We start from the raw sequence: 288,358 nt of genomic DNA, 5'->3' as shown, positions 1-288,358 counted from the left end.
TGCTCTCCCGGCTTCAGCAAGGGGAACCCAAAGTCTCCTTGGCTTCAGCGATAGCAACCAGAAGCCTCCGGAGCACAGCGCGAGTTCCTGCTGCGCTCCGGAGGCTTCAGGCGGCTCTCCCTGAAGCCTGGAGAGCGAGAGGGGTCGGTGTGCACCGACGCCTCTTGCTCTCCAGGCTTCAGCGAAAGCAACGCGAAGCCTCCGGAGCACGGAAGGAGCTCTCCCTCTGCACTTCGGAGGCTTCGCATTGCTATCGCTGAAGCCAAGGAGCCTGCATTCGCTCCATAGGACGCACACACATTTCCCCTTAATTTTTGGAGGGGAAAAAGTGCGTCCTATAGAGCGAAAAATACGGTATTCTAAAGCACCTGCCTTGCGCTAGGCCATTAGACTCCAAGCGAGGTGAGCAAGAAGCAATTCATATGGCCCCAGAGCTCAGCAATATTCAGCCATTGCCCTCTGGATTTTCCAGTCTGATTCCTCACAGTTTGTGAAATGTACAGTTGCTATTTAGCTACTGCTTTACACAAAGAATTTGAAAAAGATGGATTTAAAACCGAGACAGTTCTGCATTCCTTTAGGCGCGAGTTACCTACTTTGAATTCACACAGCTGTCATCCCACACTATCAAAACTTGTTCCTTTGTGAGACGGATGAGGCGAACACCATTCACCTGACAAGACAGATTAGCTCAGGGTTAGCATGGCATGTATCAAAAGAGTGAGTTTATTTTTATTTATTTATTACATTATTTTATGCATTTTTTCTCCACTAAAGCAAGATGTAAGAGAGTGTACTGGGTTTAGGGGTTGCTCGTGCGTAAGTTGCCGCCACTTCTGGCTAGGTTACCTGGTTGAACCCTTTCCGACCGGACAGCTTCTAGCTTTGTGGCTGTCTCAGTCGCTGGCAGAATCCGTCAGTGGGCGTTTCTTGAACTTCTTCCAGTACAAAAGTTCTTTGACGCCTAGTCTCCATCTAGTCTCCCTGCGCGGAAGCCTTCTGCGCAGGGAGGGTGTGGGCAGCGGAGGACCCGTACTCTCTCCGCTGGTCTCCGGCGAGGAGTCTTGGAGCCTCCTCTCCGATTCCCCCATCTGCCCCTCTTCTCCACTGGTGTTACGCTGATTTCCTTCCCCAGCGGACGGGCTGCCTCTCTCCCTACTGGGACCCTCTCCGGCATCCCTCTGGAGCCTTCCCTCCGCCTCTAGCTCCGATGGCAGTTCCCTGACAGAGAGCTTTAAAAAACGGATCGATTTGACCAAATGATGAGGCTACTAGGGATGGCTGATAAACTGGAAACAAAAGCAAAAAGAAAATTGGGCATGGTTTCTCATGAGAGAGTGTTTCATCACAGGAGTGTCCCCCACCTCTCTCATTCCGTCCCAAAGCCCCCTGCACCACACCAGTCGTGCTACCCTAAAACCGCCTCTGCCACCTGCAGCCAGAAGCAGAAAAACTGAGATGCAAGCAAATGGTCTAAGGGAAGACTAGGCCTTAGGGGACCTGCTTTCAGAGTGGCTGACAAGAGGGTGCTTCTCCTTGTAGTCTGGGCTGCCAACAGCTTCTCTAAAGGGGCCGTATTTGTAGTGGGATGTGGGAAGAGGGCAGCCATCTGTAGGGTTGACCACTTACAAATAGCCAAAAATAAATTAAAAAGTACATTGATTTACACAAAATCAACAGACACTCGCTTATATGTTTTATTATGTTTTTATATACGTTGGAAGCTGCTCAGAATGGCTGGATTAACCCGGTCAGATGGGCGGGGTGTAAATAATAAAATTATTATTAATAATAATAAGAGTGATCTTATATGATTTGCTAATAAAGAGTGGCTTATGATTACAAAAGCACCGAGACAATAGTATTTATCTGAAACAAAATGGGTCCCAAACTCCAACACCTTAAGCTGGACTCAGAAAAACAAATGAACCAACGAATATTGTTTGTTTCAAATTGGATTAGAGGTTCCACACATCTACAGGATGTTGCGCCTACCTGATCGGGAGCAGCCAGAGGCTTTGCACAGATGTGGATGAGGAAGACGGATGGAACTGGGAGCTCTTGTTTCAGCACTAAGCTGCCTTTTGCTGGGAGTGAAAATGGCCCTTTCACCACAGGGTCCTATGAAATAAAATAAAAATGCTTAATGGTCCCTGAGGAGAAACTTCCCTACAGTAAAAAGGTAAAGGGACCCCTGACCATTAGGTCTAGTTGTGGCCGACTCTGGGGTTGTGGCGCTCATCTCGCTTTATTGGCCGAAGGAGCCGGCGTACAGTTTCCGGGTGATGTGGCCAGCATGACTAAGCCGCTTCTGGCGAACCAGAGCAGCGCACGGAAACGCCGTTTACCTTCCCGCCCGAGTGGTACCTATTTATCTACTTGCACTTTGATGTGCTTTCAAACTGCTAGGTTGGCAGGAGCAGGGACTGAGCAATAGGAGCTCACCCCATCGCAGGGATTCGAACCGCCGACCTTCCGATCGCCAAAGTCCTAGGCTCTGTGGTTTAACCCACAGCACTACCCACGTCCCTAAGCCGCTTAGTAGCCTATCGGTATTAACCATGGTGATATGCTAAACATTGTCCAGGGGCCAGAGGGCACAAGTCTCAGCTTGAATGGGAGATCACTCAGCAGTGCCCAAGTTAGCCATTCGGAGCATTCTGAAAGATCAGAAAAAGTGCAACAGCGCTTTTGAACAAAAAGTGCCTCTTTGGAACTCTTTTCCCCTTCATGTGGGGAATGTGTGCATAGGATGGAGCACACCCACAGCTCATCATGTTAGAACGCAAAACCTGAAGTGGGTTGTTTTGAAGGAGAGATCTGGAGTTAGCATATTTTACTTGAATGTCAGTGCTGGGGAATAACAGCAGGGAGGGCTATTGCCTTCATGGCTTGCTCTTGGGATTATTGGAGGTACCCGTCTGGCCCATGTGGGAAGCAGGATGTTAAGACTGTTCATTCAGCCGCCTTTCAAAACACATTTTCCCTTTGTACTTTTCCCATGCTTTCAGATTTCCACCTGGAAATGCCAATTGCACAATACATATAAAGTACCGTATTTTTCGCTCCATAAGACACACTTTTTTCCTCTTAAAAACTAAGGGGAAATGTCTGTGCGTCTTATGGAGCGAATGTGTGGTCCCTGGGGCTGGGGGGGGGGACCCGGGCTTCCCCCGCCAGCCCCGCAAGCTCCGGGAGCGAAGGCAAGGCTGCACGCAACCTTGCCGCTGCTCCCGGACCTGTTCTGGGGGCTGGGGTCGGGGGAAGCCCGGGTTCCCCCCGCCCCAGCCCCGCGGCTAAAAACAAAGCCAAGGCAGAGAGTGGGATCCATCCCGCTCGCTGCCTCGGCTTCTGCCAAAGCCACGTGCAACCTCTCCAGTCGGGAGAGGTTGCACGCAGCTAAAAATGAAGCCAAGACAGCGAGCGGGATCCATCCCGCTCACTGTCTTGGCTTCTTTGCTCTTTGGGGCTAGGGGGGGAAATAATATTTTTTTTCTTCATTTCCGCCCCTAAAAACTAGGTGTGCCTTATGGTCCGCTGTGCCCTATGGAGCGAAAAATACGGTACATTTATAGCATCATGCCTTCCCGCCTCCAAAAAAGAATTCTGAGAACTGTAGAATGCCAAAGGTCTGCTAGCTGTAGCTCTGGGAGGGGAAACTATGTTTCCCAGGATTATTTGGGTGGAGGGGTGATGAGCCATGGCTATTAAGGTGGCATCAGCATGCTTTAAATGTATGGCATAGCTTACTGACCATTTCAGATTATCCAAGACCAAAAGTAAGATGGAGAGGCGTGGCGGAAAATCCCCACTGTGGATTTCTGCTGTGATTTATAGTGGAAAATTGGCAGGCACAGAAGTGAAAAAAACACCTGTTTCTGCCTCACTGCAATTCTCCCTGACCCTACATTAGGGAGCATGTGTGCAATGAGGTAACTTGCAGTTCTTCTTTTAGTCAAAACACAACCCAAAAAACCCCAACCACATCATTAAAAATAATAATAATATATCCACAGGGCAGGGTTCAGATTTCCTTCAGGGGGATCAGTGGGGCAGGGATCCCCCAGTGTGCAGGTATGTGCTTACGAAGGAGAACCGGCTTAAAGATCAAAAGTAACGCAAAAGTGGTGGCCCTTCCACTGGCCTTGCTCATTCGGATAGCCTTACAACAAATATTTATGTAGCGCCGACAGCGTACTGTGGAGTCAGCTCGACAGAAAAGATGATCCAGAAGGAAGCGAACATCTGGACAGCATAAAAGGGACGGAATAAATTTTTACCAACTCCTCACTTCTGAGGTACTCACAAGGAAGGGGATACCAGAGGCACGAGTGGTAGGTAAGTAGGGGGTTGAAGGTGGGGAAGGGGCATGTCCTTCATTTTTGGGATGCTTCTGAGGCCCTAACTGCACTACAAACGTATATCAGTGCTATACCAGTTTAATGACTGAGGCTTTCTCCCCAAGCACTCTGGGAATTGTAGTTTGGTGAGAGTGCTGACTCTCCCAAGCTTCTGCTTCTCCCACTCCACAAAAACTATGGCTCCCAGGGTTCCCTGAGGAGAGGGAATGGATATTATGGTGCTTAAAATCTGTAGTGTAGAGGAGCCCTGTGATCACCCTATATTTAGTCAAAATATATACTGTTATATTTTACCAGAGGAGAAGGGAAGGATTCCTGATGGTGGTGTGGTCCATTCCTGCTATATAGCAGACAAGAACTGCTGTCAATGTTCTCACCCTCTTAAACAGTTCTGCATCGTGCAGAAATTCAGTGAGCGTAAAAAACATTAGCCAGAGTGAGATGGCTGCCTCAAGACGGCTGATTTTGGGTGTCATGAAACGGCAACAAATGGTTGGTTATTTAATTTATTATCACAGTATTTTTAGAAAGGAGGGAAGGGCACTTGTGGAATTTTATTTGCCCCAAGTGGCAAAATAAACTTGAGCAACCATGATGAGGTGGCAATGGAAGGGCATCATTTGATCCTCTGCTTCAGGCAATAAAACATTTGGGGCTGGCTCTGGCATAAACCTTGTAAATTTAAAGGGGGGGGGGGTGGATTAGCAGCCGGGGATAGAGGGCCCAATATATTTTTGAAGAGAACTAGCGGGGCATAGTATCTAAAAGAGCACCTAACATGACAGTTATCCATATGTAACGTTCAACAAACGTACAGTAGCTGAGCTATACAAATAAACAAGTGTACGTTCTTATACACGAACACTTGTACATGATAAATGAAAGTTTGCACTGGTGTTCAGTGAAATGTGTGAATGAGCCTCTGATCAATGGGTTTTGAGCGCAGAGCCTAGGGCTTGCTGATCAGAAGGTTGGTGATTCGAATCCCCGCGACGGGGTGAGCTCCCATTGCTCGGTCCCTGCTCCTGCCAACCTAGCAGTTCAAAAGCACATCAAAGTGCAAGTAGATCAATAGGTACTGCTCCAGCGGGAAGGTAAACGGCGTTTCCATGCGCTGCTCTGGTTCACCAGAAGCAGCTTAGTCATGCTGGCCACATGACCCGGAAGCTGTATGCCGGCTCCCTCGGCCAGTAAAGCAAGATGAGAGCCACAACCCCAGAGTTGTCTGCGACTGGACCTAATGGTAAGGGGTCCCTTTATCTTCACCACCCAAGAGGAAAAGCAAAAGCAAGAGGCAGTGGGGTGCAGTGGATAGTGCTGGACTAGGACCTCGGGGTTCAAATCCTCACTTAGCCACGGGGCCGGTCTATCTCTCAGCCTAGCCTACCTCACAGGGTTGTTGTGATGATAAAATGGGGAGGGCAAGAACCATGTTGGCACCACGAGGCCCTTCGAGAAAAGGTGGGGTAGATACGCAGCAATAATAATAAATAAAATGTTTGGTGCTTTTTAGCTTAGAGAACAAAGATTACTAAATGCAATCCTGAACGTGATTACTCAGAAACAAGATCCTCTGTGTTGAATGCCATTTGTACTCTGGTATGTTAAGGACTGAAGTCAAGGTATGACAAAGGTAAAGGGACCCCTGACCATTAGGTCCAGTCGTGGCCGACTCTGGGGTTGCAGAGCTCATCTCGATTTATTGGCCGAGGGAGCTGGCATACAGCTTCCGGGTCATGTGGCCACCATGACTAAGCCGCTTCTGGTGAACCAGAGCAGTGCACAGAAATGCCGTATACCTTCCCACCAGAGTGGTACCTATTTATCTACTTGCACTTTGACGTGCTTTCAAACTGCTAGGTTAGCAGGAGCAGGGACCGAGCAACGGGAGCTCACCCCGTTGCGGGGATTCGAACCGCTGACCTTCTGATCAGGAAGCCCTAGGCTCTGTGGTTTAACTCACAGTGCCACCCGTGTCCCTCAAGGCATGATAGAAACTTACAAAATAATGTATGTTGTGGAATGTTTTTGTCGCTGTCCCACGTTGCTAGAATTGAAGGTCACTCAATGTAGCTGAATGGCAACAGAGTTAGGACAGAAACAACTAAATAGCTAAATGGAACTTCCTTTTACAGGGGCAGTGTACCTTCGAATCTCCAGTGCTGGGGGGACCAAGAACAGAAGAATAGCTGGCATTGGCGTATGCTGCTTGTGAGCTCAGAGAGGCATCTAGCTGGCTGCTGTGGGAAACAGAATGCTGAATCTGGTGGGCCTCGGTCTGATCTGGCAGGGCAGCCTTTGTGATCAGCAAGGATGGAGCGCAAACTGTCTGAGGTAAGGGAACCGGAAAAATACGACCCAGGAGAGCGTAGTTGGAGTTTGTGAGGGAGGAGATGGCCAGGAATTTCTTGCGGAAGGTTCAGCCTATGGAAAGGAGAATGACTGTGACTCCTCCATTATTGTGAGTGTATCTTGCAGCCTGCTATTGACACAGAAATAGCGCACTGGTGGGGGGTTTATTCTGCTTCATTATTTCCTATGCAATGCTTCCCCAGTGTTACCACATGATTGCTGTCCAGAGTGCCACAAAAGGTGGGACAAAGCAACCCCAAAGCATTTGTGGTATGACAATTTATGGGATTACAGCAGGATGTTACAGGATAGGCACTGGTTGGAGATGAAGCGGTGTGGCTGGTCCAAATATTTTCCAGGCACAAACAGTATTGAAATCACGGTCATGTGGGCCCACCTCAATAGCACCATGAGTACAAATAGTCATAAAAGTGCAATAAAAAAAGAATTCTGGAGGGACCCTGAGTAGATATGACCTCTGCAGGAAGGAGAGGAAGCCTGCTTTACCTCTTGACCCCCCCCCCCAAAAAAAACCTTACGTTTATGATGAGCTATACCTCCTAAGGGAGGGATCCTATCCACTTACCTGAGAGAATACCTCACTGGAAACAGCAGGACTTACTTCCAAGTAAACACATAGAGGGATAGGGAGGAATGGCTGCAATTCTGCCCACGCTTAACTCAGGACCAAGCCCTTTTGAACTCAGTGAGGACTGAATGTACAACAAACACATCGTACCTCAGCAGCTCTTATCTGCTCCAGTTGCTTCGGGGAAGGAAAATCTGGAGCTCCCAGTTTCCTCCACTGCAAATACGGGTTGGTCAGGTAGTTATCCAAGTAGTAAGTGATGTACACAAGTCCTTTGGGAAGACAAAGGGAGAGTAACGTGAAAACTCTTGATTGTTAGTTGAACGTCAGGCCAGAGACCGAGGCTTTCAGATACGGTGTTCTTATTCACCAGAGGCTTGTAAGAAGTCCAAGAAAGGACCAGAAGAAGCTGGATCCATTGCAAGCTTTTTAGAAGCTGCAAACCAAGAAAAAAAGCCTGAGTTTCATGAGAGGAATCAAAGAAAGCTACTATCAAAATATACAGTGGTGCCTCGCAAGACGAAATTAATCCGTTCCGCGAGTCTCTTCGTCTTGCAGTTTCTTCGTCTTGTGAAGCACGGCTATTAGCAGCTTAGTGGCTATTAGCGGCTTAGCGGCTATTAACGGTTCAGCGGCTTAGCGGCTTTAAGAAAAAGGAAACAAACTCGTCTTGCGAAGCAAGCCCATAGGGAAATTCGTCTTGCGGAACGACTCAAAAAACGGAAAACTCTTTCGTCTTGCGCGTTTTTCGTCTTGCGAGGCATTCGTCTTGCGAGGTACCACTGTATGATTGTGTCGTGCCACCATGGCACAATGGTTTAGGCTGCATGAAATGGCTATTCCAGGCCAGCTGTCCTTTTAGAATAAGGTGAGCCACTCAATAGCTGCAGTAAATACAGTGGTACCTTGGGTTAAGTACTTAATTCGTTCCAGAGGTCTGTTCTTAACCTGAAACTGTTCTTAACCACTTTAGCTAATGGGGCCTCCCGCTGCTGCCGCGCCGCCGGAGCACGAGTTCTGTTCTCATCCTGAAGCAAAGCTCTTAACCTCAGGTACTATTTCTGGGTTAGCGGAGTCTGTAACCTGAAGCGTCTGTAACCTGAAGCGTATGTAACCCAAGGTACCACTGTATAGAATCATAGAATCACTTGCCTTCGTGTAATGACGCATCAGGAAAACAAACACAGTGACAACTATACCTTTGTGTTTGGGGTAATTGGTTATGTTTAGAGTCACGGCACTGACGTTGGAAGATGTCTCATTGTCTTTGCTGGCATAGATCAACACGGAGGCCTGCCAGCTGTCGGGTCCCTGCTCTTGAGGTCTGTGCATACTGGCTAGTACTCCAAGAGTGTCACAGTCTTCCGATTCCTGGCTGGAGATGTTGGCAGAGACTTGCTCCTCTCCTACGCAAGAGGAAGAGAAACTTGAATCTTACTTCGAACTTGGCCTTGTTTTATTGCACCCCACTGTGCTCCTCATAAGCAGACCCACCTTCGTAGCCACCCACCCGCTGTCTCGCCTCTCCCCAAGCTGCCGTTTTGCTGCTCTCCTGCTGGATCAGGCTCAAGTCCCACCTTGTACAGCATCCTTTTCTCACAGGGGCTAACCGGACGCCTCTGTGGAGCCGTGCAAATAGCAGGTCCAAATGAGAGGCGACAGTCCCTTGGGAAGCAGGCGGTGGAGTGTGGTCAGTGGGCTAGGGGGGCTAGACTAGTCCCCTAAATGTTCCCGGAAAATTAGTGTATTAAAGTATTGAAGCCTGGCGCCTCCTTCATCATGATGGATTGCGCAGAAATGGCGAGGCTTACAGGAAAATTAAGAGATAAAGACAATTGAGGCTTTTAAAAAGACTGGGAATTATATTTGCTGTACCTACAGAAATATTGTCAAGAAATAGACTCACTAGCAGGGTTTGAGTAAACACTTACAACCACGAAAATGAAGGTAAAAGACAAGGAATAATGTTTTTGAAAATAATTAATTATGAGAAGAATTTATAGCGGGGAGATACAAAATGATAATAATGGGAATGTATTTAGACAGATGGTGATAAAATTAAGATAAAACAGTGTAAGTAGAAGTATTAAATGTATAAAGAACCAGAAAGGGGAAGTTGAGGGAAGTCCGGGGGTGGGGGGAGAAGGGGTTTCTCTTTCTGGCATTTGTTTCTCTATTACTTATGTAGATTATGAGAATTTTAAACTGTAAAACTTAATTTTAAAAATATTTTTTTAAAAAAGAAGAAGGCTGGTGCTCCCTTCCCAAAGCCTGGGAAGCTTTTGGGAGAGCTGGGAGAGCCACTGTGCCAGTGTGGTGCAGTGGTTAAGAGTGGTAGACTCGTAATCTGGTGAACTGGGTTCGATTCCCCGCTCCTCCACATGCAGCTGCTGGGTGACCTTGGGCTAGCCACACTTCTATGAAGTCTCTCAGCCCCACTCACCTCACAGAGTGTTGGTTGAGATTGTTAGCCGCTTTGAGACTCCTTAGGGTAGTGATAAAGCGGGCTATCAAATCCAAACTCCTCTTCCTCCTCCTTCTGCCAAATTTAGGGAAGGAGGCACGATGCTCACCCCCCCCCCCCAATTGCCCTTGCAAGGTGGCGCTTCTGGCCCTAACTGCTCCTCTATGGAAAAATTCACCAAATGTCATTGGGAAGTAGGGTAACAGGTTTGTGCCCCCGTTTGGTTAACATTGGGTGGCCAGTAACACGCACATATATCCTCTTTTGTAAAAATGACTTTTGAAGCAGCGGTGGCTCCTGTGGTGGGAGAGGGGCCTTCTCAACACCGGTGTGGGGCAGGATGAGGCCATGGTCTGGACTCTGCAGTTCCACTAATATGCATCATATGCAATCCTGGCCTCGCCGCCACTCTGCCCCAGCTAAGCCCAGGTAAGCTGCGGTGACCCCAGCAATGGGAGAGTATATTGCAGCCGCTGCCACCACAAAGGCCTCTCCTGCTTTTCCTCTTGCAAACAGGAAACAGGACGAGTGGTTTGCTGTACCTAGGAGAGCCAGCAAGCCCATCACCGTGAGCACTGGCTTCCTCACCATCTGGACATGCGGCGGTTTGGTGTTGTTCATCTGAAAGCGCGCCGTCAGCGTCCTCTGCGTGAAGTGATAGGGGTGGTAGCTCAGAAATGCGTTGTCGTTGCTCAGCAAAGTGTAGTTGACGGTGTTGTTGGCTCGAGCAAGCAGCAGGTTTTGGTGCTGGGCAATAACCTGCGAAGGAATAATAATAATTAATAATAATAATAATAATAATAATAATAAATTTATTATTTATACCCTGCCCATCTGGCTGAGTTTCCCCAGCCACTCTGGGCGGCTCCCAATCAAGTGTTAAAAACAATACAGCGTTAAATATTAAAAACTTCCCTGAACAGGGCTGCCTTCAGATGTCTTTTAAAAAGAAGATAGCTGCTTATTTCCTTCACATCTGAAGGGAGGGTGTTCCACAGGGTGGGCACCACTATTGAAAGGGGCAGCGGGAGGGGACTCACCAAACAAGCCCTGTCAGTCAGCGCAAACTCTACGCAAGGACTTCCGCTTGTACAGCGAGGCTGTGTCCCCTTTGTGTCCCCCCCCCCCCGCCCAAATTGGCTTGAGGCGTGGTGGTTCAGGAGGACCCCAGAGCAGCACATGGGAAGAGAAGGAGAGAGGGGATTGTTCCGTCTGGCAAGCTTGTGCCATGTTCAACAGAGCACAATGTTCCGTTCCGTTCAGCATCTTTAAAGCTTAAATAAACCTGTGATTATGTTAGCCCCACCTATACAATAGGTGGGACTTGTACTTCCTGAGGAGTTGTCGAGATCCAACAATCTCCAGGCAGGCCAAAAATTCAATTTTGCTTTTTCCTTTCCAATGATTATATAGTGGACCCTCCGGATACGAACTTAATTCGTTCCGGGGGTCTATACATACCCTGAAAAGTCTTCAAGTTGAGGCGCCACTTCTGCGCACGCACGGCATGATAGAACACTTCTGCGCATGCACACATAGCAAAACCCGGAAGTATACACTTATGTATATGTAAAGTTACATTATCCGAAGGTAACATAACCTAAGGTACCACTGTATAGCACAAACAGGGGCATATGTCCTGCACTTAATCTGCATTTTGTACCAAGGTAGCCCGTACCTTGTGACCTGTGTGCATTCAACAGCCTTGCATTTCTCTCATTTTGAGTAACTGTTTCTTTAGTTGTGCTACCTGGCATAAATTCATTATGCTTTAGCTGGCGGTGGAGGGGGGAGAAACAATGCAGAGCACAAACAATCCACCCTTTTAAGCCAGGGACGAGGAATGCCGGCCTGGGGACTGAACAGAGTCCTCTTTACCCGGCACTTGGGATCTGCCCCAGTCCACACCTCCTCTACAGCCGCTTTTTGCCTCTGGACCCACTCCTTTTTGCCTCTGGTACTGCCCACCACTGGAATAGTTTTAAGCAGTGGAAATAATAATAATTGATCATTTATACCCCACCCATCTGGCTGGGTTTCCCCAGCCACTCTGGGCGGCTCCCAACAGAGTATTAAAAACACAATAAAACAGCAAACATTAAAAACTTCCCTAAACAGGGCTGCCTTCAGATGTCTTCTAAAAGTCAGATAGCTGTTTATTTCCTTGACATCTGATGGGAGGGCGTTCCACAGGGTGGGTGCCACTACCGAGAAGGCCCTCTGCCTGGTTCCCTGTAACCTCACTTCTCGCAATGAGGGAACCGCCAGAAGGCCCTCAGTGCTGAACCTCAGTGTCTGGGCTGAACAATGGGGGTGGAGAACCCATTTGATTTCTGGGATTTTGGCAGGCATTGTCCACTATGTATATTCAAGTACATCTCTGTAACCATAAGGACTGGGGAGCTCTTCTTGTTTTAAAAAATAAAAGCTGAAATTCTCAGTTATATTCTGGACCCAGGATCACATTCTATGGCTTCTCTGTGTTCCTGCAAAAGATGCTGAGATAGACACTGCCCCAACCTTTAGGTACATGAATCTTCAAACACATTTTTTCTTTAAACTGCCTCATTTCTCCCCGATATTTTACCCCAGTACAGAGGACAAGACACTGGTGTTTATGTCTGGCTATGGAAGAAATTAAATCCATGTGCGAAGCTGTCCTGTGCGCATCTTGAAAACAAGAAACGCAGCATAATAATTTGCCGTCAGGATCCTTTCCAAAGCCTTTCCAGTAGCTTTGGCTGACCTAATTCCCAAGCCTTGCTAAAATTAGGAACTTAAGAGGAGGATTGCAGCGGTGTAACTAATCAGATATAAAAGGATTACCGCTCAGTAACAAAATACACAAAGCAGCAAGTTGGGTTGAAAGGAGCAGAAAGGAGTTCCAGAAAGATGCTTTCAAAAATCGGAAACTGAGGAGTTCAAGTAGTAGTCAGTGAGGATCAGGGGGCTGTACAACCAAAATTGTTACAAACCATTTTTGGTAATTTCTAGCGCTCTTAGTTTACTATGTGTAAATAAAATTAACCTATACTCTTCACCGATTAAGCCCCCTCTCCACTGCCCTCCTCTTTTGCTGAGACGACAAAAGATATGAATTATAGGCGATAAGCTCAGCCAAAGCAGGACAGCGAACTATCCTCTTATAGTCTGACAAGTTCCTGCACATTAACAAATAAAGAATGCTAGGAAACTGGCTGCCGTGACAGGTGGGGCCTGAATATTACAATAATCCAAGGCATAAACTGTGTAGACAGAAATAGAATCATAAGAGTTGGAAGGGACCCCCAGGGTCATCTAGTCCAACCCCCTGCAATGCAGGAATCTTTAGCAAAATCCCATGCCCCAAGAGTCTCCTCCACTGATTCTCTTGTGGGATCCCTGGCAGATGGGGTTCAGGCCCTTGAATCAGCCATGGAGGGCAGGTGGCTGCCAAGTGAAGCATTTGATTTTTCACCATAGGAATTACAGTGGTACCTCAGGTTACATACACTTCAGGTTACAGACTCCACTAACCCAGAAATAGTGCTTCAGGTTAAGAACTTTGCTTCAGGATGAGAACAGAAATCGGGCTCCGGCAGCACAGCAGCAGCAGGAGGCCCCAATAGCTAAAGTGGTGCTTCAGGTTAAGAACAGTTTCAGGTTAAGAACGGACCTCCAGAACGAATTAAGTACTTAACCCGAGGTACCACTGTACTTTGACATTGTTTTTTCTTTTTCTTTTTGCGTTTTTGTTTTTCGCTGCTTGTTTATTATTATTATTTTGTTTAGTCTTATGAGTGTGTGTGTTTGTGTTGTAAAAAAACTTAATAAAAAAATAGAACAGAAATCGTGCTCCAGCAGCGTGGCGGCAGCGGGAGGCCCCATGAGCTAAAGTGGTGCTTCAGGTTAAGAACAGTTTCAGGTTAAGTACGGACCTCCAGAACGAATTAAGTACTTAACCTGAGGTACCACTGTAATGACAATCCTTTGCTTATGCAGTCGTACCTTGGATCCTGGACGCCCTGGAACTCGGACGTTTTGGCTCCCGAATGCCGCAACCCCGGAAGAGATTGTTCTGGTTTGCAAACATTCTTTTGGAACCCAAACATCCAATGGGGCTTCCGCGGCTACCGATTGGCTGTAGGAGCTTCCTTCAGCCAATCAGAAGCCATGATTTGGTTTTTGAACATTTTGGAAGTCGAACGGACTTCCGGAACGGATTCTGTTCGACTTCCAAGGTATGACTGTACGGGTAAAAGACAAGGGCACATTCTGAGAATCAAATGCTCCTTCGGCAAAAGGCAGCCAGACTGTCTCCTCGCCCACTTCTCGCACCTCGGTGAGTAAGCAAACGTAACCTGGGCACAGGGCGGCAGCAACAGGGTGTGCAGACAGGGCAGTTCTGGTGGCTTTAGACTTCCATTTATTTATTTAAGGTATCAGTATACAGTGGTACCTCGGGTTAAGTACTTAATTCGTTCCAGAGGTCTGTTCTTAACCTGAAACTGTTCTTAACCTGAAGCACCACTTTAGCTAATGGGGCCTGCTGCTGCCGCCGCGCCGCCAAGAGCCCGATTTCTGTTCTCATCCTGAAGCAAAGTTCTTAACCTGAAGCACTATTTCTGGGTTAGCAGAGTCTGTAACCTGAAGCGTATGTAACCTGAAGATTAAGATTAAGATAAATTTATTGTCATTGTCCGTATATACACAGTATACACAACAACGAAAATCAAACACCCACCCAAAGACCGGGTTCACATACACATTTGCACGTATCTCCAACACTCTCGTCCTATTCAGACATAATCTATAAAAACATATCATACTCCAGAATGTAACATAACCTATTAAAGGCATAACATAACCTAAAAACCTGTCTCATTCCTTCCTACTCCCTGCTTGCTATTTCTTGCAACTGGCCCTGAGATCATTATTTAGTGCAATCAGAGCTCTTGGATAGAAACTATTCAGAAGGCGTGTGGTTCGTGTTTTCATTGTCCTATATCTTCTGCCCGAAGGCAACAGTTCAAAGAAGTTGTGAGCAGGATGGGTGGGATCTCTCAGGATATTGTGTGACTTCTTCAAAGTGCGAGACGTGAAGATCTCATCCAGGGTTGGTAGTTGGAGCCCAATAACATTCTGGGCAATTTTAATTATTCTCTGTAAAGCTTTTTTATCCGTTTCAGAGCTGCTCCCATACCACGATAATATACTATAGGTTAAGACACTCTCGATGGTACTGTGATAATAGGACAGAAGTAGGTGCTGAGATAGATTCAGTCCCCTGAAGCATATGTAACCCGAGGTACCACTGTAATGCTTTTCAGGGGAGCCTCATGCACAAAGCAGTTTACATTAAAGGGAAAAAGAGAGATGAAACAATATTTCCTTTTTTTAAAGAGCTTGATATTTCCTCCCATTAGGCCAAGATGGCCCTCTGGTGGCAGGTGTGCAATGGAGCCATCTCAGCTGGAAAACCAGGAGCTAGAGATACTGAACATCTCCCCAGGCTCTTCTGTCTTTTTGCTCTCTTCCCTTCCTCTCAGGGCCAAAAATGGTCCTTCAGTGGCCCCCTGGTGGCGGTTGGAGGAGATATAAGCCACCTCAGCTGTATCTTGTTTTGTGGTTTTATTGCGTTAAAACATTTTGGTAGATCTTCACAAACTTGAAAAGCAGTATATGCTCATTCAAATAAATAAAACGTCTCATTGCCGACTCAGAAACTATCCACTGGTCTCACACATCCAGAAACGAATGCCTCTTTTTGGCTTCTGGAGACGCCTCAGCCGGGAGCCAAAGAAGCTCCAAGTTAATTAACGTCAGTTTGCTGTTGCTCAATATTTGTTGTCGGCACGTGCGCTGACTGCCTATCATCTCAAAGTCAACAAAAATATTCAAAAGGAAGTAAGAAAAATAAGTAAATTCCATTGACCCATAAACCTCACAAAGCTGGAGAACAGGAGTGTGCTATGGAGATACTCTGTCTAGGCCTGAATATTCCCAGCGGCTCAAGGACTCAGGACAAAAAGGCCTGCGCATGATGTTAACTATGGATGGCAGCTAACAGATTGAGGTTGAATCCTGACAAGACTGAAGTACTGTTCTTGGGGGACAGGGGGCGGGCGGGTGTGGGGGACTCCCTGGTCCTGAATGGGGTAACTGTGCCCCTGAAGGACCAGGTGCGCACCCTGGGAATCATTTTGGACTCACAGCTGTCCATGGAGGCGCAGGTTAATTCTGTGTCCAGGGCGGCTGTCTACCAGCTCCATCTGGTATGCAGGCTGAGACCCTACCTGTCCACGGACTGTCTCGCCAGAGTGGTGCATGATCTAGTTATCTCCCGCTTGGACTACTGCCATGCGCTCTACGTGGGGCTACCTTTGAAGGTGACCGGGAAACCACAATTAATCCAGAATGCGGCAGCTAGACTGGTGACTGGGAGTGGCTGCTGGAACCACATAACACCGGTCCTGAGAGATCTGCATTGGCTCCCAGTACGTTTCCAAGCACAATTCAAAGTGTTGGTGCTGACCTTTAAAGCCCTAAACAGCCTCGGTCCAGTATACCTGAAGGAGCGTCTCCACCCCCATCATTCAGCCCGGACACTGAGGTCCAGCTCCAAGGGCCTTCTGGCGGTTCCCTCATTGCGAGAAGTGAGGTTACAGGGAACCAGGCAGAGGGCCTTCTCAGTAGTGGCGCCCGCCCTGTGGAACGCCTTCACTTCAGATGTGAAGGAAATAAGCAGCTGTCTTCTTTTTAAAAGACATCTGAAGGCAGCCCTGTTTAGGGAAGTTTTTAATATTTAATGCTGTATTGTTTTTAACACTTGATTGGAAGCCGCCCAGAATGGCTGGGGAAACTCAGCCAGATGGGCGGGGTATAAATATATTATTATTATTATTATTATTATTATTATTACTACTACTACTACTAGGGGAGTCAGGCAAGCATGGTTTGATGGTGAAATTTAGGGGTGAAGAGGCTTAAAAGAGGTGAAGTAAGGGCTGGTTCACACATGCACGTAGACGATTTGATTTCTCCTCACTTGCCCACTCAACCCTTGATGACTTTCAGGGGAATGTGTGAACCAAACTCACCCAAGGCTGGATTGAGCCATTGGTCTGTGAGGCCAGAAACCAGCAGTCCATGTGCTGGATATTGTGGCAGAGGAATATCCTAACCCACAAGGCCAGGCCAGGCGATCCCCCTCAAGTGGCAGGATCCATAAGGGCAGCAGATCCTGATGTAAATCTTTCTTCCCCATGTCTTCCCAATGTAGACCTTCACTTACCCCCTTCTTCTCTAGTAGGGAGGGGAGCACCATTTTGCAGTTTGCCTCAGGCGCCAAAATGCCTTGGGCTGGCCCTGAACCTAACAGAATCCTTAAGTCAAATGATCCCATCAAGGAGATCCTTGCTCCCCTCCAGTGCTTGTCAGAAAGTCTGGATATGACAAATCTCCAATGCGCAAGTATAAGATTCAACAAATTGGCCTCTCTTTTTGATGATGATGAATTGAATTTATATAGTGCCGTATATAAGCAGGTCTGAGGGTGGTTCACAGAAAGCAACATTCTCCCATAATTCAGTGGTGATGTGGCACCTAGGACTGAGCCAGAGGTCACATACCACAGTTAAAGCCTTATAATGAGGTGTTTATCAGTGGAATTTTTTGTCATTAGATCACAGGATGAAGAGAAGCAACTCTCAGAGGCCTAAATATCAATGTGATTGCAAAATCACTAGCTGCAAGTGTCCATTCTCTCCATTAGATGGTGCACCAGTCATATGCTATACGTATTGATATTTCTGAGATATATCAGACATAATATTCATCAGGCCCATTGAGTGCCTGTTCAACTCCAGTACAGTGGATGCTCGGGTTGCGAACGTGATCCGTGCGGGATGCACGTTCGCAACCCGCGTCTACGCACGCACGGGTTGCGATTCGGCGCTTTTGCCCATGCGCAAAGCGCGATTTAGCACTTCTGCGCATGCTCGACCACCAAAACCCGGAAGTAACCCGTTCCGGTACTTCCAGGTTTCGGCGGTCCGTAACCCAAACAAACGCAACCTGAAGCGGCTGTAACTCAAGGTATGACTGTAGAGGCCTTCGTGTAGACAAGGGAGTTGTCCAATAAGAATTCTCAGCCTATTCGTGTGGTATTTTCTGAGACCTTCGCAAGAACATTTCCTCACTGCACCATAAAAAACAAAGTTACAGTGGAACCTCAATTGCTGAACGCTTCAGCAGCCAAACAATTCGGAACCCGAACGCCGACCACACAGAAATGAATGCTTCCATTTTTTAAGGTGCCTTGGAAGTTGAACGGCTTCTGAGGCGCGTTTCTCCATTTTTTCAATGGCTTTTGCCAACCAGCAATTGCACCTCGGTTTTCAAACGTTTTGGAAGTCAAATGGTCTTCTGGAACGGATTACAACCAAGGTTCCACTGTATAAGATACCTCATTGAACCAAGAAATTCATGGGCTTCACAGGGATTTTTTCTCCACCCGCCAAAAAAGTTACTTGTTTATAAGCTACACCATTGGGCCGAGAAATTCAAAGGCTTCTGCGGAAGAAGGAATTCATTGTGGGCCTTGTCAGGAGAGCTGATACGTTAAAGAAATCGCACCTATGTTTAAACAGAGGCCTATAGAGATAAAACAAATGAGGATGGGCACCGGGGCAGCAGAAGAGATGGTAGAGGTGCGGAAAGCAATGTAGCTCAAGTCTACCTTAGCCACCATGGCTGCATAGGTGACATCCGCTCTCCACAGCTGCGGAACGGACCATCCCACCAGCGGATCTGCCTCGTCGTTGTATACAGGCACAGAGGTGAACGTGGGAAAGAGCTTCTGGATCTGTCCCAGTGCTTCAGTTTCTTGTTCTAAGATGTACAGCGACCGCCCAGCTCCCTGTGGGAAGAGCTGTTGTTATTTATTTATTTGATAGATAGCCTATTTCACAAGGCAGTTATAAAAAAGTAAAGGACCCCTGGGTGGTTAAGTCCAGTCAAAGGTGACTATGGGGTGTGGTGCTCATCTGGCTTTCAGGCTGAGAATGCCAGCGTTTGTCCACAGACAGCTTTCCGAGTCATGTGGCCAGCAGGATTAAACCGCTTCTGGCGCAATGGGACACCGTGACAGAAACTAGAGCACATGGAAATGCTGTTTACCTTCCCTCCGCAGCAGTACCTATTTATCTACTTGCACTGGTGTGCTTTCCAATTCCTAGGTTGGCAGGAATGGGGACAGAGCAACAGGAGCTCACCCTGTTGCGGGGATTCGAACCACCAACCTTCTGATTGGCAAGCCCAAGAGGCTCAGTGGTTTAGACCACAGCACCTCCAAGGGTAACAACTAGATCATGTAATTGAAGCACCTGGGATTTTCTAAAGTGGTGTACAGATGCTATGTGGAATTAAGAAATGAATTGTTGCAAGAAGCAGTTGTCAATGTTTGAATTCAATTCAGGACCTTTGCACCACGTAGCAAGTTTTTTGTTTTTAGTGCACAAGAGGCAATTTATTGTGAACACTTAACTTGGGACAGGCACATCTCAACAGCAAATTGAGCAGGGAGCTGACCTTCTTATGCATGGCAATGTAGTCTAGCCGGACGCCAGTCTCTCCAGTGAAGAAATTAGTTCCATTGTGGCAGTGACAGAGGAGGCTCCAGCACATGGGGGACTTTGGGAATGGGTGGAAGGAGTCTCCAGGACCTCCAAATTTCAGCTGAGAACTGGCTTGTCTTAAACCTTCAGAGCAAGCATCATAGTAGTTGAGAAATCCTAGGAGCAAAATTGAACAGTCAACAATAGGCCTAGTGTTTCAGTAGTAATATCTAGCTTCGAGGAGAGGAAAATGTCTTGTTTCTTCAGAACATACTGGAGTGAAACAGGGCAAAGAAGGCCATAGTGTACCGCATTTGCTTTGCAAAAATCAACAAATTATGGACTGTTTATATACGTAGGAGGTCTAGTTATCTGTGTGGCTGTGAGCAGGTCATGCTATGGGCTATAGACACCCATTGAAGACCCCCGTAGCTGCAATGTAATCCTGACACACAGAATTCTTAAAGCGTGTTTCTAGCCCTCATAACTGTAAAAGGTAAAAGGTAAAGGACCCAAGGATGGTTACGTCCAGTCAAAGGCAAGTATGGGGTTGCGGTGTTCATCTCGCTTTCAGGCTCAGAGAGCCAGCGTTTGTCCACAGACAGCTTTCCAGGTCATGTGGCCAGTAGGACTAAACCACTTCTGGTGCAACGGGACACCGTGACGGAAACCAGAGCACACAGAAACGCTGTTTACCTTCCTGCTGCAGTGGTATCTATTTATCTACTTGCACTGGCATGCTTTCGAACTGTTTGTCTGCTAGCACAAACACAAAGAAGGGTATTGTGGTACCTAAAAGACAAATATTTGGAGTGGAGTCCCTAAGATGATTGGATGGTGCCTTGTACGTCTCTTTCCGGCAACTCCTGCAGCCAAGCTGGTGCCAAACATATTGCTCTGCTTTCCTTTGGACCACATAGAATCATAGAGTTGGAAGAGACCACAAGGGCCATCGAGTCCAACCCCCTGCCAAGCAGGAAACACATCACAGGGGCCAAGTGGTGGGTCTTGCCAACTGGGCAGCTCAGGACCTCCACCTACACTGCCCAGGCTTGCACACCAGGCAGGACACATTGATGCTGCTAATGCAGCAGTTTGACTTCACCCCCAAAGGCACACTCCATTGTCTCTCGAGACAGATGCCAACAACAACCTGAGGTATCCATAGTTCCATTCTCAGCAACACGGTAGGTCAAAAGATCTATGGTTTTGAAAAACGGCTAAGCAAATATTACCACAGTGTTGCTATAAAACACTTTATTGCTATAATTTACTTAGTTTCTCCTAGGCAACATTCCTGCTGTAACCCCTGCAGTAACTTGCATGTGTTGATTTAGCTTTTAAGAGCTCAAATGACGAAAAAAATATCTCTGTGAGATGGCAATTAGTGCTGAGCTTTTTACAGGGTTTAAAACGGAACATTTCTTTATCTTGTTTTCATTAGCCCTGATCTCTGAACTTTCACCACTCTGCTCACAGTTAAAAACCGGGAGGATTCAAAAGAGGCTTACCATTAACTGTCATGGATACGTTGTCAAAGTCATGGTGATCTGGCTCGTTCCAAGTCTCAAAATTCCATTTAGAAACATGCTTCAATCCATAACGTTCTGGAAATCAAATTTGCATTAATTACAGCTTTGTCATATTAAGCAGTAGGCTTTCATTTACCCGCACACGGAAACCTCAGTTGAAAGGCTATTGTCCCAAACCACCTCTTATTCCTTTAAGAGGAATTTCTACCTTTAAGGGGCATGTTCACACCCACCCACAATCCAGGACAGATGCCACTTCCACAGATTAGTATTCTGTGACAGGGCCCAGTGTATGGGCTGGATGTTGATTTACAGGATAAGTTGCAAAGGGGGTGGCAGGAAGAAAAAACTCCCCCACTTTTTTTCTGGTTCCATCCCCCAATTGATTTCCCCATAGGTCAATGTCTTTCCACAGAAATGAAAAGGTTCCCCCACCCAGGCTCTAGAGTAGCGTTTTCCAAACTTGGGTCTCCAGCTGTTTTGGGACTACAACTCCCACCATCCCTATCTAGCAGGATCAATGGTCAGGAATAATGGAAATTGTAGTCCAAAAACATCCGGAAACCCAAGTTTGTAAAACCCTGCTCTAGAGCAATCCTTGTCTAATTGTTAATCTTGCCTTGAAGTTTGATGTCCTATACAGTCGTACCTTAGATCTCAAATGCCTTGGCTCCTGAACAAATTGGCTCTTGAACGATCGAAACTCGGTTTTCGAACGTTGTTTTGGAAGCCGAATGTCCAACACAGGTTCCGCAACTTCTGATTGGAAGCTTCCTGCAGCCAATCAGAAGTCACACTTTCGTTTCCGAACATTTTGGAAGTCGAACGGACTTCCGGAACGGATTCCGTTCAACTTCCAAGGTATGACTGTAGTCGCTTGTGGAATCCCCTGTTGATGTTCTCTTGGCCACCCAACTGCAATCGTACACAGTTTAGTAAATTATAAGCCATGAGGCACACTAATTTAGGGTCATTTAAAGAAAGGTTCAAGGATTATTTTTTTTAAAAAAGCATTTCCCCTGGACATTGCCCTTTAAGACGTGTTTGTGGACATGCTGAGGTGACAAATTAAAATTTTGTTAACTCACCTATATATCTTTCGGCCAACTGTGTAACCAGGTCCTTCCATTGTATCACCTGCCTTTTATCTTCAAAGTCAGTGAAGTATCCCGAGGGACTTCCCATCAATTCGAATCCTGAGTTTGAGGGGGGAGGAAAAGCCACACAAACCTGTTCAGTGCTTTTGAACTGAGCAGTGCCAAGCATCCGTTGGTCTGCGCTTGGGCGCCATGGCCAAGAGCCAAAGAACTATGTGGCCGTGAACATGGGTAGGCGATGGGGGGAGTCTGGCAGCAGGGCCCAGCCACTCTCTGCATCATTTTGGCAGTTTGCAGAGAAGAGAGAGAAAGGAAAGAGCTGAACAAATGGCGATAAAGGCACAGGGTGCGGGTTCAGACAATCAGTTTTTTTAAAATGGCACACAAATCTATTGGGCGCATCTAAAACAGCTCTTTGGGTCCAAGTCATGCCACCTTTCCAATTGATCATACAAATACTCTGAGTGGATTAGGACTCTTTTGGGAGAAGGGGAAGGATATAAACATGTGTCAGACTTCAGAGAATCAGATCCCTCCCCGGTGGCAGCCAAGAAGCAGATAAACGAGAAGTATTCTTACCATGTAATTTATTCAGTATTCACAGAGAGAGATGAAGGAATGCAGTCTCTATTAAATAATGCCATTGCTCTGACTGAAGTCCAACCTGCTCCGTCTCTCCTATTCTACATCATCCCTGCGCCAGCCGATCTGAGCTTTCTGCCTCTGAGCTCTCTGTTCTACTACTCTCAATGCCCGCCTGGTCCTGGGAGAGGGGGTATCAGGAAAGCTTTCCAAAGGCATTGAGTTTGTCAGCTGTCTCTCCCCCGGTGCTTCTTCTTTCTGCTGTTCCTCTCCCAATTATTTCCCAACTTTGCCCCTCTGCAGTCTCTGTACTATGGCCTTCTGCAAACCACTATTCTAAATCTATACTGTCCTCCTATTCTTGGGAAGGTGCAGGAAGGGGCCCGGGGCGGTCCCCACCATTCCTCCTCAGTCCAGCCCCTGACAGCATAGAATTCTACAGTTGGAAGGGACCCCAAGGGTCATCAAGTCCAACCCCTTGCAATGCAGGAATCTTAACTAAAGCATCCATGACAGATGGTCATCTGAACTCGGATTAAAAACTTCCAAGGAAGGAGAGTTCACCACCTTCTAGAGTCCATTCCACTGTTGAACGGCTCTTACTGTTAGAAAGTTCTTCCTGATGTTGACTTGGAATCTCCCTTCTTGCAACTTGAATCTTTGGGTCCTACCCTCAAGAGCAGGAGAAAACAAACTTGCTCCAGCTCTTTAGATATTTGAAGACTGCTACTATCTCTCCTCTCAGTCTCTTTTCCAGGCTAAACATACCCAACTCCCTCAATTGTTCCTCCTAAGGCTTAGTTTCCAGATCCTTGACTATCTTGGTTGCCTTCCTCTGCACATGCTCCATCTTGTCCATATCCTTCTTCTATTGTCGCATCCAGTGCAGGACACAGGACTCCTGTGTCCAAGGCAGAATAAAGCAGAGCTATTCCTTCCCTTGATCGGAACACTATACTTCTGTTGATGCAGTCGTGAATAGCATTATCTGTTTTTGCTGCTGCATTACACTGCTGACTCATGTTAAACTTCTCAGCTAAAAAACCCCCTAGATCCTTTTCACATGTACTGCTGGCAAGCCATGCATTTCCCTTGAGTTCCGAAGTAAAAGGACACCATTCAGCTGAGTTGGGAGCCTACACTTCAGTGCTTATACTATTGCAGAGATTGCAGAAACTCACAATTTGCCCTTGCCCCTTGCTCATTAAAGTTGGTGGAAGTTTAACTTAACATTGGCGTGTTAAATTTCTGCTGTTCTCAAAGAAAGCAAAGCACTGTACAGAACTCCAAACAACTTAAGCTATACAATGTTCAACGGAACTTAGAATTGGCAGTATTTTTTTTTATAAAAAAACAAGTGATTAGATTTACCTGGACGTAGCTTGTTTTCCCAAAGAAGATCCATGAAGTTATCTAGGTTGGTGAAATTGTAATGAAGTGTCCCATTGGCTTCCCTGCAGAAAACACTTGATTAGATCCACTGCAAACCAAGTCAATTCCCCATTAAATGCGAAGACTTTGGGCCAGAGAAATCATGCTTATTCATAAAATGACAACTTGCATAAGCAAATGACCCATGAGACTTCCAAGATCATAGGCATGGCTTTCCTGTCAATAATAATAATAATAATAATAATAATAATAATTTATTATTTATACCCCACCCATCTGGCTGGGTTTCCTCAGCCACTCTGGGCGGCTTCCAACAGAATATTAAAATACAATAACCTATTAAACATTAAAAGCTTCCCTAAACAGGGCTGCCTTCAGATGTCTTCTAAAAATCTGGTAGTTGTTTTTCTCTTTGACATCTGGTGGGAGGGCGTACCACAGAGCGGGTGCCACTACCAAGAAGGTTCCCTGTAACTTGGCTTCTCGCAGTGGAGGAGGAGGAAGAGTGGAAGGAAGGCAGGTACAGACAGCATCAGGTTCTGCTCCAATCCGACTGATTTCCTTCACCCCAATTTTACATGTTATCATTTACCTTATTACTTTAAATTTTAAACTGCCTTGGGTGCCTTGGCAGAAAGGTGGTATACAAATGAAATAAGTATTGTCTTAAATGCAATATTTTTGTATGAGCAAACCACATGGCCTCAATTTTCTGAAAACGATCATAGATGATTTTATGCATGGAGCCACTTTTGGTAACTAAGCAAAACTTTCAAGTTGTTCATTCAAGGAAGAGTACACCTTTGAGGGGAGAAAACAGTTCTGTACCCTGAGGTTAGTTAGCTGTGTCTCTACCAGATGATCCCCTATGTACTATTAAAATATTTACTTACACAGCGAACAAGCAAAAAAATAATTAACTTTAGTTTTGTGTCAGCCAAATACAGCACGTGCTGCCATCACAAAAGGAGGTGGAGGACATCAAAATATCTTACCGAGTTTGGCAATGCAAGAAATCTGTCGTGAGAGGATTTATATGATATAATGCATATCTATAGAAGAATGCACTGGCACTGGTATTTGGACAAAGGGATGTCACGCATCTGATCCAGCATGTGAGATGGGACTGCAGGCACATTATATTTTATGCATCACAGCAACAATATGATATCAGTGTCGTTGAACTGTATATGCAACAAGCTCACAAGCTGGCCCGGTTACAGCATATCTCCTTTCCCTAGCCAGATGAAAAGGCTACAGGGAGCTGAGGAAAGTCCAGTTCGTGTAGGAAACAAGAAGGGTAGGCTTTCCAGGACCTCGGAGAGCACCCCACAAAGAAGGATTTTGCTTCATTAAGCCAAACCAAGCAGCGGTGGTGTCATAACCCCAGAGTCCATCTGCAGTTAGGACTTGGACTTAGAGGCTGCAGAGTCTCCAGCTATGGAGCCAGACCAGGGGCAGGGCTCCGATCTTGCTTCTGGTGATCAGGGGACCACAGCCCCGTGAACATGAGCCCCCAGAAGAACTTCCCATATCTGTAGGGCCAGAGCTCAGACACCACAGGCACCTACCCCTGAGGAACCAAATGCCTCCAAATGGACCTAAATGGTCCTGCGGTTCAGGGAGCATGCCAGCAGGAGTGCCCATCCTCTGATCAGGGGGTTGGCCCTTTAAGAACCTAACGTTAGCCACCAGGGAGTGGCACCTGAGCAAGGTAGCCTAGAACCAGAATCTTGAAAAGGCTGAGTCAACTCTCAGCTTCTGTCAGAGCTATCCATGGTCCACCCACCCCTGACCTGCCTTGTTGCCTTCTCTGCGGGGTCCAGCATCCAGCCTAAGTAGGACAAGTGCTAGCCAACTCAAATAATAATAATAATAATAATAATAATAATAATAATTTATTATTTATACCCCGCCCATCTGGCTGGGCCTCCCCAGCCACTCTGGGCGGCTTCCAAAAAAATATTAAAATACTGTAATACATCAAACATTAAAAGCTTCCCTAAGCAGGGCTGCCTTCAGATGTCTTCTAAAACTCTGGTAGTTGTTGTTCTCTTTGACATCTGGTGGGAGGGCGTTCCACAGGGAGGGCGCCACTACCGAGAAGGCCCTCTGCCTGGTTTCCTGTAACTTGGCCTCTCGCAGTGAGGGAACCGCCAGAAGGCCCTCGGTGCTGGACCTCAGTGTCCAGGTAGAACGATGGGGGTGGAGACGCTCCTTCAGATATACTGGACCGAGGCCATTTAGGGCTTTAAAGGTCAGCACCAACACTTTGAATTGTGCTCGGAAACGTACTGGGAGCTAATGTAGGTCTTTCAAGACCGGTGTTATATGGTCTCGGCGGCTGCTCCCAGTTCACCAGTCTAGCTGCCGCATTCTGGATTAGTTGTAGTTTCCGGGTCACCTTCAAAAGTAGCCCCACGTAGAGCACATTGCAGTAGTCCAAGTGGGAGATAACCAGAGCATGCACCACTCTGGCGAGACAGTCCGCGGGCAGGTAGGGTCTCAGCCTACGTACCAGATGGAGCTGGTAAACAGCTGCCCTGGACACAGATTTGACCTGTGCCTCCATGGACAGTTGTGAGTCCAAAATGACTCCCTGGCTGCGCACCTGGTCCTTCAGGGGCACAGTTACCCCATTCAGGACCAGGGAATCCTCCACACCTGCCCGCCTCCTGTCCCCCAAAAACAGTACTTCTGTCTTGTCAGAATTCAACCTCAATCTGTTAGCTGCCATCCATCCTCCAATGTTCAACTTCCCCTGCTCTTTAGGTGAGAGCTGGCAGGTTCTAAAAAGCTGGGAGCCATGAACTCCAGGGCTGCTATATAATAACTTCCAGACACATTTCCCCTCGATTGTAGTATATTAAGCAATGTCAGTGCCTTAGGGTTGCCAGCCAACTAGCATCCAAGTCAGTGTTTCTCAAACAGCTGTTGTTGGACTACAACTCCCATCATCCCTAGCTAGTAGGACCAGCGGTCAGGGATGGTGGGAGTTGTAGTCTAACAACAGCTGGGGACCCAAGTTTGAAAAACATTGATCTAAGTGGCCTCTAAAAAATGGTGTGATCTCAGGTAACCAGTACAAGGGTCTGAAAAGTCAGAAAACTCCAGACGCTACAATGCTCCACTCCCATCTTTGAAACTTATTCATCCGATTCAGCCCAGGCTCTCTCCATGGATCTGGCCTGGGAGCCAGTATTTTTGAAATCAGAAGGTAATTGGATAAGCAGAACCAAGCCTCAGTGTTAGAATTACCTGGCCTCGGGAGCAAGATGAACAGGAGAACGTCGGGATGAGCAAAGGGCACAATGTTACCAGCAGGATTTTCCTTAAGCTGTGCTGAAATCTAACTGACCTGACAGCTTGTCTAACCCCCCCCCCCGCCCATTTCAGGCGACGGAAACCAGTCTGATGTTTAATCTAAAAGCAAGTAGCACAGACACAAAAAGCTTGTTCCACCCATAGTTTTAAAAGTAAATCACGGAGCAAAGGTCAAGCTACAAAGGGAAGATCTCACATTTAATCTCAAACTGCCAGGGGGGGAGGTTGTGGTTTTAATTTTCCACGCAGGATTTGCTAATATTCCCCGTTTCTCCCCACCGAACGCCCGACGATATTGTAAGATCGCCGTTGTGAAATGCCTATGAATAAGAAGGGTGCATCCGAGGGACGGAACTGCGAGCACAACAATGAGAGCCTTCAAGCTGCTAAAATACGAGGCCTGCGATTTCCCACTAACAGAGCCAGCCTTGCTCTGTTAGCTGATCCTGGGAGCTTCCCTCAGCAATGTGTGCGCCGGAGGAATGAGGCTGTGCGAGAGGCAGGTTTCAAAAGAAGAGAGATGCAAACAAAAGAATCATTAGCTCCCTGCTCGATGGAGGTGAGTGAGCGTCTGGGCGAGCGTTAAATGTATTTCAAGTCCTAGACTGTCGTGATTTTTACGGAGAAAAACAGGCAACAGAAGCAAAAGCCAGCCGGCTTTAAAAAGCACAGTCCTAAATTAGAGAAATCATCCCTCCGTATCGGGGCAGCGGGTGGCGTGGGAATTTGTATCTGAGCTGAGCATCAGGATAATGCTGAACTGTGACACATCGCCCAGTTTTGATAGCAAGCTTATAAGGCAATTTCAGTGTGGATAGCCTTCTAATTGCATTCATTTATTTCACTCTAGACTTTCACAGGATGACATAAAATGGATTCTTTTTCCTTTAGTTTCATACACTGACATATTAATTTTCTAGCAGATACTGGTCTTAGGGTAGCATCTATATGCCTTCAGAACAGGTCTATAAGTGAACTCTGGATAGCATTTCTGTTTTACATGCTGCTTGCTGGCAAAGGAACTGCTGCTCTGAATAATATCTGGGCTGAATGTTTGCATCGTTTCACCTTAATGTAACAGGTGCTAGATAGCTTTACCAGCTTCCAGCAAAAAAACAACAACCCAGTATCTTCTTGGACTGAAAAAGAAAGCATTTGAGTAGGGTGGGGAAAGCGTGGATACTAAATTTTAAGAGCCTTTCCTATTTTTACCCACTTTCCTGATACCGCTCAAAGAAAGTATCCAGTATAAAACGACAAATAATGTCAAACCAATTTAAAAACGCTAAAGATGTTTCACCCTCCATGACAACACCAATAAGCAGGTTTGTGGTAGGATTTAAGAGTGCCACTGCTTTGAACGAACTTGAAGTAAAAACCAAAAATCCATTCATGGGAGGTGCACACACGTGCCCCCCCCCCCCCCACACACACTGAGCCAAAAGATTTGAAATGACGAAATTACATCTGTGATGTTTCTATGCAGAACTGTATGTAGGCATGTAGGTAGTATAATTTGTATACTGCTTTTCAAGAAAGTCTTCCCAAAGCAGTTTACAAGCCACATATCAAACTACAAGATACAATTTAAGGCCACATGTTAAACATCACAAAAGCCAACATCTCAGAACTGTATTTCAAAACATTGACCTTTAGCATTTATTATTATCATCATCATCATCATCATCATCATCCTTTCCTTCCCCTTCCTTTCTTTGTTTTTCTGCCTGTTTTGAGATACCTCCAGTTATTTATAGATGATCAGAAGGAGCTGTGCTATTAGTTTTGGCCCCGACTGCTGCAAGGCTAACAAACCGGAAGCCCTTATTCCTGTTCCTGCTTAAAACAAAACAAAACAAAACTGTGTCACAATTAAATAAAAAATGGTAAACTGAACTCTTGGCTTCACTGAATATTTGACAATATTAAACCACAGCCCAGATCATAGATGATCAATTGACAATATCTGACCAGTAAGTTCACTTGTCTGCCAACCCATTTCTTGGTTAAAAAGCAAAGGAAACTGTTGGATTATAAATATGGATTCACTAATTAAATATTAACAATTACTGGGTCAAATGTGATTTGGATACAATATTAAGAGGAACTGGGACTAGAACCAAGATTCCGAAGTCAATTCATTTAGAAGGCCTAAGGTACAATATAAGCAACATCTACTGTTTCCTCAGATGGGTTCAAGGGGCAAAGTAATAGAAGTTCTGGATATTATTGAAAAAAATATACAAATTGATAGTGAAAGGAAGATTCCCTACAAATCTGGCCTGTCTTGCCCATCTTGTGAATGCTGCCAGTTTGGGACAAGCTGTTTGAAAAAAGACTCAATTTCAGGGTAAACTTTTTCTAGCTTTCATGACGTATTTAAGAAGCAGAATTTGGGTTTAATGTCTCTAAAATATCTGATTTTTAAAAAGGCTTCCTTGCAAATGAATCTCTTTGCTCGCCTATCACATAATTTGCAAAACTCAAACAAAATTTGGCAAAAGAGAGGAGAAATGAAGACTAAACCATGCAAAACAACAAAGAAACCCCCAATTTATGATTTACAAAGTTTAGACCGGTTGAATTATTTGGTTTGCCTAGAGGTGAGATTTTAATTTGCTTTTCTGCAGAGCGTACATAGCCACAGTTTAAGACTCGGTTTCTTCCTTCCTCATGATTTATCCAAACCAGATTCAATTTCCTCACCTTATAAACTGTCTCTTGTTTTTAAAGCGCAGCAGCAAGGCCAATAAATGCTTGCCAAGTCTACTGGGGACTCTGAAGCAGCAAGGAGAAAATGGCACCCATCAATGAAGGCATTGTCACGGTACCACGTATCAATCGGCGAGGCAAGTATAGCTAACAGTGACACAGAAACGGCACCCGGTGACTCACTCCTTCACTCTTCCTAGCAGAGATTTGGGAATCCCCACGTGTTGGCAGCATTTATAGCATTTAAGATAGATCGTTCCGGATTTTATACCCTGCCCAGATGACTGGGTTGCCCCAGCCACTCTAGCTTCCGACATATGTAAAAACATAACAAAACATTAAACTTTAGAAAATCTTCCCTATACACGGCTGCCTTCAGCTGTCTTCTAAAGGTTGCATAGTTACTTATCTCCTGGGCTCGGGGGCACATAACTCCACACCCTCCAGCGTTTCTCTGATGAAAACAGGGACGACCTAAGGAAAAGCAGGACATTCTGAGATCAAATCAGAAATCGGGATGGCTTGTGTAAATCTGGGATTGTCCCTGGAAAATAGGGACACGGGGGGTCTGAATATGTAGCTACGACGGTGCGACGGCACTTTCTCCCCTGGCGCCGATGGGCCTGCCCTCCCTTAAATATAATGCACCCACCTCACAGAACACCAATTCCACAGATTCCCACAAACTACCCCAGATTACCTTGTGGGGGACTTGTATGAGGGAAAACTTAATACAGTGGTACCTCGGGTTAAGTACTTAATTCGTTCCGGAGGTCCGTACTTAACCTGAAACTGTTCTTAACCTGAAGCACCACTTTAGCTAATGGGGCCTCCCGCTGCCACTGCACGATTTCTGTTCTCATCCTGAAGCAAAGTTCTTAACCTGAAGCACTATTTCTGGGTTAGCGGAGTCTGTAACCTGAAGCGTACGTAACTTGAAGCGTATGTAACCCGAGGTACCACTGTAATGTGGAGTCTCAGGCAGGATTTGATCAAATAAACAAGAAATATTTTATTAAACAAAGGAAGTTTATGACACAAGTGGGTAAAACATAGGATACTTCAGATTATACATGAATGCTCGGGTTGCGAACGTGATCTGTGAGGGATGCACGTTCACAACCCACAGCATTTGCAACCCGCAGCAGTGCGTCTGCGCACAAGCAGGATTGCGATTCAGCGCTTCTGCGCATGTGCAACCCCCGAAACCCGGAAGTAACCCGTTCTGGTACTTCTGGGTTTCAGCGGGTCTGTAACCCGAAAAAACGCAACCTGAAGCATCTGCAACCCGAGGTATGACTGTAATGCTATTTCACTTCAGTTCTTTCTCAGTTGTTGCACAGCTGTTGCCGCTTAATACTTTGGTTCTTAAACAAGGTGGAATTTTCTGTCAGTTACACACCCCTTAGACAACCCTACTCCTGAGGTACTCCAAGTAACAGACCCAAGGGATCACCACACCCCTCTTAACTGGTTTGGGGGTCTTCTCTTTTTGTAGCAGACTCTCTCCCCTTCAGACTGGAATGAGACCTAAGTAGACTCACAGCTTCTACTTCTCCTGGCTCAGCCTCAGCCTCCCAGTTAATTCCTGGCATATTACTCTTACAGGACACCACACACTGTCCTTCACACTTAAGCTCAGAGACTCCTTTCTTTAGCTTGTGATATATTCCTCAGAGTGGATGTTTCTACTCAGAACCAACTCTCTCTCTCCTCTCACTCCCTATCTCCTGCCTATCTCCCAACCTCTATCCCATGGGTTGGCAAACTAAGGCCCGGGGGCCGGATCCGGTCCAATCACCTTCTAAATCCAGCCCGCGGATGGTCCAGGAATCGGCTTGTTTTTACATGAGTAGAATTTTTTGTTTAAAATGCATCTCTGGGTTATTTGTGGGGCATAGGAATTCGTTCAATTCCCCCCCAAAAATATAGTCTGGCCCCCCACAAGGTCTGAGGGACAGTAGACCGCCCCCCTGCTGAAAAAGTTTGCTAACGAACTCTCCATCACAGTGGCCTCATCTGCTTAAACCTCTTTGGTGCTGCTCTCACCTCTTGTTATTTGTGGGCTAATCCAGCGTAAAGGTAAAAGGACCCCAGACCATTAGGTTCAGTCGTGGCCGACTCTGGGGTTGCGGCACTCATCTCGCTTTATTGGCCGAGGGAGCCGGCGTACAGCTTCCGGGTCATGTGGCCAGCGTGACTAAGCCGCTTCTGGCGAACCAGAGCAGCACACAGAAACGCTGTTTACCTTCCCGCCGGAGCGGTACCTATTTATCTATTTGTACTTGGACGTGCTTTCGAACTGCTAGGTGGGCAGGAGCAGGGACTGAGCAACGGGAGCTCACCCTGTCGCAGGGATCTGAACTGCCAACCTTCTGATCGGCAAGTCCTAGGCTCTGTGGTTTAACCCACAGCACCACCCGCGTTCCTTTTAATCCAGCATAGCTAGCCGCAAATTGGCTCCAGCTGAACACACAAACTGTACAGCTAGCGAGCAGAACCCATGACCATCGTCTGCTAAGGGAAGCATCACATGGAGGAAAAGTGAGCCAGCGAGTGGGTTTAAAGTTCAATTATATATGTTTGGCCTTTATCTAAATAGCACTGCTCAAATTGCTTATTTGGGCGTCCACAAATCTATAAGAATAAAAATGACAAAGAATTTAACAAATGATATATGCCACAATTAATTACTACAACGATGGGGCAATCTTATACACACTTACCCTGGGAATAAATTCCATTTATGGCAGCTAGACTTACTGGATTTTTCCATTGAGATTCCTGCATTGCAGGGTGTTAGACTAGTTGACGCTTGCAACGCTACAATTCTATGATTCCAGGTGGACACGTACAGGGTTGTACATCAGTGCACAGGGCAAAAACTAACATCCATTATTCTTATAGGCCTGGACATACACCAGGTAAGTTCTCTTGTTTTTATTACCATGCTTTTCACAGCAGAATACTTCATTGCATTGGCGCAGCACTCTCAATGACGGCTCACTTCAGTATCGCTTCCTGGGGAACCTGTGGCCCTCCAGATGTTGCTGGACTCCATCTCCCATCATACCTGAGCATGGGAATATGCTGGCTGGGGCTGATGGGAGTTGGAGTCCAACAGCATCTAAGGAGGCCCTATAGATTCCCCACCCCCATGGCAGTGGCTTGTTGTCATAGCATCATAGAATTGTAAGGTTTGAAAGGACCACAAAAGTCATCCTGTCTAGTCCAAAAGCCCTGCAACACAGGAATATTTTTGCCTAACATGGGGCTTCAACCAACAACCCTGAGATTAAGAGTCTCTTGCTCTACCTGTTATGTACCATATTTTTCGCTCCATAGGGCGCACCTAGTTTTCAGTGGGGGAAATCAAGGAAAAAAATATGATTCTCCCCCCCCCCCCCAGCTCTGGGAGCAGCGGACAGGCTGCAGACAGCCTGTGCACTGCTCCCAGACCTTCTCCCTGCTTTTGCCGGAGGTGGGGGAATTCCCCCACCTCCCGCAGAAGCCACACGCTCTTTAAAGGGGCTGTGCGGCTTCTGCGGGCTTTTCTAGGAGGTGGGAGAAGGGACTGATGCGGCCAGTCATTCCCTTCTCCCTCCTGGGGAAAAGCCTGCAAGAGCCGCACAGAGCTCTTGGGGGCTTTTCCTGCCTGCCTCCCCCCCCCTTGCATTCGCTCCATAGGACGCACACACATTTTCCCTTGCTTTTTAGGAGGGAAAAAGTGCTTCCTATAGAGCAAAAAATACGGTATATAAATATGAAGCTGCTGAATACTGAGGGAGGCAATTGGTCCATCTAGTTTGGTAATGTCTGCCCTGGCTGGCAGCGGGTTTTTCCAGCCTTGCTATGACTTGTCCTTTCATGGTACTAAACCGGTGGAAATATATAGCAGAACTTACACCCAAGGACATCCTCTGTGGTTACTCCTGCATTGATTGAGACATCCAGATAAGATGCCTTATGAATGCATTCAGTGAAGGAATAACATCATAAGCAAGAGGCTCGCAAATCTACCGTACTTTTCCGTGTATAAGACTAGGTTTTTCCACTCTAAATTAAGGTTTAAAAACTGGGGGCGTCTTATACACGGGTAGTGGGTAGGGGTGACGGGTGATTGGTTGCAGCTGTGAGCTGCTGATTGTCATTGGCGATTTGGTGTGCGATTGGTGGCTGCGGCAAGGGTTTATTTGCATTGGCTGCGGATAAATGTGTGTGTGATTGGTTGCTGCGTCAAGGGCTGCTGAGGATTGGCTCCCACTGTGGCAATTGTGCTTGTTATTTACTTTCGGCGATCGGGCAGACGCTTGTTGTAGACGCAAGCGATTGTCATCGAGCAGCGCAACCGATTGCAACTGTCCGTTTAGTGATTTATTGCATTCCCCCGCAAAAAAAGCTCAACAACAACTCCAATCCTCCCCCCAAAAAAGCTCAACAACTTTGGGCCATTTTCTGAAATTGGGGTCCACAAAAATAGGGGGCGTCTTATACACGGGAATGTACAGTACGTTTGGCCAATTTGGCAGGAACACAAAGTCTAGATTGGAGGTAGCTAACGTGCTACCCTCTCAATGTTGTCAGACTCCAGCTCTCATCGGACTGACTCGGGATGGCCAGTGATCAACATCTAGAGATGAAATATGTGCAGACCAGAGATAAAAGGGCATGGCTAGACAATTATCTCATGGGTCAGTAGGAATCTTGTCTGATACAACCTGGCGAGTTAATGTTTTGCCGTTCATCTCGCTACGTTATTATATTCGTAATTATAAGGTTGAGGAGCAATTTGACTCCCCAGCAGCAGGAGAAACCCGAGACAGAAAAACAGCAGATGCAAGCTTGCGTGTTCACAGAAATGTACCGGTAATTGCGCAGGCCTATAATTCCAAACACTAGTAAATATACAGGAGACATCATAAAATTTGCTCCATGTGATTTACATTAGTGGTTCTTAACCTCTCTTAAATTGAAGACCGTCACCTCTAAATTAAATAGTTGGCAGCCCTGTTTTAAACTCAGCTGTTGCACTTTTCTTCTAGGATTGCAATTCAGCACAGGCTAAGTGCACCAGGGAGGGCGAGGTGGGACCTGCACACAAGAGGTTCTTTCTAGTTTGCTGCAGCCCCTTGCACCGGTGAAGAGGCAAGCTGTTGGTTTTTTTAATGCAGATCCCTATTTAGAGCTATCCTTATTTAGAGCTAAGGGTTTCCTCTTCAGCATGTGATGGAAACCTCGAAGAAAGCTCCCTCTCCCCTTTTCCTTTATTATTCCCATTAGAGAATACTTGAAAATTGACTCGGAAGCCATAACTTGAGAATCCACTAATTTAAAGCAGGAAATTGGCAGTGCTGATCCTGAAGCGTCTGTAACCTGAAGCGTCTGTAACCCAAAGTACCACTGTACACACATCCAAGTTCCTGAGGCCAGCCAGGCTGCTACCTCTTGCCTGGTTTTTTAAAAAAATATTTTTGACAAGCAGTGGGTTGGATCCAGCGCTTTCACTCATGTAACACTTTTCTGGACGGAGGAGGAAGGCAATTTTCACTTATTCTTCCTTCCACCTATGTTGTTGTTTAGTCGTTTAGTCGTGTCCGACTCTTCGTGACCCCATGGACCAGAGCACGCCAGGCACTCCTGTCTTCCACTGCCTCCCGCAGTTTGGTCAAACTCATCCTGGTAGCTTCGAGAACACTGTCCCACCATCTCGTCCTCTGCCGTCTCCTTCTCCTTGTGCCCTCCATCTTTCTCAACATCAGGGTCTTTTCCAGGGAATCTTCTCTTCTCATGAGGTGGCCAAAGTATTGGAGCCTCAGCTTCAGGATCTGTCCTTCCAGTGAGCACTCAGGGCTGATTTCCTTCAGAATGGATAGGTTTGATCTTCTTGCAGTCCATGGGACTCTCAAGAGTCTCCTCCAGCACCATAATTCAAAAGCATCAATTCTTCGGCGATCAGCCTTCTTTATGGTCCAGCTCTCACTTCCATACATCACTACTGGGAAAACCATGGCTTTAACTATACGGACCTTCCTTCCACCTATAGCCCCCCTTTAATGCTGCTCCAAAGGGTTGGGGGACCCACTGGAACAGCACCAGGGAGGGGGGAAGAGGCAGAGAGAACTGGTGACACTTGCCTCTCTCTTAATTCCTCCAGCAGGAGCCTCTGCTGGATCAGAGTTTCTTCCACAAACAGAAGGAGCCCTTCCATTCATGTAACAGCAAGTCAAGATCCAACTGGGTACCATTAGTCCTGGACCCAAAGAATGTCACGTCAGTTCCTTATTGTATAAAAAGTATGCTCATTTAGCTATTAGTGTACTATTAGCTCATAGTAAATGAAGCCTTATCTCAGCATTTAGCACACCCAGTTTTGCCCTGTAGTCCGCATTGCCAATATACAATAATCTGATCTTTGTAAATTAAATACATCAGAGATTCTGATAGTTCCAGTTATACATTAAGCCACCCATAAAAAAAGGCATATAGTTGGATTTTGCAAAAAAAGTCCCACTGCCAAACAAAACAAGTTGCACTGAGTCCTCCTTTAAGTCATTGCTACTGTCAGAGACAAGGTTTCTCGGATCAATTATTACACAGGCTACACTTTAAAGGATTATAGCTTGTCTAATGTTTGCCACTGAAAAGTGAACAAGTAAACAGTTGAGGTCAAATGGTTTATAGTTGGGAACAGGGCGCGTGGAAACACAGGAGGTTTCGGATTGTACTTTGTGGTCCTTTGTTTACGACACTCAATATTTACCTAGCACGGCTTATGGTACTGCCCACAAGTATTAAAGCATATTCACCTCCGTCCTCAGCATCCACCTGCCTGGGTGCAGAGATTGTGGAAGGCAGGTGTGATTCTCATTTGTTACTTGCTTCACATGCATTGCTGAGCAAGGTAGGTAAGAAAAGCATATTCTTCTTTCACATTGCAAGAGCTTAAATGTCTGTGTGATATCACAGGTGAAAAGGGGAACGGCATAAATCTAAATACAGTAGCAAAAACAATAGATCTGTTGTGTTATATATATATATATATATATATATATATATATATATATATAGTACATAATATAATATAGTATATATATTAATTCATTCATTCAAGAAGGTACCATAGGTTTCAGCACGCTTCGAGTGTCAAACGCTGGTGGGTTTGATTTGTTTTTGCAGGATGTGTGGCTTAGCTCTTTTTGGAGAGGATGAAGACGGTAGCTTTGAAATAAGAGAATATTCCTCTGATCAGGTCATTAGCGATCAGAGCCAGTCTTGCCCCCGTTTGAGAGAACTGTTTATAGTGCCACTAATTTCAATTCCACAAGGTGCTTGCTCATGCCATTTCCTCTCTGCAAAATGCTTTCGGCACTCTCTTTGTGGCGCGTGAAAACCAGCTTTGGTTAGAACAGTAGGCATTCATGCAGCACTTTTTCTGGGTGTTCCAAGTATTTAACTTCTTTAGAAGAATTTGCAAGTGGCTTGATTTTTTTTAAAAAAAATCTCTTGGCGGTTTGCATCAGTGTCAAATAATAAACAGCTAAAATCGGTAAAACTTAAAAGCAAGTATACGTAAACTAAATTGTATGTTTGCATAGGCTTGCTGAGATAAATAAGTAAAAGGGTTTAGGAGAGGTCTAGAAGAAGACAAGGAAGGTGCCTGCTAAATCTTAACAGGCAGGGAATGGCAAAGCATAAGGCAGTGATCAATGCATTTGTTCCTTTGCAGTGTTTCCCAAACGTGGGTCTCCAGCTCTTTTTTGGACTACAACTCCCATCATCCCAAGCTAGCAAGACCAGTGGTCAGGGATGATGGGAACTGTAGTCCAAAAGCAGCTGGAGACCCAGGTTTGAGAAACACTGCTAGCACAATGACTCATACTTGTGCAACAGAACTCCCCTCCCTCTCTCGCTGTGCACACCACACCCCCTTCCTAAATTTGCTCTGGAGGGTTGCGGGAACCCTAGAACAGATCTAGGGGGAACGCAGGGGGAGGAGGGAGAGGGGACGGTCCATTGAGCAAGCGGAAATCCAAGCGCTACTCTGGATACAACCCATTGAAAGATCGACTCCCCACAGATGTGGACCTCGGCAATCCTGGATGGCAATAACCTTCTAAAGGGATATGGGATTCAGGGGGCAACTCCCATCTCTTGCGGGGGTGCAATTAGTGCCAGCATTGTCCGTTAAGAGTTTGGGTGTAATCTTCGATACCTCCCTCTCTATGGAGGCGCAGATTACAGCTATAACAAAGGCGGCATTTTTTCATCTCCGCCAAGCTAAGCAGTTGGCTCCTTATCTCTCTCGCCCTGACCTAGCCCACTGTGATCCACGCGACGGTCACCTCCAGACTGGATTATTGTAACTCGCTCTACGTGGGGCTGCCCTTGAGACTGACCCAGAAACTCCAGCGGGTGCAGAATGCTGCAGCGAGACTCCTTATGGGGTCTTCGCTGCGAGATCATATTCATCCGGTGCTATACCAGCTGCACTGGCTCCCGGTGGAGTACAGGATCAGGTTTAAGGTGCTGGTTTTAACCTTTAAAGCCCTATACGGCCTAGGACCCTCGTACCTAGGGGACCGCCTCTCCTGGTATGTCCCACAGAGAAATTTACGGTCTGCAAATAAAAACATCCTGAAGATCCCAGGCCACAGAGAGGTTAGGCTGGCCTCAACTAGAGCCAGGGCTTTCTCGGCTGCGGCTCCAATCTGGTGGAACGCTCTGTCACAAGAGACTAGGGCCCTGCGGGACCTGACATCTTTCCGCAGGGCCTGCAAGACAGAGCTGTTCCACCAGGCCTTTGGTCAGGGCACAGCCTGACCCCCTCCTCTGGCAATCTGCACAGAATTTTGCTTAATGGTTGCCATCAATTTGATTTTAATTAATTTTATAATGAATGTTTTTAGAATGTTGGATTATTTTGATTGTTGTTAGCCGCCCTGAGCCCAGCTTTGGCTGGGGAGGGCGGGATATAAATAAAATTTATTATTATTATTATTATTATTATTATTATTATTATTATTAAAGTACCGTATTTTTCGCCCTATAGGACACACTTTTCCCCCTCCAAAAATGAAGGGGAAATGTGTGTGCATCCTATGGGGCGAATGCAGACTTTTGCTGAAGCCTGGAGAGCGAGAGGGGTCGGTGCTCACCGACCCCTCTCGCTCTCCAGGCTTCAGGAAGCTCTCCGCAGCGGAGCGCACCCCGGGCTTCGGGCAGCTCTCCGCAAGCCGTGGGAGCCCGGCGCGACTTCCCGCCGGGCTCCCAAGGCTTGCGGACAGCAGCCTGCATCCCGAAGCCTGGGGCAAGCACCCCGGGCTTCGGGCAGATTCCGCAAGCCTGGGGAGACCGGCACGACTTCCCGCCAGGCTCCCTAGGCTTGCGGATAGCAGCCTGTTCTGGGGGCTGGGGGGAGCTCGGGCTTCCCCCGCCCCAGTCCCGCGCCTGGGGGGGGGAAATAATTTTTTTTTCTTTATTTCCCACCCCCAAAACTAGGTGCGCCCTATGGGCCGGTGCGCCCTATGGGGCGAAAAATACGGTATATGGTTCAATGAAAACATTTTTAAGGGCCCTTCTCTCTGTTCCCTCAGCCTGGAAGGTGCAGTCATCTGTGGCAAGGAGGGCGGCCTGTTCAGTCGTGGCCTCATGACCATGGGATTACCTTCTGCAAGAAGTATCTGCCCGCAAGCCTTTAGGTGACTGTGTTAAGCTGATTGAGTGGAGATCTGCTGGCATTATTTATTTATTTGTCTGCGTGGAGGCCTAGGGATATTTGAAATGGCTTTATATTTATTAGCAGGATGCGTGTATGTTTTCATTCTGCTTTTAATGACTGTAAACTGCCTTGAGCTTCTGAAAAGTCAGATTAAAAAATGTTCTAAATTAATATTATCCCCACATAGCAGATGTGGAAACTGAGGTGGGGAGAACAGGTTGCCTGAAGCACTAGTGCGCTCGTTGATGAGTTGAGACCCTGTCCCGGCTGCTTCCTAGCTTACCGCTCACACTCTAAACCTTTAGGCCTTATTTCTTTCAATGGGTTCATTTTGTGCCTAGGACAACATCAGACTGAGTCAGCCCAAGGTGGCAACTGAAGGTTTGTTATGAGAAAATGGGTCAAACAAGACACTATAAAAGTGTGCTTTGTTCCATTTTTCATTATTTTACTTTATTATTTATTTCACAAGCTTTATATACAACTGGATTATAATAAAACCTCAAAGCGGTTTACAAAAAGAGTATTGCACTATTTGCTTCGGCTGGGGAGGGCGGGATATAAATAAATTTTATTATTATTATTATTATTAAAAAAATAAAATTATCAGTAAAAAAGTAAAAGCTTCAGTGGTACCTCGGGTTAAGAACTTAATTCATTCTGGAGGTCCGTTCTTAACCTGAAACTGTTCTTACCCTGAAGCACCACTTTAGCTAATGGGGCCTCCTGCTGCTGCCGCGTCGCTGTTGCACGATTTCTGTTCTCATCCTGAAGCAAAGTTCTTAACCCGAGGTACTATTTCTGGGTTAGCAGAGTCTGTAACCTGAAGCGTCTGTAACCCAAGGTACCACTATATTGAAATCATCTCCCCACCCCCCGAAAAAAATCAACGATAAGCTAAAAACCAGATTAAAACACAATATTTTACATGTTTGGATAAAAGGTAAAGGGACCCCTGACCATTAGGTCCAGTCGTTGCTGACTCTGGGATTGCGGCACTCATCTCGCTTTATTGGCCGAGGGAGCCGGCGTACAGCTTCCAGGTCATGTGGCCAGCATGACTAAGCCGCTTCTGGCGAACCAGAGCAGCGCACGGAAACACCATTTACCTTCCCGCCGGAGCAGTACCTGTTTATCTACTTGCACTTTGACGTGCTTTCAAACTGCTAGGTTGGCAGGAGCAGGGACCGAACAACAGGAGCTCACCCCGTTGCGGGGATTCGAACCGCCGACCTTCCTATCGGCAAGCCCTAGGCTCTGTCTTTTAACCCACAGCGCCACCAGCGTCCCTTTCATTAAGATGATACTTTTTCTTTAAAGACTGATATGTTATCCTAACACTGTTAGTATTCTAAGCCTTACCTGAAAGTTGCAGCCTTCTATTCAACACCTACTTAATAAGGCCAAAACTCTGTCATATGCGCTCCTCCGATTTTTCTTTTCGGATGGAGCTTTGCATGTTCCCTCGGCCCTAAAGGTGTTCAAGGCAAAAGTGGTTCCCGTGCTTGCTTATGCTGCCCCGCTCTGGGCCGTGATGACAGACCTTGCTCCTCTTGAGACTCTGCAAAACCAATTCCTACGTCGACTCCTAATGCTCCCCCTGTGCGTAAGCAACGCAGCCATGCAACTAGAATTGAAGATCGCATCCTTAGAAACTTGCCTGTGGAAGCAAGTCTTCAATTATTGGTTATCATTGTGGCATAGATTACCAGACCATTACCTTGCCCAATGCTTATGGCGAGATGAATTCTCCAGCCTTTGGACCAGTAGAATTCATGCCAAACTCCTGAGCTATGGAATCTCTCCCTTAGATTCCCTAAAACTAGATCAAATCACTGCTCAAAGACTGATCCGCCAAAGACTGGATGACATCGATTTACAGCGAAATTATATGCTGGGGGGAGGTGTTTGTTCGCCCCAGAACATTGGTATCACTTTAACTTACTGCGTTCCATCATACCTCTCCTCCCTTTCGACTGTTGCCCATAGGCTGGCCTTCACCAAAGCGAGGTTTAATGTTTTTCCCTCCAATGTCCTGAGACATAGATTCTCAAAGGGCCAAACCTCCGCCATGTGCGAATGTGATAAGGAGACGCCGGAGTCGCTTCAGCACATTATGTTCACTTGCCCCTTATTCAAGGTGCCACGGGCAAATTTGTTGGGATCAATCATACAGAAACTAGAGGGTACTCCACCAAAATTCCACCTTGCCCAAATCTTGCAGGATAAGGATACCCATACGACCCTGAAAGTGGCTAGGTTCCTGGTCGCTGTCCTTACCCAAAAGCGTTGCCAAGGAGCACCACAAGCTAATTAAGGCGTAGTATGCCATTCCATCTTATAGTATTTTATTGTTATAGTAGTGTTTTAGCGGCTGTTTTTTCCCACGTGCACAGGCTGTTATTTATGTCTTGTTTTTATCTGTATGGGCCTACGGCCGTAATAAATTATTATTATTATTATTATTGCAGCCTTCTAAGCGGCTTCCTTTTAAATAATTTTCTGCCAGCTGGAATGCTGTTACGTGTTACCAATTTCCTGACATTTGACTTAGTTGTTAACATTCAGCACACAAAAATAGGACGAAGACGGAGCAAGTCAGGTCAAGGGAACTTCTCAGTATGTTTTTTAATTGCCCTGATTCTTTAACTAGTTTACTTGGGTACATTTCTGCTTCCAAGAAAATCATTAAGCAGTGCTGTACCATCTCACAGAAAGCAATAAACATCATTTATGGCTAAACAAAGTAAAAGACGGGTTGTTTGAAGCGGAAATTTCAACAAAACGCTATAAAAGGAGTGTTCTTTAACCTTTAACAACTATAGTCTTGCTCAGAGTCTCAAAGTGAAACCTCTGATTTACTCCCCTTAAGCTTTGATGCATTATGGGAAAGCTGCTAATAGCTAAAAATGTGTGTGTGTGTAATATTCCCTGTTAACTACCCTGTTCTGTGACCTACAAAGTTATATGTGACTTACCTCCTAGTAAGCTTATTTACATAATTACAGTGGTACCTCGGGTTAAGTACTTAATTCGTTCCGGAGGTCCGTTCTTAAGCTGAAACTGTTCTTAACCTGAAGCACCGCTTTAGCTAATGGGGCCTCCTGCTGCTGCCGTGCCGCCGCTGCACAATTTCTATTCTCATCCTGAAGCAAAGTTCTTAACCCGAGGTACTATTTCTGGGTTAGTGGAGTCTGTAACCTGAAGTGTATGTAACCTGAGGTACCACTGTACTGAGATATTGCTCTCTGACAGCACAATGTTCATTCAGAAAAGACACCTAATGACACCTCTCAAAATATTATGTGAACAGTCCTTACAATCCTTAAGAAGAGACCTCTCTTACATCTAACCACCACAGCTACAGAGGAATAACTAAATATATCCATTAAGACACGATACTTAATATAGACATATATATCTTGACACCCACAGTGTACAGTGCACCCATCTCACTCTTTCTTTTCCTCAAGCGACAATGGAGGGCACCTTTGTGGGTCTAGTCAAACTTGGCACCAGCCTGGTTGCAGGAGTTGCAGGAAGGAGGCGTACAAGGCGCCATCCAACAGTCTCAGAGACTCCACTCCAGATTTGTGTAGAGTTTACTTCTTAAACTTTTCTTCTCCCAAAGATATCCCACAAGGCAACAGAGGTTTGAGATCGGTTTTCCTTCTCCTAGATGGGCTACCTTCCCAGGTTGATGAGCCCCATCTGCCCCTCCCCGACAGCAGGTACAGAAACTGCCTTCTTGACCATTGGAGCCACCATCGGTCTCAACTGCTCAATTTGCTGGAGCCAGTGTACTGTATACATCAGGCATGTCCAACTCCCAAGAGACTGTGATCTACTCCCACTATAAAAAAAAACCTGGCAGTGATTGACCAAAGTTGGATTGACCAAAGTTGTTGCGATTTTTGGAGGGAGGAAGACGCAAAGTTGTTGAGCTTTCTTTGGCGAGGGAGATCCAAAGTTGTTGAGCTTTCTTTTTCTTTTTTTGGGTGATCGCTCAGGATGACGCGATCAAACAGGGATGCCCCGCGATCGACTAGTAGATCACGATCGACCAGTTGGACATGCCTGGTATACATAAAATAACAGTAATTCCCAGTCGGAGTAGCAATAGACAGGTGACTGTGTTAGATCTTTCACCAGTTTGGCAATCATGCAGTAGCAATCCATGCTAATCCTACTCAGAGTAGACCCACTGAAATTAAGGGACTAAGTCATGGCCATTCATTTCAACGGGCCTACTCTGAGTAGGACTAACATTGGAGACAACCTAATGTTCTCAGTCCCAGATATAACAACATTTCAGACTTGACTGTATAAAAATGATGGGATGAGATGGGGCTGGGGTCTCGTTGCAGTTGGGGGGGGAATATTTCCTAATTCCAGGTGCCTCCCTATATCCCATGGCAAGCCCACAGAGCAATGAAATTGTAAGACTGGGTCGCAAGCAGTTTCTGGGCTGGCAACTGAATCTGAAGAACTAAAATTGGTTCCTGAATGGTGGAGCTTCATTGAGAGGGAGACTTCCTATAAAAAAAGACCAGCTGATAGAAATAGATTTAGATCTCTAGTAACAAAAAGCAAGGCACAAATGATTTGATTTATCTTTTTTAAAATGAGCATGATTCCTTGTTTAAAGGTGCTGTGAGGTGAACCTATAAAGCCCTAAAGCTGGTTTCATTTTCCTCTAGCAGCCTCTGCTGGTAGACTTTCTATTTCAACTGGACATGTAATATAGAAAAAGATGAACAGTGCTGCTTTAAGCACTAACCATAATCTTCTATCTGTTTTGGAACCTTCTGTATATGCTGCAGCAAAAAATCTATTTGCTGTTTTAACTGGGCTGTTTGTTTAAATGAGAAATCCTATAGAGAAATTATAGTGAGGAAAGAGATGCCAGCACTTTACTGGTAAAAGGTAAAGGACTCTTGGACGGTTAAGTCCAGTCAAAAGCAACTACGGGGTTGCGGCACTCATCTCGCTTTCAGGCTGAGGGAGCCGGCGTTTGTCCACAGACAGCTTTCTGGGTCGTGTGGCCAACATAACTAAACCGCTTCTAGCGCAACAGAACACTGTGACACAAACCAGAGTGCATGGAAACGCCATTTACCTTCCTGCCGCAGTGGTACCTATTTATCTACTCGCACTGGTGTGCTTTCGAGCTGCTAGGTTGGCAGGAGCTAGGACAGAGCAACGGGAGCTCACCCCCTTGCGGTGATTCTAACTGCCAACCTTCTGATCGGCAAGCCCAAGATGCTCAGTTGTTTAGACGCAGCGCCATAACAGCCCAGGAGGAGAGAATGGGGGAAAACACAAGCAGAAAATAGCATAATGCTTGCTGTGGCAGCAGTGCAGCTCACACTCCGCAGGAAAGAAGCAATGAACTCACAAGGACACTTCTCTGTCCCCAAGACACACAGCACCACCGTATCCTCATGCTATGAGACCACATGGCAGAGGCAGCCCCAGCCCCACAGGTAAAGTCTCCAGCTGCCCCTAATGGCAGGTGTTTGAGCTCCCCACTTCATGCCACACACTGTTCACTAGTAATGATTTGAGCACAGCACACAAAAAGGAGGGGAGGAGTGGCCGTATGATACAGCACCTAAACCAGGGGTTGGCAAGGTTTACCTTGCCTGGGCCAGTTCACTCCAGCAGAGATCCTTCCGTGGTCCAGATCGCACCTGCGCCCGCAATTTCCGGCGTCTGCATAGACATGATTTCTGGCTTCTGCGCATGTGCGATCTCCGGCGCCACAGAAGCGAGTTCCTGCTCCGTGCTGCGCCAGTTTAGCACAGCGTGGACTCGCCAAGCGGGCGGCTCAGTTCGGGGGCGGCTTGGGGGCCGGTTAAATGACCCCCGTGGGCCGCTTGTGGCCCAAAGTTGCTGACCCCTGACCTAAACAGCTCCCCCTTTGCACAATGCTCTTGGGATGAGGTTTCGAGACTCACCAAAGCAGAGGAAGGCTCGTTTGCCAAGCAGGCGAAAGGACGGGGCAGGTGTGCAACAGGAAAAGCCACAGGGAGCAGCATATGCAGGGCCAGGCAAGCAAATAGTCGGTAGAACATGAGATTCTTAAATCTTAAGGTTGTGGGTTCGAGCCCCGCGTTGGGCAAAACATTCAGGGGGTTGGACTAGATCAGAGTTCCCCAACCTTGGGCCTCCAGCTGTTTTTGGACTACAACTCCCATCATCCCTCGCTAGCAAGACCAGTGGTCAAGGATGATGGGAATTGTAGTCCAAAAACAGCTGGAGGCCCAAGGTTGGGGAACACTGGACTAGATGACTCTCATCGTCCCTTCTAACTCTATGCAGTGCTTTTTTTCTAAAACAATGTTTAGGAGTGCTCTCATTTTCCTACTCATATTGAAATACTGCCCCTCAATGAGGCCAAACGTAGATTCACAAAATGTTTAGGGGTATGTGTACCACCAGGAAAAAAGCACTGATTTTATGACTCTATGATTAATTTAAATAGCCCAGAATCTTTGTGATGGAATAGTGTATACACAGTAATAGTAATAATAATATTTTCTTTTTCCAAAAACACCAACTCCATGCTAAACTATACATTAGCTTGACTGCAGTATGATAAGAGAAACAGAAAATGTGCTTCACGACCAGACCATTCAAATGTTAATCTGTTTACATCCCAGGAACTGATTAACACAGACCTAGAATGGAGAAGGAAATGGAGACGGGCAGACTGGAAAACGGATCTCCTTTCCAGATTTACATGGAAAGAAAGACTCCGGTCAAGATGAGGAAGACAGACATGCTGAAAAGCCAACTGAGAAAAAACTGTTCCTGCAGCACAAAACGGGTGAAAAAGGCAGCCACTGACTTCTTCCCTGTGCTGCAATGGCTTCCCAAATACAACTGCAAAGAGTATGTTTGGGGGGACGTCATGTCTGGCCTGGTCATCGGGATCATTTTAGTCCCTCAAGCGATCGCCTACTCCCTGCTGGCAGGTCTGAAGCCCATTTATAGCCTTTACACCTCCTTCTTTGCCAACATCATCTACTTCCTCATGGGCACCTCGCGACACGTGTCCGTTGGCATCTTCAGCTTATTAAGCCTACTGGTCGGGCAGGTGGTGGACAGAGAACTGCTGCTGGCAGGATTTGACCTCGACGACGACTCTCAGGAAGGCCCCTTGAATGTTACGCTTCACAATGTTACCCTTGACGTGATGAGCACCGAATGTGGGAAAGACTGCTATGCCATTGGGGTAGCGACAGCGGTGACCTTGATGGCTGGCATCTATCAGGTAACGTCTTCACCTGCCCTTTAGGTCTCAGTTACAGTATGTACTTACCACCGCCTCTTCTTACGGTTGTTCCAAGTCGCGACCACGGCAAACCTGGAAGTAACTGGCAGGTTTGCTGCTGTTTGAGCATGCGCAGGAGCAGCAATCGCCGTTCGCGCATGCGCAGAAGTGGGCAATCGCTGCCTGCGCACAATGGCGCCTCTACCAGCGACCCATTTCAACCTCTGGACGGACCTCTGGAACGGATTATGGTCGCAAATAGAGGTTCCACTGTATGTGTGTTTATTCAATCCTCCATCACCCCAGTGGTGTAGCAGCAGTTATTGGTGCCCGGGGCGGATGGGCAAGCGGGATGCGGATGCGTGCCCAGTGAGGGGACACCAGTCCAGCTCTCTACGTGACCCAACTTTCACCAGAGCAAAGCGGGGCCATGATGAGCCACCTGCCCACCCACACAGGGGGGAGCCTGACCGGCCAATGCACCCCTTGGTGGATGGAGAGGAGCTTCAGGCCGTGCTGTGGGTGTCTGGTTTGCACCCCCACAAAAACTGGGCACCCAGGACCACGGCCCTCCTGGCACCTCCAAACTATGCCCCTGCATCACCCTGCCCCAAGAGGCTGACAAAATCAAAACAACTATCACAAGCTACAGTTCAAACTAGCCCAGTATCCAAAGCCAGTTAAAATCCAGAAGCACAACAAATTCAAGGAGACAGCATAAAACTGGAAAACGCGTTTGGGGAAGAGTAAAGTGGTAAAGCATGTCCTTTCTCTGCAGATGGCCCCATGTATTTCTTTGTCGTTGTTGGCATCTGTCTGTCTTGAAACACAATAGGGTGTGCCTCTGGGGATGAAGTCAAAATGTTGTGTTAGTGTTGTGTTGGCATCCCTGGAATGCAAGCCCAGGAGGCCCTGGGCTGCCCAGATAACAAGACCCCCCTCTCAGCCTCACTGATGGGGTCCAAAGAAAAGAAGAGCAATAAGTTGGGCACTAGCTTGGCTGCAGGAGGTGTACAATATGCCATTCAACCCTTAGAGACTCCACTCCATAGTTGTTTAGGGTATACTCCTTAGACCTTTCTTCTCCCAGAGATATCCCACAAGGCAATGGAGGTTTGGGATCGGTTTTCCTTCTGCTAGATGGGCTACCTTCCCAGGTTGATGAGCCCCATCTGCCCCTTCTATAGCACGTGCAGAAACTGCCTTCTTGACCATTGGAGGCACCACTGGTCTCAACTGCTCAATTTGCTGAAGCCAGTGTACTGTATATATCAGGCAAGTCCAACTCCCAAGAGACTGCGAACTGGCAGTGATCTACCCATTGACCAAAGTTGATGTCCTGCAAGGCAGCAGGTATGAATTTTTTCTTGCGATTTACTCCCAAAACCTGTCTCTCACGTATGAGTACAGTGGTACCTCAGGTTACATACGCTTCAGGTTACATACGCTTCAGGTTACACACTCCACTAAGCCAGAAATAGTGCTTCAGGTTAAGAAATTTGCTTCAGGATAAGAACAGAAATCGGGCTCCGGCGGTGCGGCGGCAGCAGGAGGCCCCATTAGCTAAAGTGGTGCTTCAGATTAAGAACAGTTTCAGGTTAAGAACGGACCTCCAGAATGAATTAAGTTCTTAACCCGAGGTACCACTGTATAGCCGCAAAATTGCGCTAAAAAATGAGATGGTCTAGGTTTGCCACCGCAGATATTGCTTGCAGAACTCCATTTTTTCTGTACAAGACAGACAAGAGGAGGTGAATAAAATGAAAGATGCCAGAGAGGCAGGAGCAGCCTCCTGCCATTAACCAAAGCCACTGTTGCGCCTTACACTTATTCTCGTTCTTCTGTAGGGATGAAATGAGATGCTGTGTGGGTTGTCTCTGCCCATCTCTCCACTGGCAGGAAGTAAAATCTCTCAGAGAATACACCTTGGGGGCTGAGACAACCCCCTCCAGTTCTATTTCCTGCCATCTCCACTGCAGGTTGTACTGCCAGCTGCTCAATGCATGGCAAAAGAGAAGAGGCAGGAACGCCACCTTGGAAGGGATTTTTCCTTCATTCTTCCTTGTCTTCCTTCTTTTTCCACTCCCTTCTGCTACTGCTGCTGGGTTTTTACTCTCGGCTCCATAGATCTCCCCTTCGCTCCTTCTTGGTCTTTAGTTTTGTGCTTAAATAGGGGGGCAGGGGCAGCCTCCTGTCCTTAACCAAAGCCACAGCTGTGTCTTACGCTTTCTCTCGTTTTTTCCCTCGCAGGTACTGATGGGGATTTTCCGCTTAGGCTTCGTCTCGATGTACCTTTCCGAGCCCGTGCTAGACGGGTTCGCAACCGGCGCTTCCGTAACCATTTTAACAGCTCAAGTGAAGTATCTCATCGGGGTAAAAATCCCCCGTGCCCAGGGATACGGGATCTTGATAACCACCTGGGTCAACATCTTCCGCAACATCGCCCAGGCCAACCTCTGCGATGTGGTCACGAGCGCCATCTGCATCACTGTGCTGGTAACCGCCAAGGAACTGGGAGACAGGTATAAGCACAGGCTCAAGGTCCCTCTTCCCACGGAGCTGGTGGTGATTGTGGTGGCAACCTTGGTTTCCCACTACGGGCGCCTGAACGAAGCCTACGCCTCCAGCGTGTCGGGCGAAATCCCCACCGGATTTATCCCTCCCCAGGTGCCCAGTTTACGCCTCATGCAGAGAGTCGCCCTCGACGCCTTCCCTCTCGCCATCGTCGGCTTCGCCTTCACCGTTTCGCTCTCGGAAATGTTTGCCAAGAAGTACGCCTACACCGTCAGGGCCAACCAGGAAATGTTTGCCATCGGCTTCTGCAACATCATCCCGGCTTTCTTCCACTGCTTTGCCACCAGCGCGGCGCTGGCGAAAACCCTGGTCAAGGCATCGACCGGGTGCCAGACCCAGGTGTCCAGTGTCGTGAGCGCCGTGGTTGTGTTGCTGGTGCTGCTTTTCTTTGCGCCCCTCTTCTTCAACTTGCAGAAGTGCGTTCTGGCGTGCATCATCATCGTCAGCCTGAGAGGAGCCCTTCGGAAATTCAGGGACGTCCCCCAGCGCTACCGCCTGGACCGAACGGACGCCCTGGTGTGGTGCGTCACCATGCTTTCCTCTGCCTTGATCAGCACCGAATTGGGGCTCTTGGTTGGGGCAGTTTTTTCCATCCTGTGCATCATCGGCCGCACCCAGCGCCCTCGTGCTGCCTTGCTGGGGCAGATTGGGAGCACAGTCTTCTATGAAGATGACGGGGAGTACAAAAACCTCCTTCCTGTGCCAAGGGTCAAGATATTCCGGTTTGAAGCCCCGCTTTATTATGCAAATAAGGATTTCTTCCTGAAGTGCCTCCACAACAGGACAGGGCTGGATCCTGCTGTGGAAATGGCCAAAAGGAATAAAGCCAAGAGGAAAGGGCAACAAAGTCTTGAAAAGGGATTTGGACAGGGAGATACGACTTCACGCTTGGTTAATAAACACAGCGACTTCCAGGCTGTCGTCATAGACTGCTCTTCCGTTCCGTTTTTGGACACAGCTGGTGTTAGCGCCTTAAAAGACACACTGAAAGACCACCAGGAACTGCAGATCAGCATCCTTCTAGCTTGCTGCAATCCCTCTGTGATAGCTTCTCTGGAAAGAGGGGGCTATTTGGGAAGTGCAAGCAAAGACAAGCACGAATTGCTGTTTCACAGCGTGCACAGTGCTGTCCAGTTTGCAAGAGAGAGGGAAGTTTTAATGGACGATTCAGTTGTATAGTCTGCGGCCCTCTACTGGCAGCTGAGGATTTCTGCATTCACTGCAAATAGATTGTGGTCTTCAACACATCGAGACCTGGAGCCTTCCTTGAAGCACAGTGCGAAATATGGGACCACTTTCAAAGTGTTCAACTTTAATGGATACCCAGTACTACAAATGCAACACAATGTATTTTAATCTTAAAAGCTAGGTCAGTAAACATACATAGCGCCAGTTCAGACATAACATTACACCATTGTTTAGCGTGCCTGGAATGTGCTGCAGGAAGTGCTTCTCTTCCTCCATCTACAAAACCAATTTTCTGTTCTGTACCAGCTCAGGAAACCGGTTCATTCCAAGTGCAAACAAACAGGATCAAGGTGTGGTTTCAGATCCTAGTTTGGCAACCAACCATGATTCAGAATCATAGTGACATTGCCATTGTTTATTGTTATATCCGACCCAAGACATAGTGGTCCCTCAAGATTACATTTATTTCACTGCAAGGCTGTTTTGTTCTGAGAGCTATCCTTGATTAAACTTCTTGCTGGGAGGGGGCAGGTTTTATCAAACAGATAACCCCATAGATCAGTGGTTGTCAACCAGTGTGCCGTGGCACCCTGGGGTGCCTTGAATGATGGTCAGGTGTGCAACACTGGCCTCTGTCCCTCTTTCCTTCCCTCCCTCCTCTGATGCCCTCTCACCTCCCCAAGGCTTGAACAGCTGTTTATTGCAGCAGCCCTGGCTATGAGTCCCGCAGGTGAATGATGCCTCTGGTAGGCACCTCTCTATGGGGCAAGGGGTGGGGGCAGCTGAGAGACCAGGGGCAGCAGCAGCAGCTGCCCAGAGGACTCCCAAGGAGAGGGGAGAGGCGAGGAGGCTGAGAGAACACTCCACAAGGGTGTTCGAAAAAGGGTGAGAGGCTGCCGGCTCTGCAGGCAATGGGTGACATAACTGGGCTCCTGAGCCCCACAGGGGTACCGGCAGAGGGAATGTAGTTGGCTAAGGGAGCCATGGACTCAAAAAGGTTGAAAACCTCTGCCACAGATCATAGCTTCCCTGGGCTCTCTTTGCTCACTGAGATGCAGAACGCTACCAAGATGGACATTTTAAACATGTGGCATTTTAGGAGATGGCCCAAGATACTCTGGAATCAGAGAGACACAAGTCCAAATAGTGCTCATCCCCCACTGGGCCATGTACACATAAGATAATGGAACCTGAACAAACTACACACTTGATTTTACCAGAGCAGCAGTACTGAACTAGCATGGACCAGCACTGATAAAGATAATGGTCTCGCCCTCCCATCTCACTCTTCTATGTATGCCTATGGATGAAGGGGAGGGTTAGGGTTAGGGTTAGAATGATATGGGGAGGTGGAAGGTAATCTAGCTCAGTAGATATAAATCAGATCTGTCGGTGCCTCAGACTATTTGGAGCTTCTAAGAAACCAGCATGGGTGGCGCTGTGGGTTAAAAGACAGAGCCTAGGGCTTGCGATCGGAAGTTCGAATCCCCACGACGGGGTGAGCTCCCGTTGCTCGGTCCCTGCTCCTGCCCACCTAGCAGTTCAAAAGCACCTCAAAGTGCAAGTAGATAAATAGATACCGCTCTGGCAGGAAGGTAAACGGCGTTTCTGTGCGCTGCTCTGGTTCGCCAGAAGCGGCTTAGTCATGCTGGCCACATGACCCGGAAGCTGTACGCCGGCTCCCTCAGCCAATACAGCGAGATGAGCGCCGCAACCCCAGAGTCATCTGCAACTGGACCTAACGGACAGGGGTACCTTTACCTTTAAGAAACCATTATATGAAGAAAATGACTCCGTTTCTGTAGTGTTTTAGACCAAGGGTCAGCAAACTTTTTTAGGAGGGGGCCAGTTCACTGCCCCAATACCTTGTCGTGGGCCGTACTGTGCGCACATACGCATGTGGCGGAGGGGGACTTCTCTCTCCCCCCCAGCCCCTCCATTCCCCATGCTTTCCTACCTCCTCCATCGCTCCGCCTGTGGTTTGGAGCCGGTGGTGCCTCTCCTTTTTGGGCCAGCTTTCCCAGGTGCCAGGCGCAGGGTCAGCAGGCGCACCAAGCTCCAGCCCACAGCGTGGCCATGGAGAAAGACCAGTGGGCGGGCGGCAAGGCTTCCTATCAAAGCCCAGCCCTCTTCCCCCGCAGGGCGGGGAGAAGCCAAGAAGAGGGAGGGAGGAGATGCCACCGCGGTGAGGGAGGGAGGGGGGAAATTTGCCAAAAAATGATGCTGAAAAAAATTGTGATTGCGCTGATCCAAGCGGCGATTGCAGAACCGTTCATGGGCCGGATCTGGCCCAGGGGCCTTAGTTTGCTGACCCATTTTAGACAATTGCAGAGACAACTCTCTCTCTCTCTCTCTCTCTCTCTCTCTCTCTCTCTCTTTCTCCCCCAAAGAGCAAACAGGAATAATCAGTTGGGTTGGGTAGTATAAAATTAAAATATATAAAACATTTCTTTAAAGAAAAAAAATGAGATAATTTGATTTTAGGGGGGAAGCAGCAAAGGATCTGATCAGGTTTTCACTTTTGTGAGGGCCTACTCTGGAATTTGTTTTGAATACCAGAACTGAGGTCTGAAATATGTGAAGTAATAATTAAAAAATGTGTCTCCAGGCATGTGCAAAGTGCCTTCTCCTCAATCCTGAGCTAGTGCAGCCTATTCCCACATATTTCAGATTAAGAAGCAGAGCTTTGCCTCCTATCCTCCTGGTGGTACAGCAGTACAACTGCTAGCAAATTTGCAAAGCTAAGCAGGGTCAGGTATGGTTTCAGATTGGAAGTGACCTCTCCCATCCCCCCAAAAAGCTAAACAACTTAATTTCTTTATTTTGGGTTTAAAAAAAATGGGGGTCATCTTATACACGAAAAAATACGGTATATCCTGGTCTTGGAAGTTGGGAGAAGCAGGTGGGAGCTACCCAGGCCAGCCACACTTTGTGGACTCTGAACAATCTGTAAATTTGTGCTCTTCTCTCGGTTCTGCCAGCCTTAAACAAACCACTGAAAAGCCTTCTTGGGGATTTAGCAGTGCCTGTCAATGACTCCTTCTCCTATCCTCTTTCTACTTTGGAGGGTTGGGGAAACCCCCTAGAACAGATTTAGGGGGCGTATGAGGGGAGGAGAAGAGGGAAAGTTCTATTGTACAATGAGAAAGCCTTGCGCTGATGGAACTATTTACTTAGCACGATGCTGAATACAATTCAATGGTTCTAGCTTAGTCAACCAGCATACCTCAGAATAGAGCATGTGAAGAATGCTGTTGTTATTTTAACTTGCAGGAACACTCAAGTGTGCAACAAAACCACCACCAGGTGATCTGTAGTACAGCCTCTTAAAACATGTAAGGTCAACACATTTCAGTTTGCAATGTACTAACTTGGCTATTTCTTATATTTTGTGTTCTAAATCCCCTCTATTTAACCCTCCAAATTAAGCAGCCCACTGTCTATATAACCAGTTTAAGCCCTGGAAATTATTCCAGAACCTACATAATGATTTATCACAGTGTTACTAACATTACTAAATTAATCTGGAATCAGAGTATTGACAAAGCTTTTTAAATACACATTAAACTGGAGAACTTTTTCAAATCATAATATTACTTAGAATTTGGCAAAAATTAACAATGAAAAGGTTTTGTTTCGCTCATTGCATAGTAAACTATTGCTCCCATATATATGCAAGTTCATTTCTTGATGTGGAGTTATTTTCAAAGTGAGCTGCTGCTATGTGCTTTGCGCTTTTAATATTTTTAAAAAATATATATATAATGTGTTGTATTCTTGGCAGCAACTGACCTTCAGATGGACTTATCAACAATAACAAAATAGTACACTTTGGCAGAAAACATAAAACATTGAAGAGTATTGTTGTCGTGTTACAGTGGTGCCTCGCAAGACGAAATTAATCTGTTCCGCGAGTGTCTTCGTCTAGCGGTTTTTTCGTCTTGCGAAGCAACCCTATTAGCGGCTTAACGGATTAGCGCTATTAGCGGTTTAGCGGCTATTAAAGGCTTATCGGCTTAGCGGCTTAGCGGCTAAAAGGCAATTAAAGGCTTAGCGGCTTAGGTAAAGGGGGGGGAAAGCGGAAAAAAAATCTCAAGACTCACAAGACATTTTCGTCTTGCGAAGCAAGCCCATAGGGAAATTCGTCCTGCGAAGCAACTCAAAAACGGAAAACCCTTTCGTCTAGCGGGTTTTCCGTCTTGCGAGGCATTCGTCTTGCGGGGCACCACTGTATGTTCTTGAATGCTATGAAGAGATCACATTCTTCCAGAATGTAGGGTGGAACTGAGCAAGAAGTTGCAAAGCTGGATTCCTGTTTGCATCCCATATGAATGGGAGCCATGCTCAAGAAAGCGATAATCATTCTTTGTCATGCCATACAATGCATGAATATCACTGAAAACAAAGTATCTTTGATACCATTGAAAAACAAAATGACTCTGTATTTTTTCAATACCGTTAGAAGCATAGCTGTCAACTTACAGATTTGAAAATAGGGGACCAGCAGCCTCAAAAATAAGGGATCAGCAGCCAAAATAAGGGATTTTCCGGGCACAGGTATGTTCAACCTCTGAGCCCCTCCGAGCCAAAGGCAGAAAGCCCAGCCAGCAGCCAAATGAAGCCTCAAGCAGTGGTTCCCACAGCGCAGCAACCCGGCAAAGGGGATGCAGCAAGGAAAACCACTGTCACCTCTCCGCTGGGAAGCGCTGAGCAAAGGCGAGTCCCCAGGCAACCCGGCCGATTTGATCGGCACAAGGCATGCAAGCTCCACCCCCCAGTCGTTCTTAGATTCCTTATTGGGTGAGCAATGCAGCCAAGCAACACAGTTGGAGCCTCCCTCCTCCCTGGCCAGCTGCTTCCTTTGAAACCCAGGAAATTTAAGGGACATCATCAATAAGGGACAGCAGCGGGACACAGCGCTGGGATAAGGGACTTTCCCGCCAAATAAGGGACGGTTGACAGCTATAGTTAGAAGAGGTCTCTAACAGACAGCACATGGTCAAGTTTCTATCAGAATAAACCTTACTGTCAAAAATGCTTATGGTTCTCTGCCACGGAGCCCTTGCGTGTTGCATACAATTCTAAGGCGCGCGAAAAGCCTTGTAGTTCATGCAGAGAACCAATGAAGCCTCGTGGAAACTACTTGTTTTTATATGGATAAGCTCCCAAGGCACACCATTTAGAACCCTTAAAAATTTGAAATCCCATCCCATTTGTGTCCAGCCAGGCAGACTGGTACCTTCTGTGGATTTATTTGAAGGATTAAAGTTAAATCCTTTTTAAAAAGTTTAAAAATACCCTTCCACCTAAGCGCTCCCTCCAAAGGTGGAAATAGTTCCACCATCTCCTCTTCACGCAATTTACCAGGTCAGTCCAGTTTAACTAAGACTATAGTAGGGTTGCCATACATATCCGGAATACTGCAGTCGGCAGCAGTGTCTGGACAGAAATTGGGGGGGGGGAGGGAATTCTGGGAAAATCCAGACGTACGGTAGCTCACGTTAGGAGTGCTGTCTTTCCATAAAAACAGCTCAGAAACGGCATTTTTCCCCCTGGTGATTTTGCCCAAAAAGCTCAACAACTTTGGCAAAAAAGAAAGAAAGACAGAATTTAACTTACCTGACTTGAATAAGTTCCAGGAGCCAGTGGATTCGAATTTGCTCGATGCCATTGTGTGGCACAGAAGAAATATAAGCCAGGTTAATTATTTGGTCCTTACTGAGATCAAATAAATCTGCTTTCCTGTGTGGCAGAGGAGGACTGAAAAGATGAGGAAAGTAATATTAATTAGAATAAAAGAGAAAGAAAAGAGTTTAAGATCAAAGCCAAAAAGCCAACAAATACAAAAAGAAATTAAAGCTTTGCAGACTCAATTTTCTCTAATTATAAATCAAGAAATAGAATGGAAAATAAAATTAATGAAAGGGAGAAATTTTGAATCTGCAAATAAGTGTGGAAAATTGTTGGCCTGGCAATTAAAAAAGAGGCAGAAACAAAATACTATTACAAATATTGTATCTGATGGAAAATCTGTGGAAAACCCTGCAGATATAAGGAAATGCTTTCAGAAATATTTCAAACAACTGTATAAAAGAGGTAAAGAAGATATGGACAAAATTGAGCAGTTTCTTAAGGTAAATGAAGTTCAGAAAATTCCCAGAGATAAAAGATCCTTACTCAATGACACGATTACAAGACAGGAAGTTGAGACAGCAATAAACCAAATGCAATTAGGCAAAGCCCCAGGACCAGATGGTTTGTCTGGCAAATATTATAAAACTTTGAAAGATTGGTTAATCCATCCGCTGGCAGATGTATGTAATAAGATATTAATAGGGGAGAAACCACCTGAAACCTGGAAAGATGCATGTATAAACCTGATACCGAAACCAGAGCAGGATAGATCGGATGTTAAGAATTATAGACCAATCTCATTACTTAATGTTGTCTATAAAATATTTGCAAATATTTTGGCTAATAGATTGAAAAAGGTCTTAATAGAATATATACATAAAGACCAGGCAGGATGTCTGCCTGGGAGACATATGAAAGATAATATTAGGAATACAATTGACACATTAGAAAGATTAGAGGCCAAAAGAAATTGTAAAGCTTTATTAATGTTTATTGACGCCTTCACATATATTATTTCAGCAATCCTTCCAACACCCTTGCTAGGTGGGTCAGTATTACAGTGGTGCCTCGCAAGACGAAATTAATCCGTTCCGCGAGTCTCTTCATCTTGCGGTTTTTTCGTCTTGCGAAGCACGGCTATTAGCGGCTTAGCGGCTATTAACGGCTTAGCGGCTTTAAGAAAAAGGAAACAAACTTGCAAGAACTCGCAAGACGTTTCGTCTTGCGAAGCAAGCCCATAGGGAAATTCGTCTTGCGGAACGACTCAAAAAACGGAAAACTCTTTCGTCTAGCGAGTTTTTCGTCTTGTGAGGCATTTGTCTTGCGGGGCACCACTGTATCTCTATGTTGCAAGTGAGGGTTGCAATGGGGGGAGGGGATGGCTGTGTTTGGAGCCTTCCCCCCACCCCATGCAGCCAGCAAATGAACCAGGAAGTCTTTCCATTAATGATATCTTCCCATTTTGTACAACCAAATATTGGTTTAATATTCTGGCTTGTTCTTATGGAACAGGAAACTATGATTAATTTAAGACTCTTGGTTTAATTACAACTAGCAAGAAGGAGCTGCGTATGTGGTTAGAAAGTTTGTGTATAATTGCTTCAAGATCCAAGTTACAGTTTTTTGAATTGGCTCAGTGAAGAGCTTGGGTTTGCCAATTGAATTCATGGGGTAAGGTTTCTACCCAGGCCTGCTTATCTGTTTTGTAACACAACAAAATCTTCAATAAAAACTAATTTAAAAAATAAAATAAAAGATGCACAAATGGCTTTTGATGGCTGGTGAGTACTAGCTAAGCTAGACACAACATTTGCAGGGGCAGGGAATACTGCAAAGAAATTGCTTGCTAGCATAGTCAGTATGCGGGACGCGGGTGGCACTGTGGTCTAAACTACTGAGCCTCTTGGGCTTGCCGATCAGATCATCTGCGACTGGACTTAACTGTCAGGGGTCCTTTACCTTTTTATAGCCAATATATCAGAGCTTTCCAAACTTTTCATGTTGTTGACACTTTTTAGACGTGCATCATTTTGCGACACAGTAATTCAGTTTTATAGGGACGCAGGTGGCGCTGTGGGTTAAACCACAGAGCCTAGGACTTGCTGATCAGATGGTCGGTGGTTCGAATCCCCATGACAGGGTGAGCTCCCGTTGCTCGGTCCCTGCTCCTGCCAACCTAGCAGTTCAAAAGCACGTCAAAGTGCAAGTAGATAAATAGGTACCACTCCGGCGGGAAGGTAAACGGCGTTTCCGTGCGCTGCTCTGGTTTGCCAGAAGCGGCTTAGTCATGCTGGCCACATGACCCGGAAGCTGCACGCCGGCTCCCTTGGCCAATAAAGCGAGATGAGCGCCACAACCCCAGAGTTGGTCACGACTGGGCCTAATGGTCAGGGGTCCCTTTACCTTTACTTTTAATTCAGTTTTACTAGTAAACTGGAGTTTAAACTAAGCCCTTTCCAGCCCCAGGAGGAGCGCGGAGAGTGTTCACATGACACACCTACACCCTGCAGCCGACACACTAATGTGTCGCAACACACGGTTTGGAAAGCTCTGCAATATACTATTGTCACCTAGAATCTGAGTTTTGCAAGGGGTGTATGCAAGCACAAAAAGCACAATGTTTGCTTTTTGGTGAGCCGAGACTGGTGCTGCTGCTCCCTAATGCCCTGTGGATGTTTAAAAACACGCAGAGATATATAGTGCTAATCTCCAATGCTCTCTGACTTCTAAGAAGATGATCCCCTGAAACGCTGTATCACTTGGGGAAATGATGAGCGTGAAAACGAGTGATGCAGTGGTTAAGACTGTTGGGCTAGGACAGCAGGTAGGAATCAGGGTTCAAATCCCACTTGGTCAGGAACCTCCCTGGGACAGTCACCATCTCTCAACCTAACCTACCTCACAGGGATGTTGGGAGGATAAAACAAAGGGGGAAGGAACCGTGTTGCGTTGCCTTGAGCTGCTAAGGGAGGAAAAACGGGGCAGAGTTGCAGCAAATAAATTTGCAAGAGCAAAACAAAACCACGTGCTGCATACTGCTTGTGCCCTGCATAAAGTGGACTTCTTTTGATCGTTAGTAAATATAGCTCCTAGCCAGCATCTTAAAAAGCAGAGATATCACCTTGCCAACAAAGGTCTGTATAGTTAAAGCTGTGGTTATCCCAGTAGTGATGTATGGGAGTGAGAGCTGGACCATCAAGAAGACTGATCGCGGAAGAATTGATGCTTTTGAATTCTGGTGCTGGAGGAGAGTCCCATGGACTGCAAGAAGATCAGACCTATCCATTCCTAAGGAAATCAGCCCTGAGTGCTCACTGAAAGGACAGATCCTGAAGCTGAGGCTCCAAGACTTTGGCCACCTCATGAGAAGAGAAGACTCCCTGGAAAAGACCCTGATGTTGGGAAAGATGGAGGGCACAAGGAGAAGGGGACGACGGAGGACGAGATGGTGGGACAGTCTTCTCGAAGCTACCAGCATGAGTTTGACCAAACTGCGGGAGGCAGTGGAAGACAGGAGGGCCTGGCGTGCTCTGGTCCAGGGGGTCATGAAGAGTCGGACACGACTAAACAACTAAACAACAAATATAGCTCCTGTCTTACCAATATCCTGTGCTTTTCCAAAAGTGCTTCAATTCCCTTTCGGTCTGTGAGACGTCCACATTTATCAGGAAAGCCCCAAAGGCTACTTGCACTGTGAGACCCAGTAGTATGGCGAGGCTCCACGCCCTGCAGGATCTTATCCGACCCGGAGAAATTAGCACCCAAAGGAAACAAAGACTTTTGCGCCCTTCCATCGTATGTTTCCAAAGAACTCAGCGGCGCAATCTATGCCTCGCGCAGGGGATGGGGAGGCGCTGCATCTCCTCTCTCCCGGCTGTCACTTTTACGCTGCCTAAATTCAAAGTTCCGACTTTGGATCTGGGATCCTAGGTCCCAGCGACGGGGTGGACGATCCCTAGAGACGCAGCCTGCTGCAGTTTTCTTCCCAAGTTGCAACGAAGTCCCCCCCCCATCCACCCCTTTTTCCTACGGCACATGGTCGCTCCTGTTTGCTTTACTTCCTGCTTTTCTCTTCCGCGAAAGAGAGGCGCGGGAAGTTGCCTTCTCCCCAAAGCAAAGGCGAGTCCGATCATGCGGCTTACTCGCGGGTAAAGCTGCAGGCTATGGCTCACAACACAGGGGGGTGGGAATGCAAAATGAGAACACAAAATGCATAATAAAACGCGTACCTGGCAAACAGCCCTAAGGGTGGGACCGGTTTGCACCATAGCTGTCACAGATTTGAAAATAAGGGACCAGCAGCCAAAATAAGGGATTTTGGCTTGGCTTATACAGAAATCCGGCACTGATGGAGCCCTGCTGCTTTGGCTGCCCCTGACTGTGTTTTGCAGGGCATTGGACTAGATGATCCTAAGGGTCTACAACTCCCACCAAAGAAGAGGGGCAGACAAAACGGATGAACGACGTCGAGATGGCAAAGCTTACAGGCAGAATTAGAAACCAGGAAGAGGACCTCTTTAATAAAGAATGGGGAAAGCTTATAATTTATTGGAAAAGCTATTGCAAACAGTCACATAAAATTGGTAGGATTGACAGAAAACTTGTAGTTAAAATTTGAACTATGGATGGACAAATAATTTATAAAAATAGAGTTATGAAAGGGATGCAGAGGGGGAAATCACTACATTAAGATGCTGCACTGGTTGGAGGGGATGCTAAGCAGCACGTCGGGGCTGCCGTCCTCCTGGCGCAAGGAGTTCCATTGGCCCTTTCCCGCCCGAGAGAGAGGAAGAGGGACTCTCGCCCGGCATGAGGCGGTTGCAGCGCCGCGGCGGCCGCTGGAGCGCTGCCCTTCTGCGTCCCTCCCCGTCCCCTCCTCTTCCTTCTCCCTCAGGCCACCTCCTCAGCAGCCGCCGCTGCCGCTTCCGGCTTCCCCTGGCAGTGCGGCAGAAGTCTCACAAGAGAGGGGCTGCCCACCCGCCCGCCGCCACCCATCTCCTCACGATGCGCCCCTGAGGGGGAAAAGGGAGAGACAAAGACGCGGCAGCTCATGCGCGCGCTCTCTCGTGGCAGAGGACCCCGAGCCGCGGCTTCCCTCCCGAGCCGGGCAAGCATGAAACCCGGGAAATTTAAGGGACATCATCAGTCCGGGACAGCAGCGGGAAACGGCGCTGGGATAAGGGAGTTTCCCACCAAATAAGGGACAGTTGACAGCTATGGTTTGCACAGAAAATTACGGTGTGCCGGTCGGTGTGGGGGAGGAAGTCCCCAGGCTACAATTCGAAGGGAGTTCCATTCAAACTAATAAGAATCGTAGGTTTTGGAAGGGACCCCAGAGGGTCATCTAGTCCAACCCCCGCTCCCGCAAGGTGGGAATCTCAACACGCACGGTTCCCACCTCAAACCATACCGGACTCTGCTTAGCTTTGCAAATGTACAAACTGTAGAGTTGGAAGGGACCCCGAGGGTCATCTAGTCCAACCCCCTGGGTAAGCATCTGGGTAGGAAGGAAGCCCATTTTAATTATGGGATTTTACTTACGGGTAAAAACCCTGCGATCTTAAAAATGGCATAGGAAAATAAGGAACACGGGAGGCTGCATAGCTGTCAACCGTCCCTTATTTGGTGGGAAACTCCCTTATCCCAGCGCCGTTTCCCGCTGCTGTCCCGGATTGATGATGTACCTTAAATTTCCCAGGTTCCATGCTCACCCAGCTTGGGAGGGAAGCAGCAGCTTGGGGTCCTCTGCCTCAAGAGAGCGCGCACACACACACGGGCTACCGCGTCTCCGTCTCTCCCTTTTCCCCCTCGGGCGCGTCATGAGGAGACGGATGGCAGCGGACCGGTGGACGGGCAGCCCCTCTCTTGCGAGACTTCCGCCGCACTGCCAGGGGAAGCCGGAGGCTGCAGCGGCGGAGGAGGCGGCCTGAGGAAGGAGGAAAAGGAGGGGAGGGACGCAGAAGGGCGGCGCTTCAGGTGCCGCCACAACCGCCTCATGCTGGGCTCTGGGTGGCCTGGGTGAGAGTCTCTCTCCCTCCCTCCCTTTCAGGCGGGGAAGGGCCGATGGAACTCCTTGCTCCAAGATGACGGCAGCCCCGACGTGCTGCTTAGCATCCCCTCCAACCAGTGCAGCATCTTAATGTAGCGATTTCCGCCTATGCACCCCTTTCATAACTCATATTTTTATAAATCATTTGTCCATCCATAGTTCAAATTTTAACTACAAGTTTTCTGTCAATCCTACCAATTTTATGTAACTCTTTGCAATAGCTTTTCCAATAAATTATAAACTTTCCCCATTCTTTATTAAAGAGGTCCTCTTCCTGGTTTCTAATTCTGCCAGTAAGCTTTGCCATCTTGACGTCGTTCATCAGTTTTGTCTGCCCCTCTTCTTTGGTGGGAGTTGTAGACCCTTAGGATCATCTAGTCCAACCCCCTGCAAAACACAGTCAGTCCCAGCCAAAGCAGCGTGGCTCCATCAGTGCCAGATTTCTGTATAAACTAAGGCAAAATCCTTTATTTTGGCTGCTGATCCCTTATTTTCGAGGCTGCTGGTCCCTTATTTTCAAATCTGTAAATTGACAGCTATGGGAGGCTGCCTTATCCCCAGTCAAACCCTTGTTGGTCCGCACTGGCTCCCTAAGACGTTACACAGGGATGCTCGCTCAGCCCTACTGGGGGATCGAACCTTTAACCCGCTTTCAGCTCGGATCTATACAGCCTTTCCCTGACCAACCACCCGTTGAACTCAGCGGGATTTACATGAGTGACGTCGCCTTCTGCCAATCAGGTTTCTGCGCCCCTTTACGTCCCCGCCTTCCACCTCGGCACCGACATCCCCTTTCCCTCCCTCGCTGCTTAGCTTTGAGGGCGGCCAATCAGCGCTTTGCCCTTTACGTCACCGCCATGCACCGTGCGGAGCGGACATCCCCTTTCCCTCTGTTGCTGATTTACGACCAATCAGCGCTTTGCCAAGCTTCCGTGAGCTCCAATAGAGGCGCACGGAGGGGCATTTACGGGGTGGGAAGGAAACGCGCTTCGCCGTGGCCAATGGGAACCGGAGGTGGCTTGTTGATTGCTCAGTCCGACGTCCAATCAAGAGGCGCGGTGGCGAGAGCCTGTTGCTAGGCGGTTCCTTCGCCGTTTGTTTTGAATTTTGGCGGCGGTTCCTTATTCGGAATTCTTCGTTATTTTAATTACCGGTGATGGCGAAGCCGGCGAGGGAAAGGTGAGAGGGGAAACTGAGGGGAGGAGGGAAGCCGAGGGCCTCAAGGGGACCCGAAGCTGAAGGCTGGGAGATTCAGGGCGAAAGAAAGGAAGCTAAAAAGATTTTTTAATTCTCCTTTCCAAAAAAATCCTGAAGCCTTTCTGTTAGGCATCATGTTGATTGAAATACCAAAAAGCCTAAGAACACTTTTTATGTATGCAACCGCAGCAGCTAGGATTTTAATAGCTAAAAACTGGAAAGACGATTTAATCCCCACAAAAACTGACTGGCAAGCGAAGATGATAGAATATTTAGAACTTGGGAAAATGACTGGGAGAATAAAAGGAAAATCAAATCAGAAAGTAAAGATTGGGCACTATTCAAAGAATATCTTTTAAAAGCACTGTGATAATGCAGTGCTCCTGACAGGTTTAGATTGCATCTTGAAGGGTAAGGAAACGTTAATAAAAATAATTTCTTTTGGTAAGTAATGGAAGAGAGTAATAATAAAGAAGTGCATATAGAATAAGGGGTGTAAAAAGCACAATGAGGTGAATCAGAAGTTAAAGTGTGTCTAATGTCAAAGGATATGTTGCTAGTTAGTGGTTTGTGTATGTTTATTGTTATTGTCTATGTTTGATGTAAATTGTTTTGTAATAAAGAACTTTTTTAAATTATAATAAAAAAGAAAGCTTTGAATTGTGCAGTGAGGCTGTGGAACTCCCCGCCACAGGAGGGCGGTGGTGGCCACTGACTTTGGCGACTTCAAATCAGGACTAGATAAATTCAGGGAAGGTAATGATGAAGTGTTGGGGAAGGGTGGAAACATGTTGTGCGCCTTTGGGGGTAGTTTGTCCGCCTTTGGTGCCCACCCTGCACTCAGCTCTCGCCTGTGGCTCCTAGAAGCTGTCAGCATGCGATGGGGGGCCATGTCCCAGGAACAACTTTGACTGGCTGCCTAAACCAGACGAGGGCAGCCGATGAGTCTCAAACCCTCATTGAGTTAGGAGCTGCCCTGCATTCAAAGACAGGATCCAGCAGATTGCGTTGACAAGACCAAGCGTGAGGCCAATGGGCAAGAAGGCAGTTTCTGCACCTGCTGTCGGGGGAAGTGAGGGGCAGGTGGGGCTCGTCAACCTGGGAAGGTAGCCCATCTAGGAGAAGGGAAAACTCTGAGCCTAAACCTTTCAGGAGCTAAGTTTGAAACTAACCAGGCGCATTCCGGGCAGATCAGAAACTTACAAAGGGAATATTTGTGAAGCACAAGTCATGTAATATGGTCGAACAGATGCCGATGTAGGAAACGGAACAAAATCGTGATAGAATGAAAGCAAGGCTTGGAATTTCTCATGTGCCATTTTCTATTTTATTATTGTACAGTGAGGTTTTGGCCTCCTCCCTAGTGAATAGCGTGACCCAAGCTTTTGGAAAGCTTGTAGACTTATGGAACGAAATGGGTATCAGCAGAGAACTGCAGCTGGAGCGCATGCAGACAGCTAAGGCGCACATTGAGGTATGGAGCAGTGTGTGTGTGATTTGTACTCCAAATGCTCTTAAACAGTTGACTTATTTCAGTTTGTCAATTTATATATTAATGGGTTTTAGGTCCTTCTTTGTGTTTTGTTCCAAATAATATTTTGTTGCTTTAAAGCAGCGGTGTGAGTTTTTGGGAGAAAATTCCAATTTCTAAGTCCGGTGCTCAGACTGTTGCTGGGAGATTAATCTGTTTTGTTTTGTGCTATTTACCATTTGAGTCTTTACATTGACACCCTCCTTCCTGACACTATGACCCAGCTCCCCAAGGAATGAAGGGAGCTGTATTTCAGCAACATCTGGAGGGACACAGGTTCTTGAGCTAGCAGATCCTGAATCGTTCAATTAAGTTGCAGGCCTTCATATCTTTGCTGACAAAATTAATAATGCTCACTAACTTGCATTGCAAAACTTACATGAGCTGCAGCAGTTGGCTTTTATTTTGGCAGAAGTGACAGTATATTTTGTTCTCTTCCATTTTTACAACAATTGATCCAATGCACAGTTTCTACTTGATTTTGGAGACCTCAGCAGCAAAAATGTAAAGGGCTTACTTAGACAGTCAATGACTGGTCTCTTCCTACATATAAAATGGGTAGGGCTAAATGCAGAGACTAAGAAAATATGGTCCAGGTCCCAAAGCACCTGGTTAAATATTTCCATTTTTCGACCAACCTTATAGTATTTACAAAAGCTATAAGCCAAGCTGTCTGCTGATAGTTATCTGAAACACATCAGTAGATGAAAAGGAATGTGAAGAAAGAACTCATTTTATAGAAACTTCCACCCCCCAGTTTTCTTGATGACTGGGAGGGGGTTATTTGCTACTGACAAGTTGCTGTGTGTAAACAGGTTTAAAGCCAGCCAGCTAATAATGCAAAAAACAGGAAGCCTCAGGAAGCCTACCAGACCACACTCCAGTTACTGAGTTGGGAGATGGTAGTTTATATGTCAGAAACACTTCTTCTGTTACAAACTTGAGTGGTGTGTATTTTAAAATGCAGAACATTAATGTGGCACAAATTCTTAATTTAGCTATGGGTGCAATGCTTTAATTTGACAGTTAATAAATCTGATAAGGAACTGTACTTACACTACTGTTGTATGGGTTTTTGGATAGACTCTGTTGAATGAAATGATTGAGGAAGAAAGTAATTTGAAAGAAAAAATTGAAAATGACATTGAAATACAGAAGTCTCAGTTGAATATCGTGAGATACGAACTCAAGCTGGACCCTTACCAGGCAAGTTGCTTCACTGCTGCTTATTCCGGATAACAAAGCACAAAGATGTCACTTAGGTTGCAGTCCTATACTTGATATACCAGGGAGCAACCCTCATTACGTTCAGTGGTGCTTACATCTGATTAGACTTGTATACAATTACAGCGTTAACGACAATGGGCTGATATCTGCCACCATGATGAGTTTTTATTCTCAGCACTGTTTTCTGTAATTACCATTGCATTTGAAAATCTGGAGCTCTTGCTTTGCACGTGTAAGGTTTCTATTGAACACTTGGAATCTCTAGAGCCCTCTGATGGGCATAATTGTAATTAATGTGATTCTTCAGAGCTGCTTTTTACTGTTGTAATGAATTAAGACTTAAAATATTTGGTCTGGCAGCTGACTGGAAGGTTACTGTTCAAATACAAATTCTGTTTCGGTACAGACCTGTCAAAATGTGATCTTTGCTCAGTACTGCCACTCACTGTAGTGCCAATACAGGCATCCTTCCACTTATGCGTGGCACCAGGAAATAATTAAATGATTTGATTCGAACCTGGAAATGGCGAGAGAGAGCTGGAGAGTCCGTGTGGCTCACAAGGAGACCCTCCCTGGAAACCAAAGAGGATGTCAGTGAGAGCATAGGAAGCCCCAAAGAGACTGGAGGTGCAGCAGGGCTTTGTTTACGCTGCTCAGCCTCCCCGCCTACCCACAGCTGATGTGCGGGGTAGCGCAGCAGCAGCAGCCATTTCCTGCATGTCCTCCAGCCTCCTGCCAGCCCCAAAGTTTCAATTATAGTTGTGGGTGTTTTTGGATACAGTATATTTTGTGTGGATTGAAGAGAGAGCGGCTGAGATGGCATTTGAAAAGGCTTAGAGGGGGCTCCCCACTTTACATGATTTCAGTTATGCGTGCAGGGGCCAAAATGTAACCCCCGCGTAAGAGAGAGGGACATCTGTACATTTCTGCACCTAACCCTTTGTGACTCTTTACAGGTTGGTGATGGCTTATCCATCATCCAGTTAGAAAAAGAGTTTCGTCTGGCTTTAGAAGGCGCTCTTAAAGAAAAACAAGAGAGGCTGACGAAGTTGAAACAGCTGCAGCTAGAGGAGCAGAGACTATGTTCAGAGCTTTACGCTACTCCATACTACATACCGACCGGCAGTGTTCCAAGTTGTTTGCAGCTGGAAGAATTAGACAAACATGTTCAGCAGCTCTTGAAAGTGAAGGTGTAGTACTGACCCCTCCCCCTTTGCATTATTTAAACAGAAACGTATTTATTTTTATTTATTGAATTTATATACCCAATATATAGTAAAAACCAGAGGTTCTGATAAGGCTTGCTGGGCTTGGACCCAGGTATGAGCCACAAATGGAGGCATTGTATGGCTTCTGAATATTTCTCTGGTTTGAATTAAAATGTAAGAAGAATTCTCAGCAACTTACACTTTCCCCCTCCCCTCTAGTCAGCCCCTAAATGGTTACTTTTGCAGCCAGGAGACCTGCTGTTGGGGCCTCTAGATGTGTAAAAGTTAGAAGTGAAGATAGGGTTGCCACATTTTACAAAGTGAAAATCCAGACAGAAGAGTTGTAGAGTTTTGTTTTGGTTTGGTTTTGCAAATAAATTGAAGCTATTTCTGAGGAAGATCTGCAAAATGACACTGCCGCCATTCGTGCAGATTTTCCCAGACATTTCTCCAATTTATGCCTGGACATTGCTTGTGGTTACAGTATTACAGATATGTCTGGGAAATTCCATATGGCAACCCTAAAACTTGAATTCACTCTGAAATAAATATTTTCCCTTGGGAGAGGGGGAGTGATTCAACTTACTTCTAAGCCAGTCTGGTGTGAATTATAGGGAGGTTCCTCATGCCTACTAAACATGGTGCTTTCTTATTTCCTGGCAAATTGCTTTTGAATGCTTGTTCTAGAAAAATTGCATTTAATTCATATCAGATATTCATTCTGGTTATCCAGAATTAGCAAATAGCCTTAATCAATAAACGAATCTGTTCATTTTTTGTTGAGTGGGTGAAACTAGTTTGATATTCCTCTGTTGCACAGTGTCAGGCATATTGTCAATCTGTTTTGTTGGGTTAAACATGTGAAGTTGGACAGTGTCAGGCATATTGTCAATCTGTTTTGTTGGGTTAAACATGTGATTTTTAGATGTTCTTTATATCTGAGACCTCATGACAGCATTACATTTGAAAGCTGTTTGATCTGACTATTTAAATCATTTTATTTGTTTAGGAGCAAAGATTGAAAGAGTTTTTTAAACTAAGGGGAAAGGTCAGGCAGTATAATAAAGAAATTGGACACACACCAGATGGGACACTGGAAAGTGATATGTTGAGCGATGAAGAAGAATGCATTTGCCTTACAAAGAAAAACCTTGAGGATCTCGAATTGCTTGTTCATCAGGTTGGTCTTTTGAATGTAAAAAAGATGTATTCACATGAATGAGGCTGCTGTTCAGATTGTTTAGCCCACATGAATACCAGAACCAATATGGTCCTTAAATGATGTTGGGCAAATGCAACAGGTGTGCCATTTATAACCATGGCTTGCAAAGTGCAATAAAGGCCTCCAATATGGAGGTATAAGTGCTTTCTTATAGTCAGGCCAATGGGTCTTCTGTAGCTAATAATGCTGCAAGGTGATATGTGTGGGCCATGCAGTGTAATAGTGAATGAGGGTTCCATCTCTATTCTAACTTCCCACTCCCTGCCTTCAGCCATTTGAAATGAGACGGTGGAGCACAGGTTCCCTGTTGGAACTGTTGGGATGCAACTCGGTTTGAACTGGAGGCTGATTTGTTTCCATGGGAAAGAGTAGATAGAAGGAAGAACCTCCAAGTTGCCTAGACTGTCCTTTAACCTGTACTGACCTTCCATCATGTGTTAGACATGTTTTTAGGGTTCCTGACCTCATTTCCTTCTTTTTCTACATCATCGCTGGGAAAGGAAACATCCTTGCATCTTCCCTATACAGTTGTACAGTGGTACCTCGGGTTACGAACGTAATTCGTTCCAGAGGTCCGTTCTTAACCTGAGGCGCACTTTCGCTAATGGGGCCTCCCACCACTCGCCGGCGTGCAATTTCCGTTCTCATCCTAGGGCAAAGTTCTCAACCCAAGGTACTACTTCTGGGTTAGCAGAGTTTGTAACCTGAAGTGTTTGTAACCCAAAGCGTTTGTAACCAAGGTACCACTGTACCTTGGAAGTCAAACGGAATCCGTTCCAGAAGTCCATACAACTTCCGAAACGTTTGAAAACCAAAACGTGGCTTCTCATTGGCTGCAGGAAACTCCTGCAGCCAATTGGAAGCCCCATTGGACATTCGGCTTCCAAAATAACATTCGAAAACCGGGACAGTCACTTTGGGTTTCGATTGTTCATGAGCCAAAACGTTCAAGAACTAGGCTGTTCGACTTTCAAGGTACGACTGTATGTGTATTTCCTTCAATAAACTTAGCTTCCATCTTTTTCCAAACTCAAGAGTCTTGGTGTAATTATATCCAGGCTAAAGTGTGTTCTACTCCAACAGTAATTCAGTGTTCAGTTAAGCTTCCAAGCTGCAAGTTAAATTGAAAACACCAACATTTTTTTCCCCCACCCCCGCCCAATCCGCCCCGGACCACCTCCCCACCTTATAGAACTGGTAATCACAATACTTCATTGCTTAATTTTGGTACCGTGATCAAGATGGAGTGTTGGCATGCACTTTTCCTGAGAAGCTGATGATGCAGTGTTACATCTGGCTTGACTTGCTCTTGAGACTATATGGTACAGTTCACATACCTTGTTGCTGCCTTTTCCATATGGCTGTTTTGTATGAACTGATGTAGATGTGCCTTTGTAGTTGCAGGTCAAGAAAGACTCTCTAATTGCCAGCAGAGATGCTCTGGTGAAAGAGGTGCAAGTTTTGTGGGACAGACTTCAACAGCCACAAGAGAAGCAGGAGCAACTCACAATGTTGGCAAGCAGATGCCCTATTTCTGAAGCAATAAAAATGGTAATAGAATCAGAATTCTGATGGCACTGTTCATTAATAATAGGCTGACTACAATGGTCTTTTATGTAATTTACAATACAGAAAGGTAAGAGTCGCTTAAAACTACAGAATCAGACTTCAGTTTAAATTTGTGCTGGATTTTTTAAAAGTCTTCTGTAGGCTCTGGAAGATCAGGGAGGGGGCCTGCCTGACCTCAACTGGAAGGGAATTCCACAAAATTGGGTCCACAATACTGAATTCACAGCTCCTGGTGGATACAAGCCACGAATCTGAGCCATGGGGTTACCACTAACATTGACTCTGCCCAAGTCCTTGATGATCAGGCAAGGATATATGGGATTAGGCAGTACCTGTGGTATCCTGGACCCACATTGTTAAGGGCCTTGTAAATTAATACAAGAACCTTGAACTTGGTCGTGTTGTATTCAGGCAGTCCATGCAAACCTTGGAGCATTAAAGTTACATCCCGGTGATAGTCATTCCCCATCAACAGTCTAGACATAGTGTTTTGCAGCAGCTGGAGCCTCCAGGTCCAAGAGTAGCCCCACATAGGGCACATTGCAGTAATCAAGTCTTGAGGTCATCACTGCATGAATCACCATGGCCAGACTTTCCCTGTAGTTGACATACCAGCTATAGCTGGTAAAAGGCACTCCTATTGAAATTAATGGACCTAACTTAAGTCGTGCGCATTAATTTCAGGGAGTCCAGTCTGAGTAAAACTTCGTTGATTACTACCCAGTGTTTTTCCCCCCAGATGTTGATATTTACTGACTTTACTGCCTGTTTTGCTTCACTGGATCTGCTTTGATGCTGGACCCTCAACAGTTTTGTGTCTCTCACCTGCAGTGAGTCGTATTTTAATTTTGAAGCTTCTGAAATAGCAGCTGCATGTGTTTATTTAAAATATTTCTTCTTCAGATACATTAATATGAGATGTATGTACTTGCTTAAAGCTATAGAATCAAGCTTCATTTAAAATACCTGCTGGGTTAAAAGAAAAGTTGCCCAGAGAAGACATAGGCAGGAAAAGGCACACTTTCAGGCATTTGAACCCAAAGCTATTTAGGGCTTTAAAGTTAAGTAGTAGTACCTTAAATTGTATAATGAAGGAGCCTTCTCATTTTACTGTCTGGAGCTAACATCTTGCTCTAATGTATTTTGAGCGTGTGGCCTTCTTCTAAGCTCAGCTGACATGGAAGCATTAAATTTAAAGTGTGGGGGAAATGGCCATTTTTAAAAAAAGTTCTAAAGAGTTAATTGTATTCTACGTGAATGCCTCTTGGTGTCAAACTGACAGTCAGATCAGATTACTCCAGTTTCAGGAATATCCCCAGTCTACGTACGTCACTGCTACAGCCTTTGCTGTAACAAATTTGTAGTCATGGAGAAGTCTGAGTAATTGTCTGGAAATAGTGAAAGCAAGATCTCCATTGCCAAATGCAATAACCATGAGACACTTGTTTTGTTTTCATTAGTGGGAAGAGGAGTTGGAGAACCTGGAAGTGCTGAAGAAGGAAAGTTTAAAACAAATTACTTTCAGAGTCAGGCAAGAACTTCATGATTTCTGGGGCAAATGCTTTTATTCTGAGGAACAAAGAGCTGCGTTTCAGCCCTTTTTAAGTGGTAATTCCTTACATCTTATATCTTTCAAATACAAACCTTTATTTTGTGTCTACTTATGACTAAAGACAGGTAAAACTATTTTTGTCATAATTTTAAAAACGGAATGTCTGGTTGATGAGGCAAAATTCTGTTAAATCGTCTAGGGCTGGGTCACAGTGAAAGTGCTTAGTCGCTATTTGATCCTCATCTTGTAGTTGCAGAGTCATGCCATGAAACCTTAACTCTTGTTTTCTTGCTTTAGATAATTTCTCTGAAGAGTTGTTGAGTCAACACGATGAAGAACTTTTGAGAATAAAAGAGGTTTATGAGAAAAACAAACACCTATATGATAATGTTCACAAATGGAATGCCATCGGGGAGCGTTTGGGTGAACTGGAGGTCAGAAGTACTGAATGCTTATGTTATCTCACTGCAGAGAGGGAAACTTGAAGCTGTTTTTAGATATGGGTGAAATCTAGGTGAGCACCAGACACAAGATTCGATTCGTATCTGAAGCTTTGGGTAGAGGCCCAGTCTGTTTTGGAGCTGCTCTTTGGGTCTTTCCAATTCATCTCATTATTCGGGACCAAGATACAGTGGTACCTTGGTTTATGAACTTAATCCGTTCCAGAAGTCCGTTCTTAAACCAAAGCGTTCTCATACCAAGGTGTGCTTTCCCATAGCAGCGGGGGACTCAACTTACAAATGGAACACACTCAACAGGAAGCAGAACATGTTCTTATTCCAAGGCAAAGTTCACAAACCAAAACACCTACTTCCGAGTTTGCAGCATTCTTAATACAAGTTGTTCATAAACTAAGCTTTTCTTAAACCAAGGTACCACTGATCTGTTAAAAACGAAACTGACTCCCACCCCACCTCTATCTGTTGGAGGTTTTAAAGCAGATATTGGGTGGCCAATTTTGATTATAATGGGAATCTAAAACTGGATTGCTCCCCTTCCACAGAAGTGGATGAAATGAGCAGGCATGGTGCCCCTGCAGGATGGATTAACAGTCCCAAATTGTAGGCAAATACAACAAAAGGAGCAAATGAGTGAAAGCTAGCCAACGGAACAGTGCACTTGTTCAGAAGTGACCATTTGACACAACTGTCAGAAACGTACAGCTTCTATACTGTATAGACACAAGGGTACTAGGATGATACCAGCCCACCCATCATTCGCTGATAAATGCATAAAGCAGCTGTGCAATGTTATTTGCTTGTCTTCAAAGGAACTGACATATGCCACTGAGCCGCAAATACCCTCATACTTGGTGCTTTGAAAGGATAATCTTTTATCTGCCTGGGCTTGTACTAGAATAAGAGCCACAATCTTACTCGGAATGGCAAGATTCTTCTGAATGTCTGCTTCAGGTTTTTGCTCTAGGAGGCTTAGTTTGGTCAGAATCGAGTGTATACGCTTCCAGAGTTAATGCTAAATACATTACTTCTGGTGAATGAGCCAGCATAGCCACTAGAGGGCTGTGGAAAATTTGTGTCCTGGGCTTTTAGACTCGTACACCCATGTACTATAGGTAAACAATCAGTTACTTAATGTGTAACCTGTTTTCCTTCTGTATTCAGAAAAAATCAACAGATCCAAGCAGACTTCTAAACAGAGGGGGTACCTTACTCAAAGAGGAAAGGGAAAGATCAAAGCTTCAAAAACAATTGTTAAAGGTAAGTCCCAGGGCCATTTTTGTGTAGTTTCCATCCATTTTGGGTGAAATTTGGTGCCTGATCCACATGAACACTTAGGTGTTCATGTGGATCAGGCACCAAATTTCACGTAACCCCTTGTTGACTAACACTCCTTGGCAAAGCAGTTCTAACATGTAGATACAGTGGTGCCTCGCAAGACGAAATTAATCCATTCCGCGAGTGTCTTCGTCTAGCGGTTTTTTCGTCTTGCGAAGCAACCCTATTAGCGGCTTAACAGATTAGCGCTATTAGCGGTTTAGCGGCTATTAAAGGCTTAGCGGATTAGCTGCTAAAAGGCTATTAAAGGCTTAGCGGTTTAGATAAAGGGGGGGGGAGCGAAAAAAAAATCTCAAGACTCGCAAGACATTTTCTTCTTGCGAAGCAAGCCCATAGGGAAATTCGTCCTGCGAAGCAACTAAAAAACGGAAAACCCTTTCGTCTAGCGGGTTTTCCGTCTTGCGAGGCATTCGTCTTGCGGGGCACCACTGTAATGCTTTCATCTCATAAACTTTGGAAGTATTTTCTGTGCATATAAAGTTGCCTCTGGAAAGCACATTGATGACACCTCAAATTTGAGGTCCAAATGACTCCAGGTTCTTAGCATGCTTGATCGTTTCTTGGCTGATCTAGCTAACGTCTCTAATATTGAAGAGGAAAGTGAATTGTTCAGCTGCAAACGGAGTTGGAAGAGTGCCTTGAATAGTGGCAGTGTGAAGTTTAAAGTTTTCTGAAATTGACTAAACTGGTTGTCAGTTCAAGGTTGAAATTTTAAGTCCAAACCACCTTCCTGGTATAGACTGAGCATGTTGGCTATTTGCAGATTAGTTGCACTGCAGAAAGCGTGCTGGGGAGACCACACATTACAAGCAACGCAAAATAACTTTAGCTAGGTTTTAATAACAAAAACTCCTTTTACACTAAATATATCAACAAGCATGACCCAACCACCAACCCATCCCCCAGGGTACTGAGAGAGCTAGGTGCTGCTCTTTATATACTACAGTGGTACCTCGGGTTACATACGCTTCAGGTTACATACGCTTCAGGTTACATACGCTTCAGGTTACACACTCCGCTAACCTAAATAGTGCTTCAGGATAAGAACAGAAATTGGGCTCCGGCGGCGCAGAGGCAGCAGGAGGCCCCATTAGCTAAAGTGGTGCTTCAGGTTAAGAACAGTTTCAGGTTAAGAACGGACTTCCAGAACGAATTAAGTACTTAACCCGAGGTACCACTGTATACCCAATTGCTGACACAGCTTAATTAACACAATTTAACAGCACCTGCTATACTGCTTCACAGCTGTAAAACTGGGTCACGTTGTTTGCTCTGGCCCTTAAAGAAATATACATCTTGTGGAACAATAATGAACCTTCAGATTTAAAGAGACCAGTCAACAGAGCATATCGTTTAGCTCTTCAGAGGAGATGCTGCTGATCATTCCCTGACCTGTGAATTGTGACAAGTTGGCCTTCTCTGTGATAGCACACACTCTGGAGTGCCCTCCCTTGGGTAATTTGTGAGATGGAAACAGTAATGACCTCCGAATGCCTTGTGAAAACGGGCTTGCTCAAGGTTTCTTCAAGCTTCACTCAAGCTTTCCTGACTCTTTTAAGTTTTATTTTATTTTTGTTTTGTATACTGCTTAGTTTTTATTATGGTATAAAGTTGTGCTTTATTTTTATTTCCCTTTTAATTTAGTTTTTAGGAAATGTTACATTTATATTTTTAGGTGAACTGCATTGAGATTTTTATTAAATAGTATTATTTTTTATTTTTAAAAAACTTATTTGCCAAAACTAGTTGGGGGAAGAACTGAAGAAAGATACTGAAGACTGGGAGAAGGAAAACAACTCACACTTCCTTGTTAATAATCAGAGGTTTCTGGACTCCATGGCCCTGCAATTGCAGCATCACAAAATTAAGAAAGATCAGCCCAAAATGGTAAGTTTTGCATGCGAGTCACTTAATTCAGCACATTATTTATTTGATAAAAATGTGACTGCCATGTTTGGGATGTGTTGTCAGTTCTTTACTAAATAATGACTGTGCCTTATTGACTCTGTCTGCCATGTTCTCTTTGGTGTGCTCTCACTTTCGTCTGGTTGCTGTTGCAAAGTTAGTCACTTAAGCTAGGATCTAGCCAGCATTTGAAGCTAGTTACAAATTCAAAGCTAATTCTGGCTAGCACAAAATGTGGTTCATCACCAATGTTTACAATTGAGGGAGAAGGAACACATGATCCAGCAGTCTAGTCCCCCATCTAATTGACAGCCGATGTTCTATATACATTATATGTCATAATCATGTGTCTTGTCTGTATAACGATCTGGCAGACAGGTTGGGTCTAGATTTGCAAGCTTTCGTTTTTCTTGCAGCACAGAACCATTACATTTCCCCCACAGAATAATCAACGGAGGGCTTGAATGTTAGCCTACGATGGCGTTCTTTCTCAGTCTTGCAGGAGTGTTTCTTTTTCTCTGTGCCTGGTGGGAAGAGGGAAGTTTGACAGCAGGGATGTGGTGATGCTGCCACCGCCATGTGTGGAAAGCAGACAGGGCCTCTGGGGCACTGTTGATCCTTGCCACCCAAGGACAGAGATTGTACAAAACAATAAGGTTGTCAGGGGAGAGCATAGCAGTGCTAGCAAGACATGCTTAACTGTTCAGAATATGTGGAATGCAAAAGTTGACTATGTCACTGAAACATCACCGGGTGTGCATTGGCTCCTTAGAAACCTGTGAAAAGCAGCTACTGGTCCTATTTTACAAGTGCTGGAGCTCTAAATATAAGTGCCACACTTTCTACAAATTCTCAAGGGTGGACTGAACATACTCTTGGTTATGGATCACTCATTTATCAACTGTGGGCTGCAAATGTATGTGGACCAGCTGCCTTCATGCTTGTAGCATTTCTTTTTACTGCCCCTGGGGTCTTTCAGAAAATAATAATAATAATAATAATAATAATAATAATAATAATAATAAATAATTAATAATTGTAAATTACTTACACCCCACCCATCTGGCTGGGTTTCCATAGCCACTCTGGGCAGCTTCCAACAAGAGATTAAAAATACATTAAAACATCAGTCATTAAAAACTTCCCTAAACTTCCCTAAACAGGGCTGCTAAAGTTAGATAGATAAGATAAGATAAGATAAGATAAGATAAGATAAACTTTATTTGCATTAGCCAACGGCCTTAGCAACATAAAACAAGCAATATATACAAATAAAATAAAGTTAGATAGTTGTTTATTTCCTTGACATCTGATGGGAGGGCGTTCCACAGGGCGGGTGCCACTACCGAGAAGGCTCTCTGCCTGGTTCCCTGTAACCTCACTTTTCTCAGTGAGGGAACCGCCAGAAGGCCCCCGGCGCTGGACCTCAGTGTCCGGGCTGAACGATGGGGGTGGAGATGCTCCTTCAGGTATACTGGGCCGAGGTCAGCACCAACACTTTGAATTGTGCTTGGAAACGTACTGGGAGCCAATGTAGGTCTTTCAAGACCGGTGTTATGTGGCTGCTGCGGCCGCTCCCATTCACCAGTCTAGCTGCCACATTCTGGATTAACTGCAGTTTCTGGGTCACCTTCAAAGGTAGCCCCACCTTTGGGGCTACCTTTGAAATACTGAACATCTCTTGGAAGTATCAGGGTGGAGCTTTTGCTTGGTAGGGCTGCAGGGCTCTTTCTGTTCGCTGCTGCTCCAATGTAGAAAGAGGCAACAGAGAACTTACTGAAGAATTGCATTATTGTTTAACAGAGTTAAAGCAACATTTATTTCTCTTTTTTTGCAGTCATTGAAGAGGGATGAATGTGGAACTCCCAAATCAGCCACTAAAAGACCTGCAGGAGGTGTGAACATGCCACCTCCTAGCAAGATGCGGAAAGTAAATAATCTTTTGATCCAACAGGCAATTATCTGATAGAAATCATGTGCATGCTTCGAAGCCAAAGTACAAGGAGCCCTATTCAACAAGCTTGCATCAACCAGAAGCAAAGTACAGTAATGACAACTTGCCTTATTTTATTTGACAGAACCCCTGTATGTGTGTATGGGAAATTCATCCGGAAGACAAAAATGTATCAAGGAGTTAGTGATCTGCCATGGTTACCCTTCCTGCCTCTGTTCCTTCCCCATTCCTTGCTCTTGTTAAATTTTTTGATGGTGTCAGAACAGTCTTTAATGTCTTGAAGATTGGGAGGAGGTGAAGCCAGGGGTGTAGGAAGGCTTCCAACAAGAGATTAAAAATACATTAAAATGTCACACATTAAAAACTTCCCTAAACAGGGCTGCCTTCAGATGCCTTCTAAATGTCAGGTAGTTGCTTATCTCTTTGACATCTGATGGGAGGGGGTTCCACAGGTGGGCGCTACTACCAAGAAGGCCCTCTGCCTGGTTCCCTGTAGCTTTTGCTTCTCTCAGTGAGTTATAATTTTTTCAAGTATACATCAAATAAAAACTATGAATCTCCAGACTTCTCACCATCCCCTCCATGGGTCCTATTATCAGTTTCAACTGCATATTATTTCATCATCCATATTTTAGGTCTATCCATATTATCCAACATTACAAGTTTTGTTAAAATCCTGCTGATGTTTCCATTTGCTTACAGTGGTCTCTTAAATAAGTTATAAATCTTTCCCATTCTTTCTTGAAACTTTTGTCTGCTTGGTTTCTAAGTTTTCCGGTTAGTTTTCGGCATAGTCCAACAGCTTAATTTGCCATTCTTCTCTAATAAGGACTCTTATCATCTTTCCATCTCTGGGCAAAAGCATCCGTGCGGCAGTTGTTGTGTACATAAGTCTTTTCTGCTCCTTTGGAATCTCGGTACCTACGATTTCTAATTAAAAAAAAGCTTCTGGTTTCCTTATAAAAATTATTTTAAACATTATTTTCATTTCATTATATATCATTTACCAGAATGCTTTTATAACCTTACACGTCCACCACATATGATAAAAGGTACCTTCTTGTTCTTTACCTTTCCAACAAATGTTCGTTCTTGTCTTATACATTTTTGCTAGTTTAGTAGGAGTCAGATAGCACCTATACATCAATTTCATGTAATATTTTTTCAACGTACAACATGCTGAAAATTTTTAATCCATTTTCATAACCTTTCCCAATCAAAGCATTGGGTATTATGCCCCAAATCCCTCACCCAGTGTATCATCAGGTGGCATAATATAAAAATAAAATATTAAAATCACTTAATGCTATTTACAATCTGGATAATAGGATAGGTCCTTAAAAAAATGTATCTTGGGTGTCATGCTGGGGTACAGAGGTTTGTCTTCAGCATATGGTGGCACAGATGCCCCTCAGTGGGGAGGGAATTCCACAGCTCAGCTATTACAGAGAATGCCCTCTCCTAGGCTGCCAGCAGGGAAACAACCAAGAAGGTGCTTCTCTACTCTGATCTGCCCCAGCGTGCATGCCTAGTGGTCTGATTTTGGAAGATGCTGATCAGTTACATCTGGAGTGGCAGATTATCTACTCATTGCTTTAGGATTGCAGATCATGACCGCAAAGGGTTCAAGGGAATTGAACAGCGTGCCTTGTCTCAGGTTCAGATGTGTTAAAGAATTTTTTAGTAGCGTGGAGACTGCAGAGGTAAGCCTCATTCTCCGTTTGTTGTAAAAGATGCAGGGCTTCTGTCATTCTACCACCCGGGAAAGCGGGGATCGTGTGACCTAGATTGGGACATTGAGTCAGGGGCTCCCCACTTCTTTCCCTGGTTTCCCCTCAAACAGAGCCTTTTATTTTAGCCCTGGCTGCTGCATATAATTGGGTATCTGTATTACAGCTATGTTGCAGCTTCCTCTAGGGAGGGTGATGTCCAATTTCATATCATGAACACCAGATGGCAGTGCATCATAAAGAAAGCCTTTCCCACAAACCTATCCCTCAAATAAATCTGTATGGCAGCCATGCGTTTGACCATGAAGCACTATAAACTAGAGACGTTTCCCTCCGTGGAGACACCCTTTGGGGAAAGTGCTACAGCACATGCGTCTTCCTAGCCTCAGCCACTTTTGCTTTTCCCCGCTTCCCCAGACATTGTGTGCTTGTGTGCATTCCACAGTTGGATGTGTCTTTCACTCCAAATGGAGAACGAAACACTGAACACCTAGCAATGAATATGCTGTCTGCTTTGATGAAACGAAAGTATTGTTACGGGAATTCTAAGGACTTATGTATGTGTTTGCCTTGTACATTTATGAATGTTTATTTTATTACACACACTACACTTGATCTTAGCCAAAAGGCCGAGTATATAAGTATATAAACCACGTGTCTGAAACAGTACAGGAGAACAAACCTGAAGCCATTTTGACTCTTCCAGTAACCTCGAATAATATCTTCAGTAAGGAAGGAAATGGGGAAGCCTCCCCCATTGTCTCTTTGCTCACAAATCCTGCCTTCAGGGCATATTTGTGTATGAACAGGGTGAGCCTGTGAACTGGATTCAGGAACTAAGTATTTAGCATCTCAAAAGGAATGGCCAGGCTGCCCAAGTAAAGCAATCAGTGACCATTATCAGTATCCTGCCAAACGGGATTTGTGTTGCAGACTGCCCCCTTCAGTGATGTGTGTATGATGTTTTGGAGGGTGGTCTCAAGGTAAAGGGACGCGGGTGGCGCTGTGGGTTAAACCACAGAGCCTAGGACTTGCTGATCAGAAGGTCGGCGGTTCAAATCCCCGCGACGGGGTGAGCTCCCGTTGCTCGGTCCCTGCTCCTATCAACCTAGCAGTTCAAAAGCACCTCAAAGTGCAAGTCGATAAATAGGTACCACTCCGGCAGGAAGGTAAATGGCGTTTCCGTGTGCTGCTCTGATTCGCCAGAAGCGGCTTAGTCATGCTGGCCACATGACCCGGAAGCTGTACGCAGGCTCCCTCAGCCAATAATGCGAGATGAGCGCCACAACCCCAGAGTCGGTCACGACCGGACCTAATGGTCAGGAGTCCCTTTACCTTTCCTCGAGGTACAGGGTGGGCAATTTCAAAAGTCTATATCAGGGCTTGCACACCATTGTTCGGGGTTCCCCTCCTGACTTCAGCATGTGGTTGTGAGCACCCTGTGGCAACAGTATAATAAAGATCATGCTTACTAGCTGCTTTGCTTCTCAATATTCTCTGGTTGGCCTCTGTTATTTTCTCCTTTCGATAGGAACCTACTTAAGGACTATATATGGGCTCTTGGATACCCAATAAGGAGAAAGGAGCGGTTTTTTCTTATGAGAGTATCCATGGCACATCTATCTCACAAGCACCTGACATACAGTTGGTTCTGTTTGAGGTCCTACATGCAGGCACTTAAACTGCTGTGCTTGATTTGTGCTAGTGTTGAAATCTAACCCACATGATCCCTGTCTCCCTGGGTGGTGGTGGTTGTTGTTCTTGTTGTTTAGTCGTGTCCCACTCTTCGTGACCCCATGGACCAGAGCACGCCAGGCACTCCTGTCTTCCACTGCCTCCCGCAGTTTGGTCAAACTCATGCTGGTAGCTTTGAGAACACTGTCCAACCATCTCGTCCTCTGTCGTCCCCTTCTCCTTGTGCCCTCCATCTTTCCCAACATCAGGGTCTTTTCCAGGGAGTCTTCCCTTCTCATGAGGTGGCCAAAGTATTGGAGCCTCAGCTTCACGATCTGTCCCTCCAGTGAGCACTCAGGGCTGATTTCCTTCAGAATGGATAGGTCTGATCTTCTTGCAGTCCATGGGACTCTCAAGAGTCTCCTCCAGCACCATAATTCAAAAGCATCAATTCTTCGGCGATCAGCCTTCTTTATGGTTCAGCTCTCACTTCCATACATCACTACTGGGAAAACCATAGCTTTTACTATACGGTGATGTCTCTGCTTTTTAAGATGCTGTCTAGGTTTGTCATTGCTTTTCTCCCAAGAAGCAGGCGTCTTTTAATTTCGTGGCTGCTGTCACCATCTGCAGTGATCATGGGTGGTAGGAAGAGACAATCCCACACTGGGTGCCTCAGTCATATCAAACCAGAAAGAATCTTCATGGAAACTGCCAGATGTTCTGATCCAAAGATACCAGATAACTCTTGCTGGTTCATATGTGTACAGTACTACTGTGGTTTGGGAAATAAGCAGCGAACTCTTGGATGCACAGACTTAAGCTGGCCTTGATACCTAGGTTGGGAGGTTAGGGCATGACCCCGCCCCTGAATTTTTAAGTATTTTAAAAATAGGAATGTGAGTCTGAAGCTATTAGAAGCCTGTAATTGTCAGATTCAAGGTGTCTTGACAAATCTGAAAATATTTTCATCTAAGTTCATACAGTACTAGAATTGAAAGCTCAGCGTGAAGTCTTCATAAGCTTCATTTTTCTGAGGTTAAATAGAAACTGTAATTTTACTCCGCATGCTTTGCACTGACTGTCTTTTGGGAACAACACTTGTTCCTATGTTAATGCAGCTGCTTGTCTTAGTTAGGTTAGAGGCTTCAACCAACAAAGACAGGATTCTTCATAGTATAGTCTCATATCTAGCAGGGAAAAACCTCTTTCTTTTGCATCTATCAATATTTTATATTTTATTCTCGGGTTTTTCCCTTGCCAAATATATTTTGAGATATATTTTTGCCATACGTTGAAACAATCTGTCTTGTCAGTCAATCACCATTCAGAGAACCTTCTGTTGAAAAGACTGGATCCCTGACTACAATTCATGCAAGGGATCTAGAACGGCAATGCTACGCACACTTCCTAAGGCATAAGCCCCAGTTAATACAGTCAGACTTACCGTAACTTCCAAGCAAACACTCCTAGGATTGTGCTGCAAAATGAACTTCCGTTTAGAAACAAGACTTTTGTAAATCTTGATTATGTACCGTGATTATGGCAATGAGTTGACATGAGTAGAGCTACTCTGTGCTGGTAGCTTTTTGTGCTTGGTTGTTTTTAAGATTGAAATTATTTTTAAACAGCTGCCTTGTAGACTTCTTAAATGGGATTGGGATTGTAAATGGTTTTTTAAATTTAAATTAAGCACTATAAATGGAATAACATTTTGGAAAGCAAGATTTTATTAACTCTGCAGTTACTTAAATAAAAAGCTATGCTAGCAAAATTGTATCCCTGTGATCATTTCACTTAATACAATGACGAATATGAGAGAAGACAACCCCTTTGGCTGCTCTTCACAATGTGTGGGGATCATTATAGTTCAACAGCTGTACTACTGATTGCTCGACCAGAAGATTGGGCTAACAGGCTTAAATACTGCAAGCAGTGACACTTGGTAAGTCCATTTTATTGTACTTGATATTCTGTTTTGTTAATGGTTTGCGCTTGTCTTTGCCAGGGCAGATGAAATACATTTTTATCAAGCGTGTTGATAGAATAGAAAATAATGTGGCCAACAGTGCAATCCTACACTTATTAAATGGGCTTGCTTCCAGATGACCAGGCATCAATTAAAGCCTAAACTAATAAATAGGGTCACAACACTAACAGTGCAATCCCTTGCATGTTTTGTCAGAAATCAGTTCCAGTGTGTCTAGGGGGCTTTCTATGTACAGCACAATCTGTTTGTAAGCTCCACTGGACCCAGTAAAAATCTAAGTAAATATGCATAGGCTTCTGCGGTCAATCAGTTTAATCAAATGGATAATTCAAATATATTTCACTACAAAGGGGCTAAATCAGGAAGCACTTTCAAACTTTTTTTTTAAGGTTTGGATTGCCAGAGAAACTGCAGGTGGCAGGAGTACCCCATCTGCGCATCGCATTAAAATAATAATGTATTTTTACCCCACCCATCTGGCTGGGTTTCCCCAGCCACTCTGGGCGGCTCCCAACAGAATATTAAAAACACAACAAAACATCAAACATAAAAAACTTCCCTAAGCAGGGCTACCTTCAGATATCTTCTAAAAGTCAGATAGTTGTTTTATTTCCTTGACATCTGACGGGAGGGCGTTCCACAGGGAGGGCGCTACTACCGAGAAGGCCCTCTGCCTGGTTCCCTGTAACCTCACTTCGTGCAGAGAGGGAACTGCCAGAAGGCCCTCGGAGCTGGACCTCAGTGTCCGGGCTGAACGATGGGGGTGGAGACGTGTTTTTCAGTGATTTTGTTTTCCATCATATACAGATTGACTGAGATATTTGAGAAAGATTTCTTTAATTCTGCAAAAGCCCTCCTAATTTCCCTGCAAGCTCGAGGGCAAGGGAGAAGTTACTGCTCACCATCCCAATCGCAGCAGTCATCCAGATGGTGGCATTCATCGTCCTCACTTTGAACCCACTGCAATTGGAAGTATGGGCTCTTGCTTGGGCAGCAGGAAAAGAGAGGGTGCAAGTGTTAGATATGTGGGGCAGCAGGACTGTTCATGTACGCCATAACAGCTGGGAGAATGCTTCTAGCCCAGAGATGGAAAGAAGGAGAATTACCGACCAGAGAAGAATGGCAGACTTAGTTAATGGAGGATGCGGAGATGGCAAGACTGATCGGAAAGATCAGGAACCAGGAAGATCAAGTATTTTTTAAAGACTGGACTAACTTTTTAACATATTTAAAAGACCACTGTAAACAGTTAAAATCACTGGAAACTTGTAATGTGAAAAGATCTTTGGATAGTATGAAAATATAACAGATAACGGTAAAAGATGCAGAAAAAGATAAAATAATTTATTTTCATTGAAAATGGAACCCAGGGAGGGAGGGAAGGTCTGAAGGTTCGAAAGAACCTTTTTATTTTAATGTTTTGAAATGGTTAAAAGTTAAAATGTATAAAATTATGTAAAACCTCTCTCTACATATACATATACATATACATATACATATACATATACATATACATATACCATTCCTTACTTGCAGAACACTTTTTTTTGGCGGGGGGGAATAGACTTTGCAGCAGCAAAGTGAGCACCTTGGCCAAGCAGAGACCAGCTACAGCAGTGGTTGGCTTTAGAGAAATCCTGAATTATTATTATTTTTTAAGAAATGGATATGGAATAGTCTCCCTATCCCATCCCCAAATATTTCACCTAATAGTTACCTTTACCTTTAACATTTAGGAAGATGGGTGAGAAGGTGAGGATCCATTACAGCAGCTTTTACATTGGCGCACAGATATGGGTGAAATCTAATCTACATAATTAAAAGCTGCAAGTGGATTTTTAAAACTAGGATTCTATGGAAGCAAATGCAAGAGTAATCTGCCAATAGAGATCTGCAGGCTCCTTTGGTGTCAACTTTAAAGCGCATGCCAAAATCTTTTCTATTCCTCCAGGCAATTAAAAATGCATCCTTTGACTATGGTTAATTGAATTGACATCTGTTTAAACTTTTTAATGGATTTTATGGTACAGTTTTATGTTTTATTGCTGTAAATAACTTTAATGCATTTTTAATGATACAGCGGTATATAAATATATTTATAAATAAATGAGTGTTTCCACAAACAGGGAGAGGGATCGTAGTCCTTGAAGCACGCATGGTAGAAAGCACAGTAAGTACCCGTAGTTAGAATGCATGAGTTCACTTCAAGTTTAATAGTCCACAGACAAAGCATCCAAAAAAACAAGAATTTGGTTCCACTCAATGGGTGTGTACACTCTAAAAAATACAGAATGGCTCACTAACAATGCAGGTTTTCATTGTTAAAATGTTTAAACAGCATTTGAATAACCAGTACCCTGTAGTAATTCTGTAAAAAGTTACTTAATGGGGCTGTGAAGGTTGTGTAATAGAAGCTTTGCAAGACTCCGTTACATAAGGTTTTGTATCCATGACTATGGAAGTCAGAAACCACTAAAGAATTTGCTGTGAAGGGGACAATGATCAAAGGACAAACTGATCATTTAATCTCTATGATAAAGTTACAAGATTTGTATAGTATGTCTTCTAATTCTTCACTAGCATATGCAATTTGCATAAGCTGCTTTCTGAAATAGTGGAGGGCGGCACATTGAAGCAAATGAATGTAAATGCTTTTTTATAGTTTGGGTCAAATTATGTTCTCAAGTAATTAGCACAGCTTCCTGAATTCTGTAAGATGATCCTATATATGCAGCTGTCTTTATTTTTTCCCCTTTCACCAGAACAAGGAAGTGTTCAGAGAAATGCAGTCAATAAAATGACTGTTGATAAATGTGAATGGGCTATTAATAAACAGTATCTGATGAAATGTGTATTACGCATGAAAGCTCATACCTTGAAAGCTTGTATTTAGTTGATCTTTAAAGTGCCACTGGAATTATAAAAAAATATTTTTTTCATCTTGTAATTTATTATGATAATAAACATCTTGTTATTTATTATTTATTAATAGACATGGAGAGAGTATCTGTTGTTCTCTTAATTTTCTTTTTTCCATAATCTTGCAGCAAGAAATTCAGTGTAAAAATATGATTAGAATAATTATATAAGTCACTAGGTACTTCAGGATCAAAAAGTGTTGGAAAATACGTTTTAAAACTGGGATTAAGACACGGATTTGAGTGTCCCAAATGTTAACTATGTAACAGGGGGAAAAATACATTTGTGCCAAATACAGATCAAAAGAATGTTTCTCGGAAACAGAAATATCTACAGCTTGTCAAGTGAAAGGTTGGTGAGGATTTGCTGATGGACTGGACAACATTGGCAAAAGTCAAACATTGAGATAAATGAGAATTTATGCTGAGGCTTAGCATATCTGATCTTGTCTGTGCTGAATCACAGAATTGTAGAGTTGGAAGGGACCATGAAGATTATCTATTATTATTTTATTATTTTATTTATTTTTAATTTATTCAATTTATACACCGCCCTATACCCGGAGGTCTCGAGGCGGTTCACAAACAAGACCACAGCATATAAAATCAAACCCAAAGCAATAATAATCTAGTCCAACCCCCTTGCAATGCAGGAATATTTCGTCCACCGTGGGGCTCAGACCCATATCCCTGGGATTAAAAGCCTCGTGCTCTACTGACTGAGAGATCCTAGCAGTGTTTCAAGTGATAAAAGGTTGATTCCTTTCTTGAAATGTCTCCATGTAATTATTACTCTTTATTAAATTTATATACCAAGGATCAGAGGAATCCAAGGATCAGAGGAAGGCTGACAACGTGAACTTGTAAGCTCTTGATAATTAGTGGCCTGCGAACTGGCATTTTGTTTTCTTCTGTTCCTTTCCCATCCCCACCACTTAGTGACACTTGTTGCAGCCACTGTGAAAAGCAGTCAGAATGAACTGCACTGAAAATGATTTTGCATTGGTGCACGAAATTGCTTGTAAGACCACGCTGAAAATTGTAGCTCTGTGAGGGCAGCAGGGGTCTCCTAGCAACTCTCAGCAACCTTAACAATCGATAGGATTCTTTGGGGCAAGCCCTGGCGGTTAAAGTAGTATGATACTGCTTTAACTGTATGGTGCTGATGTGGTTGTAGCTGATCCCGCCAAGCTGGAGAAAACCCAGGAAAGAGATGATGTCACAGTGTTAAGCAGCCAAGTCTATTAGGCCACACAATGATGTCACTGAAAGCAAGCAAAGCCTTGTGGCCTGTTTGGGAAGTACTGCTAAGCCATAGTTTAGTGATAATAATAACAATAATTTATTATTTATACCCCGCCCATCTGACTGACTTTCCCCAGCCACTCTGGGCGGCTTCCAATCGAGTGTTAAAAAAATACAGCATTAAATATTAAAAACTTCCCTATACAGGGCTGCCTTCAGATGTCTTTTAAAGAGAAGATAGCTACTTATTTCCTTGACATCTGGTGGGAGGGCGTTCCACAGGGCGGGCGCCACCACCGAGAAGGCCCTCTGCCTGGTTCCCTGTAACCTCACTTCTCGCAATGAGGGAACCGCCAGAAGGCCCTCGGAGCTGGATCTCAGTGTCCGGGCTGAACGATGGGGGTGGAGATGCTCCTTCAGGTATACTGGGCCGAGGCTGTTTAGGGCTTTAAAGATCAGCACCAACACTTTGAATTGTGCTCGGAAACGTACTGGGAGCCAATGCAGATCTCTCAGGACCGGTGTTATGTGGTCCCGGCAGCCACTCCCAGTCACCAGTCTAGCTGCCGCATTCTGGATTAATTGCAGTTTCCAGGTACGGTGGTACCTCGGGTTAAGAACTTAATTCGTTCCGGAAGTCCGTTCTTAACCTGAAACTTTTTCTTAACCTGAGGTACGGTACCACTTTAGCTAATGGGGTCTCCTGCTGCCACCACACAATTTCTGTTCTCATCCCGAAGCAAAGTTCTTAACCCAAGGTACTATTTCTGGGTTGGTGGAATCTGTAACCTGAAGCATCTGTAACCTGAAGCATCTGTAACCTGAGGTACCACTGTACAAGCACAAGCCCTTTTATCATCCCCCTGTTTCTTCCAGTGCAGCTATAGAGATCTCAGAAGCATCCTTTTCTCTGGAGAGACCTGTCAGGAGTAAGCATGGACCAATGGTACAAAATAGTATGGGAAACAGCTTTATTAGAAAAACTAACCAATAAACTGAAACTGACATGGGGACAAATAGAAGAAGATGCCTTCACCCCAATAAGGCTCCCCTATATCACATATACAGCCTAACAAGACAATGCCAAGAATCCACCAACAGCATACAAATCAATATGGCTAACCTGATCCAAAACACCCACCCACCCCACTCACACATGAAAACAAAGTTCACCACAGCCAGTCACAAACAAACAACCACACCCTAGGCCAACCCCAACCTCTCTCACCACCAAAGGAACACAAGCAAATAGTAAAGAGAACCTGCACAAGCGACGCTGACACAAAGCCCCACACATACATTAAGTAAAATAGAAGCATCGCCACCTGACCACCTCTTTCCCCCTCCTCCTCTTTCCCCCTTTTCTTCCTAATGTAACACTAATGTCTCAACAAATGAAACTGATCTGTAGAAAATGTAACTTGAAAAAGGAGACATTGCACATACTTTTGTAAACCAAGAAATCTTTAATTAAAAAATACATTAAAAAAAAAGAAGAAGCATCCTTTTCTGTCGTAAAGTAATGGTGATTTGTCATTTTCTCCCAATGGGGCACTGCAATTAGTTTTAATTATAGTTTCTTCAAACAAGCTGAGATCATAACCACGGTTTGAAAACGACTTTGGGGCAAACCATGGTCATGATGAACCACAGTTTGTCCCGGTTTAGACATAAAATGCAGTTAGTTGTAAATGGACACAAATGCTTCTGCTGTTCTGTCTGTGCATGTACAGGAAGAAGAAGTGTATGCAGAAGTATGAGGCTTGTTTGCAGAAAGCTAAACCATAGTTTACCAAGGTGTCCGAGAGAAAAATAGGAGAGAGAAAAATAGAAACATCCTCTTTTCTTTTCTTTTCTTTTTTGCAAGGAGTACCAAAAATCATAAAAAGGAGGGTTTGTTTTCTGTGGGTGAGGGAAGATTGTGAAAATAGTTTCAGCTTAGCCCTGGTAGAAACTATCTTATGCGTATACTTATAAAGGAAAGGAAAGGGAAACTTTAATATGTTTCAGATGACAACGCATATATTTGAACTGATGGCAATTTATGGCATGCAATTTGATTAGGCATGCCCTGCTTACATATGAGAAGTCCATACAAAAGGCCGCCTCTTTCCTGCTTCCAGAGAGTTTCTGGTGCTCACTCCCCAGGTCTTTCCAAATGAGAACTTGTGACCTGTTTTTGAAGAAGCAGAAGGATTCACTGTTTATTTTGCTATTTTGTGTAACTTGTGACTAAAATTCAGACATGGAAGGGAACATTAATGAGCTTTTAGTTACTAACTAGCCAATTACTTTAACACACTGCCTTTCTGCTAAAGCAGTTGAGGCACTTGCATTTTGTAATAATGGTTTACAATCTAAGAGACATGATACAAAAGGAAAAAGAAATATGGAGGGAAGAGGAAGAGTCTGTCTAATTGTTCTAGACTGAAGTCCTGCACACTTGAGTTGTGATCAGCCTACGGCAGTGAAACCTCAACAATGTGTGTTTACTTTTGCTGGCTCTACGCTGTACCTGGCAAACTTTCTTCTGTGTTCCAAAGAACCTCCTACTAGATGAGTTGCTAGAAATAGATCTGAAGAAGTAAGAGGTTTAGGCAATTTTACATGGTTGTACCGCCTCTACTTCTTTGATCTTAAGAAAGGTACCATACTTCCTGCTCAAGATATGAGTGCTAGGAAAAGAGAAAAAGGCTTCAAAGGTATGCTTCACTTTTTCTAAAGGCTGAACCTATTGACCTTCATGTAACATCATAGAATTGTAGAACTGGATAAGGACCACAAGGGTCATCAAGTCCAGCCCCCTGCAGTGCAGGAATCTTTTGCCCAACATGAAAATACGGCCTAGGACCCTCGTATCTACGGGACCGCCTCTCCTGGTATGCCCCACAGAGGAACTTACGGTCTTCAAATAAAAACATCTTGAAGGTCCCAGGCCTCAGAGAGGTTAGGCTGGCCTCAACTAGAGCCAGGGCTTTTTCGGCTGCGGCTCCATCCTGGTGGAACGCTCTGTCACAAGAGACAAGGGCCCTTCAGGACTTGACATCTTTCCGCAGGGCCTGCAAGACAGAGCTGTTCCACCAGGCCTTTGGTCAGGGCGCAGCCTGACTCCCTCCTTTGGCAATCTTTACAATACTTTAGTTTATGGTTGCCATCAATTTTGATTTTAATTAATTCTTTGATGTTTTTATAATGTTGCACTATTTTAGTGTTGTTAGCCGCCCTGAGCCCGGCTTCGGCTGGGGAGGGCGGGATATAAATAAAATTTATTATTATTATTATTATTATGAGGTTCAAAACCATGATCCTAAGATGAGGAGTCTCATGCTCTACCAAGTGAGCTATCCCCATAGCTGTCAAGTGTCCCTTATTTGAAGGGACAGACCCTTATTCCAGTGCCATGTCCCACTGCTGTCCCTTATTGATGGATGTCCCTTAAATGATGTCCCTTAAATTTCAAAGGAAGCAGCTCCTCTCCCTCCCTCCCTGCTGGCCAGGGAGGAGGGAGGCTCCAACTGTGTTGCTTGGCTGTGTTGCTCACCCAATAAGAAGTCTAAGAATGACTGGGGGGTGGAGCTTGCATGCCTTGTGTGTGGCTAGTTAATACAAGCTGAGGGGTTTTTTGAATGCTGGACGCCATTTTGTTGCACGTGCTGCTGCAAACTTTGCAGTGCAAAGCCAGGCCGGGGAGCTATCTTAAGTTGAGGCTGCATAGGCCTTGTGGTGCATGTGATTCAGATTCTATTCAGTTGAACCTCTGGTTACAAAGTTGGTTGGACAGTGTTCTCGAATCTACCAGCATGAGTTTGACTAACTGCAGGAGGACAGGAAGACTGGAGTGCCTGGAACAGGTGAGGCTGCAGGTCCCTTATTTTGGCTGCTGGTCCCTTATTTTCAAGGCTGCTGGTCCCTTATTTTCAAATCTGTAAGTTGACAGCTATCGCTATCTCAGCAGCATCCCTCCCCTACTTCATGGCTGAATGGGGATTTGAACCTTGGCTGCCCAGGTCCTAGTCCAGTACTCTAACCACTGCACCGCACAACCTCTACCCACCTCTTCAAGCCACCCAAAGTGTTTACTCGTTGGTGGCAAAAGTGACTGTTTTATCGGGTTTATATCACTCAAAGCTCTTAAGATGCAGCTATTTGAGAGAGACAGAGGCTGTCCTCTGCTTCACAGAACATTCTCTGTGGTTAAGAGAGAGGCCTCGTATTTCCTTTCCTCTAAAGTGTCGGCCATTGAGTCGCATCTGCAATCCAGGTATGAGCTTTGGTAAACAGGGAGTTAAATCTGTTTCCTAACTGCACAGCTAACATTTTCATAAAGTAAGCCAGACTAAACCATGCCTTGTTGAAGCATTTTTCTCTGCTCCAGAATGTCTTTCTTCATGTCTCCTCCGCCTCCCCTCCCATGGTTGTGTATGTTTCTCTTTTTAAAATATAAACCTACAGGAGGGACACGTTGATTTCAATTAGTATTGTACTGTACTATGTCACTTTCAGTGCTTTTAAAATAAGGTAGGAAGATTGGTCTACACCAGATATTTGGTATCAGCTGGGGAAAGTTAAACTTACCAGTTCAGAGTCTCAGATACTTCCCACTTAAGAGGGCATTTTAAGATTTTATCTTGACTATATTTTGCCCCAGAGACAAGTAGATTCTTGCTATGGTTCTTCCATTTAAAAAAGATCACTACCACCTTTTCGACATATGCCCACTTCAGGCATAACACCAAATCATGGTTTGGCATTGCAAGAACAAACTTGGAATGAGCCTCAGTTTTATAGCAGATTCACAATCCTGCTTTTCAGAACAAGTGCAAACTTGCTTTCTGGTTCAGACACAACAGCAAACTGTGTTTTGCTGAAGACCCAGAAGGGAAAGAAATAGCACATATGATGAGAGGAGGAGGGGTCATGCAATCTTAAGGCTAGTTCCAGTCACATGAAACTATGGTACTTATGTCAAAACCAAACTTATATTTAAAAGTTATATCTTCTCCAGCAGTAGGAAAGGAGCAGTAGCCAGGACAACTATAAAACAGGTACAACTTTGGACACCATCTCGGATCTTCTCTAGGTGCTTAAGCAAACGACTTTGGAATCTGATCATGAAAATCCTTCATTATTGAAGTTCTTTGCTTCTGTGTGTGACCCAACACAGGGTCAAGACAGCCTCCATACAGACTGTCTCGATTTTCATTTGTGAAATTGCCCTTTAACCTCTTTGCAAAATGCAATTCGCTAAGGATTGGATCTGCATATGCCCAGGCAATGTTTCCACTTTACCTAATAGCTTATAACTGGGAGATTAAAGGGGCAGATGAAATGACCTAGATATACTTTATTTCCGGGTTTGCTTTTAATCTTCTCTAGCGAAATAGATTAAGGGTGTTTTTCTTTTTCTTTTAATGTGGATGGATTAACGCAAATGGAACCACAAATTTAGGCTAAGGGCGGGTGGGGAAACATACCTGGGATGTAGCCAGTGTAAGATGGAGGGAAACCCCTATCAGCTCTGTATATGGGCTTTCCGAAACTTTTTTGAATAGCATCTCTCTTCTTGGGAGTAGAAGTTTGTTCACCCTCTGCTTTTTGAACTCTGACTGACTCCGGAATGGTGGTACCCAATATTTTCTTGTCAGAGGGCCAACCAGGTGTTGCAGAAGAAGAAATCTGTCATGACAGAAATAATTCAGAGTAAAATTATGACACACTGGCCTTCTCTCCTCCGGCTCTAACATCTTCAGTTGTCCAAAAGTCTTAAGGTATTCTGCTCAATCTCTCTTGCTGCCCCTTTTGCCTGGACCCCTTCCAGAACATAATGTGACATCATCTCTGCCCGCCCCCCCCCCCAGCCTTCAAATCCTTCCTCGCTTCCCTTATTTTTCATGAAGACTTTCTTGGGTTTTGACAAACTACAGTTTCATGTCACATCTGAACTGGCAAAACAATGGTTTGTTCTTACACTGTGAACTAAGAAAGGAAGCCAGAATCAAACACTGGTTCCTAATCCTGATTTGAAGGGCTCATGCAAACTTTTATTTGCCAGATCAGATGTTGCCCTGAACTGTGGTTTGCCCAGGCCCAGGAAGTTATTAGTGCAGGAGAAGAGAGGGAGATGTCACAACTTGATAACTTGTTTGCATAATGCCAAAGAATGGTTTAGTGTGTATCTAGATTGAGCCATTGACTTAAGTCAGAGGAGCCCTGAAGTCCTAGATGCGTATCATCAAAACCAAATAGCACTGATACTTTCTGGAGTATGTGAAAGTCATAGTAATGCCTGAAACCTACATACCATAACTGTCTTGTCTCCTGGCTTTGTTAGGGTGAGTTGTCTTGTCTTGTCTGGTTTTGGTGGTGGTTTTAAGTCTGCCTTTGCTCTTTCAATTGTCTGAACAGCTGAAGCAGTTGAAGGATCGCAGTCATACAGAGGTCTTCGTGTAAACAGATGGTGATTGGTATTCATTGGTGGGTATTCTGGGACAGGGATGGAAGTTTGCAACAGTCACTGAGATAAAAGCTGAACATGCATTTGAAATCAGGAAGGGATTGCTTTAATCCTAGATAATAAGGCTTAATGTTGGAATTTTATTCTTGCTTGTCATCTTAAGACAGACAATTCAGCGGGTTGGCGTCCTCTTACTTCCTATTTCATTTTCCTTATAAAGGTTCTCAGTCTCTCATGCACTTTCCTATTAATGTCAGGTGGCTTTGCACTATTGTTGGAAATGTGTGTTGCACACGGTTAGAACTGGGGATATTATGGTAATTTTCATTCTCTCTTTATTCCAAGGGAAAGTGGAATTGAACCACGGTATGATTTTCTCTTTATGAAATGGGGGGAAATAACCTTTTTCAACTTATTTATTGTAGATTTCCACAGGGTACATGGCATGACTGCCCAAAGATATCCTTCAAATGAATTATTTGAATTCAAAGAATCAAAAATTACATATCTAGACCCAGTTCAGGTGCAATGCGTGTGATCTGATAATCTTTCTGGAGTTTGTTAAACCAAGGTTTCCTATTATGTAAAAAAACGGGAAACTGTGGTTTAAGCTCTGACCGTAAACCAGGATTGCAGAACTTGGTTTGATCCTGGTTTGCAAACTACCATTGCAGTCAAAGCATAAACCACAGTTTTGATGTAACAAGAAATGGTACATTAACAAACTCTGAAAATGTTGCATTAAGATGCATGAGGGAATATGGAAGAGGAAGCATGCCCACATGACTCTTAAGTTTGGAAAAACCTTGGTTTATCAGGTGAAAGATAATGTCTTGGTTTTCATTCTCCCTCTCTCTCCCCCCCCCCACACTTTCTCCTCAGATTCTTCCCGATATCCCATCAGAAGCACTTTCAAGGTACAGTGGTACCTCAGGTTACATACACTTCAGGTTACAGACACTTCAGGTTACAGACTCCGCTAACCCAGAAATAGTACCTCGGGTTAAGAACTTTGCTTCAGGATAAGAACAGAAATCACGCCACAGCGGGAGGCCCCATTAGCTAAAGTGGTACCTCAGGTTAAGAACAGTTTCAGGTTAAGGACGGACCTCCAGAACAAATTAAGTTCTTAACCCGAGGTACCACTGTAAAATAACCTGTGCCGATGTCTAACTTGCTACCAAAATAGATGGCATATTTGGATATTGAGTATGCAGAGAAGAAGAAGAAGAGTTTGGATTTTATGTCCCGCTTCATCACTACCCTAAGGAGTCTCAAAGCGGCTAACATTCTCCTTTCCCTTCCTCCCCCACAACAAACACTCTGTGAGGTGAGTGGGGCTGAGAGACTTCAGAGAAGTGTGACTAGCCCAAGGTCACCCAGCAGATGCGTGTGGAGGAGCGGAGACGCGAACCCGGTTCACCAGTTTACGAGTCTACCGCTCTTAACCACTACACCACACTGGCTCTCAGAGGGGTAAAACAGAAGAAAAGCGGCAATCGATTTCAACATTTGATGGTGCTTGATAGTTGATGTACTATGCAATTTCGTATTTGATTTTGTTTGACAGAAGAAAGGTTCCCTCCTTATGCAATAAATACATAGCACCAACAATCCTACATGTTGTGAGTGGAACAGGAGATAACGCCACACAGTTCCACCCCCTCAGTGATGACACCAGGGGTGGTCCGCCCCCCTTCCTCCACCCCTGATTACATGTGTAGTACCACCCTTAAAAAGCGGGATCCATGGAGGATAAGGCTATGTTTTACGTCTTTATGCTTCTGAATACTAGTTGCTGGACCACGTGGACCATTGGTCTGACCCAACACTGCTCTTCTCATGTTCTTAGGAATTATTGATGCTGGGGCAGGGGGTATTCTTCATTATAATTTTCTGAAATGTATTGAATCATATCTTAAGGACAGTTGTCATACCATATGCAGTATTTCTGCCTCCTGCCTGCTGAGTATAATGATGACCACATGGCTGTCCGAGAAGATTTCTGTGCTCAGGTGTGTCAGCAGCAGTGTGGCTTAACCGCAGCAACTTTGCCTGACGGGCAAGCAGCTTTCTGGTGGCATTGCCGTAAGTTTCCCCAATAATGCTTTCAAGATTTGGAATGAAACCTGTATATCTGGAAGAAGAAAAAGAAGACGATAAGGCTCAGTAGTGAACTTTTCATATGCTGTGTCAGAATGCTGTGCACCATTAAGTCTATCCTCAACAGAGAACTACAGGAATAATCTTAAATTAGCAGAGGAAAATATCATTGTGAATTATATACCCAACACATGGAATCTAACAAAGGGGCAATATGAATGGACTCCCCGTGCCCTTACTACGGCAAAAAGACAGGTATTGGAGAAGTGGACAAATAAAAATGCAGCTCTCTTTAATGATGGAAGATATGCAGAAACTCGCTGCACATGAACAAGTTGAGTACAAACGTAAGCTTGCCATGGATGAATTTAACAATATTTGAAATTCATTTTTATAAATACTGTATTAGATTGAGGTCTGGTTAACCACAATAACATTCTTTTCTTTTCTTTGGTAATGTCTACATTATTTTAGTTCTGTTTTGTTTTCTACATGGGTACTATTTCTTTTTTCTTCATCTTTTTGTGTCTTATCTTACCGTGTGCACTTGTAATTGTGTACTTTTTATTTTTCAATAAAGGATGTGTGTGTAATATCTATATCTATATCTATATCTATATCTATATCTATATCTATATCTATATCTATATCTATATCTATCTCACAGGCAACTACAGCTAACAAAGCCCCCCTGACCAGCAGGCCAGTACGATGCTCCTGTTTCATATTTTTTTCCTGTTCAGTGTATCTTTAGAGAAAAGGGGAATGGGAATCACTTTCCCTCCGTGTCACTGTATTCCAACCTCTTTTGGCCCCAGTCAGCATGGCCAGTGACCAGAGATGATGGGCCTTGTAGGGTTAGGATGGAATAGGGTCCTTCAAGCCTCGCTTGGATTCTCCCTAGGCCTCACCTCCACCCTAGACCCCACCCCTGCTCCCTCTGCCCCATCTTGATTCCCAATGGAAACACGACCCTGAGAAACCACCTGGTAGCCCTAGAGACTTGCTATAGCTTGGCAGAGATTGGGGGTGGCATGCAAGCCTTGCAACAACATTAAACAAACAGCTGTGTTGAAAACATGATAGCATGTCCCTCCTGAGGCAGGCGTCATCTTCTGCCCACATGGAATAACTTCAGGGCCTCTTCTCTTGTTGTGTTCATGGTATGGGAATTGCTAGGATGCAGGTGGCGCTGTGGGTTAAACCACAGAGTCTAGGACTTGCAGATCAGAAGGTCGGCGGTTCAAATCCCTGCAACAGGGTGAGCTCCCATTGCTCGGTCCCTGCTCCTGCCAACCTAGCAGGTCGAAAGCATGTCAGAGTGCAAGTAGATAAATAGGTACCGCTCAAGCGGGAAGGTAAACGGCGTTTCCGTACGCTGCTCTGGTTCGCCAGAAGCGGCTTAGTCATGCTGGCCACATGACCCAGAAGCTGTACACTGGCTCCCTCGGCCAGTAAAGCGAGATGAGCGCCGCAACCCCAGAGTCGGCCACGACTGGACCTAATGGTCAGGGGTCCCTTTACCTTTACCTATGGGAATTGCTGTAGTGTAGTTCCTTGCTGACTTTCCTCAAGGGTTCTTGAGAATCCTTGGACGACACAGGAAGGAGCCCACACCGATGCTCCTCCCTGCAATCAGCGTCGCTTCTTGGGAAAACCGGCAGAGAAAGGAACCGGTGTGGGCTTTTCAAGTTATCCAAGCAGTGCAGGAAGGAGCTACAATGCAGTTTACCCCAATAAAGCAAGTGTAATGAGCAAAGAAACTGCAGGAGCCCCATGTATCCTCACAAGTCCTCAAAGCAAAGGGTGATTCATACAGAATACCATTAGCCATGACGTGCCTGTGCTCACCACGCTAGCGAGGTATAATATCCTGAGGAGCAACGTGAAGAATTTTTCCAACTTGCTGCTCCTGATCAGAAATTTGGAGAGGGAAGCAGTAAACAACTTCTTACTGCGTGCCACAACAGTGTGTGATAATCAGCTTATCGGTATGCGAGGTGCACCCCATTTAATTAAACAATTTTCAGTAGTCCCTCCCCCCAAAGTCTGGTTGAAGAGTAGTGACAGCTGAAAAAAAAAGTAATTTCTAATGTGCCCTGTTTTTGGATCTGTTTGCATGTTTCCCTCCAGCCCTGATTTATCTTCACTCAAGATTTAATCGGCTTTCAGTAGAAACTGACAGGCTATCAATAGCCCCGTGGACTGGGAAGAAATATTTTCTTTGCAAATTGCTGGTGTTCTAAAAGTTTAGTTTTAAGCCCTTACCCTGGTATGTAGAAAGAATTGTATGAAAGCATTAGTTCTGCTGATCCAAGGAGGGTTTTAAGTATCTGAGATTAGAAGACTGGCAGGCAGCAATTGTTCCTTCACTTCAAGCGCAGCCCAGGAATGAGAAATGTCAAGCATATCTTAGGCTCCCTTTGCTTGTGTAATAGCAACGCTTGGGCACCTAAGTTTTGTCACTATAGCTACTCAACTCAGCTGGGGCTAGAGTAAATAAAACGTGGAAAATGTAACACTGCCAGCCTGCACATTATGTTGGCAGCAAAGTACGTCGCTTGATTTTCCAAAACAAACGTGGGGTTTTTAACCACTCATTCAAACCATGACTTAAAAACACATGGGGTGAAACCAATGTTAGTAATACTCAGAGTAGACCCATTGAAATCACTGGAGTTAAGGGGTCTACTCTGTTTATAACTTTGGACATCACCTATATAAATGTAGTCATCCCCAACAGTGCATCTAGTAAGTATAATATGAGTGGTTAAGTATTTGCTTCAATGACCCTAGGATCAGTTTGGGGTGGGGGGCTGGGGCTGGAAAAAGGTATACTTCTGTGAAAAGATTCTTATGAGTTTGTGGGTGCATGACACCCTAAATTTGTGAGTCCAGTAGCTGTTAGAATTTCATCAAGCCCCCTGAAGCTCTGGATCCAGCAAGGGTTAAAATATAATCCAGGCCAGTCTACTGATGTGGTAATTGCCTGGGAGATGAGCCATTAAGAAAACAAAAGGAAGATAATAGCCCATTATGGAGAGGGGCTCTGGGGCAGACAGCAAGTGGATGGGGCCCCTCCTCCAGCCCTTGGTTAGTGAAAGGAGAAAGGTAGTCTTTAGAGTTGACCTAGGAAAAAAGGTTGCAGTCTGTTAAAGGTGACAAGCTGGAGAGATGGTCAGAGCACGGTGTCTGATCCCAAACCTCCCACTGCCTTGTGGGATATCTGATCCCAGCTGATCCCAAACCTCCCACTGTCTTGTGGGAGAAGCAAAGGCTAAGGAGTAAACCCTTCACAAATCTGGAGTGGAGTCCCTAAGACTGTTGGATGGTGCCTTGTATGCCTCTTTCCGGAAACTCTTGCATCCAAGCTGGTGCCAAACCTATTGCTCTGCTTTCCTTTGGACCCATCAGAGAGGCTGAGAGCGGGGTCTTGTCTGGGCAGCCCAGGACCTCCATCCACACTGCCCAGGCTTGCACCCCAGGGAGGTCACTTTGGTGCTGCCAACACAGTGGTTTGACTTCACCCCCGAGGTGTCTCTCAAGGCAGATGGATGCCAACTAACTAATAGAATTGTACAGTTTTCGTATTGGATCAGATTATTCTAAGGTGTGTGCACCTTTTGTTGCTGCAAACCGCCTTGTGTATTGCAATGTAGAAATGGCGGTATACAAATTAAAAGTGAAATTGAAGAAAATGAAAAGACCACGAGGGTCATCTAGCCTGACCCCCCTGCAAGGCAGGAATATTTTTGCCCAATGTGGGGCTCGGACCCAAGATCCTGAGATCAGGAGTCTCATACTTAACCAAGAGAGCTATTTATTTAATTGCTTTTAAAAAATTGTCATCTCTCCCCCCCCCCCAAGGGAATGTTTTTAAGGTGTTCTCATTTTTACCCGTCAGCCTCCTTTAGTCCCTGCCAGGAGGGAAATGTGGGGTATAAATAATTACATAATAATAATCTCCCAAAGGCCTTGAATGCTGCTGCGGGTCTTTATACCTGAGGAACGCCTCCATGAGGGGCAACCAAGGCTTCCTTTTGTGGCGGCGGAGCAGAGCGCTCTAACCAAGACCCCCCCAAGTGCCCCTATTTTCCAGGGACAGTCCCAGATTTACAGAAGCCATCCCTTTTTCTGATTTGATCCCGCTTTTCCTTAGGCTGTCCCTATTTTCATCAGAGAAATGTTGGAGGCTTTGGCGTTATCCCACCCCTTGAAAGCCATCTGAAGGCAGCCATGTATAGGGAAGTTATTTTTTTTAACGATTAATGTTTTATTATGTTTTTTATATATGTTGGAAGTCTCTCAGAGTAGCTAAGAACAATGCAGTCAGATGGGTGGGTGGGGTATAAATAGTAAAATTATTATTTTTATTCTACAATAGGACGTCTAAGTGTTTTCACCTGAGGTACCACTCTAGCTAATGGAGCCTCCCACTGCTGTCGCACCGCCAGAGCACAATTTCTGTTCTTATCCTGAAGCAAAGTTCTTAACCCGAGGTACTATTTCTGGGTTAGCGGAGTCTGTAAGCTGAGGTACCACTGTACGGAAATCCCGCACTGATGGAGCCCTGCTGCTTTGGCTGGGACTGACTGTGTTTTGCAGGGGGTTGGACTAGATGATCCTAAGGGTCTACAACTCCGACCAAAGAAGAGTGGCAGACAAAACTGATGAACGACGTCGAGATGGCAAAGCTTCCAGGCAGAATTAGAAACCAGGAAGAGGACCTCTTTAATAAAGAATAGGGGAAGTTTATAATTTAGTTGAAAAGCTATTGTAAAGATTGGTAGGATTGACAGAAAACCTGTAGTAAAAATTTGAACTATGGATGGACAAATGATTTATAAAAATAGAGTTATGAAAGGGATGCAGAGGGGGAAATCACTACATTAAGATGCTGCACTGGCTGGAGGGGATGCTAAGCAGTTCGTCAGGACTGCAGTCGTCTTGGAGCGAGGAGTTCCATCGGCCCTTTCTCGCCAGAGAGAGAGAGAGAGGCGATAGAAGAATGGCAGTTGAAGATGATGGATTTTTCGGAGCTAGCCGACCTAACCGGAAGAGACTGCGGCCAGAAGGAGGAGGAGTATCAGGAAGAATGGATTAAATTTAACGATTACTTAGTTAAATATGTTAAACTGACTGAAAACAGCTTGCAGATACTTAATTGGCTCAGGATTTTATTTATGTTAAGTGTCGAATTAATATGTTTAATTTCATACTGTGAAGATCTAAGGATGTTAATGTTACCCCCCCAAATTTTTTTTATTAGTTTTCACATTATAAACAAACAGACACACAAGACAAACAAACATAAACCATAGCCTTATTGAAAATCACACTTATTAACTTTGTTAAGTGACTTCCTCGCTTCCCCTTGGTTGAATTTCATTGCATGTCCTTTTAACGGTTTTCCAAATCCCAATACTTATGAAATTTGACTTAAACATTAGCATCCTGAAGAAATACAGCCATAAAAAGGCTACAATCCTAAGGATGTTAGCAGACCTAAGGATGTTAACGTTTTAGAAGAACTGTGATTTGGAAAACCGTTAAAAGGACATGCAATGAAATTCAACCAAGGGGAAGCGAGGAAGTCACTTAACAACGTTAACAAGTGTAATTTCCAATAAGGCTATGGTTTATGTTTGTTTGTCTTATGTGTTTGTTTATAATGTTGTGAAAACCAATAAAAAAAAATTGAAAAAGGAGAGAGAGGGAGGGAGGGAGGGAGAGGGACTCTCGCCCACGCCGCCCGCCAGCCCGCCATGAGGCGGTTGCGGCGGCCGCTGAAGCGCCGCCCTTCTGCGTCCCTCCCCTCCCCTCCTCTTCCTCCTCCCTCAGGCCGCCTCCTCAGCCGCCGCTGCCGCCTCCGGCTTCCCCTGGCAGCGCGGCGGAAGTCTCGCAAGAGAGGGGCTGCCTGCCCGCCCGCCGCCACCCGTCTCCTCACGATGCGCCCCTGAGGGGGAAAAGGGAGAGACAAAGACGCGGCAGCTCATGCGCACGCTCTCTCGAGGCGGAGGACCCCGAGCCGCGGCTTCCCTCAGAGCCGGGCGAGCATGGCAGACGGAGCTCACGCCCTGCTCGGCGGCGGCGGCAGCCGGGGCTCCAGCCCCTCCGCCAGCCCCCTCATAGGCAGAGGGGGAAAGAGCCGCTCGCTACCCACCACCACCACGTCGTCGTCTTCGTCGTCGTCCTCCGCCTCGTCGCTGCACCAGCAACGGCGGACGCCGCCCGCGTCGCCCAAGCAGCAGCAGCAGCCGCAGCAGCATCAACAAGCGGCGTCTCGTGGGAACGCGCCCGGGCATTGCTTCAAGAGGGTGACCCTCACCAAGCCCACCTTCTGCCACTACTGCACCGACTTCATCTGGGGGCTGGCCGGGTACCTGTGCGAAGGTAAAGGCGGGCTCCTGGGGGAGGGAGGGGGAAAGCGGGAGCGCGCGCGCGCGTGCGTGTGGGAGGGAGACTCCTGCAAATTGATCGATCGATCGATCGATTAATTAATTTGTATACCGCTCTCCAGACGAAAATCTCAGGGCGGTTCGCAGCATACAGATACCACACACACACACACACACACACACACACACACACATCCATAATAATAAACAAGAACGTGAATCTCTTCATGACCCCTAGTGGGGGAATTAGCAATAGAAGAGATGTGGGTTTTTTTCGTGTGTTACACGTGAGACCCTGAATTAATCAATATGTCTATTGGTATGCCGACCTCCACCCGAAGACTTCAGGTGGTTCATAACATATGAATACTATGTACACGTATGCACGGAATACATGATAAAAACAAGAATAATCTCCTCATGACCCGTATCGGGGAAATTATCCATAGAAGAATCATAGAATTGTTGGAAGGGACCTTAAGGGTCATCTAGGCCAACCCCCTGCAATGCAGGAATATTTCACCTGATGTGACGCTTGAAGCCGTGACCCTGAGATTAAAAGTCTCCTGCTCTGCCAAATGAGCTGATGTGGTTATGTGTGTATGTGTGAGACCCTGGATTGATTGATTGATCTATCTATCTAGTTAGTTAGTTAGTTAGTTATTTTGTATGCTGCCCTCCACTTGAAGATCTCAGGGCGGTTCACAACATACAAATGCAACACACACACACACACACACATAGAGACACACATGATACATAATAAAAGCGAGAACGTTAATCTCACAACTCCTGATGGGGGTGTTATCAATAGGAGAAATGTGGTTTTGGGTGGGTGTATGTGTGTGTTAGGGACAGATTTCATTTTTCTTCCTATTTTGGGTGAGTGGCAGCCTGTCCTCAAGAGAAAGGGTTAGGCAACAGACACACACTCTCGATTTGCAAGAGCTCCTGTGCCTGCGAGCAGGCAGAAATGCAGCTGGTGAAGCTTTCTCAGTCACTTGATCTCCATACCAGCAGCAGATGCAAAGGACTTCCTTTTGTAGGTTTGCCAACATTTCCCTTCCTGGTGGTTCTTGTTTTGTCTTAAACCAGCCTCTCAGTGTGGGGTCCCCCCCCCCCTTCCTCTGGCAATGAAACTGCTAGCACATTTGCAGGGCCCGGTGTGGTTTCGGATTGGATGGGGGGCTGCATGTTCAGATTCCTGCATTGCAGGGGGTGGTACTAGATGACCCTTAGACCCCCCCCTTCCAACTCTACGATTCTGATTCATCTCTGTGTTAGGAAAAGCTTTTCCTGTTGCAGCAGCAGCAAATGCAAATCACTTTCCCTTGTAAGATTGCCAAGGTGGGGCTTCTGTTACTTAAATAGTTGCCTAACAGGTTGGTATCATTCGGGTGAAGCTGTTCGTGCCATTTATGTGCCGGTAAAAACTTACTAGGGGACGCGGGTGGCGCTGTGGGTAAAAGCCTCAGCCCCTAGGACTTGTCGATCGAAAGGTCGGCGGTTCGAACCCCCGCGGCGGGGTGCGCTCCCGTCGCTCGGTCCCAGCGCCTGCCAACCTAGCAGTTCGAAAGCACACCCGGGTGCAAGTAGATAAATAGGGACCGCTTACTAGCGGGAAGGTAAACGGCGTTCCGTGTGCTGCGCTGGCTCACCAGATGCAGCTTGTCACGCTGGCCAGGTGACCCGGAAGTGTCTGCGGACAGCGCTGGCTCCCGGCCTTTAGAGTGAGATGAGCGCACAACCCTAGAGTCTGTCAAGACTGGCCCGTACGGGTAGGGGTACCTTTACCTAAAAACTTACTGGGTTGCCATAGATCCAGATGCCAGGGACTTTCCCTTATAGAGGTGGCTATGTCTATGTGTGTGTATATATTCCTGACCAGATTTCTTTGTCTTGACATCTTGAGGTCTATCAAATGAAGCTTTCCTCATCACTTCGTTTTGCCCTGGGAAAAACCTTCCTGTTGCACCACAGCTATAAGGGAATTCCCTCTTAATAGGCTTGCCAGTACTTGCAGGTCCCGTTATCCAAGCACTCGTTATATGAAAATTCACTTATCCAAACACGAGGAATTAGTACCCAAACCTTGCTGTACACACCACTGGTTCAGATATCCAAACAGGCAGACCTGTGTGTAGCCATTTCACCAGAAACCATGGTGGGAGGGAGGACGTGGAGAGACTGGACAAATAAGAGAGCATTTTACCCTTCCTTGTTTGCCTTTTGCAAGGTTTCAGAGGGTTTTTCTGGGTTTTTCATCGTTTTGGGGCCAAAATTCTGTGGTTGGGAACGCATTAGAAATTTCCCCATAGGGATAAATGGAAATTGTCAACTTCTTGTGCAAACATTCGCCTAACAAACAATTTCCTGAGAATGCATTGTGTTTGGGTAGTGAGACCTGTGTACATTTGTCTCCTGAAAAGTTGCCTGGCAGTTAGAAACTTAGCAGCTGAGTCCTTTATCATAGTTTCCTCTCTGTTGCCAGAAACAAACTACTGTATTTTTTGCCCTATAGGACGCACTTTTTCCCCTCCAAAAATGAAGGGGAAATGTGTGTGCGTCCTATGGGGCGAATGCAGGCTTTCGCTGAAGCCTGGAGAGCGAGAGGGGTCGGTGCGCACCGACCCCTCTCACTCTCCAGGCTTCAGGAAGCTATCCGCAAGCCTTGGGAGCCCGGCGGGAGTTAGCAGCCTGTTCTGGGGGCTGGGGTCGGGGGAAGCTCAGGCGCCTGGGGGGGAAATAATTTTTTCCCCTTTATTTCCCCCCCCCAAAAAAACTAGGTGCGCCCTATGGGCCGGTGCGCCCTATAGGGCGAAAAATACGGTAGTCACATCATCTCAGAGAAAGTCATTCCGTGGAAGCTGGTTGTGTTAGATTTGATTACTCAAGAAACTGCCAGCCACAGGTAGATTAGAATACATAGGCTGGTGATCTGGTGCAACATTTATGGTTTTCTGTGACTTGCTTACTCTTACTGTGGGACTTACTCTCTTTTTGAGGGGTCAGAGATGAAGAGATGCTTACAAAGGGTGTAAGTGTTAAACCCCTTCTGTGTGCACTTAAGTCTTTTGGGACTGGCAGGGTCTTGGTCCTTCCATGCAGATGGACTGCTGTTGGTGGGCTGAAGAGTTGTTCCTTAGTGTCCATTGTTTACTGTGGTTTTCTGTGGTAAAATTGCCTCCTGTTCATGGCCTGCTATTCTTCCATCTTGGAGGCTGGTAGGTCAACTTACGCAAATGGTGTTGGTTTCACTAAAGGAGAAGAGAGAAGGGGGAATAGGGTTGTGCCCCCCTCTGCTGTGCATGCTAGCCATGCCATGCATTTGGTGCACATGGCAAGAGGTTCTGTGCATGTACTGATGTACATGCATAGAGCTCCTTCATATGAATGGGGATATTGGACCAGTCAGGAACACCTTTGCATGGAAAAACTCTGTGCAGACGCCAGTATGCCTGTAGAGGCCGCTTCTTATATGCATAGGAAGGGCGCCCAGTGTTAGAAACTGTGATATATAAGGTAATTGCCAAGTGGCACCTTAAACCCAGGTTACAGTCGCCACAATGGACTTTCTCTGTGCCTTTTTGGGCACAACTCCACTGGCCAGGGTATAACACTTCTGTTGTTTGTCTTTCTCTTGCCTTCCACCAGAAACCTACATTTTATAGTTGAAATAAATACTGAACAACCTGAAGGTTATTCTGAACAAAGAACTTAATTATCCTTTATTCAGAACTTGGATTATTTTCACTGTGGCATGCATTCCATCCTGTCTAGATTATACTTTCTTTCTGAAACATGGTTTTGACATCCTTGTTAGTTTCAGGTAAAGATCCTTTTTCTTCCACCCAGCTGTTAGAGCCTGTTCAATATGATACTTTGCTACTTGGTCTTTATTGAGGTGGGAGCCAGTTTATTGAGAGTAAGATCTCCCCAGATAATTTGCTTTTTTCTCCATACAGTAAGGGACCATGATAAAAAGGGGAAGGATCATTTGGCTTTGAGACTTGCTTCTCTTACCTACCTTGTATCCTGAGTGTAAAGCAAGTTATTGGACACATTGAGCCTAATTGAACTTTTATGCTATGCATAATTTCTGAGTCTGCAGGGCTGTTTCCTTCCCTTTCCTTTGGAGGAAGCAGCTGTTGTCCCTGTTTGTTCTTGATGCATTAGGGTCTAAACATCTTGCCACGCCACACTGATCTGTTCTAACTTGCTAAGATGCAGACATCATAAGATGGCCTTGAGCACAAAGGTCGCATACAGAAGGGTGACATACTTTACTTAAAGATTTAGAGTGGCACTGTGATTAAGCATTGCTCATATCCATATTACATAAAAAAGAGGGTGTGAGCTAGGTACGGAACCCAGGGAATGAGTCATATACTGTATAGCTAGGTATAATTGAGCAATGCAGTAGTGTGTGTGTGTTTATGCACCAACCAGGAGTTCTTTTGCATCAACTAATTTGGAAGAAGTTTAAACCAAGAACACTGAAGTGCCTATTTGCATGTGAGAAGAGAGAGAATCTTATGCGAACTCACTTACAGAAGATTACACAAAAATGTTTATCATAAATAACAAAGGAAAGTCTTGATGTAAAGGTGATATGTTATTGCTTGCCTTAATCATTACTTCAATGCAAAGCAGTAATATACTTATCATGAACATGTTCAGTAGATCTTTCCTTCCTTGTTTTCTAGTCCCATCTTTAGCTGATAAACATTGAAATATTGACCCATAGATGAGGGACGCGGGTGGCGCTGTGGTCTAAACCACTGAGCCTAGGGCTTGCTGATCAAAAGGTCGGCAGTTCGAATCCCCACGACTGGGTGAGCTCCTGTTGTTCAGTCCCTGCTCCTGCCAACCTAGCAGTATGAAAGCACGTCAAAGTGCAAGTAGATAAATAGGTACTGCTCCGGCGGGAAGGTAAATGGCGTTTCCGTGCGCTGCTCTGATTCGCCAGAAGCGGGTTAGTCAGGCTGGTCAAATGACCCGGAAACTGTACGCCGGCTCTCTCGGCCAGCAAAGTGAGATGAGCACTGCAACCCCAGAGTTGTCCGCGACTGGACCTAATGGTCAGGGGTCCCTTTACCTTTTTACTAGTATTAGTCTCTTTTGTAAAGAATGTCATACTTCTAATGGCCTTTTACACAGCTTTTTCCCTTTCATCCCTGGTCCCATTTTAGTCAATAATCCAATTTCTGTCTCTTTCATAAGACTGTAGTTCTTTCTTTCCAACACACCTTGATAAATTACATTCATTATAAATGGTCCTTGGCTAGAGGAAAAGTCATCATAAAATGTCTGCTCAGTGTGGTTATGCTCTGAATGTTTTAAACAATGGATATAAAGTATTTGAGGTGAACATTTGCAGTTAAGAAATAGCAATTTTGACTGCATAATTGCACTTTTGAGTTCATCTACTAGCTAAAGCTTTGTGGGATTTTTGACTCAGAGCAAATTAAAACAAAGTTTAGGCATACAGTTTGTTTTAAAGTACTTTGAAAATGTTCAGGAATGCTTTTTCAGGACTGCTACTGAAATGGGCTACATTTTAACCTAATTTTAATCTTTTTTACATCTCTGAAAACTTTATCCATAAGTTAGAAAAAATAAACAAGATCAATTACTATTTCTCATTACAAAGAGTTCTGGAGCAAATAGCAATACACACAGCTCAGCCTACTTGGTTGGACTTGTATGCTTCCATCTCTAAGTCTGTTCCATCAATTTTCTTCAGTATTTACAATGACTCACCATTAGATCTGGTCATATATAATGTTTTTCATCTAGGCATGGCTAGGAGATATGGATATTTCATTTTGATGACTGTAACCTTGGTTTAAGATGCCATTTGGCAAATAACTAGCTTATATATCTAAGTTTCTAACACTGATAGATTAGTTTTCTTTTTGACTTGGATCCCTCCACCTTTTGAAGTTGCTCTGTACAAATTAATTTCCCCAACATGTTCCCCCCCCCATTTATTTTAGTTACGCTTGATTCCATTATTGCTTGAACCTGCCATAGACCTTCTTTCACTGATCCGTTGAAAGTTGATTCACTTAACTAGCAGTAAGGAAAGTGATGATTCAACCATGAACTCATAAGTGATATCCAATGTGATAATCGAGAATTTTGACACCTTTGTGAAAATACTGCTAAAATTCCTGTGCTGTTAGATAGTTAGGTTTGAGCATAATCCCATTATTTATCACACATACAATATTTGTGAAGAGTGTCCAGTTCTCTCTTGATCTGGTCCTCATCCCTGAGTTCTGAGTTCAAAGGCTGCTTGTTGAAAAGAGGACTGCAATTCCAGGAAATCATCTTACTACTTTCTCTTGATTACCGAAACTGATCAACTGTATGTTTTTGGGAGCTTCATGCCAAAGGATTTCTTCAGGAGAGCCGACAGTTTCTGTAGGAACCAGAAAAGTAAATTTGAGAGAAGTCTAGGGCCAGTAACATGCAAAATTTTTCAATTTGGATATAGGTCCTATGATCACTGCTAATACATTTTATCACTTAAGGCAGAGATTTTCAACCAGTGTGCTGTGGCACCCTGGGGTGCCTTGAATGATGGCCAGGGGTGCTGCAGGCAACACTGGCCACTGTCCCTCTTTCCTTCCATCCCTCTTCTTATGCCCTCTTGCGTCTCTACCTCCCAAAGGCTTGCACAGCTGTTTATTGCAGCAGCCCTGGCTATGAGCCCCACAGGTGAATGATGCCTCTGGGAGACACCTCTCTTTGGGGCAGGGTGGGGGAGCTCAGAGACTAGGGCAGGCAGCAGCAGTTGCCCAGAGAACTCCCAAGGAGAGGGGAAAGGAGAGGAAGCTGAGGGAACACTCCACAAGGAAGGGTGTTCGAAAAAGGTTGAGAGGCTGCCAGTTCTGCAGGCAATGGGTGACATAACTGGACTCCTGAGCCCCACAGGGGTGCCACAGAAAGAATGTAGTCAGTCAAGGGAGCTGTGGACTCAAAAAGGTTGAAAACCTCTGACTTAAGGTATCCAGCGAGAGTTTTTATATACTTCATGTAATGCTTCTGTCTCAATACCATGACTTGCTTTGTGAGGCAAACATGGTTATAAAGGCCTTAATTTTCTAGGGAGATCTCCCCCTGCCCCACAATGCTGGCTGTTGTTTCAGGGAAAAAGAGCAAAACTCATAGATTTTATAAAAGTTAGCAGTCATCTGAGTGCATTTTCTGGAAACCTAAGTAAATTTCGGGTTGTGGCAACCCCATTGGCAAATAATAACCCAGACTGAAGTTGAAGAGGGAAATGAGATCACTTAAACGTCTTTGGCTGTAACTTCTTTCTTCGTTCAGTTGCAGCACTGCCGCAGTGAGTAACATTTCTGCTTCAATTAGTCAGTTGTTTCAGGCTCCTGGATATTGGACTATTAGGTTTCCCTCCATACATGCATAAGCCTGAGGATCTGGTGTTAGTTCCACTGTGCTAGAATTGTATTTGATTTTCTTGGCCATTGTGGTTCAGATTCTGCACAGCCTCTTGACAGCTTGTTTATCTTTTCCACAGTTTTGACTCCATTTCTAACTGGGGTTTCCTGGTGAAACGTATGGGCCTCCCCCATATACCACAGGTCCTCTGGCAGGTATCAACAGTGGCCTATAACTGCTAAGCAACATACCAGGGCACAGTTATGCATCACTAAATTGACAGGGGCAGTACAGTTCCTGCCCATGGGCCAAATCCATCCAAATGGGAAGATGGACTACACTCAGTGCTCAGAGTGAAGCCTGCTTGTGCCATTAAATCTTGTAGCAGTTGTTACTTTCCACGCAGGCTAAGTCTTCCCCTCCCTGGAAGCATACACCCAATGTCGATTGAATGAACATTAGGTTAGAAATAGCTATTTTTACTTCTGGTTTTCTAAGAAACACAGCTATAAAAGGTCTTTGCCACACAGTCAACCCACAATTTAGAAGTCAATCATGAGCTTGGTTTTGATGTCTATATGTTCCTATGGTAAATTAGATAGGCAGTTTCTGTGCAGATTTCTGTCAAGCTTTACCTGGTGATTGCTTTATTGTGTATTTTTGAGATGTACTTTTCCATTTAGCAGCTAATTTTTACCTAATAGTGAATACAGTCATACCTCAAGTTACGTTTGCTTCAGGTTGCGCATTTTCAGGTTGTGTCCCGCGGCGACCTGGAAGTACCGGAAAGGGTTACTTCCAGGTTTCGTCGCTCACACATGCACAGATGCACAAAATGACGTCACACGCATGGGCAGAAACGGCGAATCGCGACACGCGCAGACGCGGGTTGCGTTCTGCTCATGTTGCAAATGGACCTCCGGAACGGATCCCGTTCACAGCCAGAGGTACCACTGTATGGGGGTGGTGGCCTAATCTTGGAAACAGTTGTTCAACCATTGCCACACTGTGCAGTGTTGTCTTCTTCCCTACCCAGTCTTGTTTTTTTAAAACATATTTTTTATTAAAGATTTCTTGGTTTACAAAATTATGTGCAGTGTCTCCTTTTTCTACAGATCAGTTTCATTTGTTGAGACATTAGTGTTACATTAGGAAGAAAAGGGTGAAAGAGGTGGAGGGGGGCATGGTGAGTGTGGGTGGAGTCGGGTGGCAATGCTTCTATTTTACTTAATGTATGTGTGGGGTTTTGTGTCAGCATCACTTGTGCATGTTCTCTTTACTATTCACGTGTGTTCCTTTGGTGGTGAGAGAGGTTGGGGTTGGCCTAGGGTATGGTTTTTGTTTGTGATTGTCTGTGTTGACCTTTGTTTTCATGTGTGAGTGGGGTGGGTGGGTGTTTTGGATCAGGTTAGCCATATTGATTCGTATGCTGTTGGTGGATTCTTGTCGCTGTCTTGTTAGGTTGTGTATGTGATATAGGGGAGCCTTATTGGGGTGACGGTGTCTTCTTCTATTTGTCCCCGTGTCAGTTTCAGTTTATTGTTTGGTTTTTCTGATAAAGCTGTTTACCAGACTATTTGATACCACTGATCCATGCTTACTCCTGACAGGTCTCTCCAGTGTCTGGCTATGATGTTTCTGGCTGCTGAGACTAGGTGGGTTATGAACTCTTTATGATGTGAGTGGGCATTATTATCTTGGAAGATGTTTAGTAGGGCCAGCTCTGGGGTGACTTCTAATACTTGCTTAGTTATTTTGCATATTTCTTGTATTATTGTTGTCCAGAATAGTTGGATTTTGGGGCATTCCTACCACATGTGGAGGTATGTGCCTGTGGAGGTGCATCCTCTCCAGCATTTTGGTGAGGTTCCTGGGCGTATTAGCGCTAGTTTCCTTGGTGTTAGGTACCATCTGTAAGTGAGTTTCAGAGTGAGTTCTTTTTTTTTCGCTGATACGGATTTAAAGGGAGGTTTGGACCACATTCTGGTCCACTGAGTGGGGTTAATCTCATAGCCTATGTAGTTCTCCCATTGTTTTTTGATTACGTCTAGGAGCTTTGTGGGATTTTGGAGTAGTATTTTGTATATTGCGGATACCATCCCCTTGCTGTGTCCCTTTGTTGTTAGGAGGAGGTTTTCAAAGGTTGTTCGGGGCCTAGTTGCTGCTGATTTTACTACTGAATCCTACCCAGTCCTGTTGTGTTTCCAAGTAGTCCAGCCATTGTTCCTCTGTCTTACCATTATGAGCACAGTGTCATGCTGTTGTCTCTGCCAGCCTTTAGCAGCTACTTGCCTGTTGGAGCCCATCAATGTCCCTCATAGGGATGTGTAGGCTGCCAACTGCTTGGGGGCAGTTGCTACTTATCCCAGGAGAATTGCCGAGTGCCACATTCTAGGGCTCCCCTCCCTTGTGTTTTTTTTAAAATACTACAAGCACTGAAGATATTATGTCAACCCAGGATGCATGTCTCACCTGGGAAGAAGTTCACACGCGCGCACACACACATGGTTAGGTTCATAATTAATCACAGACTGGTTTTGCCTATCTTGATAACCTTGATAACTAACTCAAGTTTGAATGATAATGTTTTCTGAGTAGCTTGTTCCTGTCTCAGAAGCAGTTTGGGTTTACCGGATACTCTTTTCTCACATGCACTTAATCTAAAAAACTAGAACAAAGTATTCAGTTCTGGAAGTTTGCCTGTAGAAGCAATTTCATCCTTGATTCAAAAGACAGAAGAGGTTTGATAACAAGTGGAGCAGAATACATCAATTACTTGTAACCAGACCGAGAGAATCAATATCTTGCAACTAATGGAAGGCACGACCTTTTATGATGTGGAACTTGGAAGTCTTTATGGGGGGGGAAAAAACATTTCAACTGCCTATCCATCCGGAAGCCGAATTTATTTCCAGGACTACTACTAAATTATTTCAAAACCTTTCATAACAAGAAAACCCACCAGCCATACATGATGATACATCGGGTTTGAGAAACTAACTAATTGGGGCTGTTTGCTTGAGTCTGCAATAGCTCAACAGTTATACAATTTGTACAGTTTTCTATCTTATATGTAAAAGGAGCAGTTGATTGACATGAAGGAAAGGCAGGTATTAGCTTCCCTTTCCAATGGCTGAATATCAGTATGGAATTTTCTGTTGAGCAAGTTCATTAGCTGCCTGGGGTTTCCCTGGGAAATTAGGCATGGTAGAAATGGCATTAAATTAGATTAAATTCTGAACTCTTCCTTATAATATGCTTTTCGGGGGAAACCCCTGTTAGGTTATTATGGGTTTTAGACCCCTACCATTATTTACTGTGAGCCCAGTATTTTACCTATGCATCTCTTGTGTTTTCTTCCCCAGGGCTTCCTAATAATTTAGTGAGGAATTTAAGTTGCACTGTGAGGGTCCAATGTTCTGCAGTTGCTTTTGTCTTTAAGACTATAGTTTTGGAATGTCATACCAACGAATCCCCCCCTCCCATTAAACTGAACTAATTTTGAAATCTATTATAGTTTTTGTTTACAGCTAGGATAATAACAGTTTTCCTCTGTTTAAAAATGGTAGAGGATTTTTAAAAAGTATAAGTACTTTTTAATTTCTTCTCTTCTTTTACTTATGAAAGAAAAGAATTGCAGAAATGTGTCATTTTTCTATATGTGAGATGTTTTGCCTCCTCAGTTGTCAGCCACTGAATAAAAGGCAATGTCCATGGAAGTCGTTGAAGATATGAACACCTTTAGCAGGGCCCTGGCTAGTAATGATCACACTAAAGAGGAAGCTGTTTCAAAAAATACTTTGTATGATATTGCAAAGCAAATATATCACCTTGATGTCATACCATATTTACCAACATGTTTCCTAGAAAGGATGTGTTTATTCACAATTCAGACAAAAATACTCTTTTCCATTAAATATTTACAGAATCATTTTTTGAAAGCATGTTGTGAAATAGACAGATATTGGCCACAAAACTTTTATTTTGTAGGCAATCTAGTAGATAATAATAATAATAATAATACTTTATTATTGTCAATTAGTAGCCCTTGTTATGAAGTTAAATTTAATATAAACTGGTATAGCACAGAAATGAGCAAAAACAAGTTTTAAACTCTCACTTTCCCAGTTTCTTGTATTACAGTCCAAGGAGCTCAAATTGTCATCAACTATATAGCACTTAATAGGATCCACTCTTTGCATATTAATTTAGGTTCTGATTGAGAACTCTAATCAACACGACTTAAAACAGCTATGATAGATAAAGCAACGACTTAGATGATCCAGCCTAAACGCTACAAACAATAAAGGCTTCTGCTTCTGCATCCAGTAGCTGATAGCTTCAAGGTCATCTGTGCTCAGCTGCAGCATCTGCTGAAGAGGACAATGGAAAGAAATAGAAGCAATTACCCTTCAAACAAAATGAGTAGCACATGATCAAAAGATGGCAAATCCCACAGAGCCCTTTTAAAATGGCAGCTAAATTTTAGCATCTGAAAAGCAGCCATTGTCTCCTTGAAAACTGGTGCTGCCTGTCAAAGTGTGTGAGTAAGGTTGAAAGCCTAAGCATACTCATGAGGAAGTCAAGTCTTAATGAGTTCAGTTGGACTTAAGTAAACATGTTTGGAATTACAAGACAACATAGAAAATGTAGAATTGCCTTGCCAGTGACGACACATAGGAAGAAGTCAAAGCGAATAAGAAATGGGTTCAAACTACTGTCTGTTGATCACAAGATTTACATGTGACAATAGATGTAACAGGATGTGGAATTCAAGCACTGATAGAGCATAATGACAAGGTGTGACTAAGGATGTCCTTTTTTCACAGCTATCATGTGCTGGGTTGATGTTTTTATTGAGCTATCCGCTAAAACCCCAATATGTCTTTCCTAGCTGGTCACTGCTAGTTCAGACATCAGTCTGCATGCAACAACAGGATTTTTTGCCCTTATGTGCCTCTTTTTACACTTGCTTTCATTGACCTGCCTTTGCTATTTAGTTGTCTAGTCACCCAATCTGGAGAAACTGATTTGGAGCTCTTTGCTTGGATTTTCACTTTTCTGAATAATTTATATAGCAGAATTCAGTGCTTCAGACTGCTTTAGATACTTCATCTCTGTATGGTAGGCAATTATTGTCCCCATCTTTCAGATGGGAGAAGGTAGGCTGTAGCTGTGAAAAATGCAAATTCCATGCTGCAGATGATTAAGAAATGAAATGAAAATAAAACTTCAGAAAGCATAGTAGTACCCTTACAGAATCTGGAAAAGGAGAGCTTAGTTCTGGAAGAGAGGTAGAAGAGCATAACCAAAATAATCAGGGGCCTGGGACTATGAGGAAATTCTACAACATTTGGGTTTGTTTGTTTTTTGGCAAGTATGGAGGGACATGACAGGTTTATTAAAAAATTGTGGTGGTATGGAGAAAAGGGATAGGAAGAAGTTTCTCTCCTAATACTAGAAGTTGGGGTCATCTAATGAAACTATCAGCAGTTTCAGGACAGAAAAAAGCAAGGACTCCTTTACACAATACAACATTGAATCTGGGATTAATGGTGTAATTGGATTTTTAATGGGGTTTTTAATGACCAATTAACACACATACTTTCTTTTCTACAGTTTGCAATTTTATGTCTCATGAGAAGTGCCTGAAGCATGTGAAGATGCCATGCTCTTGTGTCGCTCCAAGTCTTGTAAGGGTAAGTTGCCCAAAATGTCAACTTCTCCTGCTTAACTCTTGAGTTTCTTTCGCCTTCCCTTTCGTCTGCCTTTATGCTGAAAGCCATTTGATGTTATATGCTTTTTAGTGTGCCATGAAATGTTTCTGTAGGAGAAATACAAGTAAACAAAATAACAAATTGTCCCTAAACAAAGGTATAGGTTAACATTTCAGTATACTAATTCTGTTAACAACTAGAAGAGGTAATGAAATGCCTAGCAGTATTTATTCTGTCCCGGAGATCTGGAAAATTTGCAGCATTAAAATATCACTAAGCAGAACTGAAATAAGGCAATATAATACATTGTGTGACAACATGTGGTCAATCTTGTGCAAGGATAATAAATGGAAACTCCTATCTTGCAAGAGTTTGGGACATTTTAAAATAGATCTTCAAAATTGTATTCAGTATTTCAGCTTGGCCTGAACTTTTCCCTGTTACTTTAAGAATTATTGCTACTATTGTTTACTGGAACACAAACTGGAGATATCTGAAGCCTTTAGTTCTGTTCATAGAAATATAATCAAAGCAAATGCAGTTATGATAGTATCTACATGTAGGTGGCTAAATAGGGTGCAGATGGAATTGTACAACTTGTGAAGAACAGTTCTTTTTAGTTTAGAGATTTTATAATATCTTCTAGACCAAGGGTAGCCAACTCTCAAGAGACTGCGATCTACTTTCAGAATTAAAAACTGGCAGTGATCTACTCCCCCCCCCCCCTTTTGGTGTTCAACTCAAAGTTGTTGAGGTTTTTTGGGTTCAGCTCAAAGTTGTTCAGCTTTTTTTAGGGAGGAGGAAAGCCCCGTTTTTTGGGGGGGTTCAGCTCACAGTTGAGCTTTTTTGGGAGGAGTTCTATGGGGGGGGGTTAAAGGCAAGGGACAAAGGGGTAAAATCACTCACAAGAAGATTGCTATGGCTCAAAACAGCAACACAGAGAAAGCTCCATCTTCCCTTCCAGAGATCATACAACAGATCATACAATGGAAGGTGGGGCAGGAGTCAGTTTTAGTGATGCTAAGGAAAGGGAGCCAGAGATCGGCCGCAATCTACCAAAACCTCGCGGGGATCTACCAGTAGATCGCGATCGACCTGTTGGACATCCCTGTTCTAGACATATGAAGGTCTTCGTGATCATTGGCCATGCAAAAGACCAGGTGTTCAGAGCCAAATGATGGAGAGTTGTCAGGGTGACATAATAGCTCCTACCACCCCTTTTGAAAATACCCTAGAGTCAAGTGGACCCTGATTTCCTGATATGCATATATACCTTTCAAGGTGAATACATGTCTACATTCTGGAACACAATGAAAAGGAGAAGGAACAGGCATTTTCTTATTGGATATTACTTTGACAACAGCTCCTCCAGGCAGAGGGGTAGGAAAAGGAGAGGATGTGGAATTGCATGTTTCTGCACTCCGTCTGTATGCAAATAGCTGCACTTTTAAGTTTAGATTTAGTATGTCATCCCTAATATTGGTTCAAAGTCATGGCCAACGATGATTTCATTTTTTATTATGTCAGTTTCATTATGATTCTTGTTGATTTTGAAAAAGTTGAGGTCAGGAGAATACCCTTGAATTTATGTTGCCTCTGTAGCATGATACTTACTTTTTAAGCTTAAAACTATAGCAAGCATAAGTGACATGGTTGCAGTGGAGTTTCCTTCATTTGCTACTGCAGAGAATGCTTTTTTATTTCTGTGCTTTATCCTCAGAAGCCTTTTCCTTTAAGCTAACATAAGCAACCCCCTCTTGCGTGTGACTTTTAAGTCTTCAGCATTAAAAGGTGTCATGAAATGTTCAACTGCTTCTGTTAATTACAGGCTGCCTGATGGGCTTCGAAGACAATATTCTGCTGTCTAAAAGCAGCCATATGGGACAGCTGTATTGTGTGTTGGCTACATGAAGCAAATATTCACTTTGGCTCTTAGCTTAAAAACATAACAGAAGGCTTAATGCTAGTTTATTCTATGTATGGGAAGCTTCTATTTTTGTCCCCTACCCTTCTTGCTGATTATACAAAGTGGCTATTTGTGGAAAGTTCTAATATATGAAGGGTGTTAAAGATTTCTTCCTGCTGGATTCTTAGAGCATGCTAATGTTATAAACCAGGAATTGCATTTTGAATACTTAAGGGTAAAGGGAATCTGGCTAAGAGTCAGCTTCGTCTGAATTTTTCGTTTGATGCTAAGCAAAATGGGGATTATCCCGGACTTAATGAAAATGTCACTTTAAAGCAGGACATGGAATTCAAGGTCAAGTAAAGGCTCACAAAATAAGAAGCATGGCATGAGTCAGATAAGTTCATGTGTCGACACTGTTCAAAGAGAAATTATGGCATTTGCGTACTATGACGAATCTTTGTTGCTTGGACTTGGTTACAAGCTGGATGGAGTCCAAAATATATCAAACATTTTTTGTGAGCAGCCTGTATTGTCTAGTACTGTACCTATTTTAGTTTAAACAAATGCATGTATAGTTCTCTTCAGGAAATTATTTTTGAGTTCTGGTTGAACTCTAAAGCTTCTCACTGCTTTATGTGTTGTTTCATTTGGTCCTGATAAAAGTCTTTTGCTACTATTGCTTTAACCTGCATGCAGTCTTGTTCAGTACTTCTTCCTTGCATCTTTTCCGTTATCCGGTGGCTAAAGATCTTTTGTTGTCTTGTTAATTTGGCTTTTATCACCCCAAAGTATACAAGGATAAGATAAGATGTAGGATTTATTTGTTTGCTTGCTTGCTTTGCTTACAGCATTTATAGTTAAGCAAATCACCTTGTGCATGAGCTATGCTTTAGGAGGGGGAAGCTAGTCAGGTTTTTTGCCCTGGGTGAAGCCTCCAGAAGAGCGATTGAGGCTCCCAGCCTGTGTGTGTATGGGTATGCAAATGTGCATGGGGGTGTGCCAAACTGGGTCTTTGACCCAGGTGAAATAAAGCCTAGTTTCGCCCCTGGCACATGCAGCCCTTGATCTTCCTCTAGCAGGACATAGAACATAGGAAGCCACCTTATAAGAATTGTTCTATATTGTAGGTTGAATTTCATTCTTCTGCTGCCTCCTGTAGGTGGCAACACGGCATATATATGGTTTGTGCTCCAAACCAGAATTGAATTATATCAAGACCATATCTTGATAAGGATTTTTCATCATGTGTTTATCTGTTCTAATTGCCTCCAGTTTGGCCCTTGCTGAGCAAATTGTTTACTGTGTAAACAGTCAAATGCAATCCTCTTTTCAAGCTAGATTTGCATAGCTACTGCTGCTGACTTCAATGGATTTACTTGCTTTTGTTGATATTGGAGAAAAGTCGCTGCCTTGAAAGTGCTTAATCTCTAAAATGAAGGATGTCAGGTTTCTGAAAATTATTTCTACTAACCAGGATGTAGTTAGCTAAAACCCCAGATTGCGAGTGCTGTGTGGAATTGTAATGATATCCTGTGGTTTATGGCTTTTGGGGATTGCAAGCTGCTCAGTTGCTTCTGCTTCGCTCTCCCCTGGTGCAAGCAGGAACAGCAAACCAAACTTGTTTCATCCGAACTCAGGGCTATGATTCCCCCCCCCCCCCGACAAACCACAATCAAGAAGCCATTGTTGGTTCTTGGCTTGCTGCTTGTGGTTTTGTTTTAGGGAAATAAACCATGACTCTGGGTTTGGCCATAACAGTAAGCCTTGAAACCTTGGCTCGATTCTCCCACTTGCACCTGGGGATGAGGGCAGCATGCATTGGTATGCTGTGTAATATATTGGAACTAGTATGACGTCTCATATATGAATGAGGACATTCTGTAGTTTCTGAATAATTTTTATGCTGGTGAGTCCTGGTTCCAATTCAGCCGTGCATTGAACATAGCTTTTCAAAGGTAACAATTTACCATCTCCCTGGTGACTTTTGTTCCAGGCTGAGTGCCTTTTCAGCTGTCTTTGGTTTGGTATATTGTTTTCCTTTTGCAGTTGCGTGTGTCATTGTTCTAAGCCTATCAGTGTAATGAAGTCTTGCACAGCAAAGGGAAACCCCTACCAAAAACTCGAAACAGGAAGTTTAACTGCTGAAGATAGCTGAAAATAGAACAGGCATCCTTGTGCCACAAATAACTCTTAATGGTACTATTATCTAGAGCTAAACTACGTGTTTGTTTTTTATTTGTTCGTATTCTCTCTGTCTCTCTCTCTCTCTCTTGAAAAAAAAGTGCAGTTTCCCTTTTCTGCTGCTGTATAGCATGTTGATTAGTTAATGTGTTCAGTATAATAACGGCACTTAGATGGCTTTAAAAGCATTTATAGAATCATTGCTATGCTGTGTTTTGCTAATTGATTTTAATGGCTCATATCAAGATCATATTCTAGAAAGGGCTTTCAATAATAAATGAGAAGCAAAAATTCTACAGCTTTGTCAGGGTGTCTTGTGACATCACCACATAGAATTAATGTAGCTAAATTGTCTGCGGTGACTACTGTATTTAGAACAGGAATAACTGAGACTCTGTGTGGTGAGGACAGTATAATTAGTCTCTGTTTCCTTAGTATCCTCTGTGGGGACGAGGAAGGGGAAGATGGGATTGGAGAGAGTAATTAAAATTGCATCTTTCCACCCACTTTCAGAAGCAGAAAATATATGCGCATAGTGGTTCCTTGGTGCATATCCACTTTAAGCCGTACACTGACACGGAGGCAAAGGAAGTGACTATTCCCTTTGATTGTTAGAAACCAGTCAGTAGAAATTGCGTCATTTGATAACGTAAAGAAGGGAGAACATTCCTTTTGCAATCTTTGTGTAACAGAGAATTTTTTATGCCTGGGTCACTGGGTAAGAAGTGGCTGGCACTACATCATCCTTTTTATTCATCATCACTGTCATTTTATTTCTTTGCCACTTTTCCAAAGTTAAAGCCTTGCTCAAGGTAGTTTACAACATGAAAAGATTTACATTACAAACATTACAAAAACAGAACACATCAAAAAGTACACAACCTTTCCACACAAGTCATAGGGTCATTAGATCTAAAAATAAAGATACAAAAAATTAATATCAATAACAGCAGCAACCCCTCCCAACAGAACTTCTAAACAATACCCCAGCCCAAGACTCAGTTCAGCAGGCTCAGCTTTTGTAGCTGGAGTCAGTCAGGGCCCCTTCCCGCCCAGGCCAGGTGGAACAAGGCCTGCAAGACAGGGAGCAACTCTTCCAGAACTCGTAGTTAAGATTGATCCTTGTCATTGGAACATTGGTTTTCTTTCTAGCTTTGCAGCATTTTCTCCTGTGATTTATTTTTGTTTTTTCCTTATATAATTTTGTGCCTATATATATTTGCCTTTCTGGGATGCAGATCACTATACCATGATGGTGTGAGTACCTAATTGATCGTCCTGTGTCCCTTCTAAGGATGTGGTTGGCAATGTTCTAATGGGATCTCCTTACTGAAGTGTGATTAAGAAATTGTATAAATACAACTAATCTTTAAAATTGCTTGATTGGACTGCTGCTGACTCAGTATTCTCACAGGAGATGTTAAAAAAGAAAAAAGATTCTCACAGAGGGCCTTGGTTTCTGATTGGGCATAAACCAAATACACATTAATTAAAAGTCACCCAAGTTGCTCAGTGTTTTCAGTTGCCTATACAGTAACAGTTATGCTGCACCTGTAGATCTTAAGGGCACAGTATACAGTTAAAGCACACTTTGTTTTCTGTGCAGGTTCCAGTTGCACATTGTTTAGGACCTCCAGGACATTACAAGAGAAAGTTCTGTGCCGTGTGCAGAAAGCTTTTGGAGTCTCCAGCATTTCGCTGTGAAGGTAAGGCTGAACTGTAATGGATCATGGTGTTGTCAGCTTATTCTAATTGGTATCTTAACTTTTCTGCCACCCTGGCAAAAGCACAATATTTTTAAGACACTTCCTAGAATGATAAATGAGGACTTACTAGGAAGTGTGAGGGATTGTAGAGAGTGCGGGGAGGAAACCTGTTGATAAGCCGAATTTCTCTCTTCCCCCCCTTTCCCAGCATAGTTACTACCCTTGAAAAATGTGCTCTCATAGCATTTACCAGTTGTTGATGTTGTATGAGAAATGGCGAATTCGTAGGTTAATCTCAATGTACAAATCTAATGTAATTTCATACAAAACAGCCTTCTATCTAACCCAATATCTGTCTGTTTCAATTGATGGTGGGCCTCCAAGGTCTTGGGCAGAGTTCTAGCAAGTGCAAAAATTAGAGACAGGCCAGCTCCCCATGTCCAGGAGATCACCTGAGGGAAAGGCCATTGACACATAAAACAAACTAGATAGATGAGCCATCAGCAAGGCTGAGACTTGCCATTCAGGCAAATGTGCAAAGTCCCTCCTGGATAGCTCTGTTAGTTAGAAGATGGAAGGCTTTTATCTGTTAACAAAAATCTCAGTGAAAAGTAATTTAAAGAAAAAACTACTCTGTATTTGAAACTATAGCATGTTCTGCTTCCCAAAGGGACAGAAATATTTCCCAGGTTTGATGCATTAGTTACTGTGCTTTTTAGGGGGTAGTGCTAAACATGGGGTTTGTTCTCCAAAATGATTCAAAACAATTGCAGAAATATGACATTGCTTGGAATCCGTTGGACAATATGGGATTTTGAGTTCTGTTAACTTGTGACATTAATTGGGAACCCAGGTTTTAGTATCAGTTCCTCATTTTGAGAGTGGGATTTGTGGTGCCAAAGGGGTTCAAACTATTGCAACATTTTGGCACCGGTTTGGAATGGATCCCAAATTTTGGGGTTCCTATTTAATAAGATTTTTAAGATCCTTTAACTGGTAATTCTAGGGACTGGAGCTGGGTTCTTTTGCATGCAAAGCACTGAGGGCAAATCTAGACATGACACTATTCATGACATTAGAAATTGAGTGGCTGTTGGTTGTTTGTAAATAGCAAGCATGCCTACCTCTGCTCCAGGTCAAGTCCCTGGTGGTCTTCAGAATAGTGTCTTAATGCTTTGGCCCTATTGTGGTTCTGGCCCACATTGGGCCTCTGTACTTGTTACTTTAGGGACGCGGGTGGCGCTGTGGGTTAAACAACAGAATCTAGGACTTGCCGATCAGAAGGTCGATGGTTCGAATCCCCACGACGGGGTGAGCTCCCGTTGCTCGGTCCCTGCTCCTGCCAACCTAGAAGTTCAAAAGCACGTCAAAGTGCAAGTAGATAAATAGGTACCGCTCCGGCGGGAAGGTAAACGGTGTTTCCATGCGCTGCTCTGGTTTGCCTGAAGCGGCTTAGTCATGCTGGCCACATGACCCGGAAGCTGTACGCTGGCTCCCTCGGCCAATAAAGCGAGATGAGCACCGCAACCCCAGAGTTGGCCATGACTGGACCTAATGGTCAGGGGTCCCTTTAACTTTACCTGTTACATTAAAGCCACCCACTTGGATGGATTTAAATAAAATTAGGCAAATTTATGGAGGATAAGGCTATCAGTGTCTGCTAGCCACAGTTGCTGTGCTTTGCCTCCACAGTCACAGGCACTGTGCTTCTGAATACCAATTGCTGGTGCCTGCAGGAGGGGAGACTACTTTTTTTGCTCTGGTCCTGCTTGTGATTGCATCTGGTTGGTCCTTGTGAGAACAGGATGTTCGACTAGCTGTGGCATTGGCCTGATCCAGTAGGCTCTTCTTAGGTTCTTATGGTTCTGCTAATCGTGTATATGATGTTGCATCTTTACTATAATAATGATGAAATATATTTTAAAAGTAAAGTAGGAGAATTAAAAATAGAGATAAAAGCAAGAGTAAAACAAACGAGAGGCAATTTCCTCCCCTTTCCCTCTGTTTACTCCTAGTTTGTGAGCTGCACGTGCATACAGATTGCGCCCCGTTTGCTTGTAGTGACTGTCGCCAGTGCCATCAAGATGGCAGTCAGGATCATGTAAGTACAAAAGTTTTTGTTTAAACAACAGAGGAAAGAAATCTGTTAGGAAAGCTTTGCTTCCAAGGGCCTAATGCAAAGCTGAACTTTTTGTTTTTGTTTTTTTTAATGATATTTATTAAAGATACATGAAAGTACAGAATAAAGAAAAAGTATAAAGTTTTAAGATATAACAAAAACAGTAAAAAATAAGAAAAAAAACAACATACAAAATAAAACAGTTAAAAACACAATAATGTTCCATAACCTATCTTCCTTACTCTTATTTCCCCGGACCTCCTCATACCTCCCTTCTTTGTATTCCAATTCAATTTGTTGGTTCAGCAAATCCTTACCATTAATCTTTTACCCAATTGTTAACCTTTTTTTCCATGTCTCTTAAAGCATTACAGCTAAAAACCTCTTAGTTTCTATCCAACATCCTTCTAAAGTTCCTTAATTTTGCAATATTTCTGTAAATAGTCCTTAAATTTCTTCCAGTCTTCTTTCACCGACTCTTCTCCCTGGTCTCGGATTCTCCCAGTCATTTCCGCCAGTTCCATGTAGTCAATCACCTTCATCTGCCATTCTTCCAAAGTGGGTAGATCTTGTGTCTTCCAATACTTTGCGATAAGTATTCTTGCTGCTGTTGTAGCATACATGAAAAAGGTTCTGTCCTTCTTTGGCACCAGTTGGCCGACAATGCCCAAGAGAAAGGCCTCTGGTTTCTTCAGAAAGGTATATTTAAATACCTTTTTCAGTTCATTATATATCATTTCCCAGAAAGCCTTAATCTTTGGGCACGTCCACCAAAGGTGAAAGAATGTACCTTCAGTTTCTTTACATTTCCAACATTTATTATCGGGCAAATGATAAATTTTTGCAAGCTTGACTGGGGTCATGTACCACCTGTATATCATTTTCATAATATTCTCTCTTAAGGCATTACATGCCGTAAACGTCATACCTGTGGTCCATAACTGTTCCCAGTCAGCAAACATAATATTATGGCCAACATCTTGTGCCCATTTAATCATAGCAGATTTCACCGTTTCATCCTGAGTATTCCATTTCAACAGCAAGTTATACATTCTTGACAAATTTTTAGTTTTGGGTTCTAACAATTCTGTTTCTAATTTTGACTTTTCCTCTTGGAAGCCTGTTTTCTTATCCAAATTATATGCCTCCATTATCTGATAGTAGTGGAGCCAATCTCTCACTTTATTTTTTAATTTTTCAAAACTCTGCAATCTCAGTTTATCTCCTTCTTGCTCCAAAATTTCCCAATATGTCGGCCATTTGGCCTCCATATTGAGCCTTTTCAGAGCTTTTGCTTCCATTGGTGACAGCCACCTTGGGGTTTTATTTTCCAGTAAGTCTTTGTATCTTATCCAGACATTAAACAATGCTTTCCTAACAATATGATTTTTGAATGCTTTGTGTGCTTTGACCTTATCATACCATAAATATGCATGCCATCCAAATACATTGTTAAAACCTTCTAAATCCAAAATGTCTGTGTTTTCAAGAAGTAGCCATTCTTTCAGCCAGCAAAAAGCTGCTGATTCATAATAAAGTTTAAGGTCTGGCAGGGCAAATCCACCTCTTTCCTTGGCGTCAGTTAATATCTTAAATTTTATTCTGGGCTTCTTGCCCTGCCAGACAAATCTAGAAATATCTCTCTGCCACTTCTTGAAACAGTCCATCTTATCTACAATTTGTAATGTCTGAAACAAAAACAACATTCTAGGCAATACATTCATCTTTATCACAGCAATACGGCCCAGCAACGAGAGTTTCAAATTTGACCAAATTTCTAAATCTTTTTTCACTTCCGTCCAACATTTTTCGTAATTATCTTTAAATAAATTCCCGTTTTTGGCTGTCATATTAATCCCCAAGTATTTCACTTTCTTTACCACATTCAATCCTGTCTCATTCTGAAACCTCTCTCTTTCAATCGGTGTTAAGTTTTTCTCTAAAACCTTAGTTTTTAACTTGTTCAATTTAAAACCTGCCACCTGACCAAATTCCTGAATTAATTCTAAAACTCTTTTAGTACTAGATTCTGGCTCCTGTAACGTCAATACTAGGTCATCTGCAAATGCTCTCAATTTGTACTGTTTAGCTCCGACCTGTATGCCCTTAACCAACCGGTCCTTTCTAATCATATTTAGCAAAACCTCCAGGACCGATATAAAAAGCAGTGGGGAAATTGGGCACCCCTGTCGTGTCCCTTTTTCTATCTTAAATTGTTCCGTAACCACATTATTTACAATTAATTTAGCCTTTTGTTCAGAGTATATTGCACCTATACCATTTTCAAAACCTTGGCCTACCCCCATCCCATGCAGATTCTTCTTCATAAAACTCCAAGAGATATTATCAAAAGCTTTCTCCGCGTCAACAAATATCAATACTGCTTTGGTGTTTATATTCACTTCTAATTTTTCCAAAATATCAATTATATTCCTCAAATTATCAGACAGGTGTCTTCCCGGGAGAAAGCCCGCTTGGTCTTTATGAATCTCTTTCATCAATATTTTTTTCAATCTCTTGGCCAAAATGTCTGCAAAAATTTTGTAATCCACATTAAGTAACGATATAGGGCGATAGTTCTTAAGCTGAGTCTTTTCAGTCTCTGTTTTCGGTATAAGTGTGATATACGCCTCTTTCCACGATTCTGGTGCCCCTTTCCCCTCCAATATTTCATTGCAGACTTCCTTCAAAGGTTGCAGTAACCACTCTTTCAAAGATCTATAGTATCTGGAAGTCAGCCCATCCGGTCCTGGAGATTTGCCCAATTGCATATTTTGTATGGCACCTTCTACTTCCTGTTCAGATATTTTATAGTTCAGCATTAATTTACTTTCTTGAGAGATTTTTTGTAGGCCATTTGTCTTCAAAAATTGGTCTATGTCCATTTCCTTCTGTGGCCCTTGTGTGTATAATTGTTTAAAGTACTTCTGGAAGCAATTTCTAATCTCATTTGGATTATGTATACTCTTTCCTTCCACTTCTAAATTTATAATAGTATTTAATTTTTGTCTTTTTTTCATTTGCCAGGCCAACAGTTTTCCACATTTATTAGCTGATTCAAATGTTTTTTGTCTCATTTGTTTGATTTTCCATTCTATTTCCTGATTCATCATTTCCATATATTGTACTTGATATAATTTTATTTCTCTCAAAATCTCCTGGGACTTTGGTTTTGCTCTCAATTTCTTCTCTCCTTCTTTTATTTTTTCCAAGATTTTATCTTTCTTTTCATTTTGACTTCTCTTCTTTATTGCATTCTGTTGTATCAAAAACCCTCTCATCACAGCTTTGCTTGCATCCCAGATTACTCTTTTTTCTACATTGGTATTCATATTTATTTCAAAATAATCTCTCAAAGTCTTTTGGGCCTTTTTGTAAACTTCTTCATCTCTAAATAAGGTGTCATTCATCCTCCATCTAAAGGATCCGGTTGTTGTTTGTTTCAAAGCTGAACTTTTTGTTACTTGCTTCGAAGACTCTGTCGTTAAATGTTTGTTTTGGTTGATTTTTCTGGACTTACTGAAAGGTTAGATATTCGGATTTCGAGTGCAGCTAATTCAACTGCTTTACCAAGATTCCAAAGCAATTTTAAAGGTTGCAGTACATTCTTTAAATAATGGATTTATTTAATTGCTGTAGGATACATACCATCATCACTGGAGGGAGGGAAATCTTTCTTCAGGTGCGCGTTGTAAGGTCTGCAGGAAAACGTGTGGCTCTTCAGAGGTTCTCTCGGGTATGAGATGTGAATGGTGCGGCATTCTGGTACGTAAACAAGATTTATTTGGTTTTTTTCCAAATTTGATACCCTGGCATGTGAACCTGCCAGAATCCTCAAGGCAACTTAAAAGAAAGAAGCAGTGAAAGGTAGTTTAGCTGGAAGTCCATCACAGTATATTATATATGATAAAACAGGATGTTAATGTATTCTCTGTTATAATTAAAGATGGTTGTTTTTAAACAATTTCATATGTGAAGTTTCCCTGTTCTCCAGAATGGACGAAAGGTGTGGTGTAAAAACATCAGATAAGTAAATAAACAGAATAACAAAATAACTGAAATGTCCATAATACAGTGCATGTAGTCTGGAAAAATATCATGATAACTGTCATTACAATCCATAAGTGGTCACTATGTAAACATTTTTTAGAAAACCCATCTGGCTGGGTTTCTGCTATCTTAAGAACTATCTAACAGGACAGTAAGTGTACTCTGGACATTGCAAGTAAAATAACTCAGAAAATGTAAACTGCCTTTCTTTACTCTTCAAATACATTTTGTTTGTTTCTGAATGGCAACATTAAACTAAGAATGTACACTACTGTAGAAATTCCCTTTTAGGTGTAACAGTATGTGGAATTATTTTCGTAGCAACATACTCTGCTTTAGACTACCCTTCCTTTGTGTTTGTGATTTGGTTTCTATTTTAAACATCATATGAACATAGTTGTTTTCTACTGAAGCAGATCATGCCCCTCTAGCCCAGCACGTCCTCTGACTTGGCTGTACATGCCCCAGTGCTTCAGACAAAAGGTCTTACTCAGTCTTGTTGCCTGACATCTTTTAAATTGGAAATGCCAGGGAGTGCACTCTGGACCTTCTGTGTGCATAGGATGTGTACTGCTACTCAGTTGAAGAAGAAGGGTTTGGATTTGATATCCCGCTTTATCACTACCCTAAGGAGTCTCAAGGGACGCGGGTGGCGCTGTGGGTTAAACCACAGAGCCTAGGACTTGCCGATCAGAAGGTTGGCGGTTCGAATTCCCGCAATGGGGTGAGCTCCCATTGCTCTGTCCCTTCTCCTGCCAACCTAGGAGTTTGAAAGCACGTCAAAGTGCAAGTAGATAAATAGGTACCTCTCTGCCGGGAAGGTAAACAGCGTTTCCATGTGCTGCTCTGGTTCGCCAGAAGCGGCTTAGTCATGCTGGCCACATGACCCGGAAGCTGTATGTCGGCTCCCTCGATCAATAAAGCAAGATGAGCGCCGCAACCCCAGAGTCGGCCACGACTGGACCTAATGGTCAGGGGTCCCTTTCCCTTTAAGGAGTCTCAAAGCGGCTAACAATCTCCTTTCCCTTCCTCCCCCAAAACAAACACTCTGTGAGGTGAGTGAGGCAGAGAAGTGCAACTACCCCAAGGTCACCCAGCAGCTGCATGCGGAGGAGGAGGGAATCAAACCCAGATCACCACATTACGAGTCCACCGCTCTTAACCACTACACCACACTGGCTCATTTGTCTCTCTTCCCTATTGAAACCACATGTTTCCATCTAAAATACTTGTATTGAGCTAGGCTTAAGGCCAGGCAGTATGTGACAGTGGCAAACCTGTCTCTTTTTAAAGTCTGGGTCTGCCTCAATCTTACGTAACACAGGGAGTGGGTCTTACTGTGGGTGTTGTCCAAATCTGCAGTTTTCCCCTGCAGCAGACTGGGACCCACGTCCCAGCATTTTCTCTCAGCTGGGATCACTTCCAGTGATGGGGCACTGGGAGACAACTTGAGGGCAGGGCGTGCAGTGAGGCTTCAGCATCCCTCCATCCTGCTCAAAAAATTTGACCTTGGTGATCCCAAACTTGCATTAGGTTTGTGAGCATTTGTTTTGCTTATTCTTGCAAAGCCAGAAATCATCAAGTTGAAAAGGTATTAGGCACAGAATCTGAATACATCTAAACTTGTATTTTATTGTGCTTTGGCAATCAGTAATAGTGCTTCCAGTGTGCCAGTGTGTTATATTTGCTACTCATTAAACTCCACAGGTTACAGAACTATCTGTTTAACCAGGTTTTTATATATATATAAAGAATATGGTTAATGAATCTCTATAGGGAGGAGAGAGGCTGTGATCATTGTACTTTGTGTTCAGTTGTACTTTGTATTTCATTTCATTTCATTTGTAAACTAGCCAGGAGGGGAAACTAAATGAAGATAGTTTTTTAAAACAAACAAAAAACTAGAAGAACTGAGGCAATAAGCTCTTACTTATCTGTAAAATGGACTGTTCCCCAATATGAAATGGCTCCCTGTTTAATTTTACAGGAAATTGCTGATCCACGCTCACATTTTCTGTGTGACCAAGCTTCTTCCATTCATTGAACTTCTGAGCACATAGAATATGAATATTTGAGCTCACATGGGATTAACTTTGCTTACTGATATTTAATATCTGTCTTCTGTGACTAAGGGGATATACCGGTAAAATAACACAGAATTTTAAAGTGTTCATAATTATTTACCATATGATAAGGGATCTGAAAGAAGTACTAACTTTGTCAAAGGTTGCAACTTTTTTTTTGGTGCCCTTTATCTCTGCCACACACACACACACACACACACACAGCCAGCTAGCCACAAACTGTGGGTATAGATTAATTTAAATTGGGTGGGAAACAGCTGTCTAGGCTCAAAATTTACAGCTCTGAAATAGAAATTAGACATGACTGATGCTGTGTTTTCCATAGGCTCATGCTGCTTGCTCTGTGATTGTACCTCCAGAATGTACATTTGGAAGACTAAGAAACATGATTCTTCCTCCAAACTGTGTGCACTTATGTTCTCGCAACTTCAGTAAAATGCACTGTTTTCGGATATCGGAAAGCTTACAGACAGAAGCAGGTAAAGTTCTGACTGCATAATATTAATCCATTGGTTTATTTAACAATTTAGTGATTACTTTTTGTTTTTATTAAAAGCCAAAATGCACAATTGTCAAAATGGTATCCTTGTTAAAAGGAGGAACTTCTGAGAACGAGGGTAGGAAGCAAGCCCCTAAGCCTCATTCAGTCCACCCATGTGCTTTCTTACCCTGTGTAGTTCTGGGAATCTGCCTGGCCTGGAGGTGGTTGTTCTGGGCCAGAAAGCATTTCTGAGAGCTAAAGTCTTTGTGAGTCAGATTTGGGTTGAATACCATCTGCTGTCCAGTTGCTTACGTAGGCTGCCACCCTATGAACACTTACCTGGGAATACGTTTAATTGAACACAACAGGGCTTTCTTCTGAGCAGGCATGCATTGTGCTTTAAGAAGTCTTAGACATACTTGTTAAGAATTTACCATTTTAGGCTGCTATTTGCTAAACTAAAAATCTCTTGCTTCTTACTTTTTAAAAAGCATGCTTGTTAGTTTCTTTACATCCCCGTCCCCCAATCAAATTACCTTTATTCAAGATTTTTCTTAGCTTAAAGTAGGAGCGTGCCTGGTTTAAAATATCAACACTTTTTCACATTTTGAAAATGTATTTGCTGTAGAAAATAAGTAGGGGGTGAATAGCTTTAAGCAAGGTGCGTATTTTACAACCTGTCTGGGAACTGTCAGCCTGTGGGCCCATATTGACCTGCCAGGGAGTCCAAGTTGGCTCATGACTTCATTTCCCCCAAGTAATGCCCTACCTACGCATCAGCTGGCATCACTCATAATGTCGTCTGATGAGTGGGAGGACTAGGCCAAATCCTGCTTTAGCTGTGCTCTCCTGTTCCCTGCAGGGAACAAAGGTGCACAGCCAAAACAGCAAAGTTTAACCCCCCCCCCCACACTCATCAACTGAACCTCCATTTTAGAAACAAATTTCTGTACATCAGGAGTCAGCAAACTTTTTCAGCCGTGGGCCAGTCCACCGCGCCTCAGACCATGTGGTGGGCCGGACTATATATTTTTTTGGGGGGGGGGGGATGAACGAATTCCTATGCCCCACAAATAACCCAGAGATCCATTTTAAATAAAAGCACACATTCTACTCATGTAAAAACACCAGGTAGGCTCCACAAACAACCCGAGATGCATTTTAAATAAAAGCACTCATGTAAAAACACACTGATTCCCAGACCGTCCATGGGCCAGATTGAGAAGGTGATTGGGCCGCATCCGGCCTCCGGGCCTTAGTTTGCATACCCATGCTGTACATAGTGCTTTAAAGTCCTGATTTTGGGACTTCAAAGCACGTTGCACCTTAGCTGCACCCATCTGTCAAATTTGGCCCACAAGGCCATTCTTGATGAAGACTTAATGGCCCGTGGAGTCAAAAAGATTCCTCACTTTTCTTGTACAAAGTAAATGACTTTTGATTCATGGCTGAATTTAAGGGGATTGGTTCCTTTTGCAGTGTGTGGGGAAGGTTTGCTTGCTTTTTATATGCAACAAATCTATAACAATGGAACACAAGAAAGGGGCATATTTTAGTGCGTACATTTTCTTCATATTTTTGTCTTTGTGCTTACCCAGGTACAGGTAAATGTTCTGATACTGTACTAGAAAAAAAACACTTAAGAATGATGGCAAACCTTCATGTAAAACATCAAACTAATTTTATGTAGCGCTGAGGCAGTAAATAGCATGTATAAATGTGTTTCCTTTGCCTTGGCTGTACTGAAAATACTTTGTTCCGTTTCTACCATAATATTTTACTGCCACCTAGAGTACATCCTACATATATTTTTTCCCTCAGGTTCTCAAGAATATATTCATATTTCCCTATTTCCCCACAAGGCTAGGACTGTAACTATAATTGGCAGTGCAGATAGGTCTATCTGTGGCTTAATAAGCGATAATAGCTAAATGGAACCTCCATCTTCAGTGTTGAGCAGGATTTGGCCTTCGTCTTCATATTCTGTGTATAAACTTCCAGAGCGATATGCTTGGCTGCTATTTGAAACTACTGGATGAACCTTGGACAGTCCAACAAGTTGATTCTTATGTTCTTAAATTCTTCTGTTGCCTTGCATATCCTGCATGCTAGGTACTTTACAATCCATTATAAATGTGCTGCTTTAGTAAAGCACATTTTAAATCTTGCAACACTTCACGTGTCCTGGAGATAGGTAGGTTTCAGAGCCTTTGGAGAAGGTAATTCGTCAGGTTGTCATTAAACGTGAATGTCAGTGGTCATGAATAAACTTGCTCAAATGGTTGCAAAGATTTATTTTAAGCACACATGAAAGATGGGCAAATGTATTTTAGCGTTACTAATGGTTTCAACCCCGAGTCTTAGCTTAGGGTTTGTGAAGTGCTACCTCCCTCCTAAATATGATTTAGGCTACAATTCTGAATGCAGCTACTAGGCAGTAAGTCCCATTGACCTCGGTGAGACTTCTGAGAAAACCTTTTTAGGATTACACTGTTAATGTTACTGTTTGGTTTTTAAGATCCCTGGTTCACATTAGCTGCGCTTAAGGTCAGTGCTGACATTTCCCTTGAGAACAGTGATGGGAGGAAGGAGCTTGCATTCTTGTCACTGGCCTCCAAGTGCTAATCTCTTGTATGTTTGTATTTTACAAAAAAATTATCTAAGGCACAAATTGACCAAACAATCAATTGGGTGGCTTGTGTCAAAGCTGACCATGTGTCCCCTTTGCTAAAAATGTTAGCTTGGAATTTTTAGTTTGCAAATGCACGGTGTTTCTTTTCAAACCTGTTTGCTTATGTATGAAGCTACCTTTCAAATCTTTGGATAACTATTTATTGTTTTCTGGATAATTTTAAAGCTAACAAAAGCAACTTGGCCAGACCTTTCCCATCAAACAAAAATAGCTTATTGTTTGTGCTTATTCATTAGGTTGCATTATGTAGCTTGAAAAGTGAATAAACCTGTTTCATTTAGATATGTAAACAAGGTGAGGAAGGTATAGGACCTTTGCACATATTAAGTATGAATAAATGCACTTTATGCATATTTAACAATGTACACTCGTCTAGAAAATGACTCCCTCTATAAAAATCAAAAAGACCCAATTGTCTGTCCTTCAAAAATATGAGGAGTAGAAATTGCTTGAAATACTGTATTGAATTTGCTGGAATGGTTGAGTTCTGCTTTGCTGGTGGTTACAAGAATACACCTAAAGCTGTTATGTACAGGCAATCCTTGTTTTGCTCGAGGGTTATGTTCTGTCCTGCTCCACCCAGTTGTGCCATTTGGGTGACATTTTTGGGTCATTTCTGGAGTTGGCGTCATGCATATGTGCACGATTGCCCATCAGTTGGACATGCGTAAATTGGTTGTTGCCTATAGCGATCGTTTTCCACCAGAAATGCTAATGGTATTTTCTGGAATTTTTTTGAAAAGTGGCTTCTGGATCAAGTCAGTGCATGTAAAATCTCCCTCTGTGAGTGGACATTGCATCATGTTTCCATAAGCATGTAGGCTGGTATAGCTGTGATGCTACAGATTAGCCTTTGCTTTCTTTCGGCATATTCTTTTAAACTTGTTTGTGTGTCTGTTCTCTTTTGTCATGTTTTATCATGCCCTCAGCTTTTCCATGCTCAGGCATGGCTTGACAGAACAAGCAACATAAGCAACTGCTTTGGACTGCAATAGTTTTTTGAGAGGCACTAATGAAACGTCTTGTGGCTGGAAAACTGTGTATAATACCAAGGGAGCAAGCCCGGGCTGCCATAGATTTTGAGACACACCCCTCAGGATAGATAGGGCAGTTGTCTGGGGCCATAAATTGTATTGGGATTGCTATGGCAGTGTGTCTCTTAGGAAATTAGTAGATTTTGAAGTAAGATAGCTGTGTTGTAAAGAGATTATGTTGGGAAAGGCGTAATCTGCCATTCTTTTCAGATCAACCTAGCATGCTGCATAGCATACAGTCACTACTTTTGCTTTTGGTGTACATAAGAGCTGTTGCACACATTGCACAGCAGCAAGATCAGGTTGGCTGTAAAGTGTGTATTTATCAGGGAGCCAGAACCCTCCCTGACTTCTTCAAAGACCTGTTTTCAGATCCCCTTTTTGGAATATGCCTTAAACTAATGTGTGAAGAGGCCCTTAGGAAAGAGCATAGGAGTCAGCTCCTAGGGGCTGAGGTCCCTTCGACCCCCTCCCCAATAAAATATTTGAGGGGGCCAGGGCGCCCAAAGTTGATAGGCATTGCCATTCAAATGGTGTGTGTGTGCCGTGTCATGTGACCAGTTATGTGGGGGTGGGGCTTTCCTGCCCACCCCCAGAATTTTATTCAAGTTGGCACCTCTGGGAAAGTGCAGTAATGGAAAATCTTTTGATGGACAGGCCAGGAAACTAGTGGAAGAATTGGCTTTGCATTTCTTAGTTAAGTGATTAACATCCTTTTTAAACAAGAGAAATTCTCTAAGCTGCAAGCAGAATCTGTATGTATTAATTATGCCATGGCTGATCTGTCAAGACTTATGACCAAGTATGGCCTGCATCACTTGATTTACAGAAATTAGGCAAGAGGTCTTCTCCATCCATTTAGGATGGCAATTTGACTTGTTTTTAGACTCCCACAAATACCTTTCCCCCTTAGCTAAAAACTTCCTTATTAGAATTTGAGAAAGAAATACCGAAGAAGTCCTCTCATCAATAAAGCACTTGTTCCTTGTGTCTTGGTGCAAGTTATTTTTATTACTTTTATTTTCTGTCTTAAGGAATAATTTACAAACCTAGAATTGTGGCTCTTCTAAGACTTCATGCTAGATAATGCTTCAAATGTTACTATCCTCAGCTATGAAAGATGACTATTCCATTGTCATTCTATGTCACTCTTTCTCTTTGACCTTCAGTTTGGAGAGTCATATTCGGAGGAATGCTCTAGTTGTCCTTCAGTTTATTTGCTATGAATGGGCAATTACATTTTGCACTTATTTAACATTCTTCTTGTTGAATACTCCAAATGCAGCAGTTCAACAAACCTGGAAGTATCAGTGATAAAAATGCAGAAGAGTTTGGATTTGATATCCCGCTTTATCACTACCCTAAGGAGTCTCAAAGCGGCTAACAATCTACTTTCCCTTCCTCCCCCACTTTGTGGTGGGGGGGGGGGGACAGGGAAATTGAGCCGTTTTATTCTGATGCCAGTCTAGAGAATGAAACGGAGGATGCTCCTACCCATGATAGCAAAACCAGAATCCAAGCTGAAGAAAGTAGTAAAATATATTTGCCATTGGTTTGGGTATATTGGTATATGGATTACCATTGGTATTGGGACATGGGTGGCACTGTGGTCTAAACCACAGAGCCTAGGGCTTGCCAATCGGAAGGTCGGCAGTTCGAATCCCCATGACGGGGTGAGCTCCCGTTGTTTGGTCCCAGCTCCTGCCCACCTAGCAGTTTGAAAGCACGTCAAGTGCAAGTAGATAAATAGGTATCGCTCCGGAGGGAAGGTAAACAGCGTTTCCGTGCGCTGCTTTGGTTTGCCAGAAGCAGCTTAGTCATGCTGGCCACATGACCTGGAAGCTGTCTGCAGACAAACGCCGGCTCCCTCGGCCAGTAAAGCAAGATGAGCGCCGCAACCCCAGAGTTGTCCGCAACTGGACCTAATGGTCAGGGGTCCCCTTACCTTTACCATTGGTATTATGGGATGGTTTATTCTCTACTTTTGTCTGTTAAAAAAAGCATTTGCAGGTTAGATCTTTTTCTGACCCGCATTAAGAAAGTGATAACTGCAGTTATCTTACAAACATTACATTTTCACAGAAAAAAGTGAGGGTGATTTAAATTCTTTAAATGGAGGCATTTCCCACCTTTCCTCTAAGGAGCTAAAGGTGGTGAACATGGCTCTCACATAATAATAATAATAATAATAATAATAATAACAACAATAACAATAACAATAATAATAAAATATTATTTATACCCTGTCCATTTGGCTGGGTTTCCCCAGCCGCTCTGGGCGGCTCCCAACATCATAGTAATAATAATAATAATAATAATAATAATAATAATAATGCAATAAAACATCAAACATTAAAACTTCCCCTAAACAGGGCTGCCTTCAGATGTCTTCTAAAAGTCAGATAGTTGCTTATGTCCTTGACTTCTGATGGGAGGACATTTCACAGGGTGCGTGTGACTACCGATAAGGCCCTCTGCCTAGTTTCCTGTTGCCTCGCTTCTCGCAGGGAGGGAACTGCCAGAAGGCCCTCGGAGCTGGACCTCAGTGTCCGGGCTGAACGGTGGGGGTGGAGACGCTCCTTTAATCCTCACAACAACCGTGTGAGGTAGGTCAGGCTTAAAGACTGTGGCTTGCCCTAGATCACCAAGTGAACTTCATGACTGAGTGGGAATTTGAAACCCTGGTTTTTCTGGGCTCTTAAAAGTATATATGTCAGCTTCATAAAAACAAGAATTCCATGTGGCTTTCCAGTATACGGCTGTAGAGAATGTATATTTATTTATTTATCATGGGCATGCTTGCATGTGTATCTGTTTCAGTAATGTGAGTACTATAATAGGAAAATCTGATAGTATTGTTTTCATCGCAACATTTTATTTTAAAGGATGAACACCTTGTTTTTAAAGGCAAACCTTTAAAGGAGACTTTTATTTTTACAGATGATGACGACGATGTTGACAGTTCAACACAATTATCACTAAAAGAGTCCCAGGTTTCCACAGACTCAAGTAAGTAGCATTTGTTACTAAGCAGAGTGTATCTGTTTGCAGCAAGATTTGTGCTAGGAGCATATGATGCCTTTTGTTGGTGTGGAAAACATGGTACAGTCCAATTTTCAAGGAGTTGGCAGTAAAATGCAACCAGGCATAAGCAGCTGCTTGCAAATGCACTTAGTCATCTCCTACTGTCATAACTGAGAACACATATGTACAGTGCTAGTTTGTAAGCCTTCTTGTGTATTTCCTTTAACAGAAAGACAGGAGAAACTTTATTTTTAATAAATAATAATTCAGTAATATAATTCATTTTGCCCTTTCTCCTCGAAATGAGCTTATTATTTTGCTAGCTTGTTTTCTTTAATACATCCTATTTTTTGGCCAGAATGACTCCCCAAAGTTGCTCGCGATAAAAATCAATAGAAATATGTCATATAATTAGGGATGCATTCTGCCACCTGTTTTTTTCATCTTATCTGACACGTTATTTATTTAATTTTAATTCCATCCCATTTGTGAACCGCTTCTTATGAGACACCTTGAAGCGATTTAACAATAAACAGTAATAATTTAGAACTCCATATATAAAAGGTTGGTTTGCTAAAATGAATGCAGATTTGTAGGTGAATACAATGACTTCCTTCGTAGTTAACATTATAATACCTTCATGTTCAGGGTCTTTAATCGCTCGATATCTTTTTGAAATGTTTGAAGAGCTGTGCTTAATTTTAAGCTCCGTAAAAATAAAAGATGCTGGGTAGAATCCAAGAAACACTGGAACTAGAATGTTTTCTTCCTGTTAGTGTTTTTACTCCTCCAGTACCGGAATATCCCAACTTGGTCCATTTTGCAAAACAGAAGCTCCATATAGTCAATTTAGGTGCAGCCATGGCTTGTTCTCTTGGTTGGCTACATTAATTATACACACCCAACTTTTGGGGGATTGTTTTTCTTCGTTTGTTAGTGCTATGAACTTTCAATCCTCTAGTATTTACTTTGAAGAGTGTAAACCAGGGGTCAGCAAACTTTTTCAGCAGGGGGCCACTCCACTGTCCCTCAGACCTTGTGGGGGGCAGGACTATATTTTGAAGGGGGGGGGATGAACGAATTCCTATGCCCTACAAATAACCCAGAGATGCATTTTAAATAAAAGGACACATTCTACTCATGTAAAAACACGCTGATTCCTGGACCGTCCGCAGGCTGGATTTAGAAGGCGATTGGGCAGGATCCGGCCCCCGGACCTTAGTTTGCCTACCCACGTTGTAAACTGTTGTTTCTGATGAAAATTGCCAATAAGCCACTACGGTGATGTTCAAACCACTAAAGCCATAGTCCATCATGTAACCATTGCTGGTGTATGGTAATATAGTTAACTTCAAATTTGAAATCAAAAGTTGGCAGCCCTGAATCCAAGAGTAAGCTGCTAATGGTAAGGGGGTGTGACAAATGAGTGAAGGAGAAAAAGGTTCAAACTTCACCTTAAAGACATCATCCCTCTTTCAGAGAAATAAAACAAGGTTCATGTGGAAGCTGGTTAATTTCGTTACACTGATGGAAGCAATGTAAATACAATAGATTTCCAATGCAGCTGAAAGTTAAAACTCCCTGCAAATTGTCTCAGTGGTCTGGATGCAGTACACTACTTCGTATTAAATGCTAAAATACTGTTTTCCTTTTAGGTAAACAGATCTTGAAAATATACGACGGGAATGATGCAGTAAAACGCAATCAGTTTCGGCTTATTACAGTCCCAAGGATTACAAAAAATGAAGAAGTTGTGGTAAGAGTGCCTGTTGCGTGCTTTCTAAAATTGTATGGATTCTCAAATAGAAAAATTGAAAAATGTTAACTGTGCTTATATATGAGGCTGATTATTTCATCTTAGCTTTATTATTAAATATTTTCTTTCAAAATAATAACGTTTGTAATAACGTTAAATACTTAGGTGTTCCTAAGGTATTTGTAGTTCACGTGGCATCTGATACAGTGGCTATGTGGTCTAAACCACTGAGCCTCTTTGACTTGCCAATTGGAAGGTCAGCAGTTCGAATCCGTGCAATGGGGTGAGCTCCTGTTACTCTGCCCCAGCTTCTGCCAACCTAGCATACCAGCGCAAGTAGATGTGGCGGGAAGGTAAACAGCGTTTCCGTGCGCTCTGGCTTCTGTTACAGTGCTCCGTTGCTCCAAAAGTGGTTTAGTTAGTCATGCTGGGCACATGACTCGGAAAGCTGTCTGTGGAACACTGGGTCCCTCGGCCTGGAAAGTGAAATGAGTGCCGCAACCCCATAGTCGCCTTTGACTGGATTTAACTTTCCAGGGGTCCTTTCCCCTTTTTTTACCTTGTTAATAAGAACCTGTGCAGGATCACATCTTTTCTTCTGGGAGCCTCTACCCTTTCTCTTGACTAACAATAGTTAGAGCTGCTTCTTTCTGGGATACATATACTATCTTTTAGTACCTCTTTCAGACCTACTATCTTATGCATGATAGTACTACTTACTATTGTGAGTTTTGGGAGCCGGTGTGGTGTAGTGGTTAAGAGCGGTAGTCTCGTAATCTGGTGAACCGGGTTTGCGTCTCCGCTCCTCCACATGCAGCTGCTGGGTGACCTTGGGCTAGTCACACTTCTCTGAAGTCTCTCAGCCCCACTCACCTCATAGAGTGTTTGTTGTGGGGGAAGAAGGGAAAGGAGAATGTTAGCCGCTTTGAGACTCCTTAGGGTAGTGATAAAGCGGGATATCAAATCCAAACTCTTCTTCTTCTTCTTCTTGATTCCCACCCCCACATTTGGGGGTCAGCAACTGCTCCCAAACCAAATCCTTAACACTGTGGAGTTCCATCAGCTACCCAGTTGCTAACGTGGAAATAAAGCAGATTAGAAAAAGTGACATGTGGTAAGCAATATTGCCATAAGGCCACATGTTCCCTTGACCTTTGCCTATCGTACTATGCCTGTCTTCAAAGACCTGCACTGATTGCCATTTGCTACCAAGCTCAATATAAGGAGTTAACACTGACATATAGAACTCTAAATAACTTAGACCTCAAATAGCCAAAGAAGCACCTCCTCCCACATTGACCTGCCCAACTGCTAAAGTCAGCAGTCGAGACCCTTTTGGTAGTGCCACCATCCTTTGTGGCTCAAGGAGTGGTGGTGCATGAGAGAGCCTTCTCTGTGATGACCCACAGGTTGTGGAATAACTTTCCCTCTGGTGTGTCTTGTGTCAGTAGTGTGTGCTTTCTGACAATTGACAGTCGGTCAAGACGTACATCATTACCCAGGTCTTGAATTGGGTAGCTATCTTGCCTCCCTTTGTATTGCTATGCACTGCTGTCCTGCTTTTTCTTCTTTTGGTGGTTTTTATTTCAAGATTTTAAAGGTACTTACTTTAATGGTAATATTTTTTTAATCCTGGGACTATTTGGTGAAAGGAAAGCTGTGAATATAAATAATAAAATGACATATTAGGGGAACAGTTCTTCAACTAGCCACTTTAGGAAGTGGGTTGAAGGAGTCTTCCACTCCTTACTCTTGCCAAAATTGTTCCACAAGAAAATATAATTGCTGACCAGGGCTCTGTTGTTGTTGTTGTTTAGTCGTTTAATCGTGTCCGACTCTTTGTGACCCCATGGACCAGAGCACGCCAGGCACTCCTGTCTTCCACTGCCTCCCGCAGTTTAGTCAAACGCATGCTGGTAGCTTCGAGAACACTATTAGACCAGGGCTCTAATAGGTTATATTTTCATGTACATGATGGTTGCTGCTTCTCTCCATTCAAGAATATTCATACCATCTCAAAATGCTCAGCTACTTACTTTGTGTTTGTGTGTTTTGTGGTGTTGTAGGAGGCTGCACTGAGGTCATATTACATCAACGATGATCCACAAGATTATGAGCTTCAGACATTCACTCAACAGGCCTTGTTTTGTGATGACATCATTAATAGGAATGATACCACAGAAGAGACCCAGCCAGGGTCTGTATTCCGAGAAGCCGTTCCTGAAGCTTGGATCATTAGAGCCAAACCGAGAGATAATGAAGTCGTAAAAATTTACCCTGGATGGCTGAAGTAAGTGATACTTCCTTTTCTAAATTCCATATTTATGGTACAATGTCATAAATAAGAGGAGTGATGTGTAGAATGCATTTTAATAAATCTATGTTAAGGAAATGAGAGGCTGTTTTATTGGTTTTGATATATTGAACCCCCTTCTGTTTATAAATCAAAGTAGCTTCCAGAATGATTGAAGCACATCCATACAGCTATCACTTTCCTCCTATAGAGAATGTAGGCTCTGTGAGGTGGTAGTTTGTTTGTTTTTTTAAGAAAAAAAACTTTTGTAAGGTTTGTCTACACATCAAAAAGTATTAATATACCGTATTTTTCGCCCCATAGGACGCACCGCCCCATAAGACGCACCTAGTGTTTTTTTTTGGGGGGGGAATAAAGAAACCCCCCCCCCCAGGCACGGGGCTGGCGCGGGGGAAGCCCGAGCTTCCCCCGACCCCAGCCCCCAGAACAGCCTGCTATCCGCAAGCCTAGGGAGCCGTGCCGGTCTTCCCAGGCTTGCGGAGAGCTGCGCGAAGCCCGGGAGTGCAGGCAGCTCTGCGCAACCCTTGGGAGCCCGGCGCGAAGTCGCGCCGGTCTCCCAAGGGTTGCGCAGAACTTCCTGAAGCCTGGAGAGCGAGAGGGGTCACCGACCCCTCTCACTCTCCAGGCTTCAGCAAAAGCCTGCATTCGCCCCATAGGACGCACACACATTTCCCCTTCATTTTTGGAGGGGAAAAAGTGCGTCCTATAGGGCGAAAAATACGGTAACTTGAAAATTTGAATCTCTAAACTTCAGAATGAACTTAGAGCAACATTTATTTGATCGGTTTTATGGACAGAAGAGTCATGGTCATTCAGCATAATGAATAATCCTATTTTTGTGGCTGTTAAATGTGTTGGCAAAGCAGTATTTCCCTGCTGGTGTTCCTTAGACCCAACCCACCTTCTGTAAATTATTTCCCCTCTCCAGGATTGGAATGGCCTGTGTCTCAATACGAGTAAATAAAGAAAGCACTACCCAGATGGTTATTAAAGAAGTTCTCCCGTTACTTGGACACCAGGTAAGCAATATCAAATGGATTGTTTCATTTTCAGTTTCCCCTCTGCTTTGACTTGTATTTAACTATATGATTCAAATAAGAGTACCACAGATAGATTAAACAAACAACACAGTAAAAATTGCAAGGGAGTTCCATTGAGCAGAGACTAGACAGTTTCAAGTATTTCTTTAAAACATTTATAACCTGTTTTTCATTCACACAGTTGCAGAGTGAAGAACAGTACTCATGGTATTTTATTTATTTCATAATATTTATACACTGCTTGATTGTAAAAACAACACCTTAAAACAGTTTGCAAAAAGATAAAAGAATAAAATCAAGAGAAATTTACAGTACTTGAAAACGTACAAAGGATAAAATACTAAAACAGATTCAGATATAATAAATTAATACAGTGGTACCTCAGGTTAAGAACTTAATTCGTTCTGTAGGTCTGTTCTTAACCTGAAACTGTTCTTAACCTGAAGCGGCACTTTAGCTAATGGGGCCTCCTGTTGCCGCTGCGCCACCGCTGCATGATTTCTGTTCTCATCCTGAAGCAAAGTTCTTAACCTGAGGTAATATTTCTGGGTTAGCGGCATCTGTAACCTGAAGCGTATGTAACCCGAGGTACCACTGTATTTCATTTAAATTCAGCTTAAAAACAGACAGTGTATTAATAGTATAACTAAATTAGTCAGGTGAGGGATGCTACTTTAGTCAAAAGCTTGTGGGTGGCTGGGTGGTGGGGAAGCTGCCCAAAGCTAGCTGACCAAAGTAATTATTTTATGCAAAGCCCTCTCCTGTTAGTTAGCTTATTGGTCATTAAACTATATGCAAGAAGCCCCACCTTTTCTCCAACATGGGTAATGTTTTCATATTCTGGCAATACTCCAGTGAGTGAGGAAGTTTGTGCTTCAGAATTAATTGAACCCTTCAATTTGGTGTAGCTCTACAATGTGGGGTGGATTGCGTTAAATCAACAAGGAAAACAAATACGACTTAAATCAAGTTTATTGTTGATACTGTCTATGTTTTTCTTTAAAATGCTGCAGATTTTTTCACTAAACCATGTTTATTTACAGCTACAGTATTATTTATGTGTTGTTTCATTATTAATACAACTGGGCCTTGCATCTATTTGTTCCACTGTATGTTTTGCACACTTTCGTTTTTATCTGTAGGGGAAATGTCTTTGAGGTAATCCCCTATAGGGTCTTCCTTTGACAATATGTGAAGTATGGAGAATTTGATCCTCTTTTTCTCTCCAGCATCGCTCTTTTCTGTTTCACTCTGCTATGGCCTTGTTCCAGCCTCACAAAAAGAAAGTAGAAAACAAAAATGAAATGCCCATGAATGATAGATGGAAACAAAGTCTGCTAGTTAATGGATTTATTTTCATTGCATTTGTATTTGAGAGTGGATTGGATTGGTTCTTTTTCAATTCAAAGTAACTGTCAGAGGCATTGATTCAGTTTACAGATGAACTTGTAAGGTTTACATCAAAATTATTTAACATAAACATTTAAGATAACTTCAGGGGTTTTTTTCCAACATGTAAATACCTTTTTTATTTTTAAAGAATTTTTTTTTATCCAGTCTTACACAGGGTGGATTTTTAGTATCCTGGTTCTCACCTTAATTTAAACCATAGTTTAAAATGAATGTGTGCTGTGTTTCAGAGTGCCAGGGAAGAATTGGAACAGGGGATAGCTTCCAATTACATGTGTGCCAGGACTCGTGGTTTGTTTGTCTTTTAGCAAACCATGATTGTAAGCCAAGAACTGACCTCTTTCTTAGGAAATGGACAAACCACACTACTTTCCACATTATGGAAGTCAGCCCTTCTTTGTTTCTCCCCTGACATTCTGAAAAAAGAGGTGGAGGGGGGGGGGCAAGGCGCAATCTTTTGAGCAATGTGTACCAACATGCTGCTCATTCACATTAAACCCAGGGCTGAACCTTTCTGGGCTGGCAGGCAAAATTGTTTTCTCCCTCACCCCTGGCAGCCACCCACCCGACGTCACAGTGACATCAGGTGACCTTCATTGCCTCTATGGGTCTTTGGGAGCCCTTATCGAGGTGCAATTTTTTTTGTAGTGCTTTGAGTGGTGCTTCTGAAGACCTTACCATAAGCTGGTTGGTGATGGTTGCAAAGCACTACGCAGTGAGAAGGGCTTCTGAAGACACCTGCAGATGCCCCTCTCAATTAACCACTCTCAATTCCAACCTGAGAATTGCCACCTGCCCAAATTTTAAATTGTCTGAATGAATTTTAAGGTGTATTTTAATTAAATGATGTCTGTTTTTATGCATATTGTGTTGTTTTTATGATGTCAGCCGCTCTGAGCCTGACCTCAGACGGGGAGGGCGGGATACAAATAAAGAATTATTATTATTATTACTACAGTGGTGCCCCGCAAGACGAATGCCTCGCAAGACGGAAAACCCGCTAGACGAAAGGGTTTTCCATTTTTGAGTTGCTTCGCAGGACGAATTTCCCTATGGGCTTGCTTCGCAAGACGAAAATGTCTTGCGAGTCTTGAGATTTTTTTTTCGCTTTCCCCCCCCTTTATCTAATCCGCCAAGCCTTTAATAGCCTTTAATAGCCTTTAATAGCCTTTTAGCAGCTAATCCGCTAAGCCTTTAAGCCTTTAAGCCTTTAATAGCCGCTAAACCGCTAATAGCGCTAATCCGTTAAGCCGCTAATAGGGTTGCTTCGCAAGACGAAAAAACCGCTAGACGAAGACTCTCGCGGAACGGATTAATTTCGTCTTGCAAGGCACCACTGTACTACTGCTGCAGTGGACGCTCGGGTTGCGAATGTGATCCGTGCGGGAGGCACATTCGCAACCCACAGCGTTTGCAACCCACAGCTCCATGTCTGCACACGCGTGGGTTGCGATTCGGCGCTTCTGCGCATGAGCAAAGCGCGATTTAGTGTTTTTGTGCATGCGCGAGCGCCGAAATCCGGAAGTAACCCATTCCGGTACTTCTGGGTTCGGCGCTTCTGCACATGAGCAAAGCGCGATTTAGCGCTTCTGCGCATGCGTGAGCGCCAAAATCTGGAAGTAACCTGTTCTGGTAGTTCCAGGTTCGGTGCAGTGCACAAGCCAAAAATGCGCAACCTGAAGCATCTGTAACCTGAGGTATGACTGTATTATTATCATCAAAGTACAGTGCCTGCATAACCCTTTTGGCTAAGCTCAATCTTACAAGCCCCACACTTGCAGGGCAGGTAGGCATGGCTTCACCAAAACAACCTAATGGGCCAAATGCAGAGGCACTTGATGGGCCCAGTTAAGACTGTGGGCTAGAGGTTCCTCGTTCCTCCTGCATTAAACCATCGCTTAATTTGAAACTAAAAAAATTCCTTCCTGTAGCACCTTAAAGACCAACTAAGTTAGTTCTTGGTATAAGCTTTCGTGTGCATGCACACTTCTTCAGATACACAGATATAATTTGAAACTGTTGTTTAATGTGACAGGTAAACCAGGCTAATGTCTTAAGGTGAGACAGAACCACACCACAAAAGGAAGAAGAGAGGTCTAAAGCACAGCTTTAGTCATATTTCTTCATCTTTAATACAGTCTAAAAACAAAAACAAAACCTTAAGGGTCTTAAAGTTAAAAGATTGTAACTTACTAGAAATCTTGATGAATTTTTTTGGCAGCTGGAAAACTTTCAGAACTTCAAACTGGTGGAGGTACTCATGGGGTCTAAGCAAGGTAAGTCACAGATAGTTCTCATTATTACAGGATGTCACTGCAGTTTTAATGCCTGCACTTGTTATCAGAATCCTGAATGTTAAGTTCAGCTTCAAGAGGCTGGAGATTTGGGGTTTTGTTTTTGTAATTGTCGTTTCTGGCGTTTTCACTTTCTACTTGGAAGGTTAAATTTAACTGGATAAATTAGTGTCCAGATTGGCAGTGCTTAGCGTGCTAATGAACTGCACATTTTCTAAAAATTTTTTTAAAAGGAACCACATATGAATGGATATTTTTCTTCCCCCTTAGTTCAACGAATGGTTCTGGATGATCATGAATTGATTCTCAGCAGATTCCAAGACATAAGAAAGGTAAACAAAGAAAGAGATGAATACAGTGCCACTCTCCCATATTTCTTTATTGAATCAATGTTCTCATTTTTACATCATTTTTACATCATTTTTACATCATTACTGGATTTTATATTTAAACCAAAAACGAGAAGAAATTCAGACAAAAAGTTGCTAGCTCTTGCCAGCCACTGCTAATAGCTGCACATACCACTTTAAAATGCACCTAGTATCTCTTCAGTTCTGATTTGTGCATTCTGCTTCCTGGTGAGGCATCACATAGAAAAAGGTGTTGTAGTAACTACAATTCCTGAAGCAGCCAAAAAGCAGCTGTACCTCAAGACCTCCCGTTAGCATTCGCCTCATACCATTCTTTGGACAAGCAGAGAGCCACTGATGCTCACAACTTCAGTTCCCTGTTGGTCTGTTTCCCAGCTGAATTCCTTTTGTTTCTGTGTAAAAACAACTCTGTGGGTCTTTCTATAGCTTACCTGTTTTAGAATGTTGAGACCTGCTCTGTACTATCCCATCCCATGCCCCCCCCAACCTCTTTGTTTTGTTTTTTTTTAAATTGAAGCAAGTATCTTCTGGCTGAGCAAAGCTTGAAAATGTGTGGGCAGAATATGTCAGAAGGCAGGGGAGGTAAAGGGGTTTTTCAGGGTCCAGCTTCTTCAGAGAACTCACCCCAACCTCAGCAAAAATGGCCAGGAAGAATTAGACATGCCTGCTTAATGGGAAGGTGGTGTGGGAAAGTGAGAACCCTTAAAATAAATATATACCATATTTTTCGTTCTATAAGACATACCAGACCATAAGACGCACCTAGTGTTGGAGGAGGAAAACAAGAAAAAAAAAATTCTGAATCTCAGAAGCCAGAAAAGCAAAGAGGGATCACTGCGCAGTGAAAGCAGCAATCCCTCTTGCTGTTCTGGCTTCTGGGATAGCTGTGCAGCCTGCATTCGCTCCATAAGACGCACACACATTTCCCCTTACTTTTTAGGAGGGAAAAAGTGAGTCATAGAGCAAAAAATACGGTATATATACACACACAGTGGTGATGAAAGATATAGCCAGGGAATTCTGGGGACGTTTTAGGAATAGGTTTCCACAGGGTTATAGCCTCCCTGTGGGCTGGCTTCTTTTTTGAGCATTATCAGAATATTCAGAAACAGAGATGGAGTAGTTGACGCGTATTCCCAAGGTCATTGGGTTAGGACTCTTCACAAATTCCTGTCTTTCCCTCTTCACAAATTCCTGTCTTTCCCTCTTGCCTTGTAGACTCTTGTTCCCTTCACTAGCTACCCCAGATTCCATTATCATCTTAACTCCTTCCACTGCACATTCATCTTGACGTATTCCAAATTACCTGGGGGAACTGCATATTTCGAGAAGTGTACTAAAGAAGGGTATGCGTGTTTACTTGCGTCGTGTATTTTCGTCATGGAATTCAGAGTTTCGTGACACGTAATCTAGAATTATTTGAGAGGTTGCTCATAACTCTGGCATTTTGATTGCCGTGCATTTAACCAGAACTCCTCAACCTTTTGCTAACATGTAGCACAAAATGAGAACAGTTGCACAAGTCCAAACAAAAAGGAAGTTCTCTTACGCAGGCAGGCTTAGTGGAGTGGTCTGGTAACTGTTTTTGGTAGTTGGAGGCAAGAGTTTCTGCTTATTGGAATCTTAACCTTCTCTCTGTATGCTTTGTATTTGTAATGTGAGTTCTCGGCTGTCTTTTCCCTTTTACAGACTTCACTACGTCAGATGAATCAAACAAGATTTTACATTGTAGAAAACAATATATCAGCTACGCGGGTACATTTGTTTGTTGGTGGTCTGCCACCTCATCTCTCTACTGATGAATACACAAACATCCTCAGAGATGAATTAAGCCTCAAAAGTAAGTCGCATACCAAAACAGTTTATGTTTTCATCTCTGGCTGCTTTCAGATGATCAAATGGCTAAATGAACTGACATATGAACAATCCTCACACATCCGCTTACATCTGCTTTGCCCCTACTTCACATGAGTGAGCCCACAGTTAACCATTGTTTCTCGTTATGTCAGAGCTAGGAAACTATGGTTAGTAGCTTCCAAATAAGCCAAGACATGAAGCCATGGGAGGAATTAATCATCACGCTCTTCCCATGGTTTCATCAGCGTAAGCGTTTCAGCCTCTCCAACAGAATGATCTCCCCCTGGGTTGCTGTTCTGGGGGTTCTGCAGACCCACCCCCCCAAGCTGATTTGGAGGAGTTGCATGGAAAGGAGGAGAGGGGAGGAAAGTCCAGTTGTGTTAGTGGAACTTTTTGCACTGGCTTCCACTCACACAGCTACTGATTTGACTCTGGACCCCAGGGTTTAAAGATAACTTACTTTTACTGGCATGCGTGGAAGCTCTCAGGGCAGTTCACAATTCAGATATCATAGGAAACTATTAGTTAACTGAAACTTTCTGGCTTGTTTCTCTACTCCACAAAGGGAGGAGCAAAGCAGCTGTGTGTAGGTACATGAAGTTCATATCTTGCTTTATTAAGATGATATTTAATTATCTGGGCATGCCCCTGTCAAATAAAAATCTATTTTAAATTCTGAAACACACTAAAAGGCACTCTGTCATTCTCAGTCTTGTTTTTTGAACCTTCGGTGCATTATTTTTCTTGGTGCTATGTCTTAGAAGTTGTAAAGCAGAGGCCAGTATTTAATGAAATGACTCATACATAATCACCTGTTCTTCCCCACAGTTATTTGTACTGCCTTTTATATTTGTTCTTTCTCTGAAACAATACTCATTGGGGTTTTAAAAAATGTTATTTCTATTACTTTATATGAAAACCTGATTTGGACGTTAAAAAGTTAAAAAAGTTTTATTAATTAATTGTTGTTATTATTATTATTATTAATTGACATCCAAGGATATCATACACAATCTTAAATACACGTACAAAGAAAAGGTAAAACTAATAATAATAATAATACTAGTAACAACCTTAAATAATTATACTGTTAAATATTGATTTAAACTTGTACTTATCTATGCTCTTTTCTTATACTTTCTAACTAAACAAAAATAAACCAAAGTAAAATCCAATAAACTAAACTATGTCAAAATAGACTTCCCGTCATTTCCCGATGTAATTGACATTTACAACATTGAATGTACTTATACTTAATACCTCACTCTTAATATATTTTCTAATACTTTCTTACAACATATCATACCATTTTTCCTTATTTAATAATGTTTAATTTACACAAGGGTCATTCAGACGCTGCCATAGATGTTATGTCGTTATTATATTTTTGTAGGTATTTCTTGAACATATCCCATTTTTGCGTGAATGATTGTTTCGTATTTCCCCTTAATCTATTTGTCAATTGAGTTTTAAGTTTTAAATGAATAAGGTGAAATAAAATTTTATGTGGGCTTAAACAGATTGCGTAAAAGAGCTAGAAGCCAGCGAACGCTACTGGATTGTTTATATCCAGTTTGGCTAGGCTTCTGGCAAAGGGGGAATGTGGGGGGAAGTGAAGATATGTGGGTCTGTTGCCTAGCTATTGGACATTGTGTGATGCTCAGTGCTATACAGTAACTACATGGGTCTCCTGACCACTTCATCACTTTTCAAAGATTGACCACAGAAGGAGCGAAGGTTCTCCACAGAAGCTCCATTGCACGCACAGAGCTATGCTTGCATCCCTTTGGAATCCCACCCATGCAGTGTTTGCTACAACAATTTAAATTAAGATTAATAGGCATCTTAAATATGATTTGTGTTTATTACTCAAGCTAATATATTCCATTAGCAGGATTTGGAACCAGCTTTGTTCTGCTGCGAACCAGTTGATCCTGTTTATTGTCCTGAAGCCTTTAGCTTTAAATCCATGGGCAATTTGTGTTTAACATTCATGCATCTTCAAATAAACAAGACTGATCTCACAGAATGTGTGTAAAATGGGACAGCATTAAATTTTAAAATTTATTTTGGTAACCTATAGTTTGTTTCCACCTGGGGGGGGGGGAATAGACATTTTAATGTTACACATAGAAAATAAGTTTTGCTTTTTCTACTTTTTCAGCAAATCTAGTTTCTGTGAGCCACGTATATTCATCTCAAGGTAAGACTATAGCGTTTTATCTTGCGTTTAACAGCTGTGTAAAAAGTGTTTGGTTATAAAGTGCACCTTTGGGTCTGTTCAAATGTTTTGCATCTCTCGCTCTTCATATTGTGAGATTGGGAGAGGTCTTTTGGCATGTCTGCTTCCTCCGAATCCCTTCAATACATGTAGTAATCTAGTGATTTTTATATTCAGGCATAAGAGGCGCATAAAAGGTAAAGGTAAAGGGGACCCCTGACAATTTGAGCCAGTCGTGGCCGACTCTGGGGTTGCGGTGCTCATTTCCCTTTATTGGCCGAGGGAGCCGGCATACAGCTTCCGGGTCATGTGGCCAGCATGACTAAGCCGCTTCTGGTGAACCAGAGCAGCACACGGAAACGCCCTTTACCTTCCCGCCGGAGCGGTACCTATTATCTACTTGCACTTTGACGTGCTTTCGAACTGCTAGGCTGGCAGGAGCAGGGACCAAGCAACGGGAGCTCACCCCATCGCGGGGATTCGAACCACCGACCTTCTGATTGGCAAGTCCTAGACTCTGTGGTTTAACCCACAGTGCCACCCGCGTCCCTTGTAAGAGGCGCATGGTGGGACCTTATTGTCCAAGTGTTTACTTCTTTTTGTGGTAAAAAAATATAAATATATATATATATTATCTCCTGGATAATATTTACTGTTGCATTCAAATGTGTAGTTTGTTCTTGCCACGGGTTGGAATGATTATGGTGGCAGCTGTACAACTGAATAATCCCTGCTCCAGTTTTACTGCAAGCTACCAACATATTGCCTAGAGGTCTAGGATGTTTGGGAAGCACTCCATGACTAGAAACCAGGGCCACTCTCCTGCCCAAGCCTTGAGTAGGCTTTTCTTTCACAGGTACATATATTTTTCTCCTGAAAACGTAAGAGTTTTGTGCTGGAATCAAATGTGCATCCCATTTACAAAGGCTACGAACATGCTACCGTATTTTTCGCTCCATAAGATGCACCTGACCATAAGACAAACCTAGTTTTTAGAGGAGGAAAGGGGAAAAGCCCCGTTTTTTAGGGGATCAGCTCACAGTTGTGCAGCAAGGAGACGGGGCCAGAAAGGGAGCCAGCGATCGACCACACATTCGCTTCATAAGACACACAGACTTTTCCCCTTACTTTTTAGGAGGAAAAAAGTGTGTCTTATAGAACGAAAAATACGGTACCTGGAAATATGTCAAAATGTACTTGTGAAGATGCAATTGCACTATAACAAAAACCAAAAACACTAGCCTGGAAAAACTGAGAACAAATGTGTATTTAGAAAAAAACAGATTATGTTGAAAGGTTCTGTGTTGCATACATTCCTATGATGCCCATTTAAATCATACCATTCATCTTGCGTAATTCCTGTTTCAGTAATCTTTTTAAGGGTGGAAGTACACTTTACCATCAACACGGTCTACTTATCTCACTTTCTCCTGTAACGTGCAAAGATACTCATGCTGTAACATAAATGTCACTATCTCCACAAGCCAATGATGTGGCGCATGGGGAACAAGCAATATGAACAAGAATGCCTTCTGAGGATTTCGTCTTGGAGCCCTGTTTCATGTTTCCCTTGAACAGATTTGAAATCCCCCTACTTTTCTTGACAACCTGTTGAAAAACATAGCAATTTGTAGCACAGCTGTGCACTATTCAATATGCTAAGTACTTATTGTCCCCTCTTATGTTTAGCTTAGATTCTGGCCCTTTTTGAGCTCTTAGATATTGATTTGCAGCTCTTCTGACCTTAACTGCTCATGGTCAGATGGCAAATTGATCTGGAAGGTGGTGTGCTAAGCACTAAAATGTCAAAGAGTGTTCTGTCTACGTAGGAATATGGGACATTGACGTATACCAAGTCAGAGCACTGGTTCATCAGTCTCAGTGCTGTCTTCAGTGACTGGCAGTGACTCTTTAGGTCTTCAGGGGTCTCTCCCAAACCTACCTGGAGGTGCTGGGAATTGGAACAGGAGACCCTTTAATGCAAAACATGTGCTTTACCACTGAGCCGTGACCCTTTCCCATAGAAACTCCATTGGGAGAAACAGACCCTCTGTTGGGTAGAGAAGGTACCATCAAAAAGGTGTATCATAGCTGTGCTCATATTGTCAAATAATAACTTCAATCACCCAGAGGCACCAACCTTACCAGGTTTAAGCCTCTTTAACTTTTGTGAGCTGAGTTACGTTCAGTGCACTCAATCTTCATTGGATATACCCTTTAGTGACACGATAAAGATATTGCATCATATCACTATGTGCATTTATGTGTGTATGGCCTTTAAAAAATTATTCTTGAATTAATTTGTTCTAGGTGCTGTTGTACTAGAAATTTCATGTTTTGCTGAAGCCGAAAGACTCTATATGCTAGCTAAAGACACCACTGTTAATGACAAGCCACTAACTGCAGTTGTCATCCCTGAAGTTCTGGTAAGAACAATTGGCTTCCAAGTTCTATAAGAAATTAACTAATGCTCAGACGATAAATATAGCATGTTTCATGTGCAAAGCAGAGGTTGGATGGTCATCTGTCGTGTGATCCAGTTGAGATTCCTGCATTTCAGTGGGTTGGACTAGGTGGCCCTCAGGTTTCCTTCCAATTCTACAGTTCCATAATTCTATGATTCTATGAACTCCACATGAAAATAAATTAAATCCAGCCCTACTTTGCTTGGCCATTTTACTCTGGCTACGGAGGGGATGGGAGCAATTAACAAATAAGGGAATGGAGCAAAGTTTACTGCCAACAAAGGAATGTGTGGTTATAAACAAAGAACAGTCATGTTTGATTTTGTCCTTAAAATAATGAGCTATTTTTGTTCTACCTAAAAGAAAAACAGCTTTAACATTTATAATCTTGAAGGATAGTTAAAATGTGACTTAAATAACAAAGCTGTCTGTATGTTGAGAGCATAATGATGGATTAATTTACTCCACTTTAAGGTACCCTTTAAAAATGAGTCCATATCTACTTGGCTCTCTTGAAGCCTGTTGTGTGAGCTCATAAGTAATTTCTAAACTACTTTGCCAAGTTTAAGTCTCCTGAAATATGAGAACGCATTGTGGCCTCTTAAGCAAGCATTTGCGTTAGTATGGGAGCCTCTTCCCTGTGGTGAGATTTACATGCCATTCAGCAAGGTATATGTGTGTGAAAGTAGCAGGTACATGAACGAGACCAACAGCTTAGGTCTTTCTCTCCAGACAGATTTATTCACTACCTAACCTGTTGGTTGCATTATTTTTGCAGTGCCGGATTGTGCTATTGCTGGTGCTTGCATCTGGGGCCAGAACAGGTCGTTTTTTTTCTTATGAAGTGTAGGGAAAATGGCATTCTAAATATAGGCTTTGAAGATTGCATGATGAATAATGGGTGCAGTTGCATATATCTTTGATTTATAATGAAGTTTTTGGAAAGCCTCCACTCTCACTTGAAGATAAACGGCGAGAGCGACAGTTCTTGTTGTTTTTCCATCACCATTGCAGAGGCCCCTGTGCATATTATTTTAATGCAGAAATTGGATTAACATAAATAAGAGTCAGGTTACACCAGCATTCACCAACTTGTTCAGGCCAGTGGGCACGTTCGGAATTTTGAGAAAGTTTCAGAGGCACCAGTAACAAAATGACTGTCGCCAAGGTGGGACATAACACAAATTGGGTGCCGTGGGAGCATATAGGACAGGCTGAACCTGTGCAAACAGGAACTGTACAGGAAGAGCAAATAATATCTCATGCATTCTGATTTTTAATGGTGGTATTTACAGTGGTACCTCAGGTTACATACGCTTGAAGTTACATAGGCTTCAGGTTACAGACTCCGCTAACCCAGAAATAGTACCTCGGGTTAAGAACTTTGCTTCAGGATGGGAACAGAAATCGTGCTCCGGTGGCATGGCGGCAGCGGGAGGCCCCATTAGCTAAAGTGGTGCTTCAGGTTAAGAACAGTTTCAGGTTAAGAACGGACCTCCGGAACGAATTCAGTACTTAACCTGAGGTACCACTGTACTGAAATTGTTTGCAGGCATCATAGGCAGTACCGTGCTGGTATACCCTACTCTTCATCTCAGCAGCTTTGCCTTTGAGATGACTGAAGTCTCCCCCATCTACAGGCCAAGAAAATTTAAGATCACACATGGGAACAGAGGAGCTACTGGTTGATTTTCTCTGTTTATCCCTGCATGGTTCTCATTTTCTCTGAGAATTGTGAGAGTGAAGAGCAGGGAAAACTGCTGCAGGAAGAGAGATGCAAAGATAAACAGGAGTGGCTTCTTATATTGAGCTTTTCCTTCATGGAAAGTAAAGCACGAAAGTCACACACACGTAATGCTAAGCTATAGTTTAGTAATACTAGAAGAAACTGCAGTGAGCTTTGCTCTTGCACTCCTGCCGCCTTTCTTCAGCAGCATGGCTTAAAAAGGTCTTTCTTCCATTTTAGACTGCTGTCATCTGGACCCAGAGTGTGGCTAATCTTAGCTAGGGTTAATGGAAACAAGCTAACTTCAAACCATACTGTATGAGCTATCCTGATTTAACTAACCATAGTTAAGACAAACCATGGTTTGTGATTTGAATGACATGCTCAACTGCTGTTAACCAAAAGTGATTTTGGAAGCACTAATGTTTATGTAATCATAGTGGTTTCACATTTGTTTCACTCCACATACAATCACTAGGAAGTTGAGGCCCATTGTAATCGTGCCAAGTATTCTAATGATTAAAAGGGAAGAGCTATTCTAGTGCATATAGAATATAGAAGCAGAATAATATTCCTATCTGAACTAGCTAGTTAAAAATGCTAGTCTTTTAGATTCTGGGGTTCTTTTTCAGGTGTATGTGTGTAAATTTAAACCAACAATTAAGTAACAATGAAGCAAGTACCAATGGCTGAGGATAAACGGTGGTTTATGATTGGCCATCAGACCATCATTTGAAACTATGGTCTGGAGTGGGTTAGCAAATCATGAATTGTGCTAACCGTGGTTTACATGTGATATCTGAATTTACCAACCTGTAGTTAGCACTGTTGCTCTGCCTATGGTGACCTGTGCATCTTAAGTTTTGAACAAATGGAAAACCAAAGCAGAGAACCTGTTCTAAAACATAGTTTGCCAATGTGGTCAGCAGCTCAGCATTTTTTCAGTTCCAAATTGTGGTTAGTGCGAACCATGGTGTGATGTCTGATACATCTCATGATGTATCCTGCCATTGTTGATCTGTAGGCACAAACAGATCTGGGTTTGGTTGTGTTAGGTCATTCATTCTATGCAGAATAAATCTCTCTCTGTAGCTGCCAGCTCTTATTTGCCTAAGCTAACAAAAGTTGCTTTCTTCCATTGCTGGTATGATTACCAGTTGCCTACAGAGATAGAAGCAAGCTGTCCATGTGTTTTAGCAGCTGCCTGAAACAATCAGTACCTTATCCTCAATTCCGATTATAAATTGAGGATTGTTGCAATCTTGCCTCTGTCATGAACTCAGAGTGGCACCACAATTTATGTAAGAAAACATTATTGGTGTGGGTAGGCTAAGCCTTGTTTGGAGTAAGTGGGTGCAGTAGGAACAGCATATACATATCTTTTTAAACAAGTTGTGTACACATGCCGAAGCCCCACCCCCATCATTCATCCCAGGGATATACTGTATTTTTTGCTCTATAAAACTCACTTTTTCCCTCCTAAAAAGTAAGGGGAAATGTGTGTGCGTCTTATGGAGCGAATGCAGGCTGCGCAGCTATCCCAGAAGCCAGAACAGTAAGAGGGATCCCTGCTTTCACTGCGCAGCGATCCCTCTTGCTGTTCTGGCTTCTGGGATTCAGAATATATTTTTTCTTGTTAATCCTCCTCCAAAAACTGGGTGTGTCTTGTGGTCTGGTGCGTCTTATAGAGCGAAAAATACGGTATTTAAAGAAGCAAACATATTGATTCTACTTCAAACAGAAAACATGATGGTTGCAGTTACAGTTGAAGTATGGAGCTGCCCTCTTAGTGGGCGCTGTTAGATATGCCACCACCTGATTATCTTACAAGATCTTCATGGTTTGCAAGTTAGTTGTAAGCTGCAATAATGTTTATGAACCACTTCAGACATAATAAATCAGCTGTATAGCTGTTGCTTGTTAATGTGTTTGTGGGATGCTCTCCCCAGGTAGGCTTGCCTGAAGCCTTGATTACATATCTTCAGGCGCCAAGCAAAAACAGTCCTCTTCTATAGCCTTTTAAACTGGAGGAGTATTGTTTGGTTTTTATTGTGTTATGTATTTTTGTGTTTTTATACTGTAAACCGCCTTGTGGTCCTCAGATGAAGAGCAGTATATGCATGTAATAAATAAATGTGTAGAAGAGCTAAATTATAGTTCACCACCTGTGTACATATTACTTCCAAAAAGTACAGAATTTGCATCATTTATATTGTAGGAAATGGTTTAGTTCCTTATTTAGCCTTAAGTGCTGAGCTCCTGCATTGCTTGCATGTACAAAAAAGGGGGGCAAAAACACCCCTGTAATTCTTAAAATTGTTTTTTTTTTAATGCAGCAGTGAAAAAACCTAAAACTGAGAATGAGGTAAAGTAGATAGTGCCCTGAGCCTCTTAGAAGCCCATGTTTTATGTTTTCCTTTTTTAGGCTTCATTCGGTATTTTTGGAATGGTGTCTGTTTGAGTACATGCGCAGTGTTGTTTAACCACTACTTTCCCCCTCTTCTAGCAAACCAACCTTCCTCAGAACTGCTGCCCATTGCTTGTATTTGTGAATCCAAAGAGTGGAGGACTTAAAGGCCGGGCTTTGCTCTACAGTTTTAGAAAACTGTTAAATCCTCATCAAGTCTTTGAACTAACGAATGGAGGACCACTTCCTGGGTAATTATTAGGTTTTGCCCAATTCAGATATCTCTATTAATGTATTATTATTATTATTATTATTATTATTATTATGTGTTGGGCTCCTTGCTTTCATTCTTCCACTTCCTAGTCTCGAAAGAAAATTATACAGTTCAGCTGCTGAAACTAAGCTGCTTGATCCTCAACAATGCTTAGGTGAGGAGACTATCTGAGAGCCACATGTAAGGTGCTTGGAGAAAGAATTGGGTGTATATACAATGAATGAAACCAGTAACCTTTTCCTCCCAATCAAACTGCTGTACCCATTTCCCACCTCACCGTTTCCCCTCCTTGAAGCCCCTTCCATGATATGGCATTGTGTGTGATAGAGCTGGTTTAAGAATTTGTGCTTTGGGTGCAATTCAACATTGCTCTATTACAATCGTGCCATCAACACAAGTATTTCTCCTTGCCAGGTAGAAATGTCTGCTCCCTCCTCCCCCCATGCAGGGATGTGGAGGTTCTCCCAACCTCCCAGAACTGATTTGGGGTGGGGCATGCACAGTGGGAGGAGAGTAGGGCTGGGCGATACCTGGTTTTCAACATTGATATAGCATCAGCTAAACACCGTGAGATACTGATACAGCACGATGTCTGAAATAAGGATGGAGCTATGTAGAGGCATTGGCTGGCTTCATGGTTTCCGCCCACATAGTGATTTTTGATAGTTCAGACACACACACACACATCATGATTTGTGATGTATTGCCAGGTCAAAAATTGTGAAACTGATATCACAATATGGACTTCATACCGATTTTGGATGATGTATCGCCCAGCTCTAGAGGAGAGGGAGAGAAAGTCTAATTTAGCTCCTGCTAGTGCAACTGTTCAGCTGAATCCAACCCATGGTTCATTTTTACTTAAAACTGTTTTCTCACAATGTCGTCATAAAGGCATACTTGCTTTCAACATTGGCCAGCAAACAAACACAAGGGTTGGGTTTTGAAAAACTGTTTACGGTTCTTCCAAGGTCTTAGCAGCTGTCTACTGGGATTTGTTAGGGGTTTCATTTTTTCTTTGAACATAGCTGCTATGCTACGTCATAAATAATTTCTGAAACCCCATGCTTTAGTAGTGGTGTAGAGCTCCTGTTTGCAGATTGCCAATCCAAAGCCTCATGGATGTGCAGGACTTCTTGTCCAGGTCTTTGGACCCCAGCCATCAGTTCCAAAAGCTTTGCATTGTGGAAACTGGGCACAGCTGCAGTGTGAGTGGTAGTACAGCTGAGGATGATCACTGTCAATGCCAAAAGACTCAGTGGCATTATGTATAACCCTCGTGTCAAATAGTAAACCTTTTCACCATTTCCAACAGCTTTTACTGTCAGCTAACAGAACTGTAGGGGTGGGCTTAATAAATAGCATTTCTATTTTTACATCTGGCATTTGGCAGCAGTTAAACAAATGCAACAGAAGCTCATTTGTTTGTACAGTGATGTCCCAAGTGTGAACCGAGAGTGAAAACTGCAAAGTCTAATGATCTTTCTTGTCTTTTATTGAAAATTAGAGTGAACTGTTATTATCTGACTTAAAGAGTCAATCTATTTGCCTTTTGCTGTTTGCTACATCTTTCAGTCTTAAGGTAGCAGTGGCCACTTTTATTATTTCTATGGGATTGTTTATATGAAAGCCTCCTTGGGGGGCTAACCTTCCAAGTGTTGAAATAAATAAGTGTGTATAATGCTTTTTTTAATCTAAAAAAAGTCAGTTAAAATTGCTACCAGTGGTTCTTTGTTGTACTAGTAGTTGGAGTCTTTTTCACTCTCTCTTTTTAGCATTAGTCTAGCTAGGCATATTTCATATACATTTGGAAACCACTTGGTAAGTCCCATAATACTCTGGATATAAACATGTGGTCCAGCATTCAAAGAACTGCACAACTTGTTGGAAGGGAACTTTGGATCACATGAAACACATATTTTTGAGACTTAGGCTACAACCCTATATCCACTAAATAATTAGAGAGCTGAATGTGTGTATGAATTTAACAGCATTCCTTCAAATATGTTGTGCTCACTTGTGTTTTGCTTTTTATATTGAAGGTTTCACACATTCTCTCAAATTCCATGTTTCCGAATACTGGTGTGTGGTGGCGATGGCACTGTTGGTTGGGTTCTTGGCGCCTTGGAAGAGATCAGACACAAGCTTGCCTGTTCAGAGCCGTCTGTGGCTATTTTACCTTTGGGAACAGGTGAGTTTGAAACTGGATTTCAGGAACAGCAATGCGAAATTGTTATTTGCACTCATGACTTCACAGGTTCCCTCCTCCCCTGAAAATACTCTGGTTTGCTGTTCTGGCGAGCAGAATATTTGTTAATGATGAGGTCAAGTGCAACAAAAAGTTTAAAGCATTGTAAATTTGCAAATTACATTAAAAGAAAAATGTGGCACAGAAGTAGGTAGCAGCCATGATCTGTTTTGGAGTGAGGGCTTTTGCTTTCATATAGGTTGTTAACAAAAACTTGTCCTTTTTAAAAACAGGTAATGACTTGGGGAGGGTGCTCCGCTGGGGTGCTGGATATAGTGGCGAAGATCCATACTCCATTCTGATATCTGTAGATGAAGCTGATGATGTGCTTATGGATCGCTGGACCATCCTTTTAGATGCTCAAGAGGCTATTGAAAGCGCAGAAAATGGCGTGTTAGAGCCTGAGCCTCCTAAGGTATTTTTCTCATGTTTATTTTGTTACGACCCCGCCCCTGTTACGCCCCCTTTTCTGGCGTCTTCTGGGTTGCCGTGATGTGTGTGTGTGTGTTGTTGGGTGTCAGTGGATGTGCATGAATCTGTCGTTGCCTCTAGTTGAAGGGGTTGTGATGTGAACGTTCCGTTCTGCTTGTTGGAAATTAAAAATTCTGGACTAGGTTGTAAAATCTTACTTTTCCTATTTTATTAGATTGTGCAAATGAACAATTACTGTGGCCTTGGAATTGATGCAGAGCTGAGCCTAGGTTTTCATCATGCCAGGGAAGAGGAGCCAGACAAATTCAATAGCAGGTATGTGGGCCCTGTTCTTGTGCAGATGGATAAAACTTTCTCATTCATATTCACAGAGAAAAACATGGATGCTTATGTCTTTGACACTGCCTAAGGTTATTTTGTTCTTGCTGCAACATTTTTGGCCTCTATATATAATCCCTATATATAGATATATATATTTACTTTTAAATATATATATTTACTTTCCCCTGGGGTATCAGGTACATCAATAAATGGACATTAGCTTGGAATTGTCCCATTGTGTAGGCAAAGCCTTATTTGCACTTGCATCAATATGAAACAGGTGGGTGTGGGAGCACTTTTTTGTGGCTTCCTGCCACACCCTCTCTGTGAATTGGAACCATGTAGGCAGGATATGTAATGCGGTTTTCCCTATCTGATTTAAACCACTAGCAAGATCTGTTTACATGACTGTTCTGAAGAGCTTCTTTCTTTCACAACTGCAAACCATAATTAATCGGCCTCAGCTTAACCCATCACTGCAAAATCTGTGTGTTTTAAGATGAATAAGAATGTTGTGGACTTGCCTGGAAGTTCAGAGCACAGTTTAGGGTGTTCTGGCTATTCAGTATTCCTTAATGATCAGAAGCCAAGCTGCCAGTTACATCCTTTGTTAGGGAATTTATGGGTATATGGCCTTGAAAGGCTAGGAATCTCCTTAGGAAGCATTCCTCTCATCATTCCCACTAAGGATAAATAATGGGAAACTAGGTTTGGGTGTGTACAGGAACAAAGAAACTAGTTTGAGTGAGTTTTAGAGGGGGGCAAGGGAGAGATGGATGAACTGGGAGCTGAAGAAAGGTAGGCACTATTTGGGATTCTGGAGATCTGACGGGGCAGTGGAATTGTTGTTTGTAAGAGTGATACAAGGTGTACCTCCACCTATGCTTAAATTGTAGATTTGTAAGTAAGCACAAATATTACAGTGGTGCCTCGCAAGACGAAAATAATCCGTTCCGCGAGTCTCTTCGTCTAGCGGTTTTTTCGTCTTGCGAAGCAACCCTATTAGCGGCTTAGCGGATTAGCGCTATTAGCGGTTTAGTGGCTATTAAAGGCTTAGCGGCTTAGAAAAAGGGGGGGGGAGCGAAAAAAATCGCAAGACTCGCAAGACATTTTCGTCTTGCGAAGCAAGCCCATAGGGAAATTCGTCTTGCGAAGCACATCGAAAAACGGAAAACCCTTTCGTCTAGCGGGTTTTTCGTCTTGCGAGGCATGAGTCTCCCTGAATACATTTTCATCTTCAATTTTTTATCAGCAAGGAAAGCAAAACCAGTGATGCAGTATGAAGCGTTCTGTTTGTGTTGAATGAAGACTTTCTTTTTCTAGGTTTCACAACAAAGGTGTCTATGTAAAAGTTGGATTGCAGAAAATGAGCCACACAAGAAATCTTCATAAAGAAATAAAGCTTCAAGTGGACCAGCATGAAGTTGAGCTTCCAAATATTGAAGGCCTTATTTTCATTAATATTCCCAGGTAGAAACCATACATATGTCTGTGCATGCGGTTTTGTCAGAGTTCTTGTCTTTTGGAGGAAAAGAATCCTGCTGTTATGGTTGCACCCTGTTCTGTATTTTAATAGCCAAAATCTCTTCAATAGGATTCTTCCATTTAGCTTCAGCTTCACTGGCACTGAAAGTATATCACAGTTGGTCAGGTGTCAGCAAGAACCGTTTGCAGAGTTGAAATACATTGATTTGAGGAGAGGCAACTATTTTGATAAAGTGTGGCCCGTTTCAGAAATGTGTAAAGACACACGTTAATACAGAGAGTCTGGGCTGCTTTGTTCATTCTCTCTTCTGCCTTTGTCCATTCAGCTTGCGATGGTTTGAAGAGCTGCCTTATATTGAGTCATACCATTGATCCTCCTAGCTCAGTAATCATTTGTTCCAGTTGGCAACAGCTTTTCATTGTTTTCCCAATTCTTTCCCTCCCCCCTTCAAACTAGAGATGCCAGCAGCCTCCTAAGTGCAAAACATGGGCTACATCACTATGTTCTTAATCCTTTAAATATAGAGTTACAGCACAAATGAATTGAACAAAACCAGTTCTACTAACGTTCTTGATGAAATAGACCCAGACAAACCTTAGATAAATCAGCATCTGTTCAAAGAGTGGTCAGATGCAAATGCATAATAAGTTTTTAAGGAGAATTGGAAGAAGGTTTTGATGAGGATTTAAAAAAAAAAAAAAAATCTATACATTTTCTATATATAAGAAATGTTTGTTTTCTTTCTAACGTTTCTCAGTAAATTAAAAGATAACGTATTATGGGCCTGGTGTTCTGACTCAACCTAAACTGCAGGACTAGTTTCTTACACAGTCACATTCCCCTCCAAATATACTGTATAATGATAGCACATCTCTTAAGGTCCCTATATCATGTCTAGATAGTATATGGCTCTAACCGGAAAATCTCCATTCTAGCTAAGAGGCTTGATAGACTAGCCGATACATTGCTTGCTGGTGGCGTTAGGGTTCATCAGGATATCCGTTCTCTTCTTATTTATATATCTTCATGCCAGAGCCTTTAAAGTGTTCCTAGATTAGTGTAAAGTGTTCCTAGATTAGCGTAAGGTTAAAGGCTCACCTCCTTTTTTCAGTAACTTGTGCTGTCTTCTGAAGTATCCTAAAGTGCCCTCTGCTGGCCATTAAGTCAAAAGCACAGAGTCTTCCCGAAGGTTGGTGACTTTCCTGATAATCAGAGTGCGTTGTAGATCTCTGGTCCCGATGGCAATATGAAACACTCTCTGGACAAATCATTACTCCTCGACAGAAGGGCTATGCTCACAGCTGCTTATGGTTCCTTTAACTCCGTGCTTAACACATAGTTTGAGCACAACTCCAGCTTTATCTGCCACTACCAAAAGTAAAATACATATTTGCATTTTACACAGCTGAATGAGTACTATGCCTGTCACATCTTTTGCCTCCTTGTGGTCAAATTGCAACCATTCTGTTTCAGTGTGGTATGGATTTTAACATCACAGAACTAAAAAGCATCGCGTAAGTGTTTTATGTTGATGTTGACAAGCAATGAGAAGCCTGCCTTGGAGGTGGGTTGAGGGCACAAGTATGGTTTCTGAAGGAAAAATAAGTTTAGTGCATATATTAATGATTAATTGAATGAGAATGGACTCTTTTTGCTCCCCCGCCTTAGAGGTTCAAAGTGGTACCTTCCAGATGTTATTGAACTGCAGCGCCCGTCATCCCAGACCATTGGTCCTTCTAGCTGGGGTGGATGGAGAAACATCTGGATGGCACCATGTTGTTGAAGGAGTTTCCCATCCCCAGCTCCATTCACTTCAGTGGGTGCATCTCCTTTCCTGCACCCTCTCTCCAGCTTTTTAATGCTATGGGTCAGGGCAGCTCACAGGGTCACTTAAGAAGTGTCAACAAAAGAAGCACAAGTGACTCTTTGCACTTCTGGACAGTAGAGGACATGGGCCTCACACTTCTGCTGTCATTGCTTCTGTAAGAAGCATGAACTATAAGCATGAAGGTTGCTGGTCTGGGAACATATTCATGTAATTATTTTATTTTATGTTATGTTATAAAATAATTCTCCATAGGAGGATATTATGCTGCACTGATTAAAGAACAAGGTACTTGCTTTTGAAAAAATTGTTACTTACAGTTCTTTTGTATTCTGTCCAGCTGGGGTTCTGGTGCCGATCTTTGGGGCTCTGATAACGATAATCGGTTTGAAAAACCAAGAATTGACGATGGCTTACTAGAAGTGGTTGGTGTCACTGGAGTTGTTCACATGGTAAGTCTAGTGTTAAACGTCATTGCATTTGGCTAAATCAAACAGAACCATTAGCACCTTATGTCTAAAAATATCTTCCTTTGACTCATAAAGGCAATGTGATGCCAATCGTAACAATATTTTCACCCCATTTGACTTGACATGGGATGCCTTAAGTCATAAATGAAATTTAAATTGATATCTAAATGAGAGTTGTCAAAATAAACTGTATTGGTGATCAAAGTACAGTGCAACCTTGGTTCTCAAACTTAATCCATTCCGGAAGTCCGTTCGACTCCTGAAATGTTTGAAAACCAAGGCATGGCTTCTGATTGGCGCAGGCGCCCCGGAAACAATAGCCAACAGCTGCATCAGATGTTTGGCTTGCAGAAAACATTCAAAACCTGGAACACTTACTTCCGGGTTTTTGGCATTCGGGAGCCGATTTGTTCATCAACTAAACCGTTTGAGGACCAAGGTTCCACTGTATTCTCTTACCCCCCCCCCCAATAAATACATTCTCTGGTCACAATTCTGGGAATGTTTCATGTGAAGAAAAACTTAGGAAAGATTTCCAGAATTGTAAATATCTAGTACACTCGTGCTATAAGTTTGATCAGTACTTTATCTTGTAAAACAAGTTTGTGGTTTCTCTTTACATTGATATTTGATTTTGAAAGGACCGTTCTGATTGTTCTTCATAGGGTCAAGTCCAGGGGGGTCTACGTTCAGGCATCCGAATAGCCCAGGGCTCCTACTTCCGCTTGACGCTTCTGAAGCCAATCCCAGTACAAGTTGATGGAGAGCCCTGGATCCAGCCACCAGGCCAGATCATTATTTCTACAGCAGGACCAAAGGTATTGATAAACATTTTGTGTTGGGAATGTTATAGAGATATGGCATTAAAATGCATACACCCTATACCTATAGACCAAGGCAGCCCAACTTTTCATACCAAGTGGGCCACACACAGCCTTGCCAAGTGGGGAGTGAGGGAGGCTAATATTTGTGTCCCGTCCCCCCCAACCTTTGCACTGCCTTCCCAAAGCTGGCTAAAGCAAGGTGCCGGGCTTTAAGGAGGAGGCGCAAGATTTTAGCAGGGTCCTATAGCCCTCCCGGGACATGGGTAGCGCTGTGGGTTAAACCACAGAGTCTAGGACTTGCTGATCACAAGGTCGGCGGTCCGAATCCCCGCGATGGGGTGAGCTCCCGCTGCTCGGTCCCTGCTCCTGCCAACCTAGCAGTTCGAAAGCACGTCAAAGTACAAGTAGATAAATAGGTACCGCTCCGGCGGGAAGGTAAATGGCATTTCCGTGTGCTGCTCTGGTTCGCCAGAAGCGGCTTAGTCATGCTGGCCACATGACCCGGAAGCTGTACGCCGGCTCCCTCGGCTGATAAAGCAAGATGAGCGCCGCAACCCCAGAGTCGGCCACACCTGGACCTAATGGTCAGGGGTCCCTTTACCTTACAGTCCTCCCACCTCCTTCCCAAAGCTGGGAAAACGCTAACTAGGCTTTGGGAAGGAGACACGGACTCTAGGACCCTGTCACAACCCTCACACTTCCTTTCTAAAGCCTAGTGCCTCACTTAGTTGGCTTTTGGAAGGTGGCACGAAGGCTGGGTGTGTTTGTGTCAAATGTTTCTGTACTTGGGTCATGCATTGGACCACCCTACTATGGACCATAAATATTCAGAACAATCTTTCAGATCATTCCAGCTCAGACATAATCCATGTTGGCTTGTTAAGCTGCATGAGCTTTGTGCCTGCAGCCCCATTCTCCCTCCCTACCTTCTTGGCATGCTGTGACGGAAGTCTTCCTGGCTTAATTTACCATAGTTTCCTATTACATCTGAACCAGAATCAGAACAAACCAGGATCCAAAACTAATTTCAGGCATGGTTTTAAATTGTGGTTTCTTCCAATTCTGGCCATTACAATTTTCCATTAAGTTAATTTACCCAGGAAGTTTTTATTGTTAGCCTGCCAGAAAGGGCTGACTGGTGCAAGCATAATGCTCTTGCACATTTCAGCTTGTAGAATTGATGTTGCATCCAAAATGGGCAATGTCTAAGGTAGGGTTGGCTAACCCACAGCCCAGATCCAGTTCACCAAGGTGCACTGCGTTATCTCTTGAGAAAGATGGATGGATTAAAAATAAGTAACATCTGTGCTATGGGGGTGTTTTCTTAGCATGTACACTCTGAAATGTTGAAAGAGTCCATGTCAATTAAACGCCCACCTTTAAATCTCAACTTTAGTCTACTCTAGCAGCCTTTTGTTACGTATTTTACCAATACCTGTAGATGGGAAAGAAGAAAATGGGGTGTAAAGCTGCTCGTTGACATTAAGAAAAAATTCTTTCAAATAAGGATGTATTTCAAGAAAGGTTGTGTTGTGGTGATTGTTTTTAACATATTTCTTACAGGTTCATATGTTAAAGAAATCGAAACAGAAACAGAAAAAATCAGGAAATTTAAAGGACTCAAGATCTGAGAGCATGATGGTCAATGAAGTGGGACGCTGATGGAAAATGATATCCACAGAACAAATGCAGCGCACCTACTATAGATGAGATGGATCTGCCTGTTGTAAAACTGTATTTGTACAGTTCCAAGTTAAGAATTGGTTGCACAAGAGCCTGTTGTAATTATATTTCCATGTTTGTTGTACAGTGCCTATCCTGTAGCCGACATGAGATTTAGTTTATGCATCTCATGTTGGTCGGAGAAGTTCACATTAGGTAGCCTTTCCATAAACCATTAACCAGTTTTTGCTTCATGCCCGTAGCCAATAGAGCAGAGATCCCATTATGCCGTGCTCTTTATATACTACGTTTCCTCGCCTTATTCTCCCTGGGAGTCACTTATTTTTATAAAATAAGTTTTTAACCCTTAAAAAAACACCTCAAACCTACTTAAAGAGTTTTAAAGCTACCCCGGTGTTCCCCAAGAGGGAAACATGGTGAAGGGATAAAATTGTCACTTTTGTGATGTTGCTGATTACTTGTGCAATAATGCTTTAAGTAGGATTGGGAGCAAATGGATATCATTCCAGCGGCACAATCCCATTTTCCGCTGCACTAGGTGTGCTGCCACCATGCCAAGGTTCACTACAACGTTCCTGGTAGATTCCAGTTAAATGAGGCTCTTCCAAACTGCATATAAAAGAGATCCAGCAGCTCCTTCCCAAGTCTGCAAAGCACAAATTACTCAACACTCCCTTGATTGGAAAGATGCACTCAGCAGAGAGCTGGCAGGCTTGGCTGAATGCAATGGGGATCACCTCCCGCATGCATAGCTCTGTATGGATTGTGCCTCGGATATTTAGCTACTTTTTTTATTTGCCTGCATGAACACTTCCACACTACTCAATGGCTGTACATGTAATGGTAAACAACGTCTTATCATCCAGACCAGGGATTGTGGTTCTCAGTTTCAAACCTAGCCAGCTGCAAACCATGATTCTGCTTTTTATATGAACCAGTTTTGTTTTAAGCCACAATCCCTTGTCCAGAAAGGCAAGACTGGCTGACATTCAGGAAAAGGAAAACTAAACTCTGGTGAAGTTCTTCTTCTGGTGTTTTGGGAGAAGAGGAAGCACAATAACTCTTGTGGCTCCTTCCTACATGTATGCATAGTGGTAAACGATGGCTTAATGTGTGAACATGGCCAGTGAACCCTAAAAACCTAATATAATTTTATCTATTTTTATACTGCACAATCTTTTTCTATACACTACAAGCTTCTGGTTTTCTCCATTTCTCTCCCCCCCCCCTCTCTTTCTCTTTCTCTCTTTCTCTCTCTGTGCATGTATGTTTCTTTTTTATAGTTCAGGTCCCTATATTGAGATTTTTCTTACTTCATTCCCTAAATTCTAATTTCATTCCCTAAATTATTATTCTAATTTCATTCCCTAAATTATTTTAACATACAAAGAGACTATGAATGGCAAACCAATAATCAGTAAATATGGCACAATTTAGTAAACAAATCAGCATTCATTTATGTTAAGTATTGATACACTAAGTTGAAATATGCCTTAGTTTCTTCTCTATTGATGGTCTACATGTTTGTTTGTCTTTAAAGTGTGTCTTATGTGACTAGATCTAGATGTGGCTGTACTGATTGTGCAGATAGAAATGCTACATAGAAAGGTCCTTGCTTATAACTAGGGAATCATTCCCTGCTCTATAAATATATTGTCCATACAAGGAAAAGTTAATGCAGACTCTGTTCAGACAAAAGGCTAAGCCATGGTTTGTGGTTACGTGAACAAGCTGCATCAAGTCTCAGACTTGCACTCTCCCCCACTTCCTTCTCCAGTATTATCATGAGGAGATTAGAAGCTTCTACTTCAGCTTTGATTAATTGTAACTTGTTGTTATATCTGAACCTGGACAAACTATGGTTTATGAGTTATGAAGCTGGCATGTTTCAGTAAACCGTAGTTGAAATTGACCACCGTTTAGAGCTTAGGCATGATGTGAAACTAGTTAGGAAGTAAAGGCTTCTGATCTTCTCTCAACTATGCTACACTTCTTTCCTGTAATGATAAAACCATCATTTATCATTTCAGGGATCAGCCACTGCATGGATACGAGGAGATAAATCATAGTTTTTCATTGTGTCCAAATGAAGATAGTATCTTTCTGTGGATGCTAATCGCAGAAGGAAGATTAAGCAAGATAGCTGGTGACTGTAGCATTGTTTCTGATAATACCAATACAAGCTGTATTTAATTATGGAGAGAATATCATTACTCCTGAATGCAGAAGCAGTAGCAATACCCTCAAACAGGGTCCAAATCCTATAGATGCAACATTGCGTCTTTCAGATGCTTTTGCAACAAATAAGCTTAGGCTGCCTTTGTCCATCTGGAAGCAGCCTGAGAGGGCTGTGTTAGCCGCAGTACTGCACTCGTCATCTATTCTAATATACCCCATTTCGTATGTAGTTAATGAGAACATATCAAGCTTTTGTGCACAACTATGGCTTTTTTGAAAACGGTGGCATGCACAGCATCGGGAAAGCAGTGAAGGTGAGCAACTCCTTTCCCGCTCCACCAGGCATTCATGCCTGGGACACTTTGCAACCTAAAGGAACTGCAAGTTGCTCTGGTTTGCAGCAGGTATTCCTATGAGCAGCTGTCTCATTGCATGCGTAATTGCTGCAGAACAACTCTTCCTACACAACAGGAATGTCTGCTGGAGCACTGTCATTTTGACGCGGCAGTCACCGCTGCAAGAGTCTCCTGGGAGAAGGGTGGCGTCGGGACTGGACCCACCCAGTGAGACTCTGCGCATTGCCAGTGCTTTATCTGCACAAAGCTTCCAGTGTTGCCTGTGGGTCCATTTCTGATTTGCACTATGTTTACACAAAGGCTCTCTTCATGCACTGTGCGCCGCACAGCAAAAACAAAACAAAACACTGTGGCTTCTTTGTTACATGTATTTGTCTTCCAGATTGTTAGAGCACGTTGCAGTTTAAACGTACTTCCACACCAACCAGAGTTTAGCTGGGGAATGCTGCATATTTTGTAGACCTTCTTGTAACATTGGCAGGTGCTTTCTTTGCAAAAACTCTGAGCTTTGATACACAGATGAATGTGAATAGACCTTTAAGACCTTTTCATCTTGTTCGATCCTTCTAGGTATAAAATATTGTGCTTGTAGAATAGAAGTATTCAAGGGGGCTTTGAACTCATTTTTCTTGAATGGCAACTACCCCCATGAAATACTACTTTAAAACGAAAGGGAGTTTCATTTCGGATGATGCAGTTTGTCCTATGGCTGGGGAGGGACCATCAAATTTCACTGAATATGCTCAAAGCCTTGAGCTATCTCACAGTACCTCTTTGGTTACCAAGCCCTGTATTTAGTTATTTATAGTTTCTCCCTGAAAGCATAAACTGCTCTTACCTTGGTTTATCATATTGTTGATTTTCACTGCTCGTTAGTGAAATAGCACAGTGCAATATGCTATTTATGAAGAGTGTATGTTTCCCCAAATAAATCTCTTAGATTGTGATATAAATGGCGGTAGCATGCTATGAATTTGTTGGCAGAAAGTAGCTGCAGCAAGTGACTGGTTCTTGTCATGCACAAATATTGTGCAATTTAGTACTGGTTTGCACAGCTGCTTGGCTACAGTAAAGTTGTGCACTATGAGAAGTACATCTCCAGCACAAAGTCTAAGTACAACCCAAGAGAGATTACTTTGAAGTCAAGTGGCAGCTTGTTTTGTCTTTGGTCCAACTCAGCCCTTCATATGTGAACTATGTGCCCCAAAACAAGCTAAAGCTGGCACACCAAGCAGTGCTTGTGCATCTGGTTTTTGTGTTTGGGAACTAGAACTTGTTGTTTGCATTTCAGTTTCTCCACTTCATGTGAACTAAGGAACAATGTCTCATTAGGGGTCTGGGGGAGATGTATTGTGAGACAGCTCATCGAGCACAGCAAAGAGTGCTCTTCCCTGCAAAACTGCAGAAACTGCAGAAACTTGCAGTTCCTCCCTCTTCCTTGCATTAACTATGGCTTTGCATAACCGTGGTTTGTGATGGTGCACAGTAAACGCAGAGGTAATCCTGGTTTGCAAGCACACTTCAGCTTCTAGTCTACAAGGGAACCATGGCTGGTTTGACACAAATGTAAGGCAACCAAAGTGAAATCCAGGAAGACAGTGGAGGAAGGGGGGGGGGAAAGAGTTTTTAGGAGAGAGCACATGCTTCTGATTTGTGAACCATGGTTTGCATGAAACTAGCATTTAATCTGTATTGGAGTCAGGAGTCAGGATTGTGGCTAATTAACACTTTGTTTTTGTATGTGATGCACAGGTCCACACTCAGGTGTGCAGAAATGTGGAGTTTCTAAAATCGATGTGTGTGTACCATTATATACATTATGAAGTAAATGCATGGTCCATCTTTCCAGGACAAAAACCCCCTATCACCACTAGCGCAGCTTTTCTCACTGTACAAAGCGCTCATCTTCATGTCCAAGCTTAGGTCAGCATTGACAAAAATGTAGTGCTGTAATCTGTCTTCAGGCAGGGATCTTTGAAATCAACTGCATTATTGATTTCAGCCAATACTCTTTTTTAAAAAAAAACAACACAGGACTTGCATCCATTGTTTACATGCTACCTTTGTTTTGCACTTGTAATTGTAAGAGAAATTGCATTATATTTGGTATAGCTTAATACAAAGCCCTTTTTGTACAAGTGCATTTTAGGATTGAGGTCGTGTCTGAAGTACACCACAGGAAATTCAGTTTTGTAATCCCAGTATATTCATTTATGCCTATTTAACTACCCCCTCCCTCCCCCACACCTCCTGTTGCCCACTCAGAGATTCAGGAGAGGAATATAGCAGGCTACTAATAAATTAACTGAAAGTTCACTTTTAAGCTCAGATATAAACTGCGTGTTAAAGATTTGTAAAGTAAAACCCTATACAGACATTCAGTCCGACGGACAGTGTTAGCTTTCAGCACTTGTATTGGGACCATTGCACACACAGCTCAATGTAGCACATTGTGCTCTCCAATTTTGTGGTATACAGATCTTGTAGCTTGGGTATTTGCAGATTGAGCTCTGTCTTTTTGAAAAGGTGGCATTGGGGCAGCACACTGGATCTACTGTGCATTGGATCAAATGTGTACAAAGGTCCTTTCTCTTCTTGAGCTGAGCAGAACTTAAGTCATTCCCAAACCTCTTATGTAAATTTAGCCCTGTTCAGTTCCATGGGAACAAATTACTGTGATGATTCTGTCTGCCCTTTATCTGCAGCCACACTGAGCTGAAGCACTACATCCAAAAAACATGTTATGTTAAGCCAGATATTCTAACAGTTGTGTAAGATTCAGAGCAGCTAGTCTCCCCCAAATTGGGTCTGCGTGGCGCTAGAGAAGGTAGAGTTATATTATTGCTTGCAATGTTTCCTCACTTGAAATTTGTCCCAAAGCTGCTCTGGGTCATGTTGGGGGAACGCCTTTCGATGCTCCCCCATGGGAGCTTTGGGAGGTGATTATGAGTGAGGAAACAAAATAGGGATTTAAAAACAACCAGCCTCATTGCTTAGATCCAGTTCTCGATCACATGCGGCCGCAAAGCCTTTGTCTGTCTGTCTGTATTAAGTTAGGGAGGTCTTCCAACAAAACGTGTAGCTGAAATCCATGTACTTCAGACTGACTAGGTTGTGAATTGGGTTATACTGGAACAGGTGCTGCATTCGTTATGGTTTTAACTTCCTATAGTTCTGCGTTGAATGTAAAGCGAATCTTTGCATTGCTTACAGTAGCATAATTTAATGCAGTTAGGTTAGCAAATTTAATGTTTACAAGATGGTGACTGTTGATTGTAAGCTTCCATATCGATGCACTGCTTCCACTGGAAGGCTTGTCAGTCTACTTGCTTAATGGTATTAATTGCCTTTCTTGACACAACCTCTTAAGTAGGACCCTTCAAAAGCTGTGGGCGGTTTTTTGTTAAAAAAAAAAATTCTTTTGAAGACCAGGATGAGAAAAGTTTGTGTTGACACAAATATTGAATTAGAATATTTTTAAGAAGGTTTATATTTTCTGAAGATAATTTATAAGGAAGGTTTTCTATGCAATTATAGTAGCGTTGATGTAAATGATAATTCAGATATTCATTCTGTAAACAACTAAGAACCTGTTTTCAGGGTTCTGCCCCTCCCCATCAGACTTAATAAAAAGTATGTTTATAGGTCCCTTTAATGCTGCATTTTCTTGTAACATTTCAGTACATGCCAAACTTCATACACAAATATGGCTTCCAAGCAGGGAATTTTAATTTCCCATGTACATGCAATTGTATATGACAAGCACACATGCATATTTCCCTGTGTAAAACACACATGATTGGAAACCCTAATCTGGGACAGTTGAGGTCCAGAGACATACTAAAATACATGTGTGTCGATCACAGTGGTTGCATGTGCTAACTGTGTGCATGATTTCCTATATGGAAAGTGAAATTTGGTTTGTATAAAGCTGGTCCTTTTCAGCAGGGAATGCTTTGTGCAGTGTTATGAGGTGGATTGCATGAATCATTTTATGTAAATCATGCTTGGTCCTTCTTGCATATCTACAGTTGAGAGAACTTGGAACAGCTGCTTAGCTTTAAATTTCCATATATGTCTGTATTGAGCTGTGCTCATTCTTCTCAGTCAGTGATTTTCAAACTGGCCCAGCCTGATAAAAGTTTCAGAGTTGTATCGTACAAATAATGAATGTGCCCTAGAACACCCCATAAAAGAATTGCACTGCACAATTACTTGTGGCGGGCAAGCTATCTTTCAGGGGAGCTTGTTCACCATTGTGTATTATCTCACCAAAGAGAATCTCTGATCAGCTTGGAAGGAATCTTAGGTTTAACCTCCACAGCACAGTTTGAAGACCACAGCTATGAGTATAATGTGCAAATTCTTCGTGTTTGGTCACCTCTTGATGATCCTGTTTCTTTAATTTTTCAATAATTTGTTTAAACCAGATTGTTCTGATGTGGCCTTCTTAGAATTTATTCACTTTCTGCCAATTCTGGCCAAATCTATACAAACAAAGGACAGAAACAATTTTGTGCTTTTAGAGCCCATGACTGCTCTGTTTCCCATAATAGCAACAGTATATATAATGTGTTAGAAATGAGCTGAGAGAAACTTAATTTGGCAAATGTTAAATGCAAAAATTAGTATCTGTTGTAAGTCGTTCTGCTCATTTCTTCATAACTAAGGGAAGATGTCTAGATACATTCTTCCTCTTGTTCGATAAAGGCTAAATAGGAACTATAATCTAGTGGAACTGCAAACTTCAGGCCACATCTACACTACAAATACATCAATTTTATTCCAGTGCGGTTGGGTATTAGAAGTCTAAATATATGCTGTGCACATATGTTCAGTGCTGTGGCTCATCTTGAACTGTAAAACATTTACTCATTTTGGTAGTAGATGCAGTGGTTCTCATACTCTGGAGTTACCCCCTTTTCCTCTTTGGTGATGGGGGGGGGAGTTGCAGTGAGGTATTAGGCCCAGCTGTGGAAAAGCCAGACACATTTTTGTCTTGGCAGCAGAGACTTTGCTTTGCAGCCACTCAAACTACCTTTGCTAACCCTGCAAGCTGTAGATAAAAGATCTTCTGGCCACTGAGCTTCCCTCCTTCCTGCTTCCTCCTATGGAAGACCTGGATTGGGAGAGAGATGGAGGTGCCGTGTTGGACTTCTCTAATGCTGGCGTTGAATTAATGGCTCAGTCCACAGATCCCACAGGGTGCTGAATACGTGTCCTGATGTGTGAGAGGATGTGTGTGCTCACCAGCCAAAGAGATGGCTTTGAAAGTGCAGTAAGCTTAGAAGTGGGCCTGGGTTTTAAAAAATCAATCTGAGAAACACTGTGTGAGAAAGTTTGAGACCCATTTAAATAAGCTGAGCAAAGTTTAGTAGTGAATAGCTTTAAAAGCACCCCTGATTATGCCACAATGCAAAATTTACCACCTGCAATAGTTTGCCTATTGTGTAGTTCTTGCTCTTTGCAATCTGTGTGCTTAATAATTCGCTCAAGAGTAATTGTAAAATTATAACCGTTAGGTGAACCGTTTCCACATTGTGTGCCTAAACAGAAGCTAGAAATGCACATCATATTTGTTTACTTGTTCTTCTGTCTTAAACAGGGTTTTTATTGTGTACTAGTTTCTAGAGGTCTGCCTTGTAAACCCCTTCTTCTTGCCTTTGAATGATCAGTCCTGACACGCAATGACTGTAAAAGAATTATTTATATGGTGTGCTCTTTCTTTTTTTATTTAAATATCAGTTTGTCTTCAGAGTATATACTATATTCGTAGAGAGATTCTGTGTATATTTTTGCTACGTATTTGTGTTTGGTTTCATTTTGATTGTATGTATATTTTTGCACTGATTTGAAATTCTGTATCGATTGCTTTGTGAGTATTGACCATCTGATTAGAATTTGTCTGTGACAAATATAACTGCTAATTTCTGTTGAGCCCTGAATAAACTGGCCCTGTTGTGTTTTGTGGCAACAAGAAGGCTTGTGCACGCCTTGGGGCACTTGGAGTGCGTAAGAAACTGTTCCAGCTTAGTCCACAAATAACTAGCATCGCTACGTGTAAGCAGGTGAATGTGTCTCTGTTCCCTATGGTGTAATAACTTGATAACGTCAGTTTATTTGCCAGGTTGTCTGTAAGGGAGACTTTGCACACCTCTCACACCCATTTTGTACCCCCCTGTGCTGGTCCTGGGGGCTACCGAGAGGCGAGGTCTGAGTCCAGTTCGAGGTCGATGGTGCGGTATGGAGGCTGTCCGTCAAAGCTGAAGCGGGGTCCAAGGCGGGGAGTTGGGTGGGGTCAGGAACTCTGGCAGAAGAGAAGGACAGAGTGCAGGCAGGAACAGGCTACCAACAACGTTGCTCCCGCAACCTGGGACTGGGGCTGGCTGGCTTTTATCTGCCCCAAGGCATAGGGCAGCCCCGATCCTCTGGTGACTCGCCTCTCCTGTCCTGGAGGCGAGCACTCCTCCTGTGGGAACTTAGTTCCCTCCGCCTCTCTGCCCTGAGCCTCTGCAGCTCAGGAGAGGCTGGAGGGTTACCGGACCCAGAGGCAACCTCCTCTTCCTCTGACGGGGCTGAGAGTGGAGCACCTGCAGGCAATGGGTCCTCCATCACCTCAGGAGCCAGAGCAGACTCAGCTGGTGCCTGCACCTGAGGATCCAGCACAGGTGAGGGCCCTTCAGGCTCAAGCCCCAGCCCCGGCTCAGCTGGTTCTGGAGGCAGGGATTCCTGTGCAGGCTGGGATTCCTCAGGTTCAGCCTCTGAGTCCGAATCCCAGGCCATCACCCCCCCCCCAAAAAAAATCAACACTACAAAGTTACTAAGCATATTCAGCCTTCATAGGGTGGAGGTCCCTCTTTGCATCCCCCCCCTAAAGATTTTGCATCCTTTCGCAAATTTCTGCAGAGTCTGCTGGTACTTCCTTCTTGTGCACGGTTGATGTTTTCTTCGTTATATAAGCAATGCCACTCACATCCTCACCGTGAGAAACACAATTTATTTAATTTAAACATTTATAGATCACTTTTCAAACAAAGTTTCATCAAAAGGAAATATGCTGTTGCCCAACAATGGGAGATGCTGAAAATGAAGAGTTGCAGAACATTTGCATTCCCTCCTTTTTTCACAAAATTCAGGTTGGTATAAATATGCTTATTCCATTGAATTGCCCTTGGAGTGTAACACACTGGAAGAATCAAAATAGCTACTCTTAGTGAGTCTCAGACACTTAAACATTTCCGCACCATCACTAAGGATTAAATTGTCTTTTAATGGGGGTAGACTCTTCTTGCATTCTGTCTTGAAAAAGACACTCTCCAACTGCTGCAGGGAATTTGGACTGTACTTGTGAGAAGTTTCCTGTTAAGATAACCATCATCTTTTGCTCCAGTCAGCTCCCAAAGACTTATAACTTACTGTGCAACTGTGGCACTTGGGGTCTCAAAAGTCTTAAACTTTTCTTGAGGCACTTGGGTTAGTCCAGATTTCAACTAGAAGCAGTTCATTTTTCTGCCGTTACTGCAACATCCTCTTCTGATTTGTTGACTGAGAGGTCGTGAGATACTTCTGCAAAGATCCTCTTGTAATTAGTGTGAAAGGCAGCCACAAAGAAACATGCAGCCAGGCTGCAGATTCCAGCCATCATTAGCGTTGAAGCTGTGATGAGAAAGAGAGGACATTTCTGCAGATGTATTGAGAATGAAACCCAGCAGCTTAAAAATATATGAGAATTGCAAGATCAGTTTAGGAATCCTGCAATCCAGCTGCAATCCTGAGCCTACTTACCTGGGAGTAACTGCTAGGATTGCACAGTAAGGTAGGTCAGCATCAGTAACTATAGACCAGCTACCCAAACTTATTCGTTAATTTCCGTTCATATTGAAAATTCAATCTTAAATCTACTAGAATGTATAGCCAACTAAAATCAGCCATTATGCACTTTGAAGAAAATGTATAACTGAGTAGAAAAACAATGGCATAATGAACTATAGCAAAGATGTAATGGTTTTTTTAAAAAGGATAGGTAAAGGACCCCTGGATGATCTAAGTCCAGTCAAATTCAACTATGGGGCATGGCACTCATCTCTGCTTTCAGGCTGAGGGAGGCAGCATTTGTCCACGGGCAGCTTTTCCAGGTCCTGAGCCAGAGTGCATGGAAACACCATTTAGCTTCTCGCCGCAGCGGTGCCTATTTATCTACTTGCAGTGGTATGCTTTTGAACTGCTGGGTTGGCAGGAGCTGGGACAGAGCAACGGGAGCTCACTCGCATCACGGGGATTTAAACCGCCGACCTTCCGATCGGCAAGCCCAAGAGGCTCCGTGGTTCAGACCACAGCGCCACCTGCGTCCCTAGATATTATGGAGAATGCACTCTCACAGCATTGCGAGACAAAATCCCTGTTGCTGTTATGCAGAGACGAAAAGAGAGGAGGGCCTCAAAATACATAAAAGACCTTAAGAGCAACTAAAATAACTGCACCTCAAAAATCACAAGAAAATCACACAGTGTAAACCCAGGGTGGGGAACCCTTTTCGGTCCGAGACCTTGTTGACAATCTGGTGGGTGAGCGACAAACTCTCCTTGCCATCTGGGCAGGAAAGAGGTTATCAGAGTTCAAGGTCACACTTTTGTCAGTCAAAAGCAAGTATAGTGAAGCAAGGCTGCTGGGATATGTGTCCAGGGGTGAGTCTTGAGGGCCGGATAGAGAGGCCCTTGGCTGGAGGTTCCTCCAGCCTAAGAAGCTGGGGGACTCCTTGTTTGCAGAACTTTAGTACCCACACCAAGGCAGGGAAGGGAGCAGGTCAGGGAAAGAGACCTCTACTGCCATTGCTGTGCCTCAACCAACTGCCTCCCCGCCCCCTTGCAGCTGATATTCACCCCTGAAGGAAACCTCCACAGGTGTGTGTGTATGTGAGAAGAGAGAGGATATATTTATAATACGTGAAATAAATACGTAACAAAAACTTACTTGACCAGTCTAGTGCTTTGCCGATGGCTGAGGTGCAAGTAGAAAATGGAGCATCTTTCTTTTCCACAGCTAGGCTTTGCAGCAAAAGCATGAGCACAACACCTAGAAGTTGGCTGTGGAAACAAAAACAGTCCACCATGCAGGTCTCCTCTTCATGGTTATGTCACACACACACACACACACACACACACACACACACACCCATGTCCAAGACTGGCTCTTTTTTATGTGCACGGGGGAGGGGGGGAATATATTGTCTGTAACAGTCAAGATTCACTTTTATGTCTAGAGCAGACATTTTGGGTGGTACTCCGTGCTAGTCCTGCGCAGACTAGACCCGCTGAAGGGAATGGGCGTGACTTAGAATCATAGGGTGGTAGTGTTGGGAGGGTCCCACGGGTCATCTAGTCCAACCCCCTGCCATGCAGGAATAAAGGGAAGGAGCACCGCAAGAGAGGAGCTCAAAACCATTCCCGCTTCTTTGAGAGAAGGGGCAACACCAGAGGATTCAAGAATGTTCCGCTTCAATGTTCTGTTTCTGCAGTCTGAAAAGCCTTGAAATGTTTTGGCCATTTAGCCTCCATATTGGGTCTTTTTCGGCCCTTGGCTTCCAAAGGTGAAAGCCACCTTGGTGTTTTATTTTCCAGCAAGTCTTTATATTTTGTCCAGACATTAAACAATGATTTTCTGACAATATGGTTCTTAAAGGCCTTATTTGCTTTAACCTTGTCATACCATAAATATGCATGCCATCCAAAGGCATTGTTAAACCCTTCCAAATCTAACACATCAGTGTCCTCAAGAAGTAGCCAGTCTTTTAGCCAGCAGAACGCTGCGGCTTCATAATACAACTTTAAGTCTGGCAGGGCAAAGCCCCCTCTTTGTTTTGCATCGGTTAATATCTTAAACTTAATTCTGGGCTTTTTGCCCTGCCAGACAAACTTAGAAATGTCTCTCTGCCACTTCTGAAAGCACTCCGTTTTGTCCAAAACCTGAAGTGTTTGAAATAAAAACAACATCCTTGGCAATACATTCATCTTGATAGCAGCAATTCGGCCTAACAAAGAAAGTTTCAATTTTTACCAACTATCTAAGTCTCTCTTAATTTCTGTCCAGCATTTTTCATAATTGTCCTTAAATAGACTTAGATTTTTTGCTGTTATGTTTACCCCTAGGTATTTTACTTTTTTAACCACATTAAGTTCCGTCTCATTCTGAAACCGTTCTGACTCTGTATCAGTCAAATTTTTCCCCAAAACCTTAGTTTTCTGTTTATTTAGTTTAAATCCAGCCACCCGACCAAAGTCATTAATCAGTTGTAATACTCTTTTCGTACTGGGCTCTGGCTTCTGCAAGGTCAAAACCAGGTCATCTGCGAAAGCTTTTAATTTATATTGTTTCTGACCGACCTGAATTCCTTCCACCAACCGATCCCCTCTAATCATGTTCAATAGCACTTCCAGAACCGAAATAAATAACAAAGGGGAAATAGGGCAACCTTGTCGTGTCCCTTTTTCAATTTTAAACTCTTCTGTAACCACATTATTAACTATCAGTTTAGCTTTCTGTTCTGAATATATCGCCTCAATCCCATTCTCAAAACCCCGTCCCACTCCCATCTCTCTTAAATTTCCCATCATAAATTTCCAGGAGATATTGTCAAAGGCCTTCTCCGCGTCTATAAAAATTAAAACTGCTTTTGTATTTATGTCTGTTTGCAAAAGTTCCAAAATGTCAATAATGTTCCTTGTATTAGCAAACAGATGTCTTCCTGGGAGAAAGCCGGCCTGGTCCTTATGAATTACTTCATTTAAAACTTTTTTAAATCTATTTGCCAAAATGTCTGCAAATATTTTGTAATCCACATTTAAAAGAGAGATGGGACGGTAGTTCTTAAGTTGTGTCTTTTCAGCTTCCGACTTTGGTATTAATGTGATGAACGCTTCCTTCCACGACTCCGGTGCCCTCTTCCCCTCCATAATTTCATTGCTGACCTCCATCAAAGGTTGTATCAAATAGTCTTTTAATGTCTTATAGTACTTGGAGGTCAGCCCATCTGGTCCTGGAGATTTGCCAAGTTGCATGTTCTGGATGGCTTGTTCGATCTCCTGTTGTGTTATTTTAGAATTCAGGATTGTCCTATTTTCTTGTGACAATTTAGATAGTCCGTTTTTTGCCAAAAATTGTTTAATCTCAACATCATCTTGCGGCCCTTGGGTGTATAATTTTTTGAAGTATCTCTGGAAACACTTTCTGATGTCCACTGGATTCTGGATGTTTTTTCCATCAACCTCTAAGTTCGTAACAGTATTTAATCTTTGTCTTCTCTTCAACTGCCAAGCTAGCAGTTTTCCACATTTATTCGCCGACTCAAACGTTTTTTGTTTCATTAATTTAACCTTCCATTCAATTTCCTGATTTATCAATTTAGAATATTGCGTTTGATAAAGTTTAATTTCTCTCAGAGTTGGCTGTGACTTCGGATTCACTCTTAATTTCTTCTCTAATTCTTTTATTTTATCCAAGATCTTATCTTTTTTCTCATTTTGTGTTCTTTTCTTTACTGCATTCTGTTGTATCAAGAATCCCCTCATTACAGCTTTGCTTGCGTCCCAGATTATTCTTTTTTCCACCATATTATTCATGTTTATCTCAAAATAGTCCTTCAAAACTTTTTGGGCCTTCTTGGTAATTTCCTGATCTCTAAACAAATTGTCATTCATCTTCCATCTAAAGGATCCAGTTGGTAATAGTGTCATATCCATCTTTACTGCATTATGGTCGGAGCAGGTCTTTGGGCAGATTTCCACTTTTCTGACCTTAGGTGCCAGGCCTCTAGAAATCCATATTTGGTCGATTCTTGTCCAGGTCAGTTGGGCTTCAGAAAAGAATGTTCCCTCTCTTCCTAGTGGGTTCTTTGTCCTCCAAATGTCAATCAAATCCATGTTGTCAGTCATTTCAAAAAAGGTTTTAGGTAGTCTGCCGTCTTTTGTAACATTTTGACTTTGTGACTTGTCCATGTTAGTTGATACGACCCCATTCATATCTCCCATCATTATGATGTTGTTGTAGTCTAGATAGTCCAGCATTGTCTCCTGCAACTTCTTGTAAAATTCCGATTTCCCTTCATTAGGTGCATAGATTCCTAATATCAGCAATTTCTCTCCTTGATATTGTATCTCAATAGCCAAAATTCTTCCATGTTCATCTTTAAATAGGAATTTAGGTGACAGGCTCTCTTTTGCGTATATCACCACGCCTCTCTTCTTAACTTTGTCCGACGATACAAATTCCTGGCCCAATCTTTTATTTATTAACACTTTTCTGTGGAGCCTCGTCACATGTGTTTCTTGTAAACAAATAATGTCCAATTGTTCTTTTTTTAATATATGAAATATTTTCTTCCTTTTTTCCGGAATGTTACAACCATTAATATTCCAGCTCAAGAGTTGCAGAGACATCCTGAATTATCTGGTTATTTTTCAAGGGGTGGTATCTTGTTCTCAGGATCTTCAGGTTCCACAGGTGCTGATGTTGGTACTGGCGTTGCCTCAGGCCCAGAAGGTAGTTCAATTCCTTTTTGAAGGTCCTCTCCGTATGTAGACAGGAATTTGTCTCTCTCTTCCAGTGTTCTTACTTTAACCTTTCTCCCTCTAAAGGTAAAAGATATTCCTTGGGGAAATTCCCACCTGAATGGAATTGCGTTGCTCCTTAGTAGTTTAACAAGTTCAGAATAGGCGGCTCTAAGATCCAACAGTAGTCTTGGGATATCTTTATAGATTTCAATTCTTCTATCCAAAACCTCCAGTGATTTTACGAAATGTAGTCCCAAGATCTTATCCCTTTCCTCCTTTGATCTCAATGTTATCAAACAGTCTCTGGGCCTCTCCTTCTTTATGAATCTTCCAAGTCTGAAAGCTGACACGATTTTAAAGTCCTTTTCTTCCAAATTCCAGAACTTGGAGAATTCTTTGGTCAAAAACTCAGTTAGATGTCCTTCTTCTGCCTCTTGTAGTGATCTAATCCTTAAGTTGTTCTCACGATTTCGCAGTTCTATCATGGAGAGATAAATCTGATGTTCCCCAACTTGTTTAGTGAGTGGTCTTACCTCTTGCTCTAAATTTTCTAATTTTTGTCTGGTGTCCTCAGCCAATTTCCGATTTTCTGCTGAGGCCTCCGTTAACTGTCCAATTGCTTGTGCATTCTGTACCACTTGTGTAGTTAATTTATTTAGACATTCTGTGTTTTTGTCAATCTTTGCTGATTGCGCATCTACTTTCTTGTCCAAAGCTTCCAATTTTTCAAAAATTTTGTCTAGAACAGAAACAGATGCTCCTGAGGCCATATCTTCCAATTGTAACTGCTCTGCTTCGCCCTCTCCCTCCACTTCTGAGGGCAAAGTAGGTACAGATGATCTACGTGTCTGTGAGGCTGAGGTTAGAGTTGTTAAAGTTGTTTGTTTAGCTCTCCCTCTTTTTCTTGTGCCACTCATTCCAACGTTATCTATCAGTCAAGGTCACACTGAGTTATTCCCATGGGAATGGAAAGGTCCAGAGCAAGCAAACAACAAGGGAATCGAAAGTAAAATGTGCATGTAAAGTCACTGTTTTAATCCAATCCTCTAGAGGGAGCTTAAAATGTCTTTCAGAGTCTAATTTAATGTCCAAGAACCTTCAAATACAAATGTTTAGCAGAGTTTATAAATGGTCACTTTGTTACAGACAGTGCTTATTTATCTCCAAAAAGAATGTTTCAAATTTAAAAGGTCTCAATACCCTCAGATTGTTTCAAGTTCCAATATACAGTATCCAAATCTGCAGTACTGACAGCTCCCTTAGTGCTCAGGCAGCTCCTGACTCTGGGTTTCACCTTCTAATTTGTAATCCAATAAAAGGAGGAAAGTCAAGTGCAAGTAAAAATCCCAAATCTTTAGCTTAAAGTCTTTACTTTAAGATGCAAGTTCAATAGATGCTTAGATCTGTAAAACTTAGAATCTCTTTCTTTCAGCCTCCACTCCTCCAGCTGATTGCTTTTTTCAAGTTCAATGGCTGCGGAAGACGGACTTCCTGCTTCCACGTCTCTCCGCTTTCAGCCAAGTTCAAGCCAATTTAAATTTTCCTTTTAAAGTCTCTAAATTCAAGTGACTCAGTCTTTTACTCACAAGTTAGTTGCTTTTCGTCCGAATCCGTAATTTGGCAGGAAAAGGGATCAGCGCTCACCGACAGTAGCAGCGCGGCTTCACTCCTCAGGCTGTGAAGCAGCTCTCAGCGCCGCAACCCCCCTCCGCGCTCCGGAGCCCCTTACGGGGTTCCTTCTGCGCTTGGAGGGTCGCTCAAGGCGCCCACCGAGCCTCAAGACCCCAGGCTCTTGCCGCCTGGGGTTTTCCAGAATGGGTCTCCGCTTCGCCGTAGCGGACGACCCGTTGCCTGGGGAGCCTCCTCTCCCGTTCAGAAGAGGACCGCCATTGCCGTTCGCGCCGCCCCCGGAAGTCATTTTTGTCTTGGCAGCAGAGACTTTGCTTTGCAGCCACTCAAACTACCTTTGCTAACCCTGCAAGCTGTAGATAAAAGATCTTCTGGCCACTGAGCTTCCCTCCTTCCTGCTTCCTCCTATGGAAGACCTGGATTGGGAGAGAGATGGAGGTGCCGTGTTGGACTTCTCTAATGCTGGCGTTGAATTAATGGCTCAGTCCACAGATCCCACAGGGTGCTGAATACGTGTCCTGATGTGTGAGAGGATGTGTGTGCTCACCAGCCAAAGAGATGGCTTTGAAAGTGCAGTAAGCTTAGAAGTGGGCCTGGGTTTTAAAAAATCAATCTGAGAAACACTGTGTGAGAAAGTTTGAGACCCATTTAAATAAGCTGAGCAAAGTTTAGTAGTGAATAGCTTTAAAAGCACCCCTGATTATGCCACAATGCAAAATTTACCACCTGCAATAGTTTGCCTATTGTGTAGTTCTTGCTCTTTGCAATCTGTGTGCTTAATAATTCGCTCAAGAGTAATTGTAAAATTATAACCGTTAGGTGAACCGTTTCCACATTGTGTGCCTAAACAGAAGCTAGAAATGCACATCATATTTGTTTACTTGTTCTTCTGTCTTAAACAGGGTTTTTATTGTGTACTAGTTTCTAGAGGTCTGCCTTGTAAACCCCTTCTTCTTGCCTTTGAATGATCAGTCCTGACACGCAATGACTGTAAAAGAATTATTTATATGGTGTGCTCTTTCTTTTTTTATTTAAATATCAGTTTGTCTTCAGAGTATATACTATATTCGTAGAGAGATTCTGTGTATATTTTTGCTACGTATTTGTGTTTGGTTTCATTTTGATTGTATGTATATTTTTGCACTGATTTGAAATTCTGTATCGATTGCTTTGTGAGTATTGACCATCTGATTAGAATTTGTCTGTGACAAATATAACTGCTAATTTCTGTTGAGCCCTGAATAAACTGGCCCTGTTGTGTTTTGTGGCAACAAGAAGGCTTGTGCACGCCTTGGGGCACTTGGAGTGCGTAAGAAACTGTTCCAGCTTAGTCCACAAATAACTAGCATCGCTACGTGTAAGCAGGTGAATGTGTCTCTGTTCCCTATGGTGTAATAACTTGATAACGTCAGTTTATTTGCCAGGTTGTCTGTAAGGGAGACTTTGCACACCTCTCACACCCATTTTGTACCCCCCTGTGCTGGTCCTGGGGGCTACCGAGAGGCGAGGTCTGAGTCCAGTTCGAGGTCGATGGTGCGGTATGGAGGCTGTCCGTCAAAGCTGAAGCGGGGTCCAAGGCGGGGAGTTGGGTGGGGTCAGGAACTCTGGCAGAAGAGAAGGACAGAGTGCAGGCAGGAACAGGCTACCAACAACGTTGCTCCCGCAACCTGGGACTGGGGCTGGCTGGCTTTTATCTGCCCCAAGGCATAGGGCAGCCCCGATCCTCTGGTGACTCGCCTCTCCTGTCCTGGAGGCGAGCACTCCTCCTGTGGGAACTTAGTTCCCTCCGCCTCTCTGCCCTGAGCCTCTGCAGCTCAGGAGAGGCTGGAGGGTTACCGGACCCAGAGGCAACCTCCTCTTCCTCTGACGGGGCTGAGAGTGGAGCACCTGCAGGCAATGGGTCCTCCATCACCTCAGGAGCCAGAGCAGACTCAGCTGGTGCCTGCACCTGAGGATCCAGCACAGGTGAGGGCCCTTCAGGCTCAAGCCCCAGCCCCGGCTCAGCTGGTTCTGGAGGCAGGGATTCCTGTGCAGGCTGGGATTCCTCAGGTTCAGCCTCTGAGTCCGAATCCCAGGCCATCACCCCCCCCCCAAAAAAAAATCAACACTACAAAGTTACTAAGCATATTCAGCCTTCATAGGGTGGAGGTCCCTCTTTGCATCCCCCCCCCTAAAGATTTTGCATCCTTTCGCAAATTTCTGCAGAGTCTGCTGGTACTTCCTTCTTGTGCACGGTTGATGTTTTCTTCGTTATATAAGCAATGCCACTCACATCCTCACCGTGAGAAACACAATTTATTTAATTTAAACATTTATAGATCACTTTTCAAACAAAGTTTCATCAAAAGGAAATATGCTGTTGCCCAACAATGGGAGATGCTGAAAATGAAGAGTTGCAGAACATTTGCATTCCCTCCTTTTTTCACAAAATTCAGGTTGGTATAAATATGCTTATTCCATTGAATTGCCCTTGGAGTGTAACACACTGGAAGAATCAAAATAGCTACTCTTAGTGAGTCTCAGACACTTAAACATTTCCGCACCATCACTAAGGATTAAATTGTCTTTTAATGGGGGTAGACTCTTCTTGCATTCTGTCTTGAAAAAGACACTCTCCAACTGCTGCAGGGAATTTGGACTGTACTTGTGAGAAGTTTCCTGTTAAGATAACCATCATCTTTTGCTCCAGTCAGCTCCCAAAGACTTATAACTTACTGTGCAACTGTGGCACTTGGGGTCTCAAAAGTCTTAAACTTTTCTTGAGGCACTTGGGTTAGTCCAGATTTCAACTAGAAGCAGTTCATTTTTCTGCCGTTACTGCAACATCCTCTTCTGATTTGTTGACTGAGAGGTCGTGAGATACTTCTGCAAAGATCCTCTTGTAATTAGTGTGAAAGGCAGCCACAAAGAAACATGCAGCCAGGCTGCAGATTCCAGCCATCATTAGCGTTGAAGCTGTGATGAGAAAGAGAGGACATTTCTGCAGATGTATTGAGAATGAAACCCAGCAGCTTAAAAATATATGAGAATTGCAAGATCAGTTTAGGAATCCTGCAATCCAGCTGCAATCCTGAGCCTACTTACCTGGGAGTAACTGCTAGGATTGCACAGTAAGGTAGGTCAGCATCAGTAACTATAGACCAGCTACCCAAACTTATTCGTTAATTTCCGTTCATATTGAAAATTCAATCTTAAATCTACTAGAATGTATAGCCAACTAAAATCAGCCATTATGCACTTTGAAGAAAATGTATAACTGAGTAGAAAAACAATGGCATAATGAACTATAGCAAAGATGTAATGGTTTTTTTAAAAAGGATAGGTAAAGGACCCCTGGATGATCTAAGTCCAGTCAAATTCAACTATGGGGCATGGCACTCATCTCTGCTTTCAGGCTGAGGGAGGCAGCATTTGTCCACGGGCAGCTTTTCCAGGTCCTGAGCCAGAGTGCATGGAAACACCATTTAGCTTCTCGCCGCAGCGGTGCCTATTTATCTACTTGCAGTGGTATGCTTTTGAACTGCTGGGTTGGCAGGAGCTGGGACAGAGCAACGGGAGCTCACTCGCATCACGGGGATTTAAACCGCCGACCTTCCGATCGGCAAGCCCAAGAGGCTCCGTGGTTCAGACCACAGCGCCACCTGCGTCCCTAGATATTATGGAGAATGCACTCTCACAGCATTGCGAGACAAAATCCCTGTTGCTGTTATGCAGAGACGAAAAGAGAGGAGGGCCTCAAAATACATAAAAGACCTTAAGAGCAACTAAAATAACTGCACCTCAAAAATCACAAGAAAATCACACAGTGTAAACCCAGGGTGGGGAACCCTTTTCGGTCCGAGACCTTGTTGACAATCTGGTGGGTGAGCGACAAACTCTCCTTGCCATCTGGGCAGGAAAGAGGTTATCAGAGTTCAAGGTCACACTTTTGTCAGTCAAAAGCAAGTATAGTGAAGCAAGGCTGCTGGGATATGTGTCCAGGGGTGAGTCTTGAGGGCCGGATAGAGAGGCCCTTGGCTGGAGGTTCCTCCAGCCTAAGAAGCTGGGGGACTCCTTGTTTGCAGAACTTTAGTACCCACACCAAGGCAGGGAAGGGAGCAGGTCAGGGAAAGAGACCTCTACTGCCATTGCTGTGCCTCAACCAACTGCCTCCCCGCCCCCTTGCAGCTGATATTCACCCCTGAAGGAAACCTCCACAGGTGTGTGTGTATGTGAGAAGAGAGAGGATATATTTATAATACGTGAAATAAATACGTAACAAAAACTTACTTGACCAGTCTAGTGCTTTGCCGATGGCTGAGGTGCAAGTAGAAAATGGAGCATCTTTCTTTTCCACAGCTAGGCTTTGCAGCAAAAGCATGAGCACAACACCTAGAAGTTGGCTGTGGAAACAAAAACAGTCCACCATGCAGGTCTCCTCTTCATGGTTATGTCACACACACACACACACACACACACACACACACCCATGTCCAAGACTGGCTCTTTTTTATGTGCACGGGGGAGGGGGGGAATATATTGTCTGTAACAGTCAAGATTCACTTTTATGTCTAGAGCAGACATTTTGGGTGGTACTCCGTGCTAGTCCTGCGCAGACTAGACCCGCTGAAGGGAATGGGCGTGACTTAGAATCATAGGGTGGTAGTGTTGGGAGGGTCCCACGGGTCATCTAGTCCAACCCCCTGCCATGCAGGAATAAAGGGAAGGAGCACCGCAAGAGAGGAGCTCAAAACCATTCCCGCTTCTTTGAGAGAAGGGGCAACACCAGAGGATTCAAGAATGTTCCGCTTCAATGTTCTGTTTCTGCAGTCTGAAAAGCCTTGAAATGATTAGAAGCTTAAACTTTGGTTCGAGCGGCTGATTCCCCCATGTATGGAGAGCCCTGTTTTTTTAAAAAAGTGAGTTAAATAATTTCAGTGGCTCGGCTCTGGGGAGGATTTGGCTGAATTGCCACCCTCTGTGTACAGTGGTATCTCAGTTTTCGAATGTAATCCATTTCAGAAGTGGATTACAGAAGACCAAATTCTGAAACATTTGAAAACTGAAGCATGCATTTCGGGAAGCATTTAAGTCCGGAAAACTCAAAATGGAAGCCGCATGGCATGTTCGGCTTCCGAAAAGCTTCCCAAAACCAAAGCAGTTACTTCCTGGTTTTCGGCGTTCGAAAGCCGAAACGTTCAACTTCTGACACGATCGAAAACCGAGGTGCCAGTATACTTTGAGTAGATGCCCCATCAAGTCTTGGTAGGAGATATGCCAGCCAGCCAGATACAACCGTACTATGGCGATTCTCCTCCCCATCCGGTGTCCTCTACTATTTCTGAGTCCAGTGATGGCCCTACAGGAAAGCTGTCTGAAGCTTTCCCTCACTTCACATCCTGTACTTGCCATGTGGTTCCCCTTGCCCATATATGGGCAATTGCATCACAGGAAACGCTGCTGCAAACTTGCCAGCCATGCAAAGGAACAGGTGCTGAGGACGTTTGGAAATCGGCTAGCTCTGAAGGAGCCAATGCTAATTCAGCCTCCTGCGGAAAGGGAGCTTTCCCAGCCGCCTTCCCAACTGCTACCTAACCAGTCTGTTTTCTTGAAACCGGCATTACTTGAATGAAGTCGTGTGTTGCAGCGTTATCTGTGCATTGAAACCATTGGAAGCCCAGCATCCTGTTGATATAGCCCTGCCGCTCTGGAAAAGGTGTCTCAATGGCACAGAATCGCCAATACCTGCATGGGCACGAAGCCCCTCTCACAATAAGCCCATAGAGCATAGAATCATGGAGGTGGAGGGAAACCTGGAGGAAACAATGCACAAGGCATGATTTGCAATGCAGGATGCAACCACAGCATCCCTGAAAGATGGCTATCTGGCCTCTGCAGCGAAGGTGAGTCTCTCACCTCCCAAGGCAGCCAGTTCCACTGTTAGAACGTTTCTCCTTAATGTTTAGCCAGAATCGGTCTCCTTGCAATTTCCACCCACTGGTTCTGGTCCTGACCTCTGGAGCAACAGAGATGGAGTCTGCTCCACCTTCGGCCTGAAAAGACCTTCAGAGATCTGAAGACTGTGGCCACATCTTCCCTGACTTGGAAGTAATTAGTGATGTTCAGGGTCGGGGAACCTTTTGCAGAACGGGGACCAAATTGTCATCTGGGCAGCCACCTGGGGGAGCACATGCCAGAAGCAAGAGTAGGTGGAACAAGGAATTGTACCGTTGGCTAATTTCTACACACACACATTCTTTATTCAGGCAACCAAGAGGTATTATGAGAGTTCAGAGGCACATTTCAGCCAGGCATAAACCCTCAAACGTAGGACTGAAGAGAGTGTAATGTCATGGAATGGCTGGATGCAGACGAGCGGTGGGAGACCCCAACTGGGGAACCCCCAGGGAAGAAGGTTCAGAGCCAGGGGAGTGGTGGTGCAATGACAACGAGCAGTCAGAGGGAGACTGGGAGAAGGTGGTGTCGGAAGCTGAAGAGGCAACAGGGTTTAGTGAGCAGGAAGAGGCTGTGGCAGAGAGCAGTTCAGAATCAGAGGCAGGAGAGGAGCGGGGCCAGGAGACACGAGATGAGGCAGGCTGCTGAAGAAGCCAGGGAGCCTCCCCCTCCTGCTGCAGCCAGCTCCCTCCCCCTGGTCTCCCAGTACATGGAGAGGAATGAAGAGGGTGGAGCAAAGAGAGACAAGAAGGCAGAGCTTTAGGAAGCAGGGGAGGAGCCTTAGAGAGTGGTGGGAAGGCGGAGCTGCCTCATTGGGGCAAGACTACTGGGAAGAGTTGCTGTGACCACTAGGCCTGCGTTGTTTTGGTTTCTGTGAATAAAGAGTTCACTGACGCTGGGTGTTTTATTGCTGACCTGCCCAATTCCAGCTCCTGGCAGTGGCTTGGGGAGAATCCCATGGGCCACACAAGAGAGACCTGGACAGCTGCAACTGACGCCTGGGTCTGAGTTTTCCCTTCCCTGCTCCAGTTCTTCTTTAACCTTGGCCTGGCAAGCTTTTGGAAAGAATCTGTATATTACCACTACAACTACGCAGCGCATAATACAGAAGAAATCGGGTGTCCTGATTCTGCTACTTACCTGATCACAAAAATCAGCCCTGACGAGGATCCTTCCCCCACGGGATAAGAACATTCGACCGCTAGTTCCATAGCGACAGGATAGATAGCAAATCCAAAGAACCCGAAGAGTGAGCTGATGGTTGCCAAAGCATAGGTCTGGTTTCTCAGCTGAGACACCTGCATGAGGAGAGTCTAAATTGAGTACCGACAAGGCTGCAGAGCCGACTTTCAGCAATTCAGCTCCATCGTGGGGTGCACCCCCAATAATGTCAATTTAAGAGACCTAGCGTTAATGGCATTTACCACTGCAAATCCAATGCTAGCCAGTGCAGCTAAACAGAGAAAGACCTTGGTAGCTTCTGTGAATTTCTTTGTCCGGTCAACGTACAGCCCAAGGCAGAAGGCCCCGATGAGTCCGGACACAATGAACAAGGCGCCGCTCAGACCTGCAAAGAACTGTAAATGAGGGATTGATTAGATGATATGGCAGACTCCAGCGAAGAGCAAACCCATTGAAACCAGGGAGTGGAGTTGGAGAAAGTAGATCCACAACTGCAAGGACTTCCACAACTGTGCAAGGACTTCCACTCCCATCCTGCTCCTCCCCCCAAACCCTTCCCAAACCTTCTCCAGAACGTTGAGGAGCCCCAAAAGCAGATAGGGGAGATGCACATAGGGGAGAGGAGAAGGCAAGGAAAAGCCATCGCGCAGCCAAAAGACCTTGCACCAGCAGATCCACTTTGTTGGGAGACCCATAGCAGTGCCCATAGATTTCAATGAGCCTACTTTGATGGCGATTTAGTTGGCGTCAACCCAATAATTATGGCTCCTAAGAATAAGGTGCAGCATATTTCCCTTGCCCCACCCTGTCTCCCTTCACTGGAAAGCAATCAAGAGCCTTCTGATCTGGTTGTTAATTATATCGTACCAGACAAGATGGCGCTACACAGGGTCTCTGTAATGAAGGGATCCAAATTGCTTCATTTTAAAGCACAGAAAATAAAGCTACATTTTTTATTTGCTTGATATTTATCCAACTAACATAGTTTTAGTTGTATTTTTTCAAAGAAGCTGAATTACCAATATTTGTAATGATAGCATACTGAAGGCTAGAAATGAAGGCAATTTCCCCCCCGAACTCACAGTACCAGGCAGATCCTGTATTTATTTGAACCAAAGGATCTCCCCGGATCACTTATTACATTTTGTCCATTTACTTAGTACTTTTGTCCATTTACTGTATTTATTTTTCCCAATTTGAACTAGAAAATGGTGATTTTCTTGAGTCAAAATGAGAGTACCCCTAAGCATGTTTTTTTTTTTTTTTAGAAAAAAAGCACTGGGTGAAAGATTCCTGCATTGCAGGGGGTTGGACTAGATGACCCCCCGGGGTCCCTTCCAACTCTACAAAGCTGTGATTCTGTGAACCCAATGTTCACTCCCTGGCATCTCCAGGAATAGCTGGGAATGTCCTCTGCCTGAAACCTGGACAGCAGTTACCAGTCAGTGTGCAGACAATGCAGAGCTAATCTGGCTTGGTCTAAGGCAGAGTCTTCTATTCCTATTGTGGAAGGACTACAGTTCAGTGGGACAGCATCTGCTTAACATCCAGGTTCAATGGCTGGAGTATCCAGGTAGGGGAGGCAGCGCTGGTGAAAACCTCCCTGCAGAGTTTCACAAAAAAACACCCCACCCCAGCCGCCGCGGTCTCTGCACATCTCCCCGCTTCTCCCTGTGATAGGCTAAAGCTGAATTCCTGCAGTCCTCTCCCAGATTGTCTTCTCGATCTCCCGTCTCCACCTGCCCTCCCTTGAGCTTGCAAGACAACAAAAAGCCACAGATGAAATCTGGAGCAACTTACATTTGAATATCCATTGACACACAGGATCTGTTCCAACAGAGCACTGAAGCAGGTGAATATTGCTATCCCTGTCGCGAAGGAAAGGGCCAGGATGATGTAAGCTGTATTTCGCAGGAGCTAAAAACGGAAGACAAGGCACGAGTTGTCAGGGGGGGGGGGGGGAAACAGCAGATCGTTCACCAACAAGCTGGTATACACATTTATACAGAGTCTGCTAAAACTTGCAACTTGTTTTCCAGTGTAACTGACAGGTCTGCTGGAAACCTTAGACTTTTGTCAAACGAGAGATACGTTCAGATAGCTTGGGATAGAGACTGGGTAGGCAAACTAAGGCCCGGGGACTGGATCCGGCCAAATCGCCTTCTAAATCCGGCCCGTAGACTGTCTGGGAATCAGTGTGTTTTTACATGAGTAGAATGTGTCCTTTTATTTAAAATGCGTCTCTGGGTTATTTGTGGGGCATAGGAATTCGTTGATTCCCCACAAAAATATAGTCTGGTCCCCCACAAGGTCTGAGGGACAGTGGACCGGCCCCCTGCTGATGGATGGGGGCGGGCATAGGCATAGCCAGGATTTTTGTTGGGGGGGGGGCAGAACCTCAGATTTGTACAGTCATACCTTGGGTTGAATATGCTTCGGGATGAGAGCGTTCAAGTTGTGCTCTGCAGCAACCCGGAAGTAACGGAGCGCGTTACGTCCGGGTTTCGCCACTTGCACATGCGCAGACGCTCAAACTGACGTCACACGCATGCACAGAAGCGCCAAAACGTGACCTGCGCATGCGCAGACGCGCAGACACGGGCTACGTTTGCTTCTAGATGCGAATGGGGCTCCGGAACGGATCCTGTTCGCATTTAGAGGTACCACTGTATTGATTTTTTTTTTTAAAAAATAATGTTTATTAAAATTTCACAAGAAAAAAAAAGAAAAAACCACATTAATGAAGAAAAAATTAACAATAAAAAGAAAAAGTACAAAGGAAAAAAGGAAAAAAACAATTAAAAACAATTTCATCTTTTCCTCACTTCTTTTACATTTACTTGTTTCTCGGACCTCCTCTTACCCCCCTCTTTTGTATTCTAACCACTGTATTGATTTTTACTTATTTGGGGGACAGCTGCCCCCTTGGCTACGCCCATGAAAGGAAACAAGGTCGGAAGTGGACCATGGTCAGAAAAAGACTGGGAAACACTGATCTAATATGACACAACAGTTTCTTTCTTTCTGTCCTATAGAGGCACGTAGCATTCGTTGTACCTTTATCTGAGTTAATAATTCTGCTTTGCTTGCAACATACCATCTTCAAGCCCCTGAAGAATGATGGTGAATTGGAGTGGCTAGCGCTTGCTGACGGCGGCGTTGGCGGGACCTTGTCACGAACGCCCAATGTGGCTAAGGCACAGGCGAAGACAGCAGGCCCTGCGTACACTCCAAGCTGTAGAAAGCAGGAGGAGGAGGAAAAATGGCTTAACTCATCTGCCAAGGATATGTAAGCGGTGCAGAATACTAAAATTGATTAGCTTTCATTTACCATTAAAGGGATATCTTTTCCTCCCTGTACAAGCGCAGGTGACAGCAAGTTAGCGATGAGAATGCCCAAGGGATTGGCTAAATGGAAATTAAAGAGAGAGAGAGAGAAATATGTGACTTTTCCCTCCGAAGCAGCTGAAATATAATGCCGAGCATTTAAAAAGCAAGCCAGCTGACTGGAAAGCAAAAAGAGAGGCCACACGCCTGTACAGGGTTAGAACTCAGGACCTGCTTTGGAACCCCTTTCGTTGGGAGGCTTCTCAGATGTGTGATTTGAGGGCGGCTCCTCCAAAGATATCCCTATGGTGATACCAGGTATTTTGGGCCCTCTTCTTCAAGACCCCTTAAAGACACTAATAAATCGCAGGTGAAGAAGTTTCTGAACTGCACCACTTCAGATAGTACTTGGGGGAATGGCTTTCCATAGAAAAAAAACCCATTCACACAGAAAACTAGGATGATGGGGGAAGAATTCTAGCCCAGCTTCCTTCCTGACATGCTAATTTTCTATGTGTGAGATACAGTCAAACTTCGGCTCCTGAACGGCTCCTTTTTGGAACGTTTTGGCTCCTGAACGCTGAAAACCCAGAAGTAAATGCTCCAGTTTTTGAACGTTTTTCGGAAGCCGAACGTCCGACGCAGCTTCCGCTTGAGTGCAGGAAGCTCTTGCAGCCAATCGGAAGCCGCGCCTCGGTTGTAGAACATTTCGGAAGCCGAACAGGCTTCTGGAACAGATTACGTTCAACAACCGAGGTTTGACTGTATTGCTTTCTTCTTTTTTGAATGGTTCCATGCAGTCATATGTTTCCAGACTGACTGCTATTCCTGTCAGGGAGGTCCCAATCCTCTGAGGGAGCAGGTGAGGAGCTGGGGGCGCTTCTGAATCCATTACTGTTGATTTGAAGTTCAAGTGGCCATGTTGCCACAGAGTACCTTCCATCAGCTTCAGCCGGAGGGCCAACTCTGCCACAGCCTAACTTCGGTTGTCTACGCTCTGGTAACCTCTGGGTTGGACTACTGCAATACATTATATGTGGGGCTGCCTTTGGAGACGGTTTGGAAACTGCAGCCGGTGCAGAATTTGGTGGCGAGTCTGACGATCAGGGCAGTGTGGTCTGAGCATTTAACACTGATTCTGGCTCGACCTGCCCTGGCCCAGTTACTTACACATGGAGGCAATCATATTGGCTGTGGCCCTTTGATGTTCTGGGAACCATAAGGCTGCCAGTTTGGTGGGTGAAAAAATGATGAGCGGCTGGGCCGTGCCACAGAGGCACTGTCCCACAAGCAGGTACACAAAGTTGAGGGAGCCCAGATCCAGGAAATCGAGGATGCTGAAAATCCGAATTACACTTCCCATCATGTTCAGCCAGGCGCAGAGTATCACCTGCAGTAGAAGAAACCATGTCACCAACACTGATTTCAAGCAGCCATCCATGAGAACGGAATAAATTTCAACAATTGAAATTCCAGAACTACCGTATTTTTCGGTCTATAAGACGCACATTTCCCCCTCCAAAAATTAAGGGGAAATGTGTGTGTGTCCTATGGAGCGAATGCAGGCTCCTTGGCTTCAGCGATAGCAATGTGAAGCCTCCGAAGCGCAGAGGGAGTGCTCCCTCCACGCTCTGGAGGCTTCGTGTTGCTTTCGCTGAAGCCTGGAGAGCAAGAGGGTTGGTGCGCACCGACCCCTCTCGCTCTCCAGGCTTCAGGGATAGCCACCTAAAGCCTCCGGAGCACAGCAGGAACTCGCGCTACGCTCCAGAGGCTTCGGATTGCTATCGCTGAAGCCAAGGAGACTTTGGGTTCCTCTTGCTGAAGCCGGGAGAGCAAGACTCCTGGCTTCAGCAGAGAGGGAGAGCTGCGCAGCGGCCCTTCAGCGAAGCGGGAGGAGAAATGGAAGGGGCTCCGTTTCTCCTGCCGCTTTGCTGAAGGGGCGTTGAGCAGAGAGGGGGAGATTTTTTTTTCTTGTTCTCCCCCTCTAAAACAAGGTGCGTCCTATGGTCGGGTGCGTCCTATAGAGTGAAAAATACGGTATTTCATTTCCCTACATTTCTTTTCCGACAGGCAGATGGCTATAAGGCTGGAAGTGCGTTGAGAGTGAGGGTAGTAGCACAGCGGCTGGATGACCTGAATTGTGTACCTGGGCATCCTTCAGTCCAAAGTTCATCCAGTTCATTGCTGGCCTTTGGGAAAGCACTAGAGGGCTTTGTACCAATGATCCCCAGATGGTGGAAATGTTGGGCACAATCCTGACTCCTAGGCACCTTCCCTTAGTCACAAGTGGTTGAAAGCCAGGTACAGAACATACCTGGCACCTGGTTAATCTTGAACACTGGCCAGAAGGCGTGGGAGTGGGAACAGAGAGAAAATTCACCTTTGTGCAACTACCTAGTTTCTACACAGACGCAAAGTCCTCTCTGTCTGGGCTAGCAAGAGGCCCTATCAGAGTACAAGGGCACATTCCAGCCAGGCAAAACCACTCGAGGGAAGGTGAGAGGGAGGGCTGGGGAGAGCTGCAAGAGCCTGAGAGAGACCTGGAAGGCTAGATTTGGCCCCCAGGCCTGTAGTTCCCCACCCCAAATCTAAAGCACACCCTGTGCTCTCCTGTGATTGTGTCTTCTGCAAGATGTCAGCAGCAGGGGCAGTCGTACCTAGGCTCCCTTGCACCCTTGTAGACCAGTATGAAGTAAGCAGCACATAAGCGGCACACAAAACACTACCAAATCATTCTACGTTCTAAATCTTAGCCAGGCTAAGCGAATAAAAATAAAATAAAAAGCTTAGTGAATGAAAAAATGCTTAAGTCAAGAAAGAACTTAGCATATGAAGTTGAAGATATGAAAAAACACCAAAATGTTGAGGGAGAATTTCCTGAAGAAATTAAATATTGTAGCTTAAGCCAAGAAGGAATGTAACATATGGACTGAAGGAACTTTAAAGACTGAATCTTCCTTTTGGACACAATTTGAATGAGTTTTCTGTTTGTGGCTTTTGTAGTAGATCTTGTACCTTGTTCTCTCAGTTTTTGGATTATTAATATAAGATTTAGAACATAGAATGATTTGTATTGTTTTTTGTGCTGCTTATGTGCGGCTTACCTCATACTGGTCTACAACGAGAATTGGCAGCATGGGTTCATTTCTTCAGTCCCTTGCACCCTTGGCAAGGAGCTCAGGAGATCCCTTGCACAGAGCGCTATTTTTCTAGAAAAAGAGGTGCCGGAACTCACTGTGAACACCTCCCTTGTTCTCTTATAATGGCAATGGCGCCCACCTGAGAGGTGCTGGAATTGAGTTCCTGGGAGTTCCGGCTGGAAAAAAGCCCCTGTCAGAGGAGACCGCAGCAGAGGATCCAGCCTGGGGAGGGTGGGCTCCTAGCCACTCCTAACCCCCAGGGAGAGGCGCATTTTTTGTGTCCCTGCCAACCTGCCCAACCCCAAGGTAGGCCCTCCCATCAGATGTCAAAGAAATAAACAACTACAGTGGTACCTCAGGTTACAGACACTTCAGGTTACAGACTCTGCTAACCCAGAAATAGAACCTTGGGTTAAGAACTTTGCTTCAGGATGAGAACAGAAATCACGCGGTGGCAGCAGGAGGCTGCATTAGCTAAAGTGGTGCTTCAGGTTAAGAACAGTTTCAAGTTAAGAACGGACCTCCAGAACAAATTAAGTACTTAACCCGAGGTACCACTGTATCTGACTTTTAGAAGACATCTGAAGGCAACCCTGTTTAGGGAAGTTTTTAATGTCTGATCGTGTTTTTAATATTCTGTTGGGAGCCACCCAGAGTAACTGGGGAAACCCAGTCAGATGGGTGGGGTATAAATAATAAATAAATATATTATTATTATTATTATTAGCCCCTGAGCAGGGGCAAGCAGAAGCCTGTTGACCATCTGTGATCTTCTAAGAAAGAAATCTGCAGTAGATTTCCAGGCAAGTTCCCAGGTTACTGCTCAAAAACTGCCGCTTCGCGCCAGTCTCCATTTCAACTTACGGCACATTTCAGCCCGACGGTGTCCAGAATCCATATTGCTATGAGCCCGACTGGAACGGATATCACGAGGTACACGAGGGACAGCCAGTTGACCATATCCATGGAGGTGTTAAACCGTTCTGCTGTTTTATCAGCCACTGGAGCGAACGTCAACCATAGCTGCAGATGGAGGGGGAACGAGGTTACAGCGTAACGACACAAAACCTGCAGGTAGTTGTGTTTAGGGCGCCATCTGTGAGTAGCACTGTCTAGACACAATCAGCTAGCTCATGGGTAGGTAAACTAAGGCCCGGGGGCCGGATCCGGCCCAATCGCCTTCTAAATCCAGCCTGTGGACAGTCCGGGAATCAGCGTGTTTTTACATGAGTAGAATGTGACCTTTTATTTAAAATGCATCTCTGGGTTATTTGTGGGGCATAGGAATTTGTTCTCCTGCCCCCTCACAAAAATATAGTCCGCCCTCCCACAAAGTCTGAGGGACAGTGGACCGGCCCCCTGCTGAAAAAATTGCTGACCCCTGAGGTAGAGAGACAGGAAGCCTGGATTGCGCAGGGCCAGGCAGGATTTCCTTTAAGATCTTACAGAGCGGGGCAATGTCACCACATGTTGCTAGACCTGAAGGTGACTTAAAGCATCCTGCTGAAGAACGAAAGACAAATCCAGGCAAACCATTTAGAACATGAGCAGCTCAATGTTCCGAGTGGATTTGTATTTTAGCTGGGAAGGTTCCAGGCAATTAATGCAATCTCAAATTAGTGTTTGGCTGGGGCTCCGGAGACTGATGCAAGACACATCTCTAGGCAAAAAGCAAATTATTTATTTATATTGATCTATCTACCCATCCATCTGCATCCTGCTTTTACGTTTTTCTTGTGTGCCCTGCCATACGGGCATATTTCCACAGGCAGGTGTCACGTAAGTCCCACATGATGACTCAGAAAAAGGGAGAATGAAAAAGGTTACGTCCTCCCCTCACCCATGAAATTCAGTACACATGTATTCTAAGACACCTTTCATTACTAGAAAAATCTGCAAACGAGGCATTTGGTCGTCTCTTCGCAAAATGAGCAAGGAAGCAAAGCATCATATGCTAAGAGCAAAATTAGAGGATAGTATCAGAACGTTAGTATAGTAAAAGCTATGGTTTTCCCATTAGTGATGTATAGAAGTGAAAGCTGGACCATAAAGAAGGCTGATTGCCGAAGAATTGATGATGCTTTTGAATTATGGTGCTGGAGGAGACTCTTGAGAGTCCCATGGACTGCAAGAAGATCAAAGCTCTCCATTCTGAAGGAAATCAGCCCTGAATGCTCACTGGAAGGACAGATCCTGAAGCTGAGGCTCCAAGACTTTGGGCACCTCATGAGAAGAGAAGACTCCCTGGAAAAGACCCTGATGTTGGGAAAGATGGAGGGCACAAGGAGAAGGGGACGACAGAGGACGAGATGGTTGGACAGTGTTCTCGAAGCTACCAGCATGAGTTTGACCAAACTGCGGGAGGCAGTGGAAGACAGGAGGGCCTGGCGTGCTCTGGTCCATGGGGTCACCAAGAGGCGGACACCACTAAATGACTAAACAACAACAACAACAATCAGAACGTTCAGGAGAACCTGCAAGTTAGCGTAAGTACAGCAAAACCTTTTTTAAAAAAGCAGAAACAAAACCGTACGGAAGGCCAATGAACCTGCAAAACTTCCAAATGGGCACAGAATGCTGTTATTTGAGAGGCAAACTATTCGGGGGGTTCTCTTGACCCTCCAAGCCATTTGGGGGGGGGGTGCAGGGTGGAAACCCCATTCCGCAAGTGGGAGTCCTTAGTTGAAACCCATGCAGGGAGCTGAAGTATTTGGTATTTTGATTTATTTACTTTTTAATGCATTCGCAAACAGCCTAAGCATTTGCATTCCTAAGCACTGTACACAAAAACTACCCATACATAGAAGAAAACACTCTTGTCTAGCAGATCTGGGATGAAGTATCTCAACAGTTATTTTAAATTATTATTATAATTTATTGAACTTATATACCGCCCTATACCCAAAGGTCTCAGGGCGGTTCACAGAACGAAGAAATCACGTACTTTCTTCTGACCCTAAGTGCTCAGAAAAATCTGTCAAAATCTTCAGTCATTTGAAAACTAGGAAGTTAAATTAAAAGAGTTAACATCAACCTTTTCTGTGGTAAACAAGTATATTTTGCAAAATTGCAAAGAACACCTGCAATGTTCCATTCAAGGTCAGCTTGCAGCCTTTCTTGAAGAGACATCCTCGGTTGTCAAATTGTCAAGAGCAAAGAACTCTGAACTGAAATTGCCTCAGGAACTAAACTAATGAAGCCTTAACGCTATCAAAGAGGTTCTCCCACAAATTGACAGAGCCTGCCAAGCTAATTACAAGTGGAATATGGTAATCCCAGAGTGAAGGACGCAGAACTCAGGAGCAGGTAAGCAATGTGCAGAGATGGCAAAAGAATATGCAGAGCTGAAGATGCAGACTATGCATTTTTATGAGAATTATAATGTCTAAGATACAAAATAAATGTACCAAGCAAACACATACATAAATATGTAAACTGCATGTCTGAAGCAGTACAGGGGTACCTCGGGTTAAGTACTTAATTCGTTCCGGAGGTCCGTTCTTAACCTGAAACTGTTCTTAACCTGAAGCACCACTTTAGCTAATGGGGCCTCCCGCTGCCACTGCGCCACCGGAGCACGATTTCTGTTCTCATCCTGAAGCAAAGTTCTTAACCTGAAGCACTATTTCTGGGTTAGCCGAGTCTGTAACCTGAAGCGTCTGTAACCCAAGGTACCACTGTATAGGAAAAAAGTCCTGAAACCATTTTGTCTCCCAAATTGACCTCAAATGTTTCTCTGCAAAGAGGGAGGAGATGAGAAAAACCTCCTCATTGTCTCTTTGCTCACAAATCCTGCCTCAAGGGCACATTTAAGATATGAATAGGGCGAGCCTGTGACCTGGACTCAGGAATTAAGTACAGTGGTACCTCGGGTTACATATGCTTCAGATTACAGACGCTTCAGGTTACAGACTCCACTAACCCAGATATAGTGCTTCGGGTTAAGAACTTTGCTTCAGGATGAGAACAGAAATCGTGCTCCGGCAGCGCGGCGGCAGCAGGAGGCCCCATTAGCTAAAGTGGTGCTTCAGGTTAAGAGCAGTTTCAGGTTAAGTACGGACCTCCGGAAAGAATTAAGTACTTGACCTGAGGTACCACTGTATTTATCATCACAAAAGAATAGCCTGGCTAGCCAGGTAAAAACCCATCAACAGGTTTCATGTCAGACAGGATTCTGTTGTAGACCGCCCCTTCTGTGATGTATGTATGATGTTTTGGGGGGTGGTCTTGGGCTCCAGGGTGGGCAATTTCAAAATGTCTATATAAGGGCTTGCACACCATTGTTCAGGGTCCCTCCTGCCTCCAGCGTGTGGTTGTGAGCACCCTGTTGCAACAGTTAATAAAGATCAGGCTTACTAGCTGCTTTGCTTCTCAATATTCTCTGGTTGGCCTCTGTTATTTTCTCCTTCTGATAGAGAACCTACAAAAGGACTCTATATGGGCTCTTTGGGTACCCCATAAGGGAAAAGGAGCAGTTTTTTCATATAGCACATTAATAAAAGAGTGCTCTTTCTCTTACATGCACATGCACACGAAAAGCATCATGGAAAAACAATAGCCATCTTCTGTTATTAGAGATGGGAAACCTTTTATAGCCAGAGGGTCACACGTACTTCTGGGCAACCCATGCTGGGCGTGGGCAAGGCCAGAGGCAAAAAAGGATGAGAGCATTCAATTTTATTTTATTTTACCTTTGTGCAATAGGCCTGTTTCTACAGACACACACATGCTCCTCTCTAGCCTCTGTCCAGGCAAACAAGCAACATTATTGGAGTGCAAGGACACATTTCAGCCAGGAGAAAACTATCAAGGGCAGTGCAGAAAAGGGACTGTAAAAGCTGTGTTCAGGGTGTGTGATACCTGGGGAGAGTCCCTGAGGACCAGATTCAGACCTCTGGCCTGACATCCCTCATCCTTGTTCTAAGATGCTGGATCCAAACCACCGTTAAAGACCCACAAGCGTCTTGGTGGTTCTCCCTCCCAGTTTTGCGCTCCTAGGAGCCCCTCCCCATGCTTTGTAGTGTGCACTGACTGCCTTGTTCCATTCTGTCTGAATTAGCCCAGATGTGTGGGAGAAAACCTGTGGCCTCAAGAGAGCTGGAAGAAGGCTCTGAACAGATGCCTGCAGTAGCTGTCGAAATGAGTAGCTGCTACAGGCACCCGTTCATTTTTGTCACCTCACTGATTTTAACAGAGTTGGCCCACACATCGAGTTGAGGGTCATCAAGTGATGCACGTCAATGTGCAATATGGCCACTAGTCCACATCAGTCCTGTTGTTCAGTGCATCTTGCATCACTGGTTGTTTACAACATAACAGAAAGCAGATTAGTTTAACTGGAAACAAACCCGGACGACTCCTTTTGCTTACAGAAACTTTAGCCTTTTTCTGGGTCACAATGAAAACAAAGGAGAGGTTAAGTGTGGCGAATAGGTTAATTGTCCAATTAGGCAATTAAGCCGTGAGTAAAGTAGTCCAGAGTGTAACACAATTTTTGGAGTATGTATGACTAAAGGTAATAAGGAACAGAAGTAACTCGGCAGGCAATAAAAACTAAGAACTCTGCTGCAGATAAAGTCTGCTGTTCTTCTCATTGAAACACGACCAGTATCAGGGTCAGGAAGTTTTGCCGCCTGAGGCAAAACAGAAGACGCTGCTCCTGCCTCCTTCGTTGCAGCCCCTGCCCCACGACTGCCACCATCTCTTCCTCTGCAGCTCCACAGCCCTACATCCTTTTCCTCAGCAACCCCTTCCCTCCGCAACGTGCGCTGGAGGTGGCAGGAGAGTAAGAGGAAACTGGAGAAGAGACAGCAGTAGCAGGTGCCTGAGGTGGAGGCCAGATCTGTCGCCTGAGGCAACTGCCTCACCTCACTTCATGGGCCGGGCGGCCCTGACTGATATCCTGAAAAGAAGCCAGTTTGGAACACCTCTAATCATCACTCGGCGTGTTTGTTGGGCCTGCTCTTTCATTATCCAGCACCGAGGGCCTTCTGGCGGTTCCCTCATTGCGAGAAGTATGGTTACAGGGAACCAGACAGAGGGCCTTCTCGGTAGTGGCGCCTGCCCTGTGGAACGCCCTCCCAGTAGATGTCAAGGCAATAAACAACTATTTTACTTTTAAAAGACAACTGAAGGCAGCCCTCTTTAGGGAAGTTTTTAATGTCTGATGCTGTACTGTTTTTAATATTCAGTTGGAAGCCGCCCAGAGTGGCTGGGGAAACCCAGCCAGATGGGCGGGGTATAAATAATAAATTATTATTATTATTATTATTATTATTATTATTATTATTATCTGAACTTCTCATTATCTTTATCATCGTTGCCTTTTCATTACTGCTTCTCCACGGCTCCACCACATTCTGAGCTCAAACCAGCACTCTGTTTCTCAGCATACATATCCCTCAACCAACCAGCACAGGCAGGAAGTACAGTGGTACCTCGGGTTAAGAACTTAATTCATTCTGGAGGTCCGTTCTTAACCTGAAACTGATCTTAACCTGAGGTACCACTTTAGCTAATGGGGCCTCCCGCTGCAGCACGATTTCTGTTCTCATCCTGAAGCAAAGTTCTTAACCCGAGGTAATATTTCTGGGTTAGTGGAGTCTGTAACCTGAAGCGTTTGTAACCTGAGGTACCACTGTGCAGAGTTTGGAGAATTTCTAAGGAGGGAGACTGACTTTCGACAGTGCTTCGATGACGTCAGCTGCTAACTCCAGAGGGTAAAGGACCCCTGGATGGTTAAGTCCAGTCAAAGGCAACTATGGGGTTGTGGCACTCATCTCGCTTTCAGGCCAAGAGAGCCAGCGTTTGTCCACAGACAGCTTTTCGAGTCATGTGGTCAGCATGACTAAACTGCTTCTGGTGCAACGAAACACCATGACGGAAACCAGAGCACACAGAAGCGCCATTTACCTTCCCGCCACAACGGTACCTATTTATCTACTTGCACTGGCATGCTTTTGAATTGCTACGTTGGCAAGAGCTGGGACAGAGCAACGGGAGCTTACTCCATCATGGGGAATTGAACCACCGACCTTCCAATCGGAAAGCCCAAGAGGCTCTGTGATTTGTCCCACAACTTTGCCTTATCTTTACTCTGCTGTAGCAACCTTCAGCAAAGAGACTTGTGGTCCCTTAAAAACAAACAGATTTATTGCGACATAAGCTTTCACATGTGCTGTTGTTTGCACAGCAAGGGGAAAGGCCGGGCGGTGCTAGAGATAGCTGCTAGTGTGTCATGGTACTATGGGAAGCATAAATGAAGAAAGAATTAACATAGGAGCCATTCATGGCAGGTACAACCCGTTCCTGACTAGAAGTCGTTGGTGTTCTCTTGGCCTCAATTTGTTAAAAAACAAGTAAAAGCCGAGCTTGTTGGAGAAGTAGACAGTTGGCATGAGGCTCTTCTTTTAAACCTATGACTTACCGTATTTTTTGCTCTATAAGACTCACTTTTTCCCTCCTAAAAAGTAAGGGGAATTGTGTGTGCGTCTTATGGAGCGAATGCAGGCTGCCCAGCTATCCCAGAAGCCAGAACAGCAAGAGGGATTGCTGCTTTCACTGCGCAGTGATCCCTCTTGCTGTTCTGGCTTCTGAGATTCAGAATAGTTTTTTTCTTGTTTTCCTCCTCCAAAAACTAGGTGTGTCTTATGGTCTGGCGCATCTTCTAGAGCGAAAAATACGGTATATTGGTAATTTCTTGAGAATATTTTGTATTATTTTGAGTAAGCCACCTACTGTACAGTGGTACCTCGGGTTACAGACGCTTCAGGTTACACACTCCACTAACCCAGAAATAGTGCTTCAGGTTAAGAACTTTGCTTCAGGATAAGAACAGAAATCAGGCTCCGGCGGCACGGCAGCAACAGGAGGCCCCATTAGCTAAAGTGGTGCTTCAGGTTAAGAACAGTTTCAGGTTAGGAACGGACCTCCGGAATGAATTAAGTTCTTGTATAAATCTTGTTGCATACATAAATTACAAAAACAAAGAGGAAGAATTGTTCTTTGCATCTCCACCTGAGATAGAACGAGGATCTTTCCTACTGAATATATATTATCTTAAACAAACCTAGTGTTTTTATTTTCCAGACTCAGAGTCTCTCTGTGTGATTACTTCCAGGGGTAAAGTGTGCTCCTCCAGCAGTGAATCAGTGGCTGAAATGCCTCTCTCCCTCCCCGGACCCAGAGGTCTCTCCCCAGGTCATCCTGCTCACTGCTTTGCAGTCTCCTGGGCTGTAATGTGTCCTGGAACACTCAAAAAAATGCTTCTTGCTTTTCTGGAAGGAGGTCAGAGACTGGCATAGAAACTTGCCTCCTGCACCAAAGGCAACTTTTTCCTTCCTTGCTCTGCAACTTCGGACTCCACTTTAAATAATACTGATGGAAAAGACTGTCTCTTCCTTTTGAGCGCTGCCTTTCATGGTGTCTGGTTTGCGTCCATCCACTCTCTGGCACCCAGCTTCTGATCTGTCGGGTCTCTAATGTCAGCAAGGCCTGGATGGCAGATGACAGCATCTCTGCTGCTGGAAAATGTGCAGGTAATAAAATAAAATAAAATAAAATAAAATAAAATAAAATAAAATAAAATAAAATAAAATAAAATAAAATAAAATAATAAAATAAAATAAAATAAAATAATAAAATAAATAAAATAAAATAAAATAAAATAATAAAATAAAATAAAATAAAAAATAAAATAAAATAAAATAATAAAATAAAATAAAATAAAATAAAATAAAATAATAAAATAAATAAAATAAAATAAAATAAAAAAATAAAATAAAATAATAAAATAAAATAAAATAAAATAAAATAAAATAATAAAATAAATAAAATAAAATAAAATAAAATATTTTTATTGTTGCCCCAGCCACATTGGGTGGAGCCAGTGTGGTGTAGTGGTTAAGAGCGGTAGTCTCGTAATCTGGTGAACTGGGTTCGATTCCCTGCTCCTTCACATGCAGCTGCTGGGTGACTTTGGGCTAGTCACACTTCTCTGAAGTCTCTCAGCCCCACTCACCTCACAGAGTGTTTGTTGTGGGGGAGGAAGGGAAAGGAGAATGTTAGCCGATTTGAGACTCCTTAAAGGGAGTGAAAGGCGGGATATCAAATCCAAACTCTTCTTCTTCTTCTTCCTCCAGCATATACAAAAACATAATAAAACTTCCCTATACAGGGCTGCCTTCAGATGGCTTCAAAGGTTGTACAGTTACTTATCTTTTTAACTTTGTTGTCAGTGTTGCGGGACACAGAATCAAGACAAAGAGATTTGTTGTAGGGGCAAGTTCCTGAGTCGGACTCTCTGTTTGTTGGTCTAGCAAGCAACTGTGGCCTTTTTCAACCTGGGCAAGCCTTTCCGCCCATGGTATGTGAGAAGACAAAGTCATATTTCCAAGATTAACAGCAGAAATCGCTTTGATGGGACGCCGGGCAGCTCTGAGCTGGCATTGCCAGGACCAGCAATGTTCCTTTCCCTGCAGATTCTGTGTGGTGAGGCAGTGACTTGGGGATTAAAACTTCAACCCAGTTCTTTGAAGGCCTTAGCTTGGCGTATGCTTGCTGCTCATGTCTCTGACCATCACCCAAGAGAGTCCAAGCCCGCTTGTCCTGGTCAGTGGCTCCATTCTTTGGGTTTCTTCAGTAGAAAACGGATCACCTCATTCAAGAAATAGATATATATACATATCATTTGTGACAATTATAAAATATACTTTTATATCTTATACAATTTTTTTTACTTCCGCCAATCACATCTGAAAATTTTCCAATCTTTTCCACTTAATTTACATTTCTTACTTTCACTATTACTTTTAAATATCATAACTAATGTCTCTCTTCTTTATCCTCTTTGCAATATTCCATATATTCCTCCTTACCAAACTTCTCGTAGTCCTACTAGCGTAATTTGTTGACTACAGTTGCTCTTCAAATAGTTCGCATATTTATTCCAATCTTGTGTGAATCTCTGGTCCAGCAGGTTTCAAATCCTTCCTGTCATCTTATCCAATTTGTTCAAGAATCTCTTATCTTCTGGTGGGGCCACTTCCATGTTTGAAGAAACATCTGAACGTCTTTACTGGATCAACCCCAAAGTCCATCGTATTTGGATCGCTTGCCTCCGCATTGGCCTCCCCATGTTTTTCTAACATACATATGAAGGAAATGAATGGCAAGGGTGTGAGCCTGATACTTGCCATAAAAATCTTGTGGCAGGGAGTTCCATGAATTAATTACTCTTTGCAGAAATAGGTACTTCCTTTTCTTGGTCCTGGATCTGACAACCAGACTCCTTACGTGACTCCATGTTCCAGTTTAATGAGAGGGGAAAACATAACCCGCTCATTGCACCAAGCGAACTTGTTGCTGGGCTACAACTCCCATCTGCACTGAACATTAGCCATGCTGCCTCAGCTCTCAACCAAAAAGCTCCAAACCTTTTTGCCTTTTGTCCTAAGAAAGGGGCCTTTCAACCCCTGGAAGAGTCACAAAATGAGCCCCACCTGAAATATTGTCGCTCTGCAACTGGAGCCAGCGTTTTCGTTGGACCACCTGGCTAAACAATATGTTTCCCACAGCAGCAGAGACCTGATTTAAGTCATTTCCTTCCCAAACTTGAACATTCCAAGCTCTGAAAGCTGCTGCAGCACAGGAATTCAACACCTGCACCTTCCGAATAGTGATTCACACGCCATTTTGCTCCTTGGCGCTCCAGTAAATCAATGAACGAACAAAGCAAACAAGACACACCTCTTAATTTAGTCCCTGCTGACTCTGTCTAAATTTGCAAATTGAGAGGAGTCGGGACTTGAGCTCATCTCGGGGCTTTGGTGTAGGGGAGGAAGCGGCACTCTGCACATGTTCAGAGGCTCTGGATTGTTAACCTTCAGATTACACTTCCACCGAAACAGATTCCCACGAGAGGTGGTGGACTCTTCTTTCTTGGAGGCTACTAAGCAAAGGTTGGGTGGTCATCTGTCAGGTATGATCTAGCTGAGATTCCTGCATTGCAGAGGGTTGGACTAGATGACCCTTGGTATCCCTTCCAACTATAAAAGTTTATGATTCTCTGGTTCGGTCAGACTGCGACCACAGCCTAGGAATGGTTAGCTCAGGATTTAAAATACCCCATGCAGCTTGGAACATCCGGTCCCCAGACCTTTGAGAAAACTGGGAGGTCCCATGCACACAATCCATTGAAGGTGCTCTTTTAATAGTCATTGCTTCCCCCAAGGAATCCTGGGAAATGTAGTATCACAAAGGTGCTGGGAACTGTAGCTCTGTGCTATCTTAACAATCCTCAGCACCTTCAACAAACTACAGTTCCCAGGATTATTTGGGGGAAGCCACAACTGCATAATGTAAGACTAACAAATGGTCTGGGCGTAATGGGAGTTGTAACATCTGGGAACCCAAGGTGGAGAAAGGCAGGATTTAAGCATTGTACCACAGAAACCCCCATTAAAATCCCTATCAGGCCAGGTAATAAAAGCATTCTGGGAAACGATATGTAATGAGATGAAAAAAATGTTTAAATTAACTTTTATATATATAAAAAAACCAGAGGTTTTTTTATTAGCAATTGTAGGTGCTAAGGGAGCAGAAAAGACTTTATATGCATGCAGCGACAGCAGCACAGATGCTATTAGCCCAGAGATTGAAAGAAGATAAAGTCCCTACCAGAGAAGACTGGCAAATTAAATTGTAGGACTATGCCGAAATGGCAAAACTGACCGGAAAGCTCAGGAACCAAGAAGACCAAAACTTTAACAAAAAATGGGGGAAATTTATCATTTATCTTGGAGACCACTGTAAACTGATGAAAACATTAGAAGGACTGCAATAACTCTTGTAAGGTAGCAAGTACTATGGAAATAATGGAGTTATATTCAATATAGAATATTGGGGGGGAAAGCAGTAGAAAAGGTTTAATAATAGGACCCATGAAGGGGAAGGTGGGAAGTCCAGAGATTCAGAGGAATCTGTAAATGTGGATATGTATGGTTGTACTGTTATAACTTTATATTTGCAAAATCAAATCAAAATTATTTCCAAAAATAAAAATAAAAATCCCTAACAGGGATTTTTGTCTGTCTCTCCAATCCTAATCTACCTCGCAGGGGTGTTGTGTGGATCATGCATAGCTCAGTTGGATAGAGCATGGTGCTGATAACACCAAGGTTGCAGGTATGGGACAGCTGGAGCATAAAGAAGGCTGACCGCCGAAGAATTGATGCTTTTGAATTACGTATGGTGTGGAGGAGACTCTTGAGAGTCCCATGGACTGCAAGAAGATAAAACCTATCCATTCTTAAGGAAATCAGCCCTGAGTGCTCACTGGAAGGACAGATTGTGAAGCTTAGGCTCCAAGACTTTGGCTACCTCATGAGAAGAGAAGACTCCCTGGAAAAGACCCTGATGTTGGGAAAGATGGAGGGCACAAGGAGAAGGGGACGACAGAGGACGAGATGGTGGGACAGTGTTCTCGAAGCTACCAGCATGAGTTTGACCAAACTGCGGGAGGCAGTGGAAGACAGGAGTGCCTGGCGTGCTCTGGTCCAGGGGGTCACGAAGAGTCGGACACAACTAAATGACTAAATAACAACATATGGGACAGCTACATATTCCTGCATTGCCTGGGTTGGACTAGATGATCCTCCGGGTCCCTTTCCAACTCTAAAAAAAAGAATTCCATGATTCTAAGCCATAACATGGGGCGGCGAGACTTTCTGCCCGGCGCCTCGGAAGCCAGAAAGGCAACGATTTAAAACGCAAGCTTCCAGTGACAGGCGCTTTGACTCATCCGTCAGGATTGCTAACAACCCAGAACATCCGGCCGCGCCGCCACCTCTCCGCTTCCGAAGTACCTCCAGCCACTTCAAAGTCATTTTTTAAACTTTGGGGTGGCCAGATCGTTCAAATTTCCCTCTCGGCTCCCGAAATCCCTGCAGCTCCAAGCCGGGCCAATCGAAGGGCTGCTTCGATGGGGGGAAAGCGGCCGGCCAAAGGAATCCCGTGCGCAATCTGGCAAGTTGGAGACGAGCGAAAAGAAAAGACAACCGCGCGCGCTCTTTACGCACCATGGCATTGGAGCAATTGAGCAGGCAGACTACGCCCAGCAGCAGCCATCGCCGCTTGTAGACCTTGTACGACTCGGCGACGATCTTCTCCGAAGAAGTCCCGGGCAGGAGGCTCCCTGGCCGGTTGTTGTTGTTGTTGCTGTTGTGGCTGCTGGCGCTCTCCGCATCCATGTTGCGCGCTGCCTGCGCTGGCCGGTTTGTTGGCGCCGCGCTCGGGGCGCGCTGCTTTTCCGGGCGAGAATGGCTACGACGCCCCCGCTGCCCTCCTGCCCGGAGGAGCCAGGGGTGCGCCCTGGATCTGCCGGGCCCGGGGAGGCAGTTGCCACATCGCCGGCGAGCGGGGCTTGAAAAGCCGGTTCCTCGCGCGCCACGCCCCTAGCCTCGCCGCGGCTGCCCCAGACAGTAGTCTGGCACGGAGCGGAGCTGGTTTTCCCTTCCCCTTCTCTCTGCCGGCCGAAAGAAGCCGCCCACTTGCCGGCTTGTTCCGAGGCACTCCCAGAGCGCCCTGCAAGGTCCTAGCGCCTGTTCCTCGGATTCTTTTGCATTTTTGCATTAATTTATCGTTTTTATTTGATTTTGCAAATGTAAATTTAGAACCAAATACAGTTCCATATAAAGAGGTTTCTCTGAATCTCGAGACCTCCCCCCCATCCCCTCCATGGATACCAACATTTTCAACTGCATTTTATATCATAATCTATGTTTTATATCTATCCATAGGATCCACAGTATTTGTTACATTACAAGTGAGATTAAAATCCTGCTAATGTTATCTTTTCTTTTTTTCCAAAAAATTATTGGTTTTCCAAATTTACAACAAACACACATAAAAGAAAAACATTACAATATTAAAAGGTAAAAACAAACATATAAACACCTATCTGTTAAGAACCCAATTTAGTTTTCGTTGTTAAAGGACTTTCTTGAATCCCCGCTGAGTTTCCATAGATCTCATTGTAGCAGTTTTTCAATATCCACTTTCTAATAAAATTAACTTCATCAAGTTACTATCTTTCTATATCCTCATAATATTTTCAGTCCATAATGTTATACATTTCAGCATATTTTACTCCTAGGCCAATTTGGAACTTACAAATAGTTCTACTTATAGTATATTGGAATATCTAGCTAAATCGTCCTTAAAAAATCCTGCTAATGTTTTCATCTGCTTACAGTGGTCTCCTAAATAAGTATTCCACCTCCCAAGTCTTTTATGAATTCCATGTTTTCTGTTAAATTGTTTTTATTTAAAAAAAATTGGGTTGCAAAAGTCTTTGTTTTCAGATCATAAAGTCCTTTCTACAGATTAGTTACATATATTCGATGTGAGACGTGAATGATTTGGCTTTTTAAAAGTAGCTCCCTGCTCACAGATCTGCAGCCTCTCTGCTGCCTGCCCCAGGTCAGCCTTTTTCATAGACTTGTAGGGTTGGATGGGAACCCCAAGGGTCATCTAGTCTAACCCCCTGAAATGCAGGAATCTTTTGCCCATTGTGAGGTTTGAACCCGCAACCCCGAGATCAAGAGTTCCACACTCTAGTGTCTGATCCATTTCTTATTTCATTTATTTTGTGAAATTTGATCACAGCAAAAATGGATAATGCTGCCAACTGAGGTGTAGCTTGAACCCATTTTCTGAGAATATTGTTCCAATAAAAAATTTGGACCCTTGGGGACAGATGAAAATGCACCCCTCTACTTCCACATCCTCTCCAATAACAGGAAGATTGATTGAAGGTGATGCAGGACAGCTGAACTGCAATTCATTTGAATTGCCACATGCAATTCATTTTCAGTGCAAGCCCTCTCATTCTGGCTGATACTGTTTTAAATATCTTTCCCCTCCAAAACCTTTCCCATTTATTCGGGGTGTGGGCCTCATCAAATCTAAATCCAGCCCTGCTCCAGCTCCCTGATTAAATGTCAGCTCCTGAAAGCCTGTTGCAGCAAGAACACCTTTACCTGTTGGTGGAAGGATAACAAGGAGAGAACCAGTCTAACTACTCTACCGAGGGAGTTCCAGAATCTGGGAACTTGTGGGTATGCCCCCAGTGGGGACCTGCTACTTTAGATGGGCTTCCAGTACGTTTCTGAGCACAATTCAAAGTGTTGGTGCTGACCTTTAAAGCCCTAAATGGCCTCAGTCCAGTATACCTGAAGGAGCATCTCCACCCCCATCGTTCCCTCACTGCGAGAAGCCAAGTTACAGGGAACCTGGCAGAGGGCCTTCTCGGTAGTGGCACCCGCTCTGTGGTACGCCCTCCCACCAGATGCCAAAGAGAAAAACAACTACCAGACTTTTAGAAGACATCTGAAGGCAGCCCTGTTTAGGGAAGCTTTTAATGTTTAACTGACCACTGTATTTTAATACTTTGTTGGAAGCTGCCCAGGGTGGCTGGGGAAACCCAGCCAGATGGGCGGTGTTAAGTTGTGGGCGAACATATTAGACGACACAGCGATTCTTCCAAAGCAGCTCTTTATTTGTAAGCTGGAACAGAACTGAACTGAGGAGCTCAGTCAGCCTGCTTATATAGAGCTCCACTAGAATGCAACAGTAACCATTTTCTGTAACTAGCCAATCACTGAATGTCACTTTCAATCCTTCATTTGCATACAAACTATCCAATCACTGAACGTCACTTTCGATCCTTCATTTGCATAACTATCTACAGTATCCCCCTGCTGGCCCAGGGTGAGAACTTCAGTACATAACAGGCGGGGTATAAATAATATATATATATATATATATATTTTTTAAATGGTCATGTATATCACTTTACTTACTTGAAAATGTAAGTCAGGAGCTCTGCAGGTGTTGTTGTTTTTTTTGGAGGGGGGGCTTTCTGTCCATGAGCATAGCCAGGATTTTTGTTAGGGGGGGCAGGCTTTTGTTGGGGGGAGAACCTAAGATTTGTATTGATTGGGGGGCAGCTGCCCCCCTCCTCCCTTGGCGACGCCCATGTTCCTGCCAACCCTTGCCAAGGGAGCCTCTTGGCTTCTGCCTCAAAGTAGGTTCATTAACTGTGAACCCCAAATTTGGCACCCCCTCCAAACCTGTGCCAAAGTTTTGCAGTCGTTTTTGCAGTATTTGGGGTGGGGGGAGCCCCCAAATGCCGGCTTTTTGCTGCAAAATAACTGCAAAACTTTTGGCACAGGGTGGATCCCAATTTTCGGAGTTCGTAGTGAATGAAGTTCTTCAAAGTCCAGTCCCTGATATATTCTGTCTAGGTTCCCATGCCTTTAACAAACTGCTAAAAGCCAGTGTGGAATCCTGACTACAGAGATATAACAACCATGCCATACATTACTCTTACAATATACAGTTGTGGCTTCCTGCAAAGAATCCTGGGAACTGGTTTTTTCAGGGTGCTGAGAGTTGTCAAGATCGCCCACAGCTACAGTTCCCAGCACTGAAGCCATGACTGTTAAAGTGTCATAGGTAAAGGTAAAGGGACCTCTGACCATTAGGTCCAGTCGTGGCCGACTCTGGGGTTGCGGCGCTCATCTCGCTTTACTGGCCAAGGGAGCCGGCGTACAGCTTCCGTGTCATGTGGCCAGCATGGCTAAGCCGCTTCTGGTGAACCAGAGCAGTGCACGGAAACGCCGTTTACCTTCCCGCCGGAGCGGTACCTATTATTTATCTACTTGCACTTTGACATGCTTTCGAACTTCTAGGTTGGCAGGAGCAGGGACCGAGCAACGGGAGCTCACCCTGTCGCAGGGATTCGAACCGCCGACCTTCTGATCAGCAAGTCCTAGGCTCTGTGGTTTAACCCACAGCGCCACCCATGTCCCATAAATGTGCCTTAAATGTTTGGTGTGCATGTGACCTTCCTGTGTTTCTCAAATTTCGGTCGCCTGCTGATGTTGGACTACAACTCCCATCATCCTTAGCTAGCAGGACCAGTGGTGAGGGATGATGGGAACTGTAGTCCAAAAACAGCTGGAGACACAAGTTTGAGAAACACTGCTAGACTGAGATTGGGAGGGACTTCCTCCTGCTCAGCTCACTGTGTTGACTTGTCCTCCCTGTCCCGCTTCACCAACTTCTCCAGGTTTCTGCGAGGATAAGAATGGTGGAGCTCCATGTATTGTGCCTTGGAAGAAAGATGAGCTGCAAACGAGATAAAATAACTGCTTATGTGACAGGCTATCCATTCAACAAGTGCAGAGAAAGCAGAAGCACCACCTGTTGGATTTCTGCCAGATGTGCAGCTGCTAACAGGCCCATGAGAAGGGGGAGATGGCAACTTACTGCAGAGCTGTGGGAACCTGGTCTTGATGCATTACACCAGCCATGGGGCGGGTGGGAATTCCTGGAGTGACAAATGCCCCTCTCCCCAATGTCTAAACCTGTCAACTCGCCATGGGGGTCAGGGCTCCCACATCCCCACCCCCATGTTTTAAAGTTTTCTTTTACCTGTTCCTGTGAGGTAATAACTTCTCACACAGAACAAATACTCTTGTTTTCCTTCGGGGGTTTTATAGACAAGAAGGTATGGGAATGCAGGACTTTGAACCTTGCCGTGAGTCAGCGGAGTCAGGTGAGAGTCCAATTTTAAATGTGTTTGTGGGAAAGGGGGGGGGGTTATTGGCTTGTTCTTATTTTTACTATGCATTTTGTGGTTTTTATAATGTAATTTTATGTTGTGAACTGTCCTGAGATTTCCAGATGAAGGGCAGTATAGAAATTTTATTATTATTATTATTATTATTATTATTATTATTAATGATGATGATGATGATGTATGAGGGGAGAGCATGGCCAAATAGGACCACCCCACCTGCAGCTTGACAGGGGAAAAGGCAGGGTGTGTGTGTGTAGTAATAATTAATAATAATACAGTGATACCTCGGTTTAAGAACAGCCCGGTTTACGAACTATTCAGTTTACAAACTCTGTAAAACCAGAGTGTCCCGGTTTGCGAACTTTACTTCGGTCTAAGAACGGAATCCGAACGGTGGAAGGGCACCAGCGGCAGGAGGCCTCATTAGGGAAAGCATGCCTCGGTTTAAGAACGGTTTTCAGTTTAAGAATGGACTTCTGGTACGGATTAAGTTCGTAAACCGAGGTACCACTGTAATGTGGTACAGTCTGCTTCCCGTCCTCCTGTGACTCTACCATGACATTCTCTGAATGCTACCTGTAAAGGTCAGGGCCTTCTCCTTTGCTCATCAGAGGTGTGAGGAACACATGGCACTTCAGATACAGTGGTACCTCGGGTTACAGACGCTTCAGGTTACAGATGCTTTGGGTTACAGACGCCGCTAACCCAGAAATAGTACCTTGGGTTAAGAACTTTGCTTCAGGATGAGAACAGAAATTGCACGGCGGCAGCGGGAGGCCCCATTAGCTAAAGTGATACCTCAGGTTAAGAAGGGTTTCAGGTTAAGAACGGACTCCAGAACGAATTAAGTTCTTAACACGAGGTACCACTGTATTGGACCACCTCTCCTCTCATCCCTCACAAGGTGCTACAACAGAAAAGGCCCTGTGCAGGATCATCCCAGACATAAGAAAACTTGTCCTAAGTTGACTGCAGTGTTTTGTATTACAGACTTACCCCTTCCCACACACACATATGCCACACAGTTTCTGCACACCAGGCTGAGCGAGGAGCACAGCAGCCTTGCTGTGGCATGAAGGAGGGGAAAACTGAAAGCGTTCACATGGCCCATGACTCAGTCTCCATCTTACACCCACCCACCAGCTTTATTGAAGAGTTTGGATTTGATATCCTGCTTTATCACTCCCCTTCAGGAGTCTCAAAGCGGCTAACATTCTCCTTTCCCTTCCTCCCCCACAACAAACACACCGTGAGATGAGTGGGGCTGAGAGACTTCAGAGAAGTGTGACTGGCCCAAGGTCACCCAGCAGCTGCATGTGGAGGAGCGGAGACGCAAACCTGGTTCCCCAGATTATGAGACTACCGCTCTTAACCACTACACCACACTGGCTCTCTACACCCACCCACAGCTGAGCAGGCAGCTGCGATTTGTGGCAGCAGATTGGGAAAAAGCCAGACTGAATTGTGCTACTGGGCACTGGGGGATGAGGTCAATGCTGAGATACAGTTCCAGAGGATCTCCCGCTCCAATGTCATGTTTCGAACTGGGGGTCCGAGGCCCGATCTGCCATTCCAGGAATCCCCCATCTTGATCCAATATGAGGCATTTTTGCAACAGGTTTGGAATTGCCCAAGAAAGATGTTAAATTATTTTTGTCTGCCACAACTGCTGCTCGAATTTTATTAGCTAAGAATAGGAAAATACAAGAAGTACCAACAGTGGAAGACTGGCAGATGAAGATGATGGACTTTTCACAGCTGGCTGACCTGACTGGAAGAGTTTGCGACCAGAAGGAGGAGGATTACCAGGAAGAATGGACAAAATTTAAAGACTATTTAGTTAAATATGTTAAGTTAAATTAATTGGAGATGCTTGCAAATAATAGATAGGTTTAGGATTTAAATAGGTAATGTGATGAATTAATATGTTTAATGCTGAATTGGAAAGAAAGATGTTAAGTGATTAAGTTAATTTTATAAGAATATTGGTTATGGAAAACCGTTAAAATGATATACACTGAAATTCAACCAGGGGGATACGAGAAAGTCACTTAACAATGTTACTAAGTTTGGTTTAAATACGGTTGAGATTTATGTTTGTTTGTTTATTTGTTTAATTTTCTTTTTGGAAAATCAATAATTTTTTTTGGAAAAACACACACAATATGAGGCATTTTTGATGCAGCATCACTTGCAAGTTACGGCTGAAGCTGCTGCATTCCAGCATGTCTAGGGATCTGCCGGTTGACTGAACAGTCGTTGCAACCGCCTTTCTGTTGACATTATAAAGCGATATGCATTTTAAACTTAGGTCACACAGCCAACTAAGCAGACCGGTGCCTATTTGATACGTGTAATGCAAGCGATTTCTGTGGAGCTTAAGCACGTCTCTTGAATCATGTCCATAGGACTTACAACAATCTTGTACGGTGGTGCCAGTCCTTTAACAAAAATTATCCATTGTTTTCTATATGTTGGAAGCTGCCCAGAGTGGCTGGGGCAACCCAGTCAGATGAGTGGGGTATAAATAATAAAATTGTTGTTGTTGTCTGGGGTTACGGCGCTCATCTCGCTTTATTGGCCAAGGGAGCCAGCGTTCAGCTTCCGGGTCATGTGGCCAGCATGACTAAGCCGCTTCTGGCGAACCAGAGCAGCGCACGGAAACGCCGTTTACCTTCCCGCCCGAGCCGTACCTATTTATCTACTTGCACTTTGGCGTGCTTTCGAACTGCTAGGTTGGCAGGAGCAGGAACTGAGCAACGGGAGCTCACACTGTCACGGGGATTCGAACCGCCAACCTTCTGATCAGCAAATCCTAGGCTCTGTGTTTTAACCCACAGCACCACCCGCATCCCTGTTATGGAATAGGACATCCCTATTTTCATTGGAGAAAAGTTGGAGGGCATGTGGATGCTGTGAAGGTAGAATTCAGAGGATGGACTCTTTGTGAACGGTGGCAGAAGCTATCATCTTTAAATTGCTTCAGCCTTGCCTACAAATTGATCGGGGCAAGGCAGCACATATTTAAACTATGGATCTCGCTGCCATAGAAGGCAGTGTTCACCACCCATTTGGATGGCGTTGAAATACGATGTGCGGGGAAGACTCTTTAAATATATATTGGCATTCACACTTAGCGGGGAAACATACACATTGCAATTCGTTTTTCTGCACCTAGATACATAGGCCAGATCTTATTATTTTTTTGTATTAAATTTTATTGATAATATGTGCCAAATCCATGTTTCCAACAGCTTTCAACAGAAACGAGCCAACCTAAATCAAAATGAGGAAGCGAAACAAGAATCAAGTTAAAAGTAGAAGCAAACAGCTATGGTGTAGCTGATTAATTCATTACCCTTTCCTATTTCTTCTGCACTTCAGCCTGAACAATTTTATAAAAACGTACACAGCTTGGCGTTCCTTAATATCTTGGGATGATTCAACAGATTGTGCTTGATTGCTGTCTGTGCCAGGGCTTGCAATGGTGATGCAGGAAAGTTCTCTCATGATGTTAAGAGCTGTGATGGTCCTCCTTCATCCTCGCCAATCGTGATGTTACAGAATGCCGACACTGAGATGTTTTCCGTTTCCATTTCCCCCCCAACTGTACAACACAGGGAAATTTCATCTCGGAAAACCTTGACATCTAAGAGTGAAGCACCCGCAACTTCCAAATAATCCACTGATTTTGCATTCTAGCCAGGATGTGGACAGTTCTAGAGAGAGTTGCAGGGGGACCAACGGCTTTCATTTGTGCCCATTCAATTAGAGATTTCTTCTTCTAGATCAGGCATAGGCAAACTCAGCCATCCAGATGTTTTGGGACTACAACTCCCATCATCCCTGACCACTGGTCCTGTTAGCTAGGGATGATGGGGATTGTAGTCCCAAAACATCTGGAGGGCCGAGTTTGCCTATGCGTGTTCTAGATCCAACGCCAGAATTCAATAGCTTCTTTCTCTCTTTTTTCGCAGGTTAATTTTGAAGCCCTGCCCGTCATTTCTGTCAACCAGCAGAGGGAGCCCTCAGTTATTCTGACTGCAGGAGAGTTTTGGCGGAATTGAAGATCAGAGTACTATTTTAAAGCACCAGGGAATTGCTGGTTACTGTCCACCTCTTGACCCCTTTAATCATCCAGCTGTTATATCTTATAGATGGGGCTCAGAGGTGGTAACTATTTTAATCACCTCTGCGAGAAAGGCTTGTAGAAGAATCTCAACCTAATGAGGTGAGTTAATGGGAGGATGGGAGAGGATGGCGTTGGGAAAGCTAATAATACATTTCACAGGGACGTCCCTTTTATGCGAAGACTGGCTCTGGTGGATTGAGCGGACGAGACCAAGAGAAGGTCCAACGGTCAAGAAGGTGGTTTCTGCACATGCTGTAGAGCAGCGGTTCTCAACCTGTGGGTCCCCAGATGTTGGTGGACTACAACTCCCATCATCCCTGAGCTCTGGCCTTGCTAGCTAGGGGTGATGGGAGTTGTAGTCTAACAACATCTGGGGACCCACAAGTTGAGAACCGCTGCTGTAGAGGGAAGTGAGGGGCAGATGGGGCTCGTCAACCTGGGAAGGTAGCCCATCTAAGAGAAGGAAAACTCTGATCCTAAACCTCAGCTGCTTTGTGGGGTATCTTCGGGAGAAGAAAAAGCTAAGGAGTAAACCCTAAAATCCAGAGTGGAGTCCTTAAGACGGTTGGATGGTGCCTTGTACGCCTCCTTCCGGCAACTCCTGCAGCCAAACTGGTGCCAAAAGTACTGCTCTGTTTTCCTTTGGACCCCATCAGTTAGGGCAGGGGTAGGCAACCTAAGGTCCGCAGGCTGGATGCGGCCCAATCGCCTTCTCAATCCAGCCCATGGATGGTCCAGGAATCAGCATGTTTTTACATGAGTAGAATGTGTCCTTTTATTTAAAAAGCATCTCTAGGTTATTTGTGGGGCATAGGAATTTGTTCATTCCCCCCCTCCAAAAATATAGTCTTGACCACCACATGGTCCGAGGGACAGTGGACCAGCCCCCTGCTGAAAAAGCTTGCTGACCCCTGAGTTAGGCTGAGAGGGGGGTCTTGTCATTTGGGCAACCCAGGACCCCTATACGCCGTCTTTAATGTGATGCAGCTGAAGGATTTAATGCAAATTAATTTTAATACAAATTTAAGAAAGAAAGAGGGATTCTCCTGTAATAAATTTGTTAGTATCTATGGTGCCATGGTAACACTTGGTGGTTTGTTGCACCAGTTTAAACCACCGGTTTAAACCCTCTGGAAACTGCTAAATCGCTTAAAATATGAGATGATGAACCCAGGCATAGATGATTCTGGTCCTGAAGCCCCACTACCTCGCAGCTATACTCATTCATGAGGAAGGCTTCAGGATCAGACCCTGAGGAACAATCCATACCCGCTGCCTCGTAGGAAATCTTTAGGAGAAGAAAAGGCTTGGGAGAAAACCCTACACAAATCTGGAACGGAATCCTTAAGACATAGCTGTCAACTTTTCCCTTTCTTGCGAGGAATCCTATTTGGAATAAGGGAATTTCCTTAAAAAGAGGGAACAGTTGACAGCTATGCCCTAAGATGGCACTTTGTAGGCCTCCCTCTGACAACTCCTGCAGCCGGACTAGTGTCAAAATTATTGCTCTGCTTTCCTTTGGATCCCAGGACTTCCATACACACTGCCCAAACTTACATAGCAAAGGCAGATCTGAGCGTTTCTCGGACACGGAGCCCAACCTGAAAGCAGCCCTGGGATCTCTCGAATGCCCCCAAAAGAGAAGGATGAAAGAAGGCATTACTTCTGCACTGGCCATCAGAATGCTTCCCCTGCCTTAATCTTCCCGAAGGCAACACGCTTCTCTGGCAACCCATAAAGGGCTGCTGATTAACACCTCTTAATGACATTTAACACATTTACGGTCTTTCATCTGTAAATCTCAAGGCCATTTAACAGAGATAAGCACAGTTATCCTTTCATGAGGTCAGCTGCTCTCAATTGCTTGTCACCCTGAAGCCTGCAACTCTAGAGACTCATTGCAAGTTGTTAAACCTCCGGCTTGGGATCTTAATAGCCAGTTATGGTTGGAGGATCGGTGTTTCCTGTGGCTCCTTCCACAAGGCGTCACTCCCTGTGGAACGCCCTCCCTCCTGTCAGATGTCGGGGAGGTGGAGAACTATGCAGCTATTCAACTTTTAGAAGACATCTGAAACCCTGTACAGTGGTACCTCAGGTTACAGACGCTTCAAGTTACAGACGCTTCAGGTTACAGACTCCGCTAACCCAGAAATAGTACCTCGGGGTAAGAACTTTGCTTCAGGATGAGAACAGAAATCGCGCAGCGGCAGCGGGAGGCCCCATTAGCTAAAGTGGTGCTTCAGGTTAAGAACAGTTTCAGGTTAAGAACGGACCTCCGGAACAAATTAAGTTCTTAACCTGAGGTACCACTATATCAAGATGTTTTTAATCACAGATTCATATAACTGTAGATTTGGAAGGGACCACGAGGGTCATCTAGTCCAACCCCTTGCAATGCAATAATCTTTTGCCAAACCTGGGGCTTGAACCCACCGCCCTGAGATTAAGAGTCTCATGCTCTACCGAATGAGCTATCTCAGGTTCAATCAGCTGCATGCTTGATGTTTTATTAGGTTTTTATATGTGTTGGAAGCCACCAGAGGGACTGGGGCAATCCTGCCAGATGGACGGGGTATAAATATTATTATTATTATTATTATTATTATTATTATTATTATTACTACAGTGGTACCTTGGGTTAAGTACTTAATTCGTTCTGGAGGTCCGTTCTTAACCTGAAACTGTTCTTAACCTGAAGCACCACTTTAGTTAATGGGGCCTCCCGCTGCCGCCGCGCTGCCAGAGCATGATTTCTGTTCTCACCCTGAAGCAAAGTTCTTAACCTGAGGTACTATTTCTGGGTTAGCGGAGTCTGTAACTGGAAGCGTATGTAACCTGAAGCGTAAGTAACCCGAGGTACCACTGTATTAGCCTTCTGACAGAGGATGTGGCAGGTGCTGGTGTTTTTGGTTGCATCAGCAGCCTTTCCTCCTGTCCATTAAGGGTAAAGGGTAAAGGGGACCCCTGACCATTAGGTCCAGTCGTGGCCGACTCTGGGGTTGCAGCACTCATCTTGCTTTACTGGCTGAGGGAGCCTGTGTACAGCTTCCGGGTCATGTGGCCAGCATGACTATGCTGCTTCTGGCAAACCAGAGCAGCGCACGGAAACGCCGTTTACCTTCCCGCCGGAGTGGTACCTATTTATCTACTTGCACTTTGATGTGCTTACGAACTGCTAGGTTTGCAGGAGCAGGGACTGAGCAACGGGAGCTCACCCCGTGGTGGGGATTCGAACCGCCGACCTTCTGATCGGCAAGTCCTAGCCTCTGTGGTTTAACCCACAGCGCCACCCTCCTTCAACTCAGCAGGGATGGGGACACAGTTAGGAACAGCCATAGCTGTTTTCCCAGCTAAAGCTGGTGAAAGGCATTCCTGGCTCTTGAGGCTATTATCTTGAAATGATATTTTATCACTTTTGTTAAGTTGTGGGCGAACATAGCAGACGACACAGCGATTCTTCCAAAGCAGCTCTTTATTTGTAACCTGGAACAGAACTAACTGAGGAGCTCAACCAGGCCTTGTGGTCCAAAACATCTGAAGAGCAACAGGTTGGACAGGGCAAAGTATTGTTGGGTCTGGTTTGGGACTGGGAATGGAAATTGGAGTGGGAACACAAGTAGGCTTGGGGATTTTCAAACAGCTGCCGAGAAGAGGGCTTTACATATTGGCGCTTGCAACTTCCTCTTAACCGCAGCCGGCATAGTACCAGCAGAGAGCAAGCCAAGCCAAAATGCATATATGACAGAACGGAGGCTGCAAGAGTGCCATGTCCCCACTACGGGGTGAGCTCCCATTGTTCGGTCCCTGCTCCTGCCCACCTAGCAGTTCGAAAGCACGTCAAAGTGCAAGTGGATAAACAGGTACCACTCCGGCGGGAAGGTAAACGGCGTTTCCGTGCACTGCTTTGGTTTGCCAGAAGCGGCTTAGTCATGCTGGCCACATGACCCGGAAGCTGTACGCCGGCTCCCTTGGCCAATAAAGCGAGATGAGCGCCGCAACCCCAGAGTTGGCCATGACTGGACCTAATGGTCAGGGGTCCCTTTACCTTTTTATCGCTATAATTACGAAAAGAAAGGCATCTGGTTTGCTTGTTTTTTAGGTTTTTAAATTTATTTATTTTTTACAAACGTTATTTTAAACATCCTTTTCATTTCATTGTATATCATTTCCCAGTACACACCATTTAAATGGCAATGCCCATCAACGGGGGGGGGGGGGAGCAGACCTTGGGGTTAATGTGCTGGCAAGTCGACTCCTGCAGAGAGAAGCACTGAACCCTCCAGTTGTTGTTAAGAATATCCTTCAAGGACTCTTAATTTTAGGGTTGTGGGTTTCAGCCCCACATTAGGCAGGGGTTTGGACTAGATGATCCTTGTGGTCCCTTCCAACTCTATTATTCCATGACATATTTATTTAAACCCTGGCTTTTCCCCCTGAAAAAACTCAAACCAGCTCACAGATAAAAACAAGAACCGGTGTGATGGCCTGGGAATCCGATTCAGAAGCCGAATTCGAGGAACTCCAGCCTGCACAGGAGTCCCCGCCTCCAGGGCCAGCTGAGCTGGGGCAGGGCCTTGACTCTGAGGCACCTGCACCTGTGCTGGATCCTCAGGTGCAGGCATCAGCTGAGTCTGCTCTGGCTCCTGAGGTGATGGAGGACACATTGCCTACAGGTGCGCCTCTCCCAGCCCTGTCAGGGGAAGGCGAGTCTCCCCTTGGGTCCAGTAACCCTCCAGCCTCTCCTGAGCTGCAGAGGCTCAGGGCAGAGAGGCGGAGGGAACTGGTTTCTCCCAGGAGGAGTGCTCGCCTTAAGGCCAGAAGAAGCGGATCACCTGGGGGCCGGGACCGCCCCTGGCCTCAGAGAAGATAAAGGCGAGTCAGCCCGGTCCCAGGTTGCGGGAGCAACGTCGATGAAGAGCTGTTTCGGCCAGCACCCAGTCCTGTTCCTCCAGAGTTCCTGTCCTTGCCCAGCTCCTCACTTTGGACCCCGCTTCGCCCGTGGAGGACTGTCTGCCGACCCTCAACTCAGGTCCTGGACCTCGCCCCACGGTAACCTCCCCCCGGGACCAGCACAACCGCTTAAAACATAAGAAAAAGCAATAGTTAAAAACAATTAAAAATTAATAGAATTAAAACGATGCACAAAATCTGTTTAAAACACAAAAATGACTACAATTGAAACAGCACGGCACCAGCCCCTTCATTAAAAGCAGTCAGTTCCCCAAAGCCTGTTGGAACAAGAAAGTCTTCAGCTGCTGGCAAGAAGGATAACAAGGTGGGAGCCAGTCTGGCTTCTCCAGGGAAGGAGTTCCAGTCTGGGAGCAGCCATGGAGAAGACCCTGTCTTGCATCCCCACCAAGCCTGCCTGAGAGGGTGGCAGGACTGAGAGAAGTCTCAAAGATCTCATCAACTGATGAACCGAGAGTTCAATTCCCCTGGGTGATGTTTCACCCGGGCATTTCCTGTGCAATGCAGACCCCTCCTGCCCCACCTGGCAGGCCAACTTTGACAGGTGGGGCTTGTTGGGATGCGTCCAGGGAGACGGGGGCATTTGGCAGGTCCCCAGCTGGCTCCAGCCATCCGGCCGGCAACTAGGCAAACTCCAGTTCTCGGAACAGCATCAAGAACTGCGACTCAAGCCTCAGAGACCTTTAGCAGCTTAGCACGCAAGCCAGCAGAGATAAGAACTCTTTGCAATGGAAGTAGCGGGCAGAGGCATAAATAAGCATATTTACAAGCGTTTATTCAGCATCAGGACAAAAGGAAAACATGTCTGCTTCCCTTCGTGTCCAAGCAAACAGCATAGCAAAAGATATATACATCGGAAGTTCCCAGCAGACTGTGCTGGAAGTAAACAGACATGTGACATACAACAACTCCACATGCCTGTTCTAAAGGTGGAATGGAACTATATCCTAACAGGGCTATCCACCTATCAGTCACCTGATGTCATCATGACACCAGATGATTGACAGATAGGCAACCTTTTCTACCTGTCGAAGTCGGCCTGTGAGGTGGGGGGAGGAGATAAAGATCCCAAACAGCTCCCCACTCCTGCTTTAAATTATTTAATCTAGAGCCATGGTTCCCAACGTGGGGCACACCCCTCACAGATGTGCAACTTGATTTTTAAGGGGGGGGGGCAATTCGAGAATGAGTTATTAACAGTGAATGGCCTTTTAGGCTTCCTCCAAGTGAATAGGAGTTCACTTTTTGAATAATAAGAATTACCGTATTTTTTGCTCTATAAGACTCACTTTTTCCTTCCTAAAAAGTAAGGGGAAATGTGTGTGTGTCTTATGGAGTGAATGCAGGCTGCACAGCTATCCCAGAAGCCAGAACAGCAAGAGGGATTGCTGCTTTCACTGCGCAGCGATCCCTCTTGCTGTTCTGTCTTCTGAGATTCAGAATATTTTTTTTCTTGTTTTCCTCCTCCGAAAACTAGGTGTGTCTTGTGGTCTGGTGTGTCTTATAGAGCGAAAAATACGGTATATGCCACGGGGGGGGGGGGACACACCACGATTTTAGAGATGCTTAGATGGGGCATGGCCAAAAAAAAGGTTGGGAACCACTGATCTAGAACATTTTTGTCTCTCACTCTGCCCACAGCTGGCATGTGGCTTGATGGATGATCTCTTAGGGAACGCATTCCCCAACTGAAAAAAGGAGAGGTTGTTTTAGGCAACTGAAATTTTAAAACAACATTCAAACATGTGCCACTTAATTCTATGTAATGTAAAGATAAGGTTAGGAGCTATGCTTGGCCTGAGAGCGACAGCTCCTCGCTGATGCTTCATTTCAAAGCACCGAAACTCGCCCCTCATTCTGAAGTGCCTTGCGCTAAACCATTTAACTTTCTGAATTTAATTTTGACATTATCTTTCAATTATATGATAAAGACATGCTCCAGAAGGGAATAAGAAAGGCAGGTAAATCGAAGAACGGCACTGGAGGTGACGGCTGGCTTTGGGGCCTGCGAGGCTTATTGTGCTTAGAAATAAATATTCAACTCTATCCTGTGTTCGGCTGATGTGCAATAAATCACCAGCAAAGGTGCTGATACCTTACGGCAGTTCCGCCCAGTAGGAAGTTAATTCCCTGATCAGATTTCTCCCAGGTGACTCACCTAACAATGCATGCCAGGGAGCTGGAGGGATAATGAGCAACAGCTATTCTCCAAAGGGGAAAAAATTATTTAGAGCTGGCATCTCCAACAAGGTGCCCACAGGGGTCAGGGAGCCTACAAAGTCTTACAAGGGACCAGCCATGCTCTCTGAGCCCCTCTGTGCTGAAATTTATGCAGATGTTTAAAGGAGCAGTCCCAGTGTCTCCAATCTAGCCGATTGGAGGAGAGACTCCAGCAGCATTCTCAATGGACACCAGCCAGGGGTGCCAACTTGAATAAACTATGGGGGGGGGGCAGGTAAGCCCCGCTTTGCATAATTGATCACATGACATGGTGCGCACACACCATTTGAATGACAATGCCCATAAATTGGGGGGTGGGATGGGTCTGACTCCCTCAAACATTTTAGGGGGGGGGCTAAAGACCCCTTGGCCCCTAGGAGTTGGCTCCTATGATGCCAGCAGACACCAGGATGGGGAGAAAAAGGGAAGAGACTAAGAGTGATGGCTCCGACCTGGTGGAGTGCTCTGTCCTATGAGACCAGGGCACTGCAGGATTTAGGTAACTTCTTTCCGCAGGGCCGGTAAGACAGAGCTATTCCGCCTGGCTTTCAATTTGAACTTAGCCTGATCTTTTATTGCCCTTCCTTCCCTCCCCCTCCTCTTTTTATGAAGATTACCCACTCTGGTATCCCACAGCTAATTCTCTCCTGGTCTCCTCGCTGGCCCAAGTAGGACTAATTTAGCCAGCTAGCCCTGGTGATCATCTAATGTTTATTGGATGGATTTCCCCCCTAAATTGATTTTTGAATTCGGAATTTATTGTTATTCACGTTTCATACTGTATTTTAAGCTGTTTTTTTGTTGCATCAATTAAGTGTTTTAAATTTGTTGTTAGCCGCCCTGCGCCCGGTTTTCTGAACCGGGAAGGGCGGGGTATAAATAAAAAAATATTATTATTATAAGAGAGAGGTGGTGGAAATCTGAGCAGCTATGAGGGGCGGAAGCAAGCAAGCTTGTTTTCTCCTGCTCTGGAGGATAGCACTTGATCCAATGGATTCCAGTTACAAGGAAAGAAATTCCGACTGAAGAGCAGCAAGAAGATTCTGGCAGTAAGAGCTGTTCAGCAGTGGAATGGTCTCCCTCGGGAGGTTGTGGACTCTCCTTCCTTGGAGGTTTGTGAGCAGAGGTTGGATTGCCACCTGACATGGATGTTTGGTTGAGATTCCTGCATTGCAGGGGGTTGGACTAGATGACCCTCTGGGTCCCTACCTGAATATAAAAGGTAAAGGGACCCCTGACCATTAGGTCCAGTCGTGGCCGACTCTGGGGTCGTGGCACTTATCTCGCTTTATTGGCCGAGGGAGCCGGCGTACAGCTTCCGGGTCATGTGGCCAGCATGACTAAGCCGCTTCTGGCAAACCAGAGCAGCGCACGGAAACGCCATTTACCTTCCCGCTGGAGTGGTACCTATTTATCTACTTGCACTTGGCATGCTTTCGAACTGCTAGGTTGGCAGGTACCTGAATATAGAGTTGCCTATTCCCCAGCACTCAAAGAGTGTTCTTATTGCCAGTAGCAGTGGTACAGTGCTATTCCTGCCTTTGGAAAGTATCTACCTAAATGATCAGGTCTTCAAATAGTCAGGCTTGGGGACCGTGCTGCAACTTTCAGAGAAGACAGTTGACTCTCTCTCTTGCTTGCTCTCTCTCTCTTTCTCTCATAAGCCTCCAATTAAAGCCATTTTGGTCATTAAACCAAAGCGGTAACTCTTTACCAGCAAGGAAAGCTATGTCTGCATCAATCAGAAAGCCATCAATAGAAATGAACTGAAAGAAGGAAAAACTTCAGTTCAGATGTTGACTAATGAAGGTGCCTGTAATGGATCCTTAATTGAAGCGTTCCCAGGCTCCTTACAAAATCTATTACCATGACTTCTGGATTTTAGGCAAGCCTTACTACGTAGCTTAGTAGATAGATGCCCGCTTTATAAAACACCAGCAGTCAAAAGGAGTCAGGCACCTTTAGTGACGAAGCAGCCGTATAATTGGAAGAGTCCACTGGCGTACCTAGGGTTGCGTCCTTGGCAAGGAACTATTGTATTGGCAACCCCACACTGAAAAAAAATTCACTTTACCACAAAAGTCGCATTAGAAATTACTGCATTTTAGTGCCTGGAGCATCCAGAGTGAGGGGGAGGTAAGGCGGAAAAACCCACACACCTTTGTGCCGCAGTGCGAGAAGGACAGGAAGCTTCTCACTGCGATAGCAGCAGCACTTCACCACACAAATATACACCCCATACTCTGACAGGTGAGAGATGTTTCAGAAACACCAAAGCCCATCTGCCCAATGGAATTCAGGTGGCCAGGAGCAAATTGATGCTTCCCAGAGCTCACAACTATATAAAATTCGGCACCCTTTGCAATTCCACAGAATGTACCATGGCAACATTCCTGTTTCAATCACAAACAGCTTTCTTACAAAGTGAACTCTAATAAATTAGGGAGTCTCTTGACCTTTTCAATTTGTCCAGTGTCTGCTTTGATGTTCCAGCACTCATTGGAGAAACATCTGCACAAACCTACCCACTTCCCCAGTGAAATATACTCAGAGTCGAGAGTGGATTTCATGCACTTTATTCAGCTCATAGTGTTAAGGAGGAATTAAAGTTTCCCCAAAGTATCTGCTTTATATACATTATTTACACAATGGGCTGCACGTGATTGGCTAATTCCGGAATTCTCCTGTAAGCCAATCAGGTTGTGGATTCACTTCCATCTGGAGCTGGATTGGGTGGCTCCTGCAGACCAATCATACTGCTGCATTGTTCTAGGACCAATCAGACTGCTGCATTCTGAATCCTATTGTTCTAGGACTAATCAGACTGCTGCATTTTGGATCCTATTCAACTCAGTACATAACACCCAGTGTGCTCTGCTGGGCCGGCCCATGATATTTTGGCACCTGAGACAAATCACAAAATGGCGCCCCCTCCTCCCTGTCAAGGAAGAAGGGATGGGGGAAGATCTACATCAGGAACAAAGAGAGAATAAAGATCTGCTTCCTGATCTGCTGCCCCAGTACATCCTGCCGCCTGAGGCAGTTCTTTCACTTTGCCTCATGGGTGGGCCGGCCTTGGTGCCCTGTGCCTTTCCCCATGAGCACATTGCAGATGCAGAGATGGCCCCCTTCTATTATCCTTCCTGCATGTTCGCTGCTCGGGTTGCTCTGAAGAATCTGCCCAGGAGAAGCAAAAAACTTGACAAGACTGGGTTAAGGGAAAACAGCTCTCTGAAAAGATAATTATCAGCTTGAATGAATCAATGATGGATTTACAGTGGTACCTCGGGTTACAGACCCTTCAGGTTACAGACTCCGCTAACCCAGAAATAATACCTCAGGTTAAGAACTTTGCTTCAGGATGAGAACAGAAATCGTGCGGCAGCAGCGGGAGGCCCCATTAGCTAAAGTGGTGCTTCAGGTTAAGAACAGTTTCAGGTTAAGAATGGACCTCTGCAATAAATTAAGTTCTTAACCCGAGGTACCACTGTACTTTACATGTGCATTATGCTGGTCAGAGGCAAAGCATTTAGGGGTGGAGGTGGGGGAACACACACCTAAAAACTGCAACAGACCAGTCATCCATATCATAAGAGACATGTCTGTGTGCCATTTAAACTCTACCCCCCCCCCCGTGTGATGTATTTTTAGACAGCCAGCCTGAGGGCACGGACCGTCTTAGAAACTATATTTGCAAACTGCTCTGAGAACCTTTGATGATGAGAGGGCAGGCCTTAAAGCTACGAATGAATTAGCACACAGTATATAATTTGTGTTGGCAAGTAGCTACAAGAGAAAGGGTCTGTTTGGTGGTGGCTCCCCTAGTAATGGAATGCACTCCCCACAGAGGCTTACCTATGATGCCTTATGTAATTTTTTGACACTGCATATTTTCTCAGACTTTTCAACGCTTCCTTCCTATCTATCTGTCTTTCTGTCTTGTGCTTCTCAGAGCTGCCAGTCTTATCCTCTGTTGCTGGTTCTGTTCTGCTCAATTTTATTTTCTGCATCTTTTGTATTTTGCTTGACAGCTACTCGGAAAGCGGCTGCAGTGGGGACAATTTTTTTGGGGGGGGGGGGGTTTGCCATGCAGGCCTCTTCTTGCTGCTGACATGTGATCTAATAGGTTTCTTTGCCCCTTAGGATTTCTATGAATTCTTCACATGGGACCAGCCCTGCTTGTCTTCACTGCCGTTCCCCTATTGTTTCTTCTCTACCTGTACATTTTGTAAATAAAACAGATTTAAAAAGCAAAACAAAACAAAAAAATCACCGCAGAGGCATAATGAGCCTCTGTTCCAGCCTGCCACGAGTCTGTGGGTTAGGTTTCCAAGGGGAGAAAGGAGGGAGTGTCCCTATTTGAGCAAACGATACAAAAGCCCAGCCTACCCTGAAACTAGGTGTGAGATATTAATCATCGCTGACAATCGCAACCACAAAAGTATAACCGCAAAAAAACAATCTAGTAGTGCATTTGGTTGAGCAACCACATTCGCCAGGGCTTACTGTACGGGGCCACGAGACACAAAGGCATCAGGAAATGGGAGGCTGGAAGTTGTGACGTTCCTGGATAAAACCAGGAGGGTTTCTGAGCTTGGCTGTGGCAGAGAATTAGACCTGCCCTCTTGCCTGCCGTTGCTCTGCTGTGCTCCTCCTGCTTCTCTGCTTTGTAGATAGAGACAAAAGCTACGGCAAGGCTCACATCTTGTTTGTGGGCTTCTCACAGACATCTGGTTGGCCACTGTGAGAAGAGGATCCAGTGGTACCTCGGGTTACATATGCTTCAGGTTACATACGCTTCAGGTTACAGACTCTGCTAACCCAGAAATAGTACCTCAGGTTAAGAACTTTGCTTCAGGATGAGAACAGAAATTTTGCTCCAGCGGCATGGCAGCAGCAGGAGGCCCCATTAGCTAAAGTGGTGCTTCAGGTTAAGAACAGTTTCAGGTAAAGAACGGACCTCCGGAACGAATTACGTACGTAACCAGAGGTACCACTGTACTAGATTAGATGTGCCCTTGGCCGGATCCAGTAGGCTCTTCTTAAGGTTTTCCAACCAGCTGTGACTCCATCTGAATGGCACAGTCCGTGCCGGATTTACGTATAAGCTAAACAAGCTATAGCTCAGGGCCCCACACTCTTGGGGGCCACCAAAAAAATTTAAAGGAAAAAAAACCTGGATGTAAATTTCCAAAATATAAGATAAAAAATAAATAAAATAAAACCTGCATACAGCAACAGTGTTTTGTAGGCTCCTATTTGTTATGTGCAAATGGCTTTAGATACCTATTAGGTCCATAAATTACCATATAGCATATATTCAACACAAAAAACAGTGACAAATAGTTGTTGACAAAGGACAGCTGGACCTATAAAGGGCCCGATTACCTTCAGTAGCTTAGGGCCTCATCAAACCTAAATCTGGCCCTGGGCACAGTGCCAACAAGTTAGGACCTGGTTCCGAAGTTGACAAAACATCCTTGGGAGAATGAGTAAAACTTTCTGCCAGGAAGGGACCTTGTTAGTGCTTTAAAGTCTTCGTGGAATGATGGTCTTCCTCCCCAATGGGCTTTGTGGGCTGGTTTCTGCAACGAGGGTTTGTTGGGTTGCAAGAAGAGAGCTCTGCTTGTTTAGAGCTAATAGCAGATGGCTGTCCTTGAGAAATAATCTTACGGCAGATAATAGAGCACAAACGCTGCGGAGAGAACAGGACTTGCAAAACAATTTGGAGCTGGACAGGAAATGGACACTGGCTGTGCGGAATGTGGACGGGTAAAAGTGAAGATGAACAACTACTTGAGAAGTGAAGGGCGGTGGACAAGATCGACGCAGACGGCAGCACACGCAAGATGAAAAGAAAGGAGAATTAATATAGAAATAATAAGCAATGACTTAAAGTGGATAGGCAGGGGGATGTACAGTATAACCTCTTCTGTTTTCTAAGGGAATATGATATTGCTAGGTAAATATACGAGCAGGAATCGATAAATTGATGGCTGATGGATAAGGGGCAAGGACAAATGAAAATTAGGAAATTAATAATGGCAAATTGAATATAAGGAATGAAATGTGAATTAGAGATAAATATGTAATACCAAGCAGCAATGGGGGAAAGTAGGGACACATCTGGGATGAAGGGTGGGAACTCAACTTTTGGGGGAAAATTGTATTAAATTTGGTATTGATTCACTAAAAAATTGGAAAACTAATAAATATTATTTGGCAATGCCCCCTCCCCCAACTTTCTGCTAGAAAACCATCCTAACAGGGAAGCAGCCCCAGAGGGTTCCTTCTCATGTCTTAAATGTGTGTTGGAAGATCCAGTGTGAGTTACAATTCCCAGGTGTGCTTCTGGGCAAGAATCAAAGCCAGATGGTGATGGGATTGGAAGCAGGTAGCTTTGCCTCTTGGGTAAAGAACCCTTTTATCCTGGAGAGGACTATTCATGAGGGATAGTGTCAAATGGCTTATCTTATACTCAGAATATCTACTACACTCTCTATTGGACAGGCCTAAACTGCTTTAATTGTCTCCCCTGCTTTCTGGGAAAGCCTGGGAACTATAATTCTGTGAAGTGAGAGTTACTAATAGAAAAAAGACAAACAAACTCAGCATCTCGGCTGTATAGGACCCTTGGAGGAAAATGTATATTAGTTTGTGGAGTCATTCTGCCCTTAGTGTTTGGCCGCCTGAAGGAGAAAAGCAGGGAAATAACAGGATCAATTGCTTTTGCAAGAAATGCAACGCGAAAATAGTATAATGCAGAAGTTGCACTGTAAGTGCTGTGAATGGCGGCTTTTTCTGTGGCTTCTTATCTTAATAATAACAATAATAAAATACCTGGGAACATAACAAACTCCATGAGAATGTTTAGGCTTGAGAGGTAGGAAATGAATGGTTAGAGATTAACTCGGCAGCTCTCAGTATTGTCCTCCTGAGTAGAATGCCTACACCTTTGGAATTGTGTGATGGGTTGGAAGTAAGAATGAAAGACCCTTTAACAGTGCAGACAGAATTGTAAAGGGACTGAACCAAGGCATCCAAACCAGTCCAAACCATTTCAAGTTTTCTTAATTGTAGTGATAGCTCTGTAGACTCTTGCAATATTTTAACTTAGCATATTTGTTGTTGTTTAGTCGTTTAGTTGTGTCCGACTCTTTGTGACCCCCTGGACCAGAGCACGCCAGGCACTCCTGTCTTCCACTGCCTCCCGCAGTTTGGTCAAACTCATGCTGGTAGCTTTGAGAACACTGTCCCACCATCTCGTCCTCTGTCGTCCCCTTCTCCTTGTGCCCTCCATCTTTCCCAACATCAGGGTCTTTTCCAGGGAGTCTTCTCTTCTTGTGAGGTGGCCAAAGTCTTGGAGCCTCAGCTTCAGGATCTGCCCTTCCAGTGAGCACTCAGGGCTGATTTCCTTAAGAATGGAGAGGTTTGATCTTCTTGCAATCCATGGGACTCTCAAGAGTCTCCTCCAGCACCATAATTCAAAAGCATCAATTCTTCGGCGATCAGCCTTCTTTATGGTCCAGCTCTCACTTCCATACATCACTACAGGGAAAACCATAGCTTTAAATAGTCTAAATATCTCTACTCTTCAGCAAAGTAAAATCTCAAGGGTGGCGGAGATATAACATTATCTAGGATAGCCTGTGTGGCTTAATGAAACAGCAAGCTAGATTTGGACTAGGGAGCCCTGAATTCAAATCCCCAGAGAAGACACATTGCTGCCTTCCATCCGACTCTACCTCTCTGGCTTGTTGTGAAGATAAAATTCAAATTACACCCCTTCTCCGCCACAATGTGCTGAAGTCTATTGCAGGCATAACAGAGCTAAATGGGATTACCAAACAGAATATCAAGGAGTATATTGTGACTCTAGTGAAATGATTTGTGTGTCACATGATTTCAATTATTAAACACACAACTGGAAAATAGCTCACTAATGCAGCAACATTACTATTGGCAGAGGGCATATTCACCACTTAAAAAAAGAAAGAGGCAAATACATAGTACATAGGTCTTGATTCGACATCGTGAATCAATGTTAAAATTAAAATTTGATGCAGCTGCATTACAGCTATTGCTTTTACGATTTTTTTAAAAGTTACGTATGTTTTATGGTTTTCCAAGCTGCCTTCTTGAGCAGTTGTTGAAAAGGCAGGGTATACATGCTTTACAGTGCGACCCTCTGTTTCTCTGCTCAGAAGTAAGCCTATCTGAGCACTTACTCCCAGGAAAGCATGGCCAGGGTAAGTGTGTGTCCTTTCCAAGCAATCCTATATAATAATAATTTTATTTTATTTTCCCCAGTGGATGGGAGACACAGCTTATGTAGGCTATACCTGCCCAGCCCTGGAGGTGAAGGGGGAAATTGCAACACAGGAAAACTCAGGCACAAACATCCCAGAGCCCCTGGAAGCTACCAAAGTCTACCTTTCTGGAACTCTGGTTACAGATAGGTAGCCGTGTTGGTCTGCCATAATCAAAATAAAAAAAATCCTTCCAGTAGCACCTTTAAGACCAACTAAGTTAGTTCTTGGTATGAGCTTTCGTGTGCAAGCACACTTCTTCAGATACACTGTGTATCTGAAGAAGTGTGCTTGCACACGAAAGCTCATACCAAGAACTAACTTAGTTGGTCTTAAAGGTGCTACTGGAAGGATTTTTTTTATTTTGTTTCTGGAACTCTGTCAAGGATGCTGCTCACAAATAAATGAATGACCTCGTAAGACTGAGGACACTTCGCAACATGTAAAAAATAAAAAATTGGAAAATAAATGTAAAAAATGAGACCAGTGCCCCAAATTCACTAATACCAGAGCCAGCGATGACCCAGTATTGTCAACACCCAGGAATCCTAAAGGTTGGAGTTTGAACCCATTTATGCTACCGACAGGGACGCAGGTGGCGCTGTGGGTTAAACCATTGTGCCGCTTGGGTTTGCCGATCGAAAGGTTGGCGGTTCGAATCCCTGCGATGGGGTGAGTTCCTGTTGTTCGGCCCCAGCTCCTGCCAACCTAGCAGTTCGAAAGCACGTCAAAGTGCAAGTAGATAAATAGGTACCACTCTGGCGGGAAGGTAAACGGTGTTTCCGTGTGCTGCTCTGGTTTCGGCAGAAGCAGCTTAGTCATGCTGGCCACATGACCCAGAAAAACTGTCTGCGGAAGCGGACAAACGCGCGCTGCAACTCCAGAGTCGTTTGCGACTGGACTTAATTGTCAGGGGTCCCTTTACCTTTACTTCACGCTACCCACAACCACTTTTTATGACCCCACGCACCCAAAAGGAAGGAAGGGGAGCCTACATAACACAGCACCCATATGGCTCCCCAGGTCGGAGCACACAGAGCGCTCCTGCTGGGAAGAGAGTTCTAGAGGGGACCAAGGGAGGGAAAGTCCCTTTTGCCAACCAGCCTGAGGGAAAGGCCAGGACAGGCAAGAAACAGGAGCTGCAAAACACCCACTGACAGCAGCAACCTCAAGTGACTCACTCTGTAAGCCAAAGGTTTGAAAAGCAGGAGAGGGAAGTTGGATCCCTGCCAGGGCGAGGCGGGAAAATGCATCCCCTCACCTCTTGTACGCCTAGCCTGTGTGGTGTAGCAGATGCAATCACATTGGAGGCAAAGGAAAGGGAGCTATCAGAGAATCACAGAACTGTATAGATGGAAGGGACCACGAGGGTCATCTAGTCCAACCCCCTGAAATGCAGGAATCTTTCGCCCAATGTGGGGCTTGAACCCACAACCCTAAGATTAAGAGTCTCATGCTCTACAGACTGAGCAGTGCAGTTCCCTAACCACACAACCAGACTTGCAGGCACATCCAGGGACATTTTCTCCCTGCCCCCCCCCCAATCCAGTCATAGTCTCCAATCACACAAGAGCTCCAAGGGGAGCCTTAGCTTGGTGGAACAATTTATACTTTCAGTGCAGGGCATCGCAGCAGTTGTTGAGCCTTTTTGGGGAGGAAAAGCAAAAAAGGCGGAGAGTGATAATCAAATACAGCCATACCTCATCCTACATTTGCTTCAGGCTGAGCGTTTTCAGGTTGCATCCCGTGGCGACCCGGAAGTACCGGAAAGGGTTACTTTTGGGTTTCGCCGCTCACGCACGCGCAGACGCTCAAAATGACGTCACGCGCATGCGCAGAAGCGGCGAATAGTGACCTGCACACACGCAGATGCGGGTTGCGTTCTGCTCATGTTGCGAACGGGCCTCCGGAACGGATCCCGTTCGCAGCCAGAGGTACCACTCTACACACTTCCTCCTTCAAAAACCCGGACATTTTGATGATTTTTCAAAATTCCCACTGTGCGCTAATTTCACCCTTGAAATTTTGGACGTATGGCAACCCTACCCAAGGGAGATGGATGCCAGCAGCAGCAGTGGGTGTTATTGAGTGCTTGGCAGAGGATTAACCCACTGCCACGACAGATAGTGAATACAGATGCAGAAGTGGAGGGGAGAGGGAACACAACTCGCCACACATGGAGGACACATGGAATCAGTTCCATTCAACGTGGCTCTTTCCCAAACGTTACTACAGCAGTGCTTGGAAACCAAGCCATATGAGGAACGGTTGAAGGAGCTGGGTATGTTTAGCTTGGAGAAGACTGAGAGGAGATATGATAGCCATCTTCAAATATCTCAAGGGCTGCCACATGGAAGATGGAGCAACCTTGTTTTCTCCTGCTCTGTAGGGTAGGACCCAAACTAGTGGCTTCAAGCTACAAGGAAGGAGATTCTAACTCAACATCAGGAAGAACTTTATAACAGTAAGAGCTCTTCGACAGTGGAATGGCCATCTGTCAGGGATGCCTTTGCTGATACAGTGGTACCTCGGGTTTAGTACTTCATTCGTTCTGGAGGTCCGTACTTAACCTGAAACTGTTCTTAACCTGAAGCACCACTTTAGCTAATGGGGCCTCCCGCTGCTGCCGCGCCGCCGGAGCACGATTTCTGTTCTCATCCTGAAGCAAAATTTTTAACCTGAAGCACTATTTCTGGGTTAGCAGAGTCTGTAACCTGAAGCGTATGTAACCTGAGGTACCACTGTATTCCTGCATTGCCGGCGGTTGCACTAGATGACCCTCAGGGCCCCTTCCAACTCTACAATTCTACAGTTCTATGTGTAGTCACAGAGAAGTAGCCAGAAAATGTATGAACTGGGGTGGGACTCAAACAGCAATTCATCTTGGTGTGGGGATGCAGTCGCTCTGTAAGCCCCTAAGTTGGAGCTTTCCAAACTGTGCGTGGTGACACATTATTAGTGTGTCGGCTGCAGTGTGCGAACGCTTTTATAAGGGATATTAGCTTAACCTCCGATTTGTTAGTAAAACTGAATTACTGCGTGGACAAATGGTGCATGTCTAAAAAGTGTCGCCGAGACGAAAAACTTGGGAAGCTCTGCCCTAAGTCTTCTTAGTTATACCCAAGACCTCGCTAAGCGTGACTGAGTTTTTATTTTATTTTATTAAGAGTTTCCAAAACATTTTGCTGACGCGCTAGAGGGGGAAAAAAAGAAACCCGCTGCAACAGCAGCTGTCGATTTAACATTGCTGTATGGCGTTCTTGCAAGCGTGGAAAAGCGAGTGGCATCAATATGGGGGAGCCCCACTTCGATCAGGGCGCGAGCCGCGACCTGGGCCCAGAAGCAGCAGCCCGTCGCCATGGGAACGGAAGGTGCGCGCGCCCGCGTGCGTGGGGAGGGGGGCGTGTGCGTTAAAGGTCCTCTCGCCCTCCGACACTCCCCCTCCCCTCAGGTGGGCGTCGCCAGCCCCTGCCAGGCCCCGCCCCTTCCCCCCTGCCGAAGGTTCCCTTTGCCCAGGTCTGAGGGACTTGGCCGCCGACCGGCACCAGCCGCGCTGCTGCTGCTGCTGCTGCTGGTGGTGAGGCGGCGCGCGCTCGGTCCGTCCCGAGCGCGCATGCTCCGGGGCTCGCGGCGCCCCCGCTCGGGCGCGCTCGGCTCCGCTCGGCTATTTCCGCCTCTTTGTTGTACTAACTCCCGACCGGAATAATTCCCCCCCCCACCCCCATTCTAACCTTCTCCGGGTTCTGTTTTTATATATATATATATAGATACACATATACACACGTCTGTCTCCATATCTGCATATATATATATATATAAAAAAAATAAAAAATAAATATTCCCCACCGGCGAGTGTGTCTGAGGGGAGCGGGCTCCCTCCCCCACCACCCCACCCGCGTGGCCGGCGCCGTCCTCGTTGCTGCTGCTGCTGCTGCTGCTGCTTCCTCCTCCTCCTCTTCCTCCTTCTCCCCCCAGCCAGGTCAGTGTCTTCTCCCCCTTCTCGCCTCCTTTCCCTGCCCGGAGTTACGGCGGAGGCCCCCGCCGAGGGCTGACTGCCTCCCTCCCTCCCTCACGCCTGTGGGCCAAAGGTGTTTTGGGGGGCGGCCGTGAGGGGAGACCACCCCCCGCGCCCTCACCCCCAAAACACGCCTCGCGTGCCGGGGCCGCCCCCTGCTTCCCTCGGCAGGAAGGGGGTTGTTATTGGGGAGGGGGGCAGGTGGGGAGGGGGGCAGGTGGATGTGCCAGAGGTGCGGAGGGCCAAAAGCTCCTGCTCCCTCCTCGCCACACACCGCTGGGATTTTGTGGTTTGGGGTGTGTGTTTTTTTTGGGGGGGGGGTTGTCTATGTCAAGGGGAGGTGTTGGTTTAAGAAAAGAAAAAAGGAGAGGGAATTGGGGAGGTGGGTTTGAAGGGTATGCGCGTCCTCAACTTTCTGCGACTGCAGCAAATGCCCTCCAGGGAAAGGGTGGTGGTGGTGGTCTTCCTGATCCAGAGTTGGACACTTTCTCCTTCTACCCCACTCCTGGTAATTATAGCCCTCCTCCCCACAAATCATAAGCTGGTTTTAAGAATAATAATAAGTCTTCTTCCCCATGGCGATTTTCCTCCCAACCCACCCCTCCAAAAGTGGAAGGGGTCCTTAGATCTTTCAGAAATGTGTAACTCCCCTTACACACACACACACACACTCTCTCTCTCTTTTAAAAGGATTTAAATACCTTGCATTGAAAAGCTACCATTGATTTTATCTGCTTTCTCAACCCACCTCCCCGCCCCCAAGTTGTGCCAAGGAGTAGTCTCTGCTTGTGTGGTGACTAAGGACTGGTTCACACCGGCGCCTTGCTTGTACTATGGTGGTTCCCATAGCCCAAGTGCAGTTTAAACTGGAAGGCTGCCACATGGGTTTGATGGTGTACAAAAAGAAAAGAAAAAGGGGGAAAGTGTGGTTTGCTGTGTTTTATTGGGGATTTCGCCCTGGCGCAATTTAACGTTACTGCATAGTTGTGAGTCTCTCAAGTTGATCTGCAGAAGTCTGGGCTTGGTATCAGCAAGTAACTAACTTGAAGCTTGCCCACATCGGAGCACCCTGGGCTCTCAAGGTGTTCATGGCCTCAGGTGTCTATATGAGTGTTATTTGTTGTAATGAAGTATTGTTTTTGTTTGTTTCTGAATTCTCCACTCCACTATTTGATACTTCTCTGAGTTCTTCTTGATTTTGCCATTAAGGAAGTTCATGTCCAGCAATTTAGCCAAATGTTCTCACATAGTAAATAGTTTTAAGACCTCCTTTGATGGAAGCAATAGGAGAGGTGATCAAATCCGTAGTTGAGATGAACTATCTATAGTGCTATTGATAACTAAAGAATTTTGTTTCAGAAATTATTTTGAGTGGCTCTGCTATTCTGGGATGGGTGCACTGTCAAAAAAAGTAGGAGATAACGTGTTAGTAAATGTGATGCAAACATGATTTACCTCAGGCTAGTGTGTTGTGAACTTGAGATCTGTACTTTTAGTGTTGGGGTGTAATTGAAGAAACACACTTTTGTGGCTTGAAGTTCAGTTTAACTTGGATTTGTTAAAATCACTTTATCATGTTGGAATTTCAGTAAATGCTGTGGGAATGTGATTAGGATTTGGTGATAAATAGATACATCTTCATAACTAATTACAAGTGGGCTCTAGATTTTCATATGCTCCACATAAATTGCCCTAAATCTTCCTGCAAGAATTGGTATTTCTAGTTTAAAATGCTTGCTATATTATTTAATAAATGCAATGGTGTGTGAAAATGTGTGCTTTAAAGGTAAAGCTACACTTTTAAATCTAGACTCCAAATGTATTTTTATACCCTTTTTCTAGCAGTGTTTAACTTTATATGTCTGCTTATCCTTGAAGTTATCCATATATATATTTCTCCTTGTTATCTGATTATATTTTCATAGTATCTTTCTATGCATTCCTACGGTCCTGGGACAGTGTCTCAGGGGCTGAAGGATGGAATAGCTCTACCTGATGTCAGGTGGGGAGAGCAGATGTCTGAGCCTCCTCTCTGATGCCCTGGCCCAACTGATGAGAGCTCTGACATGGAAAGGACCAAATAGGGGGGATTCTGGGAAGTTGCTGATATCCAAAAGATCCTAAGTCATTCTGGTCTCCTACTAAACCCCCAAACCCAGGGGAAAGCTAGATATGTTTCTGAGTGTGTCTGAACCTCTCCCTCTCTTTGAAAACAGTGGGAGGGAAATGAAAAAAGTCACATTTTAAAAAAGCTTGGAAGTGGATGGCATTCACTTCCACTCTGCCAGCAGAGCCTGGGGGGAGGGCATTGGATGATGCCGTTACAACATCTTTGGTCCCTGCTCTTTTGCTGAGCTTCAGCCTAAAACTGTAATTCAGGCTTTCTGTTACCCCTGATTCAGAAGCTCTATTTTGCTTCTAACCTGTGATGACCTGTTTCACAAAGGTATTTACCGTGCGGAAGACATTACTGACACTTAAGAAGCTTTTTGCTAGGTCATAGCCAAACTTTACACCTAAGAGAGATCTTATTTAAATATACTGACAGCTGCTTCACATAACAGAAGCTGGTATGTGTTAACTTTTGTACGTATCTGCTTCTTCTCCATAATGTTTGGGAACATTATGTGTGTGATTTTTATCCATGCATACAGTGCAGAACCTGCGCCTCTTTCTGTAATGTCTTGCAAAGTGATCTTAAGGCTGCTAAAATTTATCAAGGGTAGAAATGGAGCTAACATATACTGCAGTGATGCCAGAAGTTGCCTTAGCCAAGAGTTTTCAAGTTTTCTACCATTTCGATGTCAACATGTCTACTAGGGAGCCACTGTTGGTTTGCAAAAGATTCTGGGGCGTGTCTGGTGTTAACAATCTGTTCTTCAAGAGCATTTGTTAGGGCTGTTGGGCTTCATCATAGTTCTCTGCAGACAGAGAATACTTCTTAGCAGAGGGTTCTGTGTCTGCACATTAGAGGGGAAGATTGGCAGTAGTGGGCAAGTTATTTATTTAAGCAAACTGACCTGTCATTGCTGATCTTCTGATTAAAGAATCTCTGATAAGCCTATGAAACCATTGATTTAATCTATATACGTAGTACTAATAGCCTATTTGCACTTGCTTTGTGATAGAAAAGATCAAAGTTCACTTTTGACCAATTTTACCCCAAATAGCCAAATCTTAGTGTGAAAATACTTTCAACTTAGCATTGCAAGTCTTTATGCTAACTTCATTTTCAGGTACCATTTATGTGCTGGCGCCTGCAATATACACCTTTAGGTGCCAGTCAAAAACGTTCCTCTTCTGCCAGGCCTTGGGCTGATAAACATCCAATACACTTTTAAATGTGTTGTGGGAAGGAGGATTATTGGTTTATTTTTGTTCTTGTTCTTATTATATATTTTTTATATTGTATTTTTTATGTTGTGAGCCGCTGTGAGATTTACGGATGAAGAGAGGTATACACATTTAATAAACAAACAAATAGTTGTTTGAAATAGAGCTGTTTGATATTAGCCATGGTAATCTGGCTTTGGAGTGGCAAGTGGCTCAGATAGATTTAATACAAAGAACTTCGTGTCTTCAACTAGTGAAATTAAAAGTGCAAGTCTCTAAAAGTGCACACCCATACATCGCATGGTTGAAAATGTGATTGTCATGCTGGTTTTTGTTACATTCAAGCACTTCAGTTCTGTGTAGCTGTGATTGGTGCAGAAAGTGGCTTGGACCGATGCAGCCTTAGTGACATCCATCCTAGGTGAGGGAAGTAGGGCAGGTCTGTCTTGTAACATTGCCTGTCAGCTGAACTCCCATTACAGCCAGTTACTATCATATTTCAGGCACTCAGGCTTATTCAGCTATAGCTGGCTCTGTGGTAGCCCCAAAGGCAGACAGGGGACTGTACAGGGGACTGTACGAATAAAATCTTCTGAATTTTATATGCAGCCCACCTCTGCTGTGGTCCAGATTCAACCACATTTCACCTGTGAAAGGCATTTGCATGAAGCTGTTCCATAGTGTCTTAAGCATGGGTAGGCAAACTAAGGCCCGGGGGCCAGATCCGGCCCAATCGCATTCTAAATCTGACCTGTGGACGGTCCAGGAATCAGCGTGTCTGTACATGAGTAGAATGTGTCCTTTTATTTAAAATGCATCTCTGGGTTATTTGTGGGGCATAGGAATTCGTTCATTTTCCCCCCAAATTATAGTCCGGCCCCCCACAAGGTCTGAGGGACAGTGGACAGTGGACCAGCCCCCTCCTGAAAAAGTTTGCTGACCCCTGCTCTTAAGGAATGGTTGGTTAGTGCATTGTTGTTAGGCTGCCCCTCTGCCGCAGTGTCTTGGATTGGCCGACAGCAGCCAGCAGCCAAACTCCTTGGGTGTAAAGTCTTGCTGGTGCCACCAAATTCTACCTGATATTGAAGCTGCTTGCCAGAGCTCAGTTATTCATAGGACTGGACTGCAAGGCACTCCTTTTCTGTGAAGCAGGTTGGTTCACTTTGAGAATATTGTAACATTAAAATGAAAAGGCTTTTGGCTTGAATAGAAATATTGAAGAATGCCCTGTTGTTGTTTTTTTATAAAAATGATTGAGGGAAGAAATTAAGCATATTTATTCACTTTTCTACAGGGACGCGGGTGACGCTGTGGGTAAAACCTCAGTGCCTAGGACTTGCCGATCGCATGGTCGGCGGTTCGAATCCCCGCAGCGGGGTGAGCTCCCGGCGTTTGGTCCCTGCTCCTGCCCACCTAGCAGTTCGAAAGCACCCTTAAGTGCAAGTAGATAAATAGGTACCGCTTTATAGCGGGAAGGTAAATGGCGTTTCCGTGTGCTGCTCTGGTGCTGGCTCGCCAGAGCAGCTTCGTCACGCTGGCCACATGACCCGGAAGTGTCTGTGGACAGCGCTGGCTCCCGGCCTCTAGAGTGAGATGAGCGCACAACCCTAGAGTCTGTCAAGACTGGCCCGTACGGGCAGGGGTACCTTTACCTTTATTCACTTTTCTCCCTCAAATTCTGAGTAAGACAGGTTTTCCAGCTATTACATGTAAAAAGTAAATTTAAAAATGAGCCACTGTTTCCCATGTGCTCACCATACAAATACTTTTGTACATGTATATGAACACCCCATGGCAGAGCACCTCTCCTGGTAGAACATTTCCCTCCATGTCATATAACTTTCCCCATTCCAACAAGTGATCTTTGCACCACTTTCCTCAGCAATTCTGTGTTGATGGAATAATGTAAGCCATCAGCAGAATGAAGTGGTAAAACTTACTTCTGGCTTGCACCTTCATTCTTCAAATAAACTGAGAGAAAAGTAGAGTATAATTTCTCACTCCCAGAACCAATCCCCAGACAGTTGCAACTTTTTCCTTTCTGATGTCCTTAATCCTGTCATCATATATTTTTTTAAAAAAACCCTGTCACTGCTTTGACAAGGATGAATGCTCCTCTCTTAGATATGTGGTTGAGCTGCTGTGAACAGATACCTTTTATTATCCCCTCCGATATGACCCTTGTGAATGGCCCTTGATTCCAGTGTTTATAAAGTTAAGATCAACCTTCTAACAGCAACACCAGCTTTTAAAAATTTTGTGAGTTTGGAAGATAACAGCGATTACGCTTTGGGAAGTTCTTATCAGAGAGTTTTATTCTTTAAAAAAATGCTTGAGAAGCTTTATTCCACTTGAGATTATTTTTAAGGAAGTTTTTGTCCACCTCCAGTTTATTTTAAATGAATTTAATGTTCAGTGGGAATGAAGTGGTGGTGTTAAGTAAGGTGCCACTCACAGATGTGTCATTTGTCACTGTAATTATTTGTCGTTCATGGAAGTAGAACAAATGTTGTCATCTCACCAGGTATAGTCAGAAAGCAGGAGTCACATCAAATGTGAGAAATTTTCTACGTGAGAAACATTTCCAAATATGAAACAACATGCAACTATCATGCATGGACTCCTGCCAGTTCCCTAGCTTGATGGATCAACTTGAAGTACAGAGTGTGTGGCTGTACGTGTAACATGTGTAGTTTTGCACACAGTAGAGTTTTCTTGTACTTCTGAACTTGTTTGTAGAGAGAGTTACCAAAAAGGTTTGACACTGTTTGATCATAGGTCTATATGCCACAAATGTGTGTAGTGAAATATACCCAGGTTGCATTCTATTTCCAGGATTGAAGTGCTTCTCATGTAGGACTCTTGTCCTGTTTGTAGTGGCCTTGAGCTTTTAGTGCTTTCATGGATTGTCAACCTTTTTGGCAATAGTGTGGCAAGTCAAGATCAAAATGGTACCATTCTGTTACGCACCAAAGTACATATACAGCCTCCCTCCCATGTATGTTGAGATGCTGCTGCCTCTACTGATCTTGGGAGCTGGCAGAAGTGCCAGACTGACTCCGTTTTTATCTTTTTATTAGTTTAGATATTAATCAGATATATCTGTGCCACAGCTGGTTGCATGAGATGACTTGCTCCTATCCAAGAGTGCCACAGATCCAAGCTGATCATGCCACTCCACAAGTTGACTACCAATGGGTTAGTCACAATAAAGGACAGGAAACTTCAGCAATAAATTACTAGTATGCTGTATGTTACCTGAACTTTTATAATGATCTTGTGTGTCAGTGACTATAAAGTAGGGATGAGCAGCCAAGGTCATCCAGACTAGTCTCATAGGTGAAAGTGAAGAACCCATTAGTCTTGGCAGTGGACTTTGGTTTAGAGCAGTGTTTTCCCAAACTTAGATCTCCAGCTGTTTCCAGACTACAATTCCCCCTATCCCTGACTACTGGTTTTGCTAGCTAGGATGATGGGAGTTGTAGTTCAAAAAACAGCTAGAGACCCAAGTCAGGGAAACACTTGTTTAGAGAGTTGTTGCCCTCAAGGCGCTTTCTCAGGGTGGTTCTGTATAAACATAAATGCTGAGGGCTATAAAACCTACCAAGAATGAAACTGCTGTACCAGTTAAATGCAATTGAAAGCCTTCTACAGTTATACCATGTTGGAAGACATATCCTTCAAACCAAACACCCCCCGACATTTTGCTGTTCTTAAGAGTCATCAGACAGTTCAAATGCACACAAATCTGCTTCTATCTGCTGCTGTTCCAAAGCTGTGCAATTGTTTCTATTTACGTGTGTCTGATAGTGTGAAATCTGGAGCCACGTACTCCAAATCTGAATGCTTCAGCCCACATTGGGAGCTGTGAATAGAAGGACTCTGAAGTAGAAACTGTTGCCAAGGGTATTGACGAATTAGTAAGATGCAGTTTTTGAGTGCATGGGTTGGTCAATACTGTATGTTCTTGCTACTTTCCAGAGGTGGGAGGGATTCATGGGAAGCTACCCTAAGGGCTTGATTCAAAACCTATGCATTATAACATAGTGCTTGAGGCTGAAATATAGTCTTCTTTATTCCTCTTCTGCCTGAAAATGGTTGCCTTTCTGTGTGCCACAGCAAATATTGATGTTGACCACATCTGTACCCCAGTAATCTACTTCCAAGTCGTCAGCTTTTAGGGGAACCCCCCCCCCCCAATTAAGCACTGTTTGATGGAGGCTTACCTGGCAAATCACATTCTAAAATCAAATACCAAAAAATTGACAGTTTTTTCTGTTGCAGCTACTTTTAACACCCATTGCTCAATCCTAGGATCAGAAATATTTAATTCGGGTGAGTAGGTTGCCATATATCCATATGCATGGGTTCATATCAGGTCAATTGGTAAAACCAAACAGAGCATTCTGCTTTACCTCCTTATTAATAGCAGTGATATATAATTCAGAACTAATGCAAACTGCTCTTTCATCTTTAGGAAAGTGCATGAGTGTTACTTTTCAGCTCAAAAATATTTTGATCTGCAATAGTTAAAAATTTCGGTTGCCAAGATAAGATTTCTGAATACACTATAGAAACCTACATGTTTTAAGTGCATTGCTCAGTTTCATTCTTCGTAAGTATGAATGCTACTTTTTGAGTAACTTGCTGCTGATCATTTTACATGTGCCATTGTTTTTGGAGAGTATGTTTATTCAGGGTTAGGTGGTTTTACCCACATGCAAGTGCCAGATATGTTAATTGATCTCAAACTTCAGGGTTGAAAAAGTGTTATGTGTGCAAACAAAGCTATTGCATTCTCCAGAGATGCTACAGGATACAAAAAAAAAAAAAAGTACTCAGTGATAGCCATTTGAGTTTGAGATGTCCTAGCAAGCAACAGGTGGTGTTAGTTGTCATAGCCCTATGATAGTGTGAATGCTGAAATGTTGCACTCTGAAAAGATGCTAATTGATGATGTACCCACATACTCCTTCGATTACATATGGCATTGTTTGTATGGTAGGCCTACCTCTTCATTGGTGCTTAGTTTGCCTGGGATGCACATTTATCTTTTAAAGATGGTTTGGCTGGTGGAAAGAATTGGTGTCTATTCATGAGGTAGACCCAGTATGCAAAAGGTGTGGTAGATGCTTAGGTCCAGCATGAGATAATTTGGATTTCTTGTAGGCAGTGTTTGAAATTCACCAGGCAGCAGGTCCCACCAGCGCCACTTGCGATCAAGTGAAGATGCCCTGCCGCCAGGATGGCGCCTGATGTCTCCACTATCTGGAGGTGCATGCCTGGTGATCCTTGGATCTTGCCTGTTTTCACACACTTAAAACACATTCTGTAGAAGTCTGTGATATTTTATCTGCACAATCAGAACAAATTTTAAGAACCATGAAGTTGTATTGAAAAAATCGACCTTCAAGCCGCCTGGCCCCAAAATGAGAACTAGACATTCGTTTTGGCAATTGGCGCCTAGCTTATATATCTGAGTTTATAACACTGCTCTTAGAATACGCTTTCCTGGAAAATTGTCTTGCACAAGGCTCATTAAGTGATTAAAATAAATGGCAGCTACACAGGAGAGCTTCCTGGTGGGTTGCGCCCTTGGTGCAAGGCCATTTGCAAGCCTTTTGTTTCTTGAAGCCTCATTGAAATCTCTATATCTGCAGGAGAGTAGGGCCTCTCTTTTTTTCTGGACAAACTGAATATTTCCTTTTAAAATCAGCTTTAAACCTGTGCTTTGTTTTTATTTCTTCCACCTCTCCCCCCCCCCCGGAGCGCAAGGTTGCACACATTGTTCTCCCCCTCCTCATTTAATCTATACAACAACATTGTCAGGTAGGCTAGGCTGAGGGGCAGTGATTGGCCCAAGGTGCATTGTGAGCTTCATGGCCTGTGGGGATTTGAACCCTGGTCTCCCAGGTCCTAGTCTCACACTCTAACCACTGTACCATGCAGGAGTAAGCCTCATGGAGTTCAGTGGGGCTTATTTCCAAGTAAGTGGATGTAGGATTGCAGCCTTAAGAATGTAAGAAGAGCCCTGCTGGATAAGACGAAAGGGCTGTCTAGTCCAGTGTTCTGTTCTCACAGTGGCCAACTAAATGCCACAAACTGGAATTTAAGTACAATAGAACTTTCCATTTGTGTCCAAATTTTAAATCAGGGGGTCAGTTTCTTATAAACTTCTTAAGTAGCTTGCTTAAGTTGGTATTGCATCAATTATATATATGATTTTGGAAAGAATAATTCATAGTATGTCTTCCTGGCATATGTGAGCATAGCTCAAATGCCATTTCCAGGTGGTCTCCCATCCAAGCAGCTTAGGAGCTATAGAACTGTGTCATGTGCCTTCAAACCATCACCATTCCAGAATACAGTATTTGTCTGAAAGCGCTATTACAACCTTCAGTTTCTTTATTCTCTTATTCCTATTAGTTTAATATAAGATTCTCGTTCATTTTCTGCCATTTAATAATTGGCCAGATTGTATTGCCTTCTTGCTAAACAAGGATGACTGTGAACCGAATTCATCCTTTGTGAAACAGCTAGGTTTTTACAAACCTGGACAATTGCTTAGCATTGTTCTGTGGTGATTAACATCAAGGGAGAAATGAGTTTTAAGAAAGCAGGCTGCCTGGAGCAGCTCCATTTAATGAGGGTGTAGCTAAATTGGGATGATTTTTGTCTTCTGAAAATATCTCTACACTCTCAGGAATTCTGGATTTATGCTAATTTACCATCTTTCTAATGCATTTTACTAGTGCAAACCTAATTTTTAGGTCTACTGTTCAGCTTTTTTAGATGGAAAGTATGAGAAGTTCTGCAGTAGTTACCTTCTTACCTAGGGGTTCTCTGAGGTGGAACCACACATTCATGTCATGACCCCACAGTCTAGCATTTACCAAGGCACCAAGTCGGAGGCTAGAGTAAGATCTGGTTCCTGACTAGGAGCCTCATGCTGTGAATGAAGGTAACCAGTGCAATTTTTCTAGAAAAAGAGGTGCGTGGACTCCTCCCTTGTTTTCTTATAATGGCAATAGTAGCTACATGAGAGGTGCCGGAACTGTGTTCTGGTGAGTTTCAGCTGAAGAAAAGCCCTGGCAGTACAGCCAGTGTGGTGTAGTGGTTAAGAGCGGTAGATTTGTAATCTAGTGAACCGGGTTCGCTTACCCGCTCCTCCACATGCAGCTGCTGGGTGACCTTGGGCCAGTCACACTTCTCTGAAGTCTCTCAGCCTCACTCACCTCACAGAGTGTTTGTTGTGGGGGAGGAAGGGAAAGGAGAATGTTAGCCGCTTTGAGACTCCTTCGGGTAGTGATAAAGCGGGATATCAAATCCAAACTCCTCTTCTTCTTCTTCCTTGAACCAGAGGATGGCAAAGAGGTCTCTCTGATGGTACAGCACCAGAGTCCATAGAACTGGATCCCTCAACCAGAGGAACATGATACTGCCTCCCACAGTATCTTGCCATTTCAAGGTGACGGTAACACACCATAGAATGCAAAAATGCCTGTATGGAAGGCTGGCCCTTTAAGAAAGCCGAGTTTAGTTAGATTTGAGTAGAGTCAGAAACCTGGGTGCTTGTTTGCCAAACACAAGCTTCCTTCAGTATTTTATGTAAAAAAAAGTAAAGAGGCTCAGGCCTCCTAGGCTGATGGGTCCTCTCTACCGCCAAATCTAACAATTCTCTAGTTTCTGCTAATTGTTTTTTCAGGTCCTATTAGAAATCTAAAACACCAGTTAAATAAGCCAATTTGTATAATGAACGATTCCTGTGGGTTCTTCAGATAATTTAAACAGAATATTTGAAACATGGAGTGAATATCCTTATAAATGTGCCAACCATGTATTTGATTTGGCAGCAAATAATGTGGCATGCTAACAGTAACTCTGCACAATAGCACTTCAAATCTCAGTGTTTTTAACACGTTCCTAATTAGGTGTGAAGTGATGTGAAGTGATCGAAGGTTCATAGCATCACAGTGGTTGAAGCTCATTCAGATTTTCTACTAACACAGTTTATTAGGTTGGTAGTCAACTAATACTGGATATTAATCTGGATTGACAGTTTGTGAATCAAGGTTTCACTGACATTATGAAAAAGCTAACAATCCATATTTGAAGGGTGCCAGAGTCTTTCACTCAGAATCTGAGCCTGTAAATGGTGCCTGAGAAAAAAATGGTCCTAGGATTGAGACAGAACTAAATGTCATGCCAAACATAGGTTGCTGCTAAATACTCAGAGTCTGTGACAAGTTCACCCTCCTCTTCTCAATAATATTATATTTAAGAATACACAAATTTCCTTCTCAACAAATGTTTGCACAGCTGTGTACAATAAACAGAATGTATAATAGATATAAATATATGCACAGTAGTTTAGAAACAAATCTTTAAAAGATACATTTTTGTTAATTGCTTAATATAGATATACTTATGGAAGCATATTATGTTATGTATTCTTCTTCTTGCCCCAGGCCCAGGCACCCACCAGGGACATGGGTGGCGCTGTGGGTTAAACCACAGAGCCTAGGACTTGCCGATCAGAAGGTCGGCGGTTCGAATCCCTGCGACAGGGTGAGCACCCGTTGCTCGGTCCCTGCTCCTGCCAACCTAGCAGTTCGAAAGCACGTCAAAGTGCAAGTAGTTATCTAGGTACCGCTCTGGTGGGAAGGTAAACGGAGTTTCCGTGTGCTGCTTTGGTTTGCCTGAAGCGGATTAGTCATGCTGGCCACATGACCTGGAAGCTGTCTGCGGACAAACGCCGGCTCCCTTGGCCAATAAAGCGAGATGAGCGCTGCAACCCCAGAGTCGGTCACGACTGGACCTAATGGTCAGGGGTCCCTTTACCTTTAGTATTGTTGAGAGGTGGTAGAGGAATGCACAGTGCGATGCCATTCTGTCATGTATTTCCATAAGATATTAAGGGGAGATAAGGGAAAATACCCATTTCATGGTCTTGCATCTGATTCTGGCCTTCCATTGTGATCTGTACATGTCTACTCAGAAGTAGGTTCCTCTTTGTTCAGTGGGACTTACTCCCTTGCTAGGGTATTTAGGATTGCAGCCTTTTAAATCTGGTTTTCATAATAGGCTAGAGCTGGAAGTGCCATTGTACCTCTTGTACAGGGTGAGTCTTTTAAAAGAGGCCCCGTGGAACATGTGTACTCTGTATCCACGGGGCCTCTTTTAAAGGACTCAGCCTGTATCTCGTCAATACGGCTAGGAACACTCTTTTTGTTCGGCCTCTAGGATTGTTGCTTTTTCTCTTAACAGAAGAGCTTTGCATTTGCACTAGAAGCAGAAATTCAACAAGTGAAAATTTCCTGGCAAGTTGTTGAAGTGACGAGAAAAAGCTGTGCCTGTTGAATTTCTGTTTGCTATCTGCTTGGAAGTCAAACACAAAGGTGGGGTGAGGTGGTGGATGGTGATGGGAAAAGGAATTATTTGTGGGATTGAGTGTAAGTATGTTTGAATACTTTTAAGGATTGTATGAAATGTATGTTTGTATGCTTGTATATGTGTATTAATGATGAACTATTTTAATTTTCTGTGAGCACACTAAAAGCGAAAAATAAATGTGAATAAAATGTAAAAAAAAAAGAACCTGCTTAAAAAAAAAAGAATTTCTGTTTGCTATGAAGCAGTTAAAAGGACAAAGATCCTCTTGTCAAGATGGAGAGAGTGATAGTCCTGAAGACTAAACTGATCATAGAAAAAACAAAAACAAACACCTCTTAACACCTCTCAACCTATTTCAGAACCTTTGGTGAGGCAAGTGGGTACACTTGCATCTTCTGTCTCTTCAGTTTGATGATGAACAGAAAGCAAAGGATTATAAAGCAACAATGGGCAATTGGGTGTGGGAAGGAGATCACCCAGAGAGGGATGGGAGAAGCGTGGCTGGTTCACATCTTTGGTTTGTAGAGGAGTCAGAAAGAGGTTTTCACTGCACTAGGTGAGGAGCCACAATACAGGAAAATATCCTTGAGGGTGAAAGTAGGGAACACTGTGAAGTCCCCACAGTTAAAGACAACTGCACATTTTGCGCAGAAGTTGAGCTTGTTGTTTGTTTCCTTTAGCAAACATGTGAAAGGCTAAATGTCAGATGTGAATCCTTGTTTACCTATAGCAAATTTATTTGCCACATAAATATTAATTTGGACATTTCATTTGAAGTTGACAAGTCAACTAGAAGTTGAAAATACATCCTTTCCCCTTTGCTCCTGAGAAAAATGAAAGAGCAAAATTAGCACATTCCCCCACTGGGTATTAGGCAGCCTGATACCCATGTTCTAAACGCATTCTATTAATTTCAATATCATTTCTGTGATAAGTTTTCAGACTAGATACAAGTAGCCCACTTCTCTCAGTTTTAGTCAACTAGCACTGATTAGGAAGTTGCTAGTGCTGATTTCAACAGCTTCCTCCCACCCCCCCATAGCCTTGCATATAAGTCTATGAAATTATGAATCTGCATACATTTTTACTAGCCCACCTATACCTATACCTGAATGCCTCAATATACACATTTCTTTATCTTGGTCACCTAAAGGTTATTCCTAGTTGTCATCAGGTGGATAGTTGAGTGGATATTGTTAGGCCAAGCCTGCAGTAAGTTTTTCCAGACTCTCATCAAATGGCTTGTCACCAAAGTTACCCCCATGGGATGCTGAGAATGAAAACATTTTTGCTGAAGAGGAACTTCATTAAACCCGAAATCTGGGATCCCCTCCAAACCTGTGCCACAGTTTTGCAGTTGTTTTGCAGGGTTTTGCAGAGCAAACCTCACGTTTTGCAGCCCCCCCCCGTCAAACTGAGTAATCAAACTGGGGTATGTTGTTAACCCCCCCAAAAAATCCTGTGCCAAGGGGGACTGAATTTTTTTGTCTTCTCCCCCAAGGAGACTGAGAGAAGGAATGGTGAAGAGGTTGAGAGGGAGAGCCAAGAGTTTATGAGGCAGAGATAGTGAACTAAACTGAACTACCTTCAGATCACAGGAAGACCAGTCTTCTGCCCTGACTCAGCTTTAATCCAGCCACAGTTTATTGCCAGGCAAGTGGCTGAGACTGAGGCCTCTTGCTGCATTCCAGCTCAGACTGTAAGATCAGACAGGTCAGAGAAACCCCACTTGCTCATCTGTGGATAACTGATTTACTGGATTCTGTTCCTTCTCGTGTTTTGTTTAGCAGCATGCATATTTATCTGAAATGTTCCTCTTTTGTATTTCTCCCACTCCCAATTTGATCAAATTACCTACGGGCTGTGATGTGATGTCAGTTTTCTGGAACGTTTTGAATTGGTATTTTTTCTTAAATTCCTCCCCCCCCCCCAAAAAAAATAGGGTACGTTGCAATGGAAAAAATTATGATGCCCTAGAGAGCGATCTTATTTAGCATGCATATTTTATTTGTATTTAGTAAATGAAGCTAAAAACTTTGAAACTGCCAAACTTACCTAATATTTATTTGTAGTTGGCACCATTCATTGTTTCGGTGGAAAAAATAAACACTGGAAAACCTTCTACCCTACAGGTTCTCCTTGTAATTCTGTTGGCAACTTAATCAGTCCTACAAAGGCTGTGACGTTTATCCCCCTTCATCCATCCCATTTCAGTTAAACAACAACAACCACTAAGCCCAGGATTCCTAGTAAAAGAAGTTGCCAGTATGGAAAGTGGGGTTAACAAATGTTGCATGTATAAAATACATGTTTGCTAAGAGTAGTTGAAATATCCAGAGCAGTTACATTTTATTCTGCAACCTAAAACAACTTCACACAGGAAGCAACTATTGTTTATGCTTTTATAATTTCAAGGTTACACTACTGTAATGTACTTTAGTGGAAGACAGGAGTGCCTGGTGTGCTCTGGTCCATGGGGTCATGAAGAGTCGGACACGGCTAAACAACAACAACAATGTACTTTAAATAGGCCTACCTTTGACAATTTGGAAGCTTCACCTGGTGCAAAAAACCCCAGCTGGTGTATGTTTCTTTTTTTTTCTTTTCAGTTTTCATTGAAGGTGTCTCATAATTTCTAGGGACCTAGTTTCTGTCTCAAAATGAAATTCAGGTAGAATCAGAGCTAAAAAACAAGTTTGGAGTGACACAGTTTGAACACTGCCATTTCAATGGTAGGACCATGATACAGATGGGGAGACTTTGTACTGCCAAATCTGTGTGGAGTAAACCTTATTTGCCTGGCATAAAGCATGACCCAAATGATCATGTTCAGTTGAATATGGAAAGTGCCAAGATAACTGCATTAGGGCTAGAAATCCTTGGGTAGAATCTTACTCAGTTTTTTCAGTATGCAAGTTGACCTTGCTGGTTTTGTTGTAAGATTTAGCGACTTCTGAGTTTGGCTGCTTTTGAAGTTTTCACTGAGGCTTGTTTAATCTAAGGTATTTCCCCTGTGAAGCCATAATTCGGTCCTAATGCCATTATTCTTGTAGAATTGTTAGTACCACATATTCAGTATTGGGACTTTACTTAAAGCTGAAATTGTAAAACTTAAAAAAAGAGGGCTTTTGGACATTTATAAAACGTTTACTACCTTAATTAAATTTAGCTACATTTTGCCCGGATTTGATTTACAGCATCCTAACATGCCTGCAATGAGTTTCAAACGTTCATTAGTTGATGTTCCAGCTAAACTCGCAGGTGGGGATTCTCAAACTTATGGGGACATTGTGGAATTTTGAAACAGTGCCAAGGAATACTGACTTTTTCGCTAGATTCCCACCCCGCTGCTCCCACACCACACTGCTTTTCCATTTAGTAAAAGTCAGATACAACAGAATTAAAACAGATCTTCTTGAATTTGCATGATTTAAATACTCCCCCCCCCCAAGAAAGGACTCCCATTCATTCACATTTTGCCTTTCCACAGGATCTGGGTAAAAGTCAGCTCCACTAAAATCAGAAGACAGATCTTATTACATGGTTTTTAAAATGAGATCCACTCAGAACCACAATCAAATGAGATTTCACATTGGTGTCTATAGACTGCATGCTAAAAATCATGGATCCAGCACTTGCCAGCAGTTACATGACACACACAAAAAGATGAACCCACGACATCGATCCTGATGAATTATCATGATTTTTAGATATGTCAATAAAACCATCATGTCACATAATATATCTGAGGTTACCTATGATTTGCCTGAGGTATGGGGAGAAACTTTGTAAAAATCATGAGAATCCAACCCCCCCCCCCTGCTTCTAATTCATGTTTTTTGCCGTTTTACCACCCGTTCACTCAGTTTGGAGAGTTCCCTTTGGAGCTCTTCACAATCTCTCTTTGTTGTAGTGACCATCAGCAAACGTGGCCACCTCACTGCTCATTGCTAACTCTATAAATTGTTTATGAACACGTTAAAAAGCAAAGGTCCCAATGCTGATCCTTGAGGGACTCCACTTTCTATACCTTCATTTGGAAAACTGTTCATTTATCCCTACTCTTTGCCTCCTGCAGCTTAATCAATTCCTGATTTGCAAGAGGGCATAAACCTCTTATACCTTGGCTGCTAAGTTTATTCAGGAGTCTTTGGTGAGGTACTTTGTTGAAAGCTTTTTGAAGCTCCATGTACACTATGTCAACCAGATCACCTCTATCTGTATGCTTTTGTTGACACTCTCAAATAACTCTAAATAGGTTCATGATACGAATGTTCTCCGTAGCAGGTGCTTTACCACTGAGTGTGTGTGAGAGCTCCCAAGTGTGAGTAGGTGTGCCACTTGGAGGAAGGGCTAGTACATTTTTGTGGTTGCGCTTCTGCAAGGTTACATGAGAGCTAGTGTCAGATTTCTTAATTTAGGCAGCTTGAGCAAAAGGCTTATGTGGCAATGCTTCCTATATTTTGTCAGCTTCAAGAAACTGAAGACACTGGCAGCTTCCTCTTTCTTTATACTGTACTTTTATTCACTTGTAGAGCAAACTGCTTAACTTTTAATTTCATTTGAACACATATTCGGAGTTTCCCATTTATTTATTGGTCCCTGTGACAAGGCTGCATTAATGCCCACCTACTTTCAGGGTCTCTGGGGCTGCGTTTGGTGAGCCAGTTCCGTGTAGGGATCTCAACTACGACTTGTGTGTTGATTTGGAAGACTAATAAGTGAAATGATGTCTTTGACCACTGCATGGCAGGGAGACAGCTTGGCACTAGTCTTCAGTAAGCTTACGTTCAGATAGGCAAAATTGATATGAGAGCAGCCCTTAAAGGGACAGTCCTTAATTAGAGCCAAAGATGGTGTCTTGGTTTCATGGAATCCTTCCCCCCTGCCGTATCTAGTAAGATATTTGTACAGAATATTTTGGATACGTTTTGGGATCTCATAGAATTGTAGAATCATAGAATTGTAGAGGATCATTTAGTCCAACCCCCTGCAATGCAGGAATATGCAGCTGTCCCATGCACGGACTGCGTTTGCAACCTTGATGTTATCAGCACCATGCTCTAACCAGCTGAGCTGTCCTCAACATTATTTTTGTGCCTCTGATGTGTTGTTCAGAATTTACAGAATAATATGGATGAAATGCTGGTCCCTGCACTGATTCAGAAGAGATTGCAGTCTAAATGTGGGGACATGCAGGAAAGAAATGCAGGAGGTGGCAGGGGAAACCAGGGCTGAGTGCAAATGAAATGCAGTTAGCGGTGCTTAGGTTTTATTTCACTGGGGATTAGGATTTAGGAGCAACAGAAGAGGGGAGTTTGAAGAGGCCCTGAGGGGGAGCAGCGTGCAGATGTAACTTGTGTTTTAATGTATTTGATATTTGATGTTAGCCGCTCTAAGCCCGGTCTTGGCCGGGGAGGGCGGGGTATAAATAAAAATTTACTTACTTACTTACTTACTTACTTACTTGTGCAACTACATTCTAGGCATTAGGGGCAGCAAAAGGGGAACAGTCAGAACTTAGATACAGTGGTGCCTCGCAAGACGAAATTAATTCGTTCCGCAAGTTTTTTCGTTTTGCGTTTTTTTTCGTCTTGCGAAGCACGGTGTCGGAAAAGTTTTGGAAAAGCTTCAAAAATCACCAAAGTCTTCAAAAACCTCAAAAAAGGCTACCACACCGCGTGCTATGAGTTGCTCCTCGAAGTCAAGTCGCAACTGTATTAACGGTTTTAAGAAAAAGGAAACAAACTTGCAAGATGTTTCCGTCTTGCGAAGCAAGCCCATAGGGAAAATCGTCTTGCGAAGCAACTCAAAAAACCAAAAACCCTTTCGTTTTGCGAGTTTTCCATCTTGCGAGGCATTCGTCTTGCGAGGTACCACTGTACGTAAATGCTGAGAAGTCAGCATATGAAACAGCTAATGGTTGGGGGAATAACTTAGAAAAACAAAACGAAGCACCATTCCAGTGAATTAAAAATACAAATCCTGCTCCTACTTCTCTTCCAAAGTTCTAACTTAATGGTTTGCCTGTTCAAAAACAAAAGAAAACACTGACTGGGAATCCCCATCCAACACTAAAAGATTCCAGTTGTAGGGTATTAATAACCAGCTTAATACTGAGTCTTGCATGAGTCAGTACTTTATTTTTTCCATAGCTTAAAGCATGCCTTGCATATTTTCATGCAAATGAAAGAAATAATGTTTTTAGAGGCTGTATAAAAGGCATTTGTGGTATATTTGCCATTAAAAATAAAGCTTTTCCAGTTATATTTCAAGTTGTCTCTGTAGGAAGTGTGAAGTGGGCATTTAGAGACAGTTTCAAAATGCTGAAGAAATTAAAAGGGCTGTTCTTGAGAAGCCTGCAACTGGGCATTATTATCCAAGCTTGAGCTTACTCCAAATTAGGGCTTTGCGTGTTTTCTTTCCCCACTGGAGGGCAACTTTCCACTGTTGGGAAGTCACAGCCTGCACTATAAATGCAAAGTTCAAAACACATAAAACTTCTCTTCTCAAGGCAGAGATGGTTGGTTTGGTCAGGTGTGGGGAACCTTTGAATCTTCAGATGTTCAGGATCTACAACTCCCATCAGCCCCAGCAAATATGGCTCATGGCCAGGGATGATGGGAGTTGTAGTTGAGCAACATTGGGGGAAGGAAATGCCCCCCCGCACCTCGTCTAAGGTGCCAACTACCCTCTAATGATGTGCTGTGTTCATGCACAGCACCTTTTTCCGTATCATAGGTTGTTGTTACTATTAAGAGTAATTAGAAGCCCAAACTTGCCACATTATTTTCTAAAATGCTAATTTTGAAGGAAGCAGAGAGCAGAGTCACTGAAATCATATTTCATGATTACTGTATTAGTGACTCATCATCTAGTTTAGGCATTCTTTATGCTCAGAATCAGTTTGCCAGAGGTTTAATTAGCACTGAACTTTGAAAAGGATGTTCGTATGTGTGGGTTATCAGGTAAGCAGCAAAGGAAACTCTACCTGTTACCAGCTGGGCCTTGAAAGGTCAAACTGTGCAAAGGTGGGTTTCATTAATGGCCGAGAGGGCAGTCTATTCTACACTTAATGCATGCTTAAATTGTGTTCCCCTCAAGCTGATTTTGCCTCTGGTGCCTACAGATTCTTCCTTCTTGACTTCAGTGGGTTTTCAGTATAGAAAACGAGTGACCTGTCAGGCAGGAGCTTTCTCCCCAAAGCAGGTGCTTAGCCCATAAGCTTTTCTTTATTTTCAGGGTTTTAAGGAATTTAATCAGGGCTAAAAGGGGGGAAATGCAGTTAACCCTGGCTACATGGGTTCATGTGCTGACAGGACTAACAACTTCTGATTTTAAAAAATGTGGGCACCTTGATCGGTCCAGGCAAGTCAATGGACAGAAGTAGAAGCAAAAGTTGTAGCAGCAGCTGGAATGCCAGGAGGAATGAGATGAAGACATGGAACTGCCCTGAGACCTCCGAGTATAAGGCGGTATATAAATTCAATAACTTTTTTATTTATTTTAAAAATTGAACACTTCCACCCACTCCTGCCTCCCTTTTGCCTCTACGCTGAGTAGAACAGAGTTGGGGAGACATTCTGGAGATATTGAGTTTTATTGTTTATTGCACTCAAATTATTTTTTTCTGTGAGTTTAGTATAATTGGCTTGTGATTCTTAATTTATACTCTTGCTGTGTACTAACCCTTGGATTTTGTGAAGCATTTAACTGCTCTAAGTTGCTTTGGGAACCAATCTTGGTTGAGCGGGATATAAATATACTAACAGTACAGTTGCTAATCATGTTTGCTTGGAAGTAAGTCCTACTGTGTTAAATGGGACTTAATCGCCAGGTAATTGTGCATAGGATTGCAGTTTAAGTGAATAATAAAGCTTTTCATTTGCTCCTGTGTCTAGTCACGATGTGCGGCCACTGCTCATGTACCTGCATTCTAGAAAACTACATTTCTGGTTTGTGCTGTTACCCTCTTCATCCATGTTGTCTGAGAATAGGTTATCAAAAAAGCAGCCACTGAAGTTGGAGCAACATTCCCAGCCGTCCTTTGCTGATTTTGATGTACAGTAATGCCAAGTCACAGCTTGCCCAAATTATGGTCTCATAGCATAATTTTGGATCTGGGTTTGCAAACAATGGTAGATGATGGTGGCCTGGACATCACAATAGACCATGGATTGAAGTTTATGTCTGATCTTATGAGTTTATGGGAAGGCCCATAAGTGTCGATACCACTTTGTTCTGCTTGCGCTACCTTTTTCTTTTAAACTACTGTTTTATTCTGATTACTGTGAAATACATTTGTGAGCTGTTGCTTAGGGTAGGAATCAGATCCCCCTAACCTTGAATTTTAACTTCTAATGGTGAGAGGTGCCAAATTTTGTGCTTCCAGTTCCCCTGAACAAATAGTTGATTCAAAACTTGATGAGACATCTGAGATGTGGGCTCCCGGGTGTAGTATGCCTGTTGCCTGCAGTTTATAGCAGTTGCTAATAAAGTTCAGGTTTAGTTCAAGACTGTTAGGATGGTTTCTAAAAGCTCTGCAAGCTTTAGTCTTTTTATATCCTAGAAACCTCTTATGTGTGCATAATATAGGTCAATTGTTAAGATGGTTTGGTGGAATTTTGCTTTGGCTCATAGGCATACTTGTCCCCTTACAGCTAGGTCCCCTGGAGTTCAGAAATACTTTAAGACTACTTTCATACTGAAGCTTTTCTTTTTCTTGTTGTTGTTAAAATCCCTCTAGCGTTCTCACTATTGCATTTGCTTCTGTTGTTGTTTGATGGCTCTGTGTACTTCATATTTTGTATTCATTACTCTTTTGGGAAAGGTTTTTTTTTTTTTTTAGTGCAAGGGGGCTCTAAAACAGAATGCGGAAATTTCCTTACATTTCAAAAATAGTATTGGTAATTTTTCAAAATCAAATTGGTTTGGATCTTTCTATAGCTTTCATGAATTCAATGCAAGGCCTGCCATTGCTTTGAGTACTGAAGTAATGTAAGCTGTCACTGTATGGAGATCTAGGCATCATGGAGATGGTGGCCTTTTAGCAGAAATGCAAAGTTAATGAAGCCTGAGGATGTGGTCAAGATGCTTGCAACTTCACAGCCTATTACATGCTTTCTTGATCATATTTATCCTGGCTGATTAGTGCCAGCCCTTGAAGCTTTACTGGGTAGCTCCAAGGTGTGATGAATGCTTTGTGGCATGATAGGATGGTCCCTGCTGCTTTGGAGCAGGTGGTAGTGTGGCCATGCAAGGGGGAAAAACCACTTTGGGAGCAGAGGTTTATGCCAATTATTGCATGCAAACTACTTTCAACACACCTTTTTTGAGATAGGGTGGGGCTGGTTCAGCTGTGGATGCTTTTCTAGTCTGGTCTGGTTTTGGGGCAGAGTTTGTCTCAGCTACCCTGATAGATGACCTTCGGGATGGGGAAGTGTGACCATGCTGAGATTGCTTGGATCTCTCTGTGACCATTGATACCATTCACCACATTATACTCCTGGACCATCTTTGTAGGTTGGGGACACCATTTCACAGTGGTTTTACTCCTACTTGTGGGGTTGGTTCCAGAAAATAGTATTGGATAGCTGTGCCTCAGCCCCCTGGCAATTGATTTGTGGGAGCCACAGGCAACAATTTCCTCCCGAAATGATTTAATATTTATATGAAGCCAGTGGGGGCAGTCACTGGGAGATTTGTGGCAAAGTGTCACTAGTATGCTGATGATACCCTTCTGTATTTCTTTGGAACATCTGAACCAGGAGAGGCTGTGTATGTCCTAAACTGGTGCCTAGAAGCCCTAGAGGCCTTCATAGGCTGAATGAGAGCATATAAACTGTGACCAGACAGAGACACTATGGATAGGAAATCCCCAGATCATAACCTTTCAGTTAACTCTATAATGCTATCTATGTGTCTTAAGTGCCCTTTGACAAAGTCATATTGACAGTAGATCCATTGAAATGAATGGACTTAAATTAATTATGATTAACTTAAATCCATTGATTTTACTGGGTCTCCTCTTGAGTGTGGCATAGTCAAAGGCCATTCTTTGAATTTAGCTTGTTACCAATCCAAGTCCAATTTTTTGGATAATCAAAAGTTTGCATTGGGTGGGGAGCCTTGACTCTGTAGATTTCCCATCTCCTATCATCCCTGACCTTTGCCTGTGCTATCTGGAACTGATGGGAACTAAAATTCAACAATATACAGAGGGTTTCCCACCCTTGGTCTACATTATTTTATCAAATTGCCCACTAGCTTTGAGTCATTGTACAATGAGTTGAGCATCTTAGTGTACAAAATCATTGTGATAATCATCCCCAGTCTTGCATGTGAGCTTGTTTCTTCTCTTAATCTAAAACAGGGAGAGGTTAGCAGCCAAATGCAGTGCCTTGAATCATATGACAATTTGAAGTCTGTGAAGGAGGCAGGAATGGACTAGAATAGTGTATGCTTCCCCCTTCTCATTGCATGATTACCAGCAAGTTACGACTGGACTTCTGCACCCAACTTCATTAACTAGATAGTTCTGATTCATTCCTTTTGTGCCATCTGTTCATTAAATGACGTTGAGGAGGAAGGTGAAAGAAATTGCTCACACTTATGAGTGTTTGAATGAATGATACTTAATTTGTCACTGGTGATTGTCTAATATTCAGTCTTAATACCTTCAAAAATTTACATTTAATTGGTCTGTAGTATAAAGCTCACTGTAAACTAAACCTGCCAAAACACTGATCAGAGAACTGATTTTCTTTTACTGCAACCACCGCTTAATCAGTAGTTGTTTTAGCAAATAATCTTGTGCAAAGAAGTCTAAAATACTCTCTTAAAAATAAGTATGCCCAGAAAATAGTCAGACTTCATACTTATGTGCAATGTACGCACAGGAAGCTGCCATTAGTTTTAACTTTTTCTCAAGGGAAAGATGCTTCAACCTCTTGATCCTTTTGGTTGCAATATTCTGTAAGTGGTGGTCCTTTATCTCATATAGGTAAAGGTACCCCTGACTGTTAGGTCCAGTCATGGACGACTCTGGGGTTGTGTGCTCATCTTGCTCTATAGGCCGAGGGAGCCGGCGTTTGTCTGCAGACAGCTTCTGGGTCATGTGGCCAGCATGCCTAACCGCATCTGGTGAACCAGAGCAGCGCACGGAAACATCTACTCAGCAGCAAACCTGGGGTTGCAACAGGGAGCTGCAGCCAGTCCTGGTTCCTTGCTGAGTGTATCTGTATGATACATGAGTGTATCTGTATGATACATGAGTCCTGAAATATTTTTACACTACATTTTTAGATGTACAGTTATGTATATACAACTACAAAATGTAGTGTGTGAGAGGTGTGCAAGTAAGGGCATATGGGAGCGGAGCAGCCCCTGCCTTTGTGTTGTGTGAACAGAGGGCTTAAGACACCAGTAATACTGCATTCCTCTTCTGACTTGAGAACATGCTTCTAGAGCTACTTGAGCTCAAAGGCATGAATTGTTGACTAGGATATTTAAGCTTGCTAATCTTGGAAGATTAAACTGATTTTACTAATTTAGGAGTGGTAATTCATCTCTGGAAGCTGAAGGATTTTTGGATGGGTTGCCAATTAGTATTTGGTTGTACAGTAGTTAATTTTCAGCTATATGTGTAACAGCAGTGGTTCACTGTACCATAGGTGTCGGTTATTCATTGTTTCCGAAAAATCATATTCTTAAGTCTTATTCAGTCATTATCCCCTCAATGTAGTTACCACTGTGCAAGAGGGAGAGTCGGGGTAAGCCCATTAGCCCTTCCCCCCACTTTATGTTTTTGTGGTCATTTCTACTGTCCATGTGTTGGAGGCAATTTACAACTGAGGACTCTAGCTTGCATAGAACATCTAGTCAAGTAGAGCAGGTGTCCCACTGCAGACATTCAGCCCCCAGCATGTGGAGGCCTTCAGGAATTTCAGCATGTACAGGGTGAGTCCTTTAAAAGAGGCTCCGTGGATACAGAGTACACATGTTCCCCGGGGCCTCTTTTAAAAGACTCACCCTGTACATGCAGGAGGAGCTGTCCCAAATGAGTTCATTTCTGCTTCCTCGTTTGCATGTTAGTCCCCATGGGGTGGGAGGGAGAGTAATTGCAACAACATTTCAAAGCAGTTTGCAAGAAATGCTAATTAAATTCAAAAATCTCTGAACTACACCTGAAAGTAGTGCCCATAATTGTCAGGTGCACTGCATATGAACTAAGTTCATTTGGGGTATAACATTGAACAATTTCTAGTTCAGGTTCATTCTCTTACATGTGTTTTGTACTCTTTAGACCCTTTGAGCCTTTATGCTTAAAGATCATAATTGTTGAGTGGTGTGTGTGGAAATTAAACAATTCAATTCCAATTGTGTGTGTTTTGATGTTTTCTTAGTCTTCTTAAGTATATTTTATTCTTCAGCACAACAGCTTGTGAATGCTGAATTTTTGTTTGCAATTATTTGCATCAGTGGTTCCCAACCTTTTTACTTGGTATAGTGACCCATAAATTTATCAGGTTTTTTTGGACTTCCGGTCATTGGCAGGCATTGGTTTTGTGCATTTTAATCGCATGTTTGTGTATTTTATTACCTTGAGGCATCCAAGCAACAATTTACTTAATGTCCTTATTAATGTGGAATTTGTTGAATTGCTTATGGTACTTAAAAAGTTACCCATAGTTTTGTTTATGGGAATGTAAGAACACAAACCATATGATTGCAGGATACTCCTCCATAAGCTGTTGTAATTTGTTTTTAAAACATACAATTACACAAGCCATGTTATATCTAAAAACATATTAATATTTTAAATATTTTTATTCTAAATGAAGTCCATTTCAGCAAATAACAGTGGGATTGCTAAACTAGTATTTTGCCAAAGAGTAGTTCAATGTGGGCTTTAATCGTTGTCAGACATGGTTCTCATATCATCATGGATACATAATCTGTTTTTGTATTTTGGCTTCATAGCAGCCATTCCTGAAAAATCTGTATCAAAAAGATATTTGGTACCAAATGGCAAGCAGCACAGATATTTCTTCATCAGCAAGCTCTAGATACTCTGTGGCAACATGAAAGCAAAATTCAGAGCACCTAATTTACAAAAGTTATCTTAGAGGGTCCTATCACATGACAATTGAAGGAGCTGTTCTTTTTGCACAGTGAGGACTTCATGACATCAGTTGCAAATGGGTTTTGCACCTACTCAACCTTCTCAGTTTCTAAGCAGACTTCAAATTACCATTGACTTAACTAACCTTGGCAGCAGGTTCAGTGATGGTTCACTTGTACAGGGAGTTTTTCTGAGTGATTATTACAGCTCATCTGTGATGCACAGCTGCCAAAGGAGCGCCTTGTGGTGAACTGTCACTGGATCTGCCACCAGACAGCAGTTCCCAAGTGTTACAGTGTAAGACCTGAGCCATCCGGATGTTCCAGAGTCATGTGTTTATTCAGATCCCGACCCACTTATGGGTCATGACCCATAGGTAGGGAAGTAGTGATTCAGCTGAACTTGAATTGAACTGTGAACTGGATGGTGGTGAGCTGGAATTAGTGCCTTTTGGATTTCTTGAACTTGTTCCTTTTAAAAATGAATTCCCAAGTGGCCATCTCTTTTTTGTTCTTATAGCAAGAAAATGCTTTTTATCCTCTGGCAGGAAAATAATGAAAAAAGGCATTCATGTACGTCTGTAGAAATAGAATAGATTTGGATCTTATCATGAAATTTGGCACAGAATAGTAGATGAAGAAAGACTCGATAGCAGATTGCATGTGGATCGCAAGACAGGTAATTCATGTATTAGGAATCAAGTTTTGAAGCCTGTGTCCAGTTTTGTCCCAGAAAAACTGGGGATTAAGAAACAAGAAGTGAGCAGAGCTGGCTGGTGCTGCCATCCATTTATTATAATTATGATATAAATATCATAATTATTCGGCCACTCCTAACAAAGGAGCCCAGGGCAGCAGAAACAGCAAAAGTAAAACAGTGTCAGACTAGTGGGTTTAACTCTGCAAAAGGTTACACTCTTGTACCTGCTCTACTAGATCTTGTGGATCTAGGAAGTTTATCCAGTGACCTATTTTAAGCAGGAAAGCAGTTGGCCTTTTGATAGCTTGACTATTTTATGCTAGCAGAAATAGTTCACCAGAAAAGGATCAGAAATACTTCTCATTTCTGTCACCCTGTGGTGGCAGGGGAAAATGACATCTACACTTTGTTTCAGTTCACGTATCTCTTATTAGCCTCATATGTCTAATTTTTCTTCTCTGCACTGTGACAGGCACCCATCATTTAATGTCAGCCCCATCCCATATATGCATTGAAATATTTACCTGTATTCCTTAAATCTCTGGTATTTGTTCTGGCAATCGTAGTGTTACCTAACAGATTGTTTTCCTCTCTCTTTTCAGGTCTCTGGATGGCAGACTCTGAAAAGAAATGCAGTTTTAAGAGGTATGTTGACCATGTGTGCTTCCAGAATTATTTGGGAAAAGAGCGCTTTACTGATGGAATTGGACTTCTCACTTCTCACTTTAAATAGATGAAAGGGGAAACAGGGATTGAAAACAACAAGCACACCCAAATTGAAATCGGTGCTTTTGAAGTTCTAGTCATAATTAAAATTTGCAAAACGCTTAGTTTTACTGTAAACAATAAAATTGCTGCTGTCCCACCAGATAGAACCTGTTTTAGCCTCAACATCAGATTTGTTATGGGTCCAGTATAAGTTGCTTTTAATGTTAGCCTTTAGTGTTATGGCTTGACAGTTGTGTAGAAGCTCAGGGAGGATGAGGTAACTGTTGTAATCTTGAGGTTTTTTTAAATGTAGGAATACCTTTTTATTCAACTGAAATATCTCGACACTCTTTCACATAAAGAATGTCAATGGAGATCCCCAAATCTGTTTGAATTGCATCACTATAAAATATTTGAACTTACCCTCCTAACTGGAACTAGGGAATTCCTGTCAGTGGCAAGAACTCATTCATGCTCTGATTCCTGCCACAAGAAATGTTTAATGTGTTCAAAGTTTTGGAATGTCACAGAAGAGTCTTTGAATGGTTAAGTTATCCTTGCAAGGCTACTGAGAGTCACCCAAACTCTAAGCTAACCCTGCTTCTTCTGGGGTAGTTTGTCCACCACCCTGCACTCATCTCTCACCTCTGAATCCTAGAAGCTGTCAGCATGCAACAGCGACCACACCCTGGGAATGGCTTTGGCTAGCTGGCTAAACCAGGTCAGGGTAGCCAATGGGACTCAACCATTGATGAGTTAGGGACTTCTCTTGCATGCGAAGACAGACTCCTGAAGATTGAGCAGACAAGTATTGGGTTCAGCAGTCAGGAAGATGGTTTCTGTACATGCTGTAGAGGGAAGTGAGGGGTAGATGGGGCTCATCCACCTGGAAAGGTAGCCCACCTAGGAGAAGGAAAAATCTGATGCTAAATCTCTGCTGCTTTGTGGAATATCTTCAGGAGAAGAAATGGCTAAGGAGCAGGGCTTTTTCTCAGCCGGAACTTGCCAGAAGTCAGTTTCAGCACCTTTCAAGTGGGTGCTATTGCCATTCTAAGAGAATGAGAGAGGTTTTCATGGTGAGTTTTGGCATGTCTTTTTTTTGAAAAATAGCACTGCTAAGGACTCGGAGTAAACCCAACACAAATCCAGAGTGGAGACCCTAAGACAGTTGGATGGTGATTTGTACACCTCTTTCTGGCAACTCCTGCCACCGAGTTGGTGCCAGACATATTGCTCTGCTTTCCTTTGAAACCCCATCAGCGAGGCTGGGGTGGTGGTGTCTTGTCTTCTGGGCAGCCCAGGACCTCCATACACACTGCCCAGGCTTACACCCCAGGGAAGTCACTTCAGTGCTGCTAGTGCAATAGCTTGACTTCACCCCCAGAGGTGCATTCCATTGTCTCTCGAGACAGATGGATACCAACATAAAGCACTATGCCATGGGAGCTAGGAAATTGCTGTTTTCAGAAGCAGAAAAGCCTGAGGTTATCTTGGGGCCAAACTAGATATGACCGGGGGAGAGTAAGTATTAGCTCTCCCACTGTTTTTTGTTTTTTTTAAAAAATAACAATTTAAATACAATTAGACGTGTAGGCATCCATTTGAGACAATGTGTTAACCCTATTCTCTCTGTAACATTTTCCTATTAGGCTGCTATTTGCCCTGCAAGAGAAAACAAAGCATACAGGTATCCATATTATTAATAGCTTCAGAAGATGATTTTCACTTAAACAACAGCACAGAGTAAAGGGTTTGACATACCCACCCCACTGCAGTTCCAGTCAAATTCCCCAATGTACTCCTGCAACTATTGTTAAATTGTAAAAATACGTACACTGGATGTCCTCTCGTGGATCTTCTGTCATGCAAATCCTTTGACAAATGTCATATTCTGTGTAGGATTCCCCAGGCATGGAACTGCAGAAGATTGCAGTCCTGGTTGTTGCAGCTGCTGTTCATTCTTCTAACCACAGTTAGTGCCCACTTCCTCTGAAGCACATGAATTTTCTGTTTGCATTTATTAGCTAAGATTATGCTGTTTATTTTGAGGATTAGATGGGTTTGTTTAGCATTACTTCTCGCCATCTGATATCTCAGATCTCTGGGGCACTGCTTTATATGGTGCCAGAGTATGGCTTACCATGAATGTTTTGAGTCCCACACCTACCTTGCTCCTTCCCAGGCTTTTTTAGGTCAGCACAAGACAGGAGATAAGCCAAAGTTTTGCTTATTGTGTTGTCTGAACCCAGAATTGTTGTTAAGGAGGAGATAGTGTACAACTTTCAGAGCTGTGAAAGGACTGAACTTTGGCTATTGTCATGTTCTCAGCATGGTTTGGCTTAGTGTGATGTACAGATGTGGCCATTACGTGATTTAGAAAGTATCCTCCATGGGCAAATACACTCAAATACACCAAGGGGAGAGATAAACTGCTATTATACTATTGCAACATTTACCATATTTTACACTCGTCCAGCCTGGAGTAGAAGGGAGATACACATACTCTGAAAAGCACAGAATGGAGCAAAACTAACACCCCCACCACAAAGCCATCATGGCTGGCCAGTTTGGCAATGTTGTGGAGATGATATGGCAAAGTTTGAAATGGATGTTTGAGCTGGATACTGCGATGGGGGGCTACTTACGCTGACACAGATGTGCCCTATTACACATTCTCTCAACTCACATTCTCTCAATTCACTCTCAACTCAGACATAATGAAACCTTCTTTTTTCTTTGGTGATCACTTGTAGCCGAGTAAGATTGTCTTTCATGAACACAGTGAGTACGTAAGTGACTGTGGAGGTCAATTCTGGATCCACACGTCCTTCCACAGTGGGGACATAGGTTTCTGGATGGGAGCTGATGATGGTGAGGGTTTGTCAAATGTGCCTTCCTCTTAGCATGTTTCTCCCTTTTGTCCTGAGTTCGAGTGTCTACAAAGTCCATGATACCTTTGGTAAAGGCAGCATCTTCCACCATGTGAGCAGGAAGACACCAGCAACCCAAAGCTGTTGGCATCCTTGCACTCAGAAGTACAGTTTGCCCTGGCAGCACATACTCCTTGCAAGTACGTTTTTGATTGCAGCATGTAAAGAGAAGGAAGGAGGGGCCATATAACACAGAGCCCTGAGAGCTTCCTTGGAAGGAGGCCTGCAGAGAAGAGAGCATAGAGCCCTCTTTGAGACAAGAGCTCAAGACTCACTGAAGGAGTAGAAGTGTCTTTTGCCAAGCAGGGAAAGGGAAGTACCAGGATAAAGGACAAAGGAAACTGCAACCGCTCACTGTATAGGGCACGAGGTAGGGAAAGTGGAGTTTGAACCTCACCAGGGGGAATAGGGAGAAGATGAGCAACACCAGAGACACTACTCATTAGTTCCCTATTGGCAGCAGACAGGAAACAGATGTGTCGTGACACATTGGTTTCCCTCAGCGTTGAGACCCAGTCACATGTGCCAGAAGCACATAGGTTGCAGATGAAGCCTGGCAGAATAAGTGGCATTCTCATGGAGGGGGTCTGAAAGTAGATCATACCAGGGAGAGGGATTTACCGCTTCCTGGCAGTAAAAGAGCATGAGTGCACAATCTTGACCAGATGTCAGTCCGGTTGAATTCAGTGGGGCTTTTCCTGAGGAAATGGGGTTAGGATTGCAGCCAAATCGTAGTGAATAGCACCTGGGATGGAAGAGATCCTGAAAAGAAAGGTCTGTGGCATAACCAGGAGGGCTGCTGTGCCTTAGACAGTTGCTCAGTTGCAAGGTAACTGCTGTGGTGCCCCTCATGGCTCACAACTTCATGTTGATACTGCGAACAAAGAGTGGCTGGAAGAAGTAGGCTGGGAACAGGCATGGGCATCCTGATTGCTGGTCATGGGGTGCTCTTCCTTGGGGCCTACGTGGAATGGATACCCCATTCCTTGTAGGCCGTGGGGAAAGCCCGCCCCATGAAAGCTTGGTACCTGCATCTCCTCAAGCACAGTTGGTGTTTGTAAGAGAAGACTGAGTGCTTCTCTCCCCCACCAGCCATGGGGGAGAGCCATCCTTCTCCCTGTTTCATGGGAGTTTGCAGTGGAACTGCGTGTGTGCTCAAAGAGCTTGTCTTGATCCATGTGTCCAGGCTGTGACCAGCATGGCAGAAGTGTTTGGCTAGCAGTATCAGTGTATGGAATGGAGAGCAAGTGTGGTGTAGTGGTTAAGAGCAGTTGACTCGTAATCTGGTGAACCGGGTTCAATTCCCCGCTCCTCCACATGCAGCTGCCGGGTGACCTTGGGCTAGTCACACTTCTCTGAAGTCTCTCAGCCTCACTCACCTCACAGAGTGTTTGTTGTGGGGGAGGAAGGGAAAGGAGATTGTTAGCCACTTTGAGACTCCTTAGGGTAGTGATAAAGCAGGATATCAAATCCAAACTCTTCTCTAGCCTACCTATATGTGCGGATGCCTTGTACGGAAGAGACTTTTTCTTGCTACTCTGGCTATGTGGATGGGTGGGGGTGGTGAAAGAAGTAGGAGACGGTTGAATCAGTCATACTTCGTGGGCATACAACCCCCCCTCTCCCCCAGTGTTAAGGACCTGTCATATGGAGAATTGCCTATGCTGATTTTTCTTGGAAAGCTTGGCTTTGATGGATATGCAGTACCCTCATCGGACATAAAAACATATGAATGATTCATTTCTAACAATCTACACAATAATTTGTAGAAGGCCTCTTAAGGGGAGAGAATAGTTAATCATAAAAAAAAAAGAATTTCCCCCCTCCCCTAAGAATCTTGAGTTTGGCTCTTGTTAGCTAGTTTTATTGAATGACATGTACATTTATCAGGAAACCAAAGGAAAATGGTCAGTGCAGCATTATCTTAAAGTAATCTGAAGACGCAAGTACACTGAATTACCCTTACTGCAATGAAATTATGAAATGTGTTCCAAAATAAAAATTAATTAAAATGTTTTCTGAGCCAAAGTGTCTCAGCAGTTCTTACTGAAAAGCATGTTAATTTGGTGACACCTGCCGCGTAGGATACCATTGCAACAGATGGTAAAACTAGCTCCCTCCCCCCGTTTTTAATTATTTAATGCTATACTCCTCTTTTTCCAGTGCAGATTTTCCCAGTGAGGAAATGTGAGCAGGTGTTTTTATCCTACTTATAAGTTTTAGTATGTCATACTTCAGCTGCTTTCTGGGAACTTTGAGTTTGTATATTTTTTATGAGCCAAACTTGCTCATCAAATTTGGGTATTTTCATAACGTTCTTGAGAGATTTTAACAGTTTGTTTTGTCAGGGTCCCCTCTACCCCTGCCCTTCCAAATTTAGGGTTCAGGGATTTCTTCTTGATGAAAGCACACATGCATGCATTACACACAGATTACATGGAGACTTGTTTTTAACTTCTGTTCAAAGTCCCCAGTTGAAAGAAGGACGATGACTAACCATTCCTTATTGTCTCACGCTACCAACATACACATTAGTCCCCACCCCCAAAGTTACACAAACTTTTGATTCATAGATAATAAAATATGTAACATCTGTCCCCTGAGGCAGACTTTCAACGATTCCTTGCAGACCGAGCGACTCCAAATTCCTAGATACTGGATTCCTATCATGCTGCTTTTTAACTGACCTGAAGTCAGCTGCAGGTTATATCAGTCTAAGGTCAGTTCAATCGTATACATTCCTACTCAGTTCAATCGTATACATTCCTACTCAGAGGTAAGCTCCATTACAACATCATGACCTAGGAAGCTTCCTTATACTTAGTCAGACTGTTGACCCACCTAGCTCAGAATTGTCTACTGTGACTCCAGGGTTAAATACAGGTGTGTGTTTGTGTGATAGAATCATGTGAGACTCTACCCAGTAACGTGGGGATTTTTGGAAGTTTTTGAAATTTATGCTAGTAATTCATTCTAATTTGGGATCCTACAATCCATACTTCCATCACTGCCCCCAACTGCAATCTGAAGTGGTGCAGTCCAGTAACCTTACCTGCTCCTTCTGAGAACTAGGCCCCAGTTAAACCTGATTGTGTAGAATGTCACAAACTTAGTTGCAAATAAATATTGCAGCATTAGGTCTAGAATACCAAATTTTGAACTTGCCTTTAGTAATTGGATTGGATAGTTCAGTGGATATTCATTCTCATTTTCTTAAACCAGGACCCTTCTTTTCAAGTAAAATATTGTTAGGAAGAAAGCTACATTGAAAAACCTAATCACTCTCTGTATTGCAGGCTTATCATGAACGTCAAATATTTAAATTTGCAAAGGCCACTTACATCCACACTTGGAAAAACTGATGGCCCTGTTTTTCTTGCAGACACCAAAGATGCTGACGAGGAAGATTAAGCTTTGGGACATCAATGCCCATATAACCTGCCGCCTTTGCAATGGTTATCTTATTGATGCTACCACTGTAACGGAATGCTTGCATACCTGTGAGTATTAATATATCTACCCATAGTGATGTTTCATCAGATGTAAGATTAGTGGGTTGGGTATTTTTCATTGTTCGATACATCCTCTCTGCCTGCTTCTTCTAGCTCTGTAATGTTTCAGAGTCAAATGTCAAATACCAAGCTTCTCTCCACCCACGCCTCCATCCAGGATCAGATCGTGGGTGAAGACAGATTCTGATTACAGATAAAATCCATATTCTGGCTGGATAAGATGTTACTTTCTGCTGGGAAGGACATAGCAGGGGTCCCCATAAGCCTGAGGCTAACTCTCATGTGAATACAAAGCATATGCTATGGTCCTTCTTTTAGTGGTAGGGGAGAGTGTAAATGAATGGTGCCAAGTAATGTTCTGCTTTACTTTGAAGGTGAGGGCAATGGTATATTATGGTAGGCTTTTAGGAATGCTGAAAAGTAGGATTCTTTTGAAACATAAGGTGTATTGGAGAATTAATGATGGTGGTGGTGATGTTTGAAGCGGCACATAATCCAAGGTTTATTGCTGGCAATAAATCAGGTTCTTCTTTCCCTCATACAAACCAGTAGTGAAGATCTAAAAGGAAGGATGGGGGGGGGGTTGTAAATATTTTGCAAGTGGTATTTGAAAGAAAATGAAACATGGAGATTTAGTTCATGTGATACGTACTAAATTATGAGTTGATTGCTGTGCCGATTTGTAAGCCTTAGATTAATACTCCTAATTTAAACCTAAACTGAAGACTTTCAGGAACTGTTGTGTGAAACTGTACAAGGCATAACTCTGGACAAGAGGGAGACAAGATAGGTTTGTAGCTCTTGTTTATGTAGCCATAACATGTAGCCACCTGCCCCTTGTTAGGTCACAATCATTCCCAGTTTGGGTGCTTGTGGCATATTCCATTTCAGTGCTAAGGTCCTTATGACATTTGAAATACCCCCCCCCCTTTGATAGGTGATGGCTTATAAGTGCATTTAAACTTCATAGAATTTGCCATTTATACAGTTCTTCCAAAACACTGAACTTTCCCCCCTATCCTACTCAGAAGTTCCTCTTCTTTCCCCATTTCCTTTCCCTCCAAAGGAACTTCTACTCTTTGCAAGAGAGCAATAAATATTTTAATAAATAATAAAACTGAACCATCGTCTTGGTCTATCTGGACTTTCACCTTGCTGTCTCTCTTCCATGATTTTAGTCATATGCTTTCTGTTGACTTTTAATGCAATAGGATAGCTGGGTAATCGTGTGGGTGTGAATCTTTGTTATGTCAATTGGTCCTCATTGCTTTGCATATATCTCTCTGCCCTCCCTCCTTGCAAACCAGGCTTCCCTCTAAAGGCTCATAGTGCCTCATCCTGGCTGTTATTAAGCACTACCTTGAGCTTGTTTCTGCTAAAATGTGCATCATTTTTTGTGAGATGTAGATGGCACTGTTTAACTGCAGAAGCCAGGCACCAGTATTGCCAAGGTTTCAAAGCCATTGTAGGGCAGTTGGCTATATGCAAGCGGACTATATAAGCAAGCAGGGGTGTTCTAGGTATCCTTTTGCTGTACCTACAACTCTGCTGTTAACGTCACTGAAATAACCTCAATTTCAACTTTGGACAACGCTAAATCAATGATGGCACACTGTCAGATATGTAATAAATATATGTTTATAAGGAACATCCTATGTATTCAGACCTCAGTTTGACTCTAAAGACCATGTTGTTCTTAAGCAGGAAACAACTTTTTCATAACTTCATATTCTGCATTCAAACAACCTAAAAATAAATGTGTACTTTAAAATTTAAATCAGTTTAGAATTCTAAACACATGCCAGAAAAGCAAGCAAGCAAACAAAACCCCTCCCAGTTTTATATTGCTGCTCTTCTGATCTTTCTTATCTATATTTTACCCTCTGAATTTTACCCTCTGAAGATGAATGGCAGTGCCTGAATTTATGCCTTAACATTTGTATGTTAGACAATACATCCTTATTGGGCATTATTTAGTTAAAGCTGGAAAGTGAATACAAATAGATGCTAAAATATATAATGCATTTAGATTACATTTAACTTTTTTTGTATTGAGAAAGCAGTTTTGTAAAGAATGAAATGTTCTAGTCAGACATGGAAAACCTCAGGCTTGGAGGCCAAATGCTTGGAGCCTTCCAGGGCTTTCTGGCCCTCATAAATCTCTCTAGGTCACATACCCTGGAGAGCCATGCCCCTGGCCCAGCTTTGCACCCCCCCTTGAGTGCTTTTTGACTGGCTGGAAAGTGTCCAGTGAACCCCAATAATGCTGCTTACTTGCTTGGATGGATGGAGGATAGAGAGGAATGTGTGAGTGTGAAGAAACTAGCCTACTATACAAAGGTGATGTTCACATTTATGGCTCTGTTCACTTTTGCCTTGGCCCACCCACATCCTCTATGTGGCCCCCAGCAGGTCACCCCGAAGGGAATGTGGCCCTCTGGCTGGGTGGAGGGCAGGTTCTCCACCCCTGGTTTAAGGGAACAGTGTTAAATATGCAACATCCATGTTTGTTCTTAGGACGGTAGTAACCAAATCTTTCTATAAACAGTCTGCAGGAGTTGCTTGGTAAAGTATTTGGAAGAAAATAACACCTGTCCCACATGCAGGATAGTTATACACCAGAGCCATCCACTACAATATATTGGGTAAGTAACGTTTTAAGGTAGTATGTACAGAGATCTGCTAGGTATGCCTTTTCCATCAGTGGGCTGGTTTAGAAATGCATGTCCATAATTTGACTGCACATCGCTTGACTGCATAGCACAATGAAAATTATGGGGAGCCATCCAGCCTTCCTTCGTTAACTTTACTTTTATGTGAGGGATGAGTTGATGTTTCAGCGCTCATCCCAAGGGAAATTTCAACGCTCATCCCACCATCCAGTGTTAAGCGATACAAATTCAGCATGGAAGTGCTTCATAGTGAAATTTACTTCTTGTTATTTTCTCTCTCTTTTTGGCCAGTCATGACAGAACAATGCAAGATATTGTTTACAAACTTGTTCCAGGTCTTCAGGAAGGTAAGTGAACAATATACTCTTCGGTAAACATTTACATATGATTAAAACTTTTCAATGTGGTGTTTGGAGGTAATGGTTCGATTTTTTAAAAATAAAATAACATGAAATAATGGATGGCATGATGTAGTTCTAGGTTGTTTTTATGGGGTTGCTTTGGCAACTAAGGGCCAATTGGCATGTTACAGTGGAGCTCCATGCTTGTAAAAGTTACTGGGATGGTTTTGGTGGTTTCAAGTTTGGACTGGGAGAGAGGGGAGGTCCCCCTGTGGCCCCAAGCCAGATCACTTCTGCAGAGCTGCTGTTAACTTGTAGAAGAGAAAACTAATCTCTTGGTTGATTTTACAGAAAGAAAGTTATGTTGGGAGCTCCAGACATGAGGCAGCAATGTAATATGTAGTTTGGCCCTCAAGATACTGTAGGCAGGAAAATTCATTGCAGTGTAGGTGCCTTATATTTACACATGTGAATGTGAGAAATTTTAGCAAGTGGGGATATTTACTGGTATTTACTGATATTTGAATGGGCCCAGAGAGAAATGACAGGATAACTAAATGCCTTTGGGAAATTTATTTTATTTATTAGCTAAATATATAAATAACCACCCTTCACCTGAAAATATATAACACAAAATATATAACCAAAAAACAAAAGCAAACCAATAGTCCCCCTCCCACAAACACATCTGGAAGACCATAGATTTTTTTAATCAGCCAAAGGCCTGGTTATAGAGGAATGTTTTCGCCTGGCACCTAAATGTCTAAATGTCATTCCCCTTTTCTAGCATATAACTGATAAAGGACACTTACCTAAGAAGCACATGAGTAAATTTCAGAAACAAGTCTCATGGTTCAGGCATTTCTAACATTTCCCAGCGGGCTTCCTAAATCACCAGTAAATGTCAATATCCACATAGTTGCTTACATTTCCTGCAATGCATACTAACATAAAATTCCTTGTGGATATGCTGCAATTTGCAGTCCTAGATTTTGCTGTTGCCTGTTTCACTAATATGGATACTTTATACATACGATGAGTGTACAGTAATACCATCATTACTTCTGACTGAAAATTATTTCATAAATGAACCAGGCATGGGAGTGGGAGTGGGAAAGACTTTATTTCACAGTTTGTAAAACATGAGTCCCCACCTCAATCCTAAATTTTGCCAAGAGTCACTAACAAGTGCATGAAACAAGTGCTGGGCCATTTTAAAGTAGAAAGTGAAATCCAAAAGTAGCATTCAGTCGTTTAAGAAATATCTCATCTTATTAAGATGATGCGTAATGAGTCACAGAAAAGCTGTCGGACATTAGAGGGTGCTCTTGATACATTTTGCTGAAAGTGTGAGAGGAGTAAATTGTTTGCTTAAGTTGATGAAGTCCACTGATCTTAGCTAAAGACACTGTTTTAAAATGTTAAACAGCGGAAATGAGAAAGCAGAGGGATTTCTACCACAAACTGGGCATGGAAGTACCAGGTGACATCAAAGGGGAGACGTGCTCAGCCAAGCAACATTTAGATTCCCACCGTAATGGTAAATAGACATTGCATGTATTTGCTACACCTGTGCTTGCGAAAGGAAATTGTTTGAACATTCTTTATTGATTTATAGTATGTTTATTACCAATATATTCTGTTTCCTAAAGAATATGTACGCTGTTGCTTGTGAAATGTGGGACAAATAGATATTTTCCCACAAGTAAGCAGTTGGAAGGCTACAGCCTCGTGACCTATATATTCGCAACAAATTTTACATTCATGCCATTTTCCACAATTGATGGTACCTATGATCTTCCCCACTGGCTATTGTATGGTCCACCTGTTTGTGTAATGTAGGAAGTGGACCCATCATCTGCACATATATGGGTTCTGCGGTGTAGGCATTCAGAATGCCTAGTGGTTTATAAAGATGACTACAGCTTTGACTAAGGATGCCGGATCAATAGCCAATTTTTAAGTCTTTAGAGGCAGTAAAACAACTTCACTGTGATACACTTCACTGTGAGCTGCTTTCATCAAAGCGAATTTGAGTGGTGCACGTTTTTCTGCTGTAGCAGAATGAACGTTACAGTCCTTAAGTGGCATAATTGTGACATGAGCCACTGTAGTTAAGAACCTACTTCAGATGCCTCAGCCAAGAATGCAGAAATTTATTTAAAGAAATAAAACGCCTAGGATCCAGAGCAAGGAATGTGTTACTGGTTCAAAGACACAAGTGGTATCCTAATATTAGTCTTGACAGTAGTGTGGGGGTGTCCATTAGTGCCCTAGTGCCAGTGGATGCCACATGCTCTTGGTGCATCTGAGCAAAGGACTGCAGAAAGATCTGATGTGGGTATAGCGGAGTTCTTCTCTCTGTTCACCTTGTGGGATGTTCTTATGCGACACAAGTACAAGGCATTAGGGGCCAGGTGTGTGTGTGGTTCCTGGCAGCTGGGCAGAATTGGCTGTCCGCATCTCACTAACTGGGGAGCTCTAAAATAAATCCAATGTAAAATTGGCTGTGCCATATAACCTTGTGTTTGGGATTGATTGTCCTGCTCCAGTACAGCTTGTCAAAACAGAACACAAGTGTTGCAAGGACTTTCATGGCTTTGCAGGTAAATATGCCACCCCAAGCGATTTAGCTTCATGAAGGGCTTGCTTGTAAGGAGAGAACTCTTACACAGCCTCTGCCTCTGAAGAGGAGCAGAATAAAGAACCCTTTGCCTACATCTCTGCTGGGGACAAATTAGCTGATAGTGGTTATGATCAGGGACAAATTGTGGCCAGATTTGTTTTCTGGCTTCCTGTTCTCTCTTTCTGGTATACTCTAATTTTAAATCTCCAGATGTTTCAGTCAGAAACAGGAAATGGAAGTTGTGGGCAGTTTAGCCTACAGCCTGATCTTTTGAAATATCCGAGGTGTTGCAATGAGAAGAATGTGTAAATGTTATGTTGGGATGAAAAGTCTGAGTTTTGGTGGCTTTGCTGGTAAACTGTTTTCATTAAAAGCAGCAAGAGCACAATCAGGTTGTTGGTGGAATTATCTAAAGATCTTATAACGTATCAGAACATTGAGAGGTTTTTTTTAAAAAAAACTTTCAAATGCCTGAGTTTGTCATGATGCACTACATGACATACTAGACACATAGTGTCTTCCATGTGTAGCTTGAATTGCTCTTAATATGAATGAATTTATTGTAGCTGATAGAGCTACATCTGAAAGGGCTGAGGACGTCTTGCATTTATTTCATATGTGAATTTGATATCTTTAGAGTCTTCAACTTTGTCACAGATGCTCTCTGCTTTTTTCATAAGGGGAAACAAAAGCAGATGAGAGTACAAACAAAGAAACGTCGGAAGAGAAACAGGAAGAAGATAATGATTATCATAGAAGTGATGAGCAGGTACTGTTTAAATATGTCCTTTTAATTAAGTAGATGTTTAGCTTTTGGTTTCAGGATAGAACCAGCTAGGAGATAACGTTGTACCTTTTCAAAGAAGTGAGTAGCTAGAGATGCTACGATGGGTGTGTTAATTTTTAAGAGAGAGTGGTGTCCAACAAGATGCTGCGCAGTGGAATTTCCCCTACCTTTCCATCTGCTCAGTGTCCCCTGCATGTATTCCGGGTTCCCCCCAATCTTCCAGAGCAAATTTGGGAAGGGCACAGGAAGGCATGTGGGGAGAGGAGGCGAAGTTCCATTGCAGACACATTAATCCTTTTGCTAGTGGAGCACTTATTTGGATACTGCCCAGAGTTTCAAAAGTTTCTCATTAAGTGAGTACTCAGTTTCTAAAACGAAAGCAGGCTATGCTTGCTGGGTATTATGATTCTTTGAAAGTGTTGAACCCTTCGTTGCAATCACCTGTAGCCAGGTTTTGTTTTCTGTCATCCTAGTGTGGTTGGTTGTGGCTCCGAAAACTCCATATACCAGTTGAATAATTGATGCAATCTTCTGTACATTCTGTTTCTGTTTCTGCTTTTTAGAAGTTGGCTTTTCAAATCACTGCCTTTTAGGACTGTTTCTACATGTGTAGTTTATTCCTGCCAGCTGATCTGTCACCTGGCTTCAGCAGCTGTGAAGATGTAGCCACTTACATAAACTGTTATTTCATCCCTAACTTTCATTTCTTGTTAATGAAATTCAGCATTTCCTACTGCGAGGAAAAACAATGAATCTTTTTGTTTAAGCATTTCATAATTTTGCTATTTGAGTTCATTTTGAAGAAGGCAATAATGTGACTGTTTCGAGTATCTCTGATGTTTGAAATTGGGAGAGGCCATACCTCAGCAGTAGAGCACATTTTGCATGCAGGAAGCCTTGAGTTTAATCCCCTGCATCTCCTACTGAAATAGATCCTTGGGCAGCAGGCGCAGGAAGGATAGCCTCCTGAGACCTTGGATAACCTCTGCTGCTCAGAACAGACAACAGTTGACTAGATAGAGCAGTAGTCTGGTATCATAAGGCAGCCTCATATGCTCAGGGTTTTGCTGAAAGCCAAATCCCTCGACTCCAGTTTTTGTGTCCATGGATCATAGAGGTAGAACTGGAAGGGCCATTTCTTGTTTGTTTTTTGTTTAGATGTACAAGACAGCTATAAATCCTGGGAAGAGTTATAGATCCAAACGGACAGGGATTTAGCAGTACAGTAGGGGAGTGGGTAAATGTAGAGAAGCTGGTCTTGGAATTTGCACATCCCAGTGTAAGAAATTTTTTGGTTTCTGTAGAGGAAAACTAAAGATGCAGTGCTTTACTTAGGTAGGAGGTCAGCACGGTCTTCACCGAACCACCTGAACAACATCACCATGTGAAGCTGCCTCCAATATGTGGCGCCTCCACCAACAAAAACACATACCTGTCCCAGTTTGGTGGTGAACAGCAGTTCTGGTCTTGGAAGGGATAGATCTCTTGCATGACTCTTGGATATGTGGAAGTTGCATGCTTCCATAGGTACCTGTCAGTTGGTACCCATGATGTAGCAGCTCCCTAGGAACATAGGGAGGTTGGACTGTTTCTCCATCTATCCCACCATTGACTACTCCGCCTTGCTGTGGTTCTCCATGCTCTCAGACTGAGCTCTCTGTCATCACCTGCTCCCTGACTCTTCTAGAGCAAGAGATGTCAGAGGTGGAAACTGGGACCTCTCCTGCGTTCCAAGAATGTGCTCCACAGCTGATTTAGTTGTACCTTCATTTTATGTAAAATGAATCCTTGCTTAGTTCAGTTTCTCAACCTTTTTGCCACTGAAACAAGGGGAACTTAGAAGGGAACCCCTATTAACTCGTATTGGCTGCTTGTTTCCCCCCCAAAAGGTAAGCATCTGCTTAGAATGCAACAGCAGCAAATTGCGCGGATTGAAGAGAAAATGGATTCGCTGCTCTGCACAAGCTACAGTCTTACATCTAAAGAAGTTCATTGCCAAAAAGCTTAATCTTTCTTCTTTTAATGAGGTAAACTTTATAAAAAATTATCCTTACAAAGAACAAACATACGATTGTGTTGTGTTCTTAAAATGATCTTGCAACTCTTTTTTTGAAAAAATAGAACATCAATTTACAAATGATAGGTTTTTTTTTTCTGAGACAGAAATAGCTTGATGAATAGAAAGTGTTGGTATCTTGAAATAGCCCCTTTAGGTATAACAAATGAGATTTTCTCTTAGAATTGGTTCTGAAGCTTTTCAGTATTAGTCATATTTCTCTATTCTTCCTTCACCTGCTATTTCCATTTGAACCATTCATTTTAGCATCTATAGGGAGACTTGGCTGTTATGAGGTTTGGGGTAGAGGCTTGTACTAAGTGACATCCTGTCCTGACTGTTGAAGTCCCAGGCCTTCTCTACTTTTTCAAGTTTTTTTTTAAGCAAAACCAGCTGAGATAACCTCAGGCTTTCATTCATACTGTGCAGCTTAGAAATGTGCTTTAAAAACAAAAAAATCAGCTCCAGTAGGTCCCCTAAACTTGTGGAGCAGATTTTAGGGGCACACAGAGTGCTGTGGGGGGTGGGGAGAAGTAAGGGAAGTAATGTTTGCATGAGTGGAAGTCTGTTGTGCAAGCTGAATGCCACAATTTGATACCTCACCCTCTAGAATTTAGGTGGTTTCGTAGCTTGTTATAATTATTATTTATTAAATATGTTTACCAACCTTCATCCGAAGTTCACGAGGTGGCTCGCAATATAAAAATACACGAAAAGACAAAATACGTAATAAAATAAGAACAAAAACAAACCAATAACCCTCCTCCCACAAACACATTTAAAAGGCCATGGAGCCTTCCTGGGGAAAACATTCCACAAACGGGGAGCCACCACAGAAAAGGCCCATTCTTGCGTTGCTGCCCTCCAGATCTCTTATGGAGGGGGCATTCAAAGAAGGGCCTCATGGTGATGGCAGGGTCTGAGTTGGTTCATATGGGGAGAGGTGTCCTTGAGCTATTGTAGTCCTGAGCAGTTTAAGGCTTTATAGATCAAAACCAGCACTTTGCATTGGGGCTGGAAACTAATTGCCAACCAGTGCAGTCGGTGTAATATGCTCAAACCGTCTTGCTTCACTGAGCAACCAGGCCACCAAATTCTGACCAGCTGAAGTTTCTGAACTGTCTTCAGAGGCAGCCCTACTGTGTTGCACTAATCTAACCTAGATGTTAGAGCATAGACCACAGAAGTTAGAAGTTAGACTATCCCTGCCCAGGTAGGAGAGCAGTTGGGTCACCAACTGAAGCTAATAGAAGGCACTCCACACCACCGAGACCACCTGAGCCTCAAATGACAACTACATACCTGTTCTTTCAGAGGGAGTGTAAGCCCATCAGGAGCAGGCCACCTCCCATCCATCTGGCCTAGGGAAACGCCACTAGCAGTGTGTCAGTCTTATTTGGATTGAGCCTCAGTTTGTTGGCTCTCATCCAGTCCATTGCCAAGGCAAGACGAGGGTCCAGCACATTCACTGCTCCACCTGCAGATTCAAAGGAAGAACAGAGCCATGTGTCATCAGCATATTGTCAACAGTGGACTCTAAAACTCTGGATAGCCCCACTCTGTGGTTTCATGTTAAACAGCATAGGGGATAGAATTGAACTCTGATGAACCCCACATTGAAGGGTCTACAGGGCCAAAGAGCACTCTCCAAGCATCCCCCTCTAGCAGTGACCATACAAGTAGGACCAGAATAATAATAATAATAATATAATTTATTATTTATACCCCGCCCATCTGGCTGGGTTTCCCCATCCACTCTGGGCGGCTTCCAACTGAATATTAAAAACAATACAGCACCAGACATTAAAAACTTCCCTAAACAGGGCCGCCTTCAGTTGTCTTTTAAAAGTAAAATAGTTGTTTATTGCCTTGACATCTGCTGGGAGGGCGTTCCACAGGGCAGACGCCACTACTGAGAAGGCCCTGTAACCTCACTTCTCGCAGCGAGGGAACCAGAACCACTGCAGAGCAGTGTCACCACCCATCACCATCTCGGACAGTCGCTCCAGAAGGATACCATGCTCGATGGTATCAAAAGCTGCTGAGAGATTGGGGAGAATTAACAGGGACACATTTCCCCTGTCTCTCTCCTGACAGAAGTCATCATCCAGGGCGACCAAAGCAGTTTCTGTGACAAAATCGGGCCCAAACCCCAATTGAAATGGATCTAGAAAATCAGTTTCCTCCAAAAGTGCCTGGATCTGGTCCGCAACCACCCGCTCAAGAACCTTGCCCAGGAAGGGGAGATTGGCAACTAGCCGGTAATTGCATAGTTTTTTGAATCCAGGGAGGGCTTTTTAAGGAGTGGTCTTGCCACTGCCTTCTTCAAGCAGGCAGGGATCACCTTCTCTCACAAGGAGGCATTAATCACTTCCCTGGTCCAGCCAGCTTCCCCTTCCCTGCTAGTTTTATCAGCCACAAGGGGCAAGGGTCCAGAGCGCAAGCGGTCACCCAGACCAGTCCAAGCATCTTGTCCACATCCTTGAGCCTTAACAACCAAAACTCATCCAACAGAACAGGACTAGGCAGTGCTCTGTACATCCCTTGAGATCCATCTGCTCTAAGGGCGGAGTCCAGATCATGGTGGATGCGAGAGGTGCAGGTAACCTGACAAGGGGAAAGTGCGTGGCTGAGCTTGTCCAATCAGCTCCTAGGATGTGGGAATGGATTTCCTGCTTCACATTGGATAAACCTATTGAACAAGATTTTCCCTGTGGCTGGGTGGCTACTTCTGAGGTGGTCCCTATATAAATTGTGTGTGTGCCCTGTGTGTCTGGTCTTGCAGGTCTAATAAAAGCCAGACAAAAGTGACAGACAGAAGGAGAAAGAAGAAGGTATAACCAGACCTACGTTGAGACATCTTAAGCTGGATGTTTTGGGACCATATAATAGTTTACATCTTAATAGTCATGATATGGATGTATGAGACACTCTGATTCTGATGAAGGCAGCCGGACAATCAAAATTGGCCATCAAATATCTAATGAGGCACAATTTGCCAGTTCCCCCCCTCTCCCTTTTTTATTGCTGTTTCTTATCAACTGCTTCATACATAGGGTTAAATGCTTAGTAATGGTCTAGTTTGCCCCTGGACAATTGGGTATTTACTGGTGACTTCTGCAAACTTCTTTTTTGTTCCTAGTGAATCCTGTCTGGGAGCTAAAATGACACTCTTTTTATCTGCTTTTTCATTCAGACCTCCCTCATCCCTTCCTTTCACAGTTGCTTCAAGCAGGCACGCTCAGAACTTTGCACATGCTCATTTTGATAACTTCCACACACTCTGGCTTTAGTTTATTTTCCACAAGGGCAGAGCTTCTGGTCTGTTGTAGAGCACAGCACAGATTGTGACCTATCCCTTTATTGTTCTGCACACCAACAGAGACTATAGAATGCAGTTTATGCCCTGAGTCTTGCAACCCCAGTAGGTGCCCAAATATTATCCCTGAGCAGCCTGGCAAGCTCAGTGATAGAGACAGAGACATATCCTTGTTATGCAATTTGTCCTAGAGTTTGAGCTCTAAATGGGTTTACTGTATTGGAAAAGACTTCCAAATTGTCTTCTGAAGATCCTTATAGGGATTCTTTGAAGCAACATCTATTTTGCCTATAAAGGGATTACAGTTTACATTTAAACCGGCATTTTCTTTAATTTAACTGTTTAAAATTGTGTCAGGATTTGTGCCAATTTGTGTTTGATAAATAAATGAAATACTTCTGTTTTTATTAGCTGGATATATTATGCAATGAAGAAATTCTGGGCAAGGACCACACTCTCAAATTTGTAGTTGTTACGAGATGGAGATTTAAGGTATGTTATATTTGTGGTTAGCGTGATGCATTTAACTTTTGAGATTAAAGCCTCCAAACAAACTTACTGGGGAGGAAACCCACCTCCCTACACACACATGCAAAAGAAGTTGGCCATGATTGGTTTAAATTAATTTCCATTTTGATACATAAATTGCTTACATTCTACACTAAACTTTGACTGCATTAGCTATTTACTAAAAGCAGGTGTATTATTTTATCTTTCAGAAAGCACCTCTACTGCTACATTACAGACCCAAAATGGACTTGCTGTAAGAACTATTTTGTCCTTCTGGACGGTTTTTTGCAGAGACTATCATCGGGCACCTTCTTAGTGCATCACGCAATTGACCCGTGACACAGACCAGCAGAATTCATTCCCGAGAACAGTAGTGCTCTCCTGTTCAGCCACCCTGAATCTTTCTCTGAGGGATGCATTAACCTGACTTTCTGGACAGAAAAATATTTATACTTTTTTCTACAAAAAAAAAAAAAAAGGATATCGCAACTCGAGAGGACACTACCAGCACGAAGTTTACAGACATTGAAAACACTTCACAGTTCCCTGTGTGTAGCTCAGTTCTTGGTCATCATCTTGCAAAGACGCAAAATAGGTTTAAAGTGTTGTGAAGGAGATGAATTTTGAATTTGTTGCCCCTAAGCCACTTTTGTGTTGCTTCACAACATAACTTAAATGTGGCACATTTTTCTGCAAGATTTTCTGTCTCTTTATACCTCACGGCCATCTTGTCTGTTAGTAAGCCCTTCCTAGATTATTTAACATTGACAAAGATCTAATGGCTGGCAGTGAATTTCCTACGTTTCACTGTTCTAGACTGTTCTCCTTGGTTCCTTTGCTGATGCATTGGATGAGGTTATCGGAAGACTTTCAGTTGTTTCCATTCGTGGTTTTATCAGTCAAATCAAAAGTGCTGAGCATTTAGAACATAGATCTTGCGGAGCTGGGGCTGATATTGGACTGAGAGATTTGCCTTTCAGTAAATGAAATAAGCCATTGGCAGCCTTAACTACTTGAACTCCAGTCTTGTTCCTTTTGAACAACACTCTAATACTAATGCTACAGCACACTTTGGCGACATGCGTTAGTACATTGACTTTCTTTCTGGTTTCTGGTTTCCCTAGTAAGTCAGTTCTGTCCACCTGACTCTCTGCTGAATTAACTTTATGGGGGTCAGATTTAGATGGCAATGTGGTACTTCCTGGCCTTAATTATAAATCTTTATTTATTTTTTAATCCAGCCCCCTAGGAATGCATTAGCCCCTCTAAACTATGTAAGTACTGTCTCTCTCAATAGAGGATTGAACAGCTTAAAAAAGGATAAATGCTGCTCCACTTTAAGCAACTTGAGATTTTTTATTTTTAAAGTTTGCGTTCGGATGTGACTTCTGCAAGTTTGCACCACGCACAAAGTGGGTGTGTGATAAACTGCATGCTAGCCTTCATTGGTCAAGGGCACGTGAGGCCCTTTCATCGGGGGCCATTTAAATGGTCCAGTCTGGGCTGCACCCAGTAACATGTGTGCATACTCTCATTGTTGCACGTAACCCTACGTACTGGCATGTTTTCCCTCTCCCACATGCACATACATGCACAGAGGCATGTGTATTCTTTGCATGTACACAAACCTGCCTTTCCGCCATCAGGCACCAGCTTGGCTGGGACTTGTATTTATCCCAGGGACTGGTAGGGAAGAGGGTACATCACTTTCCATGATGTTTTGCCGTTTTGCAGTACACTGCCTTGAGTTAGGTTTCTCCTATCTCTGTTGCTTATAAACCCGCTGCTGGTGGGATTTGGGCTTGACGAGAAGCACAGAGCGGCCAAATGAACAAGTACAGGCGGTGAGTTTCAGAGAGACCAGCAAGAAGGTCGAGAGGGAGATGATGTTTCCCCAGACTTGGTAGAAGGCTTTCCCCCACTTAGGGAGACATGCTTGAGTAGCCAATATGCTTAGCCCATAGCAATTTGCCCATCTTTGCTACTTGTTTTTCTGAGCATTCTTGCTCTATATTAATGGGTGCAGGTTAATGACTTTCCTTTGTGGAAGAAGCCCAGATAGGGTGCAACAAGGGGGTGGTGTATTATGACATGTGGACCATTTAACAAATCCTTACCAAACTGAAGTCCAAAGCAGGTAGTTGCTGGATAACACTGAGATCAAGTATCTGTGTTAATAGCATACACTCAAGTTAAAATACTGTTCTCATCTTCTTGAATGGATGATTCTCGCAGCACTAGACCTCCCCCACCTCTTCAGTTAGGAATTAAGTCCTTTCCTTCCCTAGTCCTGATTTTTCTATTGTCATCAACTAGAATTAAAATTCATCACCCAGCTTCTTTCAGCCATTGTCCTCCTCTATGCCTTTGGCTCCTCCTGTCAGTGTAATAGGAGCCCATCTTTCTAAGGTGAGCAGTGTGGCCTTCGTTACCTCAGATTTTATCATGGCAAATCTGAATAGGTGGAAGTCAAAGGAGTCAATTAGAGGAACGAAGGGGAAATGGGAGCAAGTAGGAAATGTTGAGATGACTAGATGAGATTTGGCTTAGCAGTAGACGGCACTGGACACTCTTTCTGTGGAAAGTCCAGGGCAAGCCCTCATGAAATGAATGGGCACCGCAAAGACTACACTAAACATTAAGGGCACTTATCCTGTTCGCAGGAGCATTTTCCACTGGATAATTTCCCTTAAATTTGTAGCTTCTCCTTCTTAATAAGGCCATACTTCTGTGAAAAGCAATTTCCCATTTCACGTTAAGCTATTGCTTGCCATTGCTCAGAAAATATCTTCCAATATTAAAAATGAAAGCACTGGTTAATGGAAGACTATGGATTTGTGGAGTGTGGAGGACTATATGGGACTGTATGAGGCCCCTGGAAAAAGTAGAGTCTTAACTTTAAGGTTTCCCCCAATTTCACAGGCCATATGGTGCTATCTGAAAACATATTGGCTAACATTGCTTAGTGAGCCTTAAGCTTGGAGCCTTGTCCAATACCCACTTGATTCAATTAATCTTTTAGAGGGTTAAATGACCATATACAACTATTCAGTCTACCTCAGACTAGATACACAGCTGAATTGTATGACCAATGCCATCTTAAAATACGGAATATAAATGTTATCCTGTGTAACTTAAAACTGAGGGATTAAATAGTATCAAGATGCAAACTACAACCCCACAACTCTTGACTGCAGCAGTCTACAGAATCTGTATTGCTAAGTTTCTAGCAAATTTTTGAATCACTTGAATTTGATACGGTGCTATATAAATATATTTAAATATATATCTAGGCAGGTGCATGGAACCAAAGCCAGCAGTTGACACCTAAGCTGGTTTTGCTGCTCTTCAGCGAGTATTTATCTCTGCTTTTATAACAGCCTGATGAAAACAACCTTGGCAGAAAATGTTTGGGTTTTTCTTTCTTTCTCAACTGCTTCTTAGAATACATTTTTTTTCTGTGGAAACTCAGTTCCTTGGGGTGTGTTTGTTCCAAAGACCTAGCTGACTTGTTTTATCAGAAAAAAACACAACCACAGTGAATACCAACAGATCAGATCCTTGTGATAGAAATTGTCTCTCTTCTGTGAAGTTTTTAAGGGGCAGGTTGCACAATGATTATGTTGGCAAAACATTCTGTTGATCTTCTGGCTTTAGGTCTTGGAATCATTTTCAGCTTGAGTGGCTCAGGCCACACAATTTGGTTGGATAAGTGATCTATAAAAGTTACTGTGAAGTTGGTTTTCGAGGTTTTTTTTGTTTTGTTTTTTCAAACGACTGCTTACCGCTGGTAAATAAATGGAGTAAAATTATCTTGTTGCATTATCCTCAGCAACAAAAGAGACGAGCATAACGCAGGTTCATGTTCTCGCTTGGTATAATTTTCTTTTAAAATAGAGAAATCAGAATATATAATATTGAATTTTAAATAAGATTGGGGCAGGGGGGGTTAAAAGTTAACTTTATAAAATTATTTATTCTATTTTAAGCATTCTATCTTACTTTTTACCATCTAAGTATTTTTTTGGTTTTGATGGTCCAGCTTTATTTATGGGCATATAAAATGAAATTGTGAGATGTTTTTTACAAGCTTCTTCCTTCTTTTTGTGAGGGCCAGACTGGATGTTGCGCTGAATGGGTGGCTGCAACCAAAAATGGCAGCCGTGTGTCAAGTCTTCTCCCCAACTCCGTAATGTTTATGATTACTTATTTGTGCTCTCCTGCCATTTCGCATCTCTTTGCACCCTTCTGGAGGCAGACATTGATATGAGAAATGGTGAACGCTCTTACATGAGGCACAGGTAAGTTGTACTAGATATTTCGGAGCAGTAAAGAGGGAGGATACAGCTGTGATAATGTATGACAGCAGCTGCATATTTAGCGTAATATTTAGTTTGGCCCCTTCTTTGATTTTTTTTTTAGTATGTTTTTGTTTTGTATGGATAAAGAGCATTACTTTATGCTTTTTGTGCAATAGGTTTGAAACATGCTTCTGTTAGGCATACCTTTAAGATTTTAAATGTAGCATCTACTAACCACAGATCTGAAAAGGAATGTAGGTGGGTTTAAGTGTACATTCAAATGGGCTCTTCTGTTTTTTGTTTCTCCTTCCTTCCTGGGATTTTTAAGAGTGACATTTGGGAGTTGTGTCTGTGTGAAAGAACTACCTGTCAGCAATATTTTTTAACAAAAAGATTTGGCAAAAAACTCTTAAATGTAAAATGTGGAAGAAATCGGCAAGACTTGCAACCTATCCGAATCTTTTTTTGTGTGCCATTAATATGTCTGGTATTTTGTATACCATTTAACCTGGAAATATTTAT

The 288,358-nt window shown here is 43.7% G+C and overlaps 7 protein-coding genes and 2 long non-coding RNA genes across 24 annotated transcripts in view; 5 read left to right on the top strand and 4 right to left on the bottom strand.

Moving 5' to 3' along the window:
- IDUA (alpha-L-iduronidase) overlaps positions 1-60,917 on the bottom strand; it is a 63,691-nt gene extending 2,774 nt beyond the window's left edge. Inside the window, exons 1-12 of the mRNA XM_080986841.1 lie at positions 59,995-60,917; positions 56,380-56,520; positions 23,945-24,027; positions 21,983-22,090; positions 20,874-20,969; positions 19,337-19,539; positions 18,486-18,665; positions 10,309-10,525; positions 8,502-8,708; positions 7,453-7,574; positions 1,996-2,121; positions 597-673 (exon numbers count right to left, since the gene is read on the bottom strand). Coding sequence (XP_080842967.1) covers positions 597-673; positions 1,996-2,121; positions 7,453-7,574; positions 8,502-8,708; positions 10,309-10,525; positions 18,486-18,665; positions 19,337-19,539; positions 20,874-20,969; positions 21,983-22,090; positions 23,945-24,027; positions 56,380-56,520; positions 59,995-60,188 — 1,754 coding nt within the window. The 5' untranslated portion in view covers positions 60,189-60,917. The remainder of the gene's footprint in view (positions 1-596; positions 674-1,995; positions 2,122-7,452; positions 7,575-8,501; positions 8,709-10,308; positions 10,526-18,485; positions 18,666-19,336; positions 19,540-20,873; positions 20,970-21,982; positions 22,091-23,944; positions 24,028-56,379; positions 56,521-59,994) is intronic.
- SLC26A1 (solute carrier family 26 member 1) lies at positions 3,483-52,773 on the top strand. Of its 7 annotated transcripts, XM_080986812.1 has the most exons (7): positions 3,483-4,338; positions 6,497-6,695; positions 27,592-27,848; positions 30,023-30,138; positions 39,595-39,699; positions 46,385-46,998; positions 49,249-52,773. In XM_080986812.1, exons 6-7 carry the CDS (start codon positions 46,408-46,410, stop codon positions 50,749-50,751), a joined length of 2,094 nt encoding a protein of 697 aa, XP_080842938.1. In that variant the 5' UTR covers positions 3,483-4,338; positions 6,497-6,695; positions 27,592-27,848; positions 30,023-30,138; positions 39,595-39,699; positions 46,385-46,407; the 3' UTR covers positions 50,752-52,773. The 7 variants fall into 7 exon arrangements, with proteins under 7 accessions (XP_080842938.1, XP_080842941.1, XP_080842940.1 ...); XM_080986815.1 differs by lacking the exons at positions 3,483-4,338; positions 27,592-27,848; positions 30,023-30,138; positions 39,595-39,699 and adding an exon at positions 5,669-5,983 and having other exon boundaries at positions 6,347-6,695; XM_080986814.1 differs by lacking the exons at positions 3,483-4,338; positions 6,497-6,695; positions 27,592-27,848; positions 30,023-30,138 and adding an exon at positions 36,367-36,902.
- Positions 11,555-82,782, top strand: LOC308466368. Its single transcript, XR_013980805.1, has 2 exons — positions 11,555-11,960; positions 78,057-82,782. It is a non-coding gene; the product is annotated as an uncharacterized lncRNA (long non-coding RNA).
- LOC308466301 (protein regulator of cytokinesis 1-like) lies at positions 63,527-82,641 on the top strand. Its single transcript, XM_080987063.1, has 11 exons — positions 63,527-63,622; positions 64,982-65,114; positions 66,255-66,377; positions 67,355-67,588; positions 68,616-68,786; positions 70,227-70,379; positions 71,858-72,005; positions 72,247-72,383; positions 73,572-73,667; positions 75,492-75,632; positions 77,488-82,641. Exons 1-11 carry the CDS (start codon positions 63,600-63,602, stop codon positions 77,614-77,616), a joined length of 1,488 nt encoding a protein of 495 aa, XP_080843189.1. The 5' UTR covers positions 63,527-63,599; the 3' UTR covers positions 77,617-82,641.
- Positions 82,783-88,607: 5,825 nt separating the features above from the next.
- LOC308466268 (ciliary microtubule inner protein 2B-like) lies at positions 88,608-100,071 on the bottom strand. 2 transcript variants are annotated; one of them, XM_080987028.1, is made up of 6 exons: positions 98,967-100,071; positions 97,987-98,922; positions 95,553-95,752; positions 93,463-93,644; positions 92,636-92,837; positions 88,608-89,334 (listed from the first exon to the last, which is right to left on the bottom strand). In XM_080987028.1, exons 2-6 carry the CDS (start codon positions 98,016-98,018, stop codon positions 89,237-89,239), a joined length of 714 nt encoding a protein of 237 aa, XP_080843154.1. In that variant the 5' UTR covers positions 98,019-98,922; positions 98,967-100,071; the 3' UTR covers positions 88,608-89,236. The 2 variants fall into 2 exon arrangements, with proteins under 2 accessions (XP_080843154.1, XP_080843153.1); XM_080987027.1 differs by lacking the exon at positions 98,967-100,071 and having other exon boundaries at positions 97,987-98,959.
- Positions 100,072-101,774: 1,703 nt separating this feature from the next.
- Positions 101,775-174,461, top strand: DGKQ (diacylglycerol kinase theta; the record flags this gene model as incomplete). The annotated part of the gene is made up of 23 exons (XM_080986734.1): positions 101,775-102,111; positions 115,146-115,225; positions 120,940-121,039; positions 123,055-123,140; positions 126,798-126,923; positions 129,618-129,771; positions 136,440-136,508; positions 138,179-138,279; positions 140,346-140,569; positions 141,522-141,612; positions 145,265-145,319; positions 145,608-145,669; positions 147,398-147,548; positions 149,730-149,768; positions 152,097-152,212; positions 156,484-156,635; positions 158,701-158,849; positions 159,140-159,321; positions 159,553-159,653; positions 160,983-161,129; positions 163,311-163,422; positions 164,106-164,258; positions 165,828-174,461. 23 exons carry the CDS (start codon positions 101,775-101,777, stop codon positions 165,924-165,926), a joined length of 2,886 nt encoding a protein of 961 aa, XP_080842860.1. The 3' UTR covers positions 165,927-174,461.
- A 997-nt stretch (positions 174,462-175,458) lies between these two features.
- LOC308466302 lies at positions 175,459-177,996 on the bottom strand. Its single transcript, XR_013980694.1, has 2 exons — positions 177,452-177,996; positions 175,459-176,137 (listed from the first exon to the last, which is right to left on the bottom strand). It is a non-coding gene; the product is annotated as an uncharacterized lncRNA (long non-coding RNA).
- A 6,935-nt stretch (positions 177,997-184,931) lies between these two features.
- Positions 184,932-209,730, bottom strand: SLC49A3 (solute carrier family 49 member 3). The gene is made up of 10 exons (XM_080986895.1): positions 209,315-209,730; positions 197,103-197,261; positions 194,269-194,488; positions 193,103-193,179; positions 192,869-193,006; positions 191,572-191,688; positions 190,014-190,166; positions 189,730-189,887; positions 186,925-187,037; positions 184,932-185,610 (listed from the first exon to the last, which is right to left on the bottom strand). Exons 1-10 carry the CDS (start codon positions 209,483-209,485, stop codon positions 185,456-185,458), a joined length of 1,461 nt encoding a protein of 486 aa, XP_080843021.1. The 5' UTR covers positions 209,486-209,730; the 3' UTR covers positions 184,932-185,455.
- A 27,474-nt stretch (positions 209,731-237,204) lies between these two features.
- PCGF3 (polycomb group ring finger 3) lies at positions 237,205-288,075 on the top strand (the record flags this gene model as incomplete). 9 transcript variants are annotated; one of them, XM_080987003.1, is made up of 12 exons in its annotated part: positions 237,205-237,490; positions 264,677-264,719; positions 265,742-265,858; positions 266,432-266,469; positions 271,095-271,212; positions 273,773-273,869; positions 274,188-274,243; positions 275,667-275,777; positions 277,544-277,632; positions 279,540-279,677; positions 283,437-283,517; positions 283,745-288,075. In XM_080987003.1, the coding sequence occupies 8 exons, from the start codon at positions 271,104-271,106 to the stop codon at positions 283,790-283,792; spliced, it is 729 nt and encodes a 242-aa protein (XP_080843129.1). In that variant the 3' UTR covers positions 283,793-288,075. The 9 variants fall into 9 exon arrangements, 8 of the variants coding, with proteins under 8 accessions (XP_080843129.1, XP_080843127.1, XP_080843128.1 ...); XM_080987001.1 differs by adding an exon at positions 270,321-270,431 and having other exon boundaries at positions 265,742-266,469; XM_080987002.1 differs by lacking the exon at positions 265,742-265,858.
- Positions 288,076-288,358: the final 283 nt, after the last annotated feature.

This window comes from Podarcis pityusensis (genome assembly GCF_964106645.2).
Source record: "Podarcis pityusensis genome assembly, chromosome: 17".
Lineage (NCBI taxonomy): Eukaryota > Metazoa > Chordata > Lepidosauria > Squamata > Lacertidae > Podarcis > Podarcis pityusensis.
This window is presented reverse-complemented; position numbering and strand designations above follow the sequence as displayed.

Excerpts from the sequence above, each read along its gene's own strand:
- SLC26A1 (XM_080986812.1), top strand. The coding sequence starts at position 46,408 with ATGGAGAAGGAAATGGAGACGGGCAGACTGGAAAACGGATCTCCTTTC. Across the intron at positions 46,999-49,248 it reads TGATGGCTGGCATCTATCAG|GTACTGATGGGGATTTTCCG; the intron begins GTAACGTCTTCA and ends TTTCCCTCGCAG.
- LOC308466301 (XM_080987063.1), top strand. The coding sequence starts at position 63,600 with ATGGCGAAGCCGGCGAGGGAAAG. Across the intron at positions 66,378-67,354 it reads TCAAGCTGGACCCTTACCAG|GTTGGTGATGGCTTATCCAT; the intron begins GCAAGTTGCTTC and ends GACTCTTTACAG. Across the intron at positions 70,380-71,857 it reads TTTCTGAAGCAATAAAAATG|TGGGAAGAGGAGTTGGAGAA; the intron begins GTAATAGAATCA and ends TGTTTTCATTAG.
- LOC308466268 (XM_080987028.1), bottom strand. The coding sequence starts at position 98,018 with ATGCTTTCATACAATTCTTTCTACATACCAGG. Across the intron at positions 93,645-95,552 it reads AGGCAGAAATACTGCATATG|AATACCCACCAATGAATACC; the intron begins GTATGACAACTG and ends TCCCTGTCCCAG. Across the intron at positions 92,838-93,462 it reads CAGGAGACAAGACAGTTATG|ATTTCTTCTTCTGCAACACC; the intron begins GTATGTAGGTTT and ends CTGTCATGACAG.
- SLC49A3 (XM_080986895.1), bottom strand. The coding sequence starts at position 209,485 with ATGGATGCGGAGAGCGCCAGCAGCCACAACAGCAACAACAACAACAAC. Across the intron at positions 193,180-194,268 it reads CAATATGATTGCCTCCATGT|CCAATCCCTTGGGCATTCTC; the intron begins GTAAGTAACTGG and ends ATTTCCATTTAG. Across the intron at positions 191,689-192,868 it reads TCTTCAGGGGCTTGAAGATG|CTCCTGCGAAATACAGCTTA; the intron begins GTATGTTGCAAG and ends TTCCGTTTTTAG.